Raw genomic sequence first — 288,358 nt, forward strand, 5'->3', positions numbered from 1 at the left:
CCTCCAAATGACACACTGATTACGATTTGTAACAAATTACCACTCTATCTACAAAAAGTTATTCCGTTATTATACTTCCTCTGTGTACATCCGTATGTTGCACAAGCTGGCGTGTTTGAAAATATAAGTGAGATTAAATTAAAATGCTACTAACAATAAAGAACGACAACATGGAGGCTGCAGCTCAAAGGTTTGTTTGCTTTGTTTTGAGTGTTCAGGGATGGCGGAAGCGCGAGGAAAGGGGAAACAGAGACTAACCCAAATGGCTTCAACTTTTAACGTCGCCCGTCTCCTGTTTTCATCCAGTCTTCTTGATTCTAACCTCCTTGGAGCCGGCAGTTAACTCCTTTGGATACGGTGGCCGAACAGGCCCTTTCACGTCACTTACATTGACACTTTGACAAACGACAGCATTCTAAAAAAACAAACAATCTGGTTTAGTGTACGCATGCGCATTGAGGCTAAGCGATTACTTCATCATCCATCAGCTCAACGCTAGCTATGTCGGTCCCGTGCACACATGCGCATTACGCTTTTTGGTTCGGCGTCGGTTTCTTCAAGGCCACGGGCGTCCTGGGCGCAGCGAGAGAGATCAGCTGATTTTGGGGTTGACTGGGCAGGGCATGTGCAGTGTGCTGGAAGTTGGGGTGGGGAGGGCCAGCGGTGAGAGATCAGCTGACGCAGATTTACGGGGAAGAGACGTTAGAGGCGGTGTGTGAGAGCACAGGACTTCAGAGAAGCTAGTCCTCCGTGTATGTGTGTCTTGAGATAACGGGGATTTAAAGGAGCCAGCCGTTCTGTGTATGTGTGTCTGAAACCCCGGGGATCTGTGTGTATGTGACATCCCAGGATCCAGAGGAGACAACTACCTTGGGTGTGTGTGAGAAAAGCTCAGAGGATCTGGAAGAGACCGTGAACGCAGGGAAGCACCGGCATTTCGTGGCAGCCATGGCAACCACGGTTAGCACGCAGAGGGGCCCGGTGAGTACCCCGGGAACTTACGTAGAGGGAACAGGCGGGTCTTGTCTCAGCTTAACACCCAGTGTTATCATCCTCGGTCATTCAGCTCTGACCCTTCCCTTCGTTCTGAACGTTAATGCAGGCGTAGGGTGTGAGGGGGTCTTCCTGACTCCACATCAGCTGTAGCTGATGATTAACAGGGATTGCCATCCACTGAGCTGAAGACATTGAGGAGCCCTAACTTTGGGAGGGCGGTCCCGACGCTTTCTGGTTCATTATAATTGCACAATCTTTGGGCAGAACAGAGAGGTTTTGTCCTAATGTTTTATAATTACACTAGGGAGGAGGGATAAAGAGAACCTGCCATGCTCCTTCTGTACGTATTCCTGAGCTAATACCAAAGACAAAACCACAGATCTACATCATAATCCATTTCTTGCAGAAGATGCACAGATGGATATGGTACAAAAACACAAACATATTTCCAGACACATGTGAACTTTTAATACAACATACTTAGTTGCTTTTGTTTTCACAGTTGCTCCTGCCTATGCTGTCTCCAATCTCAAAATGTCTGCTGTTTTGACAGTGGAGACATCAGGGGTTGGAGTGACTGGGGACCACTCCTGTGTTGAGTAGGCCACTAGACAACCAGAGCTTCCATAGTAGACTCAAGGAGGGCCTATGGGTGGTGGCAGGCGCTTTTGGTTGGGGGAGCAGGTTTTTCAGTTTCATATGAAAATGCACCAGCATTTTTGGTCAAAATGCTGAATGTGAATTTTGGGCCGCTTTCGGTTGGCCTCTAATTGTTACCATCTTGAGGATTAAAGCTAAACCCATGGCCCAAAGAGTGGTTTAAGTGCCATACAAGACAAAAGTGGTGACCGGGAGTCTCCCTGAAATATGCTTTGATGGATCTCGATGTTAGGAATGACAATTGATCCTCTTCATACTTCAGATGAAGTGCAGTTTGACACATTTTCATAGTGAGCTTGATGTATTTGATCATTCCAGGATTTATTTTGTATGTTTCAAGGTTATTTATTATCCAGGAATGTGGGATGCTATCAAAGGCATTCTTGTAGTAAATTATGCTATATTGAACTGCTTTCATGGCACTGATCATAATGGCTTTAATCAGCATTGACAAGTCTCTGGTTCAGTATGTTCCCATCTTATTGCCCTGTGTCCTATTCCTTTGAATGTTATTAGAATCAAGATGATTGTATATTCTATTGGCATCTGTTGCAGGGAATAGCTGAATAGTCTGTATGTAGACAAGTTGTGGATCTGTGATTTTAAGGACACTACTTTAGAAGAATTTTTTCCTGTTATTAGCCATTGTGGTGTTAAGTGTGGTTGCCTAACCAATTAATTTGTGCGGTAGGCCAGCTCTTGATGGAGTGATGTTAACTCCTTGAGCTAAAAATTGGACCAGGGCTCTTTTTAATTTATTTTGGGGTCCTTTTTACTAAGCTGCAGATAAGTGCTCGACTTTGTTTTCCTTGAAAAGTACTGCTCACAGTATATAAGACAGTTTGCATAAGATTAGAAATAAATGAAAAATGGTTTCAGGATATAATAGAGATCATTGAAGTTCACAAAAGGGAAAGCATTGAAGTTCTTAAAAAAAAACCACAGAATTTAAGTTTGAATATATTTCAGGTAAAGAATAAAAATCAAATAATTATAAAAAAAACGAGGTTTTTATGACCAGTGATGAACACCACGCCTCCAGTTAAAGCTGCTGAAGATCATAAGTAAGCGGTAGGGTGTTTTGAGGTCTTTTCCTCGATTTTTTAAAAAAAGTATTGGATTGAAACAAATTCATATTTTCATATACAAATTTAGTGGACTCTTATTGCTTGGTTAACTTGGGCGTCCTTATAGCCTCTTTTAATAGGTTGCAGTAAGTGCTCCAGCTGTAATTTTTTTAAAATGACCACATTCTAATGGTAACATTAACGTTCAGCCATTAATGAAAATAATAGGAAAAAAGGTTATTTTTTTATAGCCATGGTTAAAGTCCTTTGTAAGTGCACGCTAAGGCCTATTCTTGTGCCCAGGGCTGTCCGTTTCTTTTGACAAACATGCCTAAGAAGAGGCTGAGGAAAGTTACCCCCTGGCTCAGGGAAGGTAACAAATACTCTGGTTTTCGCTCAGTGAAAAATTGATTAGTTTACCGATCACTTACTATCTACCGGGATAAGCCCGATCATCAGCCTTTCTTGTCTTTGGGCAGTAGTATTTTGCTAAGCCCCAAAGAAAGAGTGCCACCATTGAACCTGGCTTTTTCAGTGAATAGAGCGTCTGGAGGGGGCTGACCATTCGCGTGACGAGCGTCGGTGCGATTTCCCAGGGGCCGGAGTTGTCAGCTACAATGATGTCCTCTCAGTGAGACTTGGCGTTGCATCAGCGGGCAGAGATTTGGACAGCATTGAAAGCATCACAGAGAGTGCTCAAGTAGAGATTCCTGCCTCCTTAGGAACAGAGATCTGGCCCAGAGTTAGTAGGAACAGGTAAGACCAACATCATTTACCTTGGAGAAAATCTGTAAAATGATAGTTTCTCTGGGTCAGACTATAACATCCCAGATTTCAAATTGAGCTGGAAAAATTAATTCTCTGGAGCAAAAAGTGGCAAGTTTGGAACAGAAGATGGACTCAGGACTCATGGTTAAGTGTGTTACAGAATTCTGTGGAGTCTTCTACTACCTCTGTTTGATGAATGGATAGTTTGGTTAAGGGTCAGACAAGTCTTGAACTTAAGTGTGAAAATTTATACTAAAAAATAAGCGTGCTCTAAATGCTAAAGACGCCCATATATTCCTATGGGCGTCTGTAGAGTTTAACATGCGCTAAAAACGCTAGTGTGTCTTTGTAAAAGCCCCCTCCCAAATGCATAGGAGGAATCTTTGGCTAATCAATTTTCCTAGGATTTCTGGTGTTTCTGCACAAGAAATATTTAAAAAAATACTTTTGGAGTTACTTTAACCAAAGATTCAGTGCTTCCTGCCTCTAGGGTTTTCTGTCTTCCTCCATTTAAGAAAAAAAATCTGGAGATGGAGAAGTGGATCACCTTTTGCAAATATCTCAGGGTAGTTCAAATTTAACAACTTTTTTGGAGTCATCAAAAGATGAAGCTGCAATTCGAGACACACTTAAAAAATTATTTATTTATACAATTAAGTTTAGAAAGACAAGATACATCTTTGAAAGAACAAAATACCGAGATATAAAGAAAATTATCAGAAAACGAATTTACTAAAGCACAAAGAAAAAATCTTGGCTAAGTAGTCCACAAATATGGAGGATCCAGGATGTTGTTCCAAGGGAAGTTGGATTAAAAAATAAAAATTATAAAGAAGGAAGGACAGGTAGTCTTCCCTTAATTATATCTTGATCAGCTAAACAACTATGACCTGAGCTACCTTGTGAATTTTGTGTAATTGGAGAGGTTAAAAAACACCCCATATTTTTTATCTTAAAAAGAAGAATACATTTAGAAGGAAAATGGAGCATCTTGTCTCATTCCTATAAACTTAGTCCACTTAGAAACATCAGGGAAGATCTGAACTTTTCTCTTAAAAGGTAGGTTGAGGTTTTTGAAAGTATAACCTCAATAAAGCTTCTTTATCTTGCAAGAACACAAAAGAAACTAGGAGTGTTACTCTAGTTTTAACTTCCTCCATCGTCTGTTCAATCAATGTAGAGACATCCAAGCTGTCTGATGATACATCTCGAGCCACACTTATTGCTACTGTGGCACTTGATTATGACAGGGACTGGCTTTTGAGACTTTATTTTCGACACGGGGACACATTGTTTTGTACTTTGAAAGTTCGAATGTTTCCAGATGTTGCTAAAGCTACTCAGAGATGTCACAAGCAATTCCTGCTTATGAGACCCAGGATTTTGGCCTTGGGGGCTCTTTTTCTTTTGAAATTTCCTTGCAAATGTTTGGTCAAGTATAAGAATGAGAATTTGATTGTCTTTCAACTGTCACAACTAGTGATGTTTTTGACTAACAAAACAGTAGATCACGTGTCAAGAGGCCAGGCGTCTTTTACCTGAGAGCCAAGGTGGCTCATTTTCAAAGCACTTAGACTTACAAAGTTCCATAGTAACATATAGAACTTTGTAAGTCTAAGTGTTTTGAAAATTCGCCTCAAGGCGTTCAGGCTTGAACCTTCTTCCTCTAATATAATTGTATTTATGCACTCTAAGCTTTGATTGCTTATAATGTTCTTATAGTTATTTTTTTCCATATGGTTTGTTCTCTGTCCCCTCTTATATTGTGGACTTTGAGGGACAGTATGCTATAGCTTTCTTAATGTTAATTCTTGGGGCCCTGTTTACTAAGGTGCGCTAGCGTTTTTAGTGTGTGCTAAAAATTAGCACGCGCTAATGCTAGAGGGTGTTTCTAATGTTAGCACGCACTAACAATGCTAGTGGGCCTACAGTGCGGCTTAGTAAACAGGGCCTTTGGTTTGTTATTCTTTAATACTATTTCTTTGCATATTTCAAGATTCTGTCTTGATGTATAACTTTGAAAAGTGAATTAAAAAAAAAAGCCAATTCTTACCACACCTTAATAAAAGGACCCCTTTATTTAGAAATATATTTTCTTCAGATTTGTTAAATTGAGACAGGAAGAGACACACAAAGGATAAAATTAGAATGAAAATAAACATTAAGGAAATAATTGCATCTCATAAGTTTACCACTAGCAGTCTGATGCTCAGAACTGTTGAGGTAAGCTAGTAGCACATAAATTAGCTCGCCTATGCTCAAAAGGAAATAATGTGCGAATTTATGGGCACTGTTAATGTGAAAGAAAGGAGGAGGGGGACCGTTCTTGGCGTATGTGCAGAAGAGTTTTCACAGGAAGCTTAACTCCTTTGTGCATGCGCCAGGTAAAACACGAACATGAAGCACACATTGGGTGTCTGTTTTCTGTGCCTTTAAATATAAACTTTAAATTTTATTTATTTAGTTTTATTGCTTTACTTATATTACACAATTAATAACTTGTTACATGCAACACAGGGAAATAATACAAATTCAATATGTCTTTACATACAAAGAAAAAAGGAAAAAACTTTTTGACTTCATTTTTGTTTCGTATTTAACCCTTCCTTAGACCACAAACTTGGGGAGTGACCAAAACATTTAAGGAAATCACAGTGGAATACAATAAACAAGAAAAGGCCCAGCCCGCCATACGTTAAATCATACAGCCTATTTAACAGTTGTTAATTCCCCTGATACCCTCTTCAGGTCTATGAAAGCCCTAAGCTGATCTGGTACAAAAAAAAAACATATTTGATTCCCAAATATTTAACTAAGCATTTACAAGGGTAAGCTAAAAAGAAAGTAGCCCCTAACAATTTTGTTTCATCTCTCATATCTAAGAAACTTTTCCATTTGTCTTGAGTAGATCTAGTGACATCTGGGAATATCCTTTTTTTTTTTTTTTTTTTTTTTAATCAGAAGGCTTATTTTTAAACGCAGGAAAAAAGACACCAATGTGTGCTTTCACGTTCGAGTTTGCTTGGACTTCTCACTACTGGTGCTTAGAGGCTTGCACGGGCTTCCACTTGTTTAAAATCAGGCAGATTTGAAAGAAAGAATCATGAGACATCCTCTCTTCAAACAGCCTAACGCCTGTTGTGAGCTGCCATTATAATTTACAGTGGTAAGGTGTCTTTATTTTGTGTGCTGTTCTCTGAGCATTGGGAGGGAATAGGAAATAACCTTGTTAACATGCGTTTGACTACATTAGCATGCTATTTGCATTGATCTCTGGCTCGCTTGTTTCCTGTGCCAGAGTGTCTGAGCATTCTGTGCTCACTAATGCGGATGCTAGTTTGGCGCTAATGGCCTCTATTGCCCATGTTTGCTTCTGAGCATCAGGGCCTAGAAGAGGCAGCAGAGAACAAAGTAAATTTTAAAAAAAGACAAATGAATTACAAGGAACAGTTGGCAAATAAAAACACCTGCATAAATTCTTAATACCCAATAGATTAATGCAACTTATGTTATCCCTCTCTGAAACTTAAGGCCCTGTTTACTAAGCCACACTATAGGCGCATTAGCGTTTTTAACACGCGTTAACCATGTACACCTCTACAATATCCCTATAGGTTCCTACATGGGTAGCACGCAAGCTAATTGTAGGTATGTTAAAAACGCTAGCATGCCTTAGTAAACAGGGCCCTTAGACTTACAAACATATCTTAATTGAGATGCTGCAATAAAATGTATGACTTAATACATCCTTAATAATACGCTTCCTAGAAACTTCAAAAAGAAATCTAATTAAGGGATCCTTTTACAAAGGTGCACTAGTGTTTTTAGCGTGCACTAAAAATAAGTGTGTGCTAAACATGAGAGATTTCCATATATTCCTATGGGCATCTCTGGCATTTAGCATGCGCTAATGATTAGGGCACAATAAAAACGCTAGCACGTTTTTGTAAAAGACCCCCTTAGGGAGTAGCACCCTCGATCTTAAAAATAATCTTTTTCTAATATACTACACGTCAAATCTGGGAACACATTTACCCCACACCCTTGAAATTAGACATGCTGATATGTAAAATGCAAGAGAAAAATGTTATTTCTATTAGAGGAACACAAGAAAGTTGCTAGTGTAGCTCTGTTATTAATTTCTTCCAAAGATGTTTCTAAGATTGCAGTGAAATTAAAGCTCTCAGGTTGTCAAACCCACCTGATCTTGCATTTTCTTGATAGAAATAAAGACATAATAAGCCCTTGAAATAGCTGGCAAGTCATCCACAGATACGTGCAAATATCAAGGAAATAAGATCTAAGCATTTCTGAAGCAGAGGTCAATCTATTCAAGGACTAATGAATAAAAACACATTGTTATAATGATGGTTATTTTCAACAACGTCTAATTTAGATTTCAACAATATATTACCTTTCTTTAAGGCTTGATTTGTTTGGAGTGGAGCAGTAGCCTAGTGGTTAGTGCAGTGGACTTTGATCCTGGGGAACTGACTTCAATTCCCACTGCAGCTCCTTGTGACTCTGGGCAAATCACTTGACCCTCCATTGTCCCTGGTACAAAATAAGTACCTGAATATATGTAAACTACTTTGAATGTAGTTGCAAAAACCTCAGAAAGGCGATATATCAAGTCCCATTTCCCTTTCCTCTAATAAAGTAATCCTTTCTTCCTGGGTCTCTGTAACCAGATGACACTTAGGCCAAAGATGGCCAGTAGTGGAGGAAATACCACAGGAGTTGTGCTGTATAGGTGAATTTTTATCGAAATTCCTTTGTTTGTGGTGAATGCCTGTGTCAGGAGTCCTGAATGCATAAAATGACAGGTCTGATGAAAAATGAAGGGTGCAACATATTTCCACATTCAGATGACATTTTTAGGTGGTGCAGAATGGGTAAATGGTATATCATAGGAGTGAAACAGTGGATGGAAGAGAATGGTTTACTTCTAAATATGGCGAAAACAGAGGTAATGATTGTGGGATGGGAAGAACTGAAAAAGTGCCCTAGACTGTTTGCTTGGGAGATATGAGTGTTTTGGTTAAGAAAGTGATATTGTGGGAGGTGATGCTGGATCATAGGCTTACAATGAAGTCCTAGATTGCTAATGTTGTTCAGACAGCCTTTGGACAATTACATATGATTTTAGATTAAAATCTATTCTTACTTTGTATGATTACCGTTGTGCGGTTCAGATGGGACTGGACTACTGCAATTCCTTGTACGTTGGTATGGCTGCTTCAGGAGTTAAGGCATTGCAGATAGTCCAGAATGCTACTGTGAGATCAGTTGTGGATTTATCTAGATGTTCACATGTGACACCTGCTCTTAAGCAACTACACTGGCTTCCAGTGGCACAAAGGATTAATTTTAAGGTGCTGACAATTGTTCATCAGGCGTTGTTTGCTTCTGCTCCATTTTACCTGAAACAAGCACTTCAGGTGTACCATCCCAGATGTAGAATCTACTATGCGTATTTCTGTTGATGCAGTAATGCAATTTTATTTTTGTTACATTTGTACCCCGCGCTTTCCCACTCATGGCAGGCTCAATGCGGCTTACATATTGTATACAGGTACTTATTTGTACCTGGGGCAATGGAGGGTTAAGTGACTTGCCCAGAGTCACAAGGAGCTGCCTGTTCCTGAAGTGGGAATCGAACTCAGTTCTGCGATATGCTGATACGAGAGCTTCGGCTTTTGTGTTGGTTCATTCCACAAGGAAATTCCAGCTATCTGGCCAGTTTCACCGATGCTCTGACCTTAAGTAGTTTAAAAAAAACTTTTGAAAACAAAACTGTTTGTTTCTGTGTTTTGGTAATTATACATGAGTTTGCTGTTTGATGCTCAGTGATATTTTGTATTTGTGGTTGCTTATGAATGTTTTTATGGAAACCACCTAGTTATAGGAGGTATATAAGTTTTTAAAATAAATGTGATATTTGTTTTCTATTTCAAAGAGTACAAAGACTAGGGAACACTCAATGAAGTTACATGGTAATTTTAAAATAAGTAGGAGGAAATATTTTTTTCACTCAAATAACAGTTAAGCTTTGGAACTCATTGCTGGAGGATGTGGTAACAGTAGTTAGCACCTTTCATTTTATGCATTGAAAACCCCTGACATAGATGTTTAAATAAATTTCATCTATATAGCATGACTCCTGTGGTATTTCCTCCACTCCTTGGCCTTTGTCTGTCTTTTGTTCTCCATGTTTGCAGATTGTATTTCTTGGTTACTTCAGGAAGGCTTAATGCAAGTTGGACTCCACAGTGTTCTTTTTAACCTGTTAGTTCAGACCAATCCATAACTGATGGTTTTTGGTTTTTTTTTTTCATATTTCAGTTAACAATACAAGATTAATCTTGCTCAAGTAACACAGAAAATACATATTTAACAAGCAAATTAAAAATATAATAAGGAAACATTCTCAAGTCTTCCTTAAACACCACTGTTAGTGTGTGTGTGTTGGGGGGGGGGGGGATTTAAAGAATATTGGGAGAAAATAAAAAGAAAAAAATGTTTTCTGAATCTGAATTAACAGATCACCAAAGGCATAGCAATATGAAAAAACAAATAACCTAAACCTTAATTACAATAATGTCTTATCAGAAAAACACTCAAATGATCTTGTTCTTATTTAGAAAAGCCCTCAACTGCTCTGAGCTGAAGAACACATATTTTGACCCTCCAAGTTTAACCATACATTTACACGGGTTTGCCAACAAAAATGTTGCACCCAAATCTTTAGTCTCTTTTTCCTCATAGCCAAGAACAATTTTCTTCTTGCCTGAAGAAGGGCGACGAAAATGATAAAGGGGATGGGACGACTTCCCTATGAGGAAAGGCTAAAAGCTAATAGGGCTCTTCAGCTTGGAGAAAAGGTGGATGAGGGGAGATATGGTAGAGGTCTATAAAATAATGAGTGGAGTTGAACGGGTAGATGTGAAGTGTCTGTTCACGCTTTCCAAAAACACTGGGACTAGGGGGCATGCGATGAAGCTACAATGTAGTAAATTTAAAATGAATCGGAGAAAAATTTTCTTCACTCAACGTGTAGTTAAACTCTGGAATTCGTTGCCAGAGAATGTGGTAAAGGCGGTTAGCTTAGCGGAATTTAAAAAAGGTTTGGATGGCTTCCTAAAGGAAAAGTCCATAGACCGTTATTAAATGGACTTGGGGAAAATCCACTATTTCTGGGATAAGCAGTATAAAATGTTTTGTACATTTTGGGGATCTTGCCGGGTATTTGTGACCTGGATGGCCACTGTTGGAAACAGGATGCTGGGCTCGATGGACCTTTGGTCTTTCCCAGTATGGCAATATTTATGCACTTATGTTTTTTGCGACACCCGGTAAATCCAAATTTTTCCCATTAAATAATTCTGATGCATGATATAAAATACAATTTCAAAATTGCATTGAGATCTTGCTTAAATACTAAAGAGACAAGTAGCTCTTTCAGAGGCCTCGGACAAAGATTCTTTGAGAATAGCCAATTATATTTTCAAGTCCAACTGAACCCTCGGGTCACGATCACTCTCCATTTCACCCTGAGAATTTTTTGGAAGATATAGGTACGTAATATATTTTATTTATAAGAGGAACAGCTTCAGAAGAATATTTCAAAACTTCAATATGATACCTCTTGAAGAAATGAAGAGGAAGTATTCCAGGGGACTTTGGAAAGTTCAGCAGCCTGAGATTGTCTATGATTATAGTTCTTGATCTTTCTATGCATAACAAGGTTATCTTTAACAGCAGACAATTTAAAATCCTGAAGACTTTTTATTTACTACTACTACTATTTAGCATTTCTATAGCGCTACAAGGCATACGCAGCGCTGCACAAACATAGAAGAAAGACAGTCCCTGCTCAAAGAGCTTACAATCTAATAGACAAAAAGTAAATAAAGTAAGCAAATCAAATCAATTAATGTGAATGGGAAGGAAGAGAGGAGGGTAGGTGGAGGCGAGTGGTTACAAGTGGTTACGAGTCAAAAGCAATGTTAAAGAGGTGGGCTTTCAGTCTAGATTTAAAGGTGGCCAAGGATGGGGCAAGACGTAGGGCTCAGGAAGTTATTCCAGGCGTAGGGTGCAGCGAGACAGAAGGGCGCGAAGTCTGGAGTTGGCAGTAGTGGAGAAGGGAACAGATAAGAAGGAGTTATCCATGGAGCGGAGTGCACGGAAGGGGTGTAGGGAAGGACGAGTGTGGAGAGATATTGGGGAGCAGCAGAGTGAATACATTTATAGGTTAGTAGAAGAAGTTTGAACAGGATGCGAAAACGGATAGGGAGCCAGTGAAGGGTCTTGAGGAGAGGGGTAGTATGGAGTAAAGCGACCCTGCGGAAGATGAGACGGGCAGCAGAGTTTTGAACCGACTGGAGAGGGGAGAGGTGACCAGTGGGAGGCCAGCAAGAAGCAGATTGCAGTAGTCTAAACGAGAGGTGACAAGGGTGTGGATGAGGGTTTTGGTAGAGTGCTCGGAAAGAAAGGGGCGGATTTTACGGATGTTGTAAAGAAAGAAACGACAGGTCTTGGCGGTCTGCTGGATATGAGCAGAGAAGAAGAGAAGAGGAGTCACCTTTCATTTGGTTAACTTCAGTTGAAAAATCTTGTTTAATCTATTCTACTGCTTAGTCATGTCTTCCATCTTCCTCCCCAAAGCATTTACCTCTCCAGAAATTTTTGGTAGTCACAGTGTCCAAATTTGCAGCATTTTCCAAATCGCTCCAGTGTGACCTCCATGGGAGACTGTAGAAACTCTACAGCTCCTGATGCCCCTTGCTTGGGCCAGCCACATCCACTCTAGTGCCTTCCAAAGCAGCATTCCCTCAGCAGCTTTGGTAGCGGAGTCTGGCGTTGTACATGGAGGAACTGAATATGTCAAGACTTGAGGAAAAAGCTTTTATTCTCTCCCTGTCAGAGATGTACAGCAATCCACCAGCTGCTGAATTTTGTGTTGAACTTCCTTTGGTTGTCCTCGTGGTTCCTGCCTAGCCTGATTTCTCATGGATGGTTCAAACTACATGCTTCTTCTCTAGCATACTCTTATTCAAGCCTGTCTTCAGCTTTCCAGTGTTTTTAATTGTGCAACCTTTTACAGTTGATGACCAAGGTATAATGAACTGAAGAGAACATTAATCATTGTAGTGGGAGCCAAGGAAACTGTTTCTTCCATGTACATAGTTGTGTGGAATTTACTGTCATGCATCCAGAAAGTGGGGTCTTTTCTTATAAACTTATAATAGGAAAATGACTTAATAATCAGATCAAAAGGTGGTATGCTTGCATGAATTCTGTCCAGTCTATTGTTAGTTCAGTGGCAGTGTGATAAACAGGATTATAAATCTCTGATGATTTAGAGATGGCAATTATATTGACTAAATTCTGTGCTATGCTATATGATTCTGCTAAGTTCAAAGGAGATTCTAAGCAAATTACAAACAAAATAAGTTCCCTCCCCACTCATACTTCTCATAGGGGCGAATGGGGTGGGGGTGCATGTTTTTAGTGAATGCATGTGAGATTTGCTGGTATGTGGATGCCAGCAGAGGGGTAGGCCAAAACAAGGAAATTGCAATGCTTAGGAGTTTTTAAGGATGCAGTTAAAAACATAAAACATGATGGCAGATAAGGGCCAAATGGCCCATCCAGTTTGTCCTTCTGCAGTAACCACTAACTCATCCTTTCCTAAGGGATCCAAATGCCTGTCCTACGCTTCCTTAAATTCTGACACAGTCTTCGTCTCCACCACCTCCACTGGGAGGCCATTCCATGCATCCACCACCCTTTCAGTGAAGGAGTATTTTAGATTCCTTCTAAGCGTATTTCCTATCAACTTCTTCCTATGCCATCTTATTCCAGGGTTTTCCTTTATTTGAAAAAGGCTCACCTCCTGTACATTGATGCCACTGAGGTATTTAAACGTTTCTATCATAAGCCCTCTCTTCCAGCATGCACATGTTTAGGTTCATAAGCCTGTCTCCATATGTTTATGATGGAGACTGCTTACTAATTTTGTAGCTGCCCTCTGGACCGACTGCATCCTGTTTATATCTTTCCGTAGGTGTGGTCTCCAGAATTGTATGCAGTACTCTAAATGGGGCCTCATCAGAGACTTCTACAAGGACACTATCGTCTCTTTTTTTTTTTTTTCCTGCTGGTCATCCCTCTCCTTATGCACCCAAGCATACTTCTGGCTTTGACCATCGCCTTTTCTACCTGTTTGGCCACCTTAAGGTCATCAGACACAATCACCCCCAAGTCCCGCTCTTCTTTAGTACACAGAAGCACTTTACCCCCGATTTGGTACTGTGCCCTTGTGTTCTTCTAACCCAAGTGCATGACCTTGCATTTCTTAGCATTAAATTTTAGTAGCCAATTACCGGACCATTCTTCAAGTTTTGCCAGATCTTTCTTCATGTCATCCATACCCTCCAGGGTGTCCACCCTATTACAGAGTTTTGTATCATCCTCAAAGAGACAAACCTTACCAGATAGTCCTTCTGTAATATCACTCACAAAGATGTTAAAAAGAGCCGGCCCAAGGACCCAATCCCTGCGGTACACCACTGATAACATCCCTGTCCTCAGAGCAAGCTGCATTTACCACTACCCTTTGTTTCCTCCCGTTTAACCAGTTTTTAACACAGTTAGTTACTTTAGACGTCAACCCCTACGTTTATTTCACTCTTTCTCTTCACTTGTTCTGTGTTCTCACTGTGGCAAAAGTATAACAAGTTGGAATTTTTTGTACAATGTATTTGGTTTACACTTTACTCTGACTCATGTTTTGTACATGATACTCTATCTGTTCCTAGGCATTGTGCTTATAAATAAATAAAGGAAAAACAAACAATAAGTCCATCTTCATAGCATATCTAATATATTGAAACTAAAAATAAAAATCTTTCTCATCAGTTGCACATCTCAAACATTACAGTTGTATATCTAATACATTGAAACTAAAAGCATCTTTCTCATCAAAAAAGACTTTAACGCTTTCCTGAAGGAATAATATTGTGTTATTCTCCGAATTTCTAAAGGCATTCTGTTCCAAAGCCTAATTCCCTGTGTTAAAAAAAGAATACTCTAGCATGGATTTCTTCTGAACACCTTTAAAAGATGGATAATTTAATTTCAAACAGCGTTCCGATCTACTTGAAGAAAAGGATGATGGGAAATCCAAATAATTAATCAGTCTACCAGATTCATCACTGTGCAGCATTTTGTACATCATACATGCTTGCTTAAACTTGAATCTTGAAGATACATGAAGCCAATGTAGCTCCTTCAACAGTGGGGATGCTCTTTCATATTTTCCCAGACTGTAAATCAATCTCGCTGTATTCTGCAGAAATTGAAGTTTTTGTTAGTTTTTTTTAAGTAAGACCCCCAAATAGCGAGTTAAAATAATCTGAGTATGGAATCTGGATTGCTTGTGCCACTCTTCTAAAGTTATCCGGGTGTAATTTAGATCGAATTGTTCTCAGCTTCCGTATGACTCCCAACAGTTTGAGTGGTCTTCAGTCATTAGTTTCTTACCTGTACCCAATTCCAAACACTTAGCTGTCAGCTTCTCATAATCTCCAAACCAAACAACCTTAGGGCCCTGTTTACTAAGGTGCGCCAGCGTTTTTAGCATACGCTAATTTTTAGTGCGCGCTAAAAACAATAGTGCACCTACAGCACAGCTTAGTAAACAGGGCCCTTAGTCTTTAGTCTATTCAATTTCAGAAAATTAGCTTTAGCCCACAAGAAAGTCATAGTATGTATTGACTAAATGAAGATGTAAAACAAAAAGAGCAGATCGTGTGGAAATGAAATACAATTTATTTAAACAATACAACAATATTTATATGAGTACAAACAGCCCGACACAGGCCGTGTTTCGCCCAACTGGGCTGCTTCAGGGGCTATAAAAGATATTTAAAAAAATAAATAAAATTGGTGAGTAATCTGCTATAATATTACATATCTAGGTAACATATATAAAATATATAAAATATATACACATACATGTATATGCACGTACAACAGATATATCATGTATATACATACATAAATTTAAAATCATATGTATCTCATAAAACATGCCCTATATATAATACTTATCGCTTGGGCAATACATATATAGAGAACATCATCTAAAATTATATCAAATATTGATAAAACAGAACTCAAAGAAATCAAAAGAAAAGGAACAGCTATACCCTATGTATACATAAGAGTAAATTAGATTGACATAGGCTAAGACACCCACCTATACAGAAAATCCTTTGTTGCCAAATCTAAGGCAAACTGTAGAAATCCTGTTAATTTAAAAAGATTTGTATGAGTGAGTATCACTGTTATATACTAAAGTGAAGAGCCAGACTTGTTATAAAAAATATATATTGGACTCACATGCATCAAGGTTTGGTTTGGAAAAAAACAGCTGAGTCAGAGATTTCAAAACATGGTCCACTGATCTAAAAAGAGGTGGAGACAGTAATGTATTTGTCTCTATGTATAATCAATAACGTAATTCTGTGCATGGTTTATAAAAAGATCGATAGTGTTAGCTTATTTGTTTAACTCAATTTCAAATTCGCCGTTGAAAGAGCATTAAAACAAGGATTCTACTTACATAAAGCCAGCGCTTCGGTCGCGTATCTATTGAAATCATCAGAGAACAATTACTCGAACATAATACATTATCTAGGTTTCCAGTGCAATTCATCATTAAATTGGCCACAATAGCACTTACCAAGAATTTCTTTTCATTCAAAGGAAAATTTTACCATCAGATTAAAGGAACAGCTATGGGTGCAACATTCGCACCATCTATTGCCAACCTATATGTAGCAGGGTTTGAAAAAAACTTTTTACCAGGAAATAAATATATGGCTAATGTATTTCTGTGGAAAAGATATATAGATGACATCTTAATGATTTGGAAGGGAACAGAAAGTGATTTGAAAGATTTTCATAATTGGTTAAACACTTTAGATACTAATCTTAAATTCCAAATGAATTACAGTAATAGAACCATCCCTTTCCTGGACATCAATATACATATCAAACAGAATAAATTTACTACAGATGTCTACCGTAAACCAACAGATGTTAATAAATATCTACATTATACAAGCTGTCACAGTAAGAGTTTAAAAACCAATCTACCTTATAGCCAGTTTCTGAGACTGAGACGATTATGCTGAGACTCAGGAACATATGTAGAAAGATCTAAAGATATGTCTAAACGGTTTATAGAAAAGGGTTATCCACAGAAGTGCATAAGAGAAGGTTTTCAGAAAGCCTCGAAATTCACAAGAGAAGCACTACTTAGACCAAGTCCTAAAGGAAACAAAGATAAGATTATATGCACACTACCTTTTACCAACATGTCCTATTCTATTGTCAGTATAATTAAAAAGCACTGGCATTTATTGGAAAGTTTAGAAACATTTGACCAAAAAAAACTTATTGTTGCTTATAAACGAGAGAAGAATCTGAGAGATCTTCTCGTTCCATCTACACTACCAGGTACAGATGCATCATTAAGTAATCTTCCTAAAGGACATTTTCGGTGTGGTAAATGCTCTGTATGTAATGTAAATATTAAAACTAAAAGTCTGTACATACAATCAGCTAAACAAGTAAAGTGATATACATCGCCATATGTCCCTGTGAATTAGCCTATATAGGCAAAACCAAAAGAAAACTTAACACTAGAATTATAGAACATAGGAGCGCTCTAAAGAATAAATCATTAGAAAAACCACTAGTAGCACATTCACTGGCTTTTGACCATAAATTTGAAGAGTATAAATTTTGTGCTATTTATGTATATAAGAACAAGTGGAGAGGTGGTTCAGCAGATACATTTTTGTTACGAAAAGAGCAAGAATTTATCTATAACTTAAATACCCTTCACCCACATGGCTTAAATGCTGACACACATTTGTCTGTTTTTCTATAACCTCTTATGATAGCTGCCTTCTAAGAATTAATATTATATTATATGTAAGATAGGCATCTAAGACATCCACCATACATCTATTTTTTACTTAGTGTATTCGCTATGTCATTCAGACCTTTTATTCAAAATCCATTCATTTTATATTTATATGAATATTTTTCACTTTTTAAATTAAAAGGAAAAGTATATTAGTAACACGCCGCTGACAACTGGTGCTCTTTCAATAAAGGTGGCACGTCGCTATTTATTTATATATTGTGACGTCATCAGCTATCAACGATACTCTTATATCTATATGTTTTAATATATTCCGTTGTTGAATATACTTCACTCTACATGATCCACTCTTCCCTCGGTTGTCATTATATATTATTGATCCCAAATACAAAATACTGCGGGACCATCGCGTCCTTGAGGTTGACCTATGACCCCCTGCTTCCTGTTTTAAGCTTCCTCTGTTTGCTGTGAGCTTTTTTTCAGCAAACTCAGAGATACGCGACCGAAGCGCTGGCTTTATGTAAGTAGAATCCTTGTTTTAATGCTCTTTCAACGGCGAATTTGAAATTGAGTTAAACAAATAAGCTAACACTATCGATCTTTTTATAAACCATGCACAGAATTACGTTATTGATTATACATAGAGACAAATACATTACTGTCTCCACCTCTTTTTAGATCAGTGGACCATGTTTTGAAATCTCTGACTCAGCTGTTTTTTTCCAAACCAAACCTTGATGCATGTGAGTCCAATATATATTTTTTATAACAAGTCTGGCTCTTCACTTTAGTATATAACAGTGATACTCACTCATACAAATCTTTTTAAATTAACAGGATTTCTACAGTTTGCCTTAGATTTGGCAACAAAGGATTTTCTGTATAGGTGGGTGTCTTAGCCTATGTCAATCTAATTTACTCTTATGTATACATAGGGTATAGCTGTTCCTTTTCTTTTGATTTCTTTTGAGTTCTGTTTTATCAATATTTGATATAATTTTAGATGATGTTCTCTATATATGTATTGCCCAAGCGATAAGTATTATATATAGGGCATGTTTTATGAGATACATATGATTTTAAATTTATGTATGTATATACATGATATATCTGTTGTACGTGCATATACATGTATGTGTATATATTTTATATATTTTATATATGTTACCTAGATATGTAATATTATAGCAGATTACTCACCAATTTTATTTATTTTTTTAAATACCTTTTATATAGCCCCTGAAGCAGCCCAGTTGGGCGAAACACGGCCTGTGTCGGGCTGTTTGTACTCATATAAATATTGTTGTATTGTTTAAATAAATTGTATTTCATTTCCACACGATCTGCTCTTTTTGTTTTCCATCTTGGAGTTTGCAGACCGTCTGCCTTCGTGCTTTCTTGGACCCTAAATGAAGATGTCCCTGATGAATTTTGTCTGTCATAGGTGAGCAGAAAAGTGATGACCACTGTTGCATGTTCAGTAGCAAATCAGAGGAAGTTTGTGTGTAACTGCACATTTTGATCTAGTTGGTGAGATGTGAAATTGGGAAGGGGAGAGAGTGGGGTAAGGTTAACTTGCATTTGTCTGCTTAAAGGCCTCCTTAGGCTGATCTCTGAAATGGCAGAGGCATTTTTAGTTCAGTATGTTCTCTGTAAAGCTGGGATTAAGGGAACTTTGGTACACAGTCCATATAGAATTCTGGCATTCAGACTGAGGATAAAGTCAATGTATCGTCCATTAACGAAAAGGAAGGTACTCATTATAATCAGCCTTTTTATACTTTTAGTTTTAGGGACCAGTTATATTAGGCATTGAGTGGGGATGCTTATTTTTATGTTTCTGTGGTGATTTAGTATGAAAGTGTTGAGGATATGTTATGGAGTGGTTACACCAAACTGTTATGAGTGACCTTTCTATGTGGATGAATAGTATTTGAGTATTTTATTTACTAGGCTATGATAATTCACATAGTGCTGTAATAGTATGCTTGGAGCATAGCTTTGATGTAGTAAGCGTCTGGTAAGTGCAAATAAATAAACAGTAATATGACTGATGTTTCTCAGGGATTTTAATTTAGTTACGGTTGGTGGATCTCGCTTTCTGCAGCTGTTGATGACTGCATCAGCAAAGTGGTTAGATTCTGTGAGTAGAGAAATTAAGTTTTCTCCTTCAGCTGTTGCAGTTGCGCTTTCATCCGGACTTGTTCAAACACTCTGACCGTGTCTTCTGTTTTGGTGAGGCACCCACCTCTGTACAGACTCCCTCCAATGATTACAACTTATCAAAGACAATCTGGAAGTATTTATCCAAAGCTTTATTCATCACCGCAGTCACCTCATTAATGACCTGCAAGTCTCTGTTCATTCTGCCGTCGGTTCCACCACCTCCAATATCACCTTCCTGTATTGGGACAGAGCCGACAGCCATGCTTATAGAGGTTGCGACCCCTGGACTACTTTATTTTGGTGCTGCTGGTTCTGAAAAGCAGCAGTGGCTGCAGCATCGGAGGGTGAACATGGAAGGGGGAGAAAATACACTGGATGGAAGGAGGGTGAGAGGGAGCGAGAAGGGAGATGCTGGATATGGGGGAGGGGGAGGATAGTTAATGAAAAACTGGGGAATAAAGTGGAACGGAAATAGGAGAGCTGGAAGCTCTAGGCAGACACAATAAAATAAGAAGATTTGAAGTATGGATAGTAAGAATGAATTAAATCTATATAGAGTTGGAAAAATAAATTGAAGAAAGCCAAAACTGAAAGGAGAGAGAAAAATGGCAAATGGACAGGAAACCCTGGTAAGAAGATTAAAGGAAGACGGAGGAAAGAAGAAACCAGAGATTAGGACCAACCAAATTAGAAAAAGTAAAGGGTCAGAAAACAAAAGTAGAAAAAAAATTACTTTTAATATAACATAAAGTGGTGTGGTAGCTGTTCTAATTAACCTTAATAAATACAAATAAAACAAAAAACGGGAAATAAGGTGAAACCTTTTTATTGGATTAATTTTAATATATTTTTGACTAACTTTCGTAGGTAAAAACTTCCTTCCCCAGGTTGACAGGATACCATAAAAAAATATACTGTTTTGATCTGAGGACCGGATGAAGAGGTAGGGATATGTGCATAGGAGGAGACCTTTGGGACAGACAGAAATTGGGGTCTTGCTAGGAGTTAAGAGGACGAGAGAACTGCAGTTGGAGTGAGAGGGGGAGCTGGGGAGACTGGAGCCTGAGGAGGGAAAGGGGAGGAAAGATTTCAGGTCTTATGATTGGGAATTCTGCCCAAAAAGTTAAATATCCTGAAAAATTCTGTATAATTGTAGTTTTTTTTTTTTTTGGTGGTGTGGGGCAGAATTCCTCCAGAAGTAAATGTATATATGGTAATATCTTGTGTTGGATGATGTCACCTGGAATAGACTTCCAACAAAGTTGTAGGAGCTAGAATAGTGGCAGAATTCAAGTACTCAGGGACTGACAGGAAGGGGTGGGAGGAAGATCAGATTGCATAAGGCATATGACAACACGGTGGACCAATCTGTTTCAGTGATGGTTGGATTTGTCAAAATATGTCTAATGGTATGGTAAACAGGTAAAGATGGCATGTGTATAAATAACTTGATCATAGGATACCTGTGAACATTTAAAGCATGATAGGGGTTATTGTAATGTGCATAAATAATGGTCAGTCTGGAACACGGCAATGGGTGAATCTCTTCATAAAGGCGTTTAATAAATCTCAATAAATAAAAATAAATGTGTATTAATAATACCTTTTATAGGATGTATGCTAGGAGGTTAGTTACAGCTATGAAGAGTGAAGGTTTTCAAAAATGTTTTTGACTTAGCTGTTTCACAGCAGGGACTGGAATCTGGCATCAAGAGCTTTTTTAGTTCATAACCATCAGAGGGATTTTTTTAGCCTGTCTTATACCCTCTACTCCCTCTCAGTGATAGTCCTGGGTTATAGGGCACACTGAGGCTCTTTCAGAACCTTCCAGGCATTTATTTAAAAAAAGTATATACCTCACCACATTACTTAGCACAATGACAACCTGCCCATTTTAAAACACAGACCTTCACAAACAATACAGAACACAACACCAACCACATGAAATAAACCGTACTTATTACAAGCCTTTAAAGAAAGGAAAATCACTTTTGGGTCAATATTTAAACTCCATGATTTAAAATTTTTTTTAAATATGACAGCTGTGGCATTTAAATCATTCATATATATTCTGTGCTGATTTATATGTATGACCATTTTAATATATGCATAGTTGGCCTAAATTAAACTGCTTAGTAATATGGATACCCCCTGATTCTATAAAGGGCGCTTGGAGATGCACACATCTTAGTTGAATAATTAGCCAATTATATCCAATAATTGGCTCTTTAACCCTTTAGTGTCCAATGTCCCGTAATAACCCATATGGGAACAGATTGATGGGAACATTGGACACTAAAGGGTTTTAACGTGTTATTATTGGTGCTAATTGGAATCAATTAAGATGTACGTATAAATTTAGGCGCGGCATGGAAATGGGTCATGGATTCAGGCGGATTGTGGGAATGTTTTTTGGTTGTGCATGCCTGTGCACCACATTTTTGTTGGTGCAAATGGTGATGCCTAAATTTAAGCACAACCCCTGGGACTTAAGCACTATTCTATAAACCGCGCCTAAATTTAGGAACGGTTTGTAGAATAGTGCTCAGCGTTGTTGGTGGTTTTTTTTTTCAGCGTCATTTATAGAATATAGCCCATAGTGGCTGAAGATCATTGGCTGTGGATACTGTTGGACAGAATGTTCTAGCGCCAAGTGTATGCAGTCTGGATAGTTCCAGAGCGCCCTGTCATGATTTTCAGCAGCACTGTGCTTATACTAGAGAATTCTACGTGTGGCACTTAGTGTTTTTTCTATTTCAGTCCATAACAGAAGCAAGGCCCTGAAATGGCCCAAAAATGGCAGGTCTGTGCAGAACTGCTCTTATGCGCAGATATGAAAAGGGGTGTAATGATGAGAGGGACATGGGCAAGTCAGAGGCAGTCTGTGCAGTGTTACAGAATTTGAGGGATCTGCGCCCAACTTGCGTACTGTGATTTTGTTTGTTAGTGTAAATGCTTGCGCCCAGAGTTTGACGCAGATTCCGGCACTACAAGCTACTCTATAAAGTGCACCCATCCGGGAATGCCTTTTATAGAATATTGTTCAGCGTCAATTTTTTTTGTGCCACTGATAATTCAGATAGGGCACGTAGAAGTGCTTTTGAATATTGAACCACTTTATTTTTTAAATCCTAATTTCTAGACAAGTGGCAGTTCACTTCAGAGAACTGGGCCAGCACTGAGAAGGCCTTACCATGAGTTTCTGGCATTAATAATAGAGCCTCACCTTTGGAGTGAAGGTGACAGAGCAGGCCATATTCTTGTAGTAAGTCCGAAAAGTATTCTGGGCCTGTTATGTTTATGTATGTTTATTAATACTTGATAAACCGCTAGGCTTCCTCAGAACCCAAAGGTTTATAATTAGTATTGCATCTAATTCTGGTCATTGTATCTCAAAAAAGATATAGCAGAATTAGAAAAGGTTCAAAGAAGGGTGACCAAAATGATAAAGGGATGGAACTTCTCTCATATGAGGAAAGGCTAAAGAGGTTAGGGCTTTTCAGCTTGGAAAAGAGATGGCTGAGGGGGGGATTTGATTTGAGGTCTACAAAATCCTGAGTGCTGTAGAATGAGTAAAAGTGAATTGATTTTTAACTCTTTCAAAAAGTACAAAGACTACGGGACACTCAGTGAAGTTACATGGAAATACTTTTAAAATGACTAGGAGGAAATATTTTTTTCACTCAACAAATAGTTAAGCTCTGGAACTCATTGCCGGAGGATGTGGTTACATTGGTTAGCATATCTGGGCTTAAAAAAAGATTTGGACAAGCTCCTGGAGGTAAAGTCCATAGTCTGCTTTTGAGACAGATGTGGGGGAAGCCACTGCTTGCCCCAGGATTGATAGAATGGAATATTGCTACTGTTTGGGATTCTGCCAGGTATTTGAGACCTGGATTGGTCACTGTTGGAAGCAGGATACTGGGCTAGATGGACCATTGGTCTGGTGCTATAGGGGTTGTGCTATAGGCTTAGCGCCAGAACTTTAAGCATCGACCTCCCTTAGATTGCAAACCGTCTAGGAACAGGGAGATGCCTATTGTACTTAAATATAATTCATCTTGAACGGCTACTAAAAAGTGCTGAGCTAAATCCAAACCCCTTTCCCTTTTTCTATAATCTGTTGTTTATTTCCTACCTTCTCTTCAACTTCAGGGCAGGCTATAATAAAGAGCACCATTAAAACATAACAATAAATTCAAATCTGTCAGTAAGATGGAATACATTCTGTTCTGAATTGGAGCGTTTTTAATTATTAGTTTATTACCTTAGCATCTAGCTCAATCAACCTTACTAAGGCCCAGCAACACAAATAAAAGCTGCATTATCATAGGCCAAACACCTGCTCATATAACTGCTTTTCTCGCTTTCTCAAATAATTACTCTAGTCAATTTTCAATGAAAAAGCAGCCAGTGTTGGAACAAAAAACTAAAGGCAGAACACATAATTGTAGACCCAGAAGAAAGGTTTAGTAGGGCGTGCTGTGATGACATGAACTTGGACCAGGATGAATTAAGAAAATATTGAAGGTTGATGCACTTGTGGTTTCTTCAGCAGCCTTACTCTAGCTCAACACCATGGCTTTGTTAAGAGTAGCCATTACAACGGAGAAAGAGAGGAAAACCGTCCCTACTCATGCGTTTATAACATCAATCATTACATTGAATATATGTGACTAGTGACATTTAGAAGATATGGACTACTTTGTGTCATAGTAACATACGATACAGAGTTGAGGGGTGTTGGACTAGTGTGCAAGGAGTACTGAGGTTACTTGTTGTGGGATAGGAAATATGAACATATCCATATGATAAAAAAATTAAAAGAATATTTTGTAAAAATTGATAATATAGTTGTAGTGTGAGAACTTTATTGGTGATCTAACATTTATTTATTGCCACATATTTGGTATACTACAAGGGGGCCAAATATGGTAGCTATGCGGTTAACTTAAAAGAAATAAAAACCCCATAATGTTTCTGCGGTTAATATAGTATCAGTGTGGCTTAGAGAGGAAGGATGGTAGAGAACCAACATCAGGAGTGAGCGAGAGAGGCAAAGGCATCTTGCAAGAGGTAGATTTTAAACAAGGATTTGAATTTAGGGAAGGAGGATTCCAATCTGATGTGTGTGTGTGCGTGGGGGGGGGGGGGGGGGGGGGGACGAAGTTGCAAAGTTTGGGCCCTGAGTAACTAAAGGCAGTTTCTCTAGAAATACTTAAATGGAGGGAAGTGGGGGGTGGAGGGAAAAGAGATTATGCTGAACAGGATGGAGTGCATGGGAAGGGAGGTATGGGATGAGGAGGTTGTTGATGTAGGCAGGAGCAGTGGGGAGCTAGCCTTTAAAGACTAACAGAAGGACTTTGAACTTAATGTGAAATGAAACAGGGAGCCAGTGTTTGGAGACGGAAGCATAATCAAAGCGCTGAGCACGATGAAGATTTACTGTGGTAAACTGAACAAGATGAAGAAGCTTGAGTGAGTAGAGAGGAAGACCGGCATAGAGAGAGTTAAAGTAGTCTAGATGGGAAATGACAAGGGTGAGAAGTAGTAACCAACCCACCCAAAATGGGTTTATTTTGCGCATATTATAATAGTAATAAACCTTATTCCTAAGCTTAAGATATTTGGATCAGATCTCCATCTCTCAAATGTTATTGGTAATGCTCCCCATAATGGGAAATATTACTGTATCTTTCTGCCACATTTTCTTGTTCTTTGATTGTGTTTCTTGCTATTGGAGGATCTTCTCTCTCCATATTGGATTGGACTCATTTTTTTATTTTTATTTTTTATATACTGCATTTATGCTTTGGCGTCAAAGCGGTTTACAAATAATAATTGGTAATACAAAATGCAGTACACATACAGTTCCATAATAATAAAATTCAGAAAAAAAAATTAATTAAAGCATTGTTGATATTAGCCAAGGTTTTAACTATTTTTGAAAGCTAAGATAGAAAGAAGCATTATGAAGTTCTTCAGGCAAGGATTTCCAAAGTAAAGGTCCTATATATGAAAACACTCTATTTCTAGTCGTAGAAAGTTTGATAGTATCCAGACCTGGAAGCCAAAGAAGACTTTTTTTGGTGGGGGTAATTCTCTCTCTATAGATTGCCTAAAATTAGCTGCAAAAAAACCTTGCGCTTAGCACACACCATCCTATCATAGAATACTGGTGTAAGTCTGAATTTACACGTGCGCAAGGACTTATGCTAGCTCAGTGGCTGGTGTAAATGCTCATGCCTAACTGTAGGTATTTAGGTACATAAATTGCAGGTATTCTATAACTTGGTCGCATAACTGACACACTCCTGACCCTCCTAGGTCCCTGCCCCCCTTGAAGTTGCACACTCTGGAATTTGAATCCACAACATATAGAATACTGACAAAGGGCGTTTTATATCTGTTACTTTCAACCTATTGCCAATTAGCACCAAATAATGCCAATTATAGCCAACAATGGGTTAAGGCTAATTAAGGGGTCTTTTACAAAGGTGTGGTAGCGTTTTTAGTGCATGCTAAATGCTAGAGAGGCATATTTTCAAAGCACTTTGGGAGGCTAAGTTCCATAGGTTTCTATGGAACTTTGGGAGGCTAAGTGCTTTGAAAATATGCCTGAGAGACACCCATATGAATATATGGGCATCTCTAATGTTTAGCAGATGCTTATTCTTAGCGCATGCTAAAAACACTAGCGTTACTTTGTAAAAGGCCCACTAAGTCATTGAAGGGCAGGTGATTAAATGCGGGTTCTAGAAGACATTGGTGCCGGTCTAGCACCCATATTTATTTGTACTTTATAATCAGCTGCCCATAGTGCCGGAACAAAAGAGCATGCTGCAGATTAGCGCAAGTAGCATGCTAATGTATGCTGGTGCACTCTTTCGTTCTGGCGCCCCATGATTATCGTTAGAGTGCACTGAACAATGATGCTGTACTACTCAAAACCTTACGCCAACTTGGAGCTGGTGTTAGGGAAGGAAAGCAGGACAGCAGCCTGGCAGAAGGATGCAGTTGTCCGCCCAACTGTGTCAGCCGGTGGTCCAGGGGGCCCCTCCACTCGCCAATCTTTATGGCCCCAGCGACTACTACCCCCCCTCCCCAGAGCCCCCACACTCCCCGAACTCCAACATGGGGGGCTGGAGGTCCGGTAGACCTTCAGCCCCCTAACACTCCCCCCCCCCCCACAGAAGAAAATGCTGGAGGTCACCTCCAACCCCCTGTGTTGGTGCCCAGGGAGGTGGGGGGAAGCCTGGGCGGGTCGTGGTCATGGTCGCCGGAGGGTGTAGCGGGGTAGCTCCTTGGAATGTTTGATGTCCAGGCTTTTAACAGCCCAGACCTGTCAAACAAGTGCGGGAGTATGCACTCAGGCACAATCCTCCCGCACTTCATCCCTATGATCAGAGCTAATAGTGTGCTTAAATTTGCATGCTATTATCTCTGATCATAGGGGCGGTATAGCCCTGTGCTTGTTCCGGCGCTATTTTTAGAGCGCTGTTTGAAACAGTGCGGGGCTTCTGATCATTTGCCTATAAAGTTACGTGTGCAACTGACCTTATTCTATAAGTTGCACAAGCAAATTTGTTTGCTAGTTGAAAATTGAAGGGCTTATTTCCAAAACCCATTAAGTCCACTTTTGGTTAAAAAAAACCCTCCCAAAAAACTCTATAGTTTCGTATGGACAAAGGATACTGTTATTTACCAATGTAATTGTTGAGATGACAGGTATGTTTGTCCTTCGGCAGCTGCCAAGCTAAAATAAGATTTATTTCCAAAATCTGGTCCAGGCGGATGTTAATTCCAAAACTAGGTAAGTCCTGTAGCCAAGGTCTGAGGCTCTAGCAAGTCATATGACTGACCCAAAATGATGTGTGTGTTTTGGTAATGGCTAAATATGCCATGTTTTAAATGGAGAATACAAATACTGTGTTGTGGCAAATGTTGTGTTGCAATGTAGTCAACATGACACTTCCAAGGAGGACCGCTGCTCAACATTTTACCCTCTTACTGGATGATTGCTACCCTTTATAAATCATATCTTTTTAAAACTGCGATTGCTGTTTTGGACATTATTCTTAGACATTAATTTTGTATGTTTACATTACTTTACATATATTTACAAAGACTCCTGAGGCAGGCACTGTTGCTGATACAGTGCCATATTGGGTCTTTCATTGAATAAAGTTCTTTTGTTGCAGCTACGTCGTTCTCCTCTCCTCCTTGGAAGTGTTGTGTTGACTACAGTACTCCTCTTGTCTGGTTTGTGCTTGTAGTGTTGTATGTTCCTCCTCCCCTGTGGACTCCTTTTTTTAAATGTTGTGTTGTGACATGTATCTGTTGTCAGTACCTAAAAGTTTAGTTTATAGGCTCAACCGTAGGTTCTTTGCTGCTCTGATATGACCAGTTTTATCACAGGTAGTGACATATTTTGAGTAAACAGGCAACAGAAAAATGTTTTTCAATTTTAATCTTCAGTATTTTTAATATGGTGCATCTAACGCACTATTAGAAAAATTCTAAAATTGCCGCTTAAAATTGTATGCGCAATTTAATTGAGTAATGATCTTATTAGCACCTTTAATTGGGTGCTAACAATTATTGGCGCTGGTTCACATTAAATTTTGGATTTACATACTTATCTTCTTAAGCGCTATTCTATAAAGATGCGCACGCAAATCCTTCAGTGCACAGCTGAAAATGGGGTATGGCAGGAGTAGGCAACTCCGGTCCTCGAGAGCCACAGGTCAGGTTTTCAGGATATCCACAATAAATATGCAGGAGATAGATTTGCAAGCACTGCCTCCATGGTATGCAAATCTATGTCCTGCATTTTCATTGTGGATATCCTGAAAACCTGACGGCCCTCGAGGACTGGAGTTTCCTACCAGTATGGCCATTAGAGAGGCATGGGCGAGTCAGAGGCATTCAATAAGATGTGTTCACTATTATAGAAATCGGAGGATCCACGCCTAATTTAGGTGCAGGGATTTACACCAGGGTTCAGCTGGTATAAATTCTCGCACCTAAAAGTTGGGCGTGGATCCTGGCGTTAAGTGCTATTAGAACATAAGAGTAGCCATACTGGGTCAGATCAATGGTACCTGGCAGAAACCCAATTATTAGCAAAATTCCATGCTACCAATCCTGGGGCAAACAGCTGCCTCTCCATGTCTGTCTCAATAGCAAACTCTGGACTTTTCCTCCAGGATCTTGTCCAAACCTTTTTTAAATCCAGATACGCAAACTGCTGTTACATCCTCCAGCAAAGAGTTCCAGAGCTTAACTGTTTGTTGAGTGAAAAGATATTTCCTCCTATTTGTTTTACAAGTATTTCCGTGTAATTCCTTGAGTGTCTCCTAGTCTTTGTACTTTTGGAACAAGTAAAAAAAATCGATTTACTTCTACTTGTTAATCATATCGTCCCTCATCTGTCTCTTTTCCAAGCTGAAGAGCACTAACCTTTTTAGCCTTTATTCATATGAGAGGAGTTCCATCCCCTTTATCATTTTGGTCGCTCTTCTTTGAACCTTTTGTAATTCCGCTGTATCTTTCTTGAGATACGGTGCCCAGAATTGAACGCCTAACTCGGCACGCCATTTAGAGAATAGCACTTGGTGCACATTTTTTTGGCGCCCAAATGTGGATGTCATTTACTGAATTTAGTCCTATAAGATTGCATTTCAAGATTTTTGTGGCATAGAATGAAATACATGGCCTAGTGGTTAGGGTGGTGGACTTTGGTCCTGGGGAACTGAGGAACAGAGTTTGATTCCCACTTCAGGCACAGGCAGCTCCTTGTGACTCTGGGCAAGTCACTTAATCCTCCATTGCCCCATGTAAGCCGCATTGAGCCTGCCATGAGTGGGGAAAGCGCGGGGTACAAATGTAATTTAAAAAAAAAATACATAGGCTTCATTCAAATTCAACATTTTTTTAACATGTAACACTCATGGCAGATTTTAAACACATCATGTTTTAACTTGTATTTACTCTACCTCTTGTAGGAAATGAAAAATATCTATGTTTACATGAAAATGTGATTTTTCTTTGATGCAACTAAAATGGACTTGACGAGTTTTGGAAATAAGCCCTTGAATTTGGGCGTGCAACTTTCTAGAATTAAAGGGATGATGCACATAATAATCACACAGCAATAATAAACTAGAGTACTTAATTCAAGCATTTTTAGAGGACATGTACTAAAAAGTTCCAAAATCAGTATAACAAAATATCTATAACCAAACTGTATGATTGCATATATATGGCGCAAAAAACTTCATGCAAAAATTTTTTTAGGAAAAATTCAGAGTTGCAACTCACCTAAGCAGAGTACTCACTAAAGTGGGAAAAATACTCTTAGAGGGTGGATATGTTCCTTCTGCTCCACATATATAATGGTCAAACTATGTGACGTATCAATCACAACCTTCACAAATCATGTAACGTTTTACTATGTCCCCCACATTTGTTAAAAGCACTATGTTATATACTTCACAATATTAATGTCAATTACAGTATCAGTGAGAGGTCGCTAGATGACTGAATAACACTTACCTCAGAGCTGCCGGTTGAACTCACCGCTCCCGACAGCCTTTGTAATAAATCCTCCAGTGTATCTCTATGCACCGTGTTATGCTGGCAGTGTCCCTCCTATTATCCGAAACCGCAGAGTTTCGAATACCTCTGCTTCAGGGACCTGGATTCGGTCTGCATCAGCCTACAATAAATGTGCTATTATCAATTCTGCTCTGTTTTTCTCTATTACCACAATGCATCCAGATTTTTAGCAGTTGTGATGGGAATGTCCCAGGTGATCAAAACCTCTTCTTTCTCCATAGTTCTTTGGGGTTTGTGATCTCAGTTCTTCTCTGGTATAACAGATCTGTAGTGTTTGCACATTGTCCACTTCTAGACCTTTATTCTGTGATCTACCTCTTCAGGAAATTCTGTGAGTAAAATATACACGTATCATTCTGGAACAACAATACACAACACAACCTCTAACTGTAATGCATCTTTTCATTTAAGAAATGAACAGAGACCTATCTTCTCAAGAAACCCAATGACTATTCCATACATAGCAATAGTTATCTTGCCAACCACTGTAAAACATCATCATACAACCTTGTAAATGTAATTGAATCAATATAATCTCTAACAGCTATTAAATGTGAGCTACATTGAAACCAAAACTCATTTTTGGATAATTGTGGGATACAAGTATGAATAAATAAAATAAATAGTATGTAGTGGTTGTGCAGGAAAGCCTAGGCAATAGTCTGTGCAGGCCACTTGCCTGCAGAGTGAATGGATTTTTTTTTGTTATATAGTTTTTAGTTTTAAACCGCTCTGAGATATGAAGTCGAAAGGGGATGGGATTTGATGTACTGCCTTTCTGTGGTTATAGTCAAAGCGATTTACATATTATATACAGGTACTTATTTTGTACCTGGGGCAATGGAGAGTTAAGTGACTTGCCCGGGATCGCAAGGAGCTGCAGCGGGAATCAAACCCTGGTTCCCAGGTCACTGAGCTAACCATTAGGCTACTCCTCCACTCCAGGCAGTATAATAAAATTTTTCATAAACAGAAACAAAATAGGGGATCAAGGTTCAATACTCTGTGGCTGCAAACTGCTCAGGTTTTCAAGATCTCTACAAAAGGTAACTATGAAATGTGTTTGCACATGGTATGGAAATATATCTTATGCATATTTATTGTAACCCTGGAAGATTGCTGTTTCATGCTGTTGATTTTCACATGGATTCTTCCAGCTGTGCAGTTTGTTTCTAGCACATGCACAGTGGGACATACAGCAGTCCTGCCTGTTGTATTTTTCGGTCTGTACCTCTGAGGTGTTCTAGTGCTTGTCGGATTGCTTGTGATGTTGCTTTTCCTAAGCTAGATTGTCACTATCTGAGTCCTTTCGTGTTAGTATTGGGGCACAGTAGCTTGCTGTACAGGTGCTGCATGTATGTTTCCTGCTGTACCTTTTGAAGTTGAGAAGGAAATGTCTCTCACTGTTTAAGTGGGGTTGGACTAGATCCCATCCAGCCTTTCAGGGCCCAGTGCAATTCTGTGGTTCCTAGCCACCATTAGCATGGACACAAGAACCGTGTAAGCCAAAGACAGGCTTAGAAGAGGCTGTTCTGTACAGAGGACGCATTGTTTTCACAGATCAATTTTTTGCAGGAGCAAAGCTAGAAAAAAGAATCGGTCGAGGCTAGGAAATGTTCTCTAACCAGAAACTGATTCTCTCTGACGTATGGAGGGGGAAGAGCATTCTAGTGTTCAGCTGCTGCTGTGATTCAGCATTCATCTTCATGCTTTTATTTATTTATTTTGGTGTATCACTTTCCTTTACCAAATCCAATCTAGAGGCAAATTCCATTCAGGGGCGAGTTACTTCCCTGCCTGAATGGGCTCACAATTCAGATGCCACCTTTTGGCTTTCTGAGTGTATATCTACTTAAAATCCCACTGTATTTGGCTGAAACAGAGGTTGAGGATGGGTATCAGTGAGGAGGTATGTATATTAGGAGAGGGGAGAATGAAAGTGGGCACAGTGTTTTGTGAGCACCTACTTCTGGCCCATATACCATTGGGAAATTGTGTAAGCACCTACTTCAGTGCATTAAAGATTGACATTTGCATGCAGAACACTTAAAATTCTCACTTAGTTGTGGGACTCTCTCACTGTGGCAGGAAAAGTTAACCATATCATTTTGAGAATCCTGGGAGGCTCCCACCCCCCCTCTTTCCAGACACACAATTTCCCCTAGATTCTTTAACCCATTAGTGCCCACTGTTCCCATATGGGAACAAATCAATTTGTTCCCATATGGTAACATTGGGCACTAATGGGTTAAACATGCATGCGTTAAGAAAAGCTTTGCATGCCATGTGTGCAAATTAATTGTTTAATTGGTTTTAACAAGCAATAATTGCCACTAATCTGCACCAGTTGGCATCTATATGTATACATGCCCTTAGCTGTTATTCTATAAAGTCTGCGTGCTAAATCTGGTTCGCTGTGGCAAGGTAGGAGTGGCAGTGGCAGGGAGTATTTCTTGGATTAATGCACTTTTAAAGAATAATAGCATTTGTGCATCTAGCCAGCATCAGAGCAGGCATGTGGGAGCGCCTGAAGTTAGATGCGCTCATGCACACTTAATTAGTATTCTAATAAGGGCAGTTGTATGTGCAATCACCCCTACAGCATTTATGCTTAGTATGTTCTGTCCCAACACCTAACCTTAGGCGTCCTTTGGAGAATTTACCCCATTATGCTTCTTTCCTATTTCCCAAACTGGTGAAGGAGTACTTCTATCCATCCCGTCTCTACCTGCAGGGTGCCTTGGCACAACATATGCATCCATGTGTCTCAAGCTCTGCAGGAATTTCATAACGTGGTGCCTGTGAGGATTAGCCACCCAGAAGTGACCCTGGTATGCTCAAATCCTCACATTCTTATGTACACCTGCTCTAAAGATGGTATAAAACTGTGTGGGAATGCAGGCGTTAAATAAAATGTGCAGGTACTGCAAAACTCCACCCCAGGAGCAGCTGTGCACCAGAGATGTATATGTACCAGCCATCTTGAGAGTACACATATTTAGATACATGCATTTGGCCTCTCAAAGAAGAGCATTTTCAACATATGAAAAAAAATTGCACTCATAAAACTTAACAAAGGTACACGGAAAAGGTAATTTTATATTACTTAGAATTTGAGAGCCAGTCATGACTTAGGTGGTCACGTTATTGTGGACGGAAGGGGCACAATGCCCTATAAATCGTATCTGATTCTCTCTCTCGCTCTGACAGGACTTTATTTGTAAGCGGTTTGGTTTATCAGTAGTCTATTCTGTGTGCTCAGCTGGTTCAGTGTCTGTCCAATTGCAGCTTAGCTATATTGTCTTATTTGTCAATTAGGCAATGCTACCAGATATACCCTATCTCCATGAACATGTGATCTCTCCACTCCAGCCAGCATGATATGGATATGTATACTTTTAATCCCTTAAAATTGAACTCCCTGCAACCAAATGCAGCATTTGGGTCTTCAGTGGATAATTGAATTCATTGCTTTTGGTGCCACTGAGTGGTGAAATTGTGAATTACAGATAATGCATCTGACAATGTGACCTGTTGGCTCTGAAAGTCATTATACTGTCACATCTGGGGGGTGGGGGGTCTTTTCTAAGGTTCTGCAACTTTAAACTGCAGAAAACACTGCAGCCAGACTCATATTTGGCAAAATGAAATATGAAAACGCCAGACCCTTAAGAGGAAAAACTACATTGGCTTCTACTACTAATTAACACTTGTAAAGCGCTACTAGGGTTACGCAGCGCTGTACAGTTTAACAAAGAAGGATAGTCCCTGCTCAAAGGAGCTTACAATCTATTAAAAGAACGCATTGCATTCAAGGTTTGTACCCTGGTTCATTAGATCATACATGGTGAAGCTCTGGGATATATGTCAGGCCTCATAGACCTATCAACCACAAACTCTACTAGCTCATCTCGTACGTTCCTGAACCTACACTATCCTAACTGTAAAGGACTAAAATACAAACTAGCATATGTATCTAGTTTCTCCTACATAGGCACGCAAATCTGGAATGAACTACCAAAAGCCATAAAAACAACCCATGACATAATTAATTTCCGTAAACTATTGAAAACCAATTTATTCAAGAAAGCTTATCATAACAACACACCCTAATTGTTAATTAATAAGATGTACACTGGACTTTCACAATATCTAATTCTTTATTTTCTATTGCTCAGACTTTTTTTTGAAGTTTAATATTCATGATGGTTTAAGCTAAGTTATCCTGAGTTTTATTATAAGATGAACTTTCCTTCCTGAATACCTACTCCATTCTGTCTACTCTACCTTAACTACCATATTTTTCGGACTATAAGACGCACTTTTTTCCCCCCAAATTTGGGAGGAAAATGGGGGGTGCGTCTTATAGTCTGAAGGTAGAGATTTCCCTCCGAGTTCGGGATCGCCCACCCGCCCGCCCCTCCCTCCCTCTGAGTTCGGGATCGCCCTCCCCCCCGGCCCTGTCACCACTTCTCCCTACTCGCGTCACGCGATCTTCCCTGGTGGTCTAGTGACGGGGCAGGAAAGAGCCCCTCCTGTATGCTGCCTGACGGTCTCGGTGAGATTCAAAATGGCCGCCGAGACTTCAATTCTCGGCGGCCATTTTGAATCTCGCCGAGACCGTCAGGCAGCATACAGGAGGACGGAGAGCAGCGCGCTGGGTAGGAAAGAGGGGGCTCTTTCCTGCCCTGATGTCACTAGACCACCAGGGAAGATCGCGTGACGTGAGTAGGGAAAAGTGGTGACAGGGCCGGGGGGAGGGCGATCCCGAACTCGGAGGGAGGGATTCGGACAAGACGCACCGGAGCACCTAGGTTTTAGAGGAGGGAAAAGGAAAAATTTTTTTTTTCTATTTCCCTCCTCTAAAACCTAGGTGCGTCTTATGGTCCGGTGCGTCTTATAGTCCGAAAAATACGGTATATATTTCTTTTTTCCGGAACTGGTAATCACCATTTCGGAACTATGTAAGCCACATTGAGCCTGCAAATAGGTGGGAAAATGTGGGATACAAATGTTGTAAATAAATAAAGATCCCTGGTTCCTCCATGCCCAGCAGGGGCGTAGCCACGGGTGGGCCTGGGTGGGCCCAGGCCCACCCATTTCCACCCAAGGCCCACCCAAAAATAATGGATCAAAACCGCGATCGCAACCGCAGCTTCACTTGAGTCTTCTTTTCTCTTTCCCCTCCCTCACCCCTGTCGTAAGCAATAGCATCCGGTTTAAATTAAGGGCGGGGCCAGCAGTGATTCGCTGAGCACTCCAGAGCCTTCCCTCTGCCACGATCTGCCCTCTGAGAAACAGGAAGTTGCGCTGAAGACAGCTGATTGTGGCAGGGAAGGCTCTGGAGCAGGTCTCTTCATCTGTTATCAGCGATAGTGAGGGAGGAAAACGGAGTGAGTGGCTGTACCTGTAGGGTGGGAGAAGGACAGGTTGGGAGACAGTGGCTTCACCTGCGTGGGGGTGGGAGGTGGGGGGGGGGGCTTGAGGCATAGGGAAGGGATTGGAGAGAGGTTCTGGACCTTCAAAAGGGGAGGGGGGTTGGCTGGAGAAAAGGGAGAGAGATTCTGGACCTGCAAAAGGGGGGAGATGGCTGGCTGAAGGGAAGGGAGAGAGGTTTGGGACCTGCAAGGGGAGAGGTTGCTGCTTGGAGGGTAGGGAGAGAGTTTTGGATCTTCAAAGGGGGGTGGTGGCTAGCTGGAAGGAAGGGAAGTTCTGGACCTGCAGTGGGGGGTGGCTGGCTGGCTGGAGGCAAGGGAGAGAGGTGCTGGACCTGCAAGGGAGAGAGGCTGGGGGCTGGAGGAAAGGAAGAGAGTTGTTAGACCTGCAAGGGGGGCAGGCTGGAAGGAAGGAAGGAAGGGAGAGAGGTGCTGTACCTGTGGGGAGGGGGCTAGAGGCTGGAGGGAAGGCCTGCAGGGGAGGCTTGAGGGAAGGGAGAGAGGTGCTGTACCAGGAGGAGAGATTAGAGGGAAGGGAGAGAGATGGCAGATCAAGGGGATGAAGGAAGAGGGAGACAAATTGTTTAACCCACAGTGGGAGAAAGAGCCAAAAGCTGGAAGAGATAAGCAGAGTAGCTGGATAGGTGGGATCGGAGAGCAGAGAGAGACATTGGTGTGAGTGAGGAAGAAAGGGGAGATACAGAAACAGACGTGAGATGCTGTATTGGAATAACATATGAACACAGAGGGGTAATGCCTGACAGAGAGGGGGGAATGTGAGAATAGAGAGGCTATGCTGGACACTTGGAGGGAAGGGTATATGGTCACAGGGGAGAGATACTAGACATAGGGGACAATAGGAACTCAAAAGGGAGATACTGGGCATGTGAGGGCATAGGGACACAAGGGGTGATGCTGGACACAGGGGTAGGGGATAGAAGGGTGGTGATGGATGCAGGAATTTGAACATACTGGAGATACTGGACAAGGAACTATAGGGACACAGAGATTGCTAAATGGTCCAATAACAATCTGTATATTTCTGGGCCAGGTTTGGGTCAGGACAAGGGCAGACTAAAAAATTATTAGTTTTCCCAATAGATGTATTGATATTTTACGGCCCCACTGTAATATGTAGGGCAATGCCTTTTTCATAGATAGGATCCTTCTTTTGGAAGTTAGTGCTGGCATTGTAGATTTGCATTAGGTTATGAGTGACATTTTGTTTTAAAGATTGTTTAATTTACTATATGGCGGCTGTTGAGATTACGGTGAGTTTTATGGGGAAATGTCCTAACTCTGCTCTGTACCCATTGGGGGAGGGACCGGGGGTTCTGTGGATGCAGAATTTATTTGCCTTTAATACTAGACTATACTTTCTGGGATCATTTCTATAGCGTGTAACTGGAAAGATATGTTGAAAAGTGTTTGGTCTTGCTATACAGGCTAAGTATGTGTGTTAGGGACCCGAGGCTCAATGGAGGCGGAAGAGTGCAATCTCTTGTACTTCCCCTGAAGCCTGCACTGCTACCCTTATTGAAGTTATTGGGAGTGGAGTAGAGCTGGAGCATGGGGTCGGGTATCAGGTGGCAAGTTTTTCAATTTCAAAAAAGTTGGCAACCCTGGTGCCCACCCATCTGACTTGTTGGCCCACCCAAAAATTGCTTTCTGGCTACGCCCAGTACAGCTCCTTGAATTCTGCAGTGTCTGGCAGAAACCCAAATAGTAGCAATATTTCAATCTACCAATCCCAGGGCAAGCAATGGCTTCCCTGTGTCTCAATAACAGACTAAGACTTTTCCTCTAGGAACTTGTCCAAACCTTTTAAAAATCCAGATATGCTAACTGCAACGAGTTCCAGGACCTAACTATTATTTGAGTGAAAGAATATTTCCTCCTATTTGTTTTAAAACTTTTTCCATGTAATTTCATTGAGTGTTCCCTGGTCATTGTACTTTTTAAGAGTGAAAAATCGATTCACTTCTACCCGTTCTACACCACTCAGGATTTTATAGACCTCAATCATTTCCCTCCTCAGCCATCTCTTTTCCATGATGAAGAACCCTAACCTCTTCAGCCTTTTCTCATATGGGAGGAGTTCCTATTTCTTTCAACAGCTTGCCTTCTGACACTAAAACACATTTGGGCTGATATTCAAAGACAATTATCATTATACATAATTGCTTTCTCTATGTATATTCAAAAAGCATACGGATAATATTGTGCTGTTAAAATTGCTAAATGGTCCAATAACAATCTGTATATTTCTGGGCCAGGTTTGGGTCAGGACAAGGGCAGACTAAAAAATTATCTGGATCACAGTGATATTCAACTGCTAAATGGATAATTAATATGTTTAGTTTAGGTATAAACTTTAGATAATGCTGGCATGGTCAGTGCACTGATTTTATAACCTAGAGTGCTCACGTTTATGTGCGCATTATTCATGTAGATATTTAAGCCGCGTTATAGACACGTTAGCATTTTTAACGTGCATTAACTAAGTAAGCGTGTTAACCATGTACGCGCCTACAATATCCCTATAGGTGCCTACACAGTTAGCATGTGCACTAATTGGAGGTGCGTTAAAAATTCTAACGCACCTTAGTAAACAGGGCCCTTAGAGGGACATTTTTGATATGACATCTAAATCCAACTTTGAATCTAGTAGCGAAGATGGCCATTTTTGAACCTACTACTACTACTATTTAGCATTTCTATAGCGCTACAAGGCGTACGCAGCGCTGCACAAACATAGAAGAAAGACAGTCCCTGCTCAAAAAGCTTACAATCTAATAGACAAAAAAATGCTACTATTTAGCATTTCTATAGCGCCTATCTTTTTATTTCGAAAATAGTCATTTTCTAGATTTTGTTTAGATGTTTTGTTCTCAGTACATTTATGTTTTTGGACCATTTTCGGACCCCCCCCCCCCCATCCAAGTGAAAAACGCACAAAATCAAGACATTGGGATATATGGGGGGAGGTGGCAGCATTTTTAGTAGGCTGGCCACACAGAGATTCCTGCAGGGCAGTGATGGGCAACCTTTTGAGCTTGGCGTGTCAAAATTCGCCAAAAAAACGAGCATAACTTGGGTGGTGTGTCACTTCGAGAAAAAAAACATAATTTCGCGATATTTATCATGGCATAACCTGCTGTTATATTACTTATATTTATCCCAAACAATTTATCATGGGAGCCCATTCTTAAGAATCTTACCTCACTGTTATGGCGGCGGCTAAGCAAGAGGCAGGCAGGGCACAACAAGAGAAGAATCAGAAGACAGAGACCAGACCGTCCCGCTGCAGCCTCGTGCTCTCGTCGACTCACGATTATTATGGCAGCGGCTGAAGAGAAGGTGGCAGGCTGCAGACAGTAGAAGTAAGCCACTGCACCTGCGTGAAGCGTGCAGGATTATCACCAGCTGATGCTGAGCAGGCAGGCGCTGGCTGGCACGCGCACGAGCACAGACGCTGCCTCTAGCCTGCCTGCGTCGCCGTCACGCATGCATCAGAGCAGAGGAGTTAAGAAGGTGAGGTGGTCGCATGCTCATCGGAGGATTCTGTCGGTGAGTGCGGGGCGGATTTGTCGAGAAACCTGGACAAATCAAGGAAATGCTGAAATCCGCCACGTGTCAGCGAAAATGGCGCACGTGTCAATGCTGACACGCATGAAATAGGTTCGCCATCAGGGCCCTAGGAGGCACTGAAGTGGACTTCGCATAAAAGGTCTCAGGTACACATCTCATCCTTTCCCCTGTATATTGTATGTGAGCCCTCCAAAACCCACCAAAAAATTACTGTACACCACTACAATAGCCCTTATAGCTGCAAGTGTCACCTATATTTATTTAAACCATTTATAACCTGCACAATCCATAGAACTTTTGGCGGTTTATAATAAAAACATTCATAGTGATGAACTGACAAATCATAACAAAAATATAACCATCACATACATACTACACCAAGAACTCCACACACAGTAAAAAAAAAAAACCAACACCACTCACATTACTTACTAGTTTACTAAAGCAGATATGACTCATACCTAAACAGAGGCTTGCTGGTCACCAGATGCTTCTAAGAATAACATTGTTTTAAATTCCCTCCTAAATGTGGGTGCAGAAGGTTTTTTGGTGTGTTTTGGAGGGCTGACACTTTCTACCACAAGTGTAACAGTTAGACTGGATTATGGGCCTAGGTCTCCTTCTCTACAGTGCACTGTGCCATCCAATAGGGGCCTGCATTTTGATCTAATAGGACTGGCCATAACATCTGAAGCTGTCATAGAATCTGGTATGTACTGTTTCATTCATATTCTTGTGGGGGTGGGGTCAGTGACCACTGGGGGAGTAAGGAGGTGTCATTCTTTTATTCCTCCAGTGGCCATCTGGTCATTTAGGGCACTTTTTTGTGGCTTAGTTATTACTAAAAGAGGTCTAGACCAAAAGGTCCAACTTTTAACCCGAGACGTTTTTGTTTTGTTCCATATGGCAGAAGAATGTCCAAATGTTAGCATGTCTAAAAGCTACTCTGAAAATACCTGCTTAATTTACATAGTGTATATTTGCAAAGGGGGTGTACACGGGGGCGGAGCATACGTGGGGCTCCCACTGACACACACAACTTAGAGAACTCTGTTAATTACATGGGTACCTGCTACACTTAGGCATGAGTGCTTATAATCGGCTTTATGGCTGGTGCAAGTGTTCAAATTGTAGGCGTGTTCATAGACAGTTACACTAGTACTATCTACAGCGGAACCTAGGTGCCTTGGTTTATTTATAGAACAGGCTCCTACTGCATACCCTGTGGGCACCTAATTGGAGACACCTAGTTATGGAAGTGCCCCCTAAATTTATATTCAACATCACTACCTATACAGATTGAGGCGCCAAATCTATCGATTACATTACATGCCGACATTTAACTTAAACTGGTGACCATGCTAGCTGAGTGTCAGCCCTATTGTCTTCTGTCAGTCTGTGCTAATGGGACCTAGTCTCAGATCTGCAGTAAATTTCAAATAATGCAGCCTGCTCCATTAAATCCCAAGGGTGGTGGTGTTTGTGTGTGTGTGTGTATTAAATACATTTGCAAACCTTGTTACATAATATCTTGAGTCATTTTGCCTTTTATTATGAAGCCGAATGCACCTGCATAGATGTGTGTCTTAAATTCAATATGTGTAATTTGTGACTCTGCTCACACTGCACCCAAACAGCCCCACACGAGGCTTGAATAAAATTATGTGCCTTGTTACTTTGCATGCTTTTATGTGCGAAACCCCTGGAGCAATATTATAAGAGGCCCCTTTGTGAATGAAAAATCCTTCATAGAATTACCCCCTTTATGCTGTACAGTTCCCTACCATGATTCAACAAGCCTCTTACTGACTGGGCTGTCAGTCAAGTATTTTTGCTTTCCTTTGTTTGTGCGAGGGTTTGGTATGTACTCGGTTGGTATCTTTCATTCACTGCATAGAAGTAATTCTTTCCTCCTTTTCTTCCTTGTATTTTCCATATATATCTGAACTGACCAGGAGAACAGACCAATCCCATATTGTACTGGGGTTTGGAAAGTCCAGATACCGTTTTAAGAATATTGCCCTAGGTATGTTTTTAGGTTCAGGTTAAATTTATTTGATAAACTTCTTAGGGAAAACCATCAAAGCGGGATACAATCAAGAAAACAAAACAAATCATTATCAGAAAGGAACTCCGACCCAATAAAAGGAAAGAAAAGAAAATGTATACCTGAGTTACCGTGCTTCCAAGTTCCAGTGGCGTACCTAGGGTAGTTGACACCCGGGGCCGGTCATTTTTTAACACCCCCCCCCCCCCCAAATCCAGTACTAGGCATACCGAGAATACAAAACACTCAGGACCTATAGAGCAATTCTACCATACCATAAGCAGTAATTTGTACAAGTCACACAAGGAAAAGGAAAGCATCTTAAACACTACAGTGAGCACTAGAACATCAATTCACCTATTGTAAAACGAAAACAGATTAGTACAGATCGTCGATCCTGCAGTCAATGCCAACCGAAAGCCATGTCTTTTTCACAAACACAGATACACCCTAATCCACTATAGAATAAGTAATCATAAATTTTCTATTTAGACAAAAATTAAACTGAACCCCCAATGCCAGACTCTGCATACAATACAACACCACAGAAACAGAAAATGTCCCCTAGTACTATGCAAAATATATAGACAGAAGATGTAAATTTGAAAAAACTAAAAAATACCAATCACCACTTTACAAATTAACAAATAGAAATAAAACAAATACAGAAAATAAAATAATACCATTTTATTGGACTAATACATTTAGCTTCCAGAGGCCAAAATCTCCTTCCTCAGGTCAGTACAGTATAGTGCTGTTATATCCTATCCTGACCTGAAGAAGGGGGTTTTGTTCTCTGAAAGTTAAGTCAAAATGTATTAAAATTAGTCCAATAAAAAGATTACCTTATTTACATGTTCTATTTATAAACAGCACAGCTACAATACTATATCCTAAAGCAAAATAATAAAAATATATATTTACAGTTTGTTGTCTCTGGTTTCTGCTTTCCTCATCTTCTTTTCACTGTCTTCCTTCCATCCAGGATCTGTCTTTGCTCTCTCTCTGCCATCCAGTGTCTGCCCTCTCTAATGTCCCTTCCATCCACTGTCTGCCTTCTCTCTCTGCCCCTTCCATCCACTGTCTGCCCTCTCTCTCCCTTCCATCCACCATTTGCCCCAGTCTGCCCTCTTTCTCTCTCCCCCTTCCACCCACCATCTGCCCTTTCTCTCTGCCCCATCAATCCGTCTGCCCTCCCTCTCCCATCCATCCAGGGTCTGCCCTCCCTCACGCTCCCCACTTCCATCCAGGGTCTGTCCCCATCTCTGCCCCCTCTTTTCAGCCCCCAGTTCCACCTGCCCCTAGTTCCAGCCCACATCTCCCACCTGCCCCCCTTTTCAGCCCCACTATCCCACCAATCCCCAGCCCTTTTCTCCCATCAGTCCTGAGCTTCAGCCCCCAGCCAATTCTCCCTGTCCCCTTTTCAGCCCCTAGTTTCAACCCCAACCCTTTTCTCTCACCAGTCCTGAGCTTCAGCCCCAGCCAGTTCTCCCTGTCCCCTTTAAAGCTCCCCCACCTCCTTCTCCCATCTGAGCCCCCCCCCCCTCCGTGGAGAGCAACAGCCCTCTTCTGCCATCACCCTGCGTTTTTTTTAAAATCCATGCAGCGACGCAGGCAGCGCCTTGTGTCTGCCCTGCTGTGTGCTGTGAAAAAAGAAAATCGCTTCGCTGGCGTCGGGCCTTCTCTCGCTATGTCCCGCCCTCGAGAGCCCAGTAGGAACAGAGAAAAGTACCCCCACAGAATATGTAAACCACTTTGGTTGTACCACAGAAAGGCAGTATGTCAATTTCATGTCCCTTTACTTCTCAGAAGGGTAGGGATTTTAAAACAGGGCAATGCGTTTGGTTACATTCCAGAGCAGATAGCACGACAGTGAATAGAAACACCTGGAGGGGAGCAATTAGACACTGTAATTTTTTATTGAGGGATAAAAAGGAAATATTATTCCCAGCAGTTAGAAGATAGACTTGATATTAGGAAGCTATTTAAAATTGTGAATTATTTTAAAGATCCAAGCAATTTATTACAGAATGCAATTTTGGACTTACTTTGCTAATGCATTTGCGGGGGGGGGGGGGGGGGGGGGGAGGGGAGGTATTTCAAACAGGTCAACATATTTCAAGGAAAAGGAATAGAATATTCATTTAAATTTACAATCAAATTTTTGTACTCAAGCGCCTGATGAGGTTATTAAGAAGGTTTGAGGTATTCCTTGCAGATAATCTGGTCTAATTTTGATATGCTCTATTGAAGAGATAACTAGACTATTCAATAAGTATACAGTAGCTGTTACTTAGATGTTTGTCCACCCTACTTAATGACATTGGCCCCTCCATTTTTTTTTCTTCAGTTGTTAAGCGATTGGATTAATTTTCTTTTTTCACAGAGCCGGTTTCCATCTCTTTTTTTCACAGAGCCGGTTTCCATCCGAGGGTGGGCTGATTATATTAATCCCAATTCCAAAAAATGTTCAACTAAATTTATCTGATGTTTCAAATTATAGGCTGGTGGCCTCAATTCCATTGTTTGTTAAACTTATAGAAGGCTTAGTGACAACACAGGTTGGAACTTATTTGAATTTGTTTGACATCCTTAACCCTACACAATCAGGATTCCTTAGGAATTATAGCACAGAGACTGTCTTGAGTGCTTTATTTGTGGAGGGAAGATGACTGCTGAGTAGGGGGCACAGGGTGGTTCTGCTTCAGGTTGATCTGTCCTTTGCCTCCTTTGCCTTTGTTCTGGTGGATCTTGACCACCTTTTGTTGATTTTGAGTGAGATTGGGCTCTCGGGAAGGGTCTTGGGACTGGTTTTGTGGATTTTTGACTTTAAGATCATATAAGGTGAAGTTTCAAGTATTTTTGGACCAGTTGAGTCATGGTTATGGGGTGCCTCATTGCTCACCTCCTTGACCTACTCTGTTCAATTTACTGATGCGGTCTCTGGGTTACAAAGTTTATAGGCTCCTTAAATAGGATGAAATCTATGATGCTCATAAATTTTATACGCTGTCCATTCCAGATCCTAGAGGTCTTTATTCCAAAAAAGATTTTTACAGCCAGATTTGTTTATCAAGCTGTATTAATGTGGAATTCCATTCCTTATCAGATTAGAATTCTGTATAGTTATCCATTTGTTTTTGTAAAGCCCTAAAGTACCTGTAGGAGAAATTTTTAGAACATTAGTATGAGAAATTTTTGCAATTCCCAGTAATTGCCTGGCTTCTTGTCTTTTTGTGAACTGCATAGAACTTAACGATGTTTGCGGAATACAAGAAAATATTTTGTATTTGTAGTCAGATGTGTTGAAATATCCTCTGTATAGTGAGTCTGGTCGCACTCTAAAATTACTAAATTATATTTTTGGCCCAGTAGAGTCCTCTTGTTGGCTTGGGCTTCCAGATCAGTTGGAACTGTATCAACTGTACTATGAACCTATCTTCATAAGTTCCCTTTCATTCTCTTTTTTTTTTTTTTTTAACTCTCCCCTTCTGTGTAGCCCTGCTATTGGTGAAGTCATAGACCGCAGCATATTCTAGTACCCAGTACACATGCACTCTAGCCAATGAGTGTCGCTGTTGTGCAGTGGCTAGAACCTCCATCCCCCAGGGTTATAAGCGATACCTCCACAGCAGCTCTGACCAGCCTTAGAAGCAGAAGCTGGGTGAGGGAATCAAACTCAGGTCTAGGTTCGGGTTAATTTATTTATTATATCACCTATATGATAAAAATCTAAGCAGATTACAAATTTCTTAAAATCAGGGGAAAGAGAATAAAAATAACATGAAACATTAATAAAAATCTTCATTCTTTAGGTACAAATCACAAAACAGGTAACAGAAGGAAGGGGAAGTCACTATGTTATTTATGGTATAAGAGAGGAAGGGATAGACAACAGGCCTTGTTTGTTGCAGGTCAGTAGCAGAGTTAAAATTAAATCATACTTAATAAGCTGAAGGAAGTAGGGATATCAGAAAGTGAGGGATGGGGAAGGCGAGGGAGATAAGGGGAATAGGAGATCAGGTGGGTTGAAAAAGCCTGGGAGAAATAGTAGCTTTTCAAGGAACTTTTACATTTGGCTAAGGTGTTTACCAAATGAATGGATAAAGGGAGATTATTCCAAAGAGTTCTGCTTTTATTGAGGTAGAACTGACGGAAGGAAGGGATAGATGGGTAGAACTGACGGAAGGAAGGGATAGATAATGGGTAGAACTGACGGAAGGGATAGATAATAAACGGTGCTGAGAAGAATGAAGAATCTTAGTGGGGGAATGGAGGATAAGTAGGTTAGAAAGAGATAGTGGTGGAATGGAGGAAATGATTCAATGAGAAAGAATTGAGTATTATATAGGATTAGTAAAAAAGGCCTGTTTCTGAGACCAATGAAACGGGCGCTAGCAAGGTTTTCATCATAGTGTGTATGTTTGAGAAAGTGTGTGTGATAGTGATTGTGTGTGAGAGAGAGAGTGTGTGTGTGTGTGTGTGTGACATAGAGTGAGGCTGTCTGTATGAGAGTGTGTTGACTGAGTGGCTGGCTGGCTGGTTGGGCGGGTGGTTGGCTGTCTCCCTCCGACGTTCAGGCTGGCCGCCTGTCTGCCTGCGTGCCTGCAGGACGTGAGGGCAGGGCAAACACTCATGGGCAAACTTTGATCTACACCACCACAGATTTAGAATGTTGGGACTTATGGAGGCTTCATTAGAATGTTGGAGGTGTGTTTTATATATAGAGATATTCGCTAAGGTATTGGAAGCCAGTGTTCCACTTTAAAAAAGAAGGGGGATTAAAGGGCAACCATTTTGGCTTTGGTTTTGTATTCGGCACTGAAACCGGACTGAAATCTGGATTTGGGTTTTGGCCAAAAATGCCTGTACATTTTTTGGCCGAAACCCAAAGCTCTCTCCTTCCTCCCCATCCCACTCGACCACTTGTTGGCAGGAATGAACCCCTCTCGTTGCTGCCCTGTACCACTGCTGTGACGCGATAGCTACTGAGACTTCCCACAGCAGTCTCGTGAGACTGCCACGGGAGTCCTGGCAGCCATTTATGATTGGAACCAGCATGGACAAGAGCAAGTCTCCTCCTGCCTGTGCTGGTTCCAATCGCAAAATGGCTGCTGGGACCTTCCATAGCAGTCTTGGAAGTCATTGTGTGAGTGCAGTGGCATGGGGCAGGAATGAGTGGGGTTCGTTCCTGCCCCGAAAGAGGCCGCTAGACCACTAGAACTTCCTAAGGTAGGCCTGGGGAGGGGGGGGCCTGTAGAGGGTGGAGAGAGTGGAAGGCTGCTGCCGGAGGGGAGGAGGGCTTGGGAGGGGGTCCTTTTTGGGTTGAGTGTGGAGGGGGGAACAGTTACATTACGGTTTTGGTTTCTGCCGAAACAGAGCGGCCAATTTTGGTCACAGATTTGTTTTCAAGAGAAACTGAAGAGCTTGGGTTTGGTCTTGCTGTAGGGGGGATATCTGATCATATTTCTTACAACAGTAGAGAAATTTAATGGCTGTATTTTGAACAAGTTGAAGATGAGTGTTTGGGCTGCCTCTGCTTATCTATTTTACGTCATGGTACACTGGGAAAAATAGGGTTATTTGTGAAACAAAAAATACAGCTAGATTTTTTTTTTTTTCTTTAGAAAGCCTCTCAGCTTGCAGCAGTGGAAGAGCTAGCATCTGACTGTGCCTAATTCATTGTATTGATATTTGTTTAAAAAAAAAAAAGGTGGAAGAACAGCTGGGTGAAGGGGCTGGGAATCTGTTTCATCACATGCTCAGCATAACTGTGGTTTCCCTGCCTGCACTGCAGCAGGACGAATGGGAAGGGAGAGCCCCACTCCTTGCTGCACCTGGATAGATGCCTTGCTTGCTCATGCCCTCGGTGAATGCTTTCTTCAGGCTGCCTGAAAAAATGAGGTGCGACCTCATCCTTTGCTCACGCCCACATTCTGCAGGCTGTGATGCACCCAGTGCTGGCTAACTGCCCAGCCCCCAGCCGTGCCTTCCTTCCTTCATTGCTAGGAGCGAGACGTGAAGAGGAGACAGGTGGGTTTTAAGTTGGAGACTCCAGCACCGTTCGCTACTGTTGGCTGTCTCTGTTTGTCGTATGTTCTCTCCGGTTCAGTTCACCAGATTAAAGTAAGTGGAATTTTTTCACTTAAAGCAGAAGTGATGCAGCATTATTTGGGATGTTTTGTCACTGCTTTTACAGGACCGTACTGTTACATAGTTTGTTTATGGCATAGTAACAGTTGTGTGAATGATCACATAGCCTGCATCGAATGAGTGTCTGAATCGAGCCACACAGCATATGTGTTCGAAGGCATTTTTTTTTACAGGGTTTATATGGGAGCACAGCTTCAAATTATTATTATTATTTTGTAATATCAGGAAATGGTTGTCAGACCCTTGGTCTGACAAATGTTTGCTACAGATGAACAGGGAGAAACTGGAAATGGTAAACCTAGGTGTACATAGCATTTGGGGTTTTACTGAAATCTCTTGTAATGCTCCCCATTCCTTAGACGACTTGATTGTGGCAGCACTGGGATGATGGGCTCCCTTCTGGTGATAGGTGGTACTAAAGTATTCAACTTCAAAATTAATTGCTCTCCTAGGTGCCCGATGTTGCTAGAGGGGTAAAGAAGTAGAAAGTAGGGGGCAAAGTAATAAAAAGGGTTCCCTATATTATGCCAAGAGTGCGAGATTGTTTCATTTTTAAAGAGGACATGGGCTGGCCTTGTGTCCTGCACTGCTGCCAAACTTCTCGGTGGCAGGCCATTGAAATAGTGCATCGGAGCAGGGTAGGAAAGGGGTTCTTGATACTGCAGTGATCCCCTCCCTCACTGAGAAAGAACGGCAGTGGAGTGCTTTAGTACTGGAAGAGACTTCTTTTTTTAACTTGCCACTGGTGAGGGTTCCCAAGTCTCACAGTCAATCACCTTGGGAGATGGGTATCATTTTTATTTTAATTTAAATTGGCATTTATAGCCCACTCTTACTGAGGTTTAAGACAGGTTACACAGAATCAAAATAAAATGCAAATATTTGCCATCTGAAATATTCACAGTTCACCTATCAGGTATAGCATAGCTACCACAGATAAAACCATATTGATAATTTAGGACCTAGTAAAGACAAAATAACATTCTACCAAGTTCATCTATCTCCTAATATTTCCACTCAGAAAATAACCGTTTTGAGCTTTGATGTCTAAAGTACGGAGAGCGCTCTATACTGAATATGTGAAATGAGTAAAAAATCGAAGCAGTCTGGCTGCTTTTACTTTGCTTAGACATTTGAGCGTGACATTGAAAGATTGTTTTAAAGGAGTTCTATAATCAAATTCTTGTTTCAGAGGTTGTTATGGCTTGTTTTTGTAGCCTGTTTGCTGGCTTGTCCAGGTCTTGCTTGTACCATGTATACTTGAATATAAACCAAGATTTTGGGTCTAAAAAATGGAGATCTCTTTATATTTGGGTCCCCTCCTGATGACCAGCACTATTGTCCTCCCCTCCTCACCCAAGTACCGGTGCTATTGTCCTCCCCTCCCTCCAATGTCAGGTACTGTTTTCCTCCACCCCCCCCCCCCACCCCCTTACAGGCATTGAGCTTACTGTTCTGGTGTTCACTGAACCTGATGCCAATGCTCTGTGCTGGGCTGTTGCAGGGCCTTGAGCTTGCAATGGAGGGGGGGGGGGGGGGGACAGAAGTGCCAGTCATTGGGAGGAGGGGGAGAACAGAAGCGGCAGCTGAAGGATGTTGGACCTGTGACTAAAATGCAGTAACCGCAGGGGACCGGGAGGTACAGCAGAGCAAGAGTGGGAGGAAACTACCTTATACTTCAATATAAACCCTCCTGTTTGGGGGGGGGGGGGGGATAACTGCTGTCTCAGTAGAAGGAGTACCTAATGGTTAATTCAGTGGGCTTTGATCTTGGAGACCTGGGTTCAATTTCCACTGCAGCTCCCTGTGATCTTGGGTAAGTCATTTAACCCTCCATTGCCTCTGGTACAAAATCTTAGATTGTGAGCCCTCTAGGGACAGAAAAAGTACCTGCATATAAGTATATATAGTCATTCAAATTTGCTTTTAACTAGAGATTCCATTATAAATTCCTTATTTTTAAACTTCACATGTTTATTAAATATTGCAAATAAACTGTTCTGTTCCTATGTTCTTATTATGATATTATTAACAAACCTCAATAACGTATTTTCAATGACGCAAAACACAATCACAGCTAAGTTTTATGATTGTCCTTATTGAAATTGAATCTTAGGATCTAAACAAAATTTTAAAATTAATAATACTTGTTAAATGAAATAGGTAGATTTAAAACTTTATGCCTGCTTGTTTTGTAATTGAAAAACCCAGAGATCTACAGGACTTTATTTAATTTTTTTTTTCGTCAAAATTCTCAAACTAGGCCCATTTAACATGGTCTTGTACAGACTTTGCTTGTTCTATGATCAGGTTTGCAAAAATTGTAGGATACAAACTTTTAAGTAAATAAACTGCCCTCCTCCCAGAGAAGGGGGGAGGTAAGATTTTGCTCGCACCTTTTTTCATTTGTAGCTCAAAGTGAGTTACATTCAAGTACAGTAGGAATTTTCCTGTCGCAGGAGGGCTTATAGTCTAAGTTTATACCTGAGGCAATGGAAGGTTAAGGGCTTGTTTTACAAAGCCGTGCTAGTGATTCCCGCGTGGCAAATGAGAGGAAGCCCATAGGATTTGAATGGGCTTTTTCTCATTTGTCACACTGAGAATTGGTAGTGCGGCTTTGTAAAAGAAACCCTTGGTGACTTGCTGAAGACCACAAGGAGCAATAGTAGGATTTGAACTGGGATTCCTTGGTTTCCAGCTTTCTGCTCTAACCATTAGGCGGCTACTCTACTCCTAGTCTATAGAAATGGAGAACATTGCTAATATTACTACTGGTTGACTGAGGAAAGGAGACCTGTCCTCTTTAATGTAGGTAGGCTATTTTAAAAGCCATTTAAGCAGGTAACGCCAATTTATTTGGGTAAAATAGCATTACACCTAAATTTTATAGAATAGGCTTAAATTTCTGCGCGGTACATAGAATATGCTGAGTGCCTTTCCATGCGACCAAATTGTAGTCTCATCCATTTACACCAGGTTTTACTTGGCGCAAATCCCGATGCCTAAGTTAGGCGCAGAGCAGGTGTATTCTATAGCATAGGTTTTTGAAACGCTCATATGTGACTTAGAATTTACATGCATCATGTTACAGAATATGCTTAGTGAGGTGTGTGTAAATCTTAATGCAATTAGTGTTAATTGCTTGTTAACATCCAGTTGACAGTGCTGATTAGCTAGTTAACCAATTAAGTTACACGTGTTGTTATAGAATACGCATCGATGTCCGCACAGAAATTAAGGCGCGATATATAGAATCCGGCAGTTAGTATTCAAATGTAATATGCTATTTTTCTCTGACTATCCCTACCAAAAGGCACATGTGCCATTTGTACACATATACATCGCACTAGTTAATTTTCCAAATGAATCAATGTGGGTTTTTTTTCTAGAAGATTTGCATAAAATATGCATGTTACAAGTGCCAGCCTAGTTTGCAGTTGGATAGCTGCTTTGAGTTGCCCTCAGCCAGGGACCAGCCTTAATCAATCTCTTTGCGTTCTGACCTTTCAGTCAGAATTTGAGGTGTGATATTTTTTCACATCTCAGCTCAACTTATCTGCTTTTAACCATGATGAGATTTATATCACCAAAATGTTGTGGCTACTTACCAGTAGACCAGCTATAAAAAAACAAACAAACTTACTGATAGGACTGTCTTGGAGGGGAATGGTCCATGGGGGTCACTACACTTAACTGTAATTTTCAATTAAAAAAAACTAAACCAATCAGTGGTTTAAGACGTATTCTTCTGGCTACATTTTGAAACATGTTTCTAAGGTATTTCTCTCTTTCATTTAAAGCAGTCCTCTCTTTCATACCTTAGTGTCAACACCTATTCTGTGCAAGCTTTTGTTTAGTAACTGTCCTCCAAGGACAAGCAGACCCAATAAACTTCATTTGTGGGTGACGTAATCTGGTACCGTGCTGCCTAGTGCACATAGGTGTAAGAAAGTTCTGGCATCGTCCCACTGTGCATGCTTATGTGTGTTCCTGCCCAATGAGCAAACATGGATACCTCAGTCTCTTCTTTTCCATGGAGCTGGTTGAGCGTGTTTTTGCTGTCTCCCTTCAGCGTGTAGTGCATAAGAATAACCATACTAGGTCAGACCAGTGGTCTGTTTAGCCTAGCATCCTGCTTCCAACAGTGACCAATCCAGGACACAAGTACCTGGCAGAAACCCAGTTAGTAGTAGCATTCCATGCTACCAATCCCGGGGCAAGCAGTGGCTTCCCTCATGTACATCTCAATAACAAGTCTATGGACTTTTCCTCCAGGAACTTGTCCAACCTTTTTTAAAATCCAGATACTATAACCACTGTTACCACATCCTCCAGCAGCGAGTTCCAGAGCTTAACTATTTGTTGAATGAAAAAATATTCCCTCCTATTTGTTTTAAAAGTATTTCCATGTAGTTTCATTTAGTGTCACCTGGTCTTTGTACTTTTTGGAAGAGTGAAAATTCAATTTCCTTCTAACACTTCTCAGGATTTTGTAGACCTCAATCGTATCTCCCGTCATCCGTCTCTTTTCCAAGCTGAAGAACCCTAACCTGTTTAGCCTTTCCTCATATGAGAGGAGTTCCATCCCTTTAGCATTTTGGTTGATCTTCTTTGAACCTTTTCTAATTCCGCTATATCTTTTTTTTGATATACTGCAACCAGAACCGAACGCAATACTCAAGGTGAGGTCAAAGAATTGATGAGATGTTGTTTGATGACACCTGTTGTTGCTGTTCCCATCTTACTTTTATGAGTACAATTTTTTTTCTGTTCTAGGTTTAATTAATTTACATGTATTTTTGTACAGTTTTTGTTGGTGGATATTGCCTTCTTCCGAGGCATAGAGGGTTGAGTGACTCACCCAAGGCTACAAGGAGTTGCTATGGTATTTCAACCTGGACCTTTTGGTTCCTAGCCTGCTGCTGTAACCATTAGGCTACTCCTCCACTCCAGTACATACCAGAATATTATTAATTCACCTTAAGTGTAGCTACTGTCTTCAGTTACCACCTCCTTTTGGGTGAATTTTGGCAATTTTATAAATCTGTTTTGGAAAATTGTCAACTTCCTCTATAAATGTACACATTTTTTTTGTTTGCGGAATATACTTTGTGTGCTAAACTGTACACCCCCAATATTAAGGATTTATGCTTATAACTTTGAGAGTTAGACTCCTAAATTGGCATGTTTTGAAAATTTTACTAGGCTAAGTAAAATTAAATACCTAAATATAGAGGCATAAAAATGGGTGGCAACAGAGGCAGATCTAAGGCAGGGAAAACAAGTTAGGAGCTTAGCACTATGCTCTTAAATTAGACTTATAAATCTAGACAAAGAATGGCAGTCTTAAATATATAAGCATAACTTTCAAGCTCCTAAATTAAAACAAAATTTCACCTGAAAAAGTGGAAGGGCATTTTTCAAAAGGAAGTCCAAGTCAGAATTGGGACATCTCTGCTTATAGTGTCCAAAAAAAATCCCCCATCTCGCTGCCATTTTTGAACAGGAAAAACGTGTTTTCCTGTTAGAAAATACAAGAAAACGTCCAAAATGAACAGCCATCGTCCAAATAACATGTCCAGGTTATGAATGCCAAAAAACCAGGGACAAGAACTTCTGTCTGGCAGCATTTGCACAAAAATGGCCACATAGATGTCCCTGCAGAGCAGAGGGGCAGCCTAGTGGTTTAATCCAGGGCATCCAGGTTTATATTCCACTGCAACTCTTATTTTAAATGGTGAGCCCTCTAGAGAAAGGGAGATACCTACTGTAACCTGAAAGTGCACCAGCTCAATAGCCCTCAGGCTTGCAGTTGTTTTTAATATTTAGGTATAGTAGGTATATCTCTGGTTCTGGTGAGCTCACAATTTAAAGGTAAAGAAAAGAGTTGAAGTGGGATTTGAACCAGTGGCGTAGCCAGACCTGACATTTTGGGTGGGCCCAGAGCTAATATGGGTGGGCACTATATATATACGTATAAGTAGCATGTCTCGGGACACATACAGAACACAGAATGTTTCCTCTAACAGCTTTCCATAGGAAATGTATTCAAATTCTGGTAGCACCTCAATAATAGCAACACAGAATCCCTTTACTGCCAGGTACTTTGTGAAGTAACACTATATCCTGCAAATAAGCTTCTTAGAGCCAATGCTGCAAACCTTAACACCAATTCTGAACAAGAATACCAGTAATAGTACCTTTAAAAAGGCAGCAGTCAATATGCACAACAGCAATATACATCCCATTGGAATAGGCAGACAAGTCAGACTCATAGATCCTGACACAAAGCACATGCCAGCAGAATCTCTGACCTGCTCAGTCACAGGCAGAACACAGACCAACCTTAACAATTACAAAATAAAGGACCAAAAATTAAAATTTGTCCTGTAGTCCTTCCTTTCCCTACCCCCCCCCTCCCATCCATCCCCGTTGCCCAGCATCAGCTCTTCTCTTCCCCACCATCCTTCCCATAGCTAGGCATTAGCCCTATCCTACCCCCCACCCCCACTCCTCCCTATAGCCCTGTCCTACCTCTACCCTTCCCTGCCCTTCCCAATCTCCCCCTCCCCCATCCTGAAGCACAACAGCATTAAATAAAAAACATTTTGCATTTTAAGGTCCTGGGCACTGGCGATTGCACCCCCACCCAGAAACCTGCCTACATTAAATATAAAACCTTTATAATTTTTCTTGTAATGTATTAATCACAACAATGTGAAATGTAAATTCATAGGTTAAAAAAAATTAATATAAAACCTTTTTTTTTAATTTTAACCTGGGCACTGTAGAGCCCACCACAACCCAGAAACTCACCTTTATTAAATATACAACCTTTTTTTTTAACTGGGCACTGAGCCCACCCCGACCCAGAAACCCACCAATATTAAACTTTATTGTTGGTGGGTTGCCATTTAAAACATTTACCATTTGAGCACTTGCCACCTAAGGTCTCCTGTCCTAACCAGTTGGCAGGAACGCCTATTCCTGCCCTTGCCTCCCTCAAAAAGTCCCAGAAAATAACTTGCGGTTATTATGTGCAGGTGCCAAAACTAAAGTTTGAGGCTTCAGCGCCTAATGGAGTTTAAGGACCCCTAAATATTTGATTACTTTTATTGGGGGAGGGGTAAGGAGATCGTGTTGTTCATGATAAATTTAAGTTAAATATCAAAATACCTACACAAGATAGATCTTTTGCTGACGAAATTAAAGGAATTAACGATTTCACCACCGAAAACAGGTCTTCACAAAATAAGTTACCTAGAGTTGCACCTTTTTCTTTTTTTGCAGTCTATAATCTATCATCTATATCGCAGCCATGCTCACTGAAATCCTTCATGAAACCGGAAGCCGTCATTGAGTCCGTATCGGGGGTCGCATTTCAAATCGGATCCGTTGTAGCGCCAGTATAGGTGAAGGTGGGGGCTCAACTCAAGGCTGATCGAGCGAGCCAGCGAGGACCCAATAACTTCTCCAGCTACTGCTGGCATGGTGGAGGACACCCGGCCAGCCAAGCTGCAGCGCTGGCGGCATCAGATTTTTTCTGAGCATGCCATGGGAGTATGGGGGAGGGGGGAAGCAAGCCAGGCGCCCTGAGACCAATGGTCGGAACAGCCTGTGTACCAACTTGTAAGCGGCGACGGCGAGCACGCATCCTTAGCTTTAGAAAGTATAATAGACTGCAGGCCAGCTCGGAGTGAGAACACAGAACTGAAGCAGTGGCGCTAGAACGGCTGATTTCCATTCTGACCCGGATTCTCACTAAAAAAAAATTAAGGCACTTACCGCAGGTAGGAGAGCTGCTGTCTGTTTTTGCTGCCAGTGCCGGCTGGCGGCTGCCTAAATTTATGTAGCTGCGCAGCGGCAGAACTGACAATGACTTCTAGCACCTAGAAGATCCTCCTGATTGGAGGATTAGGACAAAGTGGGTGGACCTGAACCGAGATTGGACGGGCTTGGGCCCACCCGTAGCTATGCCCCTGATTTGAACATGGGTCCCCTGGTTTACAGTCCACTGCACTGACCACTGGGCTACCCTTCAGACCTGCTTGCTACAGTCTTCAGAATGCCTGATGTCAGGGAGCCTAGTTTCCTTTTCCACTGTCACTTTAAGGTGTGAGGGAGGGGTCATACCTTAATCCTTCTAGTGGTCGGCTACTCAATCAGGGCACCTGTTTCTACCCTGGATGTGATTGAAACAGGTCTAACTTAGGATGCCTTTCTTTTTTTGACTAGGATATTTCTTCCCATTCCATTATTGCTGTTGGATGTCTTAAATTTTGACCCTCCCTAATTCCACTCTGAACATGCCCCCTTGCTATTTGGACGAACTGCAGTGTAGAACATCCTAATTCTGCTGATTTGTATGTTTTTGGCAGATGGATTTTTTTAAATGCATTTTGAGACTCCCATCTGCTTTGAAAACGAGTGCCTTAGGCTCGTAAGTTTGGCTGAAAGCATGGTACAAATTTAGGGTTCCTTTTACTAAACTGTGGTAATAGGGGCCCTGTGCTAGCAGCAGCAGCTGTTTTGCCATGCTCTGAGGCCCTTTTTATCACAGTGGGTAAAAAGGCCGAAAAAAGAAATTGCCATGCAGTAAGATTGTACTTAAAATGTGGCCAATTTGGAGGGGAGGGGGAGCATTTACTGTCACCCATTGAAGTGGCGGTAAGGTCTCCCGCGCAAATCGGGCAGCGTGCGGCGCTAGGTAACCCCCTGTGGAAATATTTTTTAAATATTTCCACTAGCACTGGAAACACCACTTGCTGGGGGGGGGGGGGGGTGGAACTACTGCTGGCATCAGCGTTGGGCCGGCCGGCGGTTGTTCCAAATTGTCGTGTGGTAAGCCTGCGGTGGACTTACCGCTGCTTTTGTAAAAGAGTCCTTTAGGAACCTAGCTTAGGTGCATAAATGTAGGAGCTCAGCCTTTTTTGACTATTGGGTCCTACATGTTCCTCAGATGCTTAAAGTAAGTCTTTGTATCTTTTTTGTTAGCAAATCCAGTGCAGCTCTAAACAAAACCCACAGTAGAGCCCTCTTTGTATCCAACCAGTAGATGAGCTGATTTGAGAATCATGCCGTTTGTTACATAAAATGAATTTGAAGCAAATGCCTAAAAATGCTGAAAAACGTGTTCAGTATTTGAACATCTCTTTGGGGCACTGTCAGGTCCAGCTTTTTAAATTGAAAACCTGTCCCTTCAAAGTCAGTAGCTATGGTTTAAAGAAACTACTGGGAACCAATTGCTGTGAGGCCTCAGATTTACCTAAAAGAACTATAGAGATGTCTGGCTGCTGAGAATGGGGAAAATGCTGACTATTGAATAATACACACCAACGTTCCCCAATAATCCTTGATATAAATTAATATCCAAAATTACACAGCCAAAGATTCAATAATATATACTGCAAACTAATAGCATCGTATCGGAGGACTTATCATTGCATGCTGTTAATATATTATAAAGCTGTTCAATGTCCACCCTTTACTAAATCGTTGTATTTAATTTTTAATTTTTAATTAATTGAAAGAGAGCCCTCAGAAACTACCACCACTTTCAAGGCAATATCATCATTTCTTGCCTGGTGGCATAGCACATCTTTCATAGGGCTATCTCTTTTTTATATATATAAGTGTACGTGCTATTGTTGCAATACAATATAAAGTGCTCAAAAAAATTGCAAGTGCCCATTATTACTGTTGAATAATGTCAGGATCACTCTACAAACATTACCTGTGTAGAAGAGAAGCAAGAAGGAAGCCTTTGATGAAGAAAAAGTATATGATATGCTGCCTAGTAACATAGTATATGATGGCAGATAAAGACCTGCATGGTCCATCTAGTCTGCTTAGGCAGCCAGAGCCACATCTGCCGCTCTGTGCAGGTTACATTCCATCGTAGTCAAATACTGGCATCACAAATAGGGCAGTCACGCCATCATGGAAGAGTGGTCTTATAATTTTGATGCACCATATTCACATTCATTGTCAATACTTGATTAAATCTGCAACGAAACACTTGGGGACACTGCACACATATGGGAAACGTTTTTGTGGTTTGAGACCAAAGTGGAATTTTTTGTTTTCAGTGCTAACTGATGTGGGTGGCATTAAACAAACACAACTAGTCTTTTTATATTCATTTGTGTATTCTTCTGATTCTCCCCCTGGTAGTTATGATATTATTGTAAACCGCTTGGCTATATTTTTATTTGCAGTACAGTATATAAAGATAAAATATGAAAATGCTAAGACCATCCCAACAGGGAAGCATGGTGGTGGCAGTTTTATGTGGTGTGGATGCTTTGCAGGAGGCTTGTGAAGATGGAGGGGAAAATGAATGGTACATTATGGACAAATTCTCGAGGAAAACCAGTGCTGGGGAGAAGATTCACCATTAGGACAGTGATGTTAAGCACAAAGCAAAAACAACAATGGAGTGGCTCAACAAGAAGAAAGTGAATGTCCTGAGGAGAGCCTGAGCTATTCTTTCAAGAAGAATGGTCAAGAACTGCCCCCATCCCACTGTGCAAAGTTGGTACACATGCATCTTAAATGACTCAATGGCCGTTATTACTGCAAAAGGGGCTTCCACCAAGTGTGTAAGACTTGCGCAGTCAAGACTTTTTGTTTTGTTATTCTTAATTTATTTTTGGACTATTTCTATAATTGTTTTTTTCATGTTGAAGGTATGGAGTATGCTGTATAGATCAGTTAAACTACTTTAACAGTGTTTTGAACTCTAATATTTTAGACAGCAGAAAGTGAAAAATGTACAAAGACCTGAAGACTTTTCTTGATAGTGTTTGCTGGATCTTGAATAGGACAATCATTCAGTTCAACTTGTTTTATGCTGTTTTGACATGGCTATCTGCCATGACTATCAGCTTTAGAGATTGACTCAATTTGGTCTTCACCAACAGTAGTCGGAGGCATTGAAGCTGAGTTAGACTGTTAAGCCATATGTTTCTTGAAACTGTTAAACTTGTTTTCCTGCTCATCTAGGCTTCTTGCCCATGTACAGATGACTTTCTTAACAAAACCAAAAAAATAATACATTGGAAGGATTTGGCCATCTGTAATTTTTGAAACAAAGCACTATGTTCACTGAACAATGCCTGAAATAGTTGTCAGTTTTGATTTAACTGTTGAAAAGTGGTTACTCATATCCATATATTTTTTTGGTCTTGATATTCCACTTTCATGACTGCATTCAAAGTGAATTACAACTAAATATTTGCATACATATATAATTATATATTTTTCAGGCCAAACTCTGTGGAGGAAGTATTCAGCCACATTGCTGCTGCACAAAGATAAGTGGGCCATCTTAAAAGAATCAGTGCATACCTTACCCAGAGAACACAAGAACAGCCATACTGGGTCAGACCAATGGTCCATCTAGCCTAATATCTTGCTTCCAAAAGTGGCCAATCCAGGTCTCAAGTACCTGCAGAGTCACTTAGCGGGCAAATTCAACAGCCTGTCCGACAGACTGATCACCTCTCCGAGTCTGGTCTCAAGACTAACTCTATCAGGGTTCACCTCAGTGCAATTAGTGATTATCAACATGTAGATGGTAAGCCCATCTCTGGAGAGCCTCTAATTGTTTGCTTCATGACAGGTGGTAAGGTATACACAAAATGTGGCACATATGAGTTATCTTGTTGGGTAGACTGGATGGACCGTGCAGGTCTTTTTCTGCTGTCATCCACAATGTTTATTTACACTTGATGAGTCGCTTTTTTTAAAAAATTAAATCAAAGTGATTTACAAAATAATTTAAAGAAATATGAAAAAGAAAGGATTACCAAAATAAAACGGGAAAGGAACCAGACTCAAAGAACAGTTAAAACATAGCTGCATAACTACTGCACACTCCTCAGGCACAACTGCTCTGCATTTGCAGAAATGCACTACATTTTTGAGAAAAAATAAGTTTTTAGAGCTACTTTAAATGTCACAGACTCAGGAAAAAAAAAAACGAGGTCTTGGGCCGCTGCCGACGAATGGCAGCAGCAGATAAACCTTCCAGCCAGGACTGGAACAAACTAGAAGTGCAATAAACACACAGACAGGAATGGGGTACGCAGGAACTGAGCTTGACCGGGCAGGACTGGAACAGACTAGAAGTGCAATAAACACACAGACAGGAATGGGGTACGCAGGAACTGAGCTTGACCGGGCAGGACTGGAACAGACTAGAAGTGCAATGAGCACACAGGCAGGAACCGGGTACACAGTTGCTGAGCTTGACTAGGCAGGACTGGAACAGACTAGAAGTACAAGAAGCACTCAAGCAGGAACAGGATACACTAGAGCAAAGCCAAGTAAATCTAGTGGAAGGGCACTCAAATGGACCGCAAGGCCGAACTGGAACCCATGCACACGAGAGCCCTGTCATACGGGCTGCAAGGCTGAACTGGAACCCATGCACAATGGCAGAAGGCAAAAGAAAAGGCACATACACACAGGCAGAAGCAGACTAGGCAGAACACATGGCTGGGCCACACGGCCACAAGGGTAGAGGGAAGCCACACAGAAGAGCAAGCCACACAGCCACTCAGATACAAAGAACAGAACAAACAGGCAAAAACCAAGACAGAAGTGCTAATACTAGCACACAGACAAACAGACAATAACCAAGACAGAAGTGCTAACCCTAGCACACAGACAGACAGATAAGAACCAAGGCAGAAGTGCCACAGAGGCACACTAGCTAAGAAACAAAACAGAATTGCTACATAAGCACACAGACTAGGAAACAGGGCAGAACTGCTACACAAAACACCGACAAACCTGGAGACCTTTGGCTTTGCAAAGGCGCTGAATGAATGCCCTCACCTTCGTAATGAAGGCCTCCACTGATGATGTCACGACTCCAGGAAAGAGGCATGAAACGCACAGAATACCAGAGTGAGGCTTGACACAGAAGTTGTAGCAGAGGTAACAATGCAAGGAAAAAACAGACTGGAAATACCCCTGAAGCTGACCACCGGTAAATGCGCTTTTTCTTGTAACAGCAAAAGGATAGTGGGAAATGGACCATGGACTCCAGAAACGAGGAAGACAAACTTGATGCTTTAGGAAGATGTATTGATCATAGTCAGGAGTCTTTTGGTAATGAATTGATTACAAAATCTCCAATATCGTGTCTTTTTAATCTGGTAACACAAAGGATGGGACTTGAGCATGACCTTTGTAACAGTGTTGCAAATAGTAGAAAATATCTTCATTTATTTATTTATTAGAATTTACCACTTTTTTGAAGGAATTCACTCGAGGCGGTGTACAGTAAGAATAGATCAAGCATGAGCAATAGACAATTACAGCAGTAAAAATATTCAAAAACAATACAAAATATGGCATAGTATACTATTTACAATGTTAACACAATACGTAATAGAACATTATAGGTGATAGCGAAGGGTAAAGCAAAGATATAACATATAGAAGGGTAAGAAAGTAGGAAGAATTAGAAAGTAAGGTGGTTGATTTAAAGAAAGTTGCACATGAGGTCAGAGAAATGGTTAAATGTTATCTTAGCTAGAGTTGGAGTGGGTAAACATGCCCTGCTGCAGTATATGCAACCTGAGTACTCCTTGTGTATGTGAGCGAGACTAACGAGTTAGTTACTTCTTCCAGTAAAGGCCTGGTTGAAGAACTTGAAACAAGCTACACAATCAGAAGATGCAGATATCTTCTACTATTTGCAAAATTGTTACAAAGGTCTTCCTTAAGATCCATCCTTTGTGTTACCAGATTGAAAAGACACTATATTGGAAATTTTAAAAGACTCCTGAAGCAGGCCACGGGCCGAAACACAGTACTGTGTCGAATCTCTATAAATCTTCTTAAATGATCAAGTTTGTGTCTTATGCTCAGTGACCTATTTTAAAGCTTGTTACAATATCTGGACCAGCAACCCAGACCCGCGTTATCTGTTGACCTTGGAATATACTTGCTACAGATAAATAAGCAAGAAGAATAGACAAACATATAGAATACATTCTCTGGTTTTCTCCAGTTTATATTTATTGAGAACCTGATATACTGCCATAGCTAAATGAAGGTCAAAGCGGTGTACAATAGCTCTTTCAAAATTTTAATGGAATAAGTCCAAATTTGGCATAGGATAAAAATTGGTGAAAAACACCTTGAAGTTAATCTTGTAAATATTTTATGCCTGAAGTACTGTTCTAGGTGAGTCTTTTTACAATAGGCAAGCTCAGGGCAGAAGTAAAGGCAGAGCGTGGGTGGAGTGGAGATTGATGTACATTTTAACAAAGTACACCTGTATGTGTGAAAGTACATGCTGACATTTATACTTGCGCTTGAACAGGTGTAATGTTTTTGCCCCTTTAATTTAGTCTAGCACTTATCAATCTCATGACATTTTGATACACATTTGAGTGGAGGGGTTTTCGACTGATGAAAGAATAAAGAGCTGGCTATTTTATGCTTTGAAGGCCATGCTTTTTTGACTCTGGTCTTTTTTTTTTTCTCCATTTTTTCGATACTTTGGGCTATTGTGTTGGCTCTTGTTGTTCTACATTGATCATCAATCCATAACACTTGGATAGTATTTATATAGGAGCAATTTTTAAATAGCCCATTTACCCAAGTACATTGCTGATAGAAATTAGATTGTTAGACCTCTGGGGACAGGGAAATACCTAGTGTATCTGAATGTACTGTAACTAACTGAGCTACTACTAAAAAAAGGTGTGAGTTAAATCCAAATAAATAAATAGATGCATACACATAATGAAGGGAAAGTTAAATATTTAAAAATGGAATATCAAATTATGCATTTTTTCTGGATTGTTCTGGGAGGGGTGATGTTGAAGTGATCATAAGTTTTAATTATCAGAATTTTGAGGGAGAGTAATGACCTGAAAATTAATCAGAGGAGGTGGGGTATGGCGGTGGCACACTGCAAGGCTGAAAGTTTGCTTAAGATGCTTAATACACTGGCACCAGGCATGTATGTACCTCTAATTCGAGAGCTCATACATTTTTTTAAAGCAATACTGAACCTGATACTGACAAATAGGTGTCACATATGTCATGTTAGGAGATGTATTGAAACTAGTGTTGGTTTACAGTGTGATTCAATATTTAGATTCAGATTATGGACTTAGAAGACCAACTTCATAAGTACATAAGCACCACCATACTGGGAAAAGAGCAAGGGTCCATCAAGCCTAGCATCCTGTCTCCGACAGCGGCCAATCCAGGCTTGAAGAACCCGGCAACCCCCCCCCCCCCCCCAAAAAAAAAAAAAAAAAAAAAATTAATAATGTTCAATGGACATTTCCCTCAGGAGTCTGTCCTGTTGATGAGTGGTCACCTTGAGGTAGTCCTCTCACATACGAGGGATTGAAAATGGATACAATGAAACATAAAGACGATAACAAATCTGTATAACAAGTTAAAGGGAACAGAAAAAGATCAATATAGCCCTTTAAGGAGGAAGTAGAAACCATAAAGGCCAGCAATCAAGAAAATAAAAAGCAACCTACTGTGTAAGGGGAACTTGCAATCCTATCATAAAGCAGAGGGAGGCCAGGAAGGCAGTTAAGCAAGGAAAGGTTGAAATAGACAAGAAAATTAGCATCTTAAAAGGAAGGGGATAAACTAAAGGCAGAAGGAGTAAAGAAATTGTTTTGCTTTCTGAGCAGACATCATACACCATCATACATAGAGCCTGGTGCGGACACTACTATAGTGTACTGTCACTTTAAAAACTTTGAGGCAGTGCTTCCACTGTGCATTGGCGGGTGCCAGACCAGCAGTTTTGCATTTTCTGCGGAGCAGAGAGATTGAATTTCTAATCTTTCCTCAGCGTGTCAGATTTTCTCAGGTGCCTTCTCTTTTCGGGATATAATTTTCTGTCCTTTTTCTTTTGGCATTGTTAAATTTAACCAAAATATATTTTTTTCAAATTCTTTTTATTCCTTTATCATTTTTGGCCTATTTTTGGCCGAGGAGCATCAGTCTTTTTCAGTTAGAGATTTACTCAAGCTCCCCTGGACCATTGAGCCTTTTGACCTTGTGTCGGCTGTTTTTTCCCTCCATGTCAAAGAGGATGCTGCGTGCCTTGATAAAGTGTACTAGATTAAATAGGACTATCTCGGGCACAGTCCCCTGTAACTGGTATGTTCAATGCTTGGGTCTGGAGCACCAGGATATACAGTGTAACCTCTGTCTGCTTATGCAAGCAAGGACACTTAAATCCCACAGAGTCCAGTGTGAAAAACATTTTGGTTCTACATTGACATCGAGCATGGCAGAGGATTCGGCATTAAACATGGAACCTGCATTGACGTCGATGTCTGCATCAACATCGAGTACACTGACGAATGGATGTGGTCCCTCTTCACGAAAGTGGAGACAGGGAAGAAGTGGGAAACTACAGACCAGTAAGTGTCACGTCAGTGGTAGGAAAAATAATGGAGTCGCTGCTGAAAGAAAGAATAGTTAACTTTCTAGAAGCCAATGGATTACAGGATTCGAGGCAATATGGCTTTATCAAAGGAAAATCCTGCCAATCGAATCTTACTTAGAGGAGAAAAGTGGGAGCTAAAACCATGAAGTTGCATAGGTTTCTATGGAACTTTGGAAGACTAAGTGCTTTGAAAATATGCCTCAAAGTCTAAATTTTCAAACAAAGATTTATTTAAAAATCACAAATGACTCAACACAAAGTTGTGTTTCGGCTGGAGGGCCTGCATCAGGAGTCGGAAAAGAACATATATAACAAACATATAGTACATAAGAAATTTAAAGTATATATATAAAAACCGTATGAAAAAAAAAAAAAAATATATATATATATATATATACTATAAATCCACAGGGGTCTCTCATGTGTGCTGAGGCCCTCTAGTGGCTTCGGTCCAGACTCACATGCTTTCCACCAAGGCTTAACAGCACTTGGTTTTCAGAGAAGGACTCCAACAGGTTTCCTCTATGGCTTCTTGTACACCTAGCCTCAAGGACTGGGGTTCCTCCTTCACTCAGGGTGACTGTTCCCCCAGTTATCACCGCTTCTGTGAATCCTTCCCTACTATACCCTCTGGTAACCGGTCACACTTCTGGTACTCCGGCAGGGCCCCTTGACACCATCTTTGGGGAATATAGCCCTGGTTCCTCTGCTTTCACAAATATGCAAATTCACTCTACATTGAATGCAAAAATCCACTTTTAGTTCCAGTCTTGTGAGGAACAAGTTCTTTCGAGCTTATCCTTCAACTTGTTTCTGCTCCACTGAGCCCACTTATTTGGGAGACCTGGGTCTCAGTGTAAAACAGCCACCACCCCTGGATAGGACTTTCTTCACTCTAACTCTACAGTCCTATTCTCCACCCCACGGCTGTTAGCCAACTTCACATAATACACAGTGTCATTAATAACATGTCCACAGTCAGGTAAGTACCTCTTGGGTTTTTGAGGGAACCTTCTCTCTCCGCTTCCAGGAGTTCTTCTTCAGCAGGTCTCTTCCTTCACTTTCTTACTCTGACCTCAGGCTCCATTTATTCCAGGTCCCCCCCCCCCCCCCCCCCCCCCATCTCCTCTCTCTCTCTCTTGTCTTGGAGGGCTCTCTTTATAGGGTGACTAATTGTCCTCCCCACCTCTTTAGGCCCCTCCCCCTGGTTCCAGAAAGGTCCAGGCCCAGAACTCTCTCCAACTTTCCATCTCCTATTCTGAGAGTTCCCCCTGGTGGCCTTTTCCGGTCATTACACTGGTGTACCCCTTTTGGCTCCCTCTAGTGACCAGATCAGGGCATTTTCCAGACATTTGGTAGGAAAGCGCCCTCTGGCGGCCTCCTTAGGGTAGGGCAGTCACTGTGTTGATCACAATACAAAAAAAGTATACACTATATAGCCACTACTTTTCATTTTTAAATCTTAGTACAGGTTTCGCTGCACTTTATATATTATATATATATGTTTTCCATTTAAAAAGTTTTTAAAAACTATACAAGTTTTTCTGTGTATATATTTATATACTTTCATATGGTTTATATATATATATTTTAGATTTTTTTTGTACTATATATTTGTTATATATGTTCTTTTCAGACTGGTTGACCGACAGGTGGCAGAGGGTTGGTGGTAAATGGAATCTGCTCAGAGGAAAGGAAAGTGAGCAGTGGAGTTCCTCAGGGGTTGGTGCTGGGGCCTATTCTGTTTGTTATATTTGTGGGAGTTATTGTTGAAGGGTTGGACGGAAAGGTTTTCTTTTTTATGGATGACACGAAGATAGCCAATAGAGTGGATATCCTGGAGGTAGTAGATACAATGAGATCTCCGAATGCTAGAAGAATAGTCGAGGGTCTGGCAGTTAAAATTTAATCGAAACTCCAAACACAGCCTCGCACATGCTGCGTCCAAAAATCAATAATTATTCCCGCTGTCACCCAAAAGGCTAAACATAACACTGCACTGAACAGTGGAGAAAAAAAGCCTCAGTAACACCACCCAGCCAGCCCAAAGTTACAGACTATAAGGCTTGGGCCCGGCGCACCATCATCTGGCTCAGTAAAACTCCACGTAGTATTCCTTAGTGTATCAAGGTATGTAGAACACAGAATGTAGTTTAAATCAGTTGCTTTCAGTTCTATTCATACAGTTTACATCAATTCAATACTGCTAATCATCAATCCTGGTGAAACAGCCACAAATCACAGCTTCAGTCCAATTGCTGCAGTGTTCTGCTGTCCTAAATATCACCAGCTTCAATCCAACAGGGAATCCCTGTTTCGCTTCCGCTGAATCAGGGGTTTCAACGCACATCTGGGATTAGAATCCTGTGTCTATTCTGCTGTATCGAAGAACAGAGCAAGGAACTGTCAAGAAGACGCCTACATCACCTCCCACTCTGGTTCAAACCAACCAATCAGCAATGGTCATTAACTCTATTGTTGCTCCCCCAGTAGCACGAATAAAAAAGAGGAAGACCTACCACCACCCATTCAGCCTAAAATAACCAGGCAAAACAAAAGTCCAAACAAAAAATCTTTGCGAAACATGTTCCAAAAGAATGCCAACCACACTACCCCAACGTTCACTCCATCTGGTTCCGTCAAGTTGAAAAAAAATATCTACTTCTGTTCTGCTTGACGCAACTCATGACTCATATCCCCTCTCCTTTGGAAAGGTTTTAATTGTTCCAATACTGTACATAGTAAGTTATCAAACTGATGGTGCTGGGTCTCACAGTGAGTCACTAACGGAGTCTCCCGCTTCAAAAGCTTGAGCCAGGAGCGATGCTCCATCAATCTTATTTTTAGACTTCTCGTAGTCTGCCCAATATACAGTAAGTCACAGGGGCATTTGATTAAGTACACTACCCCCACAGATTCGACCTTGCAGGTCGTATTGGATTTCAAAATGCATTTTTTTCCTATTGTGGGATGAATAAAAACGCTCCCTTCCTTCATGATGTGGCACACCGAACAGTAGACACATTTCTTATGGGAACCCACATCTGTGTGTATTTTCCTTGGGGACCAGACATCGTTAGGGCTCAAAAGATCACCCAAATTGCAGCCTCTCTGGTAGGAAAACAAAATATTAGATCTCACAAATGTGGGGATGTGTTCTCAATAGATCAAAGTGTCTCCTCACAGCTCTACTAAGCCTGGTCGTATTTGAATTATACTTGATTACAAAAGGTAGTATATCCTCCCGCTGTTGAACTGCTTTATATTGTAAAAGTGACTCCCTCGGATTGTGCCATGCCCTTTTTGCTGCCTTCTTCACTAAGTGATGAGGATAGCCTCGCTGGATCAATTTGTGACTCAATATTCTGGTACACCTTTTAAATTCATGATCCGATGAACAGATCCTCCGGCATCGTAAAAATTGGGCAAATAGGATATTCTTTTTCATATATGGAGGATGCATACTTGAAAAATGTAGTACAGAGTTCCCATCTGTGGGTTTGGAAAATACAGTGGTTACAAACCCATCTGTCTCCTTCTTTACCCATACATCCAAAAACGAAATGCGCTGCTTATTACTGACTGTTTCAAATTTAATCTGTGGGTGACACTGATTTAAAAAGACCACAAACTGTTGCTACATCTCTGTTGTGCCCATCCAGATACAGAAGATATCATCTATAAAACGCTTCCAGCACTGAACATACTGGAAGTGTGTAGATGGGTAGATCCACTTCTCCTCGAACATTGCCATAAATAACATAACATTTAATGCCAAGAAGTGTAGAGTGATGCACTTGGAGTGCAGAAACCCAAAAGAGAGATACCGGATAGGAGAGGAGAGATCAGTAAGCTCGATTCAGGAGAGAGACCTTGGTGTTTGAGGATCTTAAGGTGAAGAAACAATGCGACAAGGCGACGGCTGTGGCCAGAAGGATGCTAGGCTGCATAGAGAGGGGTATAACCAGCAGCAGAAAGGAGGTGTTGATGTCCCTCTACAAGTTGTTCGTGAGGCCCCACTTGGAGTATTGTGTTCAGTTTTGGAGGCCATATCTTGCTAAGGATGTATAACGACTGGAAGCGATGCAAAGAAAAGCTACAAAAATGGTATGGGATTTGCGTTGCAAATCGTACGAGGAGAGACTTGCTGACCTGAACATGTATACCTTGGAGGAAGGAAGAAACAGGGGTGACATGATACAGACTTTCAAATATTTGAAATGTATTAATCCACAAACAAACCTTTTCTGAAGTCGGGGAAAGCGGTAGAACCTAGAGGACATGAATTGAGGTTGAAAGGAGGGGCAGATAGGAGTAATGTCAGGAAGTATTGTTTTCACAGAGAGGGTGGTGGATATGTGGAATGCCCTCCCGCGGGAGGTGGTGGAGATGAAAACAGTAAAAGAATTCAAATATGCATGGGATAAACACAAAGGAATCCTGTTTAGAAGGAAGGGATCCACGGAATCTTAGCGGAGATTAGGTGGCGACGCCAGTAATTTGGAAGCAAAACCGGTGCTGGGCAGACTTCTATGGTCTACGCCCTGATCATGACTGAAAAGATATGGATGGGCTGGACTGTAAATTTTAAGGGGCTTCGATGTTAGCGTCAGAACTTAGTACAAGAAAAGTGCTGGGCAGACTTCTACGGTCTGTGCCCGGAGAATGGTAAGGACAAATCAAACTCTGGTATACATATAAAGTATCACATACCATGTAAAATGAGTTAATCTTGTTGGGTAGACTGAATGCACCATGCAGGTCGTTATGTGTCGTTATTTACTATGTTGCTATATCAGAAATCCCCTTCATCAGACTCGGTACCATGGCCATGTAATTACTCCATATCCTCATCAGATGCATCAAGGGATCTGCAGCACAAAAAGCCTATGAAGCATTGCCATCATTCTCCCTCCAAGCACTCTGCCAAGACTTCTCAATGCATGGGAAGCATCCATGCCACAGTGACTGCACTCCTTCTCTTCAAGTGATTTGCTCCTCTGTAATAGCCTTTGGGGCTCTCGACGTCTCCCATGCCTAGATAGGCTATAACTCAGGTTGCATCCACACCCCTTTCTCATCCAGTACTGACACCTCTTCTACAGGAAGAAATTCAGGCTGTGCTCAAGGAAGAGCTTTCAGGCTACTGCATACGCTGTCTACTCAGGTTTACAAGGTGTTTGTGCCAGCCACAGCCCAGCCCGAGGACACATTGGAGAGGCAGTCATGGGAGAGGTCCTGCTCACCGACTCAGCATCGACCATTGGGGGCAGCATGAATCCGACTGATGCTTTCATTGACATTGGCAGAAGAACTCTATCGTGGTTCAGTCACACCTGCCTTGATGTTCTTCCACACAGAGATGATGCTCTAGTCAAAATACTCTTCCATGTACTTCCCAAGATGAGTACTTTGAAGAGTCAGACTCTGACCTCTCCTGTGAGTTGGAACAAGGTCCACAGGACCTCGCAGCTGAGGAGTCCTATGGCATTCCATGTGAACCTTCTCCGCCACCTGAAAGGTGTAAGTCTCCTCTTGAAACTATATCCTTTCCTGGTTTTGTCCGTGAGATGGACCAGGCCATACTTTTCAAATTAGAGATGGAAGAGGAACCTCATTCAGAGCTTTTTTGATGCTGTACATTGACTCTCCTCCTAGCAAGGGAATAATTTTTTCCCTTTATACAGTTATGAAAGATGGTCTTTTCAAAAACTGGGAAGCTCCACTAACAGTTCAGGTTGCTCCAAAGAAAATTGATACCATGTACAGGATTCAGAAATGCACTGGGTTTGAAAAAACACAATTACCCCATCATTCTTTAATTGTGGAATCCACTTTAAAGCGCGCACACAGTGTGAGATCTCATGCTTGTGCACCTCCAGCAGAGAAGCTAGAACCTTAGACTCTTTGGTAGGCAAATATTTAAAGCCCTATGCTAACCGACCTCACATTAGATTATCTACTTTATTCCTCAACATACTTTGAAGTCTGTAATATAGATTGCTCTCTCCTTTGCTCTGCCTGGAAAGGCTGCTGGGTTTCTTAAACTCCACAGGAAGCTTCTGGATTGTCGCAAATATCTGGCAAGACATGTCTTTGATGCCTTTGATGTCTCTTCCTGCATCTCCGCTTTAGGAGTAGCTATGCAACATCTTTCCTGTCTGTTTCTGATCTTGAATCTGCAATCCAGCAATGCTTAGTACATGTTCCTTGTCGTAGAGACAACTTATTTGGTGACAGTCTAGGAAGTGGCCGACCTGATTAAAAAAAACATACAGATACCATTAAAACTCTCTCCAGGACACAGCCCTCAACTGCTTCTTCTTCTAGAAGATTCTCGGGAGGATTTTGACACTCTAATTACTACACATCTAAGCGTTGTTGTACTCCTACTGCTACTGTTCCTCAGAGGACTTCATCCTAGCACCCATGCCTGCCAACACAACAGGGGCAGAAGTCACAGGCTCCTTTTCAGCTTTATCAGCAACCCAGTTTGATTCCTTACTAGAGACCATTGCCAGAGTCTTGTTTCAACTCCCTACAAATTATAGTACTTGGGAGCTCTCAGCCCTTCTCTGGCAAAATGCAGTAGAACCAGTTCCTCTGGCAGAAAGGGGTCGATACTTTCTCATAGCAAACAAGACAGGGGGAGATCGACCAACTCTTGACATCTGGGTTTTGAACAAATACCTACTCAAATATTTTGCATGGTTTCTCTCTTTGCTTCTCCTTAGAACAACAAGCTCCCCTGCTTCTGTTCCAGAATCTGTGCTCCCAACCATGTAGCCTCAGATACCTTCCTACTTCATTGGAGAACAGATCTTCTATGCGCCTTTCCCTCACTGCCTCTTATTGGAAAAACTCTTCTCAAGCTGTGTCGAGACCAAGGGACTGTGATCCTAATTGCTCCCTACAGGCCATACCAAAAGAGTTGTCATCCAAGGAACTGTTGAGGTTAGATTCCTTTCCAACCCTGATAACACAGAATGAGGGGGGGTCCCACCTGCATCCAGACTTCTCTCTGGCCCTGATGGCGTGTTTCCTGACGACACACACTTCGATTTTCATTACATTACATAGGTCTTATAGCCCGCAAATACCGTATTATAGTTCACTGAGGGTAATAATAAGTACAAAAACTGAACCAACTGTTCAACATTACCTAATATTCATAATAAATCATAGTAAGCAATAATTAATTTAATAAACAATTGTAAAAATCTTTTTAAGAATCAAAGCAGATACATTTTCTAAATAGAAAAGTCTTCAGTAACTTCCAAAACATTATAAATCTCTAATTACTCAGAGTTCAAGGGGAAGAGAATTGCACAAAACAACTGCTTGATATGAAATAGAAGCAGGTAAGAATCTAACATAATAGGTACAGAGGAATGATTTAAAAGAACCTGATTATGTAACCGTTCAGATTTACCACTCATAGAGATGTTAAATGTCTCTTCTAAATAAGGTGGAACTGTACCATAAAGTGTTTTATGATATAGTTAGCTTCCTTAAATCTTCCAGATGGTGCCTCTAAAATACTCCTAACCTCTGGGAAGCCTTCTATGTAAAAATGTTACCGTTTCAAGCAGAGAAGATTTTCACTGTGGTGTACAGCCAGAGCACTCATCCCTACTTTGTGCTTTCTCCCTTCCTTTATGGAGTACCTCATCCATCTTTCTGATTCTGGTCTCAAAACTAACAGAGTACATTTGAGTGCTATTAGCACTTTCCACTTTAGGGCTGATAAGCTAGTTTCTGGTCATCCCTAGATAGTTAGTCATGAAAGGTTTATTTCATACTAAACCTCCTATCAAGCCACCTCCGGTAGTGTGGGATCTTAATGCCATTCTCACAGCTCTCATGAAACCTCTATTTGAACCACTCCATTCCTGTTCTCTGAATTCCACATTTGAAAAGTATTGTGCTTAATAGCACTTACTTCTGCCATATGAGTAAGCGAACTTTGAACTCTTGTGGCAGACCCACCTTACACCAGGTTCAACCACACAGAGTTCTCCAAACCTACCCCAAATTCCTCCCTAAGGTGGTATTGAAGTTTCACCTCAGTTGGTCCACTGTTCTTCCTGCTGTCTTCCCTAAGCCACACTCTTATCCTGGGGAAGTAGCACTGCATACCTTTAGACTGCATGTGTGCTCTAGCTTATTATCTGGAGCATACTAAACTTCATAGGAAATCCTCCCAGCTTTTTGTATCTTTTAACCCTGACAGACTGGGGATTCCCATCACCAAACATACTAATTCGACTTGACTGGCTGACTTTCAGGCTCATTTTCGAAAGAGAAGGACACCCATCTTTCGACATAAATCGGAAGATGGGCGTCGCCTCACAGGGTCACCCAAATCGGTATAATCGAAAGCCGATTTTGGGCATCCCCAACTGCTTTCCATCGCAGGGATGACCAAAGTTCACGGGGGCATGTCGGAGGCGTAGCAAAGGCGGGACTTGGGCGTGCCTAACACATGGACATCTTTGACCCATAATGGAAAAAAAGGGCGTCCCTGACGAGTACTTGGACGACTTTACCTGGTCCTGTTTTTCTTATGACCAAGGCACAAAAAGGTGCCCAAACTGACCAAACTCCCCTTACTCCCCCAGTGGTCACTAACCCCCTCCCACCCTCAAAAAAAAAAAATCTTTAAAATTATTTTGTGCCTGCCTCAAATGTTATACTCGGGTCCATCATAGCAGTATGCAGGTCCCTGAAGCAGTTTTAGTGGGTGCAGTGCACTTCAGGCAGGCGGACACAGGCCCATTCCCCCTACCTGTTACACTTGTGGTAAATGTGAGCCCTCCAAAACCCACCAGAAACCCACTGTATCCGCATCTAGGTGCCCCCTTCACCCGTAAGGGCTATGGTAGTGTTGTACAGTTGTGGGTAGTGGGTTTTGGGGGGCTTGGCACACAAGGTAAGGGAGCTATGGAGCTATGTACCTGGGAGCAATTTATGAAGTCCACTGCAGTGCCCCCTAGGGTGCCTGGTTGGTGTCCTGGCATGTGAGGGAGACAAGTGCACTACGAATGCTGGCTCCTTCCATGACCAAAGGGCTTGCATTTGGTCATTTCTGAGATGGGCGTGCTTGGTTTCCATTATCGCTGAAAATCAGAAATGACCAAGTCTAGGGACGACCATCTCGAAGGACAACCAAAATTTCAAGATTTGGGCGTCCCCGACCGTATGATCGAAACGAAAGATGGATGTCCATCTTGTTTCGATAATACGGGTTTTCCTGCCCCTCCATCGGGACGTTTTGCGAGGACGTCCTAAGCAAAACGTGGGCGTCCCTTTCGATTATGCCCCTCTTTATCTTTTTCACATATGCTTAGGCTAGGCTTTGACCCTTCCGCCAGGGTCGCTTTACTCATACTACCCCTCTCCTCAAGTCGCTTCACTGGCTCCCTATCCGTTTTCGCATCCTGTTCAAACTTCTTCTACTAACCTATAAATGTACTCACTCTGCTGCTCCCCAGTATCTCTCCACACTCGTCCTTCCCTACACCCCTTCCCGTGCACTCCGTTCCCTGGCTAGATCTTTGAGCAGGGACTGTCTTTCTTCTATGTTTGTGCAGCGCTGCGTATGCCTTGTAGCGCTATAGAAATGCTAAATAGTAGTAGTAGTAGTACTTATCTGTTCCCTTCTCCGCTACTGCCAACTCCAGACTTTGCTCCTGTCTTGCTGCGCCCTATGCCTGGAATAGACTTCCTGAGCCCCTACGTCTTGCCCCATCCTTGACCTTCTTTAAATCTAGATTGAAAGCCCACCTCTTTAACATTGCTTTTGACTCGTAACCACTTGTATCCACTCGCCTCCACCTACCCTCCTCTCCTCTTTCCTCTACACATTAATTGATTTGTTTGCTTTATTTTTTGTCTACTAGATTGTAAGCTCTTTGAGCAGGGACTATCTTTCTTCTATGTTTGTGCAGCGCTGCATATGCTTTGTAGCGCTATAGAAATGCTAAATAGTAGTAGTAGTAGTTCATGGCCTTGTCATCATTCACAGTGTAAGAGCCATGTCAGCTTCAGTAGCCCATTTCTGCTGTGCCTTTATTGAAGAGTTTTGGAAGGTGGCAATATGGTCTTCTGTTCACACCTTCACTGGTCACCACTGTCTGGAGCAGCATTCCATGCAGGATAACCAGTTTGGACAACCAATCCTGCAAAAAACCTTTACTACGTAAAATGCCAACTCCACCCTCCGTCCCTATTTTTTTCTACCAGGCTCACTTTCTGCTTCAGTTACCAAGTTCATTATTAACATTGAGAGCCTGACAGCTTGTCTCAGAGAAAGTAAAGTTATTTACCTGTAGTAGGTGTTCTCTGAAAACAACGGGCATATATATATATATATACATTTTGTTACATTTGTACCCCCGCGCTTTTCCCCACTCATGGCAGGCTCAATGCGGCAGGCAATGGAGGGTTAAGTGACTTGCCCAGAGTCACAAGGAGCTGCCTGTGCCGGGAATCAAACTCAGTTCCTCAGTTCTACTACTACTGCTACTACTATTAAGCATTTCTATAGCGCTACAAGGCGTACGCAGCGCTGCACAAACATAGAAGAAAGACAGTCCCTGCTCAAAGAGCTTACAATCTAATAGACAAAAAATAAAGTAAGCAAATCAATTAATGTGTACAGGAAGGAGGAGAGGAGGGTAGGTGGAGGTGAGTGCTTACAAGTGGTTACGAGTCAAAAGCAATGTTAAAGAGGTGGGCTGTCAGTCTAGATTTAAAGGTGGCCAAGGATGGGGCAAGACGTAGGGGCTCAGGAAGTTTATTCCAGGCGTAGGGTGCAGCAAGACAGAAGGCGCGAAGTCTGGAGTTGGCAGTAGTGGCGAAGGGAACAGGTAAGAAGGATTTATCCATGGAGCGGAGTGCACAGGAAAGGGTGTAGGGAAGGACGAGTGTGGAGAGATACTGGGGAGCAGCAGAGTGAGTACATTTATAGGTTAGTAGAAGAAGTTTTTACAGGATACGAAAACGGATAGGGAGCCAGTGAAGCGACTTGAGGAGAGGGGTAGTATGAGTAAAGCGACCCTGGCGGAAGACGAGACAGGCAGCAGAGTTTTGAACTGATTGGAGAGGGGAGAGGTGACTAAGTGGGAGGCCAGCAAGAAGCAGATTGCAGTAGTCTAAACGAGAGGTGACGGGTGTGGATGAGGGTTTTGGTAGAATGCTCGGAAAGAAAGGGGCGGATTTTACGGATGTTGTAAAGAAAGAAACGACAGGTCTTGGCGATCTGCTGGATATGATCAGAGAAGGAGAGAGAAGAGTCAAAGATGATCCCAAGGTTTCGAGCCGAGGAGACAGGGAGAATGAGAGAGCCATCAACAGAAATAGAAACCTAACCACTAGGCCACTCCTCCACTCCACATCCCTCATACTGCCCCTTGGAGTTGTCATCTTAGCTTTCGTATTATATTGCTGGTCCTGTGTTCAAGCGACTGGTGTGCAGTACGGGCAGTGCCTCAAAGTTTTTAAAGTGACGGTTCACTATGGCTATGTTTTCACCATGTGAGAATATGACTGATTTCCTTGGAGAACACCTGCGGCAGGTAAGTAACTGTTCTCTCTCTCTCTCTCTCTGGAGAGAAGAATATGCATACGGCAGGAAATGGGACATTAAGGATTGTGAAATGATTACAAATGTATATTCAAAGAGGAAATACACGTTTGGACAAATGAGAGCATATAAGCCATAACACATAATTGGGTACATCCCTAAATTCTGAGATAACACAAGGCAGAACTGACTTCACTCCTCACAGCTTTGTTGAACTTGTCTATGGAAACAAGAAGGTTGTAGATAGTTGAAGAAAAATAGTACTGATAATGACTTTAGAGGTGTAAATTCATCCTAGGCAGCTTCTACAGTGTGGGAGGTGGATTGTACACAAAGGAACAACAGATTGTAGCTGGTGGATATCTTTAGATGGTGGCAGTAGGTGGAGGAGAAACCAGTGGGGGCCATATGATGGCTTGCTCCTTCTTGCATTGTTCCTTCTTGCATTGGCTTCTCATTATCAAGGAAACCCGTGTAAGGGATAAACCCAACAGTGTTCAAGCGCCTGTATATTTTATAATGGGCTCAATACACTGTATATACTGGGTAGAGTATAATCATAGGTCAGAAAAACCACCACCGGATCGTTTTTTTAACAAAACATTTTTATATGTGAAAACATCATGAAAAAAACAGCACTTATCTGCATCAGATCCTCACGGGAACCTGTTTTGCAAACGCTTTGTCAGGGGATCAAAGCAATCATGCAGTGCCTGTTAAAAATAAAACTCGATCCAAGATGGCGATCTGAGCTGTGTGGGCGTTTTCTCGTCTCCGAGGGACTGCTGTGGCGAAACGCCAGAATTTCCCCATTGTTAGTTTGAAGAATGGGGAAAAGAAAGGGGAAAGCAAAGGCCCAAGCCTCCCCGAGCCTTGCTATAGATCCCGCTGTTTGTCAGACCACATTAGACACCTTCGGGATGAGGCCGCTCGAGGCGCAAGTTCCTGCTTCGGCGAGACCCGTGGAAACGGGTCAGAGCATAGAGGAGGTGACGCTGAGTCCCTCTGCAGGAACAGCCCCCCCACCACCACGAGGTGTTCAGACGCCGACGGAGAGGAACCGGATAGAGGAAGCTAATGTGCAGCCCCTACCTGTTCAGTTGGGGGGACCTGTCGGCTTCTCTACCCCGATCGGAACAACAGAGGGAGAGCTGAGGGAATCGCTCTCAGATCGAGGAGGCACCCCAGATGGTAGCGGGATAATGGTAAGACCGGCTGTTGTCACATTAGAAGTGCTCTGGGATTCAATTCAAGGACTAAACACTTCCCTTAAAATGGTTACAAACTCTCTTAAAGAAGACATGCTGGAGGTTAAACAAAATTTCCAAACTTTGTCTGTCAAAATTCAAGAACAATTGGATAAAACAGCATTGTTGGAAGGAGAAGTCACTAAACTCAAGAACATTACGACTAACTTGATTAAAGACAAAGAAATTCAGGTACGTAAAACTGAATTCCTTGATAACCAACTCCGAAGGAATAATTTGCGGTTTTTAAATTTCCCCAAGTCTCCATTAATTCCAGCAGTGGAGATGCTAAGGAAATATTTTGGTGACGTGTTGGGCCTACCAGTGGAGGGTTTTCCACCCATTGTTAAGGCTCAGTACATAACAGGAGTTACAAACAATTTAAATGAACAACAACCGCAAAATCTGCAGTTAAATTTAACTGAATTTTTAGAGAGTTCCTTGGACGTAGTGACGGAACGGACCACTCTGCTGGCTACTTTCGCCTTTGAAATGGACAGGAACAATATCTTTAAGATTTATTTCCAACATGTTAATGCAGATTTTCTGGGCTCGAGAATTCAAATTTTCCCTGATTTGGCGAGGTGACACGCAGAGGAGGAGAAGAGAATTCTTGCAATATAGGGCAAGACTTCTCAACTTAGGTGCAGTGTTTAAGCTGAAATTTCCTTGTAGATGCTTAGTATCCCTTCAATCAAATAACTATATATTCTTTGACCCCTTAAAACTGCAACAATTTATTTTTTATTTTTTTTTTTTTTTTTTTTAGAAGGAAATATAATATTTTTTATTTCAAAATTTGTTTATTATTTTGCATATGGTTACAATAAAACATTTAACAAAAATCTTCTCTCTCTCCAATGCAAATCTATTCTCTAAGTTATACACAGGTCTGGTTAGGGAAATTTACCCCTTCCCAGCCCTAGTACAACATTCTGTGTAGTCACAAACTTTAAATTTAACTCTTTAAATCTTACCCCCCCCTTCCACCCTCTCTATCCCCATCTCCATCCCCCCTCCCCTCCTCCCATTTCCCACCCTCGTCCCTTTTAAATAAAGACTATTCTGCTTGATTGTAACATTGACCATTTCTCACATATTTAAAATATGTCCTCTACCCCCTGGGGGTATTGATTGCCAAAATGGGGTCCATAGTCTATAAAAGTCTTTGTCTGTGAATCTCCGTTCTCCTCTATAATCTGCTAATCTCTTTTCGAATTTCATGTAATCCATTAACAACTCACGCCACTTCTGCAGAGTCGGTTCTTTGTTTGTAATCCACTCTGTGAGAATAAGTTTTTTCGCTGCCAGTACAGCTCTACAAGTAAATCCCTTGAAGCCTGCTGTAGTTGGTTGAACTATCCTTGGCCTTCCGAACAGCAACAGCGGCCCTTTCTTCCATGTGGCGCCCCACATACTGGATGTCATTTGTATTACTCTGGTCCAAAATCTTTGTATTTTCGAGCAAGTCCAGAACATGTGCCCTAGTGTCGCGCCCTGCGTCCCGCACTTTGGGCATGCTCCATCTGGAGATATGCCCATATGGAAGGCTCTCCTTGGTGGAATGTAAGTTCTTAATGCAAATTTGTATTCCATTTCACAATATTGGACCATCTTTGATGATTTTTGCGTCGAATAAATGTATTCCTGTAGTATTTGAGGCGTTAAGGTCATTTGTAGTTCCTCCGTCCACGCCTGGGCCATAGCTACATAATCTATTTCCTCTGTCATGTCTCTTAAATGTCTGTGATGCATTGTCAATGACACTCTGCCCTGTGCCTTAAATGAAAAGGCTGAGGATATCTCCTCCTGCACATCTTCCGTGAGGCATTCCCAGGGCAAGCTGTTTATATAATGTCTCAATTGCCAATAGTAGAATCTATCTCTTTCATCAAATTTAAACTGGGCCTGAAGCTCCACGAAAGGCCTGATTCTCCCCTCTGATGTCAAGACCTGATGTAAGTATACCAGTCCTCTCTGCTGCCATTGGTTAAATCTACGGTGTAGAGTTCCTGGTAGGAATTGTGGGTTATTGCAAATTGCTTGAAAAGGCGTAATTCGTCCAGAGAATTGATGGTGACGGCAAACCCACTTCCAGACCGCCCTTGCCGTGGGCATTATATGCGATTGTTGTAGGACTTTAGGAGCTTGACCGCCTCCCACATGCAACAGGCTACTGAAATGTATTCCCTGAGTTAATGTTGTTTCCAGATTTGTTGCTGAAAAGTCTGAGGTTGATCTGTACCAATCAGAAATATGTCGCATGCCACTTGCTATTGTAAGATACCTGATGCTGAGCAATCCCAATCCTCCATATTCTCTTGGTATTTGCAACGTCCGTACTGGGAGGCGTGCTTTCCTTCCCTTCCACAGAAAGCGCTGTATATACCGGTGCAAGCGTTTTTCATCTTCTTTCTTAAGAAAAAGTGGAAGGGTTTGAAATTTATAGAGCCACTTTGGCACTATCATCATGTTATAAATAGCAATTCGTCCCATAAGGGACAGCGGATATTTCTCCCACAACTGGAGTTTTATGCGAGTGGTCTCAAGCAAGGGCTCGACATTTTCTTGGTATAATTTAGATAGGTCTTGTGGTATGTTGGTTCCAAGGTATTTAATTTTCTCTTCCACTCTGGCTATGGGGCAGCTTTCCTTCTCCTGCTGAGTTCCTCTCGGATATACATCCATTATTTGAGACTTTTTTTTATTTAGCTTGAAACCAGAGACTTGCCCAAATTCCTTTGTTAGGCTCAGCAGTTGGTCCAATGAGCTCATCGGGCAGGTTGATATTATCATCAGGTCGTCTGCAAACGCTAGGGCCTTTATAGTATCCCCCCCAACTTTCACCCCGGGGATTCCCTCTGCTCTCTTTATAAGTCTCAGTAGGGGTTCTAATGATAGGATAAACAATGTAGGGGATAGGGGACATCCCTGTCTAGTGCCTCTGGATATTCCAAATGATTCTGCTTTAACTCCATTTACTATCACCGAAGCAGTCGGATTTGCATACAAGGATTCTATAGCTCTGTAATACCAGCCCCCAAATCCCATATGCCTCAGTACTTGGAACAAATATGTCCACCCCACCTGATCAAATGCTTTTTCAGCGTCAAGTGAAATTATGGATGTTGGGGTTTTTGTCAGCTGACCAGTCGCCATGGCTAATAGTAGTCTGCGCACGTTTTTGGCTGTCTGTCTGGTTTTAACAAATCCCACCTGCTCCTCCCCCACCAACCTGGGCAAAATTCCGGCCAGGCGATTGGCTAGTATCCTGGCCAGTATTTTTAGGTCAACATTGAGTAATGAGATGGGCCTATATGAGTCAGCCTGGCCCTCTGGCCTCCCAGGTTTTAAGATCAGGGAGATCAAGGCTGTGTTTGCATGATGTGGGAACTGCCCCTCCCCAGCTACTTGTTCATAGTAGTCACTAATGACAGGGTAAAATGAGAGTGGTAAAATTTTATAAAATTCCCCAGTATACCCATCCGGGCCCGGCGCAGATCCAAGTGGTAGTGACTTCACCACCTCCTGTATCTCCCTAGCCTCTAGTGGTTCTTCTAGGACTGCTCGCTCACTGTCTGTTAATTTCGGGAGCTCTGCCTGTTCCAAAATTTTTTGTATTTCTCCTTCCTCTGGGTCTTCAGGCGAACTATACAGTCTAGAAAAAAATTTTGTCAATATCTCGGCTATCCTTTCGCTCTTATTCTGCAGGAGACCCGTCTCATCTTGGAGGGCTATTATCGGTTTGCGTGGTCCCCACGCCGACACTACGTTTGCTAACATCGTCCCTGGTCTGTTTCCAAACCTGCGAAATTTAAATTTCTGGTATGCTAGGTATCTCTTGCTTCGGTCATGAAGTAAGGCATTTAGCGTCACTTGCATTGCTCGAAGCTGGTCTTTATGTTCTTGAGTCTGCTGTTTGATATATCTGGCTTTTGCTTTTTTTAAGGATTGTTCCAGTCTCATTATTGCTATTGTTTGTTTTTTATTGTGAGCGTGTACAAAGGCTATTATCTCTCCTCTGAGTACGGCTTTAGCTGCACTCCAGAACAGACCAGGCTGATCCATGTGTTCCCTATTATTCTGAACATAGTCCTCCCATTTCTTTTTGATATGCTCTTGGAATTCACTATTCTGGGACAAATAGTTTGGGAATCTCCAACTCCTACCCTGCTGATAGAACCCTGGTACCTCCACGTCTATCCATATTATGGAGTGATCCGATATCTCCTCTGGGCCTATCTCAGCGGCCCGCACCCACGGAAACGCGGTCTGGGCTATTAATATGTAATCTATTCTGGAAAGTGTGCCATGTGCTCTGGAAAGGTGAGTAAAGTCTCTCTCCCCAGGGTGTAAACTACGCCAAGTGTCTACCAAATTGAGTGAACGCTTAAAGGAATTAAGTACATGCGCTCTTGGTCCTCCTCTCGAAGCAACTCTCGGGTTTGAACAGTCTGCATTTGGATCTGCCACTAGGTTGAGATCTCCCATTACCAGGAGCTGCCCAGGTTTGTATGGGAGGCACATCTGAACAAGATTAGGATAAAATTGTGCTTCATAAATATTTGGTCCATATATTCCCAGAATTAGGAAGTTTCTCTGTTGTACCCATATCCGTACCAAAATATATCGCCCTTTTGGATCTGCTTTCACTAATTCAGATTTTGTACCTATCCCTTTTCTTATCAGCACTGCCACTCCGCCTTTCCGATCCCCAGAGGATGCTGAGTGTACCTCCCCCACCCACTGCCTTTTTAGTTTGTTATGCTCCTCTGGCGTAAGTCTTGTCTCTTGGAGACATCCGATATCTACTTTCTGTCTCTTTAGATTTGATAAGATTTTTGCCCTTTTTATTGGGGTCGTTATGCCTCCCACATTCCAGGAGGCAAATCTGATGGTTTTAATGTGCTTTTGTCTGTGGGACTCTATATGGCAAATAGTATTTATATGTCTGCCTCAGGTGCCCAGCCTCACCCGAGACTCTGTGAGTTGTTCTATTTACCCAGGTCTCTCTTGTTGTGTTATGGGACTTCTTAGAGATGTGTTGTGTCATGGTCAATGCTTGCTTGCTTCCCCCCTTCCTACCCTTCTGCCCCACCCTTTCCCTCCCGCCCTCCCTTAACTCCTTACCCATCCCCGTACAAACCCTTCTGTTTCCCCCACCTAACATATGAGAGAAATAGTGAGATCAATGATGTGGGGCTTCCCCCTCCCCCGCCATTTACTTTATCTGTGGGCCCCTTTTCAATACCTCCTTGGATGGCTCTGGGCCTCTGCTTTGCCTGCTGCTTAAATCCAGAGTCTGTTCTCTTTAGTCCTTTATTTATTTATCTCTGCTTTGCTGTGACTGAAGTGTCTCTGCCGCCCATTCTTGAGCTTCTTTGGGGGTCATGAACACTTGCCATTTGCCCTGGTGATTGACTCGTAGCGTAGCGGGGTATATTAGCATGAATTTTTTGTTCGCTTCCACCAATGTTGTACAAATCTGGCTGTAGGCCCTCCTCCGTTCTTGCAGTGCGTAGGAGTAATCTTGGTAGATCCTCACCGGAGAGCCCTCGAAGGCCAAGGTTTCTCGTTTCAGTCGGGCACCTCTTAAAATTTCCACCTTATGCACGAAGTTGTGTACTTTTACCATCACCATCCTGGGTTTCTGATTATTGTCCATTTTCCGCCCCACTCGGTGTGCTCGCTCGAGGCAAATGGCACCCATTCCGTCTGACAACGCAAACTCATTTTGCAGCCACTTTTCTAGCACTGAAGGTAGTAGGCGCTCTGATACATTCTCAGGTATGCCTACTATTCGCAAGTTGGCTCGTCGCGAGCGATTTTCAAGGTCGTCTATTTGTTGAGATTGCTTTTGCACCAGGGATCTCAATGCCTGAAGCTGTGTTGTTGTTCCGGCTCCTTCGTCTTCTATGGCGGACACTCTTTGTTCTAGTTCGCCTGTGCGCCTGGTCGTATCGGCGAGTAGATTTTCTACTGACGTTAACTGAGTGGCCAACTGTTTTAACTGGGGATCCAGCGCCAATTTTACCGCCTCTGTTATTTGTATCAGTTGCTGATTTGTGAACATCGGCTCTGGCGTCTCTTTCGGCGGGCTCGCCGCCATCTTGCTTTCCGCGGCGCGGGGCCTCTCAGCCTCTTTCTTTACATTTTTCGGCGGCATCCTCGTGTCTAGGCGCGTAACAAAGCTGTCCATGCACTCCTACTATCTGTACGCTTTAAGTTTATAATTTTGAGGTTGAAACGGACGTTTTTATGGCGACAGGGAGGGTTCCGCCCGAGAGGAGAGCAATTCCACCTCCGCTCTCTTCAGCACATCACGTGATCTCCAGCAACAATTTATAATAGCAAAGGAAAGTGTTAATACCCCTTAGTTGAACCCCAAAGAAAGTAATATGCTGTAAAGTTGGCTCGCAGGATTAAACTTGCTCTTCACGCTTAAGTATAATTAATTTCCTTCTGTTTACCTAGTATCTGGATCTTTATTTGTGGACAAAGTGATTGTGTAATTACCATTCTAAAAAAATTTTTTTTTTTCTCTAAAACAATTTCTTGTATTTCCATTACATTTATGTTGTTTAATAAATGTAAAACTATAAATAAAATAAATAAAAATAAATAAATAAAACTCCCAATGAACAAATACATACATGGCCAATGTAACGCCCATTTTTAAAAAAGTTCCAGGGGAGATCCGGGAAATTATAGACCGGTGAGTCTGATGTCGGTGCCGGGGAAAATGGTAGAGGCTATTATTAAAAACAAAATTACAGAGCACATCCGAGAACATGGATTACTGAGACCGAGTCAGCACGGCTTTTGTGTGGGGAAATCTTGCCTGACCAATTTACTTCAATTCCTTGAAGGAGTAAACAAACATGTGGACAAAGGGGAGCCGGTTGATATTGTGTATCTGGATTTTCAAAAAGCGTTTGACAAGGTACCTCATGAAAGGCTACAGAGGAAATTGGAGGGTCATGGGATAGGAGGAATAGTCCTATTGTGGATTAAAAACTGGTTGAAGGATAGGAAACAGAGAGTGGGATTAAATGGGCAGTATTGACAATGGAGAAGGGTAGTTAGTGGGGTTCCTCAGGGTCTGTGCTAGGACCGCTGCTTTTTAATATATTTATAAACTAGCTCTACCCGGCCACGCGTTGCTGTGGCTCAGTCTGGTTAAATGGAAAAGAAAGAAAAGAGGAAGCGCACGCTTCTAATATGTTTAATTTCACAATGCTTGTGGGTATACAATATTTTTTGTTGTTCCATCGTGTGTGCAGAGATAGAGATTGTCTGGTTTGCTGACTGTAGAACATGCAACATATAATTGTCCATGTGAGAAGCAATCCGTGTGTAGATGTAAACGGGTGAATTCTAAAGATTGGCCCTGAGCTTTGTTGATGGTGATTGCAAACGCCAATCGAATTGGGAATTGCAATCTGTTAAATTGAAATGGCATATCTGTTGGAATCACAGGAATGCGAGGAATGAGGACATGTTCACCTTTGAAAGGTCCTGCCAAGATTGTTGCTTGTACGGCATTGCTCATTAATTGTTTTACTGCAAGCTGCGTGCGGTTGCAAAGCTTTGGCTGGTTGATATTTCGCAACATGATAATTGGCACGCCGATTTTCAATTGCAGTACGTGCGGTGGCATCCCTAGCAGATCGAGTGAATTGAAAAAGTCTGTTGGATAATTAAGTGCTTCATCTGCTTCCAGAACAGTGTCGACGGACTTGTATGTGAGTGGCTCGCTTTGAATGTTAGACTGAATAATATTGTTCAGTTCGTAGACGTCTTTGTTCTTGGCCGCAAGAATAGCTCGTTCACTCAGCGAATCGTGAATCTTATAATTGGTTTGAATATTGGGAAATACTTTTTCAACCAATTGTTCTTTTGAGGTCACTAAATTGCAGAAGTTATGAGGCAATGAAATTTGTCCTGAGGTCAGATCAACCGGCACCTTTCCGTTCCCAATTTTCAGCAATTGATGTGAGAATATCTGAGCTGATTGATTGTTTTGCAGCTGGACACGTATATTTGTAGTTAACTTTAATGTCTTTACGTGTTGCCACAAAGTAGAGTATTTTAGGCAAGCATTTATTTCGTCCGCTGGTGTTGATCGAGGAACTACAAGTAATGTTTGCCTGAAATCTCCTGCAAGCAATATTAATGTGTTCCCAAATGGTCTGATGTTTCCACGCAAATCTTGCAATGATCGATCAAGAGCCTTGAGCGATGTTTTTCGCTGTGCTGTTTCCTTGGCACGTATTTGAGCCATTCTTTGTTTCGCTCGTTCGCTGATGCTCGTTCTTCCTCAGTTTGATTTCCAATTGTAGGTATATAAAAACATGCATGCATTCGAATGCAACGTTGTGTCGAAATTTCAAAGCAATCGGTGAAGAACTTTCGGAGATTTAAGCCACTCTCAGCCTGTGGCGTTGATTCTGTTGAGAACGAAGCAGATCTGAAGCTGCAGAACGTGATCGCCGTGCTCGCAACCGTGCATCGTCAAGTCTGGCTGCACATTGCTCTGCTGCTTCCTCGGCACGTATTCGAGCCATTCTTTGTGTGTTTCGCTCATTCGCTGATGGCCGTTGTTCCTCTGTTTGATTTGCAATTACTCGTCGCACTGCTTGCGCTCCGCGAGTACGACAGCTGTGACATCTATATAATAGTAGGTATATAAAAACATGCGCGTAATTTCAAAGCAATCAGTGAAGAACTTTCGGAGATTTAAGCCACTCTCAGCCTGTGGCGTTGATTCTGTTGAGAACGAAGCAGATCTGAAGCTGCAGAATGCGATCGCCGTGCTCGCAACTGTGCATCGTCAAGTCTGGCTGCACGTCGCTCTGCTGCTTCCTCAGCACGTATTTGAGCCATTCTTTGTTTCGCTCGTTCGGTGATGGTTGTTCTTCCTCAGTTTGATTTGCAATTACTCGTCGCACTGCTTGCGCTCCGCGAGTACGACAGCTGTGACATCTATATAATATTAGGTATATAAAAACATGCACGTAATTTCAAAGCAATCGGTGAAGAACTTTTGGAGATTTAAGCCACTCTCAGCCTGTCGTGTTGATTCTGTTGAGAACGAAGCAGATCTGAAGCTGCAGAACGCGATCGCCGTGCTCGCAACCGTGCATCGTGAAGTCTGGCTGCACGTCACTCTGCTGCTTCCTCGGCACGCATTTGAGCCATTCTTTGTTTTGCTCGTTTGGTGATGGCTGTTGTTCCTCAGTTTGATTTGCAATTACTCGTCGCACTGCTTGCGCTCTGCGAGTACGACAGCTGTGACATCTATATAATAGGTATATAAAAACATGCGCGTATTCGAATGCAACGTTGTGTCCAAATTTGAAAGCAATCGGTGAAGAACTTTCGGAGATTTAAGATTTTGAACAAATGAACATTTACATTTTTATTTATATAGATGATTTAGAGATGGGAGTAACCAGCGAGGTAATTAAATTTGCTGATGACACAAAGTTACCACATTTTCTGGCAATGAATTCCAGAGTTTAATTACACGTTGAGTGAAGAAATATTTCTCTGATTTGTTTTAAATTTACTACTTTGTAGCTTCATCACATGCCTCCTAGTATTTTTGGAAAGAGTAAACAAACAATTCACATCTACCCGTTCCACTCCAGTCATATCATATCTCCCCTCAGACGTCTTTTCTCCAAGCTGAAGAGCCCTAGCCGCTTCAGCCTTTCCTCATAGGGAACTCGTCCCATCCCCTTTTATCATTTACTTGTTCATTTTACTATTGTTATGCTATTAACAAAATTGTAAGTTTGATGTTAAACTGTATATACGGTACATCGCCTTAGGTGAATCTCTTCATAAAAGAGGTTAATAAATCCCAATAAATAAAATAACTAAAATAAATGATGTGATCAGATTTGCATATGGTTGAACTAAACAGTTTGAACACTGTTGGGTTTCTGAGGTCTTTTCCTCCACTGTGAATGGTTGTTTGTTCACATGATGAATATTGATTAAAATGTTATAAAGAGTTATGCAGACTGGCTTCCACATCTATCCGCATACACAAGTACTTGATGTGATAACATTTACATCTGCTCTGTAGCATGCATGTCAGTGCCCACAATCTACATGCTATTTCTATGGGATTTGTGCTAGTATTTTATATGTCTTGTACATGTGTATTGGGCTAGATTCTCTATATAGGTCTGAAAAAAAATATGCCTAGGAGTATTCTATAAACCGCACCTAACTTTAGGCGCGGTTTATAGAATACGCCTAGGGTCCGTCCCCGTGATTAAATCTTGTCGTAGGAATTTATGCCAAGTAAAACTTGGTATAAATTCCGGTGACTACGTTGGGTGTGAAGTGGGTGTATTCTGTAACAGCCTATAATTTTTAGTAACGCCCATGGCCACACCCTCTTTTGGCAGTGTGCATTAGAATTTACGGCCATCACTGTATAGAATATGCTTAGCAAGTTATGCGTGTAAATTCTAAGGAATTCAGTTAGTTTCTAATTGCCTGCTGGTTGGCTTGTTAAAATAATTAAGTTGCACGCGCAATACAGAGTATGAACTGAATTGTACGTGCAACTCAAGCCACACTGTATAGAATCTGGGGGATTATGTGTATTTTGTGTTTTTGTAAAATAGGAGCCTTCCTTTTAACTTAGGTGTACTGTAATAAAATTACACTCCTAGTGTCTTTTTGTTATGTTCTAGAATTAGTACCCTGTGACTGTGTAAGTTTCCTAAATCTTGAATGGGACTGGTTGAGATCACTGGAATTGAACTCGTCTGACTTGCTCCACAGCATGAACTGGAACTGCTGACAGATTGATTTATTTCAGCTCTTACTGCTTCCTCAGGCTTGAGGGGAGGGAATAATCTTTGTGCATTCCCTGCTGTCACAAATATGAATACTCTGTGAAATATGTATTTCCCTTTTCAATTCTGCTAGACAAATGAGTTGTGCTACCCCATCAGCAGATGGAAGCAGAGAAGCAGCACTTTCCAGTGACATCACTGGAATAAGGACTGGGGCAGCCTGGAACTTGTGAATATTTCTATGTCTCCAGCAGATATATGGTACAGATTGAACTGGGGCAGCAGGATTCTTGTCGGCAGGCCTGACTTCCCTAGGCACAGTGCATGACCTGCAGCTAATGGATTGAGTCCTTTGGCTGGTGATGGCTCCCTGAGTTTGGTCCATGGACCTTTGCCCCGGTAGAGCAGGAGAGATCTGTACTCTCTGTATTCTTAGCCCATGGGCTTTCACTCGGTGGAGCGGTCTGGATGGCAGGGGTCCCATGTGGCCTCTACCAGCAGGGGTGAGCCTTTATTTTCCTCTTTTTGCCTTGCTGGTGAGACTTCCATCTCCTCTTCTTTCTTCGGGGGTCTCTGCATATAGGCTCAGAATAGTTGGTAGCTAATAAAGTTAAAAAAAAACCCAAAACAAAACAGAAAAGGCATTCAGTTAGCAGAGCTGATACAGGGAGGACAAATCCCAGCACAGAGCTGGCAGTTTCTAAGGGCTTTTCTTGTATGGCAGATGTTGTGGGGAGCTGACACTCAGTCAGGGCTGCAGTGCAGTGCCAGGAGGCAGTCAATGTTGGGGCATGTGGGAGTAGGGCCTCCAGGTTCTGTGTCCCCGACTATGATAGGGTTTCCTTTGTGGCAGTGGCCAGCTCTTGGGGTTTCCTGCTGCTGGGTCTGGTTGATTTTGTGTTTCAGGAGAATTTGTCTGCTTTGGTTGAGCTAATTGTGGCTGATCTTATTTTAGTGGGAACAGGGGCCATTTTGGTGCCACCCTGCTAAGATTCTACTCGGCTCAAGGGAGGTCACTCTCTGGCTCTTTTGGGGTCTGTGGGGCCCTATCAGCTTCTGCTGAGCATTGGGACCTCAGGGGACCCAGGTTTGGATCTGCAACTGTTTTTCAGGCCTTTGGAGTGATTATACCAGGCTTTTGGGGTCTGCAGGTTGTGGCTCTGAAGGGCTCCGAGGTGAAAGAAGGTCTTCAGTAGAGGAGTGAGATCCTGTGGCCTTGTGGGGATTAGCTAATAAAAGTAAGTACCTTAGGGCCCCTAGTAGAGACTTGGCAGAAGATTGGAGCCTTATTCTGGCTCCTTTGTCTCTGAAGCAGGCCTTGGGGGCAGGATAATTTGGATGATGAATTGGGTGCAAGTCCACAGAGTCAGGGGTGATCTCCGTAGTGGAGGAGGATGACTCCTCAATAGCAAGGCTGTTATGGCAGGAGGGAGTTGTCTTCCTTCATTGATCAGGTGCTTCTGTCTCTTTGCAGCTCAGCAGCACCACAGGAGGAGACCTCAAATGGAGATCTAATCTTGGAAGGTCTGAGAGAGGCTTCAAAAAAACCTTTCCCCTTTATAAGGTGCTCTCGCATATGGCTCTGGTGAAGTGGGAGGACCTGGACTTGGTTCTTTAGGGTACAGTGTTGTTGGGCAGGCTTTATCTTCTTCCTTGTGAAGAGCTAGACAATGTTCTGTGTGTGTTCCTAAGGTAGATGGTTTGGTGACAGTAGTGATGAAGAAGACCACAATCTCCATGGAGGGTGGTTCAGCCCTGAAGGATCCCCATGACAGAAAGGTGGAGTTGATCCTTAAGCAGGTGTGTAGGGTTATGGCACTTGGTGTGCAGGCTGTAACCTGCGGGAGGCTACGTGACGAGGGCTGTATCATGCTGGGTGCAGCAGCTTCCAGCGTTGTTAGAAGTTAACACAGTTGGAGTCAGGTGCGGCCTTCTTGGCTGATGTGCGCTATAACTTGGTTTTATCTTTTCTCTCTCGGTGGCCTTATAGTAGTTGCATACAAGTGGCTTTGGGTCTATCACTGATCATTGGATTTGGCCTCTAAATCCTATTTTTAATATACTTCCCATCTGAGGAAGGTTATTATCCCATGAGGACCTTGAAAACTGGTTAAGGCACTAAGGGAGGTCAGGTTGCAATGGCTGCTGGAAGGATAGGACCAGGCTGGTGGAGAAAGGATCAGGGAGCAGGTTCTGGTGGGTTAGATGGAGTTCAACTCCCTTTTCGTCAACAAAGCTGCAGAAGGTGCAGCCGTTTTTGAGAGTTAGGAGGACGAAGGATGGTGGCACCTCCTTTTCCTCCTATTCAGCTGCAAAAGGACCCCAATGAGGTTCAGCCGGCCCTTGGGAGGGGGGTCCGTCTGTCCCACTGGGAATGGATCCTCATTATCTCTGATCAGTGGATTATGGAGCTTGTAATTTTAATTTCATGTATTGATATTTGTACCCGACATTATCCGAATCATTATCAGTTCAATGTGGCTTACACTTGTCATCCAAAAGTACATTACATCTAAAATGACAATTTTAAGGAATATAGTTACCAATCAATATAAAAAAACCTAGTTACAATTTAGGAACATAATTACTGAACATCCATCAATAAAAATTTCCTAAAAAGATAGATCTTTAATAGCTTATAAAAAGAGAAATAATGTGCCATACATCTGATTTCCTTTTTTTTTTTCAATTATTTTATTTTTAAAAATTATTACTACACTTCCAGGAATGATCTTGTTACAGAAAAAAGAATAATTAAAGCAAAACATTTACATTTACAATTTGTCAATAGGAAAAATATATATTATCCAATTTTAGTCACATTTAGGAGGGGGGACAAGGCACAATACTCAGGAAAAATATCATTCACTAATCTACAATTAGAGACTTGAAGGGAAGTTCACAGGAGAAAAAAATAAAAAAAAAACAGACAATGGTGTAGATGACAATACCGCTTCTGGAAATGAAGATGAAGTTATTACTGTCCTAGATTGCAGAAAGGAGCTTAATGTGAGGGATCAAAGAAAACATATTTCACTGAGGTTAACTTCATTATACATTTAAATGGAAAATTCAGCCAAAAAAGGCCACCCAACTGAAGGACAGGGAGGCGAAATTTAAGGAAACTTTGACGCCTCTTCTGGGTCACACGAGATACATCAGGAAAAATTCTTATCCTATATTTCAAAAAAGTTTCCTCCCTGTGATGGAAGAATTGTTTTAGTATCCAGTCTCTATCAGGCTGTAATACAAAAATCACAATTAATGTTGCTGCTTTTAAACCCAGGCTATCATCTTCTATAGTTTGCATAAGATTTAAAGTCTCAGAAACAGGTTGATCAGTCATTCTTTTCCTATAAGGTTGTAAATAGTATATTTTTGAAACCGGAGGACAAGCTTGTTCCGGTATTTTTAATATTTCAAAGATATAACTTTTAAAGGTAATTCAAGGTGCAACCGACATCTGTCTTGGAAAGTTTATTAGTCGTAGTGTTTTTGACCTCTGTTGGTTCTCAAGGTTTACAATTTTATTTTGCAACCACATATTTTCCTTAATATTTGTTTGAATTTGTTGACATTGTTTTATATCTATACTATTAGTTTCAATTATCCCCTCAAATGTTGCAATTTTCTTTTCCAGTATGGATACCCTTTCAAGGGGAGATTGAAGTTGTTGCAAAGTAGACACTAATTTTTGAGAAAAGGATGTCTCTAGTCCCAGAAGAGCTTCTCATATAGCGTCTAGAGTTATAGTTGAGGGTTTATTTGGAAGAAAAGACTTAATGAAGTTAATTCAGCCAAGGAATCTCCAGAGAGTTTCAACTCTTTCTCCACAGTTGTCTCGCCAGAAGCGCCGACTGTGACATGCCCAATCTCCTGGGAGTACTTTGCAATCCATTGCTTGGGTCTGCCCCGTTGCAGGGGCTAACGCTTCCTCTTCAGACCGTGTATGCCCCTGTTCAAGCAACCCTTGCTTGATTGCGGGCATTAGCGGAGGATTCCTAGTCTCGGGGCTGAGAGATGTATCCACTTCAGGCTGGAGGAGTGGTTCACCTCGCGCTGCTTCCCCTCGCAGCGAAGACTCAAAGCATCCCAAATTCCCTGGAACAGCGAAGCGATCCACGTGCCCGGTTAACAGCAAGAGCGGTACAATGGGGCTTGTATGCTGTCTGCCTCTCCGTTTAGGCATAAGGTAAGCGGAATAGTATGGTCAAAAAAGAAGGAGTCCAGGAGCAACTTCGCTGTACTCCCTTCAAGTCGCCATCTTGCCACCATACATCTGATTTCCTTGGGAATAGAGTTCACACCTGTTTAAAAAACACAGCAGAGTACTCTGATTTATATACTAATTTCTTACAAGTAGGAAAATGGAGAATAAGATAATCCCTAGAATCCAGTACAGTGTTTCAAGTAGATAATTCTATCAAGCCCTGCATGTAGTCTGTCTTCATGTCATAAAGTATCCGATGAATAAGAATACAGAACTTAAAAACAGCCCGTGCCTTTACTGGGAGCCATGAAGTACTCATAAAAGTGGGAATGGTCTCTCCTAGTGTGAGACCTTAAAGATCAAATGTGCCACAGTATTCTGGGCAGTCTGCAATTTAAGACTTGCTCTTTACATCCTGCATAATATGCTACATTGCAATTATCAATCTGTGCTAACACCTATACAAACATTCTGAAAATCAGGAACGTTACACCCTGGAATTTGCAGAACCTGTTTCTAACACCTTAAGGGTGTCCCCTTGCAGCTCAGTTCTCAAATGAAGAGTGTTAGAGTGGCTGGAGTGGTTGATTCAGTTGGGAGCCAGGGAGTTGGTACTTGTTCCAGAGCAGGGTTGGGCCCACTGTTTCATCTATTTTGTGGTTTATAAGAATGGGGAACATTTTGTCCCATTCTAGATTTGAAGAGAACAAACACTTAATGTTCTACATTTTTGCACGGAGACATTGCGGTCAGTGATCTCATTGGTCAGCTGAAGGAGTTTCTGACCTCATTGGATCTGGCTGAGACTTATTTCCATATTGCAATTGGGGATGGCCTCAAATGTTTTTTTTGTTCTGCTTCTGCATGCTGGGCCAGCACTTTAAATTCAGGGCACTTCTCTTTGGGCTAGCAACAGCTTCCATAACCATTTCCAAGATTGTTTGTGGCAGTGGTGTTTTTGCACAAGGAGGGGATTATCTGGCCAGTTAGCTGATTTGGACCCACTGGAGGTGGATTGTCAAGTGGTAATGGCCAAAGTGATTGAGCTTTTGAGCTTCTGGATTGGGTACTGAACTAAGCTAAGAGTCATTTTGTTCCTCTGCAGGTGCTTGAGTATCTCAGAGTCTGCTTCAATACCAGGATGGAGGCTGTCTATTTACCTTATAAAAAAAAAGAGTGGCGAGAAGCTCCTATGCTAGAACAAAGCATTTTGTGTGATGTGATGGCTTGGGACTATCTGTAGTTCCTCAGCTCTAGGGTAGCTATGCCGGAAATGGTTCAGTGAGCTTAGGCTTGCATGAGCCTGCTCCAGTGAGTCCTCCTGTCTTGTTGGTCTCCCAAATTATAGAGGCTGGAAGTCTAGCTCCCACTTTTGTCAGGTCTCAAGGGGCAGGTCACTTTTTAAGCCCTCTTGTCATTTTCTGAAAAGAGTCCCATTGGAAACCTCCGACATTGGGTGGTAGTGATGACTGATGAATTTCTCAGGGTCATTTGATCAGACCTGGAAAGCAGGCCTATCAGCTGCTTGGAGGTAAGGGCCATTTGCTTGGTACTCCCACTGCTGAAGGGGAAGGCGGTTTGGGTAATAACTGAAAATGAAACTGCAGTGGCTTATGCGAACAGATAGGGAAGAGCCAAGAGTACAGCTGTCACACTAGAGGTCAGCTGGCTACACAGCTGGGCAGAAACAATCTGCTGGTGATTTTTGATGGTGCATTTTGCTTGGATGGAAAATACCAGGTGAATCTGCTCACCTTCTGTAGCACACTAAAGGCTTCATTTTTTTTTTGTAGATGAGTAGAATTATTGAAGATCTGAGGGGGCTGTGTAGCTGACAGTACAGGGTGGATATGTATGGTTGGGAGAGCTGAGGGGCCTAGGGAGGGGGTTATACATGGATTCTTGTTTCTATTTAAAACTTGATAAACCACCTTTTAACAATACAATCAAACGTGGTTTACATTTAAAATCAAGACATAAAACAGGAAAGAACTCCATATAACTGAGAGGCAGAGAAGGGGAACCCCTCCCCCCCCACCACATTGCAGGTCAATAACATCAGCCATCATGACAGCATTAGCCCCCTTAAGAAAAAGCCCATTCAAAAAGATTAGTCTTAATGATGGACCTAAACTTACAGTAAGATTGCCGAGAACGAATGTCAGTTGGTAAGGCATTCCAAAGTGATGGGGTAACGGAAATGAATGCTGAATGAGGAGTAGAAGCAAGCCTTGCACAATGAACAGCTGGCACAAAAAGATGATGAGCAGACGAGGAACATAGTGCACAGGAAAGAAGATGAGGGGAGATGAGAGAGGCAAGATACGAAGAGATTCCAGTTTATAAAACCTTATGTGCCAGGGTCAAGATTTTATGTTGGATTTCGTAGGTAATGGGTAACCAGTGGTTCTGCTTGAGTAGTTGCGTAACATGATCAGATGAGTGAGTCGGGATACATATGGCAGTGTTTTGAATAGTTTGAAGTCTTTTCAGGGAGACCATAGGCAGTCCTGCATAGATTATATTAACAGTCAAATTTGAAGCAATTAAGAATACAACAGGGTTGCACAGGCTCTATTGTTGATGTATGGACAAAGTGAACAAATGAGCTAAGAATCCAGAAGCAGGATTTAGAAACCCTAATGTATGAATCTAATGTTAATGCAGTATCTAGCGTAACTCCAAGATACTGGATGGGGGTGTCATTGTATTTTAGGTCAAAATATTAGAGTGGTGCTTGGTGTGTTGGTGCTTTGGAGTTTCTTGGAGACAATAAGCAGGTGATCAATTTGTGGAGTACAAGGAAGGAAGACAAAAATGGCTGTCTGGATAAGGTGAAATCTTGTCTATCCCCTGGTCTGTTGATTGGGATGTGTCCTTAGCAGAATGGAGGGACTGGGTGATATTTTCTGCTTTTACTTATCGTGTTACATTGTAGTAGCTTCTTATATATTGGAATTACCCCATCATAATTATTGAGAACCCAACACTTTCCTTCCTGACTGCCTCAAAAGATTTTACACAGGTTGTCAAACACTATGCAGTAACTATGTATGCAGCTGCTAACATATCAACAAAACTTGTGAATTTAGGAACAAAAATTATTGTAGCCTTGTGCCAGTCTCCTGAACTCCCAGTGTTGTCTATGTGTTGGACAAAATGGAGTCATGCCGTTGTAGTACATGAAGAGGTTGCTTGGCCGCTGACATTACAGTTAGATTTTTTGCATTGGTTATTCATTCTGCAAGTGTGCTGTTTGGGTGACCAGGGTTTGATGATATAGTTCTGTTTTTAGTGCCAAGCACAGGATTTTAAAAGCCATCTTTGCTGGTAAGTGAGTAAGACCCTGGCCCTGGGATTCCTTATGAAACTGTAATGTATAAGGAGGCAGCGGCTCTGCTCCGTGTGAGGCTGCTACCATGCTGCATGGAGTACAGATTATAGAGTAGGACTGACTGTACTGGGGAGTGTGGCAGGATCCAGGTTAACGCTAGTAGGGGAAACCATCCTGAAGGTTGCTGAAAGGCGAAGTGGGCTTTCCTGAGCAGAGTTACTTATGATCCTTAGAACTGCAGGTAAGCGATTGAAGGAGCAGCTCATTCGTGTTAGATCTTTGTGAATCCCTGGGCTTGCAGCACTCTGCACTGAACGGATAGCTCAAAAGGAGCATGAGCGACGTGTCCAGGATATAAAGCTAACTGCGGCTGGGTAGTAGATATAGCATGACCAGAAGGTGAGCTAGAATTGGAGAATTTCAGATTTTATTAAAGCTCTGATCCTGCCATATCCCTTTTCCTCTGCCAGCTGCTCTGTCTCCTGCTTAATGGAGTGATGCCTGTGATTGATGCTCTGTCCTGTAGGCTTTACTCTACATTATGCTTTTATTTTCGTTCCTACCCAAGCTTATGACGCAGTTTGGAAGTGGCTTTGTTCTTTCTGTTTGGGCTATGGTTGTCTCTTTTTCCACTTGGCAGAACATTTGGAATCCTGCACTATGGAGTCAGCAGTGTATTTAGAAATCTTAGGAAGCTGATAAGGTTCATAGGAAAGATTCATGATTGGAAGTGAGCTTGTGCCTGCAAGTAATGAGCATTTTATACCATATTTAGAGAATAAGCTTGTCTGGTTGGACCTATTTAATGTGACTGTCCTGTATATTGAAGATATCTCTTTGTTGAAAGCTAGAGTAAAAGTTTGGGTTTGCATAACACTTTTCATCCAGACTTCTTGTAGACTTAACTGCTTAATATTTAAGAATCATACATGCAGCTACCTCTGGGGTACATGGTCTGGCATTATATTTTGGGCACTGGGAGAGTTTCAGATGAAGAAGGGGAATAGGAATCATGTTATATACCCAAGCACACAAAGATAAAAGATTAAAGTGAATTGCACAAGGTCACTCAGAGGTCAAATTGTAGAGAAGGGATTTGAACTTGAATTCCAGGAATTTTCCGGTCTCATAAGTCTGCTTTTTAGTTACTGGGATGGGACTTGATATACTGCCTTTCTGTGGTTACAATCAAAGCGGTTTACATATAATATACAGATACTTACTTTGTGCCTGGGGCAATGGAAGCTTAAGTGACTTGCCAAAGTCACAAGGAGCTGCATTGGAAATTGAATCCAGTTCCTGTGGCTCTCAGGCCACTGCACTAACCATTAGGTTACTTCTCCACTCATCTATTAGACACTGTCCTCCATTAAGGAGAGGTATGGTATTTTATAATTACCCAGAATTTGTCCACAAGAAGTCTTATTTGCCTGGTTGTGGATTTTAGAATATTTTTAAGATGCTAGCTTTTGGCATAAATTCACTGCAGAGGTCCATGTTGTTCATGAGTACCCCGGTGAGCTGTGCTAGTTTTGTGAAGCTTTCTGCTCTTCTGTGGCCCTCCTTCACATTCCTAACTTCTACGTGCTTCAGCGCTCAGAGACTTAAGTACCACATGCATAGAAACTGTGGAGTCAGACTTCTGAAAGAAAAAAAGAACTCCTCTTTCAAATATTCTATTCCCCTTAATTAAAAATGTTGTTGTCTTTTTCTGTGTTTGTGGGTGATCTTTCCAGAAGGCATGCTTGAGTGGCATTAGATAACTGTAACCAATCTAAAGGGTGGAGGCACATTTTCAGTACTGCTTGTTGGTTGATGGCGGCCTCTGCTCTGGAGATAGCTACTTGCTTTCCTTCCCTGGGCCTCAGTACACTGCCGCTACAATGTGCATAGGGAAGGGAAATGGGACTTGATATACTGCCTTTCTGTGGTATTTTGCAACTACATTCAAAGCGGTTTACATATAAACAGGTACTTATTTTGTACCTGGGGCAATGGAGGGTTAAGTGACTTGCCCACAGTCACAAGGAGCTGCAGTGGGACTCGAACCCAGTTCCCCAGGATCAAAGTCTGCTGCACTAACCACTAGGCTACTCCTCCACTCCATAGGATTAACAGGCCCTGAAAAACAGGATGGACTCTCAGAATACCTGTGCTGTAGCACAAAGTGTTGTAACTTCAGGTACAGGGGCCAATATCTGCTTCCTTTAAAAATTTAAGTATCAACGTCTCTAGATTTCAAATATCCAGAGCCATTTGAATGGCTGAATGTTCAGTCGTAGTCAGGCATTTTGCTCATGCTGTAAGATATTCGGGTCAGTTCAGGAGATATCTTCTCTGAACTCATCTGTATAATTATTTGGCATACCATTAAGTATTGTAGAATAGAGGCCTAGCTCTTTAAGATGTAGGCTTTATTTTCTCATGTCATCTCTACTACAATGAGGGAGGGGATTGTTGGGGACCCAGATCACAGTTCATTTCAGGATTTTTGTATTTTTATATCTTTTATAGCCCCTGCCCCTCTTTGCATATTCAGTGTGGTTTAGTAATTACCAGTGCATCTTTTCTAGCAAAAAAGGTGCCGGTACTCAAATGCTAGGCCACTCTTCAAGGGAGGGGTGATCACCGAGGGATCCACCCCACAATAGCCAGGCCCCCTGCAACCAGTCACAGAACCTATGACAAGGCAGAATTGGTGTGTAGAGCCTCAGCTCTTTCATTAAAACTTGGGGTCCTTGGGTCAATTTTAGCAGACAATGGAAAAGGTGCCGGTACTCAGTACCCCCACAAAAAAGCCCTGGTAATTACACCTGAGAACTGATGGTGCTTCCTATTCATGTGACTTCCTTCTCCATCAATCGCTGTTGATGCACACCTGGCAAAGATCTCTCACTGCTGATTCTACACTTGGGGGGTCCTTTTACTAAGGTGCACTGAAAAATGGCCTGTGGTAGTCTAGGCACGGGTTTTGGGCGCGAGCAGAATCATTTTTCAGCGCACCTGTAAAAAAAAAAAAAGGCCTTTTATGTATTTTTGCCGAAAATGGACATGCGGCAAAATGAAAATTGCCACGCATCCATTTTGGGTCTGAGACCTTACCTCCAGCCATTGACCTAGCGGTAAAGTCACACATGGTAACTGGGCGGTAATGACCTATGCGTGCCTAATGCCACTTGGCACGGAAATGAAATTACCACAAGAGCCACATGGACACGGTAGCCATGCGATAACTCCATTTTGGCGCGCATAGACGCTTACGCGGCTTAGTAAAAGGGCCCCTTGGTTCCTTACAGAAGTCATTACTGCTGGAAAGAATGGTCAAGAAACTGAGCTTAGTTGAATAAAGTAACTTTGCTGGACTCAGTTTTTCCACATTTCTGGCTTTCATTTTCAGTGTCTTTTCTGCATTGTTTTTCAAGTTGCTGAAAGTCCTCAGTGTTTCATTCTGTCTTGCTAGCTAGCTCAGGAGAAGGTGTCTGCAGGATGAAGTTTATTTTTCTAGTGTTCAGGAACCTTATAAACATGTGACTTACCTTGTCCAGTGTTGTGTGGACGTCTAACACTATTAATAAATTTAAAATTAGGAAGGGGTGTGTGGCAAGATGGCAGCAAGGAAGCTGGTGGTGTGAGTCTCATCTCTGGCTGAACCATGGTTCTGAATGTGAATGCTATTACTTGGTTTCTTGCTATTAAGAAGAAGGGGGTGGGGGGTTAATCCTTACTAAGTCTTTACTTTTATTCTCTTCTTTGACTCCGTTTGGCTTTTGGTCCACTCCCCCCCCCCCAACCTATCTGTTATTGTGGGCTAAGAAGGTTTAAATATTTACTTGAAGACTCTTATATAATTGTTTTTTAAATTATCCAGATTATTTTCTTTATTTATTCTTCCTAAGAGTCTAGTTGATTGATAACAAAATGTATGGTTGTTTTTCTGAACAAGTGGATGCTTATTTATGTACTATGAAAATTATAAATAAATAAATTTTCAACCCAGTCCTTGGGGCACACCCAGCCAGTCTGAATTTTCAGGTTATTCCCATTGAAATCAATGGGGATATCCTGAAAACCTTGATTCGCTGGGTGTGCCCCAAAGATTGGGTTGAAAACCCCTGAATTAGATTATAGATGTGCATTGTTCTGGATCTTGCAGTTTCAGGAATTGCACCATTTTTGCAATACCTGGTTTCTGTCTGCCCACGGGAACTGAGTGCAGATGCTGCAGATTCATATTACTAATTACCTCTGTTTTATGGGGCATGTACTGTAGTGGAATCTTATGGCAGGATCTTGTCTTGCCATTTAAGGCTTGATTTACCGAGGGTTCAATTAAAAAAAAAAATGCCTACTCAATGAATAGTTAAGCTTATTACCAGAGGATGTGGGTAACATTGGTTAGCGTATCTGGGTTTAAAAAAGGTTTGGACAAATTCCTGGAGGAAAGTCCATAGTCTGCTGTTGAGACAGACGTGGGGGGACGCCACTGCTTGTCCTGAGATTGGTAGCACGGAATGTCACTATTTGGGTTTCTGCCAGGTACTTGTGAACTGGATTGACCACTGTTGGAAACCGGATACTGGGCTAGATGAACTATTGGTCTGACCCAGTATGGCTGTTTTTATGTTCTTATGATTCTAAATTTAGGGAAATTTTCAGACAAACTTAAAATTGTAAATTGTTAGCCAAAAGTTCACTTAGATTTAGGTGCCTAAATGTAGGTGAATTTTTGACTGAAAATCGGTGATAAGCAGCAAATTTTTCTTCCTGGCCAAACTTCACCTCTATAACCACTCATTTTTTTAGGAATCTAAATCTCAATTCTCATTCTTAGTTAAAAAAAGAATACCCAAGGGAACCATTAAGAGGATAATTTGATATCATGTTGCCTGTACGTGATGGCCTTGTAGTGTCTATTTTATAAAGATTAATAGGCACTTATGTGGCTTTATAAGGGGCAGATTGGCAGAAATTGTGGCTAGATTGAAGGCATGGACATTTATGCCTGCTTGGGATCCTGCACAAATGTTGGTACTTACAAGACATGTCTACACATGTTAATTGACCCCCCCCCCCCCCCCAAAAAAAAAAAAAAAAAAAAAAAAAAACAAGTAAATTGTGACTCTGTTCATGCTGGTACCTGGTCAAAATAGCCCCGACAAAAAAGCTCCAGGCATAAAAAGCTCCCAACATAAATAGTCCCTGACATAACAGCCACTGTCAAAATGGCCTGCCCACAATTCAACCCTTGACAAATTGGCCCCTTGACAAAAGGACCCGATCAGGCTGCCGTGACTATGAGACTGCATTTTTTCCTAATAATCTTACCTTGCCAAACAGGATAAGGTTGGTAAGACTATGAAAATGATGACAATATATTTTTTTTAATTAGCATGTTGATGGAAGAATAGTTTCTTTAAATAGCAGAACAGATCATGAATACCAGTTTGTAGCTATAGAATTTTGTTTATTTACAGTGGTGGAAATAAGTATTTGATCCCTTGCTGATTTTGTAAGTTTGCCCACTGACAAAGACATGAGCAGCCCATAATTGAAGGGTAGGTTATTAGTAACAGTGAGAGATAGCACATCACAAATTAAATCCGGAAAATCACATTGTGGAAAGTATATGAATTTATTTGCATTCTGCAGAGGGAAATAAGTATTTAATCCCTCTGGCAAACAAGACCTAATACTTGGTGGCAAAACCCTTGTTGGCAAGCACAGCGGTCAGACGTCTTCTGTAGTTGATGATGAGGTTTGCACACATGTCAGGAGGAATTTTGGTCCACTCCTCTTTGCAGATCATCTCTAAATCATTAAGAGTTCTGGGCTGTCGCTTGGCAACTCGCAGCTTCAGCTCCCTCCATAAGTTTTCAATGGGATTAAGGTCTGGTGACTGGCTAGGCCACTCCATGACCCTAATGTGCTTCTTCCTGAGCCACTCCTTTGTTGCCTTGGCTGTATGTTTTGGGTCATTGTCGTGCTAGAAGACCCAGCCACGACCCATTTTTAAGGCCCTGGCGGAGGGAAGGAGGTTGTCACTCAGAATTGTACGGTACATGGCCCCATCCATTCTCCCATTGATGCGGTGAAGTAGTCCTGTGCCCTTAGCAGAGAAACACCCCCAAAACATAACATTTCCACCTCCATGCTTGACAGTGGGGACGGTGTTCTTTGGGTCATAGGCAGCATTTCTCTTCCTCCAAACACGGCGAGTTGAGTTCATGCCAAAGAGCTCAATTTTTGTCTCATCTGACCACAGCACCTTCTCCCAATCACTCTCGGCATCATCCAGGTGTTCACTGGCAAACTTCAGACGGGCCGTCACATGTGCCTTCCGGAGCAGGGGGACCTTGCGGGCACTGCAGGATTGCAATCCGTTATGTCGTAATGTGTTACCAATGGTTTTCGTGGTGACAGTGGTCCCAGCTGCCTTGAGATCATTGACAAGTTCCCCCTTGTAGTTGTAGGCTGATTTCTAACCTTCCTCATGATCAAGGATACCCCACGAGGTGAGATTTTGCGTGGAGCCCCAGATCTTTGTCGATTGACAGTCATTTTGTACTTCTTCCATTTTCTTACTATGGCACCAACAGTTGTCTCCTTCTCGCCCAGCGTCTTACTGATGGTTTTGTAGCCCATTCCAGCCTTGTGCAGGTGTATGATCTTGTCCCTGACATCCTTAGACAGCTCCTTGCTCTTGGCCATTTTGTAGAGGTTAGAGTCTGACTGATTCACTGAGTCTGTGGACAGGTGTCTTTCATACAGGTGACCATTGCCGACAGCTGTCTGTCATGCAGGTAACGAGTTGATTTGGAGCATCTACCTGGTCTGTAGGGGCCAGATCTCTTACTGGTTGGTGGGGGATCAAATACTTATTTCCCTCTGCAGAATGCAAATAAATTCATATACTTTCCACAATGTGATTTTCCGGATTTAATTTGTGATGTGCTATCTCTCACTGTTACCAATAACCTACCCTTCAATTATGGGCTGCTCATGTCTTTGTCAGTGGGCAAACTTACAAAATCAGCAAGGGATCAAATACTTATTTCCACCACTGTATATGCTTTATGCAATTGAATGCTTGTTAGGAGTATTTATCAGTGAAGATTCAGTTGTAGTTTATTATATTTTTTGTGATGTGCTGGTTTTTCTTAGGGGGCTATTTTGTCAAGGGTTGTTTTGTGGGCGGAGCCATTTTGTCAAGGGCTATTTTGTTAGGCTGTGAAGTGTCAAGGGTTATTTTGTTACAAGGGTTTTTTGTCGGGGCTATTATGACTGGGTGTCATTCATGCTCCACCCCACAAGATGCCTACACATAGAAGTATATGCCTTCTTGTCACTGCACATATTTTTACCCATGTCACCTCTGGAGTAATTTTATAGAAACTTTTTACATGCATGAAAATGGCTTTAGGTGTGGAAGATTCTTTGTGAGATTATGTTCCACATGTATAATGTGGAACTGTCAGCGTTAAATGTTATCAAATTATACATTCGCTGCATGGCTGAATATTGGCCTACTTATCTTTTGCTGTTACCCCTTCCTCCTCCCTTATAGGGGCACTCCCACAAAAGTTTGGAGAATATTGCTGTAAGTGGCTGTAGTAAGAACTTTTTTTTAAATAAAATGTGATAATCTCTATTAGAGCAAACAATTTGTAATACAGCAGTCCAAATCCTATCTTTTTATGTGAACGAATAAAAATGTTACAGAAGTTCAAACATGTAACTTTTGCAAACTGCATATGACCCATAACATTGTAGATCTGAGACTTCAGTTACCTTTTCCCAGAAACAGTCACAAATGTAGCCCTTTTTTATGGCTGGTAACTTAAGGAATGTTGGAATCATGAAAAAAAGGTCATTATTTATCCATCTGTATCCTCACCCATCTGTAGGGCACAATAACTCTACAAAAAGATGGAAGTTTATCAAATTTGACATACAAATTAGTTAAAAAAAAGCATTGGCTTTCTATGGGAATCGGAAATTGCAGAATGTTGACTAGCTTTTTGACTTCAAGCAACACAGGCAGACAGAGACACTAAACACATACCTTCACTACACGTAGACACCCTCACACCCTCCACAGCAATAGACAGGGAAAAAACAACTGAACTAGCTGGTGAAAGATGACACCAAAAGAAACCTTCATATTCCTTCATTTTACAATTCCAAAATACATACAATCACATGTGTGTGCATACCACAGCACACCTCCCCAAACCAGTCCCCCACACCTATCCCCTGCCCAACCCCCTGTCCTTGCAGGTATAGGGGTGAGGTTATAGAATTCCCTGCTGTCTGTAAATGAATTAGAAACTAATGTGTTTATTTTACTATCTTTTTTTGACAGGCATTATTTCATGTAGGAAATCTGTAATTGAAAGACTGTGATGTAGGGCTGCAGAAAACTGTATTTATTTTTGTTTATGCTCATTTTAAGATTACTGCAATTCAGTATCTTTTATGTTGTCACATATTGTTTGTCATTTATTATTAATGTTATAGAAACAGAAAAATGATGACAGGTAAAGGTCAAATGGCCCATCCAGTCTGCTCATCCACACCGTCTACTGCCTCCTCCTCTCCTTAAGAGATCCCACATGCTTGCCCCAAACTTTCTTGAATTTAGATACAGTCTTTGTCTTCACCACCTCCACCTGGAGGCCAAGTAAATACTTAGAAATGCTTGTATGGAATCTGCTGATGACAGTAGTAATTGGAATATAAATGTCTTATAATGAAAAAAAGGAAATATATATCTGTCTTACTTGATGTACTGCCCTTTTGTTTAATCAAACAGAGAAATTTACAGAAATAGCAAAACTGGAGTAAACTTGATTAACCAAGTAAAAGTTATACATAACTACCAAAACTAATTCTAGAATTCTGGTATGACAGTTCAAAGAAACATCATCATTAAGCTCAGAATATATAACCTACTGGGTTTGCTAAATATACATGAGGCTCATTTTCAAAGCGCATAGACTTAGAAAGTTACATAGGTTACTATCCAGCTTATAATTGAAAAAGAAAAACGCGTATATTGCGACCCAAATTGGGAGATAGACATTTATCTCACAAAAACAAATAAAGCGGTATAATCGAAAGCCGAATTTGGACGTTTTCAACTGCACTCCGTCGCGGATGCGGACAAAGTTGATGGGGGCGTGTCAAAGGCGTGGTGAAGGCGGAACTGGGGCGTGGTTATCGGCCGATCAGAGATAGGTGCCTTTCGCCGATAATGGAAAAAAAATATGCATTTTTAGCGAGAATTTAGGGCACTTTTCCTGGACCCTGTTTTTCCACGAATAGGGCCCCAAAAAGTGCCCTAAATGACCAATGACCACTGGAAGGAGTCGGGGATGACCTCCCCTGACTCCCCCAGTGGTCACAAACCCCCTCCCACCACAAAAATATGCTGTTTCACAACTTTTTATGTTCACCCTCAAATGTCATACCCACCTCCCTGGCAGCAGTATGCAGGTCACTGGAGCAGTTATTAGGGGGTGCATGGACCTCAGGCAGGTAGACCCAGGCCCATCCCCCCCCTCACCTGTTACACTTGTGCTGGTAAATGGGAGCTCTCCAAACCGCCCCCCAAACCCACTGTACCCACATGTAGGTGCCCCCCTTCACCCCTTAGGGCTATAGTAATGGTGTAGACTTGTGGGCGGTGGGTTTTGAGGGGGATTTGGGGGGCTCAACACCCAAGGGAAGGGTGCTATGCACCTGGGAGCTCTTTTACCTTTTTTTTTTTTTGTAAAAGTGCCCCATAGGGTGCCCGGTTGGTGTCCTGGCATGTGAGGGGGACCAGTGCACTACGACTCCTGGCCCCTCCCACGAACAAATGCCTTGGATTTATTCGTTTTTGAGCTGGGCGCTTTCATTTTCCATTATCACTGAAAAACAAAAACGCCCAGCTCACAAATTGGCGCATAAAGCATGGATGTCTATTTTTTTTCGAAAATACGGTTCGGTCCGCCCCTTCACGGACCCGTTCTCGGAGATAAACGCCCATGGAGATAGACGTTTTTGTTCAATTATGCCCCTTCACGTAACTTTGTAAGTCTAAATGCTTTGAAAATATGCCTCATTGTAATTTTGTAAGTCTATGTGCTTTGAAAATGAGCACCATTATTTATGTGTTATATTACCTTAAAAATAAATCACGATGATGAGAATGCTGGTTGAAAAAAATAGGTCTTTAAATTATTTAAAATAATGCCTCACAGTGTCTACCAAGTCTCCTCCCTCCCCCACTTCTCAGTTCACCCTCACATACCCCAGATACATACAAGCATAAGGCCCCTCAATATCCACATCCCAAATACCAATATCTCTTCACAGCTTCCATGGCTGCTCCCAACTTACACAAACAGTTATATATCAGAAAAATACATTCCATAGCTCTCCAACTTACATAACCCTGCCTCAAGGAGCTCCCACCCCACACAGTGAGACCCGGTCCACTCAAATATATACATACAATGTGCACACCCATCTGTCCTGTCTACACACCCCTCCCCACACATACATCCTTATAACACACCCACTAAGTACACCCATAGCCATACCTTCCAAAAATACCTCATAACACCTTCCACATGCCATCTCCCATCCCCCAACACTTACAGACATCATCAACCTCCCATGTACACATAAAACTTCCAAACCCCTTAACACACACATTTGTTTCCAGTCACAGCCCTAACACAAATACCACACCGCATACATTGTCTACATATCAGTTAATCCATTATTTTGTTTAGCTGAAGTCCACAAGAAGAAGCTGGCAAGCATGAGATCAGCCTAAAGATTTTTAGATTGAAGCTTTGTATCATTCTCATGATATTGACATTTAATTACAGAGCACAGGGACGGTGAAAGATGACAGATGACCTTTCATGAGTTACCGCTATGTGTGTGTGAAAGATCTGTTCTGACTCTTTTGATTCAAAGTTTTTAAGGCACTGAAGAAAATTAGTCTGTTTCTTCCCTCATACACACTCTCACACATACTGTATCTTTTGTCCTGTAATTTCCTGCTGACCATTTGTGGGCATCGAGTTCAGTTGGACTTGTTGGGCTACAGGGCCACATGCCTTCATTTATATTGTGGTTTTTTTCCCTTTCCAACTTGGCACACTCATTGCACTTACAGTTCTCCGCTGTTTGTTGCCCTCTTGGTGTTACATAGTAACATAGTAAATGGTGGCAGATAAAGTCCTCCAGATATGACTCTGCCCAACAGTCACACTCATTATCAATCCATGATTAAACAACAATGAATGTGATATAAAATACTTGATCGTGGTCTTTCTTTAGCATTTCTGGAACATAAACCGTAGAAGTCCACCTGGCACTGTTATGTTCCAACTGTTGGAGTTGACATCAAAGTCCATTCCGTCCTATCTGAATTCAACTTGCCGTTTGCAGGACACAGACCGTAAAAGTCTGCCTGTCACCGTCCTCGCGTTCCAGCTACTGAAGTTGCTGTTGAAGCCCTTTCCAGCCCATCCTAAACCGGATTACCATATACAGGACATAAACCATACAAGTCTGCCTGGCACCAGCCTTAGTTCTTCAGAGTCGGATTCACCATCAAAGTGTCACTCAACACATCCACACACATGCAGCCTTTTAAGTTTTGGTTTTTTTTAATATTATCCATTTTCTAATTAGAGATCCTCTGTGTTCATCCCTTGCATTTTTGAATTCTGTCACTGCTTTGGGAGTGCATTCCAGGCATCCGACCTCCGTCTCCATAGAAAAGAATTTAAATCTAGACTGAAAGCCCACCTCTTTAACATTGCTTTTGACTCGTAACCACTTCCTCCACCTACCCTCCTCTCCTCCTTCCTGTCCACATTAATTGATTTGATTTGCTTACTTTATTTTTGTCTATTAGATTGTAAGCTCTTTTGAGCAGGGACTGTCTTTCTTCTATGTTTGTCCAGCGCTGCGTACGCCTTGTAGCGCTATAGAAATGCTAAATAGTAATAGTAGTAGTAGTAATTTGCTGACATTACTCCTAAGTCTACAACTTCAATTCATGTTGTCCTCTAGTTTTACCGTTTCCCTTTCTGTGGGAAAGATTTGTTTTATATTAATACCTTTCAACTATTTAAAGTCTGTATCATATCTCCACTGGCCCTTCTTTCCTCTAGGGTATTCAGGTCTTCTAGTCTCTCTTCATATGTCTTTTGGTTAAAGCCCCATACCATTTTTGTCGCCTTTCTCTGGACAGCTTCAAGTCTTTTTACATCCTTGGCATGGGTTTACCTAAAGTTGCAAAATATGTCTCCAGAAAATGTGGTTAACAGATTATGAAAGGAATGGTCCCTAAATAATGATTAGCCAGGTATTCTGGAAGAAAGCTGTTGCAGCAAGGACTGAATCTATTCTTTGGGGTCTGTCAGGTACTTCCTTGTGACCTGGATTGGCGGCTCTTTTAGAGAGGATGCTGGGCTTGATGGGCCTTTGGTCTGACCCAGCATGGAAAATCTTTTATGATTTTATAAAATGCAAGTACTAATAATTACTGTAAATCTTTCCAGATCATGTATGTTCACTTGCCCTGTAGGTAGGCTGACAGCTAGAGGGGAAGGTCCTGTGTGTGCAGTGTTTATTTCTGTGGACATCTCACTACAATATGACCAATTACCTCCTCTGTTTACATAAAAGGACTACTTTTCAAATGCAGTAGTTCAAAACTTGTTGCCTTCATTAGAAGCTGATGTAAAAAACAGTATGCTAAAATTTAATGCAAAAAAAAAAATCTCCCAGTGTAGTCAGAAAATAGTATACGAATGCATAAAGGGTTAAATAATGCATGATACGAAAAATGTCATCTGAAACTGGATTAAAAAGGCGCATAAGTATATATATTTTTACAGCAGAAGTTGAGCTAAAAATGGTTGTAAATTTCCTCCTGTTTTTAACATCAGTGTTTAGAGGAACAGTTTGTCTAACTCACGTTTAACCATTTATTAAATAAAATAAAAGTGGAGGTGCCCCTGGTCCAGCATGAAGCCCCCAAGTCATATGGGTATCAGAGAGCCCACAACTCTCCCTATCCTACTCACTAACCCACCTGTACCCTGTGGTTTCCCCTGTAGTTGTCTTTCCTGTCTTCAGTGCTGGCCATCTATAAACAGTAACTGAAATTAGTAGCATTAGCTAAACCCTTGCCATTTTCAAGTGACTGGCCCTGAAGACAGGAGGACTAAGAATGATTAGTATGGTGGGGTGGAAAATGGTCTGGTGAGTGGGCAGGAGGGTCGATTACTGAGTGGATGGGGTAAGTTAGTGGGTGAGGTATATTCGGGGGCAGAATTCTTCTGGCTCAAGACTCCTGAATTCAGGTCCTGGATTTTGGGGTTATGGATTTAGGTATTTCAGTGATTAGCGCTGGTTTTTCCCCCAGAAAGTTTTGTTCCTGGGGCTTTTAGCCGTGAAGGTTAACCACATTTCTGGGGTAAGTTTTAGTTTAGGATCTTGTGCCAGTGTAGTTTTGACCCTCCTGGATAGGTGCACCCACTCCAGACCTGAGAATCCCAGATCTGGCACAGTGCTGACATGGCATCATAGACTAATAGTAGCACTAGAAATGAAATTAACTTCCATCTATCTGTGACCCAGGAGTAAACTTTTCTGCACCCCCTCCCACCAAAACAACAAAATAAACAGCATTACACATGTTAGGCTTTAATACATCTCCCTTAGAAGTAAGAGCAATCCCTACCTTAAACAGGAATTCCTTGCAGGTACAGTAATTTTAGTGCATGTTTCTGTACCCATTTTAGTGAGAAAGTTTTGTGTATTAACCTAAGGGCTTCTTTTACAAAGCTGCAGTAGAGATTCCTGTGTGGCAAATGAGATAAAGCCCATTCAATTCCTATGGACTTAGCGCGGCTTTATAAAAGGAGCCCTAAATTGTAAATAAACTTTCTATTACATAGCTTTCCAGTGTTCCAGAACCTGTGGGATAGTTGTGTCCATCAAGCAGCAGGTGCAGATAGAGAACTGATAACTGAGCTGAGACATATCTTTCTTGGCATCTAGTCCAGCTCCTCAGTATTTTCTCTCTCCTGTAGGTGGGTGGACACACTTTTCAACCACTGGTTCTGAGTGATTTGCTCCTGGTCCAGTTGGTCAGCTGTCCCCAGTTGAGCTTTGCTGGTGGCTTGTCTGCAGAGTCATATCTGGAGGTCTTCAGATCCCTGTCTGTAGTGCCCTATGAAATTTACTTCTTCCCTCTCTTCACTCTCCCCGTTTCTTGTTGAGCTCTCCTTTTCCTGCACAACAATCTTAAAAAAAAAAAAAAAAAGAAAAGAAAGAAGGAAAGAGGTTTACTGAAAAGCATGGAACAGAGTATTAGTCCTGATTCTTTCTCATCTGGGACAGGGCCACTGAGAAGGGGGTGCGGGGGGAGGCGGCAAAATTCCCTGGGCTCGGCCTCCAAACTTCTTCTTGCCTGCCTGCCTGCCTGCTTCTGGGTCTGTGTCTCTCCTGCTCCTGTGTGCCAGGACCCAGATGATCATGCTAATGCAATCATCCAGGTCTCGGCACATAGGAGTAGAAGACGACAGATTGAGAGAGGAGTAGTCAAAGCATTAAACCTCCTTGAGTCAGACACAGGAAGGTGTAGGGGCGGCCTAAGTTGAGGGGAGGGGCTGCTGCGTGGTGGCCCATGTGGGGGAGCGGTTGGCAGTTTTGCCTGGGCCCAGCTGTGTGTCTCGGCGGCCCTGATCTGGGGTAAAACTTGTGGAGACTGTGAGCTTGGGGGCAGAGCCGCCAGTGGTAAATCCCCGTGGTGTTTTATCTATTATCATATTTTGTATTTCTTTACTTCTGTCCTGGTGGCAAACCAGTTGAAGGCAAATGAGTATTCTTAGGGTATACAGGTATTGATTTTGATGTACTGTTTTACTCTTTCCTCTAAAGGTCTTCATTGGTGAGCTTCCTCAGGACTTCCTGCGTATCACTCCCACTCACCAGCAGCAGCAAATCCAGTTAGACGCCCAGGCTGCTCAGCAGCTGCAGTACGAAGGTACCATGGGAACCGTTGGCAGGCTCAGCATCACTGTGGTACAGGTATGGCCTTGTCTGCCCCGTCCCTTTCTTAGTGTGACTCTTTTCATTGACCTTTCACCTGGAACCTTCTGGCAGAGCACTGCATGCTGAACAAACTGCTAGTGTGTTATACTTCTAGAATATCAACAAAGCTAGCATATTAGTACTTCACTGAAAATTTATTTAAAATACAAGACTATTTTTTGACAATTTATAGCTCGAAAAAGGTTTATGTAAGGACTAAATATAGAATGATCTTACAGTGCTGAGGAAGTTTATGGACCCACTAATGTGATCTGTATTTTAGTACACTTTAAACTGAAAACATGATGAAAGGTTCAACAATAAGTATCCTTATGTGAAAAAGTATGTGAACTCTTCATTCATTAACCTCTGAGCAGCAATGACTTAAACTAAATGTTTACTATAATTGTTAATCAATCTCTCACATTGTCCTTGAAGGATTTTGGCCATGAATATGTTCAGAGCTGTTTCAGCTTTAATATTGTAGGGCTGTCTTGGACGAACAGCTCAGTTCAGGTCTTTCTATAGCATTTCAGTAGGGTTTAGATCGAGGCTTTAATTTGGCTAACCGCAAACCAAAATATATTCTCGGTAGTAGATTTATTTGGATATTTAAGTTTGTTGCTGTGTGACCCACGTTTGGCTCGGCTTCAGCTCACGGACAGATTCCTTTGTGGGTTTAGCACTTATTTTCAGTTGTTTTCCCGGTATAATCTAAGCTAAAAGCCCACCTTTTTGATGCTGCTTTTAACTCCTAACCCTTATTCACTTTGTTCAGAACCCTTATTTTATCATCCTCACTTTAATATTCCCTTATCTCTTGTTTGTTCTGTCTGTCTGTCCTAATTAGATTGTAAGCTCTGTCGAGTAGGGACTGTCTCTTCATGTTCAAGTGTACAGCACTGTGTACGTCTAGTAGCGCTTTAGAAATGATTAGTAGTAGTAGTATTTCTCTTGGTTTACTTCCCCAATTATTTTCTTAGTTTTTTTTTGGCCTTTCAAGTTTTCTTTATTTTTTTTTCGTGGCTCTTTTTAGGCCTGTTTAGGACTGAGCACCGGCTTCAATTTCAGTCTCATGCTCCTTTTTCTGACCTTCAAAATTTAGGAATTTATATAAATAAATATTTTATTTCACTTGATATACTCCGAAGGGAGCCATCAATGACGACTATGTGGTTTACAAACAATAAAATAGTACTAGGATAAGAAAGAGTTAAGAAAGGCAGCAAAAGGGGAGGAAGAAGGGATGAGAGGTTAGGATTGACTGGGACCAAAGACCTCAGAGAAAAAAGAGGTTTCAGGGGGGCTTTGAATGGATCTAAGGGAGAAGGGAAAGGGAGTTCCACAGTTTTGGACCAAGGTAACTGAAGGCTGTCTCTTGGGAAATAGTAAGATGGAGAAAAGAAAGGGAAGGAAGACATAATAGATTGGAACAATGGAGATGACCAGAAGCAATCAGTGGTGTAATATTGGATTTATCAGATGCTTTAAAACTGACTCAACACGGGCCCTGTTTCAGCTTGTAAAGCCTGCTCAGGAGTGTGTGCATATATGTCACAGCATAGTAAGAAACACCTTGCTAGCCTTTTAGGTCCAGAAACTACCATGAAGTTGGACAGACTCAGACTCGTCCTCCACAGTATATAAAGGAGAAATGCTTGCAAATGCAAACAATGTCTTCAGCAATTTTGGCTGCATAATTAGATTGCTGAAGATCATTGCCTGCTCCGTGCACCCCCTTTCTTTGAGGAGAGGGGTGTGCACTCCCTGAGGTGGGATTGTGCTCTGCCCCAGTTGCCATATGTTAGGTACACCGCTGTCATATTGTTAGAGCCATGGCTACGTCAATAGCCCACTTGAGATCAGCTTCTGTTGAGGAGATTTGCAAAGCTGCAACGAAGTCATCAGTCCACATATTCACATCTCACTTCTTCCTTGAACAGGACATCTGATGTGACAGCCGTTCAGTCCTGCAGAATTTGTTTGGTGTCAAGAATCCAAGTCCACCCTCCTAGGCCTGGTTATGTTCTGTCCCAGGCTGCACCTTCACAACCAGTTTGTATATAGTTTCTGGTTAATTGACTTAAAGGCCTCAGTGTTTCAAATCTCTATTGTACTGTCATTGTTGTTTTTAGGTGAGCCTGGTAGCTAGGGATTTCCACATGTGAGAGTACATTGGGCCTGTTTGTCCTCAGAGAAAGTGGTTACTCACTTGTAGCAGATGTTGCCCGAGGACAGCAGGCCTATTGTTCTTGCATACTTCCCTCCTCCCCTTGGAGTTGTCGTCTTCAGCTATTGCATTAGATTGAGGTACCCATGCTTGCATGTTGGGCGGGAAGGCACCTGTGCATGTGAGATGGGATGCTGCCAGAACCTTCTTAGCGCTATACGCAATAGGCAGCATCTGCACTGGGCTCTATTGGATGACATCAGCCACATATGAGAATACTGCGTCTGCTGTCCTCAGAGAACATCTGCTACAGGTGAGGTAACCACTTTATAGCAGTCTTGAATACCATTTTGATTCAGTTTTTTCCTAATGGTTTGTTCATGAACCACTGCATCAGCCAGAATGCCAGAGACCTGCAGATCTTTACATGTTCTTTCTGTATTTTTGATCCTGCCATGATGACCTCCTTTTTGTAATGTCACAACAGTTTTCAACTTTTTAAGTTGTAGGTTATTAGATAGCTATAGCGAATGAATGGTAGCCAGGATGTTTAGAGAGAGTCTTATAATCCTACCTGGACAGAAAAGCATCAACTACAGTTCTTTTTTTCCTGGGTCCTGTGACATTTTTTTTCACTTGAAATTTTATTAATTTTCAAGAAAACAGTTACAATAAAAGACACACGAATTATAGTGCTATAATAACAAAAATGAACTATCTATCTTACAGGTACACTGCAGTAATCTATAATGTAACCAATATGCAAATTAACAAATTAGAGGGTATGAGTAAAGAATTTGTATATAAGTGATCCATTAAGTATTCATTAAACCATTCAGCTATTATTTCACAGGTGACCATAGTTTCCTTTTATGCAAAGTAGAGCCTTATTTGTTAGCAGATAAGAATTCTAGCTTCTGATAGTTTAAAACAGAATTCCACCAGTAATGCACGTTAAGGAGTTTTGATGATTTTCAATGTGACAAAAGTTTAGTGCAATGGATAATAAAATATCAAGTTCTCGCTGATTATCTAGAAGGATAAGTTGTTGAGAACTGGATTTGTAGATAATAATAGAGAGAGAGTCATGATCCAATCATCATTCCAAAAGAGTTACAACAGTTAATATTCAAAAATCATATGGGCTAAATTTCCCATTTAGAAGAACAATTCCAACACTTGTCCAAAGAAGTTAATTTGGCAGTGTAAAGTTTTCGAGTCCATAACGATTTATGATACAAAAAATATATGGATTGTAAAAAAGATGCAGAATCCAGTGGTTTTATTGCTGAAGTCCAGATATATGACCATTGTTGCTTTGTAAGTACAGAGCCAGTGCCCTTTTCCCAAATCTGTTGTAGGCCAGTGACATGTTTATAAGAGTCAGACTTAATAAGTTTATAGATGGCCGAAGCCGTATGGTCATTAGATATCAATATTTGTGCTGTTGAAAAAAATAGATGGTTCTTGAGCAGTTGATGAAGTTATATGCTGCTGTGAATGAATACAATAGCATCATTGAAGCCATTTGTAATAGTTATTAGTAGTGAATTTGAAACAATCTTGTAGAAATGAGAAGGATGATTTTGTTTTGTTGTCCTCGGTGAGAATATCTTTGAGTCCATATTCCTTTGTCTATCCATTCTTTCCAGAAAAAAGGAGATTTATCTATAAGAACGTGGGTTGTTGTGTTGAGTCTTATGAGTAGTAGTAAAATGTTCTATTACGTACTGTGTTGACATAGGAGCCAACTTTTCAAAATTATTGGGGATGCTAAGCCCAATGGAAATAACCCATTCCTGGACACATCCAAGGAATTTTCTCAATATTGGGGGTGCTGAAGCACCCACAGAGTCGGCTCCTATGTGTGTTGACATTGTAAGTAGTGTACTGTGCCATACTTTGTATTGATATTTGAATATTTTTACTGCTGTAATTGTGTATTGCTTATGTGTTATTTTTTATTTCTGTACACCGCCTTGAGTGAATATTTTCAAAAAGGCGGTAAATAAATCAAAATAAACAGGATGAGTTAGAAGGTTATCAGATTCAACTCGACTATTTCAGCCGCATGGGTACCTGAATGCGGAGTACCACAAGGATCCCCCCTCTCGCCAACTCTATTCAACTTAATGATGATACCCTTGGCAAAATTACTATCAAATCAAACCTCAATCCATACATTTATGCGGATGATGTAACGATCTACATCCCATTCAAACAAGACCTAAAAGAAATTTCCAGTGACATCAACCAAAGTCTAAAAATCATGCATTCATGGGCGGCCGCATTTCGGCTGAAACTCAATGCAGAAAAGACCCAATGCCTAGTACTAACCTCCCAACACAACAAGAAAGAATACACCGCCATCAACACACCAACCCTAAACCTTCCTATTTCAGAAACCCTAAAAATTCTTGGAGTCACCGTAGATCGACACTTTACACTAGAGAAACACAACCAAGAAGATGTTCCACTCAGTGTGGAAATTAAAAAGAATAAGACCTTTCTTCCCAAGGAATGTTTCCGTAACCTGGTACAATCATTAGTGCTCAGTCATCTAGACTATTGCAATGCACTATATGCCGGCTGCAAAGAACAAATAATCAAGAAACTCCAGACAGCCCAGAACACTGCAGCTAGACTCATATTTGGCAAACCAAAATTTGAAAGTGCAAAGCCCTTACGAGAAAAATTACACTGGCTCCCACTTAAGGAACGCATCACGTTCAAAATATGTTCACTAGTTCACAAAATTATCCATGGAGACGCACCAGCTTACATGTCTGACCTAATAGACCTACCACCTAGGAATGCCAAAAGATCATCCTTGATCTACACTTCCCAAGTTGCAAAGGAATGAAATACAAACTAATGCATGCGTCAAACTTCACCTACTTGAGCACACAGTTATGGAACGCACTGCCGTGCAACTTGAAATCGATATATGAAATAACGAAGTTCCGCATACTACTGAAGACCCATCTCTTTGAAAGAGCATACCAAAAGATCAACCCAAGCATTTCCTCTACAAGTAACCACATAGAAGAGTATTCAGAGGCAGTAAAGATCTAATTACAGCCTTGATGCGAAATGAATGCTCTGTAATATGCGAAAAAATCTGGAAAAGCAACACCTCCATTAGAGCGTGTACTTTTTAGTTTTTTAAGTGCAATTCTCGGTTGCTTGGACTTCCATAAGAAGGACACAATGAGTTTATTAATTTGAGAGTAAAATGTAGTATGGAAAAGAATGGGATCATACTAAGCTAATCTAAGTTACTAGACTAATAACATTAGAAACTATGATACACGTGTATCTATATATACAGGCCAAAAACAGGTAATTTGGTATTACTTAGGTGATTGCCTAACTTCCACAAAGTTTGATTTTTTTTTATTTTTTTGCAGTTCACATCATTTAAAAAGAAAAAGGCAGTTTGAGATAACAAAAACAAGTTTACTGCCTTTTGATGGTATTATTTGAAAAGAATGTTTTACTAAGGAGTCCTGGATGTGATTGATACACTGGTTTCTTACCCTGTATTACATGTTCACTAAAGACAGCTGATCACCAACACACACACACACACACACACACACACACACACACACACACACACACACACACACACACACACACACACACAGACACAGACACAGACACAGACACAGACACACACAGACACAGACACAGACACACACACTCCACCTCTTCTGGAGCTGTGCAGATTATTTTAATGACAATAAATTAACATAAAAAAAAAAAGAGAAGATGAGATTATACCTTTTATTTATTGGACTAGCTTAATACATTTTTTACTATTTTTCAAAGGTAGTGCCGCCTTCTTCGAATCAGAATGACAGAACTGAGGTACAGAGAGAACTGTGAGACTACAGGAATGTGGAAGTTTTGTTTTGTGCATACTCAGATGTTTTTCAACAATTCTTAAAAGCCCTGGAAATATTCAGTTGATATCAAGTGGTGGTCACTTCACCTAAGTAAACATAGTAGATGACGGCAGAAAAAGACCTGCACGGTCCATCCAGTCTGCCCAAGAAGATAAATTCATATGTGCTACTTTTTTATTTGTACTGTCCTCTTCAGTGCACAGACCGTATAAGTCTGGCCAGCCCTATCCCCGCCTCCCAACCACCAACCCCGCCTTCCACCACGAGCTCTGGCACAGACTGTATAAGTCTGCCCAGCACTATCCTCGCCTCCCAACTACCAGTCCCGCCTCCCACCACCAGCTCTGGCACAGATCATATAAGTCTGCCCAGCACTATCCCTGCCTCCCACCACCGGCTCTGGCACAGACCGTATAAGTCTGCCCAGCACTACCCCCACCGCCCAACCACCAACCCCGGCACAGACCGTATAAGTCTGCCCAGCACTAGTCCCGCCTCCCAACCACCAGCTCTGCCACCCATTCTAGGCTAAGCTCCTGAGGATCCCTTCCTTCGGCATAGGATTCCTTTATGTTTATACCCATGCATGTTTGAATTCCGTTACCGTTTTCATCTCCACCACCTCCCGCGGGAGGGCATTCCAAGCATCCACCACCCTCTCCGTGAAAAAATACTTCCTGACATTCTTCTTGAGTCTGCCCCCCTTCAATCTCATTTCATGCCCTCTCGTTCTACCGCCTTCCCATCTCCGGAAAAGGTTCGTTTGCGGATTAATACCTTTCAATATTTGAACGTCTGTATCATATCACCCCTGTTTCTTCTTTCCTCCAGGGTATACATGTTCAGGTCCGCAAGTCTCTCCTCATATGTCTTGTAATGCAAATCCCATACCATCCTCGTAGCTTTTCTTTGCACCGCTTCAATTCTTTTTACATCCTTAGCAAGATACGGCCTCCAAAACTGAACACAATACTCCAGGTGGGGCCTCACCAGTGACTTGTACAGGGGCATCAACACCTCTTTTCTTCTGCTGGTCACACCTCTCTCTATACAGCCTAGTAACTTCTAGCTATGGCCACCGCCTTGTCACACTGTTTCATCACCTTCAGATCCTCAGATACTATCACCCCAAGATCCCTCTCCCCATCCGTACCTACCATACTCTCACCGCCTAACACATACGCCTCTCTTGGATTTCTACTCCCTAAGTGCATCACTTTGCATTTCTTCGCATTGAATTTTAATTGCCAAACCTTAGACCATTCTTCTAGCTTTTTCAGATCCTTTTTCATGTTTTCCACTCCCTCCGGGGTGTCCACTGTGTTACAAATCTTAGTATCATCCGCAAATAGGCAAACTTTACCTTCTAACCCTTCGGCAATGTCACTCACAAATATATTGAACAGAATCAGCCCCAGCACCGATCCCTGAGGCACTCCACTACTCACCTTTCCCTCCTCCGAGCGAACTCCATTCACCACCACCCTCTGGCTTCTGTCCGTCAACCAGTTCCTAATCCCAGTTCACCACTTCGGGTCCTATCTTCAGCACATCCAGTTTATTTAAGAGCCTCCTGTGGGGAACCATGTCAAAAGCCTTGCTGAAATCTAAGTAGATTACGTCTATAGCACGTCCACGGTTCAATCTCCAGTCACCCAATCAAAGAATTCAATGAGATTCATTTGGCACGATTTCCCTTTGGTAAAACCATGTTGTCTCGGATCTTGCAACTCATTTTCTTTCAGGAAATTCACTATCCTTTCCTTCAGCATCGCTTCCATTACTTTTCCAATAATCAAAGTGAGGCTTACCGGCCTGTAGTTTCCAGCTTCTTCCCTATCACCACTTTTGTGAAGAGGGACCACCTCTGCCGTTCTCCAATCCCTCGGAACCTCTCCCATTTCTAAGGATTTATTAAACAAATCTTTAAGAGGACCCGCCAGAACCTCTCTGAGTTCCCTCAATATCCTGGGGTGGATCCAGTCTGGTCCCACTGCTTTGTCCACCTTTAGTTTTTCTAGTTGTTGATACACACTCTCTTCCGTGAACGGTACTATATCCACTCCATTCTCAAATGAACTTTTGCCAGTCCATCGTGGTCCTTCTCCTGGATTTTCTTCAGTAAAAACAGAACAAAAGTATCTATTTAGCAAATTTGCCTTTTCTTCATCATTATCTACATAGCGGTTTGCAGTATCTTTTAGTCTCACAATTCCCTTCTTAGTCATTCTCCTTTCACTAATATACCTGAAGAAATTTTTGTCACCCCTTCTTACCTTTCTAGCCATTTGTTCTTCCGCTTTCGCTAGACGTACCTCTGTCTTGGCTTCTTTCAGTTTCCTCCGTCATTCCTCCCCGTGTTCCTCGTCTTGAGTTTTTTTTGTATTTCTGGAATGCGAACTCTTTAGCCTTTATTTTCTCAGCCACTTGCTTGAAGAACCATAGCGGTTTCCTTTTTCTCTTGCTTTTATTTACTTTCCTTACATAAAGGTTTATGGCCCTATTTATAGCTTCTTTCAGCCTGGACCACTGTCCTTCCACTTCTCGTACGTCCTCCCAGCCCATCAGCTCTTTCCTTAGGTATTCCCCCCATTTTACTAAAGTCAGCATGCTTGAAATCCAGGACTTTGAGTATTGAGTGGCCACCCTCCTCTTCAGCCGTCATATCAAACCAAACCGTTTGATGGTCACTGCCGCCCAGGTGGGCACCCACTCGGACATTTGACACGCTATCCGCATTTGTGAGCACCAGATCCAGCGTCGCTCCCTCCTCATGGGTTCCATGACATTTGTCTGAGCAGAGCACTTTGGAAAGCATCCACAATCTCTCTACTTCTTTCCGATTCCGCAGACGGAACCTTCCAGTCTACATCCGGCAGATTGAAATCTCCCAGCAACAGCACCTCTCTCTTCTTTCCCAACTTTTGAATATCTGTGATCAGGTCTTTATCTAATTCTTCCAATTGTGTTGGAGGTCTGTAGACAACACCCACATGGACAGAGGTTCTATCATCTCTTTTTAAGGTGATCCATATCGCTTCTTTCCTTACCCGAGGTCCCTGTCATTTCGGTTGCTGTGATATCATTTCTCACATATAGAGCTACTCCTCCACCTTTACGACCCTCTCTATCCTTCCTAAATAGATTATAGCCTGGTATGTTTGTATCCCATTCATGGGAACCATTGAGCCATGTCTCTGTGATTGCAACAACGTCTAAGTCTGCCTCCAACATCAGGGCTTGAAGGTCATGAACTTTGTTGCCAAGACTGCGAGCATTTGTGGTCATCACTTTCCATTTCCATTTCCATTTCCTGTATGTTTTCAACATTTGATATTTGGTGTGTTTTTTGTCTTTGGGTCCCTCCATATCTTTTTGTTCCACCTTAATTTATTTTGCTTTTGCTGTTTCTTCTGGCTCAGTTCTATTTTAGGAACCTCACAGAGCTCTAATGGAGCAAAAGAATTCTGTAGGGGTAACACTTGTGAGGGTGTATTCCTCTGTCACATGACGAAGTCTGCCTGAGCCTACTGTGAACCATCTATTCTTAGGTGGTTTTATTCTTTGAGGCAGTGGTGTGAATTTGGTTTGATTTTGTGCAGTCTTAGAATTTGCTTTAAGTGCATCTAATTCCTGCTTTAATTTACTGAGCTCTTGTTTTAAACTAGCGAGCTGATTACAGATAGGACAAGCCTTAAGTTTCCAGATGATTGGCCTTGAAACTAAAGCTCCACAATTATTACAGAGAATAAAAGTCATCTTGATTTGTTGAATGGGTATGAGTAGGTACTTTATGATGGGGCTTGACAGTGTACAAAATTAACTTTACTCCTCAGCAATTTGAGACAGTTGTAATTTGGGTGGAGTTAAGTTGTAATAAGTAGTATAGTTACTGCAGATCCCCATCTTCACAGAACACCTGTTGCTTACTTGTAACTGTAAGTTTGCTGTCCCCTAAGCCTGTCTGAATATATATTTTAGCCACCTGAGAGGAGTGCCCCAGATGGAAAATGTGAATTGAGAACGCAGTCCCCTTTGTTAATGGAAAGAAAACAATAATAGTTCCCATTGATGATGAGAGCAAAGATGAAGTCTTTGCTCCAGCAATTATTATTAATTTGCTGTATCAGTGTTTTTGAGCCACAGGAACATAGTGGCCTGGAGAACCTTTTTTCATAGTGACCAATGAAGTATGAAATTAAACTAAAATCAAAATAGGTGTTTCTTGTTAAACAAATTTCTAACTGCTCAAATAAAATAGAGACTGCAAGCCTCATTCATCCCAAACATCCCCCCATGCCTACCTAGCACTAACTCTCTGTCAGGTACCCCCATATCCCTAGCTACCTTGTTTCCCTGAAAATAAGACATCCCCTGAAAATAAGACCTAGTAGAGGTTTTGCTGAATTGCTAAATATAAGGCCTCCCCCGAAAGTAAGACCTAGCAAAGTTTTTGTTTGTCCCCGATGGGACATGGACACAGAAACCTTAATTTTTTTTCGCTGCAACCGAAAGACGAAATAACATAAAAGAAATGCAAGAAACAAGACTGAGGTGGAAAACCGATCGTCCAGCGGACTCCTACCATCCTCCTTCACGCTTTTGTGAAGATCAACTACCGGTAAGTGAGCCCGGAAAGAAAAGAAACATCCCCCTTGCAGAAATAATAAAAGAAAAGAAAATGAGCAACCGAGCCCTTTCAGCGCTCCTCCATCGCCCAAGGGCTAAGTCAGACTAGAAGGATGGAAAGTGTTACGAATGTACAGGAGGAGCTCATAAAGCGCCACCAACGGGGAACGGAGCTACCATAGAATTTTTTTTAATGTTTGTAATACGGTAGGGATGATCCTGCACCCTAAGCCCTCTCACAACCTCCCGAGACCCCCAGCCAGAGCAGCCCGGCCCCACATTCCATTACCTTCCCTAGTTCATACCCCTCCTCCATTCCCAGCCCGGCCAGGGCGGCTCTGCTCCGCTCGAGTCCTGCGGTCACTGTGGACAGATAGGCGAGCCATGGCCTACTCCTGCAGGATACCGCCCCCACTTTAATACTGTTCCCGAACGCCACAGTCCCCCTACTACTCCCGAATAAGACATCCCCTGAAAATAAGACCTAGCGCATCTTTGGGAGCAAAAATTAATATAAGACACTGTCTTATTTTCGGGGAACACGGTAGCAGTCTCTCTCTCTCTCTCTCTCTCGTACCCATCATCTTCAGTCAGCAGTTACTCTGTAAAATCTACCTTCCCACTGACAACATGTCTGCCACAGGTTACAGCCTGTGCCAACATGAATGCTGCTTCATTTGCTGCACCCTGTGTCAGACTTGGAAGTCATGTGGCAGCAGCATTCATATTAGCATTTCTATGCGCTCTGTGTTTCAGGGAGCTCAGCTCACTGGTAGTTCCCCATTCACCCCTAATCCCCACCTGAAGCCACCCAATGTAGTGTGTGACTTCTAAGTCCCCACACACCCTCTTGCTGCTTTCAAATTGCCTGAGTTCTTGCCCCTGGTCTCCAGGGCCTTCATATCTGACTCATCCAGGGTGGTCAATGTCTTATGCTGAGCCTTGGCTGCTTCCTGTGCTCTGCTGTGTCTGTTGTTGCTGCCTGCAGCAGCTCCTGGCAGGGGGAGGGAAGAGCCTACTGTGTGATAGCTTTGTGATGGAATCATAACCTGTACAGTGCTCTGTTCTCTGTTCACTACTAGCCTCAGCTGCTGTGGTGTTAATTTGCCTACCACCCTGCCTGGTCCCAGCCCTTTTGGTTGGGCTGTGGCACCTGTATCTAGCTCTCTACAGATGCAGCTTTCCTCTCAGAGTAGCTATATCCTGCGGTAGTGGAGCTTTTATGCAGCTGCTGTTATACATGGAGATGGGCAGTAGTGTATTACAAGCTGGAACTTGTGCCTCTTGTTTTGTGGCTGCAGCTAGAGGGAAAGGAAAGAGAGGGAAGCATACAGTTAAAGTCACTTGTGCAACTGTGGGACTAATCCGGCATTCCAGTCTCATTGCCTGTTAAGTTCTACAGCTGTGCAAATAGCTTTGCTGCTGTTCCAGCTCTTCAAGTAGCTCAGACAGGAGGTGGAATGTCAGAGGGAGGGGAGAGACAATAGCAGTGGCAGACAAAGGCAGTTTGAGTCAACCAAATTGCATCAGCACAAGTGAATCATTGGATCTCTCCACTTCCACTTGACTGGCCTCACTGGTCCACTGGGGAATGCCTGAATGCTCCAAAAATGAATCATCTGTTTCTTGAAAGTTATAGATATACTAGTAAAAAAGGCCCGTTTCTGTTGAAAGGAAAGAGGCGCTAGCAAGGTTTTCCTTGGAGTGTGTGTGTTTTACAGAGTGTGTGTGAGAGTGAATGTGTGATAGAGAGAGAGTGAATGAGAGTGTGTGCCAGGGCCTCCCCTCCCTCCTTCCAGTTCCAGGGTCCTCATCCTCCCTCCCTGGGTCCTCATCCTCCCTCCCTCCTTGGGTCCTCACCTCCCCTCCTTCCCAGGGTCCTCATCCTCCCTCCCTCCTTGGGTCCTCACCTCCCCTCCTTCCCAGGGTCCTCACCCCCGCTTTCTCCCAGGGTCCTCATTCCCCCTCCCCTCCCAGTTCCATTCCTTCCAAGCATGGTTGCATCATCTTTCACTTTTGCTTACCCACATCACTGTAGCGCACCCGTTCTGATGGAAATGAAATGGGAGGCAGGCAGGCACAACTGAGGCTCCTAGGGGCGGCGGTTTTTTCATCAGCTGGGGGGAGTTTTGGGAGGGCGGCAGCGGTTCGGGAGAAGAGAGGGAGGGAGGTGGCGGTTTTTTTAGGGCGGTTGGCAGGGGGAGGAGTAGCGTGTTTCCCTACTCCTCCCCCTGCCTGGGTCACGGTTTGTTGCTGTGCGTCGGGATGGTGACGTCATCCGAGACGCAGCCAATCAGTGGGATGATCTACTCCATCTACCAGACCACCTTCGAAAGATCACGGTTCCAGGCAGCCTCAGAACGTTGGAGGTGAGAATATTATATAGGAAGTGGTTACAAATGTAGTGGCTGTGGGAGTGGAGGGTGGCTGCCCATATGGGGATCTGTAACTTTAGTCTATTTTTTAATGACGTAGTTCATTTCTAGTGTAGTTTCATAGGGAATGCATTGCCTGAAAGGTTCGCTTAAGAAAAGACTATCTCTGCTTCAGGAAGCAAGTAAATCTTGCCTCTTCATCCAGGCCTTTAATGGAAGAAGTAATTAACTTTCTAGTCACATACCAACAAGAAGTAACACTGGCTGCATATACTATAGCAGGACATATTTATCCACCTTCCCTAGCTAGATAATATTCGACCACCTTTCTGACCCCATGTGCAACTTTCTTAAATTAGTTCCCTTATTTTCTAACTCCTCTTACCCTAATCTATCTCTGTGCTCCATCTTTGCTTACACCCTATGCTGTCTATTAAAATGTTTATTGCTTATTGTGTTGACATTATAATGTAGCATACTATGCCATACTTTGTATTGTTATTTGAATATCTTTACTACTTGTCTGTTTGCTTATGTTTGACTTATTCTTGCTGTACACGGCCTTGAGTGAAATTCCTTCAAAAAGGCAGATAATCCTAATGAATAAATACAGTATAACAATTTATTTTTATTTGTAAACCACACTAGATGGCATTATTAAGAGATGTATATCTAATGAATAATAAACTTGGAAACTAAACTAAATAAACAGAACGTAGGCAGACATCATGGGATGGGACAACTTGTAGGGGCATGGGGGGGGGGGGGGGTTGCAGTAACAGGAGGAATTTTGTAGCTGGAAAGAGGAAGTGGCCAAGAGGAGGAGGAGGCCATAGCAGAGGCCTGAAGTGGGGCAGTGGGAAGTAAAAGCTTTGATAATAGAGAGGGAACAGTTGTGAACTGAGGCCTTGGGAGGGCAGCAGTAGGGAGCAGTGGAGGAGTAGCCTAGTGGTAAGTGCAGTGGACTTTGATCCTGGGGAACTGAGTTCGATTCCACTGCAGCTCCTTGTGACTCTGGGCAAGTCACTTAACCCTCTATTGCCCCTGGTACAAAATAAGTACCTGAATATATGTAAACCACTTTGAATGTAGTTGCAAAAACCTCAGAAAGGCGGGTATATCAGGTCCCATTTCCCTTTCCGTCTACTTAACTTTACAGTGTGATCACTGCATGCAATTTTCTGGTTTTCAGTCACTTCTATCGCTATGGAGATGTGTAGGATTTATCTTATGTACATTTGATTCAGTGATATAACCAGACAATTTTGGGTAGGCACAAAATTTTCTCTCTGCCATGTCCTCTTCCTCCCCCCACTCTCCCCCCTTTTCTTGCCATCCCAACTCGAAATATACTTTAGCTCATGAGGATCCCCGAGGTCTGTCAGCTGAAGACTTCCTCCGAAGACAACCAGAACCTCTTTTACCATGCTTGGCAGGCAGCAGCAACTCCTTGAGTGATGTCACTGATGCCGACACCCTATGCATACTTAGTTACTGGTGGCTCAAGGATGTTACCGCCATATGGCAAGCTCAGTAGAAGGGAATTTGGCTGCCTTCAGAGAAGGTACTCAGCTGATGGAGCTTGGGGATCCCCACCAGCTACAGCAAGGGTCAGTCGGTAAGCTAGGGCCCAGGGCAGAAAATAAAAAAGTCCCAATACAACAGTTATGAGCAGCGGTCTTGGAGGCTTGGATAACATCACATACGGGTATTTCCCGTTGGATTTTGTCATTGACATCAAAGATATAAGCAGTGGGTTCAAGCTCTGCGTTTGACTGGGTTATTGGATAACTGTGAAATCTGGTCGGTGATCAACTTCAGCGAAATAACTGACAACTTGGGGGGCTGACTGTAGATTAAGCTATTGAGAAAATACAAGAGGGTATGGAATATGGGTACATGTGAATCTCTGCAAAACTTGTGGTGATTTATTGTATACTAGGGAAAAAGCCCGTTTCTGTCAGAAATGAAACGGTGCGCTAGCAAGATTTTCCTTAGAGTGTATGTGTGTGTGAGAGATGGAGTGTGTATGTCAGAGAGAGAGACAGAGTGTGTGTGTGTTTGTGTGAGAGTGTGTGAGAGACAGAGAGTGTGTGTGTGAGACTGTGTGTGAGAGAGAGGGACAAAGAGATAGAGAGAGGCTCGTTTCGGTAGGAAGTGGGGAGAGTCCTTAAGGCACTCGTCAAAGTCCACGGTAACCTTCATGCTCCGCCGGGGAGGAAGGTGACAGGCAGCTCATAACTCCCCGGCCCCATGTCGCTCCCTCTGCTGCCACAAACTGTTCCTGGGCCGGCTGAGAGGACACCGGGATCCTTTACCCCGCCTCCTCTTCCTCCTGCAGCGTCTGCCATGGGGACGGGGAGTGGAGGGGAGACGGGCAGGGAGTAGAACCAATCAGAGGCTCCAGGAGGACGAAGGGGCAGAGTCCACTGACGGGGAAAATGTGAGAGCAGCTCACCCTGTGCTGGCTCACCTTCGTCCTATGCTGGCCGCGAGGGGGGAGGGGTAGGGACTGGTGATGCGCCGTGGGGGAAGGGGGAGGGGCTTGGGTGATGCGACGAGGGGGGGGGGCGGCAGTAAGAGCTGCTTTGTAGGCAGGGGAAGGAGTAAGGAAACACGCGGAGCCTGTTTCCCTACTCCTCCCCCTGCAGTGATGTCAGCTGAGGCTTCGGAGACCCAGCAAGTTACGGACACAGGCAGCCAGGTTTTAGAACGTTGGAGGTGAGAATTATTATATAGGATGTGTATGTGTAGACATTAAAAATTTTGTATATTTATAATCAAGTACATTTGTTGTATAGAGTTATAGATTGCAGAACTCTGAATCAAAGTATTATTCCCCTGTGTTTACAGATTGTTAATTTTAACTGCCAGACCTTTGTCCATTCTTCTAATTTTTGGAGATCTTCTCATGGTTTCTACTCCCTCTGTGGTATCCACTCTATTGGCTATCTTTGTGTCATCCACAAAAAGGCAAACTTTTCTGTCTTATCCTTCAGCAATGTCTCTCACAAATATATTAAACAGAATCAGCCCAGTACTGATCCCTGAGGGACTCCACTGCTCACCTTTCCTTTTCTCTGAGCGTGTTCTGTTTACCACCACCCTCTGCCATCTGTCGGTCAACCAGTTTCCAATCTGGTTCACCACTTTGGGTTCTAAAGTTCAGCCCTCTGAGCTTATTCATGAGTCTTCTTTGAAGAACCATTTCAAACGCTTTGCTGAAATCCAAATAGATTACATATAGCACATGTCCTTCGTGTAGTTCTTGGCCACCCAGTCAAAGAAATCAATCAGATTTGTTTGGTAGTATTTTCCTTCAGTAAAGCCATGTTGTCTCAGATACTGCAGCCGTTGGATTCCCCGCTTTTGTGAAGAGGGACCACATCTTGTCTCCAGGGAACTGGGTTCAGTTCCCACTGTAGCTCCTTATGACCCTGGGCAAGTCATTTACCCCTCCATTGCACAGGTACAAGAACTTAGATTGTGAGCCTACTAGAAGGAGAAAAGTACTTGCATATAATAAATGTAAACTACTTTGTACCACAGAAAGGCACTATATAAGGAATATAATATAAGATAAATAATCAGCAGGTATAAATGTCCTACCTAATTCCTTTCCAAACCAGTCTTCATTATATTATTTAGAATTGTTAGATTGCTAATGCTTTAGAAGTTTTGGGTGTTTATTGTAATGTGTTATAATTTTTTTTTTATTTTATTTTACAATTTCAACTTACATTTCCAAGAATAATCTTGTATAAGAAGTGTTATAGCCTCACAAATTTCAAAGAAATATTTATACACTATAATCAACAGTATTAAGTAATAACACTTAAGTCCTCATTATATGGATTCCAAGATTAAGGTGGAGAAAACAGGAAAAAAGAAAGAGAAAAATCAAAGCAATCTAGCATATAGCAAGGCTAGTACAAAACAATTTTCATTTAACTCCAATAGCATTTTTTGAAGCCACGAATGCGGACAGTTGACTCAGATCCATAAACACATATTTAAGGGAATTATAGTTCACAATACGTTTGCATGGGAATTTTAAGTAAAAAGTTCCTCTAGATGTAAACAGCTGATTTTAACAAGAGGCATTGTTTCCTCTTTCTATTTATTATAATTTGGTGCTTGTTGGAGGTAGCTTATGGTTTATGGAGCCAAATTTTCTGTATGTTCTACTTCAGAAATAAGATATTTAAAAAGTCAGTATAAGAATATTGGCCCTTACACATGAAGTGCAAAGTGATGTGCATTAGGAAGAATAACCCTATTATATCTTCAGAATGCTAGGTTCACATGTCACCACCCAGGAGAAAGATCTAGCTTACATTGTGGACAATTATGGCAGTCTTCGTTTAGTGTGTGGCAGCGGCCAAAAAGTAAACAAAGTTAGGAATTATTAGGGAAGAAAAAGAGAGGAAAAACAGAGAATATCATAATGCCTTCATGGTGAGACTGCCCTCTGAGTATTGTGTGTAATTGTAGTCATTAATCTCAAAATAGATATAATGGAATTAGAATAGATATAGAGGAGGGTAAACCAAAATGATTAAGGGGATGGAAGTCCTTTCATATGAGGAAAGGCTTATGAGGTTAGGGCTCTTCAGCTTGAAAAAAAGATAGCTAGAGGGAGATGTGGTAGAAGTGCACAAAATTCTGAGTAGTGTGGAATGGGTAAGTGCAAATCAATTGTATACACTTTCAAAATTACAAGACTAGGGGACAAGCCATGTCATCACGTCCTAATACATTTAAAAATAAATAGAAAATTATTTGTTTACTCAATGCATAGTAAGCCTCTGGAGTCATTGCAGGAGGATGTGTCAAAACTGTTAGCGTAGGGTTTAAAAAAAGGTTTGGATAAATTCCTGGAGGAAAGTCCATAAACTATTGTGCTACTTACAGGTGTATAATCTGCAGCAGCACAGAGATTTGAACAGGACACAGTGTTGCTGATTAACTTTTAAAATGTATGTTTACTTCCCATTTTAGAAGAGGGATACCTCTTATACAGATTTTCAGTAATCCTGTTAAACTTGGTTCACAGAAAATGGATGGATAGAGCTATTCAGATAATTTATCTGCATAATTTTATCCCGCTATGTCTGTTTTCAGACCTAAATGCATAAGCTATCTGTAGCAGCAGAGATCTTTCTACTCTAGGGCTGATTTCTAAGCCCGGTCAATTCCCCAATTTCAAATGTATAAGTTGCCTATATAGAGTACTTAAGCAGACAAAGTTATGATATAAGTTCAATTATTTGATATACCACAAATGTTCAAAAGAAATCTAACAGTTTACAATATGTCAAAATGAAGTCTTAAGGCATGCCACGACACAGAGGACAGGTCATAACACAGAAGACAAGAGGGGAAAGGGAAAAATTACATGTTTACAAAAGGAATAATGGAAAAGGAAAAAAACAATGGAAGACAGGTGCTGCCAGGTAACATGCCTGAAAAGACAAAGCAAATATAACATCAGAAAGGTGAAAAGGCCAAAGAGAAATAATAGGCTGTAAGATGGGATTTGAAATTGTTAAAGGACCCCTCAAGGCGCAGATAGAGGGGAAGGTTATTCCATAGTGTAGGTGCTACCACACTTTATAACAGGAGTTCCTGAGAGCATCCGGAGAAAACCTGACAAAAAAGAAGGAATGATGAGTAAGCCCCTACTTAGCTGAAGGGATCAAGTGGGAACATACGGATTTGAAAAGAAAAGGCAAAAAGACAGTAGACCAGAGGATAGAATACTGTGAGAAAGGAGGCTAATCTTAAAATGAATCTGGAAGGACACAGGAAGCGCATGTTCCTGCAATGAGGAAGAGGGGTACATTGTTATATTTCTTCCGATTATGAAGCAGTTTTACCACAGTGTTTTGGACCAACTGCAGACGGGTAGCTGATAGGCGGGCAAACCAAGAAGGACAGAACTACAATAGTCGAGCTTAGACAGTACAAGCGAGTGAAGGATAATATGGAGGAAACTGCAATCTAGAAGGGGATGAGTTGTCTGAATGTGAGGAAGGAAGAGGATACCACACGCTGAATGGAATGATAAGCCCCAGAAATTTGAAAAAAAAGGAAGTTATTGGACCTGTGAAAGCATGGGGGTGGCAGCTGGCTGCAGGGCTTCAAAGAATACCAGCATACCTAGGAGTTTGCAGATAGAACAAATAACTTGCCCTCCGATGTTCAAGAACAGCTGCTGACCAGTTAAATAGCATATTGGTGCCTAACCAGCAATATTCAGTGTGAGATAACCAGTTATCTCCCACTGAATAGTGCTGGTTAGTGGCCTAGTGCATAACTGGCTATATTTGTGCGATTTATCCGGTTAGGCTGGTTACGTATAGCGTCCAAATAGGTCTGCATAAATAGCTGTCCTATTTGACCACTAAAAAGTGAATTGGTTAGCATTGCACAGCAGCATAACCAGTTAATTTTTTAGCAGTTAAAAAACCCCCTGGGTGTTCAGTGCTGATCGTCAGAAACAGCCCTTCATCGAATATCTGACTTTAATGCTAGCGGTGGACAGCAAAAGCGCTGCCGGCTGAATATTGGGCCCTTTATTTCTGCAATCAGATAATCAAACATAAGAAACCTGTTCCTTCACAATCATAATGATGACTTGAAGGTCAAAAGCCTCTTTAGAACTCAAATGCTATCATCCTATAGGCTGTGGCAGACAAGCGCCACAATCTCAGCGAATATTATTTTCTATATGTAGGCCTAGTGCTAGGCAGGCCTTAAGGATTAGTGTTGTTGAAGTTCGAAGTTATGCTTGGCCTACCTGAAGTAAGCTTCTGCTTTTTATAATCCTTTTGGTGAAGGCATCAGCTGGTGTGTTGCTTTTGTGTTCCCCGGCCTCTACAGATATGGTAGCACAGCTTGGAGCCGCCTTGGAGGATTCTTTGCTGCTGGGTGTCCCTGACCTGACAGTGCTCTGAGCTGAAATCTTCCCTGGGCCATGCCCTCCAAGCTCTGCCTTTGCTGAGTCACTCCTCCCCTGGGTGTGAGGGGTTTAAGGTAGTACTGCAACCATGAGGGAGTGTGGTAACTTCCCATAAACTCCCACACAGGACCATACACCTTGACGACTGCATTAACTGCTTTTGAATATTGACCAACTTGTTTCTTTACGACCAGAAGGGAGACAACTGCTGTCTTCTTGAAGTCTTGATAATGTTATCGGTTAAAGGTGACAGCTTCTAAAATGGAATCTTCACATTAGAGAGGCTGCTTTATAGAATTTAACAAAATTTGTTTGTCTGAGGATATACTTAAGTGTTTAGCTTGTAAAACAGCAAGGATCTGTGGAATGACTGAGAGCTCTCTCAATGAATTTCTGGTCTTTTTACATATTACATAGAGCTTATTAATAGAAGTCTTTTAATGACATCCAGATTTGTATTTGTTTTGTTTATACTGGATCATTGGTTGGCATATACATTTTAGCTCACTGAAGCCTCTAATTCCCTTCCAGCCATAGCTGTTTATTCATGTTAAATTAGTTTACTGGTGACTGGAGTAACCTCAAGAGTAGCTCCCATCAGCAAGATTATAAAAATAATTTTATGTCTTGGATATTGTAAATTCTAAACTTTGAGCATTTCCTGTAGGCTGGGACACAGATTTATTATCCCTTTCCTCTGAAGACAAGCACACTGACCACTCTCAAATGTGGGTGATGTCCTCTGACAGCACTAGTATTCCGCATTTCGCAGATTCTAAATGGAAAAACTTGAACAGCTTTTCTCATGTATATGCATACTTTTCCATGCTTCTGTTGTTTCATGGAATCCTTCAATCTGGTTTTTTCCAGGACAGTGTTTGAATGTGCCTTACCTCCAAGTGTACTCTTCTCTGACACCTTTCTAATTTTCAGAGAGATCGAGCCTCCTCTGCCATAGAATCCCCATATGTCCTTTAATTTTGTTAGGTTTTTCAGCTTTAGGAGGGTTGCATTATTTTCAATGTGGTTGCTCAGCCTGAGGATTTCCCCTTGGTTGCTTCAGTGTCCTCAATTGAATTTTCATAGCGTCAGCAGCAGATGAATCCAGAAACAAGTGGGTTGTATCCATCTACCAGCAGGTGGAGATAGAGAACTAAATTGCAGAGAGCTATACCATAGTACGAGCCCTAAAACCAATTAGTATATCTGTATCTCCATCAGGTGGTAGACGGACCCAGCTCCTGAGTTTTTGGATTTTTTGAGTCTCCTGGGCTGTTAGCCAGTTGAGGCCAGGGATGTGTGTGTTGGGACCCTCTTTAGAGGCATACTGGTTTTCTGTCCCTGCCTCACCCTGTGAACGCTGTGTCTCTCGGTGCTTTGACTTCTCAAACTTCTTCACAAAAAAAAAGAGCAGTGCTATTTCAGCATAATTCTGTGCAGCATGGGAACAACTACTGAGGAGGAGATCAGAGTACTGGACTGGATTGTCAGTACCTGTGTAGACTAGAACCTCTACCTTTCTTCCTTGGGTGAGTGACTCCTCCGGTTTGATCATGTGGGATGGCGACAGAGGCCTTAAGCGCTGCTCCTGATGTGGGAAACGTCCGGTCGGCAGTGGGGGTGTGCAGCCCAGACTGTGCTGTGACCAGGGGGAGTGAATCGGGGGCTTTGCTGTCTGGCACGCCGGATTCTCGCGCAGAACTCATGAGGCGGGCTTAATTTTCTATCCGCCTGTGGTTCCTTCCCTCGGATTCTCCGCAATTCTCCTCTGCTTTCTCGATTAAGCAAAGCAGGAATTTAGCGGGAAAGGACTACAGTGGGGCTCTGCTAGGACTGGGTGTTCCTCTTAGTGGGTCATCAGCGACCGGAAGTAAGGTGGCTGTTTCGGGGGTCCTGTTTTCTCCCATTCTTCTGTTACATCAAGCATATCTGTTAAAACGTAATCTGCCCCCACCTGCTTTATCAAGTGAACGACATGAGCCTGCGGCGGCACTGGGTGAGGCAAGTGGCAGTCTCTCCTAGTTGAGGTGCTTTAATCTCATAAACGCAGACACCTGGAATCGGAGTCTGGCATGGCTCTGTTGCGCCAAGGTCTCTTGTCCCTTCTCTCTGGATGTTCAAGGGATTCTTTGCGGTCCCTGACTGTGCAAGATATCGAGGAGGGAGAGATCATCTCTGAGGAGCAGTGCGTATTTTCATAGAGAAGAACTGTCTTCTCTTATTTCGTCGACCTTAGAAGTCTTGAACATTGAAGATCCTGAGGCGCAAGGGGCAGCATCGATGAATGTTTGCATGGCAAGTACGAGAAGGCCCACCAGAGCTTTTCCAGTACACAAAGCTATTCAGGAGATCATCACAGCACAGCGGGCTGACCCTGATGCGCCTCTCAAGGTGTCTAAGGCCATGGCTTGTTTGTACCTGGTCCAGAGTAGCCTAGCAGAAAACTTGGATCTTCCACGGATAGATTCTTTGGTGACAGCAGTCACCAAGAAAACCACCCTTCCGGTGGAAGGAGGGGTGGTGTTAAAGGACATACAGGACATGCGTTTGGAAGCCTCCCTGAAGTGTACTTTTGAGGTGACTGCCTTAGCCCTCAAAGCATCCGTTTGTAGTTCTTACTCGGCCCGGGCTTCTCTGGATTGGCTCCAGCAGTCTACAGATCAAGAGCAGGAGCCGGGGGGTTTTCTTGTAGCCTTTGTACCAAAGATGGAGGCTGCTCTTGCTTATCTGACGGACGCCTTATATGATCATTTTTGGTCTTCGGCGAAACTTATGGCTTTAGCTGTCACGTCTCGACGCCTATTGTGGCTTTGTCATTGGGCGGCAGATATGGCCTCTATGCAGTGCCTTACCAGGTTACTCTTTCGAAGCAAGCTGTTGTTTGGAGAGGATTTGGAAAAGATTATTAAGGATTTGGGTTATTCTAAGTCTCAGAGGTTACCCGAGGATAAGCCCAAGACCTCAAGCCGTTCTGGATCCACTAAGCCTTGGTTTCGAGAAGCCAGGTGGTATCGTCCGGGTAGATCTTCCTCTTCCTTTCCTCGATCTCGATTTCAACAGAGGTCTTCCTTTCATGGAGACAAAAAGGGAGTGGGTTCTGCGGCCTGTCAGGGGGCAGCTGCTCGATTCTCTCAATGATGGGACACCGGTCCACTCTTCGGCCTTAAGGATAGGGGGTCAGCTGACCCAATTTACCAAGAATGGGCCAACATCACTTCGGACCAGTGGGTTCTCTATGTTATCAAAGATGGTTACAAATTAGAATTGCGACTCCAGTCTGAGACTCTTCTTGGAATCCTGGTGCGCCTCTTCCTCAAAGCGAGAGGCGGTGTTCAGTGTGTTGCGTGACCTGTTGGCATTGGGGCTGTTTCAGCGGTTCCAGTGCCAGTCGGTACTGCATATTCTTCATAGTTCTGAAGAAAGGGGGTTCGGTCAGACCTGTTCTCAACCTCTGTAAGGTAAACCAGTTCCTCTGTTTCATCATTTCCGCATGGAAACTCTGAGCAGTGATAGCGGCGGTCCAACCACAGGAGGTTTTGACAGCCCTAGACCTCAAGGCGGCTTATCTACATATTCCGCTGTGGCTTCCACATCAGCGATTCCTGCGGTCTCTGTCCTAGGGCAGCACTTCCAGTTTCAAACCTTACCTTTTGGTTTGGCCATAGCGCCTTGCACTTTCTCCAAGGTAATGGTAGTGATGGTGGCAGCGGCGTTAAGGAGAGAGGGGGTTCGAGTTCACCCCTATTTGGATGACTGGCTCATTCGGGCGTCATCGGAGTCGGAGAGCCAAGTAGCTACTCAGAGGGTAGTGGGCATACTTCAGTCTCTCGGATGGGTGATCAACTTTCCCAAGAGTCATCTCTGTCCTTCGCAGAATTTGGAGTATCTGAGAGTGCACTTCAATATGGCTCGGAGGGGGGGGGGGGGGTAGTCTCCCAGACGGAGGGCAGGCGGCTCATGTTGGCTCACCAAGCGAGAAGCATTTATGAGTGCCAAGTCCCCTAGTTTGGGATTATGTTCAAGTTCTCGGGTCGATGGCGGCTACTATCGAGGTAGTTCCTTGGGTGCGAGCGCACATGAGACTTTTGTAAATGTCTCTTCTTAGTTGCTGGTCTCCAGTTTCCCTGGACTACTTGCGTCAGCTCCCTTGGTTGGCTCAAGCATGGACCAGCATAACCTGGTGGCTTCTTCCCTTCCACCTGCAATGAGGGATGCCCCTAGCAGCCCCGTAGTCATGACGGATGTCAGTCTTTCCGGTTGGGGAGCGCATTTTCTGTCCTGCTGTGTGCAGGGGCGCTGGTGGACGGAGGAGGCAACTTGGTCCATCAATCGATTGAAGTTATGAGCGGTTCTGAAGACCTTGAAAGCGTTTTGAGAGTTGTTGTAGGGGTCTCCGGTTCGAATGTTCTCAGACAACACGACAGCAGTAGCTTACATCAACTGACAGGGTGGAACTGTCGGGCTCTTTGTTCTGAGGCGAGCAGTTTACTGTCATGGGTGGAGTCGAATCTTCTCCTGTCAGCGACTCACATTGCCGACCATGACATTGTTCAGGCAGATTTTCTCAGTCAACATCTCTTGGACGCAGCGAAGTGGGAGTTGTTGGACACTGGGTTTCAGCTGATTTGCAGTTGGTGGGGCCGCCCGGAGATGGACCTCATGGCGACTCGATCCAATGCCAAAGTCCAGAGGTTCTTCAGCAGGCAAAGAGAAGTAGGCTTCGAAGGACTAGATGCTCTGCTTCAGCAGTGGCCGCAGGAAGTTCTGTTGTATGTGTTCCACCTTGGCCTCTTCTTGGCCAGGTCCTGCTCAGGATCAGAGACATCAGGGGTTAGTGATCCTGGTGGCTCTGGATTGGCCGCGGCATCCTATGTGGTCGGTTGCTGGTGGAGACTCCGCTTCGCCTTCCTTCGTCTCCGGATCTGTTACATCAAGTGCCTGTTCTGATGGAGGATCCATGCTGCTTTGGTCTTATGGCCTGGCCTTTGAGAGGTTGAGATTGAGACGAAAGAGCTATTCGGATACGGGTGATAGCCGCACTGTTGCAGGCTTGGAAACGTTCCACTATGATGGCGTATGCCGTGTGTGGCGTACTTTTGTTTTATGGTGTGCCCTTCGGGGCTGGAATCCACACGTTCTTCAGTCTCGCAAATGTTGGACTTCCTGCAGGAAGGTCTCCAGAAAGGGTTGGCCTATAATTTCTGAAGGTTCATCTAGTGACGCTTTCCTGCTTCCGAGGTTAGCTTTCTGGATGTTCGTTTGCTACCCATCCGGACATCTCTCATTTTTTGCGAGGGGCTCTTCATCTTGGGCCTCCCTGCCGCTGACCTTGTTCTAATTGGAATCTTAACTTGGTTCTGCGTTGGGGCGGGCTCCGTTTGAGCCGCTATGCAAGGCTTCGGAGAAGGACTTGACACTTAAGACACTCTTTGGTGATGGTAGCTTCGGCGCATAGAGTTTCCGAGTTCAGGCGTTGTCTTGTCGAGAACCCTTTCTTCATTTTATGGAGGCAGGGTCTCTTTATGGCCGGTTCCCTCATTCCTCCATAAGGTGGTGTCAGCATTTCATCTTAATCAGGATTGTTTTCTTCCAGCTTTTCGTCGGGAGGACTTTCCCGCTCAGTTTGATTCACTTTGGTTCCTGGATGTGTGGAAAGCCCTGATGCAATACTTACAGGTTTCAAACGATTTCGACACTCGGACCATCTTTTCGTCCTGTTGGCAGGACAGCAACGAGGGGAGGCTGCTTCCAAGGTGACAATTGTGCGTTGGATTAAAGAGACCATTTTGTCTGCGTATGTCTCAGCGGGTCATTCTCCAGTGGGCATTCGGGCTCATTGGACTCGATCACAAGCTACATCTTGGGCAGAAACCGGCGTACTTTCAGTTGAAGAGATTTGTCGAGCAGCGACGTGGGCTTATTTGCATTCCCTTTCTAAACATTACAGAATAGATTTGGTGGCGCATGCAGATGCACAGTTTGGAGCAATGGTGTTGACGTGCGGGGTGTCTGCTTCCCACCCTATCTAGGGAGTGCTTTGATATATCCCACTGGTTTCTGGATTCATCTGCTGCTGACGTTATGGAAGGTAAAATTATGCCTTATCTGATAATTTTCTTTCCTTTAGTCGCAGCAGATGAATCCAGGAATCCACTCTGTGTCTTTTGGAATCTGTCCGGACCTTTCTTCCTTCTGTCTTTTACTGTTCCCTGAACAGGACCTGTGTTTCTTTTCAGATGGAATTCTTGTCTGTATTAAAAAAAAAAAAAAAAGAAAGTATTTTTTTTACGCAGTAAGAAATTTGTTCCGTTGTTGCCATGTCGGCATTTCTGTTCGGCGAGTCAGCTTGCGCTTTGTTCCTAACTCAGGTTTGTGAGGAAATTTTCAGTCTTTCTTTAATTCACTTTATACTGCTTTGTGATGGGACATACTAATTGGTTTTGGGGCTGGGTACTATGGTCTAAATGAGTCTAATTGTACGTGTATGAGCAGGCAGTTTTGGAGATGACTCCTATCCATTGTTGTCTGTGATATCATAAAAGAAATTTGTGATTCATTTCAAGCTTAAACTGCTGAGGCATATAATCAAATGGATATAAAGTAAATAAGCAACCCCTCAGATAAACCATACAGTCTGTTATGATTTGTGGCATTCTTTTCTACATGGTCTGGGTGATTCCAGATCTCTGATCCCAATGTGACTTCTAATAATTCTGAGTGATTCCACTTCTATTCTAAGCTATACCTTTTTTTTGTTTTCTTTTCCCCTCCATGGCTTTCTGATAGGCAAAAACTAGCAAAGAATTATGGCATGACCCGCATGGACCCCTACTGCCGAATACGTCTGGGCTACGCTGTGTACGAAACACCAACAGCACACAATGGCGCAAAGAACCCACGCTGGAACAAAGTGATTCAGTGCACGATCCCCCCTGGGGTAGATGCCTTCTACTTGGAAATATTTGATGAGGTTAGCATCCCAACTGGGGTAGGGGAGGGGTATAGGATCTATTCTCCAAAAGTACAGCTTATGGTGTACAGAGACAGATGTATTTGCCACTAAGTGTCTCTTGTCTGTTTTGTCCCCCTCAGCGAGCTTTCTCTATGGATGACCGCATTGCTTGGACACACATCACCATCCCAGCGACTCTCAAAGAAGGCAAGACGTTGGATGAGTGGTACAGCCTAAGTGGAAGGCAGGGTGACGACAAGGAAGGGATGATTAACCTAGTCATGTCCTACACGGTAAGTTAGGAGAGACTCCGAGCTAGAGGCAAATTGGGATGCCATTCTCTTGTTCAGTTATTATCATTTATTATCTTTCATGTCCAGCCAAATGAAAGAGAGTTTCTGGCGAGAGACTTACTCGCTGCAAAACTAGTAAATAAAGGTTGCCAGGTGAATTGATTAAAAAAAAAAATACACAGCCAGGCTTGTTTAATGCTTCTATTGAGTTGTTGGTAGCATGTCATCAATTATTTCAGTGTTTGTACTCTGTGGCCTGCCATTATAGTCAGTCAATCATTTCTTTAGGGATAACTTTCCTAATAAAACCCCAAGGTGATTTACAGCATGAAACCAAAATAATAATGCAAAGTAATAAAGTCTAATTATAAATAAGATCATTTTTTGTTTCACAGGTGCCTGAAATTTAAAAATGAAAAGCACCACTAAAACTACACCTGATTAATCAGGACGGGAAAGCTGAATCAAAACCAAGCCTTTACTGATTTTCTAAATAACTTAAAATCTTCAAACAGTCTTGTGACACAGAGTAACATAATATAATGCACATTTCCTTTCTTAATAGTTTCTTCTAGACAGTGGCGTAGCCAGGACCTTTGAACAGGGGGTTGTCTCATGCCACACCCCCTCCTCCCCATACCTTAAAATCACCTCCAGTTTTCGACTGGCCAGCACCAGCGGCAGAAGCACTCATAGGCAGTCTGCGTCTTGCACCGGAGCTTTCTCTCTGAAACTGTTCCCACCCTTAAGAGAACAGGAAGTTGGTGGGATGGTTCAGAAAGAGATCCCTGGTGCAGGCCGCTGGCGTTGCCCAGGCAGACTGGAAGTAATTTTAAGGCCCAGGGGTGGGTGAGGGAGGGAATTGCAAGAGCTTTACAGGGTCTGAAAAGGAAGGGAGAGAGAGATATGGCGAGAGGGAGAAGGGAGGGTCTGACAGAGGATACATATGCAAGATGCACACTTTGAATGGATGCGCCACTGCTTCTGGGAGAGAGGAGGCAAAGACAGTAATGTTTGATTATGTTTTATTAAAACTTTATATATGGCCTTGTCGGATCAAGGCGGTTAACAATTTAAAGTACAATAACATAAATTAGAAAGAACACCATTTTTAACAGGAAAGGCCTAACCCATACATTCAAGCACACTCACAAGTAAAGAAAGAGTTAATGTTTCTTAAATTGCAGTAACCTCAATAAACCTTCCTAATCCCGTCATCAGATGCTTGACAAAAGAACAAAGTTTTGTGCAGGTTTTAAACTTTCTCAAACCCTTTCGTAGCTCATTCCAAAGAAAAGGAACCAAACAAAAAAAAGCTCTTTATCTTGTTCTTTCCCATCATATTCTATTTACACTAGGGACTACCATTCTAAAATCCTGAAGAGAATGAAGTGCCCTAGCTGGTAAATAAGGTATTGCTAGTAATCTCAAATAAGGCGGTTGCAATTCATAAAAGCCTTATGAGCCAATACTAATATCTTAAATTGAATCCTGTGTAAAATAGGCAACCAATGGAATGTACAAATAATGGAGTGACATGATCAAGTTTACATTTATTACCTAATAATCTAACTGCTGCATTTTGTAACATACATAGTGACGTAGTAAATGATGGCAGATAAAGACCTGAATGGTCCATCCAGTCTGCCCAACAAGATAAACTCATTTTATATGGTATGTGATACTTTGTATGTATGGTTTATATAATCTTTTCAGGAAACACACCCTGGCAAGCATGCGTAAAAACATTACTGTAATCGAGCCAAGAAATAAGTAGTGTAATGCTGAATCATTGAATAAGTGTCGCAAATTTTCATAATATCATGAAACCATCTTTTGCCACTTTGTTAAGCTAATTGATTCTCCAGTGTCAATTTAGAATCAATAAGGACCCCTAGATAGGTAAAACATGTCACTGGTTTAAATGGGATACCAAATAATATAGGCATTCCTATTGGGCATTCTTGGTGCCCAGTAATCCAACAGTCTGAGTTTTTGCTACATTTAATACTAATCGATGTACCATTAACCATTCTGAAGTTGCATCTCAATCCTCATACAAACAAGTTAGATCCAGGGTTTGCGGGGAAACTCTTACTGTGATCAAAATATCATCAGCATAACAATAGACTCTAAGTTTTAAAGATCTGTATCAAGGCGATTAATGAACTAAGAAATATATTAAACAAAGTTGTCAAGAGCGCGGAGCCCTGAGGGACCCCACACTCTAATGGAAATTTCTGAGATGTGTGTGCATTTAACAGCAACCTGAAAAGATATGTTCTTTAAGAGAGAGGAAAACTAACAACATTGCAAAAGTAAACTAGGATCAATTAAGTCAAAGGCTGAGGCTAAGTCTAGTGATACTGTGAAAACTATGTCCCCTTTGTTTAGCCACTCGTAGACCTCACTCAGCATTGCAGTTATTAGAATCAGTATGTAGAATCAGCAGATTGTAAATTCTATACTGGATTATAAACTGGATTATAAACTTGAAGGCTGCCACCAAATGAGAGGAGCCTAACTCTCTTAAGTCTTTAAACACAATGCTAAAGACTTTGGGGCTGATACTGAGACCACAGGAGGGCACCCGGCTAACTCCCTTGGTTGGTGGTGAACCTGGAAATTCAATGCCAGGGCCATATCTGGCGACCAGCATTAAATTTCTGTTTTTAATTTTGGCTCCTAAAACATAACCGGTTAAGCTGATATTCATTGGCTGACTGGCTTAGTTATAGTGACCAAAGATATACCTGCTATTTACGCAGGTCTATCCTAGCCTCTAAACTTAGACGATCAGCCAATGAATGTTGGCTGTGCAACATAGCCGGTGACTGGACTAGCTGCTAAGCGATAATATTCAGCGCGAGATGGCTGGCCACCTTGCACTGAATATTACCACTTAGCTGGCTTGAGGCTATTTAACCGGCCAGGAGCCATTCCTGGCCGGTTAAATAGTTTTAAATATCGACCGATTAGAATTTGAATCAGCATACCATGGAGAGTCAGTTTTAGTTTGTTTAAAACAGGAAAGAGAGAGACATAGACATAAGTATCAGACAACTCACTTGCAGCATTCTGTACTAATTGTAGCTTCCTCAAAGATTTGGTAGATAAGCCAAATACGAGGAAATTTAACATTCTCCATGGGCAGCCAGGATCCATCATGACACTGATGGTGATTCCCATCACCTTCCTTAGAATGTCGGAACTCTCCCCTAACAACCATTTAAACAACCACAGTTCCATGTGCACCCTCCTTCTTAGGACCCCTTTTTCTGTTAAATTACCAGTCTTTTTTAACCTCCTAAGTAAAGTCGGTTGATTTTTTTTTTTCTTTTCTCCTGCCTTCTGTTTTTTTTTATTTTGATTGAACAATGCCATTGTTGCCCTCAATGTAAAGGGAAAATGTCCAGGTTAGACACCCACGACTGTTATGTCAGATGTATGGAGTCCAAGCATCAGGTACAAGATTGTTTGATATGTGCCCCTCATGTCATCGTGGGCCTCCCACATGAGGGAATTGAACTTAAAGTTTTTTTAAACGAGGCATCTGACATGGTTCTGCTCCTGAAAAGGGCTGAGGCAAAAATGGAACATATTAGGGATGAAATCCCTTCTTCAAGTGCAGCTCTGCCGTTTATGTAGTCTAACCATTACTTCCCAGTGACACGACATGCGAGTTAGCAGCAGCCAGAGTCCTCCATAGAGACGGCTCAAGGCCTGTCGGCTAAATACACCTCAGAGGTCTTAACAAACCCTGCGCCGTTATCAGGCGCACTGACGCTGTCAGCGTTGAAGACATCACAGGGCACATTGCTTGTCATGACGCGGAGTCAGGAAGCATCCTCATTAGCACAGAGTTTCTTCTAAACTGCGCAGAGATTCTTCACCTCTGCCAGTATGAGTAAAAAGGATAGCTTTCCAGAGTCACAGTGCTCAAGTTTACCCCGTCTAGACTTCAAAGTTCATCCAGTCTTTCAGAGACTGTGACAGGAGTTTTTACAACAAAGTGTACAGCTTTGCCTTCTCTGGATCATTCTTTGATGGGAACTGGGACTGAGGCTGTGCAGGTGTTGGAAAACATAGATGCCCTTTCTTCATCGTCTTCTGACTGTTTCATAGTTCGAGGGAGAACTTTGTGACCCCAGACCCTTCTCCCCTGTTCGTCATCTATTCAGGATGTTCAGGATATGCCGGTATCTCAGGAGGGCATTTCATATCCAGCATTCCTCAGAACTGTTTACTGGGAGCGCAGATCCCAGGTGTCCCACAGTTGCATGGTGCTCTGAAAGAGAGTCCTTTGGCTTGCCCATCCATGAAATAATAGTGGGTGTGCAAGCCAGGATCTGGTCAAACTCCTTTTTCAGTAAAACCTATCCTGAAAAAGTTGTTGACGAAATACAAAGTAGAACCTGTCTGGGGGCATGATTAGATATAGCTTCCTCTTGCTTCTGTAGTTATGGAGTCTGCTCTCCGAAGATTCAAGGTGTCTAGAAGTTGACCATCCTTCACCCCGGGGTGAGACTTCAAGCTTTTGGACTTTAAAGTGGCAACAGTTTGGTCCCACCAACACACCTGCCTTAGGCTGCCCTCCAAAGTCAGTAGCAATGGGTTAAAGAAACTATTGAGGACAGTCACTATGAGACCTAAGTTTACTTTAAAAGAAGCACAGAAGTCTGTGACTGCTCAACAATTTCAAAATTAGCTCACAAACATGACTTGTACGGGAGGGTGGCAAGAAAGAAGTGACTGCTTAAGGAAAGCCATGATGTGTGAATAAACACTTAAGGAGCTGTGCATACATGAGAGAGAAGGTGGTGTACATCAAATGCATAATTCAACTCTGGAATTCATTGCCAGAGGATTCAGTATGAGCAGTTTGTGTAGCTGGGTTTAAAAAAGGTTTGGGCAGGTTCCTGGAGATGAGGTCAGTAAGCAGTTATTAATAAGGTAGACAAGGAAACTGCTGCTTATCCTTGGGATAACAGCACGGAGTCTTCTACTTTGGAGGATCCTGCCAAGTACTTGTGACCTAGACGGGCTGCTGTTGGAAACAGGTACTGGTTTTGATGGACTTTGGTCTGATCCATTTTGGTGATTCTTAGTCCTTTTTCTTTAACAAACTGGCCTGATCTATTGAAGGGAACACAGCACTCATAATTACCAATGTCTTTAAAATGTGTATCACCTACCACTGTTTGACTTCTTTTCTGAAACAGTTTGAGCACAAAATCCATTTTTCCAGCACAAATTCTATCTGCTAGCCTATGAAATTATATCACAAGATCCAGTGATCTCAACCACTTTTCATGTTTTAAAAATAATGTAGGGACCTCAGCAGTACACATGGTGGTTTTAAAGTTCACCACAATGATTTACATATCAAAATCATCATTGGTCCATACCGCCCCTCCGTCCTACTTAAATGCTTTCTTTTTCATATAAACTATCACTAGAAAAACTTCTATGCATCTGAAATGTTGGCTCTTGGATAGAATGTCGGCATAGGGGAACTTATCATCCAACATGACACGTGTCGTCAAAATGAGCTAGGGCTGTTATGAGGGGACATCCTTGAAAAAGCTGTTAGTGAAACATGTGCCATGTTGGACGATAAGTTCCCCTATGCCGACATTTTATTTGAGAGCTAACATTTGAGATGAGTAACAGTTTTTCTATTTGACAGTTATTACTTATAAGAAAAAAAGCACTTAATTAGGATGGAGGGAGGTTTGGACCAATGACTATTTTGGTTGTGTGTGAACTTTAAAACCATAGTGTAACTGCTGAGGGCCTACATTATATTTATTAAACTGTGAAAAGTGGTTGAGATCACTGGATCTTGTGATATTGCTGTATACTTTGATGATTCAGAATTCACTGGATCTTGTGATATTGCTGTATACTTCGATGATTCAGAATATAAAGACCAATTTGCCATATTAAAGTGTAGCCTTTAAAATTGCCATGCAGATGCCAGTAGTTGTGGAAAAAGACTTTAGAGGTACTGTTGTAGAAGTGGTAGCTGTAACTTGGTATAGTCAGTTTTTTGTTCAGTACGAAGCCAAATGATACGAGAATGCTGAATAAATGGTGCTAGATGGCTAGACATAAAGAATCCTCATCTTATGCTAGGCATCTAAGCATAAAATATGGGAGCTTTGACATCATGCGCATGATTCCAAAGTGAAGGTGCTCAGACCAGCTGAGTGTATGTCTACAGTGACCTACATGGAGCAGACTCTGAAGCGCTTCAGAATTTTTTCAGTCTTCTGCATTCTGATGGGGTTGTGAAGGGTGGCCTCTGGGTGCTGGGTCTGCCTGATCTCATAAATGAAGAGGGTCCATGTAGCCTAAAGAATTTAAAATTGGAGAGATAGGGTTTGGTTTTTGAAAGATCTTTGATTGTGGGAAAATATCTTGATAAACTGGGTCATTAGAGGCCAATATCCCAAAGGATTGGGGCTCCTAAATTGGCCTCTGAAAATTTACTAGGGCTGAGTGCCTAAATTGTCATCAAAATTTCACTACGCCTTAATTTAGGAACTAAAAAGTAGGTGGCAGCCAGGTGGATTTAGGTGGGGAAAATAGATTAGCACTGTTTTCAGCATAAAACACCTAAATTAGGGTCATAAATCTAGGCAAATGTTTGGCAGCCCAAAAATTTGGGAGCATAACTTTTAAGCTCCTAAATTTAATGAATTTTCATCAGAATCTTAAGCTTATGTGTTTGATTGAAAATATGGGCAAATTTAGGCATCTAACATCGGAGCCTACATTTCAGAACTCAGCTTTTTCTTAAAAAAAAGTTGTTCCTGTGTATCCAGGTTCTTTCTCCTTGTATGATTTTCTTTATCCATCTTTAATCCCAACAGTCTCTCCCAGCATCTATGATGATGGCGCCCAGCCCGTGGTCCTGATGCCTACAATCTACCCGCAGGTGTTGGATATGTGCCTGTTACTGGTATGTAACATCTCTTCCTACTCTTTTTCTTCTCTTGAAGATCTGCCTGCATATAGGGTCGCCTAGGCCTTAAATACAATGAGAGAAATAATGGCAAGCAGGCTTTAGGGTGTGGAATCCATTATCCTGGAAGAATAGGTGGGTATTGCCCCAGAATCACAGAGTGGAATAGTGTTTCACAACCAGTGTTCCTTCAGACCCTGATCAGATCTGCCATGGAACTTGTATACCACTACCTGATACTTATGTCCAGACCAGCACCTAATGGAAATGGGACTCGATATACTGCCTTTCTGTGGCTACATTCAAAGCGGTTTGCATAGTATATACAGGTATTTATTTGTACAATGGAGGGTTAAGTGACTTGCTCAGAGTCACAAGGAGCTACAGTGGGAATTGAACCCAGTTCCCCAGGATCAATTTCTGCTCAAGACACACTAGTGGTGATTCTTCAGTGTGCAGAGACCTTCTTCTGAGTTCATGTGTAATCCTAGAAACCTTTCTTTCCTAGTAGCAGTATAAGCCCTGAGGTGTGATAATTAACAGGCAGCATACACGGAATGGATAGGCAAGCCCTATGTTGTGCAGCGCACACACACAGTACACAACCTCTCCTCCTCTCTCTTCCCTTCACTCTGCTGAGCCTTCTGCTTTGAATCCTTCCAGCCTAGGTGTGGCTTTCAGGACTCCCCTAGCTTTTCTTTTGGCCATGCAAGTTCTCTGTTGTGTCCATACTACCTGCTCCATGTGATGTGCTGCCCGTCGTTTTGTTAATGTAGGATTGAAAAGGCTATGAGGCACTGCAGTAGTTAACCCTTCTCTAAATGCAGCTCACAGTATTGTCATGAAGCTGTGGTGGTCATGTTAATGTGGCAAAAAAATCTACCAGATTCTCACCTTCCCCTGCAGCTTGTTACAGTGGTGGAATAATTTGCCAAATATGACAGGACTTCTGAGAGTTCTGGCAGGTATCAATATCCTAAGATAGAAACTTATAGGTACTCGGTTAGTATTGGTAAAATGGGAATATGAAGGTGTGAGGCAGTGAGAGACACAGTGCAGATGTCCCTAGGAGTTGCAATTTACCCACCTTGCAGCAGGTGGCGCTAGACCTCCTGGGTTAGAGGCTGAACTGTAGAGCTACTGTAGCAGAGCCAGTGCATTGTGGGAAAGTTAGGCTGCCTGGCCAGGAGGGAGTTGCTCCACGTAGACAGGAAGTTAAGCCTTTTGAACAGAGCAGAATGGAGAGGCCTCAGGAGAAGAGAAACAGGTGTGTGACCTGATTGAGTGCATTTAATTGCTGTGATCTGGCTGATGTAAGCCATGAGGACATTCAATTGCTGTGTGGCAAATTGTAATTTTATCAGTTCTGTTATTGCCCCTTTCTTTATAATTAAGAAATGTCTATAATAAAAATGTCTTCAAAGATCACAGCAGTCGCCATGTGCACTGATAGATTTTGAATTTTGAAATCCTGCCAACTGCTGGTCCAGGTGAGTTCCAGGGCTTTCTACTCTCAGATAGGTTTATTTGTCTTTTTTGATTGGAAAATAGCAAGGCCAAGGCTGATATCTAGGACTGATAGGGCTGATGTTTTTCGGAGCCTGTAATTTGCCCAGGAAGGGCTCCAAGCTGCCAGCAGTGAGGCTTTTTGCTCCTGGGAGCTGTATCGCACAGTGGTTTCAGGTCTTGATGGTCTTCAAAAACAGATTCCATTACGTAGCTGCCCACTATTCCAGAACCTGTGGAATAGTTGTATCCATCAACCAGTAGGTGGAGATAGAGAACTTTAAAACTGAGCTGAGACATGTCTGTATTAGCATCCAGTCCAGCTTCTCAGTATTTTCTATCTCCAGCAGGTGGATGGATGCAGTTTTCAGCCTCTGGTTCTGAGTGATTTGCTCCTGGTCCAGTTAGTCAACTTGTTCCTGGTTGAGCTTTGTGGATGACTTGAGTCTACAGAGTCATATCTGGAGGTCTTCAGATCCCTGTCTTTGGTTCCCTGCAAATTTATTTTCTCCCTCCTTTCAACTCTCCCCTGTTTCCTGTGGAGCTGTCCTTTTCCAGCACAACAACTTAAAAAAAGAAAAGAAAAAAAGAAAGGAGAAGGAAAGAGGTTTACTGGAGAGCGTGGAACAGAGTATCAGTCCTGATACTTCTCATGTGGGGTAAGACTTGTGGAAACTGTGAGCTTGGGGAAGCAGTCAGCAGTATTAATTCTACCAGCAGTGAGATCAGTTTAAATCCCTCATTGACTATGTCTTCAGCCATTTTGTCAGTCAAATTTCTAACTGACCAATTAGTATGTGGGCAATTCTGTTTCAGAATCTGTGTTGGCTGTAGTATAAACCTTTCCCCTCTCACCCCCATAGTGCTCTGATAGAACTCTTTACAGGATAGGCTATGAAGACAGTGCTTGATTAAAGAGATAGGGCTCTTCTGCTAGTAGGTGTTGTTTGCTCACCACAAATCTCATTTCATAGCTTGCTTAGTATGTGTGATATCTATTCATCATACCTGCTGCTTCAGTCATAAAAAGTGCAGGAAATGCAAAGATTTAAAGAAAGGGAGAATCCATTTATTATCAATGTGTTATACAAAGATTTGTGATGAAGAAATCTAAGTATGTGCTATTGGTAGAGTCTGTTATTGTGTAAAGAGCATCATTCTGCACACCTTTGGCCAGCAAAGATTCTGGTGTCATTTTAGGTGGCGAGACCTTTTTAAACGACTGCCAAAAGAGAGAAGGTAGTACATAAACCTTTGATATCACACAGATGTAAAAGGAATTCTCTGAGGACAAGCAGGCCATATTCTCACATGTGGGTGACGTCATCAACATTGCCTGATTCAGAGCTTAAATAAGCCACTAGAACTTTAAGAGAATGCATTGTGTCCCCACCCGCCACGAGAGTGCGGGCTCATCAGTCTCTCTTAATCCGCAGTGAGGAAACAATGCAATTGTCCCATTCTTCTCACAGCGTCTGGTGTGTGAGCATATTTTTTAGATTTTTGTGCCTTCCCTTTGGGATTTTATTTGCCCTGGCTTCTTGTTTTTCTTTCTCCAGAAAGGTTCCTTTCCCTTCCCTTATAGTTTTAGTTATTTTTCCCCACTTTTAGGTTTCCTTTATTTTTGGTGCACTCAATGGGCCCTCTTAGGCCTGAGCGCCATTTGGGTATTCATCCCTCTGGTTCATGTACCTTTTTTAGTCACCATTGAGCCATTTGATTTGTCCATGGCTGTTTTCCCTTACATGTCATCTAAGGTTCCTAGTGGCTTTAAGCGCTGTAGCTGGTGCAATAGGACTATCTCTGGCAAAGACATTCATTCTTGAAGTCTTCAGTGTTTGGGGCCTGACCATACCCCTTCCAGCTGCATTCTTGCCTTCGTATGAAGAAAAGAACCCAGCTGGCCAGACAGGCTCAAAGGGAAAAAAAAGTTTTGGAGCTGTGTCCGAAACTTCAGCATCAGTATCTGCATTGACGTTGGGAGTTGCATTGGGGGCATCACCTCGGTGGATCTTTTGCCACTCATCTCAACAACAAAGTCTCCCAGTTCTGTTCCAGGCTTATACATGGCAGATTAGCGTTGGATGCCTTTCTCCTAAATTGGGTGGTGGGGGAAGTATTATATGCATATCCTCCAATACCTCTCATAGAGATAACTTTGCTGAAACTCAAGCATGACCAGGAAACTATGATCCTAATTGCCCCTTATTGGCAGAGGCATATCTGGTTTCCTCTTCTTCTGGAGTTGTCCTCTGAAGATCCGTTGCGATTGGAATGTTTTCCGACCCTGATCATGCAGAAAGAGGGATCCCTTCTGCATCCCAGCCTCCAATCCCTGGCCCCTACGGCTTGGATGTTGAGTATAGAATTCGATTCCTTAGATTTTCCCAGGAAAGAATCTGCTAAGATGTGTTACTCATTTAAGTGAAGGAGGTTTGCCATTTGGGGTGAGGGCAAGACCTTAGATCCCCTCACTTACCCTACACAAAAACTGTTTGAATATCTCCTGCATCTCTCAGTCTGGTTTGAAAACCAACTGTTTAAGGGTTTACCCCAGTGTAAGAGGTAAGCTCATCTCTGTACAGCCGCTAGTTCGCTTCATGAGAGGTTTGCTATTGACAAAGTCCCCTGTCAAACCTCCAACTATCATGGGATCTCAATGTTATCCTTACCCAGCTGATGCAAGCTCCTTTTGAGCCACTTGATTCCTGTTATCTGAAGTATTTGACCTGGAACATTGTATTTTTGGTGGCGATCACTTCAGCTTGCAGAGTCAGTGAGTTTCAGGCCCTAGTAGCGGATCCACCTTACACTAAGTTTCACCACCATAGAGTAGTTCTCCGCATGCACCCTAAGTTCCTTCCTATGGTAGTGTTGGAGTGCCATCTTAATCAGTCAATTGTTCTGCCAACATTTTTCCCAAAACCACATGCCTATCCTGGAGAAAGTGTACTGCATACCTTAGATTGCAAGCGAGCCTTAGCCCTTCTCTCTGGAATGGACTAAAGCCCATAGACAGTCCATCTAACTTTTTGTTTCTTTTGACCCAAACAGGATGAGGGTAGCTATCGGCAAATGCATGATTTGTAATTGGCTAGCTGATTCCATCTCCTTTGCATATGCCCAGGCTGGGCTGACTCTAGAAAGTCACATCAAGGCTCATAATGTCAGAGCCACAGTTATATCGGTAGCCTACTTGAGATCAGCCTCCATAGGTGAGATTTGTAAAGCATTAACGTTGTCATCTGTCCACACATTCACATCTCATTACTACCTTGAGCGTCAGTCCTGAAGAATTTGTCTACAATCTAACTCCTCCCCCCTAGTCCCAGTTTTCTTTGGTTCTAGGCTACACCTTCACAATTACTATGTAAATAGTTTCAGGTTAATTAACTTTGAGGCCTTGACATTTTGAGTCCCTATTATCCTAGCATTGTTTTCTGTGAGCTTGACAGCTAGGGATTCTCAGCTGTGAGAATATAACTTGCTTGCTTGTCCTTGGAGAAAACGAAGTTACTCACCTGTAGCAGATGTTCTTTGAGGATAGCAGGCCAATTATTCTCACATATCCTCCCACCTTCCCTTGGAGTTGTATTTTTTTAGCTGTTTTACATGACTGAGGAACCCGAGCGTCAGGTGGGAAAGCACCAGTGCAAGCGTGGTGGGATGCTGCTAGAAAATTCTACATTAATCTCGCAAGTCAGTGTCTGCACCGGTCTGTGTCGGATGACATCACCCAGCTGTGAGAATACTTGGCCTGCTGTCCTTGGAGAACACCTGCTACAAGTGAGTAACTTCACTCTTTCCGAGGTCTCCAAAGTTCATATACATCCCTTTGTTGGCTCTCTAGACAGTCTCTGCACCTACAAAATCTTCATTTTATTAGAACAACATGAAGGGAACATGCAGTACATAAACGATACTTACTGTGTCATTACAAAATGTTGTATTTAGCTTCTGTTTCCACAGAGAAATCTTCTTATTGCCTCTTGAATCGAAAACCCATTTTAGTTAATTGCAGGAGTTATAAAGTTCCTGTTGTCTCTCATTCATGTGTTTCTAGGCTTAGGTAGGTATTGGATCTCTCAAGATTTCCCCTTGCCATTTTCCTGACTCTTGAGAATGTGATACATAATTTCACCTGTACTGCATATGTTTGGTCTACATTGTTCATTTTTATTATAATTGACATCATACATCCAGTAGGAAATAATTTGTCTGTGGTAACTTTAACTGCAGCTGTGTATTTAGGGGATTACAGAGCAGGATATTAAAGTTTAGAAAATAACGCAAATGAAAGCTGTTTACAGAATACAAGACCTCTCTCCCCGTTTGCCATAGGGACATGAGGAGAGGTTTTTTTTCGTTTGTTTTTTTTTATTTATTGAAATATATAGGGCTTATTTCCAAAATCTGCTAAGTCCAATGCAACAAATATGGACTTAGCAGATTTTGGAAATAAGCCCTTCAGTTGTTGATTCTGCATAAGGTTTCCCTTCAAACCCCATTTTACGGTTATCTGCACAGGAATTCCTAGATTTAAGGACCTTTGGCAGGGGCCATATCACTAGAGAACATGTGCATACTTGTGTCAGGTAAGTACTTTGGTTTTAAAAGGATTGTCTATACTCCTTTTCCTCAAGTTCTTCACAGCTGCCTCTGCCGGGGGATTCTATCAGATTATACTTTTGAGCTGCTGGAGTTTACAGAGAAAACGGGGCACTCCATATACCCAGTTCTTTTAATAGTAAAACTGTCTTTTATGTATCCAGGTATGTTTCAGTTTTGGTGGCCCTTGAAGTGTCTTTCTTTTGTAATGCTTGCTGTTCTGCACTGGTGCACAAGCCCTCTACTAACAAGTCCTGGGAGTAGTAGTTATTCTGAGGTTCTGACGCAGAACACTGAGCTGGGGTTTGGCGCTGATGGTCGCTTGAAAGTGCTTGACTATCTTCCTAGCCCAGGTGATGCTGGGGAGGAAATATCCGTGGTCCTACGCCAGTGTGCAGGAGATTAATGCTGTGTCTTTTCCCTGTCTTCCTCCTCCTCCTCAGGGTTGGAATACTTTGCTCTGGGTAAGTGTTTTCAAGTGACTTTTCCTCACCCCTGGTGCACTAAAGTCTTTGCACGCTTTTTGCTGGCTGCTTTCTCTTTCTGTGCAGGGCATTATGTGGGGATGTCACAATATACTAAACATGAACCTGAAAGAAGGGGAAAGGAGCCTAAATGAGGGGCTGTTACCTGCATAATTATGTACCATGTATTTTATGCAAAGAAATTCCATGAAGATTTAAGGGAAATCTCCAATGAAATCAAGCAAAGCCTACATATTATGAATTCCTGGGCAGATGCATTTCAGCTGAAACTCAATGCTGAGAAAACCCAATGCCTGGTACTCACCTCGCAATACAATAAGAATAAATTTACCTCCATCAACACACCTAAACTAAATCTACCAGTTTCGGACACCCTAAAAATCCTCGGAGTCGCCATTGATCGACATCTAACACTTGAGAACCATGCAAATAACATAACCAAAAAGATGTTTCATTCAATGTGGAAACTAAAAAGAGTTAGACCATTTTTTCCAAGGATTGTCTTCCGCAATCTGGTACAATCACTGGTACTCAGTCATCTGGACTATTGTAACTCACTCTACGCTGGCTGTAAAGAGCAAATACTCAAAAAAAACTCCAGACAGCTCAGAATACAGCAGCCAGACTAATATTCGGCACACCAAAATACGAAAGCGCGAAACCCTTAGGAGAAAAACTACACTGGCTCCCACTAAAAGAAAGCATCACGTTCAAACTTTGCACTTTAGTCCATAAAATCATCCATGGTAACGCCCCAGCCTACATGTCAGATCTAATAGAACTACCACCCAGGAACGCAAAAAAATCTTCCCGTACACCCCTCATTCTTCATCCTCCCAAGTGTAAGGGTTTGAAATACAAATCAATGCATGCATCTACCTTTTCCTTTACGAGCACACAGCTCTGGAATGCGCTGCCACGCAACTTGAAAACGGTCTATGAACTGACCAATTTTCGCAAACTATTAAAAACCTATCTCTTCGACAAGATATATCACAAAGATCAACATGTGTAACTGTATAATCTTTTGAACTTCTAATACTGTCTTATAATGTCTTTTGTTTTAACACCATTATATAATTCACCACCATGTAACACAAACCTTCTGTAAACCTAATGTATATTCACTTCTATTTCCGGTACCCATGATGTATTGTAAGCCACATTGAGCCTGCAAAGAGGTGGGATAATGTGGGATACAAATGTAATAAATAAATAAATAAATACAAATAGCAACAAAATCATACCATCAATTGAGAATACTGTTCTTTCTTTCTATCTACATATTTATTTCACAAATTTATATAATGCTTCAGTATTTAATCCAGTTAGCAAGGAAAATGCCATGTTGTCCCCCCTCCCCCTGTGATGGCACCATTGGGCCCACTATTCAGAGGATTTATGTTTCTAACTTTGAGAGTTATGCTCATAAATTTGGCCTCTGAAAATTTACTAAGGCTTTTAATCATTTTTTCATTGAACTGTTAAATTTAGGAGCATAAAAATTGGATGGCAGTAGGGGTGGATTTAGGGTGGGGAAGAAAGTTAAGAACTTAGCACTGATTTTCAGTACTAGCTGCATAAATTAGTCTCATAAATCCATGCAAATGAATGGTAGGCCTAAAGTTATGAGTATAATTTTTAAGCTCCTAAATTAGATGAATTTTCGGCTGAAAATAGGGCACAAATTTATGAAGCTGACTTATGAGCTCAGTGATCTGGAAACCTGTCAGGCACATCTTGGACATGTTTAAAGTTGGAAGGCAGCAGGATGAGAAAATGAAAAATAAAGTACTGCTTTTTTAGGACATGATTTTTAAATGGAAGCATACTGTATTTCATTGATGGTATCACTATTTCCCACATGTGGAAATACTTCTTCATTGAAAAAGCATAGCAGAAATATAAACTAGATAAATGAGGCCAGTGGGAAAGATGTTTTAATGTTTGAAATCTAAAATCATTAAATGTCAGTGTAAGCAAGCGAAGGAGCAGTAGTGCCTGAGACTGCAATACTTGGCCAACCTTTCAGCTTAAATAAATAACTTTTGGGCCGATAATCAGAAGCAAACACAGGTGCTAGAGGGTGTTAGTGCCATACTAGTGCCTGTGTTCGCTACTGTCCCATGATCAGAGCCCCCGAGCTTGTGAAACAATGTGCTCGTGGGTTCTGAATGCAACTAGCATGCAAATGCATGCAAAACAGGGCTCTTAGCGCAAGTAGCATGCAAATGCATGCTAAACCAATTTATCCCCAATGATCAGCGACCAGCATGCTAAAGATTGGCTCGCTGGCTGCGGCAAACCCTGCGCCAGCTCGGTGCTGGCATTAGGGTTGGCAGACCATTACGGAAGAATTTTGAGCTCTGTCCAGCATGCATTTGCATGCCAGCAGGTTCCAATTCTCCCCAATGCAGCAGCCGCCCCCCTTCCCCGGCAGGCACCCCAACCCCCCCCCCCCCCCCCCTCAGTGACAAGGGGGCTGGAGGTCCGGTCCCTCCGAATCCCCCAAGTTTGGGGGGTCGAGATCCGGTGGGTCTCAAGCCCCCTAACCCCCCCCAACATTCCCTCAGATGTCCCTGGTGGCCTAGTTGGCCACGGGTCAATCCCCCCCACCTGGTGGTCTAGCGGCCCTTCCCCACCCCCCTACCTTCAGTTGGAGGAGGAGGTGGCCTCCCTCCTCTTCCATCGGCACCGCCCAGCCCTGCCCAGTGCATCCTTGTGGTGGGGGGGTTAGGGGGACTGGACACCCACCCCGGGTCTCCAGCCCCCCCGAACTTGGGTCGGGGGGACTGAAGGTCCGCTGGACCTCCATCCCCTTTTTGCTTGGCTCGGGTTGGGGTAGTTGGGGTCTGGTGGTCCCATGGACCTCCAGCCCCAGTGTTTCACAGGTCTGTGCTTTTGACAGCCCAGATCTGTCAAACAAGTGCGGGAGGATTGTCAAGTGTGGGAGAAATTCCTTAAATTTGCATACAGTTATCTCTGATCATAGTGGCGGTAAAGCCCCGCACTGTTCCAGTGCTATTTTTAGAGCGCTGTTTGGAACAGCATGGGGCTTTTAATCATCTGCCCATTAGATAGGTTCATTCAGTAGGCCATTCTCTGTTATTACCTTTCATTTGCACCTCAAAATATCTCTGCTATTTGTTCTTCTTGAGGACTGGATTTGTTGTAAATAATGCTCACAGATTGGTCTTGATCAACAACTTTGGTACTGAACAGGTTCACTGGTCATTTGCATGACTCAGATGAATGTATTTATTTCCAGGCTTTTTGTTAATTGCTAAAAGTCTTTGCTGTGCATGCGCAGGATTTGTAGATGCTCCAGTGGCGTACCTAGGGTAGTTGACACCCGGGGCCGGTCATTTTTTAACACCCCCCCCCCAAATCCAGTACTAGGCATGCCGAGAATACAAAACACTCAGGACCTATAGAGCAATTCTACCATACCATAAGCAGTCATTTCTACGAGTCACACAAGGAAAAGGAAAGCATCTTAAACACTACAGTGAGCACTAGAACATCAATTCACCTATTGTAAAACGAAACCAGACAGAATAGTACAGATCGTAGATCCTGCACAGTCAATGCCAACTGAAAGCCATGTCTTTTTCACAAACACAGATACACCCTAATCCACTATAGAATAAGTAATCATAAACTTTCTATTTAGACAAAAATTAAACTGAACCCCCAATGCCAGACTCTGCATACAATGCAACACCACAGAAACAGAAACTGTCCCCTAGTACTGTGCAAAATATAAAGACAGCAGATGTAAATTTGAAAAAAACTAACAAGTTCCATTCACCACTTTACAAATTAACAAATAAAACAAATATAGAAAGTAAAATAATACCATTTTATTGGACTAATACATTTAGCTTTCAGAGGCCAAAACCTCCGTCCTCGGGTCAGTACAGTATAGTGCTGTTACAGTATCCTATCCTGACCTGAGGAAGGGGGTTTTGTTCTCCGAAAGTTAGTCAAAATGTATTAAATTAGTCCAATAAAAAGATTACCTTATTTACATGTTCTATTATAAACATTTAACACATCTACAATACTTTATCCTAAAGCAAAAAAAATAAAAATATATATTTTATTTACAGTTTGTTGTCTCTGGTTTCTGCTTTCCTCATCTTCTTTTCACCGTCTTCCTTCCATCCAGCATCTGTCTTCACTCTCTCTCTCTCTCTCTCTCTCTCTCTCTCTGCCATCCCTTCCATCCACTGCCTGCCCTTTCTCTCTGCCCCTTCAATCCACCATTTGCCCTCCCTCTCCCATCCATCCAGGGTCTGCCCTCCCTCTCGCTCCCCCTTCCATCTAGGATCTGTCCCCTCTCTCTCTCTCTCTCTCTGGCACATTTTTTAGCCCCCAGTTCCAGTCCCCTTCTCCCCTCCCCTGTCTGAGACCCCCACCCCAGTCCCCTTCTCTCCTCCCCTTCTCCCCTCTGAGATCCCCACCCCAGTCCCCTTCTCCCCTCCCCTTTTCCCCTCTGAACACCCCCACCCCAGTCCCCTTCTCCCCTCTGAGATCCCCACCCCAGTACCCTTCTCCCCTCTCCCTCTCCTGTCTGAGATCCCCACCCCAGTACCAAAAAACCGCTCTAGCAAAATTAACAAATTGGTGCTTATTTGTTAAAAAATGGAGAAAAGCCCTCAGAAACCGTAGGCCAGATTGCCAATGGGTTTAGAGCGTGGTTAGAGCTTGTATCAACTTATAACACACGCTACAGTTCAATCACTGGGCAAAAAAACTCCATTTGAAAAACAGGGCTCATAAAGTTTTTATCGCCTCAAATTGATTTGTAAATACACAAAAGGATTTTCTTTCAATATATTTTTTTAAATATTTTTTCTCTAAATGTTTTTTACACATCAGCATATCAAAAAGGAACACTTAGCTTTATAGTGTGTTAAGACCAGGCACTCATCACTGTCCGTTCTACGGGAACCCGTTTAGCCAGACGTCTACAATACTTCAAGATGGCGCCTTGGCGTCCACGTACAGTCAGCTGACTAAAGTACTGTCATGCACGTTACGTATCGGGCGTTAGTAAAAGTGGTGCCAATCAATGGCGTTGTTTAGCCCGTTAGGTTCCAGGGTGTCAAGTTCAAAGATCCACCTTGCCTCCCTTCTTAATAAAGTCAATTTCCGATTACCTCCTCTATGATGTTTTCCCACTTGATCTAGGACTGAGCAACGTAAATCTTCAAATTTGTGATTTAAAGAAATGCAGTGTTGCACAATAGGTTCTTTGACAGCGGATCTGCGAATGTTGGATCTGTGTTCCATGATCCTGACTTTTAATGGTCTCGTTGTCATGCCGATGTAGGTCTTATTGCAAGGACAACAAAGAGAATATATAACATGATCAGAAGAACAATTTGTAAATTGCAATAACTTGTAAATTTTATTGGTTTTAGGATTGACGAATTGCTTTGTCTGTACAGTGATATGGCATATCTGACAATGTCCGCATTTATGATGTCCTAGGACTTGTTTCTTGTGAGCAATGAAACGGCTTGCGTCTGCTGGGCTGATGATTTCTTTAATGTTGTTCGTTCTGGCAAACGCAATGCGTAAATTGGTATTTTCAAATGTGCTCATTGATCTCGTAATGTCCCATCTATTTTTGATCAGATTTGCAAGGTGGGGACTGTGCTCGGTATAATGCATGACCATGGTGAGATGATTGTCATCTGTTTGGTGTTTAGATGTGCTTCTCAAGAGTAAATCTCTGTCATTGCACTTGGCTCTGCGGTATGCCTTTTTAAGGACAGACTTAGAATAGCCCCTCTTCAACAAATTAGACATTAATTCTTCTGCTTGGATTTTGAACATGGACGGATCAGTACAAATACGTCTTAACCTTAACATTTGAGAGAAGGGGAGACTGTTTTTAAGATGTGTAGGGTGGCAGCTGGTGTTGTGAAGAAATGTGTTGCGATCAGTGCTTTTCTTAAACACTTTGGTGACAAATTTGTTGGAAACGATGTTAATCTCAACATCTAAATAATGTATGCAGTTGTATGAATGTTGTTCAGTGAACTGAATGTCCTGATGGCAGCTGTTCAACCAGCGCATGAACCGCTGGAGGTCTGACTCTGTACCCCTCCAGAGCATGAAAATATCATCTATATACCTCCACCAGTGGAGTATAGCATGATGAAATGGGGAACAAGCGATCCAAGTCGATTCAAAATTAGACATGTAGAGATTTGCTATTGACGGGGCAAAAGTTGCCCCCATCGCTACCCCACTGGTTTGTAAGTACATCTTATCAAGAAACAGAAAATAGTTCTCCCCTCCCCTGTCTGAGATCCCCACCCCAGTCCCCTTCTCCCCACCCGTCCCCTTCTCCCCTCTGAGATCCCCACCCCAGTCCCCTTCTCCCCTCCCCTGTCTGAGACCCCCACCCCAGTCCCCGTCTCCCCTCTGAACACCCCCACCCGAGTCCCTTTCGCCCCTCTCCTTCCCCACCTCAGTCCCGTTAAAACCGGCGAAGCAGCGTCGCAGGCAGCGCCTCGTGCCCTGCTTGTAAAAAAAAAAATCAAATCTCCTTCCTTCTCCTCGTCTTGATTGGAAGGCCTGAGTCGACGTCAAGACGAGGAGGGAGAAGGAAGGAGATTTGATTTTTTTTTTTTTTTTACAAGCAGGGTGTGAGGCGCTGCCTGCGACGCTGCTTTGCCGGTTTTTTTAATGTGCGGCGCCGCGGGAACGGCCACGGGAGGCGGCGGGAGCGGAGCACCCCCCACCCACTGGCACCCGGGGCGGACCGCCCCCACCGCCCCCCCCCTGGTACGCCACTGAGATGCTCTCCTTCCTTCTATCTGCTGGTGAAATGGGACATCTCTTCAGCAGAAGGAAGTGGATATTCTACCTCTTACTAGCTAGGTTTAATTCAAGCAATGGCTAAGGCTGTTTGTTTACACTACCCCAAAACAGTTGGTGAAAGCACCCATCTACCCTTGCTTCCAGGATGTGCATAAGAGAACTGGAAAACTCCAGTGTGCTCCCTTATTGTTTCCAGGTAACTACATGATGCAGTAAGTTCCAGATATTACCTTACATGTTGTCATTGAATTTGCCTTCAAAAAGGCCACAAATATTAAGATCCATGCTTCAGTATCCATGGTCATGAGTCTGATATCTTGGGCCTTATTGGGAGGCTCAGTTATTAGTATGCTATGCTAGAGCAATGTGTTTCAACTTTTTTATGTACTAAGTATCTCCAGACATCAGAAAAATTTCATTCATAACCTGCCTTGAACTGCTACTGAAAAGGCATGAGCTAAAAAAAAAAGTACCCCCAGCAGGAAGGTTGAACCTAATGCCATATAAAGAATGGTGCACTGATTTTTTAAAAAAATTTGCTTTACTCTGAGTTCGAGAGGGGAAGGGATAAAATGGGCTGGAGTGAGAGAGAAAAAAAGTTGTGTGTGGGGGGGGGGGGGGGGGGGGGAGGAAAAGAAGAGGAAGATCAGAGTGATTTGAGGGGAAGGGATAAAATGGGCTAGAGAGAGAGAAGTTGTCACTTAACCCTCCATTGCTCCAGTTACAAAAACTTAAGATTGTGAGCTCTGTGGGGCATAGAAAGTACCTGCATTTAATGTGTACAGCTCTGTGTATGTCTAGTAGTGCTATAGAAATGATTAGTAGTAATAGTGCTATATGTTATACACATTGTGTGATGCAATTAGGCACAGCCATTTACACCTGCCATTGATCAAGCATAAGTTGTTGCCCCTAAATTTAGGCATGCCGGAGTTGGTTTACAGTAGTATTCTAGAATGGAATTGGTCACCTAGATGCTGTTTTATAGAAATTGGGGTGCCTAAGGAGAGGCGCTCTGTTATAGATTTGTCTTCTTTGTCCTTAAAATAAAAATAAAAAAAACTGAAATCCAGGACTGGGATTCAATTCATATCAAGCCTATGATGGATGGTAAATTCATCTCCCAGGTTTCTAAGAATAGGGATCAAATGTTAGTTAGTAGTAGTAGTCTAAGAATAGGGATCTAGAGCTTTTTTTTAGATTGAGATGGATTATTGGAAACTCTAGTTTCTAAGCTGTTCCAGAGTGCATTTGCTAAATGATGCCTGATTAAACAACTAGGGCCTTCTTAAAATCAGTCTACCATTTAGTCTTCTGTCCATGTACTGGTGTTTAGTGGCTTGAACTAGTGTAACACCTTTATATTGGTCTAAAATGGTGGACCCCAATGCCTGCTCAATTTTAAGCATGTTACATTGGCTACTAGTTACTGACCCCCTGGTACTCAGCAGGCTGTGGTCCAGAGGTTTTTAAAACACTAAACGTGGCTGTCTAAATTAGCCCCAGATTTCATTGTTGGGCCATATGCGGGCACCGGCACAGAAAAGTTCAGTGGTATGGCTGATGGAGCTTATGTGGTTCCTGGCCGATGTTCAGCCGGAGCCTGCATGAGACAGTTAGACAGTTATGCGGGTCCTAGCTGAATACCAACTGTGACCCACATTTAAAAAAAAAATATATATATATATATATATATTAGGGGTTTCTTCTGCTCCCCACTTCCCTCCTCCCTCATGATGCATAACCCCACTTCCAAACCACTGCTTAATATATATATATATTAGGGTTTTCTTCTGCTCCCCACTTCCCTCCTCCCTCATGATGCATAACCCACTTCCAACCCACTGCTTAAGAGTGAAGATCTTATGTCCCCATCCCTCCCTGCAGGTCCTTACCCCCCCCCCTCCACAACCCAGGGTAAGTCCCTAGTGGTCCAGCGGGGATGTTGAGGGCAGGAGCGAAGCCCACTTGCTCCTGCCCCTAGGGGACGACAAATCCAATATGGCTGCCATATGCGGTTGCTGGCACTGAATATCGACATAACCCGCAGAACCCCCAGCTCCTCCTCAGTGCCACACTCTGTACTACCCATGACCTGCCCACTTTTACTGGGGCCCGTCAGAGCTGATATTTAGCAACAGTGTCCATTTTAGTGCTGCTGATTTTTTTTTTTTTTGGGGGGGGGGGGGGTAGGTGGCCCCAGGTGATTTAAGTGGCAGGAGTCTCTCCTGCCCACTTAAATCGCTTGAAATGTTGGCTGGTAAGTGTTTAATATTAAGACTTTTGACCTGGATGGTTTTAGGCACCCTTGAGCCTTGTGCCCCATTTGTTTACTTTTAGACCTTTTATGCTCCCCTCCAAGATCTTGATAGATAAACTTAGCAGTCATGATCATCCCAACACCATCCATCCAAGAAAAGTGCTATAAAAAGTATGTTTGGATATGATACTTTTTAACTATTATTCTCCGAGGACAAGCAGGCTGCTTGTTCTCACTGATGGGGTGACGTCCACGGCAGCCCCTCCAATCGGAAACTTCACTAGCAAAGTCCTTTGCTAGCCCTCGCGCGCCCGCGCGCACCGCGCATGCGCGGCCGTCTTCCCGCCCGAAACCGGCTCGAGCCGGCCAGTCTTCTTTTGTCCGCACTCGGTACGGTCGTGTTTTCGCCGTGTCGAGCCCCGGAAAGTCGACCTCGCGCGTCCAATTTGTTTTGAACGTGTTTTTTTCCTTCGGGAAAGCTTTGTCCTAGTCGGGAAGTGCTCCGGAAACCCCCCGCCGGGTTTCGTGTAAATCCTCCCCGTACTTCCAGCTTTTTTGCCCCGGTAAGTTTTCTTTCGTCGTCGGGGTAGGCCTCTTTTCGGCCTCGGTCGAGATTTTTTCTCCCTCTAAATTTGGTGCTTCAAATTTCGCCATTTCGGCTTTTGATTTCGCCGGCGTGATTTTTCCGCCCATGACATCGAAGCCTTCCAGCGGCTTCAAGAAGTGCACCCAGTGCGCCCGGGTTATCTCGCTCACTGATCGACACTCGTCGTGTCTTCAGTGTCTGGGGGCCGAGCACCGCCCTCAGAACTGCAGTCTGTGTTCCCTGCTTCAAAGGCGGACTCAGGTAGCGAGACTAGCCCAGTGGAACGTGTTGTTCTCGGGCTCTTCGTCGGCATCGGCACCGGGATCTTCGAGTGCATCGACGTCGTCAGCGTCCAGACCTTCTTCCTCGGCCGCCCCTGCATCGAGTGCATCGAGGCATCGGGCCTCTGCATCGGCGCCGAGACATCGGATAGCTGCATCGACGTCGGTGGTACCAGGACCTCGTCTGCTGATGTCGTCGGACGGTGGTGCATCGGGTGGAGTGCAGGTGAGGGCTGTCCATTCCCCTGCTGGTGGCGGTGAGCCCTCGGGTGGGTCTCCGCCTACCCTGAGGGCTCCTGCGGTACAGCCCCCCCGAGATCGACCTTCTTCAGTCTCGGCCCCGAGGAAGCGACGGATGGATTCGACGTCCTCCTCGTCGGTGCCGGGGAGCTCCGGTGACATGCTTCGGAAGAAATCGAAGAAGCATCGACACCGGTCTCCTCCCCGTGTCGGCACCGAGAGCTCTGGGTCGCCGAGGGATTCGGCACCCAGCAGGCATCGGCACCGAGAGGACCGCTCACCCTCTGTTCAGGAGGTGTCGATGCGCTCCGCTCTGGACAGCCCGGAACAGCCTCCACGCCCGGAACAGGTACTGACGTCGACGCCTGCATCGACCTCTCAGCCTTTCTCTGCAGCCGCTCTAAACGAGAGCCTCCGGGCCGTTCTCCCAGAGATTCTGGGAGAGCTGTTGCACCCTACCCCTCCGGTACCGGCGGTGCTTGCGCCACCGGTACCGTCGAGCGTGGCGCCGGCTGGCCCATCGCCCAGGTTGAGGTCCCCGACGTCGGTACCGCGTGCGGTACCGACCGCGGCCACCTCCCAGGAAGGCTCCCCGACTACGTCGGCGGAGGGAGCTTCGCCGATGCGGGCGAGGGAGTCTACCTCTCGACGCCCCCATCGTGGACGGGGTTCCACGGAGTCGAGCAGGGCGAGGTTGCAGACACAGGTCCGTGAACTTGTGTCTGACACCGAGGGTGAGGCCTCGTGGGAGGAAGAGGAAGATCCCAGATATTTCTCTGACGAGGAGTCTGAGGGTCTTCCGTCTGATCCCACTCCCTCTCCTGAGAGACAGCTTTCTCCTCCCGAGAGTCTGTCTTTTGCCTCCTTTGTCCGGGAGATGTCTACGGCCATCCCCTTCCCGGTGGTTGTGGAGGACGAGCCCAGGGCTGAAATGTTTGAGCTCCTGGACTATCCTTCTCCACCTAAGGAAGCGTCCACTGTTCCCTTGCACCATGTCCTGAAGAAGACATTGCTTGCGAACTGGACCAAGCCATTAACTAATCCCCACATTCCCAAGAAGATCGAGTCCCAGTACCGGATCCATGGGGACCCAGAGCTGATGCGCACTCAGTTGCCTCATGACTCTGGAGTTGTGGATTTGGCCCTAAAGAAGGCTAAGAGTTCTAGGGAACATGCTTCGGCGCCCCCGGGCAAGGACGCTAGAACCTTAGACTCCTTTGGGAGGAAGGCCTACCATTCCTCTATGCTCGTGTCCAAGATCCAGTCTTACCAGCTCTACACGAGCATACACATGCGGAATAATGTGCGGCAGTTGGCGGGCTTGGTTGATGCTCTTCCCCCTGAGCAAGCCAAGCCTTTTCAGGAGGTGGTCAGGCAGCTGAAGGCGTGCAGAAAATTCCTGGCCAGAGGAGTTTATGACACTTTTGATGTTGCGTCCAGGGCCGCTGCTCAAGGTGTGGTGATGCGCAGGCTCTCATGGCTGCGTGCCGCCGACCTGGAGAATAGAATCCAGCAGCGGATTGCGGACTCGCCTTGCCGTGCGGATAACATTTTTGGCGAAAAAGTCGAGCAGGTGGTAGAGTCTCTCCACCAGCGGGACACCGCATTCGACAAGTTCGCCCGCCGGCAGCCTTCAGCTTCTACCTCTACAGGTAGACGATTTTTCGGGGGAAGGAAGACTGTTCCCTATACTTCTGGCAAGCGTAGGTACAATCCTCCTTCCCGACAGCCTGCGGCCCAGGCTAAGCCCCAGCGCGCTCGCTCTCGTCAGCAGCGTGCGAATCAGCAAGGCCCCGCGGCTCCCCAGCAAAAGCAAGGGGCGAGCTTTTGACTGGCTCCAGCAGAGCATAGCCGACATCCAAGTGTCAGTGCCGGGCGACCTGCCTGTCGGAGGGAGGTTGAAAGCTTTTCACCAAAGGTGGCCTCTCATAACCTCCGATCAGTGGGTTCTCCAAATAGTCCGGCAAGGATACACCCTCAATTTGGCCTCACAACCTCCAAATTGTCCACCGGGAGCTCAGTCCTACAGCTTCCAGCACAAGCAGGTACTTGCAGAGGAACTCTCCGCCCTTCTCAGCGCCAATGCGGTCGAGCCCGTGCCATCCGGGCAAGAAGGGCTGGGGTTCTATTCCAGGTACTTCCTTGTGGAAAAGAAAACAGGGGGGATGCGTCCCATCCTAGACCTAAGGGCCCTGAACAAATATCTCGTAAAAGAAAAGTTCAGGATGCTTTCCCTGGGCACCCTTCTCCCCATGATTCAGCAAAACGATTGGCTATGCTCTCTGGACTTGAAGGATGCCTACACAAACATCCCGATACTGCCAGCTCACAGACAGTATCTGCGATTTCAGCTGGGCGCACGCCACTTCCAGTACTGTGTGCTACCCTTTGGGCTCGCCTCTGCGCCCAGGGTGTTCACAAAGTGCCTAGCTGTGGTAGCAGCGGCGCTTCGCAGGCTGGGGGTGCACGTGTTCCCATATCTCGACGATTGGCTGGTGAAGAACACATCCGAGGCAGGAGCCCTGCAGTCCATGCAGATGACTATTCGCCTCCTGGAGCTACTGGGGTTTGTGATAAATTACCCAAAGTCCCATCTTCTCCCAGTGCAGAAACTCGAATTCATCGGAGCCCTGCTGGATTCTCGGACGGCTCGCGCCTATCTCCCAGAGGCGAGGGCCAACAACTTGCTGTCCCTCGTCTCGCGGGTGCGAGCGTCCCAGCAGATCACAGCTCGGCAGATGTTGAGATTGCTGGGCCACATGGCTTCCACAGTTCATGTGACTCCCATGGCCCGCCTTCACATGAGATCTGCTCAATGGACCCTAGCCTCCCAGTGGTATCAGGCCGCCGGGGGTCTAGAGGACGTGATCCACCTGTCCACGAGTTTTCTCGAATCCCTGTATTGGTGGACGATTTGCTCCAATTTGACTCTGGGACGTCCCTTCCAAATTCCTCAGCCTCAAAAAGTGCTGACCACGGATGCGTCTCTCCTGGGATGGGGAGCTCATGTCGATGGGCTTCACACCCAAGGAAGGTGGTCCCTCCAAGAAAGCGATCTACAGATCAATCTTCTGGAGTTGCGAGCGATCTGGAACGCTCTGAAGGCTTTCAGAGATCGGCTGTCCCACCAAATTATCCAAATTCAGACAGACAATCAGGTTGCCATGTACTATGTCAACAAGCAGGGGGGCACCGGATCTCGCCCCCTGTGTCAGGAAGCCGTCAGCATGTGGCTCTGGGCTCGCCGTCAAGGCATGGTGCTCCAAGCCACATATCTGGCAGGCGTAAACAACAGTCTGGCCGACAGGTTGAGCAGGATTATGCAACCTCACGAGTGGTCGCTCAATTCCCGTGTGGTGCGACAGATCTTCCAGGCGTGGGGCACCCCCCTGGTGGATCTCTTCGCATCTCAAGTGAACCACAAGGTCCCTCAGTTCTGTTCCAGGCTTCAGGCCCACGGCAGACTGGCGTCGGATGCCTTCCTCCTGGATTGGGGGGAAGGTCTGCTGTATGCTTATCCTCCCATTCCTCTGGTGGGGAAGACTTTGTTGAAACTCAAGCAAGACCGAGGCACCATGATTCTGATTGCTCCCTTTTGGCCGCGTCAGATCTGGTTCCCTCTTCTTCTGGAGTTATCCTCCGAAGAACCGTGGAGATTGGAGTGTTTTCCGACCCTCATCACGCAGGACGAAGGGGCTCTTCTGCATCCCAACCTCCAGTCCCTGGCTCTCACGGCCTGGATGTTGAGGGCGTAGACTTTGCCTCTTTGGGTCTGCCAGAGGGTGTCTCCCGCATCTTGCTTGCTTCCAGGAAAGACTCCACTAAGAGAAGTTACTTCTTCATTGGAGGAGGTTTGCCGTCTGGTGTGACAGCAAGGCCCTAGATCCTCGCTCTTGTCCTACACAGACCCTGCTTGAATACCTTCTCCACTTGTCTGAGTCTGGTCTGAAGACCAACTCCGTAAGGGTTCACCTTAGTGCAATCAGTGCATACCATTACCAAGTGGAAGGTAAGCCGATCTCAGGACAGCCTTTAGTTGTTCGCTTCATGAGAGGTTTGCTTTTGTCAAAGCCCCCTGTCAAGCCTCCTACAGTGTCATGGGATCTCAATGTCATTCTCACCCAGCTGATGAAACCTCCTTTCGAGCCACTGAATTCCTGCCATCCGAAGTACTTGACCTGGAAGGTCATTTTCTTGGTGGCAGTTACCTCGGCTCGTAGAGTCAGTGAGCTTCAGGCCCTGGTAGCCCAGGCCCCTTACACCAAATTTCATCACAACAGAGTAGTCCTCCGCACTCACCCTAAGTTTCTGCCAAAGGTTGTGTCGGAGTTCCATCTGAACCAGTCAATTGTCTTGCCAACATTCTTTCCCCGTCCTCATTCCTGCCCTGCTGAACGTCAGCTGCACACATTGGACTGCAAGAGAGCATTGGCCTTCTATCTGGAGCGGACACAGCCCCACAGACAGTCCGCCCAATTGTTTGTTTCTTTTGATCCCAACAAGAGGGGAGTGGCTGTAGGGAAACGCACCATATCCAATTGGCTAGCAGATTGCATTTCCTTCACTTACGCCCAGGCGGGGCTGGCTCTTGAGGGTCATGTCACGGCTCATAATGTTAGAGCCATGGCAGCGTCGGTAGCCCACTTGAAGTCAGCCACCATGGAGGAAATTTGCAAAGCTGCGACGTGGTCATCTGTCCACACATTCACATCTCATTACTGCCTGCAGCAGGATACCCGACGTGACAGTCGGTTCGGGCAGTCAGTTCTTCAGAACCTGTTTGGGCTTTAGGATCCAACTCCACCCCCCGAGGGCCCTGTTTGTTCTGTTCCAGGCTACACTCTCAGTTAGTTGGTAAATTTTTAGGTCAATCTCAGTTATGTCCTCGCCGTTGCGAGGCCCAATTGACCAATGTTGTTGTTTTGAGTGAGCCTGGGGGCTAGGGATACCCCATCAGTGAGAACAAGCAGCCTGCTTGTCCTCGGAGAAAGCGAATGCTACATACCTGTAGAAGGTATTCTCCGAGGACAGCAGGCTGATTGTTCTCACAAACCCGCCCGCCTCCCCTTTGGAGTTGTGTCTTCCCTTGAAGTGTATTGTCTTGCTACATACTGGACTGGCCGGCTCGAGCCGGTTTCGGGCGGGAAGACGGCCGCGCATGCGCGGTGCGCGCGGGCGCGCGAGGGCTAGCAAAGGACTTTGCTAGTGAAGTTTCCGATTGGAGGGGCTGCCGTGGACGTCACCCCATCAGTGAGAACAATCAGCCTGCTGTCCTCGGAGAATACCTTCTACAGGTATGTAGCATTCGCTTTCCTTGATTTGTAAATATATCAATAATGAGGATACTTACATAAGTACATAAGTACATAAGTAGTGCCATACTGGGAAAGACCAAAGGTCCATCTAGCCCAGCATCCTGTCACCGACAGTGGCCAATCCAGGTCAAGGGCACCTGGCACGCTCCCCAAACGTAAAAACATTCCAGACAAGTTATACCTAAAAATGCGGAATTTTTCCAAGTCCATTTAATAGCGGTCTATGGACTTGTCCTTTAGGAATCTATCTAACCCCTTTTTAAACTCCGTCAAGCTAACCGGCCGTACCACGTTCTCCGGCAACGAATTCCAGAGTCTAATTACACGTTGGGTGAAGAAAATTTTCTCCGATTCGTTTTAAATTTACCACACTGTAGCTTCAACTCATGCCCTCTAGTCCTAGTATTTTGGATAGCGTGAACAGTCGCTTCACATCCACCCGATCCATTCCACTCATTATTTTATACACTTCTATCATATCTCCCCTCAGCCGTCTCTTCTCCAAGCTGAAAAGCCCTAGCCTTCTCAGCCTCTCTTCGTAGGAAAGTCGTCCCATCCCCACTATCATTTTCGTCGCCCTTCGCTGTACCTTTTCTAATTCTACTATATCTTTTTTGAGATACGGAGACCAGTACTGAACACAATACTCCAGGTGCGGTCGCACCATGGAGCGATACAACGGCATTATAACATCCGCACACCTGGACTCCATACCCTTCCTAATAACACCCAACATTCTATTCGCTTTCCTAGCCGCAGCAGCACACTGAGCAGAAGGTTTCAGCGTATCATCGACGACGACACCCAGATCCCTTTCTTGATCCGTAACTCCTAACGCGGAACCTTGCAAGACGTAGCTATAATTCGGGTTCCTCTTACCCACATGCATCACTTTGCACTTGTCAACATTGAACTTCATCTGCCACTTGCACGCCCATTCTCCCAGTCTCGCAAGGTCCTCCTGTAATCGTTCACATTCCTCCTGCGACTTGACGACCCTGAATAATTTTGTGTCATCGGCGAATTTAATTACCTCACTAGTTATTCCCATCTCTAGGTCATTTATAAATACATTAAAAAGCAACGGACCCAGCACAGACCCCTGCGGGACCCCACTAACTACCCTCCTCCACTGAGAATACTGGCCACGCAATCCTACTCTCTGCTTCCTATCTTTCAACCAGTTCTTAATCCATAATAATACCCTACCTCCGATTCCATGACTCTGCAATTTCTTCAGGAGTCTTTCGTGCGGCACTTTGTCAAACGCCTTCTGAAAATCCAGATATACAATATCAACCGGATCCCCATTGTCCACATGTTTGCTTACCCCCTCAAAAAATGCATTAGATTGGTGAGGCAAGACTTCCCTTCACTAAATCCGTGCTGACTTTGTCTCATCATGGTGTTGCAGGAATTGAGATAGGAATTTGTGATACTTCAGGAGTCAGACAGCACACACCAGAATGAGAGAGTAATCTTCTTTATTTGCCAGCAAACAAAGCAGGACATCAGTTCTAGCTCTCTTCTCCTCTGTCTCAGCTCTCTGTGTCTTTGTCTCAGCTCTCTGTGTCAGCTCTCTCAGCTCTCTTCTTATGCTGTCTTCTCCTTCTTCTGTCTGTTCCTTCTGTCCTTCTCTTTCTTCTGAGCTCCTTCTGACGTAAACTGCTTCTGCTCCTACTTAAATAGGGTCCTAAGCCCTCCTCCTAGCCTAGCCCAGCCCAGCCCCCTTACTCTCCAATTGGTTAAGGAATTAGATTGGCTACCTTGCCTCAACCAATCATTACTTTTGAAATATCAGTTACATAGGTTCCAGACATCCTAAACTGACCTGTGACCTGGGGCCCCTCAAGCCAGACATTTGGTCTCCAGAACTCTTACATTTCTCATTATGATTGATTTCTCATCTATGGCTTAAACTGGATTCCCTTAGAGACTAAGAGGCCCCATCTAACATTAATTATTCTCATATTCCTAGTCTGATTCATACTAACTGCTAACTGAACTCTGGCATTCATTAAAGGGGTCAAAGGCTAGTCTTACTTAATGGCATACTGCTATACTTTCAGGACTATTCCTACAGTTACCTATAATTAATCAAGGAGAAGAGAGCTGACTAGTTCTGACCTTTTTCACCTTCAGCTTATACATTGAACCAGCTAGGACTGCAGAATAACTCAAAACACATGTTGGCCCCCCTTCACTGTAGCCCTACTCAGAACGTCAGACAGAGAGTTGAACAAACATTCCACACAGAATTATTAATTTACACAGAATACAACATATTCTAAAGTAAGCATTCTTATAAAACATATTCTACCTATCAAGAACTTCTAAATTCTAACTCATTTATATCTAGAATTATTTAGACTCTAACTATTTCCTTCTAAGCAGTGTTCAATTTAATCCTAAACAACTGCCTGCTTACAAAACTATTCAGTAAGCCTAATAATGTACAGATGTTGAGCCAGCTAGCATTGGCAATTCACAAGGGACAGAGTTTCATTTCTCACTGACCTTTCCTAACCCAGCCCGGCAGCTAGAGTCTAATTAACTCCAGCTTGCATTCCTTCATTTGCAGGACTGAAGAGAATTCAAACTTCAAGCTTTTAATATCATTTCTTATATATATATAATTATTTCCATGGCTGCCTCATTCCCCCCTTTGAGACTAAAATCAGCTTATGCAGAGATAAGTCTCACAACTCAGACTCTGGAGATTATAGTGATCCTAACTAGGAATAGACTTATGAACCACTATTACCCTACTTGTTAAGGTCCGACGGCATACTGCCGAAGCACATGAGGCCAGGAAACAAAACAACAACCCTGCTAAAACTAAGACTATTAGGGAAATGAACAAGGGACGTATCCAGGAGGTCAATGACCACCACCAGGAGGTAAGGTCTAATCCTCCTCGGTAATCCTCCACATTAAGGCTGGCCAACTGTAGGACTTTATCCATAGCATGCCTAACTACATGCGTCCTATTTATGACAATAGTACAGCACTCTGAAGAATTTAGCACTGTGCAGAGGCCACCCTGAGCTGCAAAGAGATAGTCAAGGCCCATACGATTATACCTAGAAACTATACTTAATTCATTAATTTGATCCTGCAATGCATTGACTACCACATTCAGCTCATGAACTAAAACATGGAGTAGGGATTGAAGTCTCCGGGTAGCCATACCTAGTTCAGTAATACCCGCTACCGGGCCTCCAATTGGAATCCAGGCTGTGGCAGAAAGGGCTACAAGTCTCTTTTTAGTCAGAGGATAAGTAGAATTGATATACTGGAGGGCTAATTCAATCGCCTCATCCTCTGTGGCAACGGAGGAGGGTAAGGACAAAGCCTCTCGCTTAGAGCGGTGCGGGGATAGTGGCTTAAGAGGAATAACTTTAGGAAAATAATTCAAGGTTACCAATACACAAAAATCATATGTGGAGGGAAGAATCATGTGGAGGACATTATCACAGAGCCAGTAATGACCAAGGAGAGGGTGAGGAAAGTTCCCAATAAATGTTGGCTCAGGCTGGACAGGGTACTTAGGGTGCCCATAATGCGAGCCCCTATCCCAGGGGGAACGAAGACGAAATGGAGACTTTGCACACCATAAGCGCCAATCCCCAATTGTGACAGGCTGCTCATTTGTTAGTAACTCTTCATACCCCGGGGACTTATGAAAGTAGAAAATAAGCTTGGACACTATAGTCTTCTCAGTGGTACGCTTAGGAGCCAGATAATCACCTGGGTCATAATCTACAGGTATGGTAGCAGGGCACATAGGAGTACCTGGAGAAACTACCCACACGGATTCTCCTTTTTCTGGGAGAACATTAGTATAGTTACAGGGAATGGGAAGAACAGTTGAGATGCTTCTTGTTAAACAAAACACTCCAGAGGCTGGATAGGGAGACGTAAAAACTGGCCTTAGAGAAGATTCAGAGGGGGAAGTAGCATTATAAAAGGACCACCAAGTATAATCCTGGCTCCAAGGGCCTGAACTCGAAAAGTAGGGAGGTATAAGAGCTGGGAGTTGCACAGGGACAGGAACAGCTGGGACATCTGTGGTATAAGGAGAAAATCGGGAACACACAATACAAGGGGAAGTAATCTTTGCCTGGCTAATTAGTTCCTGGACTGAGTGTAACCAAAGGTTGGAGCGAGTTGGGGTATTAGGAACAAGGAGGCAAGGAGTAGAAAACAACAAAAGCATCCAAACTACTAACATTTTCTTTCTTCCTAATCTAAAACAAATACAGCAAACTAATTAAGCAATAATATTTCAACAGTCTGTGCTAATCACAGATTACTCTCATATAGTGTTCTCAGTCTTTGAGTTCTTATACCAGTTGGGATAGACCCTCAACTGACAAGGATCAAGCTTTCAAATTCCAGGAAAGCCAGAATCAGGCAAGAAAGAGTCTCAGTGTGAAGCCGAAGTTCAGCCGCTCCTGCAGTATGCAGTTGACCCTTCTTTTCAGCTAGTAGATTCTTTGGTTCGGGTCAAGCGCAACTTCAATGGCTCCGCTGGATCTCTTTCTGCTCTCCACTGTTTAGGCTCCGTCTGATCCGTGCTGGGCTCAGTCTGGTCAGCAGACTTAATTCGAGACCAATGGACCCATGGAGTTATCCCTGCGACCTTCACAGCTGCAGGGGTAGAAAGCAAAACAGTAAAAGGTCCTTTCCATCGGGGCCCCAAAGGCTGGAGCTTCCAGTCTTTTACCCAAACTCTATCCCCTGGCAGGAAGGAATGTACCTGAGCCTGGAAGGGGACAGGGTTTATTTCTCTCACATAAGACTGAAGCTCAGAAATTATCTTTCCCAGGAGGGCTACCTGCTCCTGCACCTGGGCAGACCCTAAAATCCCTATGTCTCCCTTAATTCCCTGCAAAATGGCTGGGGGCTTCCCATACACAATTTCAAAGGGAGAGAGGGCTGTTCCTTTAGTTGGAGTGCATCGGAGGCGGAAGAGGGCTAGTGGCAATGCCTGTGGCCATTTCAATTGGGTTTCCTGACAAATCTTTGCTAGGCTATTTTTCAAGGTTCTGTTTGCTCGCTCAACCTGCCCTGAACTCTGGGGACGATAGGCACAATGCAATTTCCAGGTAATGCGCAATGCGCGGGACAGGGCCTGAAGTGTAGCTTCAACAAAGGCGGGACCATTATCTGAACCTATGGCAAGGGGCAATCCATACCTGGGGATGACATCCCTAAGGAGGGCTCGAGCTACTTCTGTGGCTTTCTCAGTGACTGTAGGATATGCTTCCACCCACCCAGAAAAGGTACAAACCATGACTAAGAGGTATCGGAGCCTACCACTCCTGGGCATTTCTGTGAAGTCTATAACTAGGGACTCAAAGGGTGTTAGTCCTCTAGACTGAACTCCTGGTGGAATACGGGGTCCCTGACGAGCATTATTCTGGGCACAGAGAGTACATCGGGCAGAGGCAGTGGCAACCAGACTATCCAATCCTTCCAGCACCACTACTCGATTGAGTAGGCGGGCTAGTGCTGTTTTCCCTAAGTGTGATAGGTCATGAGCTTGAGACACTACAGGCCAAGCTAGGTGGCGTGGCACCAGAACTCTGGTATCAGGGAGATGTAACCAGCCATCAGGTCTCCTTACCGCACCTTCTTCTTGAGCCCATTTCTCTTCCACTTGGGTATACATAGGTGTCCATTCTTGCAATCGGATTTGGAACAGGGGAGTCACAGTACTTGCTGGGGGTCCTCGAGCAGCTTCCTTGGCCACCCGATCAGCATGGCGGTTCCCTCGGGCCACTGGAGTATCTATTCTTTGGTGTCCCCTGCAATGAATGACAGCTACCTTCTTAGGGGCCCACACAGCCTCTAGCAGCTGAAGTATTTCAGGTCCATACTTAACAGGTTGGCCTGCAGCATTTATGAGTCCCTTTTCCTTATACAAAGCTCCATGAGCATGTAGAGTTGTGAAGGCATATTTGGAATCAGTATAAATGTTGGTTACCAGTCCTGCTGCTAACTCCAGAGCTCGTATGAGGGCCACAAGTTCTGCTTTCTGGGCTGAAGTTCCTTGGGGCAGGGCTCTTGCTTCTATCACCTTGTCCTCTGTCACCACAGCATAGCCTGCCAATCGCTTGGAGTTCTCCACATAACTGCTTCCATCTGTAAAATAAATTACATCTGGGTCCCTCCACGGAACATCTTTAAGATCTGGTCGACTGGAATACACTTCATCCATGGTTTGGATACAGTCATGATCCGGTGGTCCCTCAGATGCTGGCAAAAGAGTGGCAGGATTGAATGTAGCCACTGTTTCCAGGTGTATCCGTGGATTCTCACACAAGCTAGCTTGGTACTTAACCATGCGGTTATTTGTAAACCAGTGGTTGCCCTTATACTCCATGAGGGTGAGAACTGCATGGGGGACTTTAACAACCAGTTCTTGCCCCAAGGTCAACTTATCAGCTTCCTGGACCAGTAAGGCTGTTGCTGCAATGGCCCTCATGCAGGCTGGCCATCCTTTAGCCACTCCATCCAGCTGTTTAGACAGGTATGCAACAGGCCTCTGCCAGGATCCCATCATCTGGGTCAGCACACCCAGAGCAACCCCCTGTCGCTCATGGACATACAATGAGAAAGGTTTCTCCACATCAGGAAGGCCTAACGCAGGGGCTTGAAGTAGGGCTTTCTTTATGGCAATGAAGGATTGTTGAGCAGTAGGTCCCCATTCAAATGGTTCCTTTTCACCCCCCTTTGTGGCCTGGTAAAGGGGTTTCGCCATCAATGCAAAATTTGGAATCCAAATTCTGCAGAATCCGGCTGCTCCCAGAAATTCCCTAACTTCTCTTCTGGACTTGGGTTGGGGAATTGCAGCTACCGCTTGCTTCCTACTAGCATCCAGTCTCCGACTTCCCTGGGAAATGCAAAAGCCCAGATACTTCACTTCTGACTGACAGAGTTGGGCCTTTGAGCGTGAGACCTTATAGCCTGCATCCAAGAGTAGCTCCAGCAATTCTCTAGTAGCCTCAAAACACTCTTCCTGAGTCACTGCTGCAATCAGGAGGTCATCTACATACTGGAGTAAAACTCGCCTGGAAGGCTCAGATTTAAAAGTCTTAAGGTCTTGCCCTAGGGCTGTCCCAAAAATAGTGGGGGAATTCTTGAACCCCTGTGGCAGGCGAGTCCATGTATACTGAAGCTTCCTTCCTGTTACTGGGTTTTCCCATTGAAAGGCAAAAAGCAGTTGACTGGCGGGGGCCACCCGAATACAAAAGAAGGCATCTTTTAGATCTAGTGTCGTGAAATGAGTAGCTCCAGAAGGTATCAATCCTAGCAGGACATATGGATTAGGCACTACAGGGTGTAATGAGATAGTGGATTTATTGACCACTCGTAAGTCTTGGACTGGCCGGTAGTCCTCAGTCCCTGGCTTCTGAACTGGCAATAGTGGCGTATTCCATGGAGACTGGCAAGGACGAATAATTCCATGGGATAACAGACGATTCAGATGTGCTTGAATCCCTTCCAGAGCCTTTCGGGGAATTGGGTATTGGCGAAGATGGATTGGCCGGGCACTTGGAAGTAAATCTACATGTACAGGAGGAATATTTCGGGCCAACCCTGGGGGATTATCTTCTGCCCATACCCCACTGACCTGAAAGCTGTCTGCCAGGGGTAGGTCAACTTGGCTATGTGACTGATGCAGCCGCCATTCTTCTTCAAGAGGGCAGCAGAAACTCAATATACCCTTAGGGCTGGAGGTCGGGGGCCGAAAGGAGACTGAAGTCTGGCCATCAGAGTCAAAGGAAATTTGGGCCCTAAGCTTGGACAGCAGGTCTCGACCTAACAAAGGGATTGGACAGTCTGGCATATACAGGAATTCATGAGTGACTATGTGTGAGCCTAATTGGCATCTACGGGTTGTCAGAAAGGGCCTCCGGTTCTGCACCCCCGTGGCTCCCACCACTCGGACAGTTTTTCCAGACACAGGCGCTAATCGCTCCGTCACAACAGAATGTTCAGCTCCTGTATCAATCATGAATGGAATTGAGCGGCTCCCTATAGTTAGCTTGACCATAGGTTCCTGGGAGCCCAGTTTGTAGGAACCCGGTCTGTCCTATTCGTCCCATTCTGCCATCTCGGCTATCCCGATGATGTCAGATTCAGCAGGCTCATATCTTCCCTCTCGAACTCGGCCTCGGCTTCCTCGATCTCCTGGTCCCCTTCTCAGTCCCTGGCGCCTCTGGGGGCATTCATCTTTCCAGTGCCCTCTTTCCTTACAATAGGCACACTGATCCCTCTCCAATCTTGGTCTGGGATTCTCCCCCCTTGGCCGGGATTGATTGAAGGAATCTCGGGGCCTGGCTGGTGGTCCGGGGTCCCACTTTGGCTTCCCATTAGCTAGAGGTCGACCTCGGTTAAGGGTGGAATTAGTAATGGCTGCCGCTAAAAGGTCGGCCTTCTTCTGCATCTTCCGGTCAGCCTCTCGGCGCACCTCCTGATCTCTATTAATGAAAACCTTGGTTGCGATCTCAATTAGCTGGGTGGTATTCATCCCTGCGAATCCCTCCTGACGCTGCAACTTCTTCCGGATATCTGGCATACTCTGGGCCACCAATGCGCTATTCACCATTCTCTGGTTTTCTTGGGCTTCAGGGTCAAATGGGGTGTATGTTCTGTAGGCTTCAATTAGTCGCTCTAGAAAGGCCCCAGGGGATTCAGTTGCCCCTTGGAGAATTTCAGAGACCTTTGCCAGATTAATGGGCCTCTTTATGCCTTTCCTCATACCTTCCAGTAAGTCCCGGCAATAGCCAGACAACAGTTCATAGTGCTGCCCATCATTTGGATCCCAATCTGGAGCTGCGCGAGGAAACCGAGCTCTAACCCATCCCTCTGGGTCCTGTATCCCCCCGGGGACACGCTCTCGCGTGATGGCCTCAGCATTTTGCAAAATCTTCCGCCTCTCCTCAGTTGTGAAGAGGGTCAGGAGAAGTTGTTGACAATCAGTCCAGGTTGGGTTATGGGTGGCCATAATGCTAGTCACTAGGTCCACCACTGCCTGAGGCTTTTCAGTATAAGAGGGATAATGCGTCTTCCAATTCAGGAGATCGGTGGTTGTGAAGGGTACATACTGATAGGCCTGTGCCTGTATAACCTGACCCTGATTATTAGGATCCGGTCGAGTGGTAGTTACCTGACGAAGTGGCAGAACTCTCGAGGAGGTGGGAATGGAACCTGAGGTAGAGCTAGGAGCTACCCTCCTATCATGCTCAAAGGTAATTGCAGCGGGTCTAACCCATTCAGTAGAGGTAGGTTGAAATCCTGAGGGATGGGGAGGGGTACTCATAGACTGAGAGGTGGTCACAGGTGAGTCAGTCCATTGAAAGGGATGCCGGGCCCCTGATGAGTGGGTAGGGGTATTAGAGGGAGAGGCTGGGCTGTCGGGAGTTGAGGAGTCAGGGAGTGGAACCCAAAACGGGTCTTCAGAGGTTAACAGGAGAGGATTTGGCACAGAAGGGTAGAGGCCAGGTGAAAAGTCCAACCTAGGGTGTGGCAGGTTTGGCACAGGAGGGGAAGAACTATCCGGAGAAGCCTGTGCTGGAGAGGCTTGAGCTGGGCGGCGTGGATCTCTGGGGGTGGCACGGAACCCCAACAATGGGCCATAAGGTGGTGGCTCAAGGTCTGAGGGGTCATCAGAGAGTATGGGTTTCTCGGACAGGGTAGGGGCGGAAGCCACCGATTGGGTGGTAGGCTTCCTAGGGCTCTTTCCCTCTTCTAGTCTAGATTTTCTAATCTTTCTTTGAACACGGCCTAACATGAATTTTACTGGGGATCCCATATAAGTTTTCAACCACGAGGGAGGGTCAGTCACAAGGCTGTCCCAGGAATCTATATAAGGGAGTTGTTCAGAATATTCTGGTCCTCCTACTACTATGCTGTAGACCTTCCGGATTACTTCAATATCTAAGCTGCCACTAGGGGGCCACCCCACTCCCATAGATGGCCACTCAACTTCACACAAGGTTCTTAAAGTACTTGAGCTTAAAGTCTGTCCATAGTCATTAATTAAAAAACCTTTTTTAAAATTTCTAAGCATACAATCTAGGGGGGTAGCAATTTGTCTAGATGATGTCCCACCCATAATGCTTACAGTTACAACACACAAAGAGGGGGGGAATTTTTGAGAATGCAGTAAGGGGTCTGCACTCTCGAGACACTAGGTAGACAGACAGCAATCGCTTCCTTCCGTTGCTGACCAATTGAACTCGCGTTAATTGGAAATGCAGCTATAAGAAGTCCGCACTCAGTTAATCATTCACGCATCACACATTCCATACAGAAAATCCCACCCAACAATTTCAAATTTCTCAGATACAGATAAGCTCAAGCGTTTTCGCTTCTAGTCCCCACGACTAGAAGGTACTAGGGCCTTCGCTGAGAATTGATCAGATTCTCCTTCCCTCCTTCTTGAGGGGCTGGTTTTACAACTTCCTAGCTAGGATTACAATACAAAATACAGGATACATACCCGGCGAATGTTCTCCAGTCAGTTGGGTGCTGGGATTAATGCAGGATTTATCCCACCGCTGCCACCAAGAATTGTTGCAGGAATTGAGATAGGAATTTGTGATACTTCAGGAGTCAGACAGCACACACCAGAATGAGAGAGTAATCTTCTTTATTTGCCAGCAAACAAAGCAGGACATCAGTTCTAGCTCTCTTCTCCTCTGTCTCAGCTCTCTGTGTCTTTGTCTCAGCTCTCTGTGTCAGCTCTCTCAGCTCTCTTCTTATGCTGTCTTCTCCTTCTTCTGTCTGTTCCTTCTGTCCTTCTCTTTCTTCTGAGCTCCTTCTGACGTAAACTGCTTCTGCTCCTACTTAAATAGGGTCCTAAGCCCTCCTCCTAGCCTAGCCCAGCCCAGCCCCCTTACTCTCCAATTGGTTAAGGAATTAGATTGGCTACCTTGCCTCAACCAATCATTACTTTTGAAATATCAGTTACATAGGTTCCAGACATCCTAAACTGACCTGTGACCTGGGGCCCCTCAAGCCAGACATTTGGTCTCCAGAACTCTTACATTTCTCATTATGATTGATTTCTCATCTATGGCTTAAACTGGATTCCCTTAGAGACTAAGAGGCCCCATCTAACATTAATTATTCTCATATTCCTAGTCTGATTCATACTAACTGCTAACTGAACTCTGGCATTCATTAAAGGGGTCAAAGGCTAGTCTTACTTAATGGCATACTGCTATACTTTCAGGACTATTCCTACAGTTACCTATAATTAATCAAGGAGAAGAGAGCTGACTAGTTCTGACCTTTTTCACCTTCAGCTTATACATTGAACCAGCTAGGACTGCAGAATAACTCAAAACACATGTTGGCCCCCCTTCACTGTAGCCCTACTCAGAACGTCAGACAGAGAGTTGAACAAACATTCCACACAGAATTATTAATTTACACAGAATACAACATATTCTAAAGTAAGCATTCTTATAAAACATATTCTACCTATCAAGAACTTCTAAATTCTAACTCATTTATATCTAGAATTATTTAGACTCTAACTATTTCCTTCTAAGCAGTGTTCAATTTAATCCTAAACAACTGCCTGCTTACAAAACTATTCAGTAAGCCTAATAATGTACAGATGTTGAGCCAGCTAGCATTGGCAATTCACAAGGGACAGAGTTTCATTTCTCACTGACCTTTCCTAACCCAGCCCGGCAGCTAGAGTCTAATTAACTCCAGCTTGCATTCCTTCATTTGCAGGACTGAAGAGAATTCAAACTTCAAGCTTTTAATATCATTTCTTATATATATATAATTATTTCCATGGCTGCCTCAATGGACTATTTCCAAAACTCACTAAGTCCATATTAGTTGCATTGGGCTTAGAGGGTTTTGGAAATAAGCCCTTCGATTGTCTTTTCTTCCTGCAGGAAAAAGCATGTTGTGATGATTCTTTGAATTTGTGCAGCTATATAAACCTACTGTTTCCCTTTGCAACTGCTCTTTGCTGCTGCTGCCACCCCTCCCCCTCCAGAAGCTGCTGTCCTAGGTGGTGGCCTAGTTTGTCTATTTATTTTGACCCTAGATTTCTGTGTTATGCAAACTTTTAGGCCTCCATATTTGTCTGAATAAATTGCAGTAATATATCCCCAATAGAGAGCTTTGTTACTATTAAGAATGTTTGCTTCAGATCCCCACAATTCGGCTTTTATGATATGTTTGGTTTAGACCTAAAGCATTTTCAATGTGTTCCTGAAATATGGAATAATGTTTCCCTGGAGTTGTAATGGAGACTAGTTTTCTGATCTTTCATAAAAAGCTTAAGGCCTTTTTGTGTCCCTCTGTGTTGACCCACAGCTATAAGTTTCTTTGACTAGCCAGTCCTAAATCAGTCATCTCCTTCATATCTTGTTTTTATTTAATTTTATTTCAGATTTTGTTTGCCTCTATGGATGGTCTGTTCTTTGATTAAAACAGTTTTTCATTTTTTATTCAAATCTTTATTACTTTTAAAGATTGCATTAACATCATATAGATACAGTACACTAAATAAAGTTAAATCCTCAATAAGAGAGATGAAGTCACAGAATTGAAAAAAATGAAATAACATTTTTCTTAGAAGGCAAGACTGTACCAAAATCAACTTATACACAAGTTAACCAAGATAGCAGATCCCAAAAAAATTTCCAAAAACTGGCAGAAAGAAGAATATTGAGAGAACAAAAGAAGCAGTGTGGCAACTTAAAAGACACAAATGAAGAGGGCATTTTTAATGGCAGCATCACTATTATGACTTAGAATTCACTTGGACACATTGCTACAAGCTGGAAAAGCTGCTTTGCAGTTTTATTGCAGTATCTGTTAAGGGCCCACTTTTATGTCAAGTAGTACTTTCTAAAAGGTGGATGACTTACTATTAATTTAATATTCACCCCTGATGCAGGTGTTGTGGAGGCCAAAACATGTTGGGCTGTTTTTGCAATTGGCTTTGAAGTCTAGTTATATTTGGATTTATTATTTACTAGTAAAAAAGGCCCGTTTCTGACACAAATGAAACGGGCGCTAGCAAGGTTTTCCTCGGAGTGTGTGTGAGAGATGGAGTGTGTGTGTCATAGAGAGAATGAGAGAGAGACAGAGATAGCGTGTGTGTGTGTTTGTGTGATAGACAGGGAGTGTGTCAGAGAGAGAGTGTATGTGAGAAACAGTGAGTGAGTGAGTAAAAGCAATGAAACGGGCGCTAGCAAGCTTTTCCTCGGAGTGTGTGTGAGACTGAGTGTGTGATAGAGAGAGAGTGAATGTGTGATTGTGTGTGACAGAGAGTGAGACTGGGGGCAAGAGTGTGCCACCCCCTCCCAGTTTTAGGGTCGTCAACCCCCCTCCCTCCCTCGCATTGCCATGGTTATTGGACCCCTTTCCTTCCCTCCCTCCGTCCCTCCCAGTTGTATGGTTTTCCCACCCCCTCCCTGCCTCCCTCCCAGTTCCAGGGTCCTGAACCCCCTTCCCTTCCAGTTCCATGGTCCTCCCTCCCTCCCTCCCTCCCAGTTACAGGGTTTTTTGTCCCAGTTCCTGTGTTTTCCTTCCCCCCTAATTACAGGGTTTTGCGTCCCAGTTCCAGTGTTTTCCTTCCCCCCCCCCTCGCAGTTCCATGGTTTTCCCACCCCCCTCCCAGTTCCAGGGTCGTCACCCATCCTTCCTCCCTCCCAATTCGAGTGTCTTTTTTTTTTGTTACATTTGTATCCCGCGCTTTCCCACTCATGGCAGGCTCAATGCAGCTTACATGGGGCAATGGAGGGTTAAGTGACTTGCCTAGAGTCTCAAGTGTTGCCCAGTTGCAGTGTTTTCCCTCCCCCTCTGTCCGTCCCAGTTTGTGCCTGTTCCTGCAGCACCATCGCCAGGTTGGGGGGGGGTGGAACCCCTGAAACAGCTTCAGAGTGAGACCTTCCATCAGCATTAAAATAGGTGCCTTTTATATAGAGAGAAGATTTTAGTTTCTGAGACACACCTTGAATAATGTCTCTGTTTGGTCTGGAAAGGCTACTTTGTTTCTGGCAGCGTTTAGTGAAAATCCATTCCCTGACAGCGATAGATGGCTTATTAGTAGCAGTGCTGTGAAAAGGGATATTTTCGGGTGCTTCCTGCTTTGTGTGTGATCTCTTATTGAATACCTGTTTCCTAACACAGTCAGTTTGTACGGTGGGGGGAAGGGGAGTGTTTTTTGCATTGCATAAGACCCTTTAATGTAAACCAGAAAGCAGGTGTTTCCCATATGGCTTCTGTACTCCGAATGCCCTTCCCTTCTTTTAGAAATAGCTTGTTTTCTGTAGAAGTGAAAGTGAAAGTACCTAGCGAGCACATAGAAGACTTTCTGTTGTTATTCGCCAGAGAGAGGGACGGGACTTCTGCTTCTGAGGAGAGACAATTAAATCCTACAGTCCTCCTAATGCCAGGAAGCAAAGCAGAAACACCGGCGGGCAGGCAAGGGAATTCACTGCAAAGCAAATGATGAACATCGACAGCGCAGCCACCCTCATGTACCTCAGTTTGCCCTTCATCCCCTGCAGACCACGCCTCCTCCTGCCCTGGACTTGGTGGTGATTGTCATTGCTCCGCCCTCGACGTCATCACGTTTGACGCGTGGGCGGAGCAGACACTCATGGAGGAAAATTGGTCTCAGCCACCTCACTTTTGGAACTTTGGGAAAGTGAGGCTTCATTAGAACGTTGGAGGTGCGTTTTATATAGAGAGATAACCCACCCTTATCCAGGGTGAGGTACAAAATATACATACATAAATCACACAGACCTAAAAACACAACCAAATATTACAGACTCAAACCTACTTCATAGTCTATAAACAGGCAGCAAAAAGGTCTCAAGCACAACTTTAAACTTAACCAGCAGTAACATAAAAAGCCAGACACATCAAGTGTGCCTTCAGTTGACGCTTAAATGCCAACAAATGGGTCTCATGTTTCAGTCCAGTTGGCAATTTATTTCATTTGAAATGTACAGCAATCAAAAAAGTTCCTCTTCTGGTCACATCCAGATGAAAGTGGTTCAAGGCAGACACAACTAAATTTCTAGCATTAATTGACCTTAACTGTTTCTGTGGTACATACCGCTGAATAGCGTTCTTCAAATACACAGTAGTGTCATGAAACAAAACTTGGGGCCCTGTTTACTAAGCTTTGCTGTAGACGTGCAAACATTTTTAGCGCACACTAATGCTAGAGACACCCATAGGAATAAAATGGGTGTCTGTCATTAGCATACACTAAAAGGTTAGCGTGCCTACAGCGAGGCTTAGTAAACAGGGCCCTTGGTGAACTTACACCAACAATTTAAATTTCACCCTAAATGCAACTGGTAGCCATCTCAATTGCTTTAAGTAAGTTGAAATATAGTCATATTTTAACAAACCAAAAAGTAGGTGTACCGCCACATTCTGCACAATTTGCAAAGATTGAACACAAGTGGCAGGCAATCATAAATAGACAATGTTACAATAGTCCAGGCCAGTCGACACCATGGCCTCTGCCAACCTCACAAAGTCCACCACTTGAAGTAATCAATGCATTGGTGGTCTGGGGGGGGGGGGGGGGGGTCTTTAGGCAGGAGCAAGGCCCAGTCGCCCAGTCCAACGCCTCCAGTAAAATGGTACCCCTAGTGGTATTTTCATGTGACTATCCCTAGCGATAGTTGTGCCATTTTACTGGAGGCGCTGGATTGGACAGGAGTGATTTGGCCTTGGAATAGTGCTGCTTGTGAAGTGGCTCACAAGCAGCGTTATTCTTATGAAACAGGACATAGCAACTTGCATTACTGAGATCTCACATGTTACTGAATCCAGCTGTGAAACGTGGTGCAGTAAAAGATGATCTTGATAATATCCCTTATTAATCTGGGAAAATTCACCAGTCTCTAATTTTACTTACCACATTCTCTGAGTTTTCCATTTTTGTTTGCAGTAAACATATTTTCTTTCATTAGTTACACTGTTAACATCTTGTACATTCTTTAGTTTAGTATGAACACACATTTGTTAGACTTACGTTCACATTCCTGTAGTTGGGCTCAAATTTAAAATTATATTATATTGCAATTCTAATTTACCTACACTTGCATTTTCCAATTTAGACAAAAGCTTGTAATATCAAATTTTGAGGCTCAGTGCCCCTCATGATTCAAAATACAGATTTCAGGCATTATGAGTGATTCCTTCCCACCCCTCTCCAGGCTCATCAAATTTCATATTTCTCTGCAAAGTTTTCTCAACAAGACCTTTTCGGAGAGAACTGTTTTTTTTTTTTTTTCAAATTTCAGCTGACTCCTATCATTAAATGAAATTCAATTGTCTCAGGGCCAGCTAGTCCTTTGCCTTTCCTGAATCATCTATTCCTAGAACTTTTGGATTTTACTAAGTACTCCCAAAAGTTTAGAAACTGAAGATTCTGATTAGTCCCATTTCCTGAGTCTTGAAAATCCCTGGGCATCTCTCAGTTACAATAAGATTTAGTCCACAGACTTAAGACATTGATAGCTGATTCTCTGATTCTAATGAATATGCCAACTTCTATGGTCAAGAGCTGCTGACAGTTCCTCATCTGATGACATTTCAGTCATGTTGCCCAACAGATTTCTGTGGCCCAAACTGATTCTCCAGAAAGTTACCTCATCAGAAGCTTCACACAGAGGATCATGACCGCAAGAGAATTGTGAAAAACAAAAAGGTTATGATCACCTGGGACATCTCAGTCCCAACAGATGAAAAAGATGATGCAATAAAAAGTCCAACGGGCTCAAAAGAGTTCACATCAGAAGCTTTATTCAAAAGAGAAAAAAGCAGACCGGCATTAATCATGGAGGTGTCAATCTCAAGTGATTACTCTGTGACTCACATAGAGAGGGAGAAGATCCTCAAGTACCAAGAAATGTAGTCTGAGACCAAGAAAATGTGGCAGAAAGCATTGAAATATTTCCCATCATTTTAGGTGCCAAAGGCTTGATCAAAAAGAATTTCTGAATGCATCTTGATAGGTTTCCTATATGTGTTACATCTTTTAAACTCCAGAGAGAAGCTGTTTGGCACAATGCAAGTTTTACAGTGAGCATTAGTAATAAATTTGAGAAATTGAGATCGTACTCGTATTGCTGTGGATTAGGAGTGAGGTTCATTCCTATTATGGTATGTGCAAAACTAACTGTATGAAAATTAACAAATATTTTGCCCCATGGATTGTGTAAACATCGTCCAGATGAGGCTTGTATTTTAAATCAAACTAGAAGCCTCAACTCCCCTTAGGAGAGTCTTAGACTTTTCTTTTTTTTAATTATAATTTTTATTGATGATACAGCACATCCAACGTATGCACAAGATACCATCTTCTTAACCATAAAATCTCACAACGTCAATAAAAACAGGTAACAATCCACTCTGTCATCAAAGATTTTACATTTTTTATATTCCCCATCCCCTATCTGCTTTCCAATCCGTCATGGCTATCACAGACCCTCCTCACGCATTAGTATTTAGGATTTCATTCAGATGTACCCATTCATCTGCTGTTGGATTAAATTTGCCCCAGCGGCGATCCGTCAATTTTTCCATTGCTGTCAGCACTTTGTTTCATTATCCAATTATGTATGAAGGGGCCTTCTTTGTGCTTCCAATTCAGAGCTATAGTAGTTTTTGCCGCCGCTAGTCCTATCCATTTAATTCTACATTGCCATCTTTTCCCTCTTTTATTGCCCCACCTCAGTAAACGCCACTTAGGATCGCATGGGAATAAAACGCCCAGGGCCTTAGTGAGTAAGCTTGTTACTTCTCCCCAGTACCCCTGCAATCTCATGCATTCCTACCATATATGATAAAATGTCCCCGTTTCCTTCTCACATCTCCAGCACTTATCTGAAGCTTCCGGAAACATTACTTTTAACTTATTGGGTGTATAGTACCATCTGCTTAAGATCTTATAAGCATTTTCTTTGATGAGCACACATATTGATGCTTTTTTAATCTCTATACACACTCTCTTCCATTCAGGGATACTAATTTCCATGCCTAAATCTCGCTCCCACGCCAACATATACGGCAGTTTGATCACTTCTTGCCCTCTGAAATGCCCATACAACCTTGAGATCCCTTTTCCTCCACCATCTATCATCCCCCACAGATTTTCAAATCTTTCACCTACCAGTGGATTATCCTTAACCCAATTCTCTTTTGTTATATAATGCTGAACCTGAATATAGGCAAAGCGATCAGACTCAGGGAGATCAAACTCTGTCTGAAGTTCTTCAAAATTCTTGGGAGCCCCATCTCCCATTAGTTCCCGGAAGCGAATCAGCTCTTTCTGAGCCCATGCCTTAAAGACCTTATTCTCTCTACCCACCAGAAACCCGGGTTCCTGGGTAATCCAAGCATATGTTGATCTCTTCTGAGTACCCCTTAATTTTTGTTTTAGGGTACCCCAAAGCTCCAACAGATGCGAGACGAAAGGGTTTAATGTCATCCTTTTGTATCTATGCTCGGGGATTGAGGCCCATAGTAGCCCATCCAACTTGCCCTCCTGAACAAAAATCTGCTCGAGTCTGGTCACCGGGGATAGGTCCACCCTGCTCCACTCTCCAATCTGTTTTAATTGTGCAGCCCAATAGTACCACAGTACATTGGGCATGCCTCTTCACCCATGCTCCACCGCCCTCCACATAATCTGTTTAGATAATCTCGCTGGACATCCCTCCCACACAAAACCCCCTAATTCAGACTGTATTTTAAGTATCCCTTCCTTGGGAACATGTATAGGCAGGGTCTGAAATAGAAACAGCAGCCTGGGTAAGATGTTCATTTTGACAGCTGCAATCCTCCCCCACCAGGACAGCCAGCCTTTCTTCCATCTATTCAGCTCCCCTCTTATGGTTTTAAATAAGGGCACATAATTCAATAAGTATAAATTATCTAACTCCTTAGGGATCCAAAGCCCTAAATAATGGAATTTCTTATGTGTCATCCTAAAGGAAAACCTCTCCCTCATTTGTACTGTCTCCTGCTCTGAGGCCGTAATCCCCATCAATTCAGATTTTTCTATATTTATTTTGAACCCCGATATAACCCCAAACCCACTAAGTTCCTTAATAATTATACCTAATGTCGTCAGTGGAGATGCAACATAAAACAAAATGTCTTCCGCAAATAATGCCAATTTGTGTCCCCTTCCCCCCCATCCTAACCCCTCTAATTTCAGCTAGGGTCCGAATTTTCTGTGCTAGCGGTTCTATTGAAATGGCAAACAATAGTGGTGATAGCGGGCATCCCTGTCTTGTTCCCCTCTGAATTTCTAATAGTCCTGACCAGCTCCCATTCACCTTAATCTTCGCCCTTGGTGCGCTATATAGCCTTCTCATCCACCCTACAAACGATCTACCAACCCCATTTCACCCATGACCTCCCATAAATAATCCCACTCCACCCTGTCGAATGCCTTCTCTGCATCAACAGTGAATATTGTCAGTGAGTCTCCTCGCCTTTGGACGCCCCAAATTATATTCAGAGTCCGTCTGATATTGTCTGCTACTTGTCTATGTTCTATGAACCCTGCCTGGTCTTCATGTATTAAATAAGGCAGGACTTTTTTCAGTCTGTTAGCTATAATCTTGGCTAATATTTTAACATCTGTATTTAACAGGGATATCGGTCGGTAGGATCCACAGGCCGTCGGATCCCTCCCCGGTTTTATCAACACCGAGATCCCCGCTTCATACATACTAGTGGGCAAGCCCCCCTCTACAAACCCAGCATTCCCAATCCTCACCAACAATGGTCCCAGCTCTTGGCCAAAAACTTTGTAATATTTAGCTGTGAAACCATCAAGGCCCGGTGCCTTCCCCCTTGTAACCCCTTAATAACTCCCATTACTTCCTGCAGTGTTATCGAATCTTCCAGTTCCACCCTTTGTTGTTCCATGATCTGCTGCAATCCTAGCTCCTGTAAATACTCCCGTATCTCCTCCTTAGAAGCCCTAGATTTCTTAGCATATAGTTTTGTATAGTACCTCATGAACTGTTCTCTGATCTTTTCGTCTTGATAAAACATTTCCCCTCCTGTTCCTTTTATTTTAGTAATTGTGTTCTTTATACGTCTCTGATGTAGACCCCTTGCTAGCATATTTCTCGCCCTATTACTAAATTCAAAAAACCTTTGTTGTAGCAAACTCCTGTGGTATTCCATCTTTCCTACCTGTATTTTTTGCAATTCTGTTCTCCACTTTATTACTTCATCTAAGCTTTTGGGATCCCCCTCTCTTTGGTGCGCTGCCTCATAGCGAGCCAGCTGTTGACGTACTGCTAACTCCTGTGCCGTCCGCTCTCTTTTTCTCTGGGACCCCCTACTTATGATCCCTTACAACTGCCTTCAATGCATCCCAGAGTGTTCCATCTGTTACTTCCCCTGTATCATTAAAATCCAGGTATTCCTTTATAATCCCCTGAATCTCCTGACATTCATACGCCCCCTCCAAAAGCGATTCATTCAGGCGCCAGACTGAACTCTTTTCCTTTTTTCCCATTCCTTTCAAGGAGATCCAAATGGGGGCATGGTCTGAAGCATGTATACTTTCAATCTCTGAACAATGTACTTCCCCCCAAGAGGCCCGACTACACCAAATGACGTCTATCCTAGTATACAATTGCTGTGCATGAGAGTAGTGCGTGAAAGTTTTTTGCCCAGGGTGTTGTAGTCTCCACACATCTAACAAATCAAGTTCTTTCATTAACCTTAGGAGCTGCCGCCTAGTTCGTGCCCCCCCTTCTGTTCGGCCCCTTGAATGATCAATCCCCTCCACTGGGAAGTTAAAGTCACCCCCCATTAACCACCTTTCCCTCCACAAATGATGCTAAGTCTTCCCTTATCTATATATATAAAACTCACCCTCAACGTTCTATTTGCACTGACGTCACTGAAGCCAGGTTCGTAAGTTCAAAGCTCTGAAGCCACACACAATCACAGTCTGTGGGCCCCGCCCTCGCGTCAAACGTTATGACGTTGAGGGCGGAGCACATTCTCAGCTCCAACATTGTACTGCACTGTAGCTCTGCTCCACCCTTGCGTCAAAACGCGATGACGTCGAGGGCAGAGCACACGTTACTCTATCGGTTCCTACTGCAGGGGCATTTACATGACGCTGAAATCTTCTGTTTCGGCAGGTCAGTGGGGTGGGGGGGCCTTCGGAGAGGGGGGAGCGCCGGCAGCGACGACATCGGTGGGGGTGGAAGGGGGTGCACTGGCAACACACACATCGGGGGGAAGGGAACGGTCACGGACACTGGGGGGTGTGCCAAAAGGGCCAGGGTCACAGCACATTCGCACGGAGGCTGCAGGGGGGCCAGCGACACACGGAAACACAAAGGGACGGAGGGGAGCCTTGCTAACGCCAGTTTTATTGCGATTTGAAACGGGCCTTCGTTACTAGTTGATTCATAATATCCCCCTGTCCCACATTTGGGGCATATACATTCACAAATGTAATGGGCATATTACGTATCTTACCCTTCACCGCTATACATCTCCCCACCCCATCTTTGTATATTGCTTCCTTTACAAATTGCAAACTATCTTTAATATACACAATTAGACCCCCTGTTTTACCCCCCTTAGGATCCGCGACTGGGAAACCTGCCCCTAAACCTTAATTCAGTATTAATGGTACATCCTGTTGCCTTATGTGAGTCTCTTGCAACATGTGAGTCTCTTGCAACATTACTACGTCCCACTTCATCCTTCTCAATTTCCGAAAAATCACACTTCTCTTCCCCGGGCTGTTTAAGCCATTAACATTCCAAGAACCTACCCGGATCCCTCCCCCAACCCCCCTCCCCCCCATCAACTGGCTCTCTTTCCTTCCGGCCAGTTCTGTCTTTGAAGAAGTATGTCTTCGCCGGAGGCCCCCCCTCTGTTTGATCTATCCCCTACTTGTCAGTCTACCCTCTTACTCCCCATCTTTTCACCTCATGTTATACCCGCAATTCTGCAACAACAGTGCATTACTGAACTGTTAACATAATAAAACAAACTGGACCCTCTCAGTCCCACTGTTACCAACTCACTCCCAGAACAGTATCGTTTTCAAATCAGGTCCCATTTTCAGGCAGTGGTGATTTCTTTTTCTCTCTGTCCACTCTCTCCCATCTCGAATCGGTCTTACTTTTCCCTCCCTGCCGGAGCCGTTATGGAGCTCCCGGGACTGCGGGCAAGTTAGAGCAGCCCATTTCTGCAAGAATTTTCCAAGCGCCTTCTGGTTTTTGTAGTCTCTGAGATTTATCTCCAACAGTGACCTGAAGTCCAAAAGGGTATAGCCGCCTGTATCGCAGTCCCTCTTTCTGTAGATACGAGGTGACCTCCTTAAATTCCCTTCTTTTTTGGAGCGTTAGTGTGGCAAGGTCTTGGAAGAGCTGGGGCTTACTGTTCTTCCATGCTATCTCCCCCATGGCTCTTGCTCTCTTCCATACCAGCTCTTTCACCGAAAACTCGTGATAACATACAATTATATCTCTGGGTTGATTTCCTCTCTGGGGGCCCAGGGTCCTGTGTGCTCTATCAATTAAAATCTTCTCATGTCTTTGGTCTTCAGCTGCTCCGTCTCCAGATTTCAAAATAAATGCACTGAGTTCCTTCACCACCTCCATTGTATCCTTGTACTGTTCCTCCTCCGGCACACCCTTAATCCATAAGTTGCACCTCCGGGATCTATTTTCTAGATCCTCAATTGCCCGTTCCAGCTCTTCCCGCAGCTGCCTTTCCTCTGCAAGACCTGTTTGGAGAGATCCCACCTCCTCTGCCATCGCCTCGACCTTCTCTTCGGTCTCTGCTACTCTCCCTCCGATCTCTTTCACTTCCGCATGAAGTTCAGCCACTGCCGTCTGAATGCTCTTTCTGGTTGTTATGAGCTCCGACTTCATCTCCTTAAACCAGCGGGAGATGTCTCTCATGTTCACCACCGCTTCGCCAGCTTCCCCCGCCTCTGTATCCAGGTCCGACTCTGAGTCTTCAGGCGCCATTTTAGCGCCGCGCGTTGTGACTTTCTGGGCCTCGTTCTGCCCCTCACCTGGCTTCTCCGTTATATATTTAAATTTGGAAAGCTTCTTTCTGGCGGCCATCATGTCCCACGCTGCTTTATTCCACCACTTTGGGGTATTCCGCTTATTTTTTCTGGGATTCTTTCTCTTAAATTACGGACTCCAGCAGAGCTCCGTTATTATGCGGCCATTCACCAGAGCTGACATCACTTCCTCAGTCTTAGACTTTTCATCAAACCTCTGTGGGGTTACTATCACTGGCTTCAGCCAACGCTGAAAAAATATTTTTTAATTTTCATAGAGCAGGCTATATTTTTGCTCTCCAAAGTTTGTGCATACTTTAACATGTGCAAAACTAACCCATTTGGAGAAATTGCACCAAGGAGACCAGGTGAACAATTAGGCTATTGGCTGGAAATCCACTAGATCCCTACTTTCTGGGATTGCCAATAGAATAGATAATTCTTGAGATTCAGTAGCTATAGCAAGAAAGCAATGACAGCGAATGAACATCCTGCCTCTAAGGAGCCATCTTGGATCTCTCGATTTGGTTTATAAATAAATAATAGGTAGGCTGTGATATCCGTTCACCAGTTACACAAATCCACCCTCATCCCCTGTGCACTTTTCTTTCTATTGTACATTGTGGGGCTCTGAGAAGTTAATTATGCAAGATACCACACCTGGTCATGTGGCCTACTTACATGACTGGTTAAATGCTTTCTCCAAAGAACACCTGCTACAGGTAAGCAACTTCGCTTTTCCTCCTCCTTTTTATTTTTTTCAAGATTACTCTGCATCAGCATTAAAGTCTTCTTTTGGGGTTAAAAAGCAATGCAGGATCTGGGATTACCTGTCTGCAGTATGAATCTGACTCAGATCTGTCAGGGTTCTGTTCAGTGTTAACTTTATTGCACACTGGATAGTGAGGAACTGGACAGAAAGTTCCAGGAGATGCTGAATCACCATCGTGTAAGGATTGGTGCACTGTCACCAATACTGGAGACGGTTCAACTGATGCAATGTTCCATAGCGGTAACTGGTGGTATTACAATAATTACTGCACAAAGAAAAAACTTAAGGGTGATACCAATGATATGTGTATTTTCCATCCTAGTATTGAAATCACCGAGGATCAGGGATCATCACAGAACAGTAATTTTTAGGCATATTTCACACAAAAGTCAATCTGTCAGTCTGTCCACACACATTTGGTTGCATACGTGCAAAGAAATTCATATGGAGTAGAGAAGTGGTGAGTGATAGGGGAGCTTGCCTTCAGTCACAAAGAAATACAGGAGTCAACCCAGAAGAAGCTGTATGGTGACTATTGAATGATGAGAAGCAAGCAGCTTAGTCTGTGACAGAAGCATAAAGGGTGGCAGAGCTTAGTCCTACCTGGGCCATAGAAGAAGAGCAGAAGACAGGATGAGCCTACAGCAAGTAAGAAGTTGTTCCTGGGGTGGTGGGGTGGATGTGAGAGGACCAGCAAAGAAAGAAGAGGCATTAAGGCAGATGGGCATGCACCATGGGTCTGAGTTTGAATTGAGGACAGAGATAATCAGGGTAGACTGAGGTTTAAGAATTTCAGTTTGAAGTAGTAAATAAGAGGCCATAGTGAGGACAGAGGAATTCAAAGGGGAGAGAGGTGGCAGGGTGATCTGCAGGCCAAAGATAAAGGGGCTGCTAGCTTGCTGTCAACTGGGTCTGATGGGCAGGGGGATAAAATAAGGGGCTGCTGGGTCTAAGGTCAAAGAGTGAGGGGCTGGTAGTGGGATAAATCGTTTGAGGGGGCTTCTGTTGGGGTGGGAGAAGAAAGGGGATGTGGGGGATGACGAAAGAAGGGGCTTCTGGCTGGCCCTAAGTCTCTCTGAGAGGTGGGGGAGTGGGGGGCATGGCTCGAGGTTCACCAAAGGTGTATGATACCTTTGATACCATTGGGCCAGCCCAGGAAACATGGGATAGGAAGGAAGAGAGAACACATTTGCTGTCCCCCCACATATACTCTTCCATCACATACCCTTAAATTCCCCAAGTAACTGCACAGCTCACCCCCAGTACACTCCTTAGATGCTTTTACACCACATGTTCCCTGTTCCCACAGGCACAAACCACTCACATACTCCAGATCTGACTCTCCAATTACACAGCTGCTGTCAGCCTAGTGTGAGACATACTGTTCTGTATGGAGTTCAGTGTATGAATGTGTTAAGTTCCTACTTACCAAGTGATTTTTTGATGATTTTTAACCTTTTCCTCTAATTGTTTAGATAGTAGAACTTGAAATGTCATCTGTAGCAAATATATTTTTCCCGGCCAACTACCTTCTGAAAAGCCTTTGGGCAATGATAGATTTTGGAATGTTTTATATAAATGATGTCAGTGGAAGGTGAACTTTAATTCTCCTGACATTTCCTGCTCTGAATTGCACATACTAGAGTGTTCCTGTTCTAATCCCCCTAATAACTAGCTTACAGTTTTAACATGCTTCCAATTTTGTGAATTCTGGCATGAATGGCTGTTTACCAGATGGCCCCCATGGCCACCATTTTTGCAATCATTCTCTTCCCAGCGCTCCTAGGCATGTATGTATTGTGACATCCTCAGCTCACTCATTATTTGGGATGATTTAATGTATCAGTCATATTGTATGTAAGATGTTCAGTCAAGTGCCAACAGAAATGGTCAAAATATTTGTACATTTTGGTTCTATCATTCTTCAGAAAATTATAGAAGCCTTGTACTGTTACACAGATTGTCATACTTACCTTTATGAATTTCTCATCAATCCATTCCCTGCTCGCACAGAGGAATGGATGAGGGTTTCTTTTCATTTGTGTTTATTATGAATACTGGTATTGATGTCAGAAATCTCTTTTGATGCATGTAATCTGGTGCTGGCAACTCTTGCAGTAATGACTGGCAATAACTCCCTTGTGTTCCTGATAGTTAAGAGTAACAGGAACTCAAACATCAGTCATCTGCCATCTAAGAACCTGTTTGAATCAATGTGCAATAATGGCATTAAAGTGCAAGGCATACTTAATAATGCAATAGCTCAGCCTGCATGTATGTAAATCAACTGTACTGTACTTAAGCAAATGCCCCCTTAAATTATTGTACAACATTTTCTTTCTACTAAGCTGTTCAGCTTTATTTCTCTTCTCTCATGTTGTCTCTTCACCATACTAGTTATCATTTTTTCAGGGCACACACAAATTATGAATATTCATATTCTGGATATATATTTTTTTTAAATGTAAATATTTCTTTATTTTTATTTTAGAAAATGTACAAAAGTGTCACTGTTATGCTACCACCTTTTGGTACAATGCAAATCCTCTATTCATATCAAAGGAAAACAAACTCCCCCTCCCTCCCTCCTTAAGTATCTTGAAGAATCATGACTTCCAGTTCGTGTCTGCTATTGGACATAAGGGTCCCAAATTAAGTTCAATATTCTGTTGTGGCGCAGAGCCATAAGCTTAGACACGTGACACACAAAATCCACCTTGGCCAAGACCTGTGTTCATTTAGGGACAGACAGTTGGTTCCAAGCTGCTGCCAACACAAGCCTGGCTGCTGTGGTAATATGATTGCCAATTTTCTAAAATTTTCCAAGAAGATTTTGTGGTTTAATATTCAACAGTCCATGATCTTGTTCAATGGTCTGCCCAAGATATCCAGCAGCAAACTAAACACCCTGGGACAGGACCATCAAATGTGCACAATGTACCCCGCTCCCCGCATAGCTGCCAGCATGCATCCGAGACAGCTGGATACACATGTTTCAACCATGCTGGGGTAAGATATAAATGTTAAAGCATTTTATAGCCATTCTCCACCATATTGCTAGCTATGGACACTCGTAACAAATTCTTAAAAATCTTATCCTATTGTTTAGTATCAGACTGTCTTCCCTGCAGCCCCTCCCATCTAGAGATATAAGGGATAGGTTTAGCTTGTTACTGTACCAGTGCCCCTTCTGCTTGCCCCATTCATGGCTCACACTAGATAGGTTTCCTCTTGCTTAAGGTTTAGCCCATCACCTAATAAAATCAGAGCTGAACACAATACTTGAGGTGCGGTCTCACCATGGAGTGATACAACGGCATTATAACATCCTCGTGTTTATTTTCCAAACCTTTTCCTAATAATACTCAATATTCTGTGGGTTTTCTTAGCCGCCACAGCACACTGAGCAGGTTTTCAGCGTCTTATCAACGATGACTCCCAGATCTCTTTCTAGGTCTGTAACTCCTAACGCGGAACCTTGTATGACATAGCTGTAATTCCTATGATGCAGTAGATGTTTATGAGCAGGTTTAAATGTATCTTCTGTAAGAATCCCACTCCCATTTGTAATCTCTCCGCTTCCTTGAAAAATAGCTGTCATTTATGAGGAGTATTAAGGTCCCTCACATTGAATGTAAGAAACGCCACTGTTCTGGATACCATGTTCAATAAGAACTCTTACCGTGCTATCCCTTCTCTATAACTGCCCAGAAATATCAGAGCCATCCATCTTATACCTTGGAGACAATCCCCAAACCCTCCCTCCCCCCCTCCCCCACAGTTGCATCTGGCCACATAAACATTGGCCTATAGTTGCCTCCCCCAACCTATGATATAGCATATAATAAATGTGGATCATCCAAAACAGATGCTAAAAGGCCCCCACATATGAACCACCAAATTGAAATACTGAACATTCAACAAACTGATAAAGTCCGGGTGCAGTTAGCTTGCACAGCAACAGCAGTAGCACCATGGCTATAATTGTACTATCATATGCTCATCCTGGAAATATGCACAATTACAACATCCAAATTGGAAAAGGGGGGGGGGGGAGGAGATCAGTCAGGCTTATCCGGCTCCATCTCTGTCTGATCTACATGTCTCTGCAGCCTGTGGCTTTTCTGCTCGCCCTGCATCCATTAGGTGCTACTGTAGTGGACTCCCTACTAATTTAGCATCTCGAAGCAGCTGCTGTGCTTCCTTAGGTGTGATCACTTTATGCTGGTGATTTTGAAGTGCAAAGGATAGTGCCACCGATATTAAATACTGTCGTACTGCAAGCATTGGGTAACATCCCAAAAATCTCTGTTTGCATAGGGTGATCTCCAACATATCAGCAAACAGTTCCACCTTTACCCCGTTCCACATAATATGGCCCACCTTCCTCGCTGCCTACAAAATCCTTTCTTTGATGGGAAAGTGCAAGAAAACAAGCAACTATGTCTCTCGGTCATCTGGGGGCTTAGCTCAAAGCGCATAATGGACCCTTTCAAAGTCAATCTGAGGTAAGTGAGGAGCAGCCTCTGTATGATCATGCGCAGAGCACAACCGTCGTTTTACAGCTTCGAGACCCAACAGAGCATTCAGCTGCATTGGGATCTTTGTTTTCTCCAGAATTTATATTGCTCTTACACCAGTCCTATTTACTGAAGCAGGAACAGTCAGAATTGTTGCAAGGTACTTCATTTTCTCGCTGCCTCATCCTGCTTCTAAGAGATCTTGGTTAGACCTCCAGGAGTGGGCAGATGAGGCTATCTCTGCTTCTTTCTTCTTTTCTGATGTGGCCTCTGTCTATTCAGAGAAGCCATGGTTGAAAGAGCCGTTAGAGGAGGGAGAGCTCACTCCTGAGGGAGGTGAACCAAAAGTACTGAGGTTTCATAAAGAGGAGCTCAGTACTTTTATTTCTGAGTCACTGGCGATGCTTTCCATTGAGGAGCCTTCTGCTTTGGCATCAGATGTTCCATCTTCATCGATCATGAGGCAGTTTAGAGGTCCTCCTAAGGCCTTGCTGATGCATCCAGACATTCAGGACCTGATTACAGCAGAATGGGTCTCACCGGATGCAGGGCTGAGAGTGGGAAGAGCCATAGCTTGCATCTAGCTGTCACAGAGGAGAAAGATAAATTACTACTAGTACTACTTAACATTTCTATAGTGCTGCCAGGGTTATGCAGCGCTGTACAAGTTTAAACATGGGGAAGGACAGTCCCTGCTCAAGAGAGCTTACAATCTAATTGCTGCTTCCCAGGGTGGGCTGTCTGATTACAGCAGTGACTAAGAAGACCACCTTGCCGGTGGAAGGGGGCATTGCCCTAAAAGACCAATAGGATAGGAAGCTAGAAGGCTCACTGAAAAAAGCCTTGAAGTGGCCTCTTTGGGCTTTCAAACGACTGTGTGCAGCTCGTTTGTGGCAAGAGCATGCATGAAGTGGCATCAACACTCAATGACATGTTACAGTTGCGACCTGCAGTATGTCTTTGGCTGCCCTAGCATGTTGACAATTCTGGTTGTGGCATTGGGCAGTGGATGCAGCGCAAGGTCACATCTGGCAAAACTGCCCTTTCGGGGCAAGAGGCTCTGTGGAGAAGATCTCATTAACTTGGTGAAAGAACTGGGGGAAACTAAGTCACAGTGGTTTCCAGAGGAAAAGCTGAAAGTTTCTGGTCATCCATCTTTTGAGGGCTCTCGATCATGATTTTGAGACAGCAGATGATACCAGCCTGTTCATCAGCATCCAATACCTCCAGAGCTTTGCAGTGACATGAGACTGGTCCTTTTTTTCTCTTACTCCAGTGGGAGGACGTCTTTGGGAGGAGTGGGCTAAAATCATGTCAGACCAGTGGGTTCTGGACATTCTTACAAAAGGTTACAATTTGGAGTTCTCCTGCCTTGTCGCTCCTCTCTTCTTGAAGTCTCCTTGTCGAAATGGAACCAAGACGGTCGTGGTTCAAGCCACTGTAGATTCCTTGCTGGCGCTCCAGGTCATTGTTCAAGTTCCCCAGGCCGAACAGGGACAAGACATAAACTCCGTCTACTTCATTGTCCCAAAAAAAAAGGAAGGCATCATTTGTCTGTCTTAGATCTCAAATGTCTAAACTGCTGCCTCTGAGTGTCCCACTTTTGCATGGAGACACTAAGAGAAGTCGTAGCCTTGGTTCAAGTGGGAGAATTTCTCACCGCCCTCAGTCTCAAGGAGGTGCACTTGCATATACCCATATGGCCGCCACATCAGACGTTTCTATGTTTTGTGGTGCTGGGCCATCACTTCAGTTCAGGGCTTGCCCTTTGGTCTCGCTACTGCTCTAAGAACGTTTACCAAGGTTATAGTGGTGGTACCATATCTCATGACTTGCTCATTCGTGTGTCCTATTTGGACAGCATGGTGGCGACGGGCAAACTGTCCGTCTTCTGCAGTCGGGTTGGTTGATCAGTTTCGAGAACAGCAGACTAACTCCACTGCAGATGCTGGAGTATCTGGGCGTTCTATTTGACACAGCTCGAGAGAGGATCTTCCTCATGGAGTGCAGGAAGTCCAAGCTCATTTCAACAGATTTGTCTTTTGTTCATTCAAGGCAGGCCCATAATCTGGGATTACATCCAGGTTTTGGGGTTAATGATGGCGACAATGGAAGTGGTTCCAGGGGCAAGGGCTCATATGCAGCCATTACAGGAATCTCTTCAGAGCTGCTGGTCTTCAATGACACAGAAGTACAGCCATCATCTTCCTTGGATGCTGGTTGCCAGATGAAGTATGTAGTGGTGGTTGTTCCACATGAATTTGATAATCAGAGCTCCCTTCCCGATAACACGAGAGGTGGTAACAATGGACGCCAGCAAGTCAGGTTGGGGAACTCATTACATCTGGCACAGGACACCTGGATGGAACAGGAATCTCAGTAGTTGATAAATTACTTGGAGCTCAGGGCAGTTCAGAATGCCCTTGGTTCATGGGAGCCTCAGTCTGAGTTTTCTCTGACAATGCGACGGCGGTGGCTTATATCAACAAGGAAGGTATGACCTGCAGCCATCCAGTGGTGGTTGAGGCAGCCTCTTTCATGAGTTCTTCAGCCATTGGAAAGAATTGGACTCGATGAGGATCAATGCCCTACTGCAGCTGTGGCCGGAGACACATCTACTGTATGACTTCCCTCCTTGGCCCATGGTAGGCCATGTGTTGAAAAGGATCATATTGCACTGGGGTTGAATAATTCTCATTGCCCCGGATTGACCAAGGCGGCTGTGGTACATCGACCTGATTCGACTGCTGAATGGGGTCCTCTCTGTCTTCTCTAGGTACATGGCTTACTGAAGCAAGGTCTGGTGCTCATGGAGGATCTGTGCCTCTGTGGTATTATGGCTTGGCCATAAGGCTCATTTGAGATAAAAAAGGTTATTCTGATTCGATCATTGCTACCTTGTTTCAGGCTCAGAAATGCTCTAATCCAAGGCATATGTGAGGGTGTGGAGGAGTTTGAGGGCTGGTGTTCTGATCACAGGACTTTCTCCCTTCACTGCTTAGATTGCTCACATCCTTGCATTTCTCCAGGCAGATCTTCAGAAAGGATTGGCATTGAGTTCTCTAACAGTTCAGGTGGGGCTTTGGCCTGTCTCAGGGGTCGACTACAGAACGAATCTTGCAGCTCACCTGTATATCATTCGATTCCCTATTGTATGTTGTGTCCAGAGTGCTACCTTAATTTAGTTCTTCAGGCTCTTCAGAGCCACTTTGGAAAGCCTGCTTGAAAGATTTTAAGTGTTCTTGGTGTTGTTGCGTCAGCACATAGGGTTTCGGAGCTTTAGGCTCTCTGTTGTCAGAGTCCCTTTCTTGCTTTTAGGAGACGCGGGTCTGCCTGCGCATAGTTTCTTCCTTTCTTCTGAAAGAAGTATCGACATTTCATATCAACCAATCTGTGGATCTTCTGTCCCTTTGCAGAGAGGACGAAGAGGCTCCATATTCTTCCTTGAAGATTCTTGATGTGCTTAGAGTCATTAGATATCTGGAAATCACGAATGAGTTTTGCAAATTGGACAGACTGTTTGTGGTGTTTGGTAAACAGAGGCTTGGCCTCATGGCTTCAAAGGCCAGAATTACTAGGTGGCTGAAGGAGACTATCATATCAATTTATTTGCTTATGGGGAAGCAGGCTCCTCAGGCCTTGCAGACTAATTCTACAAGGCATATAGCAATATGCTGGGTGGAGACTACCTTACTGTTTCTGGTGGATATTTGCAAGGCAGTGACATGGTTAATGCTGCATACCTTTGCCAAGCACTACAGGGTGGATGTTGTGGTGCATTCGGAAGCCATTTTTGAGGCACTAGGATCCCACCCACTTTAGAGGATTGCTTTAAAACATTCCACAGGTTCTGGAATAGTGGGAAGCCATGTAATGAAGGACAATTTAGGTCTTAACTGATCATTTCTTTCCATTAGTCCTTCCCAATATTCCAGAGGCCCACCCGAGGTTTCTGAGTTGTTTAGTCGGTGAGAAGTAATAGGTCAAATAATGACTGTCACCTTGCATGGTGCTTCCTGTATCTCACCTGTTCTGTACAAGTTGTTCAGAGATGAGAGGAGGTCCACGTGTTTGCTCATCTGGTTACTGTTAGGTTAGCAAGTTGTTTAGGTTGTTGTGTTCATTCTGAGTTTATCCTTACTAGTGTACATAAATTGTGAGGAGCTGGACTGGATGCCAAGAGAGATATATCTCCATTAGTTTGCAGTTCTCTATCTCTACCTGCTGGTTGATGGACACACTATCCCACAGGTTCTCCTTGCATTCCAGAAGCATTTTTTTCACTCAGAACCCAGGAGGCCATTAATTCTTGAACCCTTTCCTACTAGAATTTATAATCATTTTTATATAATGGAAGGTGTAGTACTCCATGTACTGGCTGCATACCCTTTTGGATAAATTTCTTTCAAAAAGATGACGCTGGCGAGGTGTGTTTGGACGGCACTGTGATCACTGAGATTCTTCTGACTGGGGGTTTTCACTTCTTATTTTCACAGCATTTAGGGTGTCTTATACTAGGAGATGAGGAACTTTAACTCCAGTATGCGTGAGGCAATGAGTTAAAAATAGGACTTGAGAAGATTCGCCCAGTGTTTGTAGAGTCAACTGATTTTACTAGTGTAAATTCCAGTGTCACTGATTTTCTATCTTTTTTTTCTTTCCAGAGGTAGTTATACTGGTTTTAAAAAAACAAACAAACCTTGAGACAACAAAACGAATTATTCTTTGCCAGCCTTTCCTGTCTTTACTAGTCTACAGTTATTGCTTTTAAAACTGAATAATTCAGATCTAAGGCACTTGACTGAACAACAATTATTGGAAAAGCACACTATGCCCTGCACTATATACTGTCTATGCTTGCACTTGGCTCTACTCTTCCTTCATTCACTAATTGCACTGTGCCACTGTCATTCACAGTTTAATGCCTTCTTTTTACTGTTTACATGCCTCCTGCTTTGTTCCACTTGTTGCTCACAGTCCTCGTGATTCATGCACAATGTCATTTGTAGTTTGGGACTGAAAGCAGACCAGTAGTTTATGCAATTGCCAGTGGGTGTGTGCATGGGCAGGGTTTGGGGTAGAGTGCATAAATTATAGCATGCTATAATTTACTTATGTTCTGGCTAACATCTGGCTGTGAACATTTATACCAGCTATAGGGCTGGTGTAAATGATTGCACCATGAATGTAATCACATTTTCTGCCACTTGCACTAATATTCTGTAAACAGAAATGTGTGCCTACTTTTCTTTACTGAATAGGTTTGAAATAGATGTGCTTACCTTCTTATTCTAGGCGCTCTCTTTTGTTAAAGCAAGCTTCTCTGAGGAGAAGTAAAATAATAATGGATGATGTCGCTGATGGAACCTGGATACAGGAAAGCTCTGCCTTTGTGTCTCTAGAAATAAATCCTTTTGCTTCAGTATGCACAGAAGGGCCAACTTTTAGAATGAATGGTGGTGCTAAACCCTAACACAAGTTACTCTTCTCTGGATAAAGTGGGAGTTTGCTCAATACTGGAGATGCTCAAGGACTCTTTGTACCCTCAGAACTGGCACCTATGACTCAGCATGTGTGTAAGTTCCTGTGCTGCATGATCTCACAGGGACAGCGTAGGTCCTTTCTTTGCCACAGAGCAGGATTCGGTTTCAGTTCTGCACTGGTTTGGTATTTCCTGTGCCTTTGGTGGTTTTTTATTGAATTTGTTGTCTCTTTTTAATTTTCTTCTTGGTGAATATAATTGGGTCTGCCAGAACGGTTTGGGCAGCGGAAGCCATGGGCTTCTACTATCCTAAAAAGGATTGCATGTTCCCTCTAAATACTTAATTACTCTGACCTTGTATCTGCTCGTGACTGCTTTAACACAGTCTGGGCAGTAGCAAAGCTCCATAATTAGAGAGAAACCCAGTAGTCAGTAGATATAATAATATAGTTTTATTAGCTTCAGTATCTTACCCAAAGGCAGGTACAGGCAACCAGGCATTCACATAGTGGAGCAGCACTTCATGACACATCCTCTCTCTCCAGCCTTCTTCAGCTTTCTCCCCCTCTTCTGGGCTGATACCCTTCAGACTGCCCTTTTTATACCCTTCTGACTCTATTCATTCCAATGGACCCTAGCTTTCTCACCAGAACTCTATGGCCCTTATCAGTTGATAAGATGACTTGACATGTTCCCCAAGACCTAACTATAAAACAAATGATGTGACATCTTTCCAAGCCCTCTCAGCCCCCTGTTTGCACCTGACCCACTGCTATCTTCCTTTAGCCAAAACATCTTCGCTCATGACTTCCTCGCAGGTGCCAGTCCCAGTATTGTTGACAGAGCAGACCCCCCCTCCCCTGTCAGCTCTCTGAGAACTCACTTCAGCATTTGCTGCAGTGAATTGTATTTTGTGTCAGAGATGATCTTTGATTTTACAGGCCTAGTTCTTAGCCTGAGCCATTGGCCTGTATTTCACTGAGAGCAAGTGACAGCATATTTCCACATTAGTCTCTTTATTTAATGTCCCTCTCTCCAAGGTCTCAAGGTGCAGATATTTGTGAAGAGAATTCCAAAGCAGGGAGGGACAAGAATATAGAAGGCTCAGTTGTGAGTTAATGTCAGGCAAAGCCAAGAGGAGGAGGAATCAGAAGTAATTTTATTGCATAAACAGAAGAAATGCAGAGAGACCTCAGGAATGAATGTAGCTTTAATGGCAATACAAGTATTTTAGTCATTCAGTTGTGCATTAAGGAGAAGCCTATAGCAGTGTTCTGAACTAAATGTAGTCTTTTACGTGCAACTTGTTGAACACCATTATAAAGAGAATTGCAATAGTCTAGACAACTAGTGACAAGAGGGAAAATCAATGTATGGTTGGCATCCTTTTCAACAGAGATCTAATTTGATGGGCGAAAAAGCAATCTTTAAACAGAGATCATAGAGGTTCGAAAGAGAGCTCAGTGTCAATCATAACAGAGAATTTTAAGTGCAGAGGTCAAAATAATCTTCTTAATAAGAAAGGAGGAAGGTTAGGAGCAGCATAGCTGCCTGTTATCCACCTAGACTGACATTTTTGAGGATTAGGGACCATCTTATTAGAAGAAAGCCAATGAATAAAACTCCCCCAGCAATGGATGGAGAGCTGAAATGTGATTTTTCACTTTAGGAAAGGGGAAATGATTTAACCGTACCATCTTTCTGTGGTACAGTAAAAGCGTTTACATATTATGTACAGGTACAATTGAATATACAACAAAGATTCTATTCAAATTCTGGTCTCACATGAGTGTGAGCAACACAAACTCTGTCAGATGTGTGAAGTAACACAAAACCTTGCAAATGGACAGACAAGCTTACCATACTTGGGGAGATCTTGCAGTCTTTTGGGAATAAATTCTTTCATAATGCTATGTCCTATATAGCATTGCCATCTGTTCCTGAGCATGTACTTGTGGATAATTGTGTACAATGTAGCGGAGTTTGCTTACTCTCTCCTCTGGGAAAAGGCTGCTAACTTTGTGAAAGAAAGAAATGTGGAAAATATATGGTTCATGCAACCTATGATATTTTTGATACAGCATTAACAGCTTCCACAATGGGATTGGCTCTGCAGGCCTCAGAGCTCAAGTCAGAAATGCAGTTGAAGCCTGCTACTACTACTACTACTACTATTTAGCATTTCTATAGCGCTACAAGGCATACGCAGCGCTGCACAAACATAGAAGAAAGACAGTCCCTGCTCAAGAGCTTACAATCTAATAGACAAAAAAATAAATAAAGTAGCAAATCAAATCGATTAATGTGAACGGGAAGGAAGAGAGGAGGGTAGGTGGAGGCGAGTGGTTACAAGCTGATGTATCATGCCTTGCTGTGGAGAGAATTTCTTGGGAGATAAAGTGCAAGAGGCTGCAACTCTCATCAAGCAGCACTCAGACACTTAAGATCGTCTCCAGACCCACTTTTGACCCGAATCATAGTTATGTCATGCTAAGGCCCACCTTAGGAGTCGGCACCCAAGAAAAAGATCTAAGGGTCATTGTAGACAATATGCTGAAATCTTTTGCCCAGTGTGCGGTGGCAGCCAAAAAAGCAAACGGGATGCTGGGAATTATTAGGAAAGGGATGGTAATAAGACCAAGACTATTATAATGCCTCTGTATCATTCAATGATGTGACCTCACCTTGAGTATTGTGTTCAGTTCTTGTCACCATATCTCAAAAAAGATATAGCGGAATTAGAAAAAGGTTCAAAGAAGAGCAACCAAAATGATAAAGGGGATGGAAATCTTCTCATATGAGGAAAGGCTGAAGAAGTTAGGGCTCTTCAATTTGGAAAAGAGACAGCTGAGGGGGAATGGTTTGAGGTCTACAAAATTCTGAGTGATGTAGAACGGGTAAAAGTGAATTGGTTTTTCAAAAAGTACAAAGACGAAGGTTCACCTCAATTAATTTACGTGGAAATACTTTTAAAACAAATAGAAGGAATATTGTTTCTCTCAAAGAATAATTAAGCCAAAGTAATCCGTGCACGAACTCGCAGCCAAAGAAGTTTTTACTCAGATAAACTTTCCCACTTCCTGAACTGAAAAATCAACCTGACTGCTGTTTTCTGCAATAGTTACAATTTATAAAGTAAATTATGGCTCTGTCCAACATACAGTGAAGTACAGTAACCCAGATTGGACAATGCCAACATCTGAACCAAAAGAGCAAAATGAGAACTAAACAAAAAGATCTAATGTAAATTAAAAAAAAAAAAAAGACTTCTTCAAACTTGGTTAATCTGAGCTTCAAAAGACAATGATGGTCTAAAATAACACCTAAAACCCTGCATTCTCTTTCCACATTTAGAATAATACAAGATTACAGGGAATATCTTCAAAGAGATTACAAAACCATAAAACATTTGTTTTTGCCTGACAACTGAAGCATATTCTCCATGGCCGAAACTGAATTTATTCCATGGCAACAGCAATTTTAACTGAAATTTCACCTAAAGTAGAACAAACTGGAACCAACATTAAGATGTCATCAGCATTAGAAAATAAGTGTTCATCATTGCCTAATGCAGTTGTTCCCAAACCTTTTCAGTTCACAGTGTCCTTGTCCGAGCAATTTTTGCGGCCCCCCCCCCCCCCAGTGACACCGATCTCCCCCCCCCCCCCCCCCCCCGGCCACACAGGTATCCATCTTTTCCTCTGCACAAATATAACAGTGCTAGGGTGTCCCTAATATCCAACCCTTCCAAATGACACATTGATTACGATCTATAAGAAATTACTACTTTACCTATTAAAAGTTATTCCATTATTGTACTTCCTCTGTGTACATCCGTATGCTGCACAAGCTGGCATGTTTGAAAATATAAGTGAGATTAAATAAAAATGCTATCAACAATACAGAATAACAACGTAGATGCAGCAGCTCATAGGTTTGCTTGCTTTGATTTCAGTGGGAAGGGGAAATGGAGACTGACCTATTGGCTTCAACTTTTTGACTTCATCCTGTCTCCTGTTTTCATCCAACCTCCTTGGCAGCAAAAGCGAGTCCTGAAGGTCGTCTGCTCTGTGTCCCCATTGGCCATGACAAAAAAAAAGCAAGTGCGGGGCCGCAGCAGCCTTCAGGCATGTGCTGTCAGTTCTGCTGATCCTCTGCCCCCGCTGACATCAACGTCTAGTTCCAGGGGCAGAGGACTGGCAGAACTGACAGCACATGCTTGAAGGCTGCTGCAGCCCTGCACTTGCTTTTTTTGTTTGTTTTGCCACCACTGCTGTCTGCAGTACCGGTTCGGGTTATGGCGGAAGTGACATCGGGATTTGCCGTAGCACCCCAGAGAGTTCTTTGCAGCGCACAGTTTGGGAACCGCTGGCCTAACATAACAGCAGAAAGAGAGCTTATAAACAAAAAGCATTGGAGAGAGAGCTGAGCCCTGAGGCACACCACAGTTAGATCTTCAAAAGCTTGACATCACACCTCCTTTCCAGATAGTATAAGAACAGTTTACAAGAAACTCTTTAAACCAATTTAATACTGGGCCAATCAGACCTAAACTTCTCAATTTAGTTAATAATTCATGACCCACCGAATCAAAAGCCGCCGAGATACCATGTTGCAGCAAAACTGTTTACCCCTACTTAAATAATCTTTAACATAGTAATAATACCAATATATGGAATTCAGTCCTATGTTGGGATCTAAGTCCACATTGCGATGTATGATAACAGGAGAATTTGTCAATGTAATTAGATAGCTGATGGCTAACTAATATCTCTAATAACTTGGTAAGCAATGGAATTTTGTGGCCATGCAGCCTCTGCCCTCCCCTCATGCTTCCTCTTCCATCCAGCCTAAGCCCCTTTCTGATTCTCCACCAATCCAATGTCTGTCTTCTCTCTGCCCCCACCCCACCCCCCACACATCCCCATCTCTGTCACATACTGCTGCTGCTTTTCCAGAAGAGCAGCAGCACCAGACTCTCCATACATGCGGCTGCCAGCTGTGCCCCGGAACAGGAAGTGATGTTCAAGGGGCAGGCTCATCAGCTGCATGTATGAAGAGTCTGCCACTACATGGCTGCAGCTTGCTTTGCTGCTGCTGCTCATCTAGCAGCAGCAGGATAGATGTTTGTGGGGGGGGGGGGAGGGGGGGAGCGATAGTGGTTTGGGTGGTGGCGGGAGGGAGGTCGGAATTTGCCGTGACATTCCAGAGAGTTCACTGCAGTGCAGCAGGGTGCCGTGACACACAGTTTGGGAACTGCTGGCCTAGTGGGTAGTGCAGTGGACCAAGGAACCCAGGTTCAAATTCCACTTCAGCTCTTTTAAAAAATCCTTTTTTTGGAATTTTGAGCTCCCCAGAAGCAGAAACTTGCTACTTTACTTAAATATATAAGCCACCTGCTAGCCTAAAAGATAGTAAGTGACAGTAGATAAGACCTGAATGGTTCATCCAGTCTGCCCAACAATCATATTCATTAACAATTCAAGATTAATCAGCAATGAACGTGATATTATATACTTGATCATGGTCTTTCTTTGGTGTTTCTGGGACATAGACCGTAGAAGTCTACCTGGCTCTGTCCTTATGGTCCAACTACTGGAGTTACCGTCAAAGCCTACTCCAGCCTATCTGAATACATCTTGTCATTTGTAGAACACAGACCATAAAAGCCTGCCCGGCCCTGTCCTCATGTTCCAAATTACCTGAGTCTCAGTCGAAGCTCTCTCTAGCCCATACTACAACCAGATTTCTGTATGCGGGGACTCAGACCGTACAAGCTAGCCCAGCGCCGGCCTATTGATACAGCCAAAGTTGCCATCTAAGGACCAAGTGGTGCACATTCAGGTACAGTAGGTATGTTGAAGGCTCACAATTACAAAATGAGAGTTGAAGTGGAATTTGAGCATGAGTCCCTTGGTTCACACTTCACTGAACTAACCACTAGACTGCCTTCTTCCATTTATAAAAATGCTGCCATACAGATGTCCATATCCCTTCTTTCCCCCCCCCCCCCCCCATTCATTATATAGATGTTCCAGTTTGTAAAGTGGATGTTCATGCTGGATGTTCCAGGGTATAGACATCCATCTTGACGTATTTCCTGTTTGAAAATACATGCGAGATGTACATCTGTTTGGGACGTTCTGACTTCGATGTCCTTTTGAAAATGCTCCTCCATGTATCCTGCTACCTTCAGAGAACACCTTCTACTAGTATGCAACTTTGTTTTCTCCTCTCAGTTGTCCTGGAAGTTTATTTCACAACTTGGCCCTATAGAGTAGAAAGTTTTACTTTCGGTCATTGATAAATGATAACAGAAAATGGGTGTAGAGATGTAGGTTTGTTCCTAATTTGAATGAGGGGCCTCTGGCATCCCCAGCCTCTGACAGTCCATAAGCAGCTGTTAAGATGTGGAGGCCTTAGTGTTGAGAATATTATAATGCCTGTGTATCACTCCATAATGCGATTGCACCTTAAATATTGTGTGCAATTTGGTCACCGCGATCTCAAAAAAGATGTAGCAGAATAAGAAAAGGTATAGAGAAAGATGACAAAATAAAGGTCGACATCCCTATGAGGAAAGGCTAAAGAGACTAGGGCTATTCAGCTTGGAGAAGAGATGGCTGAGGGGGAGATATGATAGAGGTCTATAAAATACTGAGTGGAGTGGAATCAGTAGATAGGAATCACTTGCTTACGCTTTCCAAAAATAAAAGGACTAGGGAGTGTGCAATGAAGCTACTAAGTATCTAATTTAAAACAATTCAGAGAAAATATTTTCTTTTTTAAAAACTATATTTATTAAAATTTATGTTATCACAAGCAACCCACTTGCTCCAGAAAAGACGTTTGAATTAAGAATAAGATAAATAAGTAATTATCTAGAAAACAACAAAAACTCTCTCAAAACTTCACCAGCCTACAGTATGAAGGAGAACCAATACAGAAAAAGAGAGGAAAACGATAATAAATCAATTCACATAAGATCTAAAGAGTAGCAGAAAAAAAAAATTCAAACACAGTTACTGGAATCCTGAACATGCAGGGTTCCAGCCACTACTTCTTTAGAGGAAGCTGAGACTGGAGGGACTAAGGCAAACAAAAGCTGATAACTGCTGAGGAGCAAAAAAAGGTATATCATGCACCCTGGTATTTAACTAAATATTTGCATGGATAATGCAAAAAGAGTAATGCCTCCAGTTTCAACACAGCAGGTTTAAAAATTAGCATCATTTTTTGAGTATCCTTGGATACATCTGGAAATAACTGAATTTTAGCATTCATAAAAGTTGTGTCCTTTGTGCGAAAAAACATCCTGAGGAGCCAGTCTCTATCAGGATCCAAAATATATGTAATCAGAAGAGTATCCACCATAGGGTTCGAATCTGATCTTTGAAGAAAGTCAGTCAAATCTAAACTATCCAACTCAAGGGGCAGGGCCTGCTCTGTGCCCCCTGTACCCTCTTTCTTTTTTGCCTGTGGGAGATAATATGCCCTAGAAACAGGAGGAACTGAATCAGCAGGCACTTTTAATACTGTTGTCACAATTTATTTGTACATATCCATGGCTGAAACTACCAGCACTCAAGGAAAGTTAATACATCTTAAGTTCTTCCTTCTGTTTGAATTATCTAGTATCTCCATTCTACGATTAATAACAGATATATCTTAACAAAAGAAGTGTCCATTTGTTGAGCTTGCTGAGATTGTTCTCTAAGTCAGATACATGTTGTTTTAAACCCCCTACGTCAGCTTGAATCAAATCCTGCTGCGATACAATCTTATTCATTTTTGAGACATATTACTCATCTGTCCCAAAAGAGACTGTTCCAAGATCTGAATGCTGTCCCACAAAGAATCTAATGTAAAAATCTTAGGTCTCACCTGTGTTGGAAATAGGGGCTCTTGTCTCCCTGTCAGCACTGTAACAGAAGAAAAATATTGCTCCCGCTGCACCTTCATCCTCACAGCTCGAGGCAACTCCTGGGAAGATAGTGGATCCTCCGCCGCCAAGATCTCATCTCCTACAGTTGCTCCTGCAACAGGGCTGCATCAAGGCTGCCCCTCCTCGACCCCCCTTGTGGCATAGACAGGGGCAACCAGAAATCCAGGGAGAGAGAAACTTCCAGCCCAGGTAGAGCCAGCAAACTTCCTTCCACTGCTGAACTCTCCAGCAAGCCACCTAGAGTAGACACTGTTACCTCGGCTCAATGGAGAAACATATCCATCAGGCCAGACATCAATGGTTTTGAGGATACCGATGGCAACCGCTGCACCCCCTTCCTCCTCTTACCTATAAGCGGTAAATATTACAAGGAATATTTTAGTGGGTAGGCACGGTGTCTCAGAGCTCAACACAGCATGTCGCCCATCTTGGAACTCTCCATTGCCAAGCGCCTATTTTCTTCACTCAATGTGTGATTAAACTCTGGAATTCGTTGACAGAGAATGTAATAAAGCAGTTAGCTTAGCAGGGTTTCAAAAAAGTTTGGACGTGTTCCTATAAGAAAAGTCCATTATCCATTATTATGTTGGACTTGGGAAAATTCACTGCTTATTCCTGGGATAAAACAAACAATTGTGCCTGTGCTCTGTTGAGCATCAAAATATAACAAATATTTAAACACACATGAATACAGTGTATTGCTTCTTCAGCTTATTGAGAGTGGAGTAGTCCTCATATATAACACACGACTAAAATAATCAAATAATCTTTATCGTGTGTTATATATAGACTACTCCACTCTCAATAAGCTGAGAAGCAATACACTTGTATTCATGTGTGTTTAAATATTTTGTTATATTCCTGGGATAAGCAGCATAAAATCTAGTTTTACTCTTTTGAGATCTTGCCAGGTATTTGTGACCTGGATTGGCCACTGTTGCAAACAGAGTACTGGGCTTGATGGATCTTTGGTCTGACCCAGAAAGGCAGTGCTTATGTTCTTTTATAGTCTCCTGCATGTAGCTTATTGGAGTTTTGCTGTGTGGCCAGGGGATAGTACCCAACTTGCTAAACAAGCATGTCATAAGCTGGGTTGCTTTAAAGAAGGGCTCTTTGCTGCCCGTGCATCTATTTTGTGACAACATTAGAAAAGCATTTTATAAAGCAAGTTCATCCTCCACTAACCCAAAATTGCCAGTACAATCTGATTTCATTGTAATAAGCAACTTGTGCAGCTATTATTTCCATACTAATGATGATGATAATCCCTAAAGTAAGGCCATGTTCATGCCTGTTTATTAGATCACAATACATGCACCGTTCTCTGGAAGCAGAACCACTGCTAACCAGGCACACTAAGCACAATAATCCTATTTTTCCCCTTGCCCCACATGGGAATCAGCTAGTGTCATTATATGCCCTTATCTGGCCCCTGTTACAAGACCTGTGGCATTTTATACACTGCCTGCCAAAGCTTCTTCTATACTTGGATTGTATGAGATCCTTTGTAACTTGAATCAGTAAGTATTGACTGTATATTTGCAAATTTGCTATACCACTGTTCTAATTAATAAATCAGATCAATTTACATCATAATAACTGGGGTAGACCTTAGAAATGGGCGTTTTATAAGCAGGTTGGGCTATATATTATGTGCCTCACTGCGCTTAATAACAATACTGATCAGTAACACTATTTATAACCAAGCTCTCTTTAAATATTCACTGCCATAATATCACGTTTGATGATACTTGGTCAGACTTTTCCTTTGAACTAAACAGCAATCTTAATTATTTTTCATTGTGTGCCTTGTCTGCAATATTGATTTCATTGTAAGTTCCAAGGAGTAGGGTGTCTATCGTGTATCTGTACAGAACTGTGTATGTTTGGTATGAGCCAAAGAAGCTTGATTGTTTTACTGTAAGAACATATTTTGTTTCCTTGTATAAACAGAATAATTATTCTTTTTGGAATAGTAGAAGAGAGAGTAGTTGCCTATTTATTTTTGGTAGAAGCCAGATTTATTTTTTTGGCTTTGTCAAGTGACTATCCTTGTGCAAGTTCTGAGGCATGTTTGTTGGCACTCGGTGATGAGTTATGCATGAAATGAACCCATTCTGCTGAGGATCAAGACTGTTTGAGGCATATTTTCAAAACACTTAGACTTAACTTAAAAAGTTCCATAGTAACCTATAGAACTTTGTAAGTCTGGTGTTTTTGAAAATGAGCCCCTTAGTCTCTCTAGTCTTCTAAGGCTGCACCTCTGGGTTTGTTTTTTAAGAATCTGGATAACTTGTGTGTTTTGGATGCCCTGAAAACTAGACAGGACCTAAGGGATGGACATTGAGGAGCCCTACTTTTATATCATTAGATATTTTTAAGTTTCTGTATGTAATGGGATCAAGAATTTAACTCTTCTTTTTCAGAATTATAGCTCCCAGAATGCAATGTGACAAATTTATAGATAAATAAAAAGCAACCAGTCTTTCCCCTTATCCTGAGTGATGCAAAAATCAACACTCCCTTGCCAGTAACACTCCAGCAATGAGAGGGTGTAAATTTGTCCCTTACATACTTACTACAGACTTATCATAGGTATATTTATGAAAGATATTTTAAACTGATTAATAAAACAAAGAGAAACCAAATGAGTTATGGGTCTGACTAATTCATAGTTCTCCGATTCCTTTCATGCAGACTTTTGACTGTTAGACCTACAGGAAAGTAAATCAGGAGTTTTGTAATCTCTGGTTTTGATAGTTTGTTAAAGAGTATTGAAGAGGTCTTGACATTTTGCTCTCCTGGAATGAGTATATTTCCTTTCTTTATAAAAGTTCTTAACCTTACTATTTTCTCTTTGAAGGAATACCAGCAGCCTATAATCCTGGCATGGTACCAATGGCAGTACCACCTGCTGTCAACCCTCAACATCTGTTGAATGAAGAGGACTTGAAAGCAATCCAGGACATGTTCCCTACTGTGGACAGGGAAGTAATTCGTTCAGTGCTGGAAGCCCAAAGAGGAAACAAGGATGCAGCAATCAATTCACTTCTTCAAATGGTGGAAGAGTCATAGAACAGCCAACCAGATCTCCTCCCTTTTCTCCATTACCCCTTATGCCTCTGTCCTTGTCACTCTTATTTTGACTTGCCAAGCTGGGGATTTAGCAAAAGACAGAATTTTATATCGGTTTCTGTGAAAAACCATCATGCCTAAAATAGATATTGAGCCCTCATTTCCTCAGAAGCATTTAGTACACTTTATAGGTGCTCATTTTCAAAGCACAGAGATTTATAAAATTCCATAGTAACATGTAACTTCGTAAGTCTATGTGCTTTGAAATAGAGCCTCTATATGAGTAGGGTTTATTTAAATTGTCCTATTTCATTTATTACTGGACATGCATGTTAATATTGGCCATATATGGGTCTCTGGCAGGAACTTGTACCGTTGCTTCTCCTTTTGCAGTACTTTCTTTCATTGCTTTGTTGCTGGATCTTCTCATTAGATTTCAAATGTTATGGGATGGATAGTACTATTGTCTAATTTGATTGCAAGGTGGAACTTTTTTTTTTATAAATATAGATATTCCAATATCCTAGATTAAGTGCTTAATAAATTGCCTGCATTGTTATAGACTGCCTGCTCCTGCAAGACATCTAGAACATCACAAAACAGCTATGTCATTGATTTGAACTCGTATCCTTCAGCCTTGAAGATTTGAAGCCTATTGGTAGGGCAAGAGGGAAAGCAAGCCAATAGAGTTACTACCCAAGCTGTGAAGGCAATCCAACAATACAGTAATTTTAAAACAAATGAAAACTAGGTGCTTTAGAGTCCATGCTTCCCATTGTCCTTCATGAGGGGTCTTGGAGCAGTCTTGCTTATTTTGTATCTGCTTCACAGTGTATCCCAGCAGGTAGGATGGTTGGAGCCATGGTGTTCCTCTGCTAATGTAATACTACCTACGATTCCAGAATGCATTGAAGTGGAGTGTAAACAGAAGCTTTTAGCACTATGAAATCATTGGCTTATTGACAAATCAGAGTTAAGTATGTCTGACCTGTTTTATGATGAGAAACATGATAATATAAACTGTTTAAAGCTTACAGATAAAAAATGTAAATAAATTATTTGGAAACAGCAATCCTTACACTCTTAAAATCGGATTGTTTATCATAAAATTATGTTTATATGTTTTACCATTATAAGGAGAAAAATTGCAGTCTCTACTAAAGTATTGGTTATAAAAACATAGATTGATTTGGAAATCAGACCTCTGCAGCTTGGTCTTAGTGTCCTTTTGGCCATTTGTCAATGAAATCTGTGACCAAAGATTATTTTTGTGGTTCTCGTGGACTCATTTTAATAAAACCTGGGATCATGGTGACTACATGGGTATCTTCCTTGTAGAACATGTGACCAGAGATGAGTATTTATTATTTTAGGATTACATTTGGCTGCTAGGGTTTATGCTTCTTTTGTCAACTGTCTTTTTTTTTTTTTTTTTAATTTTTGTAGAGTTGTGTCCAGTCTATGATATTCGCTCTTTTGAGATACTTTTCTTGCATGATTTGCACTGTGTGTTCATAGTTTAACTTTACAGCATCTAAACTGCAAATAAGTATGCTGTCTTTACAAAATTTGACTGCACAAGTAGTTGCTTCTAGACGTTAGTCTGTTTTCTCCATATGTTAGTTGCATGAACAGTTGCTGTTGATCTTGTTTTTAAACAAAACTCCCTGATGTAGCATACTTAAAAGGAAAATATTTTCATAGCAATAAACGGTGGCATAACCAGGGCAAGCACAGGAAGCTGATGGGAGAGGCAGAGCTACAAGAAAAGAAACCAATGATGGTATGAAGGAGAAGGGAAGGTTGAAAAGTAGTCCTGAGTACAGCTATATCTACTTTCAATAAGAGAATGCCACTTTCTGTCCCAAATCTTTTGTAACTCCTCATTGCTCCTTCATGTCCATATAGCTGTCAAAAGATGATGTAAACAAAAGAATTATTCTTGATAGTATGTTTTTCCAACACCTGTTTTTGTATCCATTTGTCAGGATGGCAGTTGGGATAGTCCAGGGGAAGGTCCTGCTTTTGTTCTAATGATTTGATTCCTTCAAATTTATGAACACATTTTTATTGGTTTCTTAAACCAGTAATCTTGTCGAGGTGTGATATCTAGACATATGCAAAATAAAGCTACACATGTTTTGAAAATATTCATCATTCCTTTAAGGATGAGGTCTTGGGGACAAGTGTATGTCAATTAAGGGATAGATATTCAAAGCGATTTAAATGGCCAGGAGAGGCTCCTACTTTTTAAATTGTTTGATTGGGACTAAGCTGGGTTTATTCAGCAGTATTTAACCGGACAGTACCGCCAAATATTCCCACTAACTGGCCATCCCCTAACTGGCTGTTGGGACTGTCTTAGATTTTCTTCAGGGAGTGGGGATCTTAAGGGTGATATCTCAGATTCTGGAAGGGATCAGAAGGCGGGGGTCTGAAGAAGCCAGAACTTTTAATATGGGTTCGGCTGATATTCAGCTGGGGACTCACATAATTATCTCTTTATATGGGTCCTGGCTGAATATGGGCCGGGACCCACATAAGACCCGGTAGGTAGCACATAATGAATGAGCCCCAGATATTCAATGCCAGTGCCCAGACATGGCCAGCATTGAATATCTGGGGCTAATTCCTGCCCGTGGCATTTTGAAAAATGCTGACCACCACGGGCTGAATATCGACCAGGAAGTGTTTTCCAGTTTGAAGGGTATCATATGACTATGAAGACAGCACTGAGCTGGCAGCCCAGGATAGCATTGTTCAACTTATTTAAGGGACCCTTTTACTAAGCTGTGCTAAGCAATGGTCTTTTCTGTGCGTTAAACCCATTTGTCAAAAAGGGCCTTTTCCTCTTTGTTGATTGGGTACTAATGTTACCATTAGCATGTGGCCATTTAATACAAATTACCACGGAAGCACTTATTGCGTCCTGTTTAGGAGGCACCAATGGCTCCTTCCTTATGGACGAGCTAACTAGTTAGTGCAGCGGTAATGTCACTAGCTGGTTTAGTGCATTCACACCCATTCTGTCCCTGATATTCCCCCTCCCCCCCCAAATAGCTGCACAGTTGGCAAAACTAATTCAGAATGCTTTAGCGCATCCTGTGTTAAGCCATGGTGCCAAACGCAGCTTAGTGAAAGGGCCCCTGCTTGATTTTCCTGCATTAGGCATGTGTTAACTAAAAGGGCCCCTATGTGCTTTTGCTAATATGAGTTAGTTTTATAACACAAGTTCTTTACATCCAAGTAGGGTCTGCTCTAAGAAGAGAAATTACTTTGGAACTGAATTGAAGTAGGTGCCAAGAAGGGTTGGAACAATATTTAGAGAACCTGAATGCCTGCCAAACCTTTTAGGAGCCAAAGGGAAAACAATCTGTTTCTGGCTATTTTTTTAAATTCTTTTTGCTGTTTTTCTTCATTTCTTTGTTCTTCTATTCCTGAGAATGTCTGCTTCTTCTCCTCCCTTTCCAACCTCTCCTGTTTGGTGTGGCCCAGTGATGGAGGTCATCTCGAGCTGCAGCAGTGTAGGTTCTCTGACCCTGGGCCACAGGTTGAGCAGATGACACCAGGGGAGTTAAGTCTGTAAAACAGGCACTAACATCTCCATGTTGATTATGCACATAAATGACTGTAATGTCATATATGTGTGTAGGTGCCAAAAACCCACCTGAACACTTGTGTAACTATGCATATATGTTACATGATGCATATTTTACAGGTAGGCATACACATAAGCAGAATCTGGGCATGGCATGGGCAGGACTCACACATACATCATTTATGGAATGCACTTATGTCCAGCATTTAGGTGTGCATGTGACTGGTATAAGTGCTGTTGCCTAAGCATATAACCCAGTCTGTAAAGAAGGCATTTATTTGCATTTCCAGAATCGGCACCACATGGGCACAGAGTGTTAGAGTTTACCCTCTCACCCCCATACCAGTGCTTAATTTTAGGCACAGGATACCTGGCAGTGTTTTGCCTTATTGCAAAAAATGGTCTCAGAAAGGGTTCAGTGCATGGTATTTCAGATATTAACAATGCTTCTTTAATCACAGATAAGGGTAGAGAATCTCGATATTCTCCGAGGACAAGCAGGCTGCTTGTTCTCACATGTGGGTCTACGTCCGTGTCGGCCCAGGAATCGGCATTTTGCAAGCAAAATTAAACAAAGTTTTGCCAGAGTCTTCTGGTGCGCATGCGCAGATGACTTCCCGCCCGTCACGTGAGTATCCCTCCTCAGTTCTTTTTTTGACCGTGACGAGGTAACAGGAATTTTCGTGTTCTCTTTTTGGCCCAGGAACAGAGTCTGACGACTTTTTTCGCTTTTTTCATCCTATTTTAGTGTCATTTCTTTAAAAAAAATACTATCCCCATAGTTCTCTTTTAGGTTTTTACCCCCCCCCCCCTTTTCTCTTTCTTTTTGACATGGCCGACTTTAGGCCGCACGGTCGGGGTTTTTTGCCTTTTTGTTTTGTGCCCTTTTTTATTTAACAGTCACAATTGCTTCTTTTGATTTCGCCAAAACCGTTTTTTCCTTCCATGTCATCAAAGACACCCAGCGGCTTCAAATGTTGTACTCGGTGCAACCGGACCATCTCAGATACCGATACCCACGCCTGGTGTATCCAGTGCCTTGGGCCCGACCATAGCCCAGCCGCTTGTAGTCTGTGTCTTCGTATGAAGAAACGGACCCAAGCGTCTCGAGAAGCCCAATGAGAGAAGCTTTTTGGGGCTCGGTCCGGTCCTTCGACATCGACATCAGTAACGAGGTTGGCGTTGGCGACATCGAAAGGAGCATCGATGTCGGGAAGAGAGGTAATGGCTGCTGAGAGACCAACTCACGCTGGGAGCAGTGAGGTGTCAAGCGGGTCTTCACCTGTCTCGAGGCCTCCTGTTGTGCAGGTCCCCTGGGACCGACCTTCATCGGACCCGGCCCCGAGGAGATGTGAGGATTCCACGTCCTCGTCTGTACCGAGGAGTCTCGATGACGGGCGTTGAGCAAAGGCGAAGGAGCACCGTCATCGTTCTCTGACTCACTGTACTGGGAGCTCCGGGGCGTCGAGAGAGTCGGCACTCAAGAAGCGTTGGTGCTGAGAGGATCGTTGCCTCTCGATACAGGAGGTGCCGATGCGTCGGTTTTCCTAGCAGCCCGGTGCCTGCTCCCGAGCCTCCATGGATTCTGACACCCCGCCTGGTGAAAAAGTAGAGAATCTTGTTGATCTGATCAAGAAGCATAATGATGCTATGGATTCTGTCTCCCACCGGGCGCCTTCTGCTACTGCCTCCTCATCTAGGAGGTATTTTGGGGGGGAAGAGGATTGCTCCCTATTCCTATCCTTGGCGTAGGTACACTCCTGCTTCTCAGCAGCCTGCCCAGGCTCAGCCCCAGCGCGCTCGTTCTCGTCAACAGCGTGCGTCTAAGGCCCATACTGCTCCCCAGCAAAAGCAAGGGACAAGCTTTTGACTGGCTCCAGTTAAGCATAGCCTCAATAAAAGTGTCCGTACCGGATGACTTACCGATTGGAGGGAGGTTGATATTTTTTCACCAAAGGTGGCTTCTTTAACCAAATTGCCCACCAGGAGCTCATTCTTGCTTCCAGCACAAGCAGGTTCTTGCAGAGGAACTCTCCGCCCTTCTAAAGGCCAGTGCGGTCGAACCCGTTCCACCAGGGGAAGAAGGGCTGGGATTCTATTCCGGGTACATCCTTGTGCAAAAGAAAACAGGGCCTTGAACACATTTCTAGTCTGAGAAAAGTTCAAGAAGGTTTCCCTGGACACCCTTCTTCCCATGATTTAAGAAAAAAAAAAATTTACATTTGTACCCCGCGCTTTTCCCACTCATGGCAGGCTCAATGCGGCTTACATATTGTATACAGGTACTTATTTGTACCTGGGGCAATGGAGGGTTAAGTGACTTGCCCAGAGTCACAAGGAGCTGCCTGTGCCTGAAGTGGGAATCGAACTCAGTTCCTTAGTTCCCCAGGACCAAAGTCCACCAGCCTAACCACTAGGCCACTCCTCCACTATGCTCTCTGGACTTAAAGGATACTTATACACACATCTCGAAACTCTCAGCTCACAGGAAGTATCTTCGATTTCAGCTGGGAACTCAGTACTTTCAGTACTGTGTACTGCCCTTTGGTCTGGCGTCAATGCCCAGAGTATTCACAAAGTGCCTAGCGGTATTCGTAATGTTGCTAAGCAGATTGGGAGTGCATGTGTTCCCTTATCTCAATGATTGGCTGGTGAAGAGCACCTCGGAAGCAGGCGCTCTACAGTCCATGCGAATGACTATTCTGGTGTTAGAACTACTGGGGTTCATAATCAATTACTCCAACTCACCCCAGTTCAAAAGTTGGAATTCATTGGGGCTCTGTTGAACACAAAGACAGCTCAAGTTTATCTTCCCGAGACAAGGGCAGACAACCTCCTGTCCCTGGTGTCTATAGTTCGAGCGTCTCAACGGATCACGGCTCGGCAGATGTTGAGACTTCTGGGGCACATGGCCTCCACAGTTCATGTGACTCCCATGGCACGCCTACACATGAGATCAGCTCAATGGACCCTAGCTTCCCAGTGGTATCAAGCTGCGGGGGTCTAGAGGATGTAATCCAACTGTCCACCGACTTCCAGAATTCTCTGCAGTGGTGGACGATTCGATCCAATTTGACCTTGGGACGTCCATTCCAAATTCCTCAGCCACGAAAAGTGCTGACAATTGATGCATCTCTCCTGGGGTGGGGAGCTCATGTAGATGGGCTTCACACTCAAGGAGCCTGGTCCTTTCAGGAAAAGGGTCTTCAGATCAATCTTCTGGAATTGTGAGCAATCTGGAACACTCTAAAGGCTTTCAGAGACTGGCTCTCCAACCAAATCATATTGATTCAGACAGACAATCAGGTTGCCATGTATTACACCAACAGGCAGGGGGGCACCGGATCTCGCACTCTGTGTCAGGAAGCCGTCCAGATGTGGCTTTGGGCACGCCATCAAGGCATGTTTCTCCAAGCCACTTATCTGCCAGACGTAAACAGTCTGGCCGACAGGCTGAGCAGGATAATGCAACCTCACGAGTGGTCACTGGGCATGAATGTTGCCCGCAAGATCTTCCGAGCGTGGGACACCCCCTCGGTGGATCTTTTTGCCACTCAGATGAATCACAGGTCCCTCAGTTCTGTTCCAGGTTTCAGGCCCACGTCAGGCTAGCGTCAGATGCCTTTCTCCACCATTGGGAAACAGGCATCCTGTATGATATCCTCCCATACCTCTAGTAGGGAAGACTTTGCTGGAGCTCAAGCAAGACTGCGGAAACATGATTCTGATTTCTCCCTTCTGGTCGCATCAGATTTGGTTCCCACTTCTTCTGTAAAGATATGATCAGGAGTAAATTTGTGTGAGATTAAGTCAAGTGCATGACCTTTGATATGGGTTGTTTGAGAATTTATCCAATTGAAGTCCCAGAGCTGGAAAAACTCTTTGCATTCTTGTGTGTTCTTTGCATTGTAGTCTTCTAGGTGCTTGAATACCTTCTACACTTGTCAGAGTCTGATCTCAAGACCAACTCCGTAAGGGTTTATCTTAGTGCGATTAGTGCTTATCATCACCGTGTAGAGGGTAAGCCTATCTCTGGACAGCCTTTAATTGTTCGCTTCATGAGAGGTTTGTTTTTGTCAAAGCCCCCTGTCAAACCTCCACCAGTGTCATGGGATCTCAACGTCGTTCTCACCCAGCTGATGAAAGCTCCTTTTGAGCCACTAAATTCCTGCCATTTGAAGTACTTGACCTGGAAAGTCATTTTCTTGGTGGCTTTTACTTCAGCTCATAGGGTCAGTGAGCTTCAGGCCTTAGTAGTGCATGTACCTTATATCAAGTTTCATCACGACAGAGTAGTCCTCCGCACACACCCTAAGTTCCTGCCAAAGGTAGTACATAAGTCCATAAGCATCGCCATGCTGGGACAGACCAAGGGTCCATCGAGCCCAGCACCCTGTCACCGACAGTGGCCAAAAGAACAAGCAATTTATCCCGCCCATCCCAGAGATAGTGGATTATTCCCACGTCCATTCAATAACATTCTATGGCCTTTTCCTCTAGGAAGCCGTCCAGCCCTTTTTTGAAGTCCGCTAAGTTAACTGCCGTAACCACTTTTTCCGGCAACAAATTCCAGAGTCCAACTAAGCGTTGAGTGAAGAAATATTTCCCCCAATTTGTTTTAAATTTACCACACTGCATCTTCATTGCATGCCCCCTTGTCCTAGTATTTTTTGGAAAGCGTAAACAGACGCTCCACATCGACCCGTTCCATTCCACTCATTATCTTATAGACCTCTATCATATCTCCCCTCAGCCGCCTCTTCTCCAAGCTGAAGAGCTTGGAGCAGTTCCATCTGAACCAGTCAATTGTCTTGCCAACATTCTTTCCCCGTCCTCATACCCACCCTGGCGAAAGCAGTTTGCATACCTTGGACTGCAAGAGAGCATTGGCCTTTTACGTGGAGCGGACAAAGCCCTTCAGACAGTCCACCCAGTTGTTTGTTTCTTTCGACCCCAACAGGAGGGGAGTCACCATCAGAAAACGCACAATCTCCAATTGGCTAGCAGATTGCATTTCCTTTACTTCTGCTCAAGCTGGGCTGACTATAGAGGGCCATGTCACGGCTCATAATGTTAGAGCCATGGCTGCGTCAGTGGCTCACTTAAAGTCAGCCTTCATTGAAGAGATTTGCAAGGCTGCAACGTGGTCTTCGGTCCACACATTCACATCTCACTACTGCCTTCAACAGGATACCCGACGCGACAGTCAGTTTGGGCAGTCAGTGCTGCAGAATCTGTTTGGGGTTTAGAATCCAACTGTACCCCCCTAGACCCATTTTTGTTCTGTTCCAGGCTGCACTCTCAGTTAGTTGTTTATGGTTTCAGGTCAATCTTTGTTATGTCCTCACCATTGCGAGGCCCAGTTGACCAATGTTCATTGTTTTGAGTGAGCCTGGTTGCTAGGGATACCCCACATGTAAGAACAAGGCTGTCCTCGGAGAAAGTAAAGATACTTACCTGTAGCAGGTATTCTCCGAGGACAGCAGGCTGATTGTTCTCACAAACCCGCCCACCTCCCCTTTGGAGTTGTTGTTGTTTGTTTATATGCTTTTTCATTAAACTGAGGAGGCACACTCACGTGACGGGTGGGAAGTTGTCCTCGCATGCGCGCCAGAAGACTCTGGCAAAACTTTGTTTATATTTTGCTTGCAAAATGCCGATTCCTGGACCGACACGGACGTCGACCCACTTGTGAGAACAATCAGCCTGCTGTCTTTGGAGAATACCTGCTACAGGTAAGTGCTTTTTATTAGGGCTTGACAGGGCTTCCCAAACTTGTCCTGGGGACTCACAGACAGCCTTATTTTCAGAATATCCACGTACAAATACTGAATACATTTTTATGCATTGAAGACATGGTAAATACAATGCAGAAAACAGATGGCCTGTGGAGTCCCAAGGACTGGTTTGAGAAGTCTTGGCTTAAAGTTTGATTCTAAGGGTCTTCAAAAAAGACTGGCTTTTTATTTGAACTGTAGCTGAATGAAGAGTGCAAAACAGTATAGCCATATAATAAAATGTCTGTTGGCCAGTCCAAGTGGTGTGAAAATTCCAGTTGACTGGGTGATCAGATCAGGAACTATTCAGATTGATTCAGATCTTTTGTGATTATAGCATAGAGATGGAAAACTGCTTATTGGCTATATATACAGTATTTATCAGATCCCCTGAGAGAGCTATTTTCTTTATCATTTACAATACTCTTTACAGTATTCTACACTTCCATTGTTGATTTAGCTGTTAATATTTATCTGCATCTTTTATTTTTTGTAGTGTTAGCAGCTTGGAATATGTCCAGTAGTATATACTTGAAAGCCTCTATCAAAGTTGCCTCAGTTGAACATGGCAGTAGACTGTTCTATTCATTATTAAAGAATGCTTCCTGTCATTTTAAAGAAAATGTAATCTTGGTTTCAATGTATGCATCCTGGTTTCACCTGTTGCATATACACTAAAGTTTGAGCCTGGTCTTGGATGTTCAGTATCATATTTTCCCTTCTGCTAATTAGTCTTTTCATGTTTACATGGGCCTCCCATGTTCTATCTTTGGTTTAATATCCATCAGCGTTTGGCCTTCCCAGTATCTCTGAAGAAACCCCATCATTGTCCGTCTAGTTCAAAAATTGCTTACGCTTCTCATTGATGCCCATTTATCTACTGGGCCCCATTTTGACTGCAGTATGTTAAGAGCAGGAAAGAATCAAGGTGAAGAAAAAGAAATACAGAAGAGTAAAATGTACAAGTGTGTGTATTTAGGAAAATGTTCCTGCCTATCAGGCTGGATTTTTTAATGTAATGACCCAGCTTTTCAAACCCAGCTCAAAGGTAAGATACGTTTAGGCACACTGTTTCCCCCGAAGGGCTCCCAATTTAAATTTGTACCTGAGGCAGTGGTAGGTGAATTGATTTCTCAAAGTTGCAAGAAGCTGTGGCATTTGTAACCTGTCTTCCCCAGTTTCATCTCGCTGTCTAAGGACTAAACTACTCAGAATTATATCTTGGTCTTTGACGCAGATGTAGTTTGAGGGATTCCGTAAGGATCCAGAATCTCAAAGCCTTCTCACGCTGATTTTGGATTCTTCCTTTTCGCACAATACAGAGTTGCCAGTGGGTTCCAAATTTGTCATAATAGGGTTGATCCAGTCCTGGATTTTCCCCATTGCATTCAGGGACTTGTAGTTTTGATTTCCCAATTTCATTCTTTAGTCATTGAAAAGCAAGACAAGTCCCTGCATGCATTGGGGTAAATCCAGGACTGGATCAACCCTGTTTAGTAACTCTGGAGTCAGCCACCATAGTATAAAAAGAAGACTTTTATTTGAGGTTTGCTTTGCTGGCCATCCTAAGTAGGCTATACTGTTTACGATTTTTTTTATTAGTATTTCCTTTCATATTGTAGATAGAATCTAGGCCAGTGCTTCCTGATCTTTTAGTGTCTGTGACCTCATGATTGCAGCCAAATAAAATGGTGTGACCCCCTGGAGGTGCAGAATAATGATATACCTATGAAGAGCTCAGCTAGGTTATGACCCCAAAGGCATGTTTTGTGACTCCATTTGGGGTCCCAACTAGAGCTGTCCAAAAATCGATTCAAATTGATTTGTCAATTCATTTTGGACGAATTGATTCGAATCGATTTATTTTGCAAAAAAATCAGGAGTTCCAATTTGGGATTTCCCCACCTCCTTCCCTCTCACCTGCTGTCTCCCAAGCCGCTGCTTCCCTCCCTCCCGCTGTCACCGAAGCCGTCTCTGTATTGGCGCGCAGCTGGTATAGAAACACATCAGGGGCGAGACCAGCAGTCGAGCCAAGCAAGGTGGTTTAATAGACTGGAGTGAAGGTGAGCCTGTCGTTGGCAAGTAAGCCAATTTAATCAATCTGCCCACTCCCCCATGCAGCCATCATTGCCATACACAAAACAAACAAGCAAACCTATGAACATCAGTCTAAAGCTGTTTCAGATACACAAATGGATTCTGTTTTTTGAACATGTTTCACAAATTATTTTAGCTGGTAGAAAGTGAAACAGCAATTATAAACGCTGTAGTTTGTGCCCATTTGTTTTCACTGTTCTATATAATACAGAATGGCCAGATTTCAGTGAGGATATCCTGTTTCCTGATGGGTTCATCTTCTTAACTGGTGTAATCTTCCTTGGGAAGCTTGGAGGCATATTTTCAAAGCACTTAGCCTTCCAAAGTTCCATAGAAACCTATGGAACTTTGAAAGGCTAAGTGCTTTGAAAATATGCCTCCTGGTGTTATAAAGATGATGGAATATATTGAAATTAAGTGGAAGTAGAATTACACTCTCCTTTCATTGGTGCACATGGAGTCACATCTTCATCTGTTTTGTAGAAGTTTACCTTTTAGGTACACAAATGGATTATTCTGTTTTTGAACATGTTTCAGGTGGCTCTCCGAGCATTCCCCAAGTGCCCCTCCTAAGACCCGGTGACTCACTATTTCAATCTAATTAAATCGAGTCAAAAAAACAAATTTTTTTTTTAAAGAATTGTATCGAATCGAAAATTTTTTAGCTGAATCAAACAGCTCTAGTTCTGACCCACAGTTTGGGAACCTCTACTGTAGGCTCAAGCTAGTAAAGTGGGCTAAAATAGCATAACTGTGCTGTATACCATGGAATTTACCCAAGTGTTATAGGTAGTGTAATGCACATTATTGTGGCCTTGAGCTTTCTGTGTTCCTGGCAGTAGTGATGTGGCATGGTAGGCGACAGTTTTGAGCCTGCAGAGTTATAAAGGAGCTGGTATAATTAACCATGAAAAGAAGCCATCCCAGTGTTGTAAAATATCCTTGGTACCCTAGTTTTGCCATGGATACACCTTCCCCAACCAGCACAGCTCTCTCTCTCCCTTAAGGCCAGGCATCAAAATTAAGAAATGCACCTTAGCCCCATCCTCTTGGGGGGGGGGGGGGCTTAAGTGCTTCCTTTCCTCCCCCCCCCCCCCCCCCCACACACAACACACAAAGCCTATCTTACATCCCTGGAAGTCCAGGGTGGAGGGGGCATTAGCTATCCCAGGAGTGACCAGAATGTGCTGTTGGGATTGGCAGTACCATTTTTAAAAGTACTTCTAGGATAGTGATGCATGGGGATCAAGCCTGCTCCCACCGGATCCCCAGGGCTTCAAGGGAGAGGTCAAAAGGGCATACTGGAGGCAACTATAGCACACTAGCTGGTCAACAGCACACAGCATAGTAAGTAGGGACCTATGTGGTTTCAAGAGCTGATGATTGGATTAATGTAGTTTCACAACTTTTAACAGGAAGCTATAGTTTAGGGTTTCTGATTTTAGATTTGACTGACAAATATTGATAAAACATCACTTCCCTTGGTTCTCTCACTCCTCTCCTCTCCTGGCTTGGTTATATATTTTCCCTCCACTCTGTTTTTGTGTCTTTTCTTTGCTGACAATTCCTAGGGGACACAAATGTATATGTTTGAGTCCACTGGAAAAGACACCCAGCAATAGTACCTGTGGCACGAAAACACCAGTAAACACTGTTTGTACTCTCAACCCCTAATTAGCAGGAAAATAAAAACCTAAATTTACAGTTTATAAACACAAATAAGAAGCGTTAGGTATATGTTAACTTTGCCCAAAATTACAGGCCTGTGAATGTAAAGTGAAATACTGCTTTAGATAACCATGATGGAGATGGGGATTTATATTAAAATGGAACAGACTGCAAAGTAAGATCCTATTACATTGTACCATACCTTCTACTTTTACAGGCACAATGCTTTCTGATCTGTGCTATTTAACACCTTATCTGTATCTAGAGTTAATGCAGCAATGTAACACTGGCAGTTTCCAAGGGTCAAAGTCTGTTGGTTCTCTCCTGCCCTGTTCAGGTTTAAAGTCAGGAGTTAATATGTTGTCTATCAAAATCATTTCTAATTTCTCCTTAAATACTGTTTGTATCTGCAGACAGTATCAGCTTGGTGTCTCTGAAAGTATAACTCTTGTACCAGATGAAGTGTCGGGCTGTACCTGGGAAGTTGTACTGTAATTAATCATTGTGAAGCATTACTTGTGTCTCCTTGTATTGTTAGGGATATTCCATGTGTCGTGACATTAAAGTGTGATCTTTTCCCCTTACATTGTAAAATATATTGTGATGTTTTTCATTCTGTCTTCTAATTTAATAAATGAATTATTGATACCAAGGGAAGAAAGAGAAAAAAAAGTGATTGTTTCTCTTCTGTTCTGAATAACAGCAGCTCAGCTTTATTCATCTCTTCCTACCTACCTCACTATCAATTACATGAGTATATATATCATACAAAAGTTTTTACATGAAAATTGTTTGACATCTTAGTAGCATGATTGAGAACTGTTTTAGTTTCTTTATTTTGTTTTACAACCTACTGCAATGCAGGGAAGGTGGAGGCATTGTGGATTTTATTAGAAAAAGGTGATGGTATGCTCATCTGTATCTATGTAGCTTACAGACTACTACCACAGGTGCAAGAACTGGACAGATTGGAGCAGGGACACCAAACAGGACCAGCTTAAAGGTATCTGATGTGCTAGGTAAATCTACAGCCACACGTTTCCCCTCCCTATTGTCCTTTTTGTTGCCTTTCCTTCCCCTCCTCACCCTGCCAGTAGTCCAGGAATCCCCTCCCTGTGACAGTGGTGGAGACAAAAACAGTATCCGAATTCAAGAGAGCTTGGGACAAGTACATAGGAGGATCAATAAGGCAGTGATAGGGAGAGTAGATGACTTGCATGGGCAAACTGGATAGGCCATATTGTCTTTATCTGCATACATTTTTCTCTGTTTACTCTTCTCCCAGTAGTTCAGCATCTGGCTTCTTCCGTACCCCCTCAGTAATCCAGCATTTCACATTCCTTATACCCCTTCCCTTGATTTCTAGATAGGTTGTGCAGATTTGGGCAAAGATCTCACATCTGCCTGTGAACCCATTAATGAGCTATTAACAATCATTAATTGGTATTAATTGGCAGTCATTTGGGTTTATACACAGCTTTGTCCTTCACATGATTCTATAAAATGTACACCTAAATTTTATAGTGTGCAACTCAGAAGGTGGCCATAGGAGGGTAATTGACAGGTCAGAAATTATGCCCAATGTGATAGAATAGGGTAATTTATGCTTCTAGTGCCTAACTTTGGGTGCATTTAAAGAATTCCCCCCACACTCCTTGTGTCCAGAATTTCTCCCCTTCCTTAAATCTCCAGTAGTCGAGTATCTCTCCTGCCCTAGCTCCCTCCCGCCCCCCCCCCCCCCATAGCCCCAGCATCTCCTTTTTCCTATTCTCCCCCAGGTGTTCTGTATCTCTCTTTTCCAAACCCCAAAGGTGTCCAACATCTGTCCCTCTTCCCTTCCTTCTGTCACATTATCTGATTCTTATGAACAAAAAGCGTTTCTGTTATCTGGTAGATACCATGTAGTGACCATTGGCATGAAGGTGGGTATTGTTTGATAGATGAGAAATTACACAATGGTCTGATCTTCAAAAATACAGTCTTGTGTAATGGGAAGCTACTTGAAGGAGGCATTAACAGGGTGAAAGAATGTAAGTGAAGTGTAGGAGCAGCAAACTAAGCTAAAAGAAGCTATAGAAATAGCAGCTATTTATACTAAAAGAAATATAAGAGATGCTAAGTGGCTTATTTGGCAAATAGTGCATGCAAGTTGGGAGCACACCCAAATTTGTACCCACAATTATGAACACCCTATATAGAACTAGGGTGGTAATTTATACAAACAACATTTTTTTGTTTACTGTTGGTCCATGATATCAATCAAACATTGAATTCCCATTAGTTTGTCACATTTATGTCCACTAAATATTAAAGGCCCAACGTGTTGGTGAAATGCCTTCTTTAAGGGCTGCATAAGATCTAGAGGTGAACAATGAAGTCCAAGCAAGCAGAAGACAAAACAATTCCACAAGCAACAACAAGTGGGAATGACCAAAACAATGAAGCAGGATGTTCAATCAAGTCTTTATTATGGGCATTCATAAGAAATGGCACAGAGCACAAATTCAAAGCAAAAAGCAGTCCAACACTGAGTCATGGACTCTACACAGTCCATGTTTTGGCCGGTACCTTTATCAGGAGTCCTTAGTAGATATTAATATTTATAGATATAGATATGTGTGTGTGTGTGTGTGTGTGTGTGTGTGCATGAATAAAAAAATGCAAATAAAAAGTGACTACTAAGAGAAAACCAAGTAAAAAGGGGAGAAAGTAAGACAAAACATGCATTATAATTAGACCTGTGTTAACATAAAGCAGTGATTAAAGAGAAATGGAAGTCTGACACCCCCCCCCCCCCCAGATGTGGTCAATAAAATGAACTGAAAAGTGAATGGAAAATATGTGTTGAGTTGATAACATCCATAAGGGGAAGTGATAGAGATATAATGAAATGTATCATGCAAGAAATGTAATGAATGTGCCAGGTGATAAGGCGCCATGGGACAACCATTGGAGAAAATATATATATAATGAAACCTACTAGGCGGTCATTGAAAGTTATGAGAACAGTGATCAGTGTTTCAGCACCAAGCTTGAATATGTGCAGCAGCAGATCTAAAGAACATGACCAATTGAACAAGAATCATAAAAACTAAAACTTTAATAAAAATAATTTGTAATAAAAACATGCTATGAAAAGACATACATACTATAAAAATACAGTGAAAAACAACTTCAGAAGTTCAATAGATCTAAGGATGAGACTGGGAGAGCTTTAAAAATCATCAGTATCATGGCCTGTCTGAATCCAGTGTTTGACAATAAGTGCTGATGTGATGCAGCATCTACGCTCAATCATTCTAACCCAAATCATCCATTTGATGTTTCCAACATAAAGCAATTTGCAGGGACAGATGATGACAAACTGCAAAGCTTCTGTTTTAATCACTTCAAAAATTCAACTTATAAGTTTTGCCAGTTGAAGGGTGAGTGAAAATGGACAAAGTCAGAGCATGCCTACTAGACCTACTGATACGTGGATGTATAGGAAGGGTGTAAAGAACAAACCTATCTCTTAAGTTCATTTCGTGTGTGTAAGCAATTGTATGGCGTTGTGTACTAAAGCAGTCATGATTTTGCAAAATGTGCCAATATTTTGTAATTTTGTTTTTATGCCACTGGCTAAGTAACTTTTAAGGTGCAAACAACATGTGGAATCTGAGGGCCTCTTTTACTAAGCTGTGGTAAAAGGGGGTCTGCGTTGACATCAGCGCACATTTTTGATGTGTGCTGAGGCCCCCTTTTACAGCAGTGGGTAAAAGGCTTAAAAAAAAAGAAAAGAAATGGCCATGTGCTAAGTGAACCACTTGCTGTGTGGCCATTTCAGGGGGGAGCTCTTACCGCCACCCATTGCGGAACTGTCTGATTACTGCTGGATAAACACCAGTGCTACAAAGATAAAAAAAAAATTGTAGTGCTGGAAATGGCATGTGCTGGGGTTGGGAACTACTGCTGGGCTGCTGAGGTAGCCCTGAAGTAGTTTGAGATTAGTGAGCGGTAAGCCCGCGTTGGGCTTAATGCCCCTTAGTAAAAGACCCCCTGTCTTTTTTTCCTCCAGTTCTGAGGAGATCCTACCTACGCTGCTCTTTGGCTTTGTTAAAGCCACCTTCAGTACAGTGTCTCGGGTAGCCCTCATGTTTAAATCTAGCAGCAAGACTGCTATATTGGTATAGGAAATCAGTGATTTCTGAACAAAGCCTGCACAATCACAGAAACTGGCAATATGGTAGGTTATCCTTGTTGTCTATTGTGGTAACTGGTGTAATGTAAGTAGCTGTTTTTATCTGTAGGTTTTTTTGTACAACGATGTGATAAATCTATCACGGTCTTTTGTGATGAGAACATCCAAAATATATATTTGGGTCTGATCGAACTGTTTTTTAAAGTGTGAATTCCTAGTTGAGCCAGTCAGAGAATGCAGTCAAACAGTCAATAGAGTCCTTCCAGAGAATTAAAAAAATGTCATCAATATTGCACTTACATGATTTGACCTCAGATTTGAAAGGATGCTCTTGTAAAAAAAAAAAAAGTTCTTCAAAGTGTGCCATATACAAATTGGCAATATTAGGTACCATTGAGGCACCCATTGTGGTGCCCCCAATCTGTTGGTAGAATTTCCCTCTGAAAGAAAGTAGTTCTGTATGAGCGCAATAGCAGCAAGGGTTAGGATGAACCAGTTAGAAATTCTGCAGTAGGTGTTTCTATCTCTCAATGTTTTCTCAATAATGGCTAGAGCCACAATCTGAGGTATATTTGTATATAGTGAGTCTATTTCTATGTAACTAAGATGGGCCCCTGCAAATCTCTACCATATTCCTCTAAGAGGTTAATGAAGTGCAATGAGTCACATACATGAGCTTGAATGAGGGGAACATAAGGCCTCAAAAAGAAATCAGACGGGTTCGAGAACTGAGCTGTTGCCAGAAATAATGGGACAACCGGGCAAATTTGTCTGGGATTTGTGTATTTTAGGGAGTATATAAATGGTTGGTATGACAGGTTCATCTATCGTCAAAAAACTCTTTTCCTTAAGTGTGAGGAATCCACATTTATAAGCAGATTCACCTGCCTCTGAAATGTTTACGGTTAGGGGTAGGATCTGAATTCAAGGGAACATAGACAAATTTCTGAATTAAGATTCTATCTGTTTCTTGTATATACTTATCATAGTCCATGATGATAATTCCCCCACCCTTATCGGCTGGTTTAATTACAGTGTTGTGGTTGTTAGAAAGAGACCTTGCAGCTAAATTCTGGTCTTTGGTAAGCTTCTGAAAGGCTTTTTTCTGGTTGTTTTGTTCTAAATGGGCAATGTCTGAGCATGCCTTCATTAAAAGCAGCTATTAGAGGATCCGATGGACCAGGAGGGATTTGTTTAGATTTTGGTTTGACCACAGATAGGTCAACATTTGAAGCTGTGTTTTTAGAAAAAAAAAGTGTTTAATTCAGAGTTTTCTAATAAACTGAAAAATATCTATGTGAGTCTGAAAAGGGTCGTAGACAGAGGTAGGGACAAATAAAAGACCTTTCTTTAATACTTCTATTTCTGCCATGAAGTCAGAGCTGCCTGTCATCTAACAAAGAATTTGGGAAAACCTAAAGATATAGAGAAAGCAGGAATAGACCAAAAGAACATAAAGGAAAAACAAAAAGGAAAAAAAGAAGAAAGGATTGGTTGTTCCGTATACTTTAACACTAAATTTTGACACATAGGATCAGAATCAAACATGAAAACAGTCTAAATAGAGATAAAAATTCTAAAACCATACAAGGACATACAGAAATGATATAGATTAGAAATCTAGAAATGATGAATACAGTTCTAAAAAATTCCAAGGAAATGCACAAAGGAACACTTCAGTATGCCCCCAAAATAAATAATTCAAACCATATTACCCAGGATACATGAAGGTGTAACTAACAATTATACCCCAAAAATTATTTGGCATCCATTCAAAGAATGCACACAGGCTATTGAAAATCATGACCCAAAATACATATTATATGCCCAAAACTGTGGATGGAATGCTTTTTTAATACACAAATAAAGTAAGAATATGAGCCACAAACCACTAAAATAAAAATAATTAGAGCAACTGTTATGCCTGCATAGAAAACACACTAGCATAATAAAATACATGATTCCTGGTTCACAAAGTGGGGCATAATTGAAAGGGGCGCCAAAGTTTTCCTGAGGGTGTCCTCGCAGGATGTCCCCGCGAAGGGGCGGGGAAACCCGTATTATCGAAACAAGATGGGCGGCCATCTTTCGTTTTGATAATACGGTCAGGGATGCCCAAATCTCCACATTTAGGTCAACCTTAGAGATGGTCGTCCTTGGAGATGGTCATCCCCGATTTTTGGCAATAATGGAAACCGAGGATGCCTATCTCAGAAATGACCAAATTCAAGTCATTTGGTTGTGGGAGGATTCAGCATTCGTAGTGCACTGGTCCCCCTCATATGCCAGGACACCAACTGGGCACCCTAGGGGGCACTGCAGTAGACTTCAGAAATTGCTCCCAGGTGCATATCTCCCTTACCTTGGGTGCTGAGCCCCCCAACCCCCCCCCAAAACCCACTCCCCACAACTGTACACCACTACCATAGCGCCTAAGGGGTGAAGGGGGGCACCTACATGTGGGTACAGTGGGTTTTGAAGGGCCCACATTTACCACCACAAGTGTAACAGGTAGGGGGGGATGGGCCTGAGTCCGCCTGCCCGAAGTGCACTGTATCCACTAAAACTGCTCCAGGGGCCTGCATACTGCTGTCATGGAGCTGGATATAACATTAGAGGCTGGCAAAAAAAGTTTTTAATTTTTTTTTTAGGGTGGGAGGGTGACCACTGGGGGAGTAAGGGGGGGGGTCATCCTCGATTCCCTCCGGTGGTCATCTGGTCAGTTCGGGCACCTTTTTGAGGCTTGGTCGCAAGAAAAAATGCACCAAGTAAAGTCGGCCAAGTGCCCATCAGGGATGCCCTTCTTTTTTGCATTATCGGCCGAGGACTCCCGTGTGTTAGGCACACCCCAGTCCCGCCTTCGCTACGCTGCCTACATGCCCCCATGAACTTTGGTCATCCCCGTGACGGAAAGCAATTGAGGGCGCCCAAAGTCAGCTTTTGATTATGCCGATTTGGGCGACCCTGAGAGAAGGATGCCCATCTCCCAATTTGAGTCGGAAGATGGGTGCCCTTCTCTTTCGAAAATAAGCCTGAAAGTATACAAAATACAGCTAAAAATCTTTTCAAGTTAGTCTCACACAGATCAAAAAATCTAAACAGAAGGCTATTTAAACTCACGACATTTCAATAGTGAAACTACAAATAATAAAAGCATTACAAAAACTGCTCACCAAATTAAACCAACAAAACAGACTAAAATAATATTCATTTTTAACTTTTTAGCTGTTCTGTGGCATTTGCAGCTCAAGCAACATCTATAGAGAGAGTATGTTGTGGCTGCTGCAGTGTCTTCCTTGTGGAAACCTGACTTTCCAGGGTTGATTGACACCTGACAGGGGTCAAACACTAAGGGGCCGTTTTACCAAGTGACGCTAATAGGTGGCCCGTGGTGGTGTCAGCAAGTGGGATTGTGTGCGCCGAGGCCACCTTTTACCGTAGTGGCTAAAAGGGCATTTTCCGATTAGGGCAGTAAATGGTCGTATGCTACTTTAAAAAAGGGTGCATGGCCATTTACTGCTGGAGCCCTTACTGCCTCCTATATAGCAGGCTTTGAGGACTCCAGTGGTAACCTGGTGTGCACTGCCCAATTACCACCATAAACAGCACAAAGTGAAACCATAACTACCACCGGGTGAGTCTGGCGGTAGGGCCAATTTGCCGCATGCCGCCCTGGTGGTAGCCCTACCACCCATTGATAAAAGGGCCCATAGATCCTCAATACAATTAAAAAAAAACTCTAGAAAGACCCCTTTAATAGAAGGACCCTTTTAAAAAAAAGGAAGAGGGAACAACCCTATCTGAACAATAAAAATAAGAATTAAAGTAAAACCAACAAAAAAGAGGAACAAGAGGAAAAGGCCTCTCAATTATTTACAAAAAAATGTAAAAACCATCACAAATATTCATAAGCTTTCAAATGATCAGATACAGGTATAAAAACAATAAACAAATAATTATAGCATACATAAGGAGATCAAACAAGCTCAGGGGTCCTTTTACCAAGTTATAGTAAAAAGGGCCCTGTGGTAGTGGCAGAGGCTGTTTTTTTCACACACCAGGACCCTTTGTCCCACAGCAGGTAAAAAACTGCAAAAATGGTCATGCTGTAAGATTACTCTTACTGCATGGCCATGTGGCAGAGAGCACTTACCGCCACCCACTGAGGTGGCAGTAAGGGCTTCTGCGGTAACCCAGCAGGTTAGTGCTGTGGTAAAAATTCCAAAAATATTTTTCATTGCTCCAGAAAAGGGGCATGCTCGAGGCAGAACTACTGCCAGAGGCTGCGTTGGGCCAGCAGTAGTTTCGGGTTGCCATGCGGCAACCCTTTAGTAAAAGGGCCCCTTAGTCATCAAAATAGGAATATATACATTTTAGCATGTTTTTTATAGGTTTTTGATTTTTGAAAAAATGTATTACTTTTTATCCTGATTGCTCTGCATGGACTGTTACGCAGGTGATAATTTTATAAAAGGCATTTTATGCACATGTACTGTCATAAATATTGTGACAGTACCTTTATAAAATTACCCCCATAATGAGCAGTGCTGACTTTGGGCCGGATTCAGTAAAAGGCACTGAAAAATAGGTGCTGTGAAAAATTTGCGCTCAGTGCTATTCTATAAAGGGCACTCGTTCTTTATAGAATAGTGCTTAGCGCTAGTGGCGTACTTAGGGTATTTGACACCCAGGGCCAGTCATTTTTTAACACCTCCCTCCAAAATCCAGTACTAGGCATAGTGAGAATACAAAACACTCAGGACCTATAGAGCAATTATACCATACCATAAGCAGTAATTTCTATGAGTCACACAAGGAAAAGGAAAGCATCTTAAACACTACAGTGAGCACTAGAACATCAATTCACCTATTGTGACAGAATAGTACAGATGGTCGATCCTGCACAGTCAGTGCCAACTGAAAGCCATGTCTTTTTTTCACATACACAGATACACCTTAATCCACTGAAGAATAAGTAACCATAAACTTTCTATTTATACAAAAATTAAACTGAACCCCCTGAGTAACCCATCCGGAGTCCAAGATGGCCGCCGACTGAGTCAGATGTGTTTCTGAGCTCCTGCGGTTTTCTAAATTTATACCTTTTTTTCCTTGAAAATGTCGAAGAGGAGAGGCAGATCTGCTGCTGCTGCAGCCCAGCAGCAAAGACCTTCTATCCTCTCAGGCCCGATAGAAGCATACCTGCAGAGAGCCCAAGGTTCGTTGTTGCCGTCGGTGAGCGCTCGGGCAGCCTGGAACTGGAGATCGCGGGCTGCCCCTTGAACTGGAAGTTTCTTTGAGCCCCGACGGAAGGGCGCCTCCCCCTCAGCCTATGCGGTGCAGTTCCCTGCTGGCAGCGCCCGTCGTCCCAAACACCAAAGCGTTGCGGGGCGAGTCTGGGCGGGAGGCAGCCGTGGCTATGGCGGAGAAACAGGGAAGTGGTTTATCTTCCTCCCTGTCTGCTCGCACAGCAGAAAATCTACAAGAGGGGGAACGAGAGAAAGCCGAAGGTGAGAGGCATGCTTCATATGATATAGCTGAGGATATAGCACTCGTAAAATTTTCTCAAAACCTAAAGAAGTGACTCTGGACAGTTTGTGGCTGTTAATTGCGGAGCTGGGGAAGACTTTGTGCACCCAGATGAAGAAAATAAATGAAGAAGTTGTGGTTTTAGGTGGAAAAGTGAGGGAAATTGAAAATGAGACGAAATCACTTAAAGCAGTAGTTGTTAAACAGGAAAAAGAATCTTTACAGATGCAGACACTTCAAACGACTATGCTTAAAGATTTACTTAACTTGCGGAGAAAATCAGAAATGTTAGAGAATGCTTCAATACTTAATAATTTACGCTTTATCAACTTCCCTCAATAACCACTAATTTCTCCCAGAGAAATGTTAAAGAATTATTAGAAGTTGAAGAAAAAGATATCCCACCTTTTTCACAGGTCTTTTATATTCCTGTGAGAGGAAAAGAAAGTCAACAAAGAAATGATATTCAGAATGATCAACCATTGGACGTTTCAGCTCTGCTTGAAATGTCGGACACAGAGCAAATATCAGCAACAACCTTATTGGCTACAGTGGCGTTATCCTCGGACAAGGTCTGGATTCTAAAGAAATTCTTCCAGAAAAAGGATAAAACTTTTCGTGGTTTATACACTTGTGTTTTCCCAGACCTTGCGAAGGAAACGCAGAAACAAAGAAAAAAGTTTTTGCAAATGAAACAAGAGTTACTTCAATTGGGTGCTACATTCAATCTTAAATATCTGTGTAAATGTGTAATTTCCTATCAATCTGTGAAATATGTGTACTTTGACCCTGATCAGCTTTCTGCTTTTTTAATAGCTAGAAGTGCTCCTAGTTAAAGGAATTCAAACAGAAACACATCTGTATCTCAATCATAATTTAAAGAGATTATTTTGATTCTTCTTTTTCTCCAGTGTAGGAATATTGGACTCCTATTGTGGACTTTTATGAAGCTATAGAGTATAATGTCTTGGTTAAAAATGTAACTTTGTGAATTTGATTATTATAGTGGAATTTTTCCATTGCAAGTGATATGCTTGTCTAATAATACATTAATTATAAATAAAGAATTTAAACTGAACCCCCCCAAGATGCCAGATTCTGCATACAATGCAACACCACTTGTAACCACTCGCCTCCACCTACCCTCCTCTCTTCCTTCCTGTCCACATTAATTGATTTGATTTGCTTACTTTATTTATTTTTTGTCTATTAGATTGTAAGCTCTTTGAGCAGGGACTGTCCTTCTTCTATGTTTGTGCAGCGCTGCGTATGACTTGTAGCGCTATAGAAATGCTAAATAGTAGTAGTAGTAGTAGTAGTAATGCAACACCACAGAAACAGAAAATGTCCCCTAGTACTGTGCAAAATATAAAGACAGCAGATGTAAATTTGAAAAAAAACTAACAAATACCAATCACCAGTTTACAAATTAACAAATAGAAATAAAATAAATATAGAAAATAAAATAATACCATTTCATTGGATTAATACATTTAGCTTTCAGAGGCCAAAACCTCCTTCCTCAGGTCAATACAGTGTACTGCTGTTACAGTATCCTATCCTGACCTAAGGAAGGGGATTTTGTTCTCCGAAAGTTAGTCAAAATGTATTAAAATTAGTCCAATAAAAAGATTACCTTATTTCCACGTTCTATTTATAAATTTATAAAGCCCCTTTTCAGCCCCAGCCCACTTTTCCCACCTGCCCCCCCCCCTTTTTTCAGCCCCCAGTTCCAGCCCCACTATCCCACCAGTCCCGAGCTGGGAGAAGGTGAGAGAGATACCGGACTGTGCAGGGCAGGCAGGAGGAAGGAGACATTCCGGATAGTGAGCACTGAAACTGGGGTTGCAAAGGAGAGACATACCTCGGCTGAAATCAGCAGTGACACTCAGGAGCAACACAGGTAAAATACTCAGAAGCGGGTTCGTCAGGGGACTCATTAGTGAAGGGGACCAAATTGTGGGCAGGCCCTTTTGACAGGAGCTGATTTGTTGGGGGCTATTTTGTCAAGGGCTTTTTTGTCGGGGCTCTTTTGTGTTTGGGCCCTTTTATCAGGGCTATTTTGTTGGGTAAGGGCTCATGCACTAATATTTGGTAATAACCACATGCTAATGGCAACATTAGTACGTGGCTATTAATTCAGAAAATCAGTTATTTTCCTGCAAGGTATAAAGTGGCCTTAGCACATCGGAAAGACCCACGTAAGGGCGTGCTAAGGCCACTTCCTTCCGCAGCTTTGTAAAAGGACTCCTTAATGTTTTTGCTGCTTCTCAGAAAAGGATTCTGTCTTTTGAGATCTAATCTTCATTAAGGGGGGTCTTTTACTAAAGCTTAGCTTGAGTTATCTGCTGCAGGGCCCATAGGAATAAAATGGGACCTGCTGCAGATAACTCGAGCTAAGCTTAAGTAAAAGTCTCCCTAAGTTCTTCAGCTTCCAGTTCCTACTTCTTTCTCTGTCCAGGATTTGTTTAGTTTTGGTTAGAATAAAATGTATTTTATTGTGTGTAAAAGTTTTCTCCACCTGCCTTTGTACAAGCTTTTCTTTAGTTATTGGTGGCCATGTATGAAACAACATTCAGTGATATAATTGTTTTAGTTTCTCTTTGATATTTCATTTTTTAAAACAACTTTTTGATCTTCCTTTGATGTTTTAGTGAATGTCCTGTTACCATAGCACGCCTCTGGTAATAAGTGTTACTCCTGCTAGAGATACAAACTTTTCTTGGCTGCTGCTGGGAGAAGGATGTGGCACATCTGAAATGTCAGCAACAAACAGGAGGAATACAGTACTTCCACAGTGATCGAGGAAAAGCAAAAAAGGGTGGAAGACTCGACCAACTGTGTTCCAGGATGTCAGTTCAAAAAACAGAAGTCTATAGCTTCTAAAAAAACCAAAACCCTCTTTATTCTTCAAAAATAATCCAAATGCGGGTACATTCATGACTCTATAGACTTCTGTTTTTTGGACTGACATCCTAGAACACTGTTGGTCGACTCTTCCACATCTGAAATGTCACCATGAACTTTATGGGAGTGACAGAAAAAAGCTGTTTACCAAAAAGCTAAATCAAGTTTCTTGTTACCTTGAGAGATGGGTAAAGGATCTTGTGGTATGTGTAAAGATCTGGTGTTCAGATCTTGTTGAACAAGCCCTGAAAAGAGAATTTTTCTCATTCCAAAAAAATGATCTGCTTTGAAGGCTTCAATGACTTAATTCTATATCTCACTGCCTATATTTAAATATCACTTGTATATGTGGATGCACAAGTTTCCAAGTTTATTAACTATCCTGCCCATCAAATGTGTGCCTGAGTAGCATACAATCTAAAAAGGATAGAGTAAGAAGGACAAAACTGATGGGACTTGAACATGGGAAGAACTACAATATAATCAAAAAAAGAAAGGGAGAGGAAAGCACAAAAGGATAATGGTGTATTCCAGGATGCAACGCGCACTCAGCAGTCAACCATAGGCATCCATAATAAGGAAGGTCTTGAGGTCAGTTTGTGCAGAATACCTGCATGTTTGTGGGTAAGTGTATGCTTACACATGTGACAGCAAAACAACTAAGGTATTCTCGAAGAGCGCACATAAGTGGCATAGAATGTAAATGCAAAGGGGATGTTCATATGGGCGGAGCATAGGAGAGGCTTGGATATGCTTCCATGAGTGTTGCTTACATGCATCCTTGTCACACATGCTATTTTCAAAGCACTTAATTTAGCCTTCCAAAGTTCCATAGGTTTCTATGGAACTTTGGAAGGCTAAGTGCTTTGAAAATATGCCACTTAGGCACCCACAGCTACACCAGGTCTATGGCTGGTGTAACTGCAAGCACCTAAATTTTAGGCGTGCCGATACCGGGTTACACTAGTATTCTATAACAGTATCTGGGTATCCAGGTGCAGATACAGAATATGTTTTCTCTGTACGGCACTGGGGCACCTGAAAGAAGATGTCCACTTATAGGTTTACCTCCTTTATGCCTGATACGAAACATTAGACTACTGTGACACCACCAATGTGACAGGGTGCCATTCAGGGCCGTGCCAATACGGTAAGCGAGGTAAGCATAGCAGGGGGGCGCCGTCATTTGGGGGGCGCCGCCGCACCATGCTTACCTCCTCGCCCTCCCACTCCCATTGCCCAACTGCCCGCGTTCTCTTCTCTCCTGCAGCAAATCCCTTTTTCTTTTTTTAATACTTTTAATTTTACCTCCGTCCGGCAGCGCAATGTCAGTGCAGGAGGCGGCGCTCCCGGTCTAGCCTTCCCCTTCGCTCATGTTCCGCCTTCTTCTGACATCATTTCCTTGACGTCAGAAGAAGGCGGAACATGAGCGAAGGGGAAGGCTAGACACGTCGGGAGCACCGCCTCCTGCACTGACGCTGCGCTGCCGGGTGCTCACGGAAGTAAAATTAAAAGAAAAAAAAAAAAAGAAAGGGAATAGTTGCCGGAGAGCAGGGGAGAGAGAGGAGAATGCAAGGGCAGGGTTCATGGAAGGGAGAGAGAGGAATTGCTGGATAGGGTCAGGGATGAATGGAGGGGGCAAGGGACAGATGGGCATGGATTGATGGGAGGGTAGGGCTCAGGGAGAGAGGGGAATTGCTGGATAGGGTGAATGGAGGGGGCAGGGGACAGAGGAGCATGGATGGGCATGGATTGCAGGGCAGGGCTCAGGGAGAGAGGGAAATTGCTGGATAGGGTCAGAGATGAATGGAGGGGGCAAGGGACAGATGGGCATGGATTGATGGGAGGGTAGGGCTCAGGGAGAGAAGGGAATTGCTGGATAGGGATGAATGGAGGGGGCAGGGGACAGATGGGCATGGATGGATATGGATGGCAGGGCTCAGGGAGAGAGGAGAAACTGCTGGACATAAAGGGGAGGGAAGAGAGATGAAGGAGATGAAATGAGGGAAAAGGAAAAGAGGAGAAAATTTGCACATGGATGAAGAAAATAGGCAGAAGCTGAGGACCAGAAATGAAGAAGAAAGGAGGAAAGGAAAGAAATAAATGAAAAGGAAGCCCTGGAAACGGAGTTAAGAGGACAGATAGCCGCAGAATCAGATACTGGGCCAGCATGATCAGAAAAAGAAAGTCACCAGACAACAAAGGTAGAAAAAAATCATTTTATTTTCATTTTAGCGTTTGGAATATGTCCACTTTGAGAATTTACATCTGCTATCTTATTTTGCAATGTATAGCAATTTGTTTCTAAGAATATTGCTGACAATTCCTGTCAGTGTGGTAAGTGGTGAGCGATCATTTTCACTGGGGGGGGGGGGGGGCGCCAACTGATAGTCTGCAGGGGGGCGCCAGAGACCCTTGGCACGGCCCTGGTGCCATTAAATACAAGTTTAGGGGTACAGAGTAGAATTGCTCCATTCTTCCAATTTGAGATCAAATCACTCCAGATTCCTGATGTGACCAAAGGTCCTGTTTCTGACATTCAAGCCTGAAAAGAAAAAAAATTATAGTGATAGAAGAAAAGTGGAGCACAGGATGGCGAGCTTAAAATGATTTTATTACAATAGCCTGAGGCCACCTTTTGCCCACTTCTGGGCCTGCATCAGGGGATAAAAACAATTAAGGGATACATAAGCACAAATCCCTTCCTTCCTGGCAATAATAATCACCCCCCTGTTTACCAAACTGTGTGGCATTGCCGACACAGCCCATTCGAAGTGAATGGGCTCTGTTGGCATTAATACATGGCAGGCGCTAGTGCAGCTTAGTAAATAGGGGGTGGGGGCAATCAAGTATTCTACAATATTTATAGGCAGCAGCAGCAAAACGTAGCCATGTTGGCTATTTTAATAAAACAGTTTTAAGTTCACCATCTTATGATCTTGTTTTCCTTCTGTCACTGCTGTTGATTGTGGATCCCACTTGTCTCTTTTGTACTGATACAAAAAAAACAATATCACAGATCAAATATTGCAGTAGGGTGCTATGATATACCTTATGGCATTTAATCTTACATGTACCCTACCTGTGGCTCTTACAGGTTGCTTTGGATTCAAGCTTGTTTGTTCCTACCTCAGATAATTTACCAAGGTGCTATGATACACCTTATGGCATTTAATCTTGCATGTGCCCTACCTGTTACTCTTACAGGTTGCTGTGGACTCATTTGTTTCTATCTCAGGTAATTTACCAAGATGCAATGATATGCCTTATATAATTCTTTAAAGCACTACTCCACGTTCAATCGCATGAAGGGGGCCAATCGATCACTCACACATGTATGCCCAACTTCTTTAAATACAGTTTTACAGGTTTATTCATTAACTGTCAGTAAGGTCATGAAACAATATTTTTATATATATTGGATCATCAGAAACACATGCACATATCCATTTGCCTAAAAACTTTGAGGCAGGCATTCAGTAGGACAGGCACATACTAGTCATTAATCCATTTTTATAGCAGGGTAAACCCAGGTCTAGATCAACCCTGACCTGCAGGGCCGCTGAGAGACTGAGCCAGGCCAAGGGCAAGGCCCTGCCGGCACCCCCCCCAGGATCATTATCGCTGCTGGCCCTCCCCCCCCAGGATCGTCACCGTTGTCAGGTCCCCCAGGTTTGTTGCCACTGCCGGGTCCCCCCAAGGATCGTTTATGCCACCGCCCCACCCTCCCCGATCACTGCTGCCGCCCGCCTGGGTACCTAGGCGGGCGGGGATCCCAAGGCCCTGCCAGCAGAAGAGTTCTCTAGCGCTGCTCTTCTTCCTTCTGCCGTGTGGTCTTCCCCTGCGGCTGCTTTTTCTCTCAGGTCATGCCTGAGGGGAAAAGCAGCCACAGTGGAAGGCAATGTGGCAGATGCTGTGTCTGTTCTTTCAGGTCCTCCCCAGACTCTAAGGGGGGCCTGGCCCTGGAGTTTTCTCTCTCCTGATCCTGTTGGGACACGATCTCCCGGGTCCCAACAGGAGCAGGATAGAAAGACAGACCCTGTTGCCGGGCCCCCCTTGGAGGCCCAGGCCTGGTGAATTTTGCCCCCCCTTCCCTCAACAACCAGTTGCCCCCCCCTCTCGGCAGCCCTGCTGTCCTGTGAATATTGATCCAGTTGGCAGTCTTATGTTAAGGTATAACAGTTGACTAATTGGGTTACTAGTAGCAGTTGCCATTGTTGACTGTTGAATTATATTGTCAAAGCCATGTGAACTTGAACACAAACACTTTGATTAAATGAAAAAAGCTGGAGACTGTGACACTTAGCTTTAAGTAGCACTGGGAATTATTTGTATTTCTACTCCTTTTCCCCCCTACCCCCCCAAAAAAAGGCTCACACCAGCTTATACAATACAGTGTATAGTAAATCATACAGAATTAATTCATACAAAGAACAATCAGAAATAAAATGTGATGAAATTATTAAAATAGAATTTAAAAGATATAATACAAATTCAGTAATTTGAAAAAATATAACAAATACCCTTTCTCTCAGAGGAGCTGGAAAACAGTCCAAATGCCCTCCCCAGACCAACACTTCAAATATATTTACATAAAATGAAGAAAACTAACAATAACATTCTGCCCAGTTTTAACTTACCTCTAAGCCTTTGTGAAATAAACTTGCTTTGCCCCACTAGCCAAACAAAATGTTCTAAAACAAATCCATTAATTGAAAATGGGCAAGTTTAGGTTAAGAGTTTGGTCATGGAAGAGAAGAGCTGATGAAAGGTCAGTGCTATTTTAAATGAAATTGTTGAAAGTATAGCTAGTTTCAGCAGTAAAGGTTGAGCCTTCAAATAATTGTATGGTTTCAGCAGTAATTATTAGGTGTTGATGATAGCTTGGCGTCAGTAGTAGAGGTCTGAACAATTTATAGCAGCTGTAAATGGTTTATTGAGTTGTACTGTAAAGATTGAAAGTATTACTAGCCAGTTTGTAGGCCTGTTGAAGAATAACTGGCTTCAGTAGCAGCTATAGTTGAAAAGTTTTCAGCATGATTCAGTAGTAGGATAGCTTCAGAAATTGAATTTGATTAGTTGCAACATGGACAGCTGCAACTCTTTATAACTGGTTGGTTGAAGCAGTAGTGATAGGAGATACCGATTCATAAGTTGTAGCTATGACAGAATTGCTGATTGAATAGTTGTTAGCAGTGTTGATGTCAAAATTCTGGCTTGAAGTTGTCATTGACTTGTATCAGCAGCATTAATGTTTGAAGTAATTAATTAACTAGTTGCAGCATTAGCATTTGGATTTCTTGAAGATTTACTTGTAGAAATATTATTTTGAGCTGTTGACAAGTGGCACTCCATAATGTTGATTGTCAGTTTGTAGCAGTTCCAGGATTAGCAATTAAAGCTTTTGGAAATTGCTCTCTTTGCTTAAGTCAAAATTTGTTGCCACATATGAAATGGTAAAAATTATGATATAAAGAACAAAATTTCTGAACATACATAGAGGCGTATTTTAAAAGCACTTAGACTTAAAGTTTCATAGTAACCTATGGAACTTTGTAAATCTAAGTGCTTTGAAAATGAACCCCATAGTCAAGGTTTAATGAGGTAGTCAATATGGATTTAATCAAGGGAAGTCTTGCTTTCACCAGTCTGGCTCATTTTTGATGACATGAATAAACAAATGGATAAAAGTGAGCCAGTTGATATAGTGTACCTGGATTTTCAGAAGGTATTTGACAAAGTCCCTCTCAAAAGACACCTAAGAAAATTTAAAAAGTCATAGAATAGAAGGCAATGTTCTCTTGTGGACTAGGAAATAGTTAAAATATAGAAAACAGTGAGTAGGGATAAATGGTCAATATTCTCGATAGAGAAAGGCAAATAGTAGAGTGCCGTGGAGGGGCATAATCGAACAGTACCAGCCAAATAGATGGCCGGCCATCTATTTGGCCGGCGCCGCAAAGAGCAGGCCCGAACCGTATTATCGAAAAAGATGGCCGGCCATCTTTTGTTTCGATAATACGGTTGGGGCCGGCCAAATGTCAGAGATGGCTGGGTTTGAGATAGCTGGCATCGGTTTTCGCTGATAATGGAAACTAATGCCGGCAATCTCAAACCCGGCCAAATCCAAGGCATTTGGTCTTGGGAGGCGCCAGCATTTGTAGTGCACTGGTCCCCCTGACATGCCAGGACACCAACTGGGCACCCTAGGGGGCACTACAATGGACTTCAAAAATAGCTCCCAGGTGCATAGCTCCCTTACTTTGGGTGCTGAGCCCCCCATATCCCCCCCCAAAACCCACTCCCCACAACTGTACACCACTACCATAGCCCTTAGGGATGAAGGGGGGCATCTACATGTGGATACAGCGGGTTTTGGGGGGTTTTGGAGGGCTTAACATTTACCACCACAAGTGAAACAGGTGGGGGGGGGGGGGATGGGCCTGGGTCCACCTGCTTGAAGTGCACTTCACCCATTAAATACTGCTCCAGGGACCTGCATACTGCTGTCAGGGAGCTGGGTATGACATTTGAGGCTGGCAAAAAATATATATTTTTTTTTGGGTGGGAGGGAGTTGGTGACCACTGGGGGAGTAAGGGGAGGTCATCCCCGATTCCCTCTGGTGGTCATTTGGTCAGTTGTGGCACCTTTTTGAAGCTTGGTCCTGAAAAAAAAGGGACCAAGTGAAGCTGTCGAAATACTCGTCAGGGCCGGCTTTCTTTTTTCCATTATCGGGCGAAGCCGGCCATCTCGTGAGAACACCCCCGTCCGGCCCCGTCCTGCCTTCGCTACCCTGACACGCCCCCTTGAAGTTTGGCCGGCTCCACGACGGAAAGCAGTTGGCGCCGGCCTAAATCGGCTTTCGATTATACCGATTTGGCCGGGTTCAGGATATCACCGGCCATCTCCTGATTTGTGTTGGAAGATGGCCGGCGATCTCCTTCGAAAATAAGCAGGATAGTGATTTATACTGATACTGGTGCATTTTAACCTATCTATATATATAAATGATATGGAAGTGGAAATGATGAGAGAGGTGACCAAATTTGAAGACATAAAATTATTCAAAGTTATTAAATCACAAGTGGATTATGAGAAACTGGGCATCCTGATGACAGACAAATTTAATATGGACAAGTCCAAAATGATGCCCATAAAAAGAACAATCCAAATTATAACTATATTTGCTTGGTTCCCCATTAGGAATTGCCACCCAGCCAGGAAAGGGATCTTGAAATGCTCTGCTCAGTGTATGGTGCAGCCAAAAAAAGCAAGCATAATGTTAGCAATTATTAGGAAAGGAATGCGTCTGTATCACTTCACTGTGTGACTGCACATTGAATATTGTGTGTATTTTTGGTCTCTACATCTCACAAAAAGATACAGAAGTACAGAAGGTATAGAGAAGGATGACTGTTAGTGTGGTTGGGAATTGACCAATTGCATTATTGGCTGTTGAAGATTAAAATTGGTTGCTCTATTAATTGCTAAATGCTTGAAAAATTGAATAAATCTAATAAAAGCAGTTTGAATTGCTAATAATTGTTGCCTTGCTGCATTCCTTTCAACTGTTTTTCACTGACTGGAATTGGACGTGCCAATGGGAATTCTTGGTTGTCTAATTATAGTATTAACCCAAGGGATTGCTTATGATTGTGTGGTTGGAGCTATTGATTGATGTCGAAATTCACAATTGGAACTACTACTGGTTCACCAATGATAACAGTAGTAGTTAAATCTGTTGATTGACTTGTAGCATTAGTAGTTAGAACTGTTGATAATTGTCTGTTTGCTGCAATGACAGTAATGACTGGAAAAATTGATTTACTGGAATCAATAGTTACTATAGATATTGATGATTAATTACCAACATGTAATTTTAGTAATCATTTAGTTGCTACAATAGAAGTGTTGAATGATTGCTGTCAACATGAGTGGTTGGAATGACTGGTAGAATAATTGCAGCATTTGTAGTTGGTATTGTTGATGACTGACTTATTATTTTATTATCTATTGGAATAGTTGACTGACTATATTATTAGCATTTGAAACGATGATTGACTGAATCAATAATGGCTGGGGGTACTGACTGGTCTCAGCAGTCGTTAGAATGGTTGATGATTGATCAATTGAAATATTGACAACTGGTGCTTGTGACTGGATAGTATTGACATTTACTGTTGGATCTCATAATTGACTGGTTGAAGCAGGAGAAGTAGTAGCTATAGCTTTTGAATGATTGTGATCAGCAGCCATCAAGGCTATTGCTGATTGTTTGCAGCATTAGAAGTTGGAGCTATTGATAATTGAATGGTTTTGGGGATAGATATGTAGAGTTGTTAAAGCCATTGGTAAAATGTCAATTGCAGTTTCCTGCTGGAGCTGATGATGATCCAGTGATTGTAGTATTATCAGTACTGATAAGAGCTATTGATTTACCTTTACCATTGTCAATAGTCATTAGAACTGTTGATAACTGACTGGTTGCAATATCGGCAATTGAAACTAGTGTTTGGCTATTTTTTGCATCAGCAATTGGAACAGTTGATGATTGGCCAGTTATAGCAATGGCTGTTGGAGCTTGACTAGTATCAACTATAGTGATTACAGTTGTTTGGCTATTTAAAACTGTAGCAGTTGGTGTCATTGGTTGTAACATTAGCAGTTGGATCTACTGGTGATTGAACTGTAGTATTAGCTCTTAGAATTGTTTAGCTGGTCATTATAATATCAGATGTGGCTGGAGCTCTTGACTTACTGGTGTCAACAATCAAGTTTAGTGTTTTTTGGTTGACTGCTTTCAGTAATAGTGGTTGGAAATATTGATGGTTTACTTGAAGAAATAGTAATTGGAGCTGATGATTGACTGGTTGTGGCATTAGCAGTCTGAACTCCTGCCGACTGAATAACTGTTATTAACATTTTGAACTGTTGATTGGCTGGTGACAGTAATGTCAGGCATAGTTTGAACTGTTGTTGATTGTCTGATGTCATCAATAGTGGGCGGGGCCTTTGATTGACTGGTGTCACCAATAGTGGTTGGAGTTGTTGATTGAGTGGTTGTAGCATTAGCAATTTGAATTGTTGCTGATTGTCTAGTTACAGCATTAACTGTTAATGGTTGAATGCTCATATTAGTAGGAGTTGTATGTAACTGAACAGTTGTACTAATAGCTCTTGGAACTCTTGATGATTGACTAGAAACAGTTGTTGGGGCTTCTGGGGATTTGGGGTGAACAGTCATTTGAGCTGTTAAAAATTGATCAGCTGAGCTATTATTTACTGAAAAATTTGATTGGATGGAAGCAACATTTGTGAATGATGATGAGGGAGTGATTGCAGCAATGATGAAAATGATAGATTTTGATTGTTTAATTGGTGTATTAATGGTGGAAGTTGGCGAATGATTGATGGTAGCATTAGGGATTAGTACTGTTGTTTGAATAGTTGTACCATTGGCTCTTGACTCTGTTGAATGACTGGCAGAAGTAATGGCAGTTATGGCTGAAGTTGTTGGTTGATTGGAATCAATAATCAAGGTTGCAGCTGTTGATTGACTGATGTCAACAGCAGTGATAGGGGCTATTGATTGACTACTTGCAGCAATAGCAATTGGAATTGATTTTTCACTGGTTGTAGCTTTAGCAGTTGAAACTGTTGCTGATTTCCTGACTGCAGTATTAACTGTTAGTGATGTAATGTTTATAGTATTAGGAGTTGGAAAAATTGATGACTGAATGATTGTGCTACTATTAGCTGGACCTCTTGATGATGGACTGGTTAAATCACTAGTTGCTAGAGCTTTAGATTTTGTGATGTGAACAGCCATTTGAACCGTTGATTTATAGGTTGAAGCATTAACTATTGGAAAAACTGATTGAGTGGTAGTAGTAACATAACCATTTGTAAATGTTGAATGGTTGGTTGCAGTCATAAAAGTAGTAGAAGGAACTACTGATTGGTTAGTTGTAGCATTAGTAGCATTAGTCATCAACATTGGTGATTGACTGGTTGAAGTCTTAGCAGTTGGAATTGTTGATTGGCTTACTGTGGCATTAACAGTTGGATTGTTTGGTGATTGACTAGCTGTAACATTAGCAGCTAGAGCTCTTGCTATTGAGTTGATTAGAGCACTTCTAGGTGGTGAAACAGATGGTTTTCTAGTTGAAATACTAACAAATGTAATTGTTGGTTGGTTGGTGGTAGCATTAGTATTTGGAATTGTTGTTGATTGGCTTTTTATAGCATTATCTGGTGGAGGTTTTGATTGACTACTATCAATAGCAATGATTAGAGATGTTGATTGTCTGGTTGTAATAGCAGTCATACCTGTTGATTGAATAGCTGTACCACTATATAGTGGAACTGCTGGTTGGCTAGTCATAGCCTTGACATTAGTAGCTGGAGCTGCTGATTGACTAATTTGAACAGCCATGGTTGGAGCTGTTGTTGGTTGATTGATGTCAGCAGTAGTAGTTTGAGAAGTTGATTGACTAATAGTGTTTAGGGTTGGTAATTCAGCATTAGCAGTTGTCATGGTTGATGATTGACTGGCTATAGCATCAGGAGCTGGAATTTCTGATGAACTGATGACTGTTGTAGCTGGAGATGTTACTTGACTGATGAAACCAGGAACTGCAGTTGTTTGGCTGGTTGTAGCATTAGTAATTAGTACAGTTGATGAAGTTGTAACAGCAGTAGGAATTGATGATTGAATGGTTGTAATATAAGCTGTTGAAACTGTTGGTAACAGCATAGTTGTAGCATTAACAGCTGAAATGATTGGTTGGCTGATTGAAGTAGTAGCTGTTAGAGCTTTTGATTGTCTGATCTGAACATTCATTGAGGCAGTTGATTGATTAATAAAAGAATTAATACTAGGAACTGTTGATTGGATTTGAGTAGTATTACTAATGAGAATTGCAGATGAATAACTGGTTGTGGTAGTAGTTGGAGCTGCTGACGGATTTTTTACATTATTAGTAGTTGATGGTGGTATTTGCCTGGATGTAGCATAAATGGTTGAAGCTCTTGATATATGAACAGGTTTAGTATTAGATGTGGATGGTATGGTTGCAGCAGTTGTAGCTGTAATTGTTGATTGATTGTCAGAAGCATTAGTAGTTGGAATCGTTGACTGGGTATTTGTACTAAATGCATCTAGTACTGTTGGTTTAATAGTCAATGAAGTTGTTGATGGATTGATTGAAATAGTTGAAGCAATAGCAGTTGGTATTTGTGATTGAGTATTTGAAATAGTAGCAGTTAACACTGGTAGTTGACTGATTATATAAATATTCACTGGTACTGGTGACTGACTGGTTTTATCATTAGTTTGAGCTATTGATGATTGTCTATTTGCTGCAGAGGTGGTTAGAGCTGTAGATAGATTGGTGCTAGCATTAGTAGTTATTACTGAGGCCAGCCAGTCATCGACAGTTCTATTAGTTGAGGTTGTAGATGAATGCCTAGTTTTTGTAATAGTATGAGATTCTGTAGATAACTGGTTGGTTTGAATATTTGTGGATGGAATCATTAATAGTTGACTGTTTTTGTCAGTGGTCATTAGATTTGTTTTGCTACCTTGTAGACCTGTATGCAGATTATTTGTTTCAGTAGAAATAATTGAAGCTGTTAGTAGTTGACTGGTTTCTGAAGTTATTGAATTCATTAATGCATGATCATTTTCAGAGGTTAATAAATTTATGGTTTGAGTAGGAAATAATGCAGTTGTGGCTTTATGAGTATTTTCTTCATTGAGGAATGTATTTTCTTGCTTTCTAGTGATGGAAGTTGTTAATTGCTGTTTGATTTTAGAAGCAATAGTTTGAATTGTTGGCAGATGACTCATTTGGTCAGTGGAGTCTAAAGCTATTGATAGCTGGCTGGTTTTATCCGTAGTAACTGAATCTTGTAGCAGTTGACTAGTTTTGACAGTAGATATTGAGGTTGTGAATGTCTGGTTGTTAGCAGTGGAGGTTGAATTGATTTCAGCAGTGGTAGAAGGCAATATTGATGACTGTATGATTTGGTTAATAGAGTTTATTAGTGTTACTAGTTTGGCTGTTTGCATTCTAGGTAATGGAACTAATGGACTAGGGTTATTTTCTGGACCTGGTAAAATCTGACTGCTTTCAGGAACAGTAGTTGAAAATATTGGCCATTGACCAGTTTCAGCATTGTTGATTGGTGCTGTAAATAGATTAATTTTAGCAGTAAATTCTGGAGTTTGTAATGATTTGCTGATTTTAGAAGTTGCAGGTAGAACTGTTGATGATTGACTGGGCTCTGTATTTTCCACAGTTGGAGCTGTAAATGATTGATTGTTTTCAGCATTAGTAGTTGGAGTTGTTGATTGTCTGCTCACAGAAATGGGGACTCTAACTATTAATGGTTGTTCCATTTGTGAAGTAGAGACTGGAGTCATTGATTGGTTGCTTTGGGTGGTCATGAGTAGATCTGTTGATAGTTGATTGTTTTGAGTAGTAATTTTTGAAGTCATTGATTTGTACTTAGTTTCAGTGGTATAGGTTTGTGATGTTGATGATTGCCTGGTTTTGGTATTACTGATGGGTAATATTGATAAAAAGTTGGTTTTTGCAGTACTGGTTGAAGCTCTTAATGATTCATTAAATTGGCCAGTGGAATTTGAGGTTTCTGATGGCTCGTTAGTTTCTGTAATGCCAGTAGATTGCAGAGTAGATACTGGTACAATTGTGCTGTCTGACACATATATCACTGGTACAGTGTCTGATGTGGTACTGAATTCACAAGAACAACATAAAACCTTAATCTTGTAATCTAAACACGTTTTAGGCCATAAATCATTGTTATAGCACTTTAGTCCGTCTGTGATACTGCACACTACTTTGTCATAGGTCTCCTCCAGTGGAATATAAGGAAATCTAGCCAATCTACATTCCACTTGGCTGGGAACTTTGCAAATGTGATATCCAAATGATCTTATTTTCTCAAATGTTTCAAAATCTCCATCATCAAATCTATGGCTAGGCTTATGGACATTATACCACTGTGACCATTTGCAGACTGGTTTATTGCAGGATTTTCTGGACGGAACTGTAGCAAATAAATAAATGAAAGGTATTATGTATTTTATTACATCATAAATGGTACGCTTCTACTCCTACTCCTTTCTCATAATTTTGCGGCTCTGGAGAGCATCAATAAATGGCAGCCCCGCTACTCCATGCCTTCTCTGTTCACCAAAACAGTGGGATGACTCTATGACAGTACTTCTCAACCCTGCCCTGCAGAAGGTTCAGAATTACCACAATGAATATGCATGAGACAGATTTTTTTGCATGGAGTAGAGACCCATCATATCTAAATCTATCTGATACATATTTATTGTGGCAATCCTGAAAACCTGACTTGGCTAGGTGTGCCTTAAGGAAAATATAGCTATGCTTCAAAAAACAAACAAAAAAAATTGTTTGGTGCCCCCAGAGAAACCTTAATAATCTGAACAATAAACACATAGATTTACAATTAATAAATAACTAAAAAGAGAAGTCCTACCTCTATGTGTCAGTAAATATGAGGCATCATTTTCATCTTTGAACACTGAGCTAACTGTAATCAATAAAAACTTGGATAAATCATTTAAGAAGTATTTTAAGAAGTAGAAGAGAATAGCAACATCACTAGGCTATCAAAGGATTATTCTCCAGTGTATAGATATTTAAAGCAACTTTATGGTTAAAAATAACTTTGATACTCTATAATCTGGGGAGTCATATCCAGTTGATCATTCAGAAGTTTGCTATTTTCTAACTGTAATTGATATTCTCTTTTAAATGGGGTTTGACTTTTTTCTCCTCCCAATGTGTCCTGGCTGGTACAGGTTCCTTCCTCCTGACCAATGGCTGGAGGGAACTTCTCCTAGAAGACTGAACCCTTCAGAGGCTCTTTGACTATCAGTGCCCTAGAGTAGAAATCCCCTGCCCTTGTCAATATCCTAGCCCCTGGTCTAGAGCCAGTCCTCAGGATTTGTGAATACTCATTGTGGGTATCCTGAAAATCTGACTGGCTAAGTGTGTCCTGAGGCCTGGGTTGAAAACAGAAGTTTATGTTCATTTAAGGATCTATTTGCCTAAGCTTAAAGTGGCTGCTGTTGCTAAATGCCTCATTCGTCACCTGCCAATGACAGTAGATTCAGAACTCTGGTTTTATTTGGGCTTTTTATTTTGATCTGTCTGATGTATAAATGCAGTACAGCTGAACTTCCATCTACCTTAGCATCCAGTCGTAATAACATCTGACATCTTCTTTAAGTATATTACTAAAGCAGTGCTTTCCTGGAAGGGAGTATATGTTGAGATACCTTGCAGCTAGAGGTTTAAGTTTAAAGTCACAGCTACAGGAATCATTTTCTATATCATATCTCTCTTCCTCTGCTCTGTAGTTACATATTATTCTAACCTAGAGAACAAATAGTTCCTCTCTGAGGCTGTAACTCTAATAATATAGAATCTAGTAAAGGAAAAGGAGAGAATGGCACATACCAGGTTACATGACTATTTGGAAACTATATTATTGTTGGGTGTATTACAATGGATGTCTTCAAATACATAAATACAGAAAACAACTTTTCTTCTTCTCATGCCTACCTGGATACATCTGCATTTTCTTTTTTTAAATGAAGAGATATATACAGAGAGGACTGTTTTTCAAAAACTGTTTAGCCAAAGAAATAACGCTTGTTAAATAACAATTACTTGAAGATTGCCTACCACCCTTTAACCTAGCTAAGAATATGTATAGGGTTCATAGTATGTGTACCTTTAGCTGGGTTAAACGGAGACATTCTCGGGGCATGTTTTGAACAGGATTAGGAAATAACTCCTGTATATTGCATTTTGAAATGTTTCCATACTATTTCCCAGCCCAATTCTGCACAGAAAAGCAGATGGAAAATCCATGGGCCTAGTTCAGTGGTTCTTAACCCAGCCCTCAGGATACACCAAGCCAGTGAGCTTTTCAGGATACCCACAAAGAATATGTATGAGATAAATCTACATCCAGTCCTTTCTTTGTATACAAACTATATCTAATGCATATTCATTAAGGTTATCTTGAAAATCAAACTGACTTGGTGTGTCCTAATGACTGGGTTGAGAATATCTGACATAGTTATACCCCTGGGAAAGTTCCAAATAGATTTTGAAAGCCTGGACAAAATTTGAGGGTGAGAAGTAAATCACAAACTTTTGCATTTTGGTAGGCTGTTTTGAAAATTAAGCCCTTATTGTCTGGGCCAGTGGCGTAGCTACGTGGGGCCACGGGTGCATGGGCTCCCGTAGATTTGGCCCTGGACCCCCCTGCCGATGACCCTCTCGACCCCTCTCCCACCACCGACCCTCCCCCGCTGCCGTTGCTGTGGGCTACCTTTGCTGGCGGGGGACCCCAATCCCCGCCAGTCGAGGTCCTCTTCTCCCCGGCGGTTGGGGAGGGTTGATGGCGAGAGGGGGGTCCGAGGGTCGTTGGCAGGGGTCGTCAAAGTTGGTGGTGGCGATGGCAGGGGGGGGGGTCGGCGCCGCTGGGGGGGGGGTAAAATGTGCCCCCTCACCGCGGGCTCTGGACCCCCCTCCTGCCGAAGTCTGGCTACGCCCCTAGTCTGAGCTATTACTGTGCCATGTGAAATTCTCTCCTATGACTGTGCTTCACATTTAGATTTGTATATTCAGACCACTGTAATTAGCAGCAGCATCTCTGTAACTCTTGTAATTCATGTTCTCTCAGTGAATCATAGTAATTTCATGGCTCATATCTCCTCCATAGAAGTGCACCATTGGGCGTGCTTGGAAAATTTTAAATACCTATAAATCTATCATTCTCTTAAAATCTATTCAAATTATATAGAGAAGATACTTGCCTGTAGCAGGTATTCTCCAAGGACAGCAGGTCTTATATTCTCATGTATGGGTAATGCAGGTCCATGTTGCCAGTCTGGAGCTTGTAACAAGCTTAAAAATAGGTCTTTGAGCACGAGATGTGCTCCACTATGCATGAATGAATGCCTTCCCGCCCGCTGCGAGAGTGTGGGACCAGCAGTACAATATAAAGCATAATGAAAAGGAGACAACTCCAAGAGGAGGTGGCAGTGTATGTGAGAATATAAGGCCTGCTGTCCTTGGAGAACATCTGCTATAGGTAAGCATCTTCACTTTCTCACATATGGGAATCCCTAACTACCAGGCTCACCAAAAACAACAACCAGTGGTCAACTGGACCTCACAACGGTGAGAGCAAAAAAGCAATTAACCTGAAACTATGTACAATCTATCTGAGTGAGAGTGCAGCCTGGAACAGCACAAAATGGGCCTAGGAAGGTGGAGTTGGACTCTAGACTCCAAACTATTTCTGCAGAACTATCTGTCCATACCAACTGTCGCACTGGGTATGTTGCTCAAGGCAGTAATGAGATGTGAATGTGTGGACTGAAGACCACATCGCAGCCTTGCAAATTTCTTCAACAGAGGCTGACCTCAGATGGTGAAAAGGATTTTAAAGATTGCTTTTCAGCTCTGTCTGTATGACTGATAGTGACTGTAAACCTATGATTCTGTTTGTGTGAAAATGATTTGGAATGTGTAAGAAGATAAGGCACATCTGTAATTAATTTGGTATGTGCGGGAAAGTGAGGCATGTCTCTCTGACTTAGGAGATAAGACAGCTGGCCAATGTTTTGTTTACCTGAATAGAGAACAAGTAAACATATTCCTAAGTGGCTGCTGTTGCTAAATGCCTCATTCGTCACCTGCCAATGACAGTAGATTCAGAACTCTGGTTTTATTTGGGCTTTTTATTTTGGTCTGTCTGATGTATAAATGCAGTACAGCTGAACTTCCATCTATCTTAGCATCCAGTCGTAATAACATCTGACATCTTCTTTACCTGAATAGAGAACAAGTAAACACATTCCTAAGCACATTTTGTAATTTTCCTTAGCTCTGAAAATGAGTTCTGAGCCTAATAAAAAGGGAAGCCTCTAACAGCAAAATTGGGAGCTCACCTATGAGTAAACGTATGTACTGCGCAGGGGACTGTATTTCCTGGTCTAGAGACTCCTGGCTTCTCTGAAAAGGGGCTCCCTCACCTGATGAAAAAGCCTGGATGTAGTGATGTATGACCAGTGATGTGATGTATGTATATATTATATTATATTTCTTTATTATTGCTTTTCCTGGTCAAGAGACTCCTGGCTTTGCTGATGAAAAAGCCTGAATGTAGTGATACATGACCAGTGATGTGATGTATGTATAAAAAGCCTGGATGTAGTGATGCATGACCAGTGATATGATGTATGTATCTTTATTATTGTTTCTCTTCAACTACATAGCTTAATCATTGTGTATCTTAGACAATAATGACTTATACACTCTCCATTTAAAGTGAACCTCTAATAAAAGTCTCATTTACCTAATACGAATCCAAAAGAACATGCAGTAATTTATTCTCTGAGCAGTCTGTAGTAATTGAGCAGGTTGTACTTTTAGAGCAAAACAGATGGGCTACTGATGTGGCTATGGTTCTGGCATTGTGAGCCCTGACATGACCTTCAAGGGTCAGCCCAGCCTGGGCATAAGTGAAAGAAATGGTGTGTTTCCCGATGGTGACCCCCATCCTATTGTGATCAAAAGAAACAAAAAGTTGGATAGATTGTCTGTAGGGCGTAGTCCACTCCAAGTAAAAGGCCAGTGCTCACTTGCACTCAAATGTGTGCAGTGCACTTTTGCCAGGATGGGCATGAGGTCGTGGGAAGAATGTTGGCAAGAAAATCAACTGGTTCAGATGAAATTCCGACACAACCTTAGGTAGGAACTTGGTGTGTGTGCAGAGGACTACTCTGTTATGATGAAACTTTATATAAGGTGCATTCGCCACTAAAGCCTGAAGCTCACTGACCCTGCAAGCTGAAATAACAGCCAACAAAACTATGACCTTCCAGGTCAAGTACTTCAAATGACAGGAATCAAGTGGCTCAAAAGGAGCTTTCATCAGCTGGGTGAGAACTACATTGAGGTCCCATGACACAGGTGGAAGTTTGACAGTGAGCTTTGTCAACAGCCAACCTCTCATGAAGTGAACAACTAGAGGCTGCCCAGAGATGGGCTTACCCTCTGCACGTTGATGATAAGCACTAATTATACTGAGGCGAACCCTTATGAAGTTGGTCTTGAAATTAGACTCAGAGAGGTGCAGAAGGTATTCAAACAGGGTCTGTGTAGGGCAGGAACAAGGATCTAGGGCCTTACCCTCACACCAGACAGCAAGAGTCTGTGTAGGGCAGGAAATAGGGCCTTGCCTTCACACCAGGTAGCAAACTTCCATTTGAAAGAGTAACACCGAAAATTCTAAGCTCTCAACATCCAGGCTGTGAAGTCCAGAGACTGGAGGTTGGGATGCAGAAGATATCCCTCATTCTGTGTGATGAGAGTCAGTAAACACTCCAATCTCCATGGTTCTTCGGAGGATAACTCCAGAAGAAGTGGGAATCAGATCTGCTGGGGCCAGTAGGGTGCAGTCAAGAACATGGTCCTGCAGTCTTGCAGTTTCAGCACAGTCTTCCCCACAAGAGGAATGGGAGGATACGCATACAGAAGTCCTGTCCCCCAATGAGGGAGAAAGGCATCCGATGCTAGTCTGTCGTGGGCCTGAAGCCTGGAACAGAACTGAGGGACTGAGCTCCCCACCCTAGGTGGGATGCATCTGTCATCAGCACTTTCGTGGGCTGTGGAATTTGGAATGGGAGTCCCAGAGTCAAATTGGATCAAATTGTCCACCAGAATAGGGACTGAACCTGCTCTGGCTGGCGGAACTCAGATGACATCCTCTAGGTTCCCCATGGCCTAACACCACTGTGAAGCTAGGGTCCACTGGGCAGTTCTCATGTGAAGATGTGCTATGGGTGTCACATAAACAGTAGAGGTCATGTGCCCCAACAACCTTAACATCTGCTGGACTGTGACTTGTAGAGCTGCTCGGACTCGAGTGGCAAGGGCGACAACAACGTCTGCCCACACCACAGGGAGAAATGCCTGAGCTGGCTGAGTGTCTAGCAGGGCTCCAATGAACTCCAATTGCTGGACAGGGAGCAGATGCGACTTGGAGTAATTTAAAATGAACCCTAGTAGATCTAACACCAGAATAATCCTCCGCATGAACTCTTGAGCAGTGTCCCATGGTGGGCTTTTCACCAGCCAGTCGTCGAGATAGGGGTACACATGGACTCCCAGTCTGCATAGCGATGCTGCGACTACTGCCAGACACTTGGTGAAAACCCTGGGAGCCAAAACAAGGCCAAAATGCAACATGCGATACTGGAAGTGACATCCCCAGCTGAAACCAAGGATACTTCCTGTGAGCTGGAAGTATCGGGATACGAGTATAATCATCCTTTAAGTCCAGAGAGCATAGTCAATCACTTTCCTGAAGCAGGGTACCCAGAGAAACCATCCTGAACTTTTCTTTGATCAGGAATTTGTTCAGGCCCCTTAGGCTAGGATGGGATGCATTCCCCTGTTTTCTTTTGCAGAAGTACCTGGAATAGAATCCCTTCCTTTCTTCCCCTGTTGGAACGGGTTTGACCGCATGGGCCTTGAGAAGGGTGAGAGTTCCTCTGCAAACACCTGTTTGTGCTGAGAGTTGAAGTGATGTGTTCTCGGTCAGCAATCTGGTGGTTTTTGTAGCCAATGCAGGGCATAACCGAGACAGATTATTTGAAGAACCCACCAGTCAGAGGTTACAAGGGGCTACCTTTCTTGGTAGAACTTCAGCTTCCCCCTAACCAGCAAGTCATCCGAGATGGTCACTTTTACAGTGGCTATGCTCTGCTGAAACCAGACAAAAGCTTGCCCCCTGCTTTGGCTGGGTAGCTATCTGGGCTTTAGGCACACAGTGTTGTCATGAATGAGTGAACTGGGGCTGAGGTTGGTGAGAATTAGGTGTGTACCTATGCCTCTGCAAGTAATAAGCACTTCTCTTTGACTTGCCAAAGGAGGAGGCAGGTGCAGAAGGTGCCTAGCAGGAGAGAGAATCAATGGTATCAGTGTACTTCTTCATGAGGTCAGCAACCTCCTCTACCTTCTCTCTAACAAGATTATCCCCCTGGCATGTGGCATCCATCAATCTCTGCTGAACCACCAGGTCCAAGTCAGAGACACACAGCCACGAGAGTCTGAGCATCACTATACTCTGGGCAGAGATCCTAGAGGCCACATCAAAAGTGTTGTAGATGCCCTTGGCCAAACACGCCTTCTATTGCTTAACCAACTGGTGAACAGATTCAGCCTGCTCTGAGAGAGAGTGTGCTAAATCAGACATATTGTGCTGGCATGATTGGATACAGGAGATAAGCACGGAGGCCTGATACATAGAAACATGATGGCAGATAAGGGCCAAATGGCCCATCCAGTCTGTCTATCCTCAGTAACCACTAACTCCTCCATTTCTCAAGCGATCCCATGTGCTTGTCCCATTCTTGTTGAATTTTGACAAAGTCTTTGTCTCCACGACCTCCGCCGGGAGGCCATTCCACGCATTCACCACAATTTCCATGAAAGAGTATTTTCTTAGATTCCTCCTCAGCCTATTTCCTCTTAACTTCATTAAATGCCCTCTCATTCTAGAGTTTTCCTTCCATTGGAAAAGGCTCTCCTTTAAATCCACTGAGGTCTGAATGAATTTGGGGGTTAATTGTCCCCTAGGTTCTGCCTGATACTACAGCTTAGCTGTCTAGTACCAGAGAGAACCCCGAGAAGGCTGATTGCATGTATATCTGACTCCATCACCATGTAAATCTATCTGTACCCTATCAACCCCCCCCCCCCCCCCCCCCATGATTATCAGCAGAGTACAATAAAGAGAAGGAGAGATAGTTTAGTACTAAAGATTATATATGTATTTACTTACCAAAGCTTATTACAGAATATTTCCACATGAAATCACTTTTACTTCTGAGACACCAAAGAATGTACAAATGGTTGTAGGAATACGGTATCCCAGCTGTAAACAGGTGCTTTCTGGGTTTTAATCTTATGTGATATATTTTATCACTCAAAGGTATTCATGAGAAAGCAATGCGCTACATTTGTTTCTCACGGAGAGAGAGTGGTGGCCGCCCCTCTCTAACTTGAAGCAGGAAGTACACTGATCTTTATATGTTTACTCAGGATATGGGCAATATGACAGCAAGCACATCTGATTGGATCCAGTTTATGTCATGGTTAACACTGATTGGCTATGTTAATGAGTAGCTTTATCTCGTGAACATGTTCTCATCTTTAGCTTGCTTAACCACAAACTTTTGCAATTCCCTTGCACCTGGCTGTACTGACCACCATATTGCTATATCTTCCTAAGGAGCCATTTTGTACTGTTTCTCAAAACCAACTGTTACCACCAGGTTGAGCAACTCTGAAGTTCAAGTCAGAGACACAGGCCTGTAAGTTTTTCTCTCATTTTGGATCCTGAACCAAGGCCGGGCCTGGGCTGCCAAATAATTATACAGGTCTTTAAACATCTCTATCATATCCCCTCTCTCCAGCGTATACATGTTGAGGGTTATAAGCCTTTATGTTTTATGACAGATTGCTTACCAGTTTTGTAGCTGCCCTCTGGACTGACTCCATCCTGTTTATATCTTTCTGTAGGTGCAGTCTCCAGAATTGCAAGCAGCAGTCTAAATTGGGCCTCGCCAGAGACTTAAACAAGGGCACTATCACCTCTTTTTTCCTGCTGGTCATCCCTCTCCTTATGCATCCAAGCATCCTTCTGGCTTTGGCCGTCACCTTATCTACTTGATTGGCCACTTTTAGGTCATCAGACACAATCACCCCCAAGTCCCATTCCTCTTCCGTACACAGAAGCACTTCACCCCCTATATTGTACCTTTCCTTTGAATTATTGTGACCTAAGTGCATAACCCTGCATCTCTTAGCATTAAATCTTAGTTGCCAATTATCATACCATTCTTCAAGCTTTGCCAGATCCTTCCTCATGCTATCCACACCCTCCAGGTTCTTTACTTGAACGTCCCGTCTCATGAAGCGGGACCATCACAGCCTCTCTAGGAGTACAGTCATAGTCCAGGACCTAGAAAATGTTATCCCTGGGCTCGTCCTTCATTTGCAAAGGAATTGGGATGGCAGCTACCATCTCCTTTACAAAAGACGTGAAGAAAAGGCCCTCAGGTGGAGACTTCCTCCTTTCCTGTGGAGGAATCGGATAGGACTCTTCCTCTGAGAAGTACTGTGGATCCTCTTCTGAGTGCCATGAGCACTCCTCATCTGTGTCAGCTAAAATCTCCTCGTGGGAGGGCTGAGACTAAGCCTGCCTCGATGAAGAGGTACAGTGACTCCAAGAGGAGCATCAAGGTGTTGGCTCTGGCCTCGACTCTGGTGAAGCTTCCTTCATTGACGTTGAGGCTGTGCCAACATGGGTGGCAGTCGATGCTGAGACCACAAGCAGCATCGACGTCGGAGACCTCACTGCAGGCTGATGGCCATGCAGGACTGTAGCAAGAGGCATGGCTGACACAAGCACCTGTAATAAGACCAGGTCCCTTGTGCCGCCCGAGAGGCTTCAACAGCCAGAACTACCCTATCCAGAATCCATCAGGGAGGAGGGATGGAGTCAAAACCAGCCATGGAATCTTTATCCTGTAGCAGGTCTCAGCAGGACCAGAGGGAAAGTCAATCTCGCCAGTGGCCAGCAGGGAGAGCGTGATCCAGGAGGATCAGTTCACTTGAATAAAGAATCAATATAAAATCCCTGTCACCTTTGAGTGGGGAGGCCTGTATTCCTCAAGACTTTGAGGAACGGAGGTTTGAGAGAGATCGGGGGTGAAGAGAGAGGAATGGGAGGAGAGCCTACAGCCTTCCCAAGCGGTTGCACCGCATTCAGAGGAACAAATGGACATGGAATGAGGATAAGTGTCTGACTTGAACTGTATTTGGAGAGAGAAGTGTGTGGGTGGCCACAGACTGATTGTTATGGGGCAGAGGGGGAAGCACTGCTACAGCAGGGCACCAAAGTGCTAAGGTTTTGGCTGAAGGAAAAAGGTGAACTGCACTTTAAGGAAACTGTAACCTTGAACTGTAAAGCAAAAATGACTGAACTTTAAAGCAAGTAAAAAGAGAACTGTCCAAGAGCATTTTTTCTGTTGGAGCAGGGGATAATTTCTCTGGGGATTAACTGACTGGCTGAGGGAGCTGAGTCTCAGCCACAAACTTTTTTTTTTCTCTTGCTCTGGATTACACCTTTTCTAGGGGCAGGAGAACTGTGTTATGTGCATCTTTTTTGGGAATTTTTGGTGACACCAGTTAATGTGAGAACTAAAATAAAGAGGATCTTCTGGTTTAACCGAGGGTGGAGATATTAAAAAAGCAAAAGGAAGGCACAAAAAGACCAAATCCGAGCCAGCTGTGAGGAGTGGATAATGAACACGTCCTCTCCTCAATGGAGAAAAAAGAGAATGGCTAGTCCCATGCTCTTTTGGCATGCGGGAAGGCACTTGCGCACGAGTGGTGGAGCATGTCTCGCATTCAAAGACCTATTTTTAAGCTTGTTACGTGCTCTGGACCAGCAACGCAGACCACATTACTATACGTGAGAATATAAGACCTGCTTGTCCTCGGAGAATCAAGATTACCCATAAGGTGCTTAATATATGGATGGTAAATCTATAACAGGACATCTGGATCTTATCCTATACAGGTGCATAGGCCGCTTACTTTTCTTGATAACCTACTAGCATAACCAGATATTAATGCACCTAACATTTAGGTCAAACAATTATTCTGGTTTCAATTCCCACTGCAGCACCTTGTAACTTTGGGCAATTCACTTAACCCTCCATTGCCCCAAGTATAAAAAAAACTTAGCTTGTGAGCCCACTAGGGACAGGGAAATGTATATAATATATGTAAATCGCTTTGGTTGTACTACAGAAAGGTAGTATATCAAATGCATCACCCAGTTACCCAATTATGCTAGCCATAGAACTGGTGGAAATGTGAGCACCTAAGTTTTACAGGTACCCATTATAAATTATAGTGTTCTATAATTAGGTGCGTAAATGTGGGCCCTGTTCTTGCTCCGCTCATATGTACACCCTCCTTACAAATATGCATTTGCAGAATAGTAATTTGGGAGAATTCTGATATTTATGTGTGTATCTACACACATATGCTTGTAAATGCCATTATTCTAAATGTCTACATGTGTAACAGGCACATAAATAAGAACATATACATAAGAACATAAGACTAACCATACTGGGTCAGATCAATGGTCCATCTAGCCCAGTATCCTGTTTTCCAAACAGTTACTAAGCCAGGTCACAAGTACCTGGCAGAAACCCAAATCATGGCAACACTCCATACTACAATCCTCAGGGCAACAGTTGCTTCCCTATGTCTGTCTCAATAGCAGACTATGGACTTTTCCTCCAGGAATTTGTCCAAACCTTTTTTAAACTCATATCTCCTGGCAAAGAGTTCCTGAGCTTAACTGGTCATTGAGGGGAAAAATATTTCCTCCTATTTATTTTAAAAGTATTTCCATGTAACTTCCTCAAGTGTCCCCTAGTCTTTGTACTTTTGGAACGAGTAAAAAATCGATTTACTTCTACTCATTCTACACCACTCAGGATTTTGTAGAACTCAATCATCCTTCTCTTTTCCAAGCTGAAGAGCCCTAACCTCTTTAGCCTTTTCTCATACGAAAGGAGTTACATTCCCTTTATCATTTTGGCCACTCTTCTATGAACGTTTTCTAATTCTGCTATATCTTTTTTGAGATACAGCAACCAGAACTGAATGCAATACTCAAGGTGCAGACGCACCATGGAGCGATACAAAGGCATTATAGTGTTTTTGGTCTTATTCATCATCCCTTTCCTAATAACCTAGCATCCTGTTTGCTTTTTTGGCTGCCACCGCACACTGAGCAGAAGATTTCACAGTATTATCTACAACAACACCCAGATCTTTTTCTTGAGTGCTGAACCCCACGGTGGACCCTAGCATCGGGTAACTATGATCCGGATTATTCTTTCCAATGTGCATCACCTTGCATTTGTCCACATTAAATTTCATCTGCCATTTGGATGCCCAGTCTTCCAATTTTCTAAAGTCTTCCTGCAATATTTCACATTCCGCACGTGTTTTAACAACCTTGAATAGTTTTATATCATCTTCAAATTTGATCACTCCACTTAGTGCTTATGTTATAGAATTGTCCCTATGGGGGTGTAAAGATGTGTTTTCGGCCATGTACACTAGTATTCTATAAAGAAAAGTAGGTACCCACTTTTAATCAATGAATAGGTTTCAAATAGGCGCTTTCCTAGCAGCTAAATCTAGGTGTCCCTTATAGAATTGACCTCATAATTTGCTCTCACTGATTTACAGTGGTTTCAATACAGTGTTTAAAATACCTCCTTCTGCTACCAAAATATAGGTTACGTGGATGGGCATAATTGAACGTCGCCGGCGAAATAGATCGCCGGCAATCTATTTTGGCAGCGGCGCAACAGCTGGCCGGAACCGTATTATCGAAAAAAAGATGGCCGGCCAAAAGCCAGAGTTCGCCGGAGTTGAGATCACCGGTTTTGTTTTTCAGCGATAATGGAAAAAACTGCCGACCATCTCAAACCCGGCAAAATACAAGGCATTTGGTCATGGGAGGAGCCAGCATTCGTAGTGCACTGGCCCCCCTGACATGCCAGGATACCAACTGGGCACCCTAGGGGTCAGTGCGGTGGACTTCAGAAAAAGCTCCCACATGCATAGCTCCCTTACTTTGGGTGCTGAGCCCCCCAACCCCCCCCCCCCTAAAACCCACTACCCACAAATGTACAACACTACTGTAGCTCTTAGGGATTAAGGGGGCAACTACATGTGGGTACAGTGGGTTTTGGAGGGCTCCCATTTACCAGCACAAGTGTTACAGGTAGGGGGGGATGGGCCTGGGTCCGCCTGCCTTAAGTGCACTGCGGTACCCACTAAAAGTGCTCCAGGGATCTGCATAAACGCAGGCCTCTAGGATTTGTTGCTGCTGTATAACCTTGGCACACCAGTTGACACCTGAAGACTAATCTCTTTGAAAAAGTCCTTTATTTGAATAAGCACGTTTACTCACAGTTAACTGCAGATCAGAGGTTGTGCCCCACTGGCAAAGAGTCTCCCTGGTACTGAGATTAGCAGTAGGTCAGAGCTGGCAGAATGGTGTACAATGCCCTCTTTCAGCAACATTCAAGGTAATAACTAAGTTCTCTAACGTGGGTAACACCAGGGGTGTAGCCAGACAACAGATTTTGGGTGGGCCTGGGCAAGAATTGGGTGGGCACCAAGTGTTCTCCCCCTCCCCCCCCCCCAAAAAAAAATCTCAACCGGTGGGAAAATGCTTCTTTCCACCTTGGCAGCAGGAATGCACTGAAAACTGAGCATGCGCAGGTGCCAGTATTGTGGAGAGTAGCGTTTTCGTTACCATCAAGGGGAAATCTTCAGCTGGTGGAGCTTGGGATTCCCTCAGTTACCACTAAACATGTGCTACTGTTGGGTGAGCCTGAGCCATAAATGGGTGGGCCCTGGCCCACCCAAGCCCACCTGTGGCTACGCCACTGGGTAACACATGAAAGGGATCTAAAACTGGCTGACAAAAATGGCCACTACCTCATGGACTACCGGAAACAAAACTGGACACACTCTGACCCAGTTAGCAGGGGGAAAAGCACCATGGGAGTAGAGCCCACTACCCTACACCCACCACAATGCATTGCTGATGTGACTCTGCAGTGCACCTAACAGAAAAGGTGTCACACTCACCCGAGAGCCACATCACAACCAGGGAAAGGCTGTCAGAGGATAGAACACATTCTGCTGTCATGGAGGTGGGTACGGCATTTGAGGCTGGCATACAGGCTGGCAAAAAAGGTTTTTAGTTTTATTGTTTTAGTGTGGGAGGGGGTTGGTGACCACTGGGGGAGTACAGGGAAGTCATCTCCGATTCCTTCTGGTGGTCATCTGGTCAGTTGAGGCACCTTTTTGAGGCTTGGTCGTGAAAATAAAAGGACCAAGTAAACCCGGCGAAATACTGCTGAACGCCGCTTTTTTTTCCATTAACGGCGAAAGCTGGCCATCTGGTAGCCACACCCATGCCAGCCCATATCCCGCCTTTGCTAAGCTACCGACACGCCCCCTTGAACTTTCGCCGGTGAAGCGACGGGAAAGCGGCGATGCTGTCAAAAATGCTGCTTTCAATTATACCGATTTCGCTGCATTTAAGAAATCGCCGGCCATCTCCCAATTTATGTCAGGAAATGGCCGGCGATCACTTTCGAAAATGAGCTGGATAGTAACTTTTTCACATATGCCCAGCATACTACAACTTTTTAAAATCTTCTGATGACAGTGATTATATTTAAATTTGGGGAGGGGTAGGTAGTAGGGATATAATTTGCAAATATGAATTTAAATGCTTACCTGGCTGAACTGAAAATTTGTTGGAAGAAATCAAGGTTGGACCTCTGGTTGTTGATGTGGGTTCCACAGTATCGCATGTGCAACATAATACTTTAATCTTGTAATCTAAACACTTATGCTGATATTGATCCCTGTTGTAACATGTTAATCCAGTCGTGACATTACATTGTACATGATAGAACATGTGTTCCAGTGGAATATAAGGGAACTTCTCTGATCGACAGAGCACATCTCTGGGAGATCTGCAGACTTTATGTCCATGTGCTCTTATATTATCAAATGTCTCAAAGTCTCCATCGTCAGACCTTCTACTGGGGGTGTAGACATTGTACCATTTGGACCACTCGCAGAATCTAATTTTGCAGGATGTGTTGGTTTGAATAGCTGTGGAAAAGAAAATCTGTTAGATTTTTGATTATTTGAATTTTGCTCACACCTTTCTCAGGAGAAGTTTCAAGTTTACTGAAATTTTCTATACCGCCTATAGGGAGTACCATCTAGGCGGTGTACAATCTAAAATTTTAAATTTTGAGGGGGATTAATTCTAGACAAAATATACTATCCACAATGGGAAAGGGGGAAGAGCATCATTTAATAATAGTAAAGTAAAGCCCCCTGAGCTCCAAAGTTTAGAGTTTATAAATTATGGAGTAGATGAATATGCATCTTGAAAAAGAATGGTTTTTAGATCAGTTTTAAGCTGATTGAGAGATCAAGATTGTCATAGAAAGTTTGGCAAAGAGTTCCAAAGTTTTGGGGCTTTTACTGAAAAAATCGCCTCCCTAACGTGTTTGTGATTGATCTCTTTGTATGTTGGCACATTAGGTTGAAGTAGTTGCTCAGATCTAGGAACTCTAGATGGAATATATGGGACTAGATATCATGTAAGATAAAGGGGTTCATAAAAAATACAGATTTTAAATACTAGGTAACAGTAATTTATATGTGACCTGGTGAGTTATGTGATCCAGTGGGGTTTTTAAAGATGGGGTGTAACATGATCAAACTTTTAAAGTCCATTGATAAGTTTTATAGCTGTATTTTGGATAAATTGTAATCTTTGACACTCTTTTACCCTTATGCCCATGTACAAAGAACTGCAGTAGTCTAATTGGCTAATTATCAGAGAATGTGTTAACATAGTTAGTGCTGGGGGATAAATCAAAGAACGAATAGATCTTATTAAACAAAGTTTATAGAAGCATCGCTGTGTTACTTGGGATATCTGAGACTGAAAAGTGAGCTGTGAGTCTAATATTACTCTTAATATATGGGTGGTTTGTACCTGTGGAATTGGATTTGCATTCAGAAGAATAGGAAAGGGGAGGTATACATTTGGCTGGTTGGAAAAAAGAAGTAATTTAAATTTATGTGGGTTTAGAATGAGTTTATGGGATTACAACCAAAAAGGTATAATCAAGTGCACTAGGTATTTCTCTATCCCTGGAGGGCTCACAATCTAATTTTTATACCTGAGTCAATAGAGGGTTAAGTGAATTGCCCAAGATCACAAGAGGCAGTAGCAGCAGGACTTGAACTGCTGCTACTGCAGGTTGTTAGCAAAGTGAGGGCAATTCTATATAAGGTATGCCTGCATGTACGCATGTCTGATGTATGAAAATATAGAATAGGTGTTACTTTTGCATGCGCTTCCTCAAAGTGCTTGTATGTGGCATAGTACACAATTAAAAAGTGGGGGTTATACATGTAGGAGGAGCTTGAGTAGGACATGGGAGATCACACCTACAAAAAGATATAAACAGATGGAGCTGGTCCAGAGGGTGGCTATCAAAATGGTCAGTGGTCTTCAACATAAAGCATGTGGGGATAGACATGTATTCTCACTATTCATGATGTATTGTAAGCCACATTGAGTCTGCAAAGAGGTGGGAAAATGTGGGATACAAATGCATCAAATAATAATTAAACAAGTCAACATGGATACTTTGGAAGAAAGTTGTGAGAGGAGAGACATGTTAGAGACACTTAAATACATCCATGGCATAAATGCACAGGAGGCAAGTCTCTTTTGATTGAAAGGAAGTTCTAGAATAAGGGGGCTTGGGATGAAGGTGAAAGGGAATAGACTCAGAAGTAACCTCGGGAAACATTCCTTAACGGAAATGGTGGTGAATTTGAGGAATGGCCTCCTGGTGAAGGTGGTGGAGATAAAAACTGTATCTGAATTCAAGAAAGGTTGAGATAAGTACATAGGATTTCTCAAGGAGACGAAGGGATATTAGATGACATGGATGGGCAGACTGGATGGGTTGTGTGATCTTTATCTGCCTTCATTTCTCTATGTTTCTATGGCATTCATTTTTGAAGCATATGGACATCATAAGAACATATGAATAGCCATACTGTATCAGACCAATGGTCCATCTAGCTCAGTATCCTGCTTCTAACAGTGGCCAATCTAGGTCACAAGTACTTGGCAGAAACCAAAATGGTAGTAACATTCCATTCTACCTATCCCAGGGCAAGGAGTGACTTCCCTATGTTTATCTCAATAGCAGACTATGGACTTTTCCTCCAGTAACTTGTCCAAACCTTTTTATAACTCAGATATGCTAACTGCTGTTGCTGTATCCTCCGGCAAAGAGTTCCAGAACTTAATTATTCATTGAGTCAGTGGCGTACCAAGGGGGGGGGGGGGGGTCAGTGGGGGTGGTCTATTCCTGGAGGGCTCACAATTACAAAAACAAAGAGTTAAAGTGAGATTTGAACCTGGGTTCATTGGTTTACAGTCCACTGTACTAATCACTAGGCTGACCTTCTGCTCTGCATGGATGTCTGTATGGCTATTTTCTAAGAATGCTGCAATACAGACATCCATGTGTCCGTCTCTCCCCCCCCCCCCCCCCCTGTTCAAAATTTGGACATTTCAGTTTGTAAAATGAATGTTTTTGCTGGATATTTCCAGCACATGAACGTCCAGCTCACATATTTTTGAACAGGCTGTATCCTGTTTGAAACTACATGTAAGATGGACATCCATTTTTGATGTTCTGACTTGGATGTCCTTTCAAAAGTGCCCCTCTATGTAATGTGTGCATCTATAGAATACTATCAGTTATGTACATTGATTGACAGATCTAGGCACGCTCTCCTATGCCTGCTATAGCTCTGTGATTTAACCTCTATCTAACATTAGTGGGAAAGAGCAGAGTAAATGTGAAAGTGAAAGACAAGAGAGAACATAAAGAGCAAGAAAAGCTGTGCAGAATACTGCAAAACTGCTGCCATCCGCTCCTCTCTCTCCTCCTCCCCTGCAGAGATTATGTAGCAGGAGGAGGAGGAAGTGAACTGCTGCAGATGGGCTCACTTCCTCCTCCTCTGTTGGTTTATACTACCCAACTGTGTATATGAACCAGACCCCTTTTTTGTATCCCTTACAGGGCAGAGTTGTGTTGTGTATCCTTGCCTTAATGAAAAAAGTGATCTATAATGGGGGAGAATCATGCTCCAAGAAAAGAGAAACACCTAAAAGTCAATTTTGGGGTGGGAGAAGGAGAGCAAAATGAGTAGGTGAAAGGCTAGTGGGCACTCTATGTAAACCTTCAGCCTTACCCCCCCCCCCCCCCCCCATTAACTTTCACACCCCTAACCTGCAGCCCCCCCTTAAGATTTTGATAATTAAACTTGACAATCATGATCATTCATCACATTTAAAAAATCCTATAAAATGCAGGTTAAAGTATAGGCTGATGACTCTGAATTGGTGTGGCTATCAGGACCTTTTATTATTTTTTTTAATGCAGCTGATCTTTGCTGACCCCAAGAAGCTGCTGCCCTAGGTGACTCCTAGTCTTGCATACTGGTTTGGCTATCCATGAAAATGAGAGACACCTCCCTAAGGTTATATACACAAGAACTCTTTTCACTAGATGGCTCCCTTTCATCAGGAAAAGGCTGAGAGAATCTTGCTTGTTGCTCACTTGTCTCTTGCATATAAAAAGGCAAACCCAGGATTGGTTCAGCTGTTCCTTATCATTTGGGACCATCAAGAAGCACTTCACAGTTCACTGATCATTAGAGTACTCTGCAGAGAAACTCATAGAAGTCATGGGCACCTTTAGTTTACTTTGGAAGTACTGTATCAGTGTTGGAATGTAAAAGATAACCTGCTGTGGATGAATAAATGTATATCTCAAGGCTGAAACCTGGTTAAATACAGATGCATATCTGTAAGACAATCATCCATAAATTCCCAGCATATGTGTATAATTCAAATAGAACAATAGTTTTCTTGATGTTCTTCTGAAGTTGTAAAAAAACAAGTTTTACAGCCTTCGAAGAGAACTAAGTTAAGAAACTAACAAGCAGATGATCAAAAGCTCCACGCTGTTCCAAACATCACGGGGCTTTACTGCACCGATGATCAGAGATAATTGCATACAAATTTAAGCATGCAATTATCACTGATCATGGGGTATACACCCTTATATGGTGTATAGCCCCGCCCAGCGCATCCCAGAATACACTGGGCAGGGCTGGGCACCGCCATTTTGCAGCGTCACAGGAAGAGGAGGGAGGCAGGCTATCCTCCCTCCTCCAACCCACAAGGTAGGGGGAACTGGACCACCAGGGACCCTTCACTGGGGACTAGGGGGGCTGAAGACCCACCGGATCTCCAGCCCTCCCTGAGCCTGGGGGGATCGTCGGGGGGACTGGCGGTCCAGCAGACCTCCAACCCCCCTGTCGTTGGGGGGGGGGGGTTGGTTGGTTGCCCACTAGGCCACCAGTGACTGTTTGTTGAGGGGAGTTGGGGAGGGGGACTGGAGACCCATCTGAACCTGGGGGGATCGTTGGGGGGACTGGAGGTCCACCGGACCTCCAGTCCCCTGTTGCTGGCAGGTTTGCTGTTGGGGGGAATGGGGGCTCTGAGCTGGCGTATGGTTTGCCGTAGCCAGCGACCCTATCTTTGGCGCACTGGCTGCCGATCATTGGGGATGAATATGTTTAGCCCTGTTTAGCATGCATTTGCATGCTAGTTGCATTCAGAGCCCTCAAGCACGTTGTTTCAAGCGCTCTAGGGCTCTGATCATGGGGCAGAAGCAAATGCCGGCGTTTGCTTCTGATCATCCTCCTGTGAATGAGCTTTTGAGGAGTTGGGACTACATGTACTGAGAATGGCTGATAATAGAATCGCCACTGAGGCTTGGTGATCACTTTCCTGGCATCTGGCCTTGCATCTGGCCTTGCACTGTAATAAACTGTGCTAGGCTTAGGACACTGTTTTCCTTTGTACTTAGTGCACACTTTTTTTTTTAAACTACTGTTTTATTACATCAGCTTAAGGCTCCATTATATTCCTTTAAGAAACTATTGCACAGCTCTAGGCGGTGCAGTTTGTGAAGTGTAGATGACCAGTCTGAGTCCTCCTAGGAAACTGAGAGCAATGCAGGAGATAGGAGAGTTCTGGCAGGTGCAATTCTGAAATAATGGAGGTTTTGGTGGTTGTTTTAGAAGCTCTGTTCTTGTTTTGGATATCTGAAAACTTGCATTTAGCATCCATATTGTATGGACATCTAAATACCGATTTTATAAAGCCAGAATATGGATGTCTAAAACTGCTGTACATCCATATGGCAAGGGGGCGTGATCTGGGTGTCTTTTGGACAGGACTAGGGAGGGTTCAAAATATGGATGCCCAACTCTGATCACAGAAGGGAAATGTACGTCCAAGTCTAAAATGTATGTCCAAGTCTAAAAAGTGGAGGAGTAGCCTAGTGGTTAGTGCAGCAGACTTTGATCCTGGGGAACTGGGTTCAATTCCCGCTGCAGCTCTTTGTGACTGTGGGCAAGTCACTTAACCCTCCATTGCCCCAGGTACAAAATAAGTACCTGTATATATATAAACCGCTTTGAATGTAGTTGCAAAATACCACAGAAAGGTGGTATATCAAGTCCCATTTCCCTTCCCTTCTGTATTTAGACCTGGTACTTGTCACATTCAGATTACAGAAAGGTGCTCTGATTGAGCAGCTGTCCACTGGAGGGATTAAGGCATGACACCTCTTTAATTGCCCAGTGGTTGCTGTTCCCTTCCCTCTACCCTGCATGTGAAATGGCAAGGGATACCAGGCTCTATGACAGCTTCAGGTATTATAGACAACAGAGCAGCATGCAGGTCAGGGAAGTAGTCGAATGGTTAGTGTAGTAGACTGAGACCTAAGGGACCCAGGTTCAAATCCCACTTCAGCTTCTTTTTTTTTTTCAATTGTGAGCCCTCCAGGAACAGAAAAATACCTACTGTACTTGAATATATAAGACACCTGCAAGCCTGAAGGCTATTGAATTGGTGATCATTTAGGTACAGTAGTTATTTTTTCCTGGATGGCTCATAATTGAAATCAAGAACCCCACAAACAGCTGAAACGCAATTTGAACCTGGGCCCCCTGATTCTCAGCCCACTGCTTTAACCATTAGACCACCCCTCTGCTCTGTGTGGCCATTTTATCCTCGTGTCTGTGTGAAAGTGGCAGATCGTCTCGGGCCTTCCCTCACTGTGCCCTGCCCTCGCGGAAATAAGAAGTTACATCAGACGAGGGTGGGACACAGTGAGGGAAGGCCCAAGGCGATCTGCTGCTTTCACACAGATGTGAGGCGCTGCTCGCTAGCGCGAGCGCTGCCGATGTAGAGATTTTTTTTTAATGCAGGGGGCCCGATGGCAGACAGAAGGGGGCTGTTGAGGGAGCTGAGGGTAGGCACATGGAGACTGGGGACTGTAGTGCCGGCGACCTGAGAGCAGGAGAGGGAGAGAGACCCCGGCGCTGGGCCCCCCTTGGAGGCCTGGGCCCGGGGAATTTTGTCCTCCCTCCCCCCCCCCCTCGGCGGCCCTGCCCTACAGTTCTCCTTTTGTCCAATTGCAGGCCCCTCTTATCTACTATAATAAAACTCACCCTCAACGTTCTGAGGACACTGACGTCACTGAAGCCAAGCCCTGACTTCCTTCAAAAAGGTTTGAAGGTTCATGGTGGTGAAGCCACCAAAACCGCTCCGGGCCCCGCCCTCGAGGGCGGAGCAATGGCAGAACAACGAACGGGTTGGCAGGGAGGGAGGCAGGGGGTGGGTGGGAAATCGCTCTGGGCCCCACCCTCGCGTCAAACGTCATGACGTTGGGGGCGGAGCAATGGCAGAACAACAAAGGGGTTGGCCAGGGAGGGAGGGGGGGGGGGTGTTGGCGACGAAAACCTTGCTAGCGCCCGTTTCATTTGCTCTGAAACGGGCCTCTTTTACTAGTGTATACATAAAGAAAGAGAAGGTGCTACACACTCGTATGCTCGGCTCTGACTGATTATGTAGAAATGCAGTTTAAATGCTATTTTAATTGTATTTAGTCAGTCAATAATGATTCTATTAAGAACATAATCTCTCACTAGGAGATAAATTATCAGCACCACAGGTCAAAGAGAAGAAACAAAAGGGGTTGCATAGTATAAATAGTACAATATTTGAAAAGTCTCAGATTAAATGGGGGTGGGGTAATCATTTTTTCCCATTTTCTGTAGTTCTTGGGACTTACCTTGCATAGCTGTGAAACTAGGTGGATAACAGATCACCAGGACCAAGAGGCAGGAAACTTTTTCTACAGCTCTCTCCATTACGTGTCGTGCCCACCTATTCTAGAACAGGACCTGTAAGAGAAAGATTCATTATTAAATATAAAGGAAGGGCAGAGGAGGGCTGGAAAAATGCTTGAGGGTCAGCCTTTGCACAAACACTAAATAACAAGACTGCCATGGATAACAGTGCCGAGCACTTAATGGATATATTGGAGATTCTTCATATCTGATTTGCCTTTAAAGGTCCAAGACCTTCAAACTCTACAACTTCTAAGACTGTAAATCTAACTCAAGGTATATTTCAGAATGTTAGTGATAAATTCCAGCTGCTGTGGTATATAGTGAGTTTTTTTCTCTGTTCTGTACTATAGAACAGGTTCTGTGGTGGGATAGTCAGAGAGGGGCAGAAGAAAGAAGTTGTTGATGCCTCTATACAAGTCATTGGAGTATTGTGTTCAGTTTTGGAGGCTATATCTTGCTAAGGATGTAAAAAGACGTGAATAAGTTCAGGAGAAGTGACAAAAATGGTATGGGGTTTTAATCACAGACATATAAGGAGAGACTTGATGACCTGAACATATATACTCTGGAGGAAAGAAGATACAGGGGTGATAAGATACAGACATTCAAATATTTGAAAGATATTAATTTACAAACAAACCTTTTCCAGAGATAGGAAGGCGGTAAAACTAGAGGACATCAATTGAGGTTTCAGGGAGGCCGACTCAGGAGTAATGTCAGGAAGTACTTTTTCACAGAGAGGGTGGTAGATACCTGGAATGCTCTCCTGCAGGAGGTGGTGGAGATGAAAACAGTAACAGAATTCAAAAATGCTTGGGATAAACATAAAGGAATCCTGTATAGAAGGCATGGAACCAAAGGAGTTTAGCGATGATTAGATGTCAACACCAGTAGTTGGGAAGCAAAGCCAGTGCTGGGCAGACTTCTATGGTCTGTGCCCTGAAAATGGCAAGGACAAATCAAGATCAAGTATATAAATGTAATATCATATTAAATCTTATGCTATGAGTTTATCTTGTTGGGCAGACTGGATGGATCGTACAGGTCTTTATCTGCCACCATCTACTATGTTACTATCCAGCTTATAATTGAAAAAGAAAAACGCCTATATTGCGACCCAAATCGGGAGATAGACGTTTATCTCACAAAAACGAATAAAGCGGTATAATCGAAAGCCGAATTTGGACGTTTTCAACTGCACTCCGTCATGGATGCGGACAAAGTTGATGGGGGCGTGTCAAAGGCGTGGTGAAGGCGGAACTGGGGCGCGGTTATCGGGCGATCAGAGATGGGCGCCTTTCGCCGATAATGGAAGAAAAATATGCGTTTTTAGCGAGAATTTAGGGCACTTTTCCTGGACCCTGTTTTTCCACGAAAAAGGCCCCAAAAAGTGCCCTAAATGACCAGATGACCACTGGAGGGAATCGGGGATGACCTCCCCTGACTCCCCCAGTGGTCACAAACCCCCTCCCACCACAAAATATGCCGTTTCACAACTTTTTATTTTCACCCTCAAATGTCATACCCACCTCCCTGGCAGCAGTATGCAGGTCACTGGAGCAGTTATTAGGGGGTGCAGTGGACTTCAGGCAGGTGGACCCAGGTCCATCCCCCCCCACCTGTTACACTTGTGCTGGTATATGGGAGCCCTCCAAACCACCCCCCAAACCCACTGTACCCACATGTAGGTGCCCCCCTTCACCCCTTAGGGCTATAATTATGGTGTAGACTTGTGGGCAGTGGGTTTTGAGGGGGATTTGGGGGGCTCAACACACAAGGGAAGGGTGCTATGCACCTGGGAGCTCTTTTACCTTTTTTTTTGTTTTTGTAAAAGTGCCCCCTAGGGTGCCCGGTTGGTGTCCTGGCATGTGAGGGGGACCAGTGCACTACGAATCCTGGCCCCTCCCACGAACAAATGCCTTGGATTTATTCGTTTTTGAGCTGGGCGCTTTCATTTTCCATTATCGCTGAAAAACAAAAACGCCCAGCTCACAAATTGTCGAATAAAACATGGACGTCTATTTTTTGCGAAAATACGGTTTGGTCCGCCCCTTCACGGACCCGTTCTTGGAGATAAACGCCCATGGAGATAGACGTTTTCGTTCGATTATGCCCCTCTATATATGTTACAATGTTTTTTTAAATGCTTAATGCAAAATGCCTTACCTCTACTTCCACTATCACTATCACTTATCATTTCTATAGTGCTGCTAGACCTATGCAGCACTGTACAGCAGGGGCGTATCTGCGTGGGGCCACAGGGGCCTGGGCCCCCGCAGATTTCGCCCTGGCCCCCCTCCCCGCCGTCAACCCTCCCCCGCTGCTTACTTTTGCTGGCGCCGAGGTCCGACCCGCAATCTCCGTTTTCGTCTACCTCCGTGGCCATGCTTCCAGGAAGTAACGCTGCAGTGCTGATTCGTTGAATCCAGTTCGGCGTCTGACGTCAGACGTCGAACTGGATTCAACGAATCAGCACTGCAGCGTTACTTCCTGGAAGCATGGCCACGGAGGAAGACGAAAAACGGAGATTGCGGGTCGGACCTCGGCGCCAGCAAAAGTAAGCAGCGGGGGAGGGTTGACGGCAAGGAGGGGGTGGAGAGAGAGGCGGCGGCGGCGGCGGGGGGGGGAGGGAGGGAGGCAGGCAGGCAAAAATGTGCCCCCCCTCTCTGGCTGTGGCCCCCCCTACCGCCGGATTCTAGATACGCCCCTGCTGTACAGATACAAATAAGAGACAGCCCCTGCTTTGTGGAGCTTCAAATGAAGCCAAGACACACAGGCAGAGCAAGTGAGTGGTCTCAGTAGATTTAGTTTACTTTTTGTACGGATCTTAATTAAAATTGACAAGGTTCTGATCAGGAACAGCTGGGGCTTAAGATTTAAAAGTAATCTCAAGGTGGGTTTTGGGCCAGATTTGAGCATGATCAGAGAAGGGGAATGATGTACCAGCTCAGGCAGGCTGTTACAGGGATAGGGAGCACTACAATAAAGAACCTCCCTGAGGCATGTGGCATGTCATTTCATTGAGCAGTTTGAGCATTTAAATTAGAGGTGTGTACTGGGACTTAATCTGGTTCCCATCCCCAGTCCTTTTCCATCCCCATTCCCCACCATATTGCTACTGTCCCCTCACTACTAACCCCCACAGTTTTCTGTCATCTCAGTATCCAACCTGCATTTGAGCAATCTTGGTGTCTTAAAGGTGCTTTTATTAGAACTGTTTTGATCCTTCTGTGCCAGTGATTTCACATTTTTATGCTGGAATTGCCTTAAAGGTGCATTTATTAGAACTGTGTTTTGAACCTTTTGGGCCAGTGACTTAATCCAATTAATTTGGTTACATAGCATCTGGTGACACATAGACTGTGTGCTTCTGGAGGAAGGGCAGTTGTGTACAGCTGTGTGGTAAAAGAAAAAAACAGAACACTTGGCTTCAGGGGCGTAGCCAGACAGCAGATTTTGGGTGGGCCTTGTCAAGAAGTGGGTGGGCACCAAGTGTTCTCCTCCAATGCGATGAGGCCAGTATCAGCAGCTTAGGAAGCTAAAGTGGAAAGCAGTGTTCTCAGCACCATCAGGGGAAGGTCTTCAGCTGGCGAAGCTTGGGATCCCCACTTGCTAGCACTAAATATGTGCTGCTGTTGAGTGGGCCTGAGCCCTAAGTGGATGGGCCCCGGCCCACCCAGGCCCACCTGTGGCTACGCCACTGCTTGGCTTACCTTGAGAGCTGTGTGAGCTAAGCTGAGCATTTTCAGACTTGGTTTGATTATAAACTGATGTTACCTATGTCTTGCTCTTAATATCTACCTGAGAAACTGCTGACTTTACTTCCTTCTAGTCTACCCTATTAAAAAAAAAATAGACCTGTCTTTTCACTTGCAGAGGGAATTCAGAAAGTCACCCCCAGAATAAACATGATGGCAGAGGGAAAGGTCATTTAAATATAGAAAACCACCTAAACTCAGTACATGGAAAGCAATGAACAGAAATGCTCATAGTCTAAGTAAAAAGTTTCAAGACTTGCAAGCTCTGATGTTTGAAGAAAACGTGGATATAGTTGCTATTACAGAGACATGGTTCAATTATTCCCATGAATGGGATGTGACCATACCGAGCTGTAATCTTTTTAGGAAGGATACGGAGGGCCAAAGAGGTGGAGGAGTGGCACTGTATGTGAGAGACAATATCAGAGTGGCTGATATGCAGGGAACATGGGGAAAGGAAGAAGCTTTATGGATCGTCCTGGAAAGATAAGATGGAACTGTATCCACATTGGGGGGGGGGGCATAGGTGTAGTTTGACTGTTTCATTTGGGGGGGCAAAGGATGGGGCGGAGCACATTAGCATATTAATTTGCATATATACATATGCAAATGAATATGCTAATATTGTTGCAATCATGGAGACGTGGCTAAATGGTTCCCATGAATGGGATGCAAACATACCAGGCTATAATCTGTTTAGGAAGGATAGAGAGAGTCGTAAAGGTGGAGGAGTAGCTCTATATGTCAGAATGATATCACGGCGACTGAAATGACAGGGACCTGGGAAAGGAAGAAGCGATATGGATCACCTTAAAAAGAGAGGATAGAACCTATATACACGTGGGTGTTGTCTACAGACCTCCGAAACGATTGGAGGAATTAGATAAAGACCTGATCGCAGATATTCAAAGTTGGGAAATAAGAGAGAGGTGCTGTTGCTGGGAGAAGTGGAAGGACAGTGATCCAGGCTGAAAGAAGCTATAAATAGGGCCACGAACCTTTACGTAAGGAAAGTAAATAAAAGCAAGAGAAAAAGGACACCGATATGGTTCTCCAAGCAAGTGGCTGAGAAAATAAAGGCTAAAGAGTTGGCATTCCAGAAATACACATAAGTACATAAGTACATAAGTAGTGCCATACTGGGAAAGACCAAAGGTCCATCTAGCCCAGCATCCTGTCACCGACAGTGGCCAATCCAGGTCAAGGGCACCTGGCACACTCCCCAAACGTAAAAACATTCCAGACAAGTTATACCTAAAAATGCGGAATTTTTCCAAGTCCATTTAATAGCGGTCTATGGACTTGTCCTTTAGGAATCTATCTAACCCCTTTTTAAACTCCGTCAAGCTAACCGCCCGTACCACGTTCTCCGGCAACGAATTCCAGAGTCTAATTACACGTTGGGTGAAGAAAAATTTTCTCCGATTCGTTTTAAATTTACCACACTGTAGCTTCAACTCATGCCCTCTAGTCCTAGTATTTTTGGATAGCGTGAACAGTCGCTTCACATCCACCCGATCCATTCCACTCATTATTTTATACACTTCTATCATATCTCCCCTCAGCCGTCTCTTCTCCAAGCTAAAAAGCCCTAGCCTTCTCAGCCTCTCTTCATAGGAAAGTCGTCCCATCCCCACAAAAACTCAAGAAAAGGAACACGAGGAGGAATACAGGATGAAACTGAAAGAAGCCAAGAGAGAGATACGTCTGGCGAAAGCGCAAGCGGAAGAACAAATGACTAGAAATGTAAGGCGGGGGTGACAAAATTTCTTTCAGGTATATAAGTGAAAGGAGAATGACTAAAAAGGGAATTGTGAGACTAAAAGATACTGCGAACCGCTATGTGGATAATGATGAAGAAAAAGCAAATTTGCTAAATAGATACTTTTGTTCTGTTTTCACAGAAGAAAATCCTGGAGAAGGACCGCGATGGACTGCAAAAAGTACAAATGAGATTGAAGTGGATAGAGCACCGTTCACGGAAGACAGTGTGTATGAACAGCTTGAAAAGCTAAAGGTGGACAAAGCCATGGGACCGGATGGGATCCACCCCAGGATATTGAGGGAGCTCAGAGAGGTTTTGGCGGGTCCTCTTAAAGATTTGTTTAATATATCCTTGCAGACGGGAGAGGTTCCGAGGGATTGGAGAACGACGGATGTGGTCCCTCTTCACAAGAGTGGTGCTAGGGAAGAAGCTGGAAACTACAGGCCAGTAAGCCTCACTTCGATTATTGGAAAAGTAATGGAAGCGATGCTGAAGGAAAGGATAGTGAATTTCCTGGAAGCCAATAAGTTGCAAGATCCGAGACAACATGGTTTTACCAAAGGGAAATCGTGCCAAACGAATCTCATTGAGTTCTTTGATTGGGTGACAGGAGAATGAATCAGGGACGAGCTATGGACGTAATCTACTTAGATTTCAGCAAAGCTTTTGACACGGTTCCCCACAGGAGGCTCTTAAATAAACTGGATGGGCTGAAGATAGGACCCGAAGTGGTGAACTGGATTAGGAACTGGTTGACGGACAGAAGCCAGAGGGTGGTGGTGAATGGAATTCACTCGGAGGAGGGAAAGGTGAGTAGTGGTGTGCCTCAAGGATCGGTGCTGGGACCAATTCTGTTCAATATATTTGTGAGTGACATTGCTGAAGGGTTAGAAGGTAAAGTTTGCCTATTTGCGGATGATACTAAGATCTGTAACAGAGTGGACACCCCGGAGGGAGTGGAAAACATGAAAAAGGATCTGAAAAAGCTAGAAGAATGGTCTAAGGTTTGGCAATTAAAATTCAATGCGAAGAAATGCAAAGTGATGCACTTAGGGAGTAGAAATCCAAGAGAGGCGTATGTGTTAGGCGGTGAGAGTATGGTAGGTACGGATGGGGAGAGGGATCTTGGGGTGATAGTATCTGAGGATCTGAAGGCGACGAAAAAGTCTGACAAGGCGGTGGCCGTAGCTAGAAGGTTGTTAGGCTGTATAGAGAGAGGTGTGATCAGCAGAAGAAAGGGGGTGTTGATGCCCCTGTATAAGTCGTTGGTGAGGCCCCACCTAGAGTATTGTGTTCAGTTTTGGAGGCCGTATCTTGCAAAGGATGTAAAAAGAATTGAAGCGGTGCAAAGAAAAGCTACGAGAATGGTAAGGGATTTGCGTTACAAGACGTATGAGGAGAGACTTGATGACCTGAACATGTATGCTCTGGAAGAAAGGAGAAACAGGGGTGTTATGATACAGATGTTCAAATATTTGAAAAGTATTAATCCGCAAACGAACCTGTTCCGGAGGTGCGAAGGCGGTAGAACGAGAGGACATGAAATGAGATTGATGGGGGCAGACTCAAGAACAATGTCAGGAAGTATTTTTTCACGGAGAGAGTAGTGGATGCTTGGAATGCCCTCCCGCAGGAGGTGGTGGAAATGAAAACTGTAACAGAATTCAAATGCGCGTGGGATAAACATAAAGGAATCCTGTTCAGAAGGAATGGATCCTAAGGAGCTTAGCCGAGATTGGGTGGCGGGAGGCGGGGATAGTGCTGGGCAGACTTATACGGTGTGTGCCAGAGCCGGTGGTGGGAGGCGGGGATAGTGCTGGGCAGACTTACACAGTCTGTGCCCTGAAAAGGACAGGTTCAAATCAAGGTAAGGTATACACAAAAAGTAGCACATATGAGTTTATCTTGTTGGGCAGACTGGATGGACCATGCAGGTCTTTTTCTGCCGTCATTTACTATGTTACTATGTTACTAATATGGAGGAAGGAATTGAAATTTACAGGCAAAATATCACAGATGCACATTTCAAAAAGCTGACATATTTCAATTAATAAATTCTGAATAAAATACTTTTTTCTACCTTTGTTGTCTGATCATTTAGTTTTTCTATTCACTTTGGTCCCAGTGTCTTCTGTTTTATGCAGTGTCTTCTTTCCAGTAGGCTTCCCTCTGCTCCCCACCCCTCCCAGTCCCATCCATCTCCTGCTCCTTCCCTCTGCTCACCTCCTCTCCCAGTCCCATCCATCTCTTGCTCCTTCCCTCTGCTCCCCACCCCTCCCAGTCCCATCCATCTCCTGCTCCTTCCCTCTGCTCCCCACCCCTCCCAGTCCCATCCATCTCCTGCTCCTTCCCTCTGCTCCCCACCTCTCCCAGTCCCATTCATCTCCTGCTCCTTCCCTCTGCTCCCCTCCTCTCCCAGTCCCATCCATCTCCTGCTCCTTCCCTCTGCTCCCCTCCTCTCCCAGTCCAATCCATCTCCTGCTCCTTCCCTCTGCTCCCCACCCCTCCCAGTCCCATCCATCTCCTGCTCCTTCCCTCTGCTCCCCACCTCTCCCAGTCCCATTCATCTCCTGCTCCTTCCCTCTGCTCCCCTCCTCTCCCAGTCCAATCCATCTCCTGCTCCTTCCCTCTGCTCCCCACCCCTCCCAGTCCCATCCATCTCCTGCTCCTTCCCTCTGCTCCCCACCTCTCCCAGTCCCATTCATCTCCTGCTCCTTCCCTCTGCTCCCCTCCTCTCCCAGTCCCATCCATCTCCTGCTCCTTCCCTCTGCTCCCCTCCTCTCCCAGTCCAATCCTCCTGCTCCTTCCCTCTGCTCCCCACCCCTCCCAGTCCCATCCAACTCTTGCTCCTTCCCTCTGCTCCCCCCCCCTCCCAGTCCCATCCATCTCTTGCTCCTTCCCTCTGCTCCCCCCCCCTCCCAGTCCCATCCATCTTCCCTCTGCTGCCCCCCCCCCCCCGCGAGGTCCAGGATCGTGACTCCGTTTACCCCCTCTCTTCCTCCCTCCCTCCGGCGCAGGCAGCAGTCTTCTTCAACCTTTCTGTGCTCCTGGCAGCGGTAGTGACGTACACGCTGCCTTCGGTCTGCCCTGGAAGCCTTCTCTTCAAGTTCCTGTTCCCACCTATGCGGGAACAGGAACTTGAAGAGAAGGCTTCGGGGCAGAGCCGAAGGCAGCGTGTAAGTCGCTACAGCTGCGAGGAACACAGAAAAGCGAAGAAGCATGCTTGCTGCCTGCGCCGGAGGGAGGGAGGAAGAGAGGGGGTAGACGGACACGCTTGTCTCCGTCTGCTTCGCTTCCCTGCCCTCTCTGTCTGCGTCCCGCCCGAAAGGAAATGACATCAGAGGAAGGCGGGATGCAGACACAGAGGGCAGGAAATCGAAGCGGGTGGAGACGAGCGCGTGCCTGCTTGTTTTTTTTTTTTAACTACTGGCACCAGTCTCACATCGTCGTCATTTGGGGGGGGCATTGCCCCCTCTCGCCCCCCCCAGTCTATGCCCATGGGGGGGGGGGGGGAGTTATCTACAGACCTTCAGCAAAAACGGAGAAGCTAGACAAAGATCTGATAGAAGATATTCAAAAGATTGGTATGAAAGGGGAGGTGCTACTGTTGAGAGATTTCAACTTGCCTGATGTGGATTGGAACATCCCGTCTGCAGTATCGGAAAGAAGTAGGGAGATTGTGGACGCCTGTCAAAGTGCCTTGCTCAGACAAATGGTGACGGAACCCAAGAGGGAAGGGTCAATGCTGGATTTAGTGCTCACTAAGGGAGGAAGTGTTTCCAGTATCCAGGTGGGTGCCCACCTATGTAATAGTGATCATCACATAATATGGTTTGATAGAAGGGTAAAAGTGGAGTGTGGGCGCACAAAACTCAAAGTACTGGATTTCAGACATACTGATTTTGATAAAATGGGGGAATACCTGAAGAAGGAACTGTTAGCATGGGAAGGTGTAGTAGAAGTGGAAAATCAGTGGTCCAAGCTAAAGGCTGCTATAAATATGGCAACTGATATTTATGCAAGGAAAGTAAACAAAAACAAGAGAAACAGGAAGCCTATATAGTTCTCTAAATAAGTAGCTGAAAAAGTAAGAGCAAAAGAGGTTTTGTTCAAGAAACACAGAAGAATGCAATGAGAAGATCACAGAAAAGATGATCAGATTAAACTCAAAGAATCGAAGAGGGAAATACGGCTAGTGAAAACACAAGCGGAAGAAAATATGGCTAAAGATGTAAAGAGAGGTGACAAGACCTTTTTCAGATATATTGGAGAAAGGAGAAAAGATAAGAATGGAACTGCAAGACTGAAAGATAATGAGAATGACTATGTGGAGAGTGATGTGGATAAAGCGAATGTGCTAAACAATTGCTTCTCTTCGGTGTTCACGGAGGAAAATCCTGAAGAAGGACCGCTGTCGGCTGCCAAGGGAATATCTGGGAATGGAGTGGATATTGTGCTGTTTACAGAAGAAAGCATTTATAAACAGCTTGAGAATCTGAAGGTGAACAAAGCTATGGGGCCGGATAGGATACTGAGGGAGCTCAGAGAAGTCCTAGCGGGACCTCTTAAAGATTTATTTAATAGATCTTTAGAGATGGGAGAGGTTCCGCGCGATTGGAGATGAGCGGATATGGTCCCTGTTCACAGTGCAGACAGAGATGAAGTGGGAAACTACAGACCGGAAAGTCTCACGTAGGTGGTAGGAAAAATAATGGAAATTGCTGAAAGAAAGGATAGTTAACTTTCTAGAAGCCAATGGGTTACAGAATCTGAGGCAACATGGCTTTACCAAAGGAAAATCCTGCCAAATGAATCTTATTGACTTCTTTGGCAGGGTGACCAAAGAACTGGATGAAGGACTTGCAATAGATGTAATCTACTTGGATTTCAGCAAAGCCTTTGATACAGTTTTCATGAAACACCTAGCCACCCATCTGGGGTTACTCCGCGGCCACTTAGAAGGTCTATCCCCTGCACAGCTCAGGTCCACCTGCACCTGCCTCTTATGCTCTACACTAGCACCCTCCTCCCACCAACTGGGTCACAACTGCCTCTGGGTGAGTCTCCCATGCTCAAATTATCCCCAGTGATTTTTAGGTTACTGGGACCACACTCCTAGTGGTCCCACAGTTTCTAGAATGCACTCACAGACCCAACACACAAACCACCAGGATTCTTTATCAGTCCAGACAGGCAGACCGAAGAAACAATTGTGTTTATTCTTGGAATAGTGGACACAAATTGGAAAACAATAACAGGTAACTGAAATATAGATCAATTAGAAAACTAACTAAAACATTTGTATACTGTCTAAACCAGTGATGGGCAACCTTTTGAGCTTGGTGTGTCAAAATTCGCCAAAAAACCGAGCATAACTCGGGTGGTGTGTCACTTCGAGAAAAAAACCATAATTTCGCGATATTTATAGTTTAAATAACAAAAATGTATAATTGTAATATATAACTGTATTTAATAAACCAAAAACTAATTATTTAACTTACCTGCTTAGTGACTTCTTTGTTCATCTGTCAGTCAGTTTCTTTTGTTGGTCTTGATATTATTTAACTTGTGTGGGGTGCCGTGAACTAAGATAAGTGAGGGGGAGGGGGAATTCTTTAACTAATCTGCCTATTAGTGACTTTTTTGTTGCTGAATTTCATTGGCTAAATCTTCAATTGAAGGTTGGTATTTTGTACACTTCAAGCCCAAGCAAGCGCTACTAACTTCATCTGTCAATCTGTTTCTTTTGTTGGTTTTGATATTATTTAACGCTGAGAATAAGGTTTCACAAAAGTACGTAGAGGGAAAAATTGTGAGTAAAGCCATTGCTATATTTTTCAGGGTGCTAAAAGTGTCTGGTAATCGGTTCCAAGCACTCCAAATTTCCTGTTCGTAGTGGCACTCCTCCTTTCCAGATTCTCAAGCTTTGACCTCAAGTCGACAAACACCTGAGCCCAGATGCTGTCTTGAAATTCTACAAGTTGCATCTCCAAATCATCAATTTGCATCCATTGGAAACCATTTAATTCCAAACTACTGTAGACTACTACATCAGGATACTTAATTATTTTGATGGTCTGTTCTAGGCTTCTAAATTGATTAAATCTATCACTGAACTGGTCAAGTAACGAGTCTAAAACATGCTGGTACTTTATATGCAAGGGTTCCATTTCATTTTGTATAGCTGCACTGGCCTTCTCAAAATACTTTGTTACTCGAGGAAAATACTTATAAGTTTTAGTTTCTACATCTCGCTTGAAAATTTTAAGTTTGCTTTCAAAAGCTTTTATGTATCCAAACATAACGTCAATACTTTTGCCAAAACCTTGTAACTTTAAGTTCAGTTCATTAATATGAACAGAGAGATCTGTAAAAAACATCAGGGTGTTGACCCACTTATCATCATTGAGCTGAGGAAAGTTTCCCAGATCCTTATCCTCAAGAAATACCGTAATTTCTTCAAAGCACTCCACAAAGCGCTCAAGAACTTTGCCTCGGCTCAGCCATCTTACATTATTGTACATCAGCAGTCCACTGTAGGTGGAATCAACCTCCAGTAAAAGTGCAGAAAATTCTCGCTTGTGAAGGTGGCGAGCAGCTATTAAATTAACAATTTTTGTAACAACTGACATTAAGTCGTTTAAGTCGGTGAATCCTGCCTTGGCACATAAAGCCTCCTGATGGATAATACAATGAAAAGGCACAATCGGATGTCCAATAGCTTCCGTAAACAATTTGACAAATCCAACTTTTTTCCCCACCATGTTTGGTGCCCCGTCTGTCGTCACTGACACAACTTTAGAGATATCAATGCTTAGGTCACGGAATGTTTGTATAACAACCTTACATATTACGCTTCCTGATGTACTTGTTGGCACTGATACTAACTTTATCAACTCTTCTCTCATTGTGAGACCATCAGAATATCGACCAATAATGGCCAACTGAGCATGTGATGTGACATCAGTAGTTTCATCAAGAGAGATCGAAAAATATTTACAATTACTTATGTCTCTCTTTAATTGATGTTGTACGTTTGTGTTCAGTCTCATTATTTGGTCTTTTATGATATTTCTACTGAGTGGTAACTCAGATATTCTCTTAATAATTGCATCTTTATTCTGCATATCGTGAAATAGAACTGGTGCACATCTTAGGAGAGTTTCTTTAATAAATTCTCCCTCACTGAGTGCTTTTCCATGCTGAGCTATGGAGTGAGCAATGCTCAAACTTGCAGATGTTAAATTTGTAGAACCTTTTACAAATTTAAGGATGGAATTAGATTGGCTCTTATAAAAGTGTAGCTGCCTGGAAATGTATTCCTTCCTTTCATCCTCACTTTTTTTCAAGAGCTGGGAATGATTAGTTTCAAAATGTCTATTTATATTCCACGTTCTGCTTACTACTGTTTCAGTACATAGAACGCAAAATGATCTGCCATTTTTTTCTATAATGCCATACATCTCGGTCCATGTCTCTTGAAAGGGTCGGCTACTGCTACTACCACTTCCTTTACTTAACCTTGGTTTTTTATTTTTTGGGTTCTCCATCAGGGGGGCAGTGACAGAAGATAGAATTATAGATAGCCTGTTAGCCCTGCAGGCAATTAGGGTAAGTAGCCTAACTGACCACCTTATGTAAATTAAGATGGCTGCCGCTATTTCTAATGGCGGGAAACGGCACCCATAGCACATGCCCTCGCCTCTCCCAGCCTCCCCCTCACCTATCTCAGTAATGATGGTCAATTAGAAATCCACGACACCCCAGTAGATTGGATGATGGTTGCTGTGGTTATGTGGTTGCTGGTAATGGCGATCACAGGGCCCCCAGAGATGCGTCCCCCACAGCATTCCGCTGCTCTCTGCTCCGCCGGCCGGAAGTGAGGTCAAAGATCCCCTAACGGCCATGCAGGAGCCGGGGCAGAGGGAGCAGCAGGGAGGGAGCAAGTGGGGGACTCGGAGGGAGCCAATAGGAGTGCACACGGCAGCCCCCCAGCAGGTAAACATGCACTGGGGGGGGGTGATTTCGCCGGGGGGGGGGGGGAGGTCGCGCTGCACCTAGGTGGGGGGGTGCATCGGTGATCCGCCCTGGGTGTCAGCAAGGAACGCCGCTGCTTCTCTGTATGCAGCCACATGCGGCCGCGTGTCACCGAAAATGGCTACGCGTGTCAGTACTGACACGCGTGTCATGGGTTCGCCATCAGGGGTCTAAACAGTACCTGGGAATATCAGGACATATAATTGTTCACAGAGTCTTAGCAAAAAGATCTGTCTCTTTCTTCTTCCAGGCTAAGACTGAAGCAACAGCACTACTGGATAACATCAAACTCCAGGCCAATCAGAGCCCAGTCAACAAGCAGCTTGCTTCCTGCTGTATTAAAGAAAAAGCACATTCAGTTCCCTGTAACAGCTTTAAGCATAAACATGCACCATCCGCTGGCCAAATAGGAGAAATACACTTCAGACATAATTAAAACAGGGAAATATCCAATTCATTTTACAGGCTTAAAAAGTTTATTCACAACGGTTGCTAACAGAAGACTCATGAATAAGCTGAGAGGACTGAACTTAGGACCAGAAGTGGTGAACTGGATAGGAAACTGAGTGACCGACAGGTGGCAAAGGGTGATGGTAAACGGAATCCGCTCGGAGGAAGGAAGGTGAGCAGTGGAGTTCCTCAGGGGTTGGTGCTGGGGCCGATTCTGTTTAATATATTTGTGAGAGATATTGCTGAAAGGTTGGAATGAAAGGTTTGCCTTTTTGTGGATGACACAAAGATAGCCAATAGAGTGGATACTCAGAGGGAGTAGAAACAATGAGAAGGGATCTCCAAACATTAGAAGAATGTTTGAGGGTCTGGCAGTTAACATTTAATATCCCAAAATATCACAGGGAAATATTAAATATAAAATAATTACATCATATCTAGCATAAACACAATGTTCAACATAAATAAACAAGCCGTATAGCCCATTAAAACGGGCAACATTTTTGTTGTGAAAAATGTAATGAAATAGCCAAAGCAAGAAATGAGAGTGGATGTCTAGAGTACACTTTTATATATTACGACTCTCCTCTCTCCCCTGCCCCCCCTCCAGCCACCCATGTCCAGCGACCCTCCTCTCTCCCCTGCCCCCTCCAGCCACCCATGTCCAGAGACCCTCCTATCTCCCCTGCCCCCTCCAGCCACCCATGTCCAGCGACCCTCCTCTCTCCCCTGCCCCCTCCAGCCACCCATGTCCACCAACCCTCCTCTCTCCCCTGCCCCCCCCCTCCAGCCACCCATGTCCAGCGACCCTCCTCTCTCCCCTGCCCCCTTTGGTTTGAAGGAAAAACTTGCCCTCAAACTCAAAATAATTATGTTACACCACTACGCTCCTCATATTATTAAACAATAAAAGTTTGTCACCTGAAATGTGAGCCCACATAAGATATTGATCTTTGATCTGAAAAGTCACATCTTGAGGGACGTTGGTGTATAAAGCACCAACATCCAACATGACCAAAAATATAGATTCAGCAGCTGGAATCTGCACCCTTTCCAAATGCTGCATACCTTGTAAATCAGTTTATCAAAAAACGTTCCCAAATATTTCTCTGGAAATAAATATACAACAAGTAGTGCAATACCAGAGAATAATCTAACCAGGAGATAATTAAGTGAAAGGATTGACCTAGAACGGTTCTGGGTGACCAATTAAACAATTTAATAATTGGTAGAGATGTTCTCAGAGTTATAAACTCACCCAAGCGAGGCACCACACTGTGGAGTAACGCCTCTTAGGGTGGACGAATCTCTCAATCATGGAACTTCTCATAAATGTATTTTTTGTAAAGTTTTTGAACAAAAACACCTGTGTTCATAATAAATACTCCTTAATATTTGAATTCTTCCCTCACAAATCTCAGAACCGAGTAAGTCGATCCTATCACTTGCTCCAATAAAAGCCTCATGCACATCAAAAATAACAACAGATGTGCTCTAATCACTCAATACTAAAATATATAGTCTCTGTGATAATAAAGCACCTAATTTTGTGCTATTTGCATTATAATCAATCAAAAAATAAAAAAATAGGCACTTTTTTGATTTTTCTCTTTTAAAGTAGCAGGTAATTGCTAAGATCATAGAAAGAAAAGAAAAAAATTGTATTAAATCTCAAAAACTGACATTAAATCCTCGTAACTAACCCTTATATGCTGCCTCAGACCTGTGCATTGCGGCAGAATACCTAATGGGCTCAATACTATCCAGTTTTAATATAATGCGTGCCCGTGTGCACTGCACGAGTTCGATTCTGCACTGAACCCCTTTGTGCATTTTGGAGTCCTTTTACAAAGGTGCACTAGCGTTTTTAGCATATGCTAAACACTAGAGATGCCCATATATTCCTATGGGTGTCTCTAGTGTTTAGCGTGCGCTACAAACACCACCACGCCTTTGTAAAAGATGCCCTTTGTGCTCAGTAACATGTTCA

The 288,358-nt window shown here is 43.1% G+C and overlaps 1 protein-coding gene across 1 annotated transcript; it reads left to right on the top strand.

Annotated features, from left to right (window-relative positions):
• The first annotated feature begins 552 nt into the window (after window positions 1-552).
• TOLLIP (toll interacting protein) lies at window positions 553-213,979 on the top strand. Its single transcript, XM_030201244.1, is given in 8 exon segments — window positions 553-981; window positions 110,073-110,227; window positions 137,061-137,244; window positions 137,367-137,519; window positions 144,398-144,425; window positions 144,428-144,454; window positions 144,457-144,486; window positions 211,288-213,979. Coding segments are annotated over 8 exon segments (822 nt in total). The 5' UTR covers window positions 553-948; the 3' UTR covers window positions 211,500-213,979.
• The last annotated feature ends 74,379 nt before the right edge of the window (window positions 213,980-288,358 follow it).

The sequence above is a fragment of the Microcaecilia unicolor genome, chromosome 4 (assembly GCF_901765095.1).
Source record: "Microcaecilia unicolor chromosome 4, aMicUni1.1, whole genome shotgun sequence".
Classification (NCBI taxonomy): Eukaryota; Metazoa; Chordata; class Amphibia; order Gymnophiona; family Siphonopidae; genus Microcaecilia; species Microcaecilia unicolor.